We start from the raw sequence: 243,793 nt of genomic DNA on the forward strand, positions 1-243,793 counted from the left end.
TTCTAGGGTTCCTCCAGAAATAGCTTATGAGTCTTCCCCAGATATTCTTCTTGGACTTTCTTAAAAAAATCCTTCCATGTTTTCTCCACAAATTTATTCCAGGATTCCTCCAGGAGTTCCGTCTTAGATTTCTCAGTGAACTTTTTTTATGAAATTCTTCCAGAGGTTTCTTTGGAGATGATTAAAAATGATACAGACATTTTTGGCGGGATTAATTCAGAGAATCCTTTTTATATTTTTATAGGAATTTCTTGCGGGTTTCTTCCAGGTTTTCAGAGACCGCTACAGGAGTTTCTTTCGAGATTCCTCCAGAAGTTGTTTGTGAGATTCCTCCAAAAGTTTTTTCAAGGATTTTTTGAGTGATTTCTTCTATAATTCCTCCAGTTCCTTTTAGATCGTTTTTAGGTCTTGTATACTCTGGGATTTTCAGAAGGAATATCTGTAAAATATAAGCCCAGAAGCAACTATTGGAGGAAATCCAGAAGGGTCTCATGGTAGAATTCAATTTGAAAATTCAACAACAAACTCCTGAAAGCCCTAAGCATTGCCAGGAGAACTTCTGGAGGTAACCCAAAAGAAGCTCCAGAATAAATTACTGCAGAGATTTCAAAAGAAACTCTTGGTGTGTTCTCTGAAGGAACCCCTGAAGGAATCTTGGAATAATTCCCTGGAGAAGTCGAGTGGAAAAAAATCCAGAAGGAAACTAGCATATAATTCTTTACAAAAATCCTGTCAAAAAACTCCTTGAAACGACAACAGTTTTATTTCGTCCCTACGTTTGGGCGATACTTATAACCATCTGCAGGTAAAAAACATTTGGTTCGTTCTCCTGGTAATAAGCATTGACGAAACGTAGGGACGAATTAAACCCGTTGTCGTTTCAATGAGTTTTTTGACTACACAGCCAAAAAATTCAACATTAGTACATCTAACAGTCCAACACTCAAACCTCCAGACAGAAATTTCTGGATGAATCCAAGGCATCTCAGAAGAAATTCCTGGAATATCCCAAAGGGAAGATCTGAAGTAATTCTGAACAAATCCCTGGAAGAATCTGAGAAGCAGTTTCTGAGGAACTCCCGAAGGAATCCAGGGATGAATTTATGGAGAAAATGGAAATAGTTCCTGCATCTCATTAGATATTCCATAAGAAATCCTTGAAATAATTCCAGAAGGAATCGCGGAAAGAGGTCGTGGAGCGATCACAATACTTCTAAGGGCAGTCTAGGAGGAATTCCTGGAAAAATCTCAGATAAAACCTTTTTTAATCGGGACATGCTGGAGATTCTGTATGCCCAAAGCTGTGCAAATATCAGCTAGAGTATCCATCTACTCTTACTGGGGTAGCCCCAAGCTCTTTGCCACATCACCATCATTGACGACGTTCTGGCGGTTCGCCGAGGATCAGTGGTGCCACGTAGCAGGCACCCTTCACTGCAACTAGCGCTATGGACATCATTCCCTCCCGTACGCAAATCGCGTCTTTTGAGACGGTGCGATATGCGCCTGTAGAGTCTACATAGATGCTCTTAGGCCGCTTCACGTTCCAGTTAGCCATAGGGCCATAGTATGGACACTGCGATGTTTGCAAGCAACCAACGCTGGCTCAAACTTATCGCTGAGCTGATCAGCCAAAGTTCTTGACAACGCCAAGATCGCCATACTGGTCCTTCTACAGACGTATTAGACGTCGGATTCGTGGCTTTTGAAGTTCGGCTTGTCATCGATCATGACCTCCAGCTGCTTCAACGAACATTTGGAGGTGATCGTGCACCCGTCTGTGGTGACCGCCGCCGATCGTTGGTTTGTCGTGGGCAAGATCCAGCTGTCTTGATCTGATCCGCTTTTCTCATATGGCCGAGTGTGCTGTGGGCAACTTACTCTCTACTATTGAGAAGCGTCATCGGCGAATCCAACCACCCGGTGGTAATGAGAACCGTAGTACTACGTTGTTTACTGCATTCCATTTTACCGGGCTCAGGATTAATCCCTGGGGTGCTCCCACGTTGTTACGGTAGCGCTTCTCTCTTATACTTCGGTGTCACAGATGAGCACCCTGCTCCGGAAGTAGTTCTGTACAATTTTGCAGGGGCGTTCTGGAATACACGATTGGAACTCATGGCACTCATAGTAGTAGCCCAGATGACGCTGTTGAACGCTTTTTTCACGTGCGTGGGCCACCGCACAATAGCGGATACCCCTTTACTTGTTCTGCAGCGCTATCTTTCCAAAACCGAATTGGTTATTCAGTAGTCCGGAGCTATTTGCACTCTTGAGTTCATATGTCAGTATTAAGTCATGAGTTCTATGATGGTATAGTAGTATCCGAGAGCTCCCTGAAGTTTAGGCCATCTGATCTAATGGAGCATTATACACCGAGTCCAATAAGTTCTCATACAAAATCAAATTCAATTCATTTCGCATCTGTAATTAAGATTTTCAAAGTAAATTTTTTTTATTGAAAGGCCAACCAACACACATCAAATACAGCATATGTTTTGGAACTAACTGTCCTTTATCCTTCTAAGCTGATCGCTTGTGTGTCGTAAGTCCAAATCAGCTGGCACGCACGCCATTTCATTGATTTTTTGTCGTATTTTAACGAGTAGTGGTTTAAAGTTGAAACAAATTACATAGGTTAATCTCCTCCCCATTGCTAAAAGCAACTATAACCAGAAGAGAAAAAATATGTGCCTGTATTGGCAAAGTACGAAGCCGTTTTATTTTGTACAAAATAAAACGTAAATTGAACAAAAATGTCCATTTACCTGTTTAAATGAGATTTGTTGTATAAAAGACGCATGGGTGCATCTTATCTGGTTGATTCACACCATTTTCACTTATAAAACATGCTTGTATTCCTATTGTGGTAAAAATTGTCCAAAATTTACGTTTTACGATGTTTATCTTTGATATAACGGTTATTTTCATTAAAATCAGCCCAAGTTGAGCTTACTTGCAAATTTCTTACCATATCATCACTAAAACTGTATTTTTTTAGTCTTAGTATATCCATTTGGCACATAGCTTGGGATACAAACTAAAATGCTTTATTTAATCAGTATTTATGTGGCCTTTTAATACATGTATTCATTTTAAAAATATTAATCACATATGTGAAATAAAATGAAATTTTCTAAATTTATAGTTTGTATGAGAATTTATTGGACACGGTGTAAATGAAATTTATGCTTACACAGTATCATGCAACTATGTATTGTCAAGTGATTCATTGTTAGTTCAGGATCTCCAAGAACTTCCTTGAATGTAGGTTATCGAATTTGCCAACATAGTTGGTTGTCTATAAGAGCCTCAGGTTCATACTCACACAGACTCAGGTAGATATGATCTGTCAAGTGATGAGTTTGATGATTGTTCAAGGGTCTCCAAGATATCCCTTGAGTAGAGGTATCGAATCTATGTTCTATTAAGTGGTGGATTCTATGATTATACTAAAATATAAGAGATCTCTCTAGGGTATATGCAGGCCCGGATTAAGAATTGTGGGAACCCGGGGCCGAAGCGGTTATGGAGGCCCCTCAGATGTACAAATGCGATGAGCAAAAAAGTTTGTCTTTGTTTTTGAACAGTATTTGATCAAAAAGGTAAAATAAAGTTAATGTTGAACAAACGGATTTTGTGGGGGCCCGGGGCCCTGGCCCCCGGCCACCCCTTAGATCCGACCCTGGGTGTATGTTATCATATCTATAAGCGTAATAAGTGATCTGTTGGATCATTATGATATAAATTTATGCTTACACATCATCATGCAACTATTTGCTGTCAAGTGGTGAGTTCATTGTCTATTTAAGAAACTCCAAGACCTTCATAAAGTATAGGTTATCGGAATTTCACCTGCGAGCATCTGAAGCCCGCTGAAACGCCTTGAAATGTCCTGAAATGCATTGAAACGCTTTGAAACGCATGGAAACGCTTTGAAAGGCCTTTAAAACCCACAAGAAACAACCCGAAATTCCCTGAAGCCCCCTAAACCACTTTGAAACCTCCTGAAACGCACTTAAACGCATTGAAACGCCATGAAACGCTTTGAAACGCCTCTTAAGGCGAAACTGGATCCATTTCCTCATTTTTTTGGTTTTTGATTTTTTTATAAAATGACGAAGCAATATTTTCAAAATCGGTTTTCGTATACATGTAGAGTATTGATCAAGGTATCTCCTGATTTTTTTTTTACTCTACATGTGTACGAAAACTGATTTTGAAAATATTGCTTCGTTGTTTTATAAAAAATTAAAAACCAAAAAAATGAGGAAATGCTTTCAGTTTCGCCTTAAACTCCCATGAAGCATTCGTGGAATTCACCTGCTAGCCTCTGAAGCTCCCTTAAACTTCCCTAAACCCTCCTGAAACACTTTGAATTGCCCTGAAACACATTGAAAAGCATTGAAACGCTTTGAAAACCTTTGCCCCCCAAAACTTCCTGAAATGCCTTGAAGCGCATTGAAACGCTCAGGAACGTCTCTGAATCCTTGAGAACCTCCAAAGCCCCCAAAAACACCTCTCAAACATCCTGAAACGACCTGAAACGCACTGAAATGCTTTAAAACGTCTCTGGAACGACTATGAAGTCACCATGAAACTCAACTGAGAGCCTATAAAGCCCCCTTATACGCCTCTGAAATCTCCTTAAATATATTGGAACGCTTTGAAACGCAAAATTCCGTGAAATTCGCCTTAGAGAATTTGGAACCCCGTAAAAGCCCTATGTCACTTCCTGAAACGCCCTGAAACGCCTCGAAGCGCGATCAGCCCCTCCTAAAACTCCCTTGAAATCACTCTGAACCTCCCCTCTTTATATCTGAAAGCCTTGACTCCTCTCCTGCTAGCCACATGCCCTTCTCTTACTTTTTTGCCACCTTGAAATCCATTTAGGTAATGAATCAATCTAGATAAACGCTCTATTTAGGGGCTGTCCATTAATTATGTGAGGGTTTATGGGGGAAAGGGGGGGGGGGGTTTGCAAAATCGTACGAGTCATACAAAAATATTAAGGGTTTGTGGAGGGTTTAGGGAGTGTCGAAAAATCCTGAAAATTGCCTTACGTAATAAATGGACAGCCCCTTAGGTTAGGCAGTTCCAACTCATTACCTATTTAGTTTGGGTGTACTGTGGTTTTGTCGGCTGCGCTTCACCACCTCCGTACTCAATTCTTTACCGAATCGGCAGATTGTTGCGATCAGAGTTAAAAAAAATTAATTTCAAAGAGTGTGAAAATTCTTAACTGAGGGATCAAAATAAAATTCATTTTGGTGAATGATTTTTTTTTCACCAATTCATTCGTTTAATTTGATAAGAAACAAAACTAGGCCATAACTCCCGATTATTCTTCCAATCACCACAAAACTTGGGTATAGCAACTAATTTGAATACTAACCATCTGTTTCATTTGTTTATTACGTCGATTTTTGCGGTTGTAAAGAGAAACTGATTATTTTACGATGTACAAAAAACTCATGACAGGTAAAGAGGCATTGCTGGCAAACCTTAAATTTCTATTGAGTTGCCCGAGCAGAAGGGAATATCAAACTAATAACTATCAAATCACATAATTTGTTTTTATATCTTGTTTTGTTATTATTATCTTATCAAGGCATTAGTTTTCCATAACATGTTTTGTTTGACAATCTAATTTTGTTATGATCAAGCTATTGATATACACCCATAAAATAATATGTTAATCATATTTTTTGTTATGGAACAAATTCAGTTATTATTATACTATTGAGAGAGTACAAATATTTAGTAAACAATATCACAACAATAACAAGTTTTGGAATTGAAACTACATCATTCGAGATTTTGTTTACAGCATTCCGTGTGTATGATCTAATTAGTTTTTTTAGTTTATTATTTTATAAACACTTCGATAATTATGACCTGTTTTATGTTCCTTTTTTAGTATTTATTTACGTGTATTCGTAGCTATTCCGTAGAAATTCGATATAGTGGACATCAGAATGTTGTTTTACTTGATGAGTTTGTGAGCAAGCCATGCTTTGTACATCTTACATTATTGAAAATTTTTTCATCTTGTATTTTTCGTTGTGTAATTTTCAATTGATTTTATATATAACTAGCAATGATTTTTGATATGCTCTAAACGCTTGTTTTGTTATTCATGTAGGGCCTTGTACAATTTGTGCATGTTTACCTATTTTGGGAACTTGATGCTATAACTAAGTCAATTTCAAACAAACTGATTTGAATTTTTGTATAGGGTTAGATATTGTACGTAACTGAACGTGTGCGAATTAGGTATAAAATTGATTTAGTTACAGCGGAAAGTGCCAAAAATAGGTACAACTGCCCAAATGGTACAAGACCCTAGCATTATTACTTACTTTGTTATTAGTTTGATATCATAACTAATTTTGCTTTCGGATTGTTATCAATAACTTTAAAATAACATCATTTGTTATTGGAATATTTCTCCAATTCATTGTTATTATGTTGTTATCGAACTAACAAAACATGTTATTAAATTGGTCTTCCAGGAACATTTTTTTGTTATGATTTTTGTTATTTTGCCGCTTATGACAGCCAAGTTTATAACAGAATTTGTAATTTAAATAACATGAAAATAACATATTTCATTACTCAGTTATTTTGCCAAAATAACACATTTTCTTATGCTGTTGTTATTCTCTTCTGCTCGGGTGAACCTTTTTTTTTCAAAGCTTCCTAATAGCAAAACGTGTTCTTCAGATATTTTCAAAGCTAAATCAACAAATACCACATCAATAGCAAATTCTGTTCAAATACTTCCAATCGTTATTAAGATGTTCTCATAACATTTAGTTGAATAATATAGCAATACCAACTATAGGTATTAGATCACAGGCTGCTCTTGAATGGTATTTGCAGGGTGCTCCTTTCTGCTCGGGAAGTAATATAATGATTCAATTTATTTAGGTTATGACAGCATTCAGGAAAAAAACATTTGTGAACCTCACGACTTTAAAATCAATACATCAAAGTATATCAAAAGTTAGAATCATCTACAATTTTTGGCCCACAATGATGCCACTGTTCCTAGCGGACCAAATATTCTATAATGACCGCAAAAGTAGTGCGTAAAAGAGTCCACATTATGACGACGTTCATCCAATTCCACGAGGGCTTCCACGTCCAGCCAGCCAGTCAGTCAGCCAGTGACACTGAAGGTGACTCGGGCGAAATTAACGGCTCTCGGAATAGGTTTCAACAGCATCATTGAGCTGTCAATTGTACAGAGGCAGCAGCAGAACCACCACCGCCGATCAGTTGTCGATTTAAGAGGGCTTTTCGGCTGCGTGGCGAATTAATTTCCAGGCGGGAGGTTGCGGTCGGTTGTCTCCTAAACTGCGCGCGCGCATGCGTTTGCAGTCTCTCTGGTGATGGAATGTGCCACCATGGTTGCGAGCATTTTTATGACGGCGATTGATTGCCAGTTGGGCAAATTCATAAATCACTGGCTGATGGTGTTGTTTATTTTTTTGTTTCAAGCAAATGAGTTGATTGTGTGGATTTTTGAGGGAGGTATGAAGTGCTCTGATTGTGCGAGTGGGACACTTTGTACCAAATATGGCTCGATTGTTTCAATTGCCTGATTGGACACGCCTTGGCTCAAATTGTTTGTGGATATTTGCCTGACAATGGGCGAGGAAATGGTGATTGTTGAATGATTTTTATGAGATCTAAACGATATATTGTAGAAACACCTCACGATTAAAACAACCTGTTCATTAATCATATGGAATATGGTTCAATAGTCTGCGTTGAAAACGAAACTTCATCAACAATGTATTCAAGTATCCTTGGAGTTATACACTCGTAATAAATGGAAGCTTTTAACAGCGGAATGCCCTCCACAACAAAGCCACCATCTTCTTCTTACATTGCATAGCCAAAATTGCAAATTGACCACGAAATGATTGATGAATGACACTTTTCCAACATTGTCGATATTAAAACGCTAGGGTCGATGATGATCACTAAGTATTCGGCACACACGATTGGCCGCCTTCCACAATATACAGTACCGATGGTCGCCCAGAACTGAGAATGACTAAACTTAAGCGACATGATTTGATTCCCAACCAACAACTACGCTATTGTTCAAATCATGTGTTGTGAATGTGCTATTTCTGTGATAAGTTAATTAAATTTCCTGTCACTATTCGAACAGATTTGGCGAAACAATGATTACATCACGTAGGCAGAAGCTGAAGTCTAAAGGCGCACATAAAGTCCAATGGAAAATCGAGCATCCATCCAGAGGGATTCCACGGAAGATTCATTCAGGAATCTTCCGAAGATAGCTTCTAGAATTCTTTGGGAAATTACTTCAGGAATCCTTTCGGCTAATCTTCCAGAGATAATGAATTATAGAAGAAATTTGCAAATGACCATCAGTTCCTGAAGGAATCCTTGGAGAAATTCCCCAAGGAGTAACTGAGAGAATTGCCAAAGAAATACCTGGAGGACACTCCTGGAGAAGAACTTCCTGCACTGGGGCGATTCCTGGAGAAACTCCTGAAGCATATCCCGAAGGAATTTCTAGAATGATTCCCAACACTATTCCTGGAGGGTTTCTGCAAGGAAACCCTGGGAGACTTCCAGAAGAAATACTTGAGAGATTTTCCAAGTAGTTACTGTACGATTTATAAATGGAATCCCCGGGAGAAATAACCGCAGATGTCCCTTTTTGGTTTCCTCAATGATTACTTGGAGCAATTCTCTGGAGATATTATCAGAAAATCGCCAAATATATCCCAAAAGGAATTTCCCATGGAATCCCTGGAGGCATACCACATGAATCCCAGAACTTAGATATCCCTGGAGGGCTTTCCACAGAAATACCTTATTCATTTCCCAAAGAGCTTCCTTGAATTCCTTCCATAACTGTATCAGAGATACTTCCAGCTGTAGCACGATAGCTACAACGGCGGCGGCAAGAAACAGTTTGACAGTATCTGTGCCCTTCGCGCAGAACTGAAATCGTAAACATTTTTCAGCAAACCAGACAACCAGAAAAAAAATATTCATCTGTCATACGAGGAAGCAAAGATTTATAAAGAACTTCATTGTTCATTATTTTATAACTTGGAGGAGGTTTACGACTGGGAGGAAATGAGTTGAACTGTTGTGGCTTTCTCAGTCTAACAAAATTGAAACGGCAAGTTTGGTATAGCCCGATTATTCGGTCCCGTGTACTGGACCTTTTTCAAGGGATAGAGTAAAGTGGGGCAAGAGTTTCTTTTGAAGTTTTTGAGCTCAATTCAAAGCCTTTTTCAAAAATAGTCTTTCACTCCAATAATTATGAAAATTGATCAATATTTTGAAAAGTTATGACAAAATGTTGGTTTTTGATAAAAAAAAAATTGTAATACGCGATGGTCTTTGCAACGTATGGAATGGAATTGTAATGAAATCGAATTCGATATTTTATTTTGGGGCGTAACTAGGTATAATTTTAAGATGCTTTAGCATGTATAACTTTTTGCAAAAAATATTTGGAAATCATATTTTACACAAAGTGGGGCAAAAGTTCGAATTGTGGGGCAAAAGTTCAAGTCATGTGGCAACTTTAGGTTAAAACCTAAAGTTCTGAAAAATGCACATATTATCTCTAAATATGATGAAATTAGTGAGAAAAACCCAGATTAATCCACCTAGTGGTGATAGTGCCTTTCTCGTCGAATATGTACTCAAGAACTATAAGCCGAAGGTTCCTGAATTCTGAGAATACTCTAAAATGGAACAAATATCATTTTCTTCTTTTGTCACAGTGCTCGTTGACTTATCAATGGGGGAGTAGAGTTGATAAATAATTAATGTATTTTATGAAAAAATACCCAAAAAATTAAGCTAAGCGGATTTAGTAAGAAATCAGATTTGGTAAGAAATTTTCTGGAGGACTCTAATTTCACTTTAAAATTTAAAAATTTATTGGTTAACGGGGATTAGAGGCATAATGGACACCCTAAGCAAATGAGTACGTTAGGCCTGTATAACAGAGAAAAACTTAACATATTATTAGTTGGCTTACAACTTTAGTTTGTTTTCTACGTATTTCAATCATTTACAGCAGGTAGAATGTCTTTATTGTGAAGAAATAATGAATTGTAAATCGTGTGTTTTTTTAGGGCTGGCAGAGAAGGTACGGGGCGAAATGGACACCCATCGGGGCATAATAGACACCCCTGCATATTTTATGCTAATTCTTTGATTACATCGATCGGTTAAGTAATTTGCCCACGAAGATCGATACCACAGATAAAATACTCCATCTAAGACGAGTTTACAAAACATCAAAGTTAATTAAATAAACTTTAGGCTAAAATAATCCATTTGATTTTTTCCAAACACTCTTAAACGCATAAGAGTATGCAATGCGCGTACATCCATTCGTAATTACCAGTGTTCTTTTTGCCCCATATCGACTACAACATTGAAATTTCTATTTTGAGTAAATTCTAATCACAAATAAAATATTTTATCCATTGCTAAATCTATGTATACATGCAGATAAGGTAGCAATTCAATGGTTTTTATGGTGGACACACTCAAACACTCGTAATACCTTATTTGCTGCTCCGTTGAAATTGTAAGAATTTTACCATATGAAAAACATATTTCAATTTCAATGATATTTAGGTTACTTTGGAAGCATATGAATGTTACTTTTGAAAATTAGAACGTTGACTTGTTCCTTTACACTTATGCATTAAAAGTTTAGCATAAAAGTCAACGGTTTCGGCAAAAATAGGGGTGTCTATTTCGCCCCGGGTGTCCATTATGCCCCGATCTCCCCTATTTATTTGTGTCTTTCCTCGAAATGATGAATGCCCAGTAAAATTTCCAAGGGGGGCCCCTCTTGACTTAAGAGAAAATCGAAATTTGTGTCAGCCTTATTCAGAAAAGAAACAATTATATCAAAGCCATAATCGAATTTGGAAACTTATTGATGGCTCATATTCCGAAGTAATGTATTATGTTAAACGTATAAGCAGAGCTGAAAAATATCAAACCTCTCAGTTGACTGCTTGACCACCTTCACTAGTAATGGTTGCCGATCATTATCAAGATATTTCAGCAATTTTTTTTCTGCACGCTTTAGCCTTTATTTTATTATCGTTGGTTCTGAGATTTATGTAAAATTTGACAAAAAAAAGTGCAAGCTAGTACAGGGTGACCACTCAACCGGGAATTCCGGGAAAACCGGGAATTACGCGGGAATCGCAAACAACCGGGGAAAACCGGGAAAAAAACCGGGAATTTGCTTAGAACATAAACCACCCTTAAAATTGAAGGTCCAGGATAATAATTTTGCATCTACATGAGAATCATTATTTTTTCTTAAACATGATAAATATTTTTGTAATCTAATTTATATCGCAGATACTAGATGCAGAGTTCAAAACTTAATAATAAAATTTATTTTAGATTTTTCTTAAATTTTGATTTTAAATCTTGGACTTTTTTAATAGAACTGTTGTAGAGAATTACAATTGTTTTTGAAAAAGCTAAGGTATAAATGGAAAACTTTAAATAATGTGTCTTGGGTAGGACAGTCAGTGTATTGTATCATTACAGAAAAAAATATTGCCATATTAAAAAAAATCCTTATTTTACCGCAGTGTTCCTTTACAATTACAAATGTGTATGATTTTAGAAATTCTGTTAAATCGATCGTCTTCAAGAATTTCATAACATTTTTTCCAGTATTCCATATTGGACATGTTCTTTAGATAGTATACAATCGATTCTTCCAGGTTGCCTAACATTTCTCTTGATGATAAACCAAGGTTTTCTTCGCAGATTCTCCTAGAGAGTTCTCCAAACATTCATTCAGAGATTTAACAAGATATTTTCCCAGGGATTTCTTGTAACGTCTTACAAGTAACTTTTCCAAAACAATTCAACCATATCAAGCAGTTTTACCAATAATTTCCTTTTTTTTCAAGAAAATTATTGATAAAATTATAAATAGTTTCTAAAGACGTTCCTTAAGATTTTACATGCTGTTTTGTCAAATACTTTTGGAGTAATTTATTTGGGAATTCCAACTATAATTTACCTATTTAAATCCTCCCATACCTCAGGAGTCCCTCTTTCATTAGTATACTGTCAAGCATCTCAACAGTGAACATTATCAAGGAATCCTTTAATAATTATTCCGAGAATCCACAAACAGTTTTTACAGTCCAGATTACCTTCACAAGTTTCTTCAAGAGATTTTTCAAATAATCTCCCAGGGATTGCTTCAGCAAATTCTCGAGAAATTGATTTGAGTTTTTTTTTCGAAAATTTCATTTGGCATTTCTATTAGAAATCTCCACCCTTACTTTGAATAGAACATATCTAATATGTATAAAATTCCGATAATACTTTCTTGAGAAATATTTTAAGTTTTTAAGACTAGAGAAAATATGGGCTTCTTACTAAATGTGGCCTATATTGGATTTTGTTTTTCCACCAAAGATGTTCTGATAGCAGGGCTCATTCGCTTCTAATTGTTAGGCATGATTGAGTTTTCGCTTTGATCGAGATTTTACTAACGTTTTCTGAATTTTGAATGTTGATAACTTGCACATAACAAAAGAACTTCTGGTACAAAAAATCGCATTCAAGTATTTTTATGTCATTTTGAGCGTTTAACAGTTCAAGCTTAAAGCATAAAATTGAACAGTTATGGTGTTATGTTGTTGGGGAATTCAAAAAATATATAAATGTAAAATTTATTGAAGCCGCCATAAATTGTCAACCTCCTAGAACGCGATCAATTGAGCTAAAAGTCTACTTCACTTGGGCTGTTTATGATGAATGATATTTTTTGACATTGTTAGACCTTTGACAATGGTGCGCTTCCAGTAAGGTTAACTGTTTACAAAATCAGAAAAGTGAGAAAATAGAAAATAGCAATATCAGTGTTCCGATTTAACCATATAAATCAATTTCTAGAAAACCGGGAAATTTTTTTTAAGGTACCGGGAAAAACCGGGAAATAACCGGGATTTTATTTTACCGAGTTGAGTGGCCACCCTGCTAGTAAAAATTATCATAATAAAACCCATTCAAATTTTAACCGTGTTACAGAGCGCGAGGGCTCAACCAGTTGCATCAAAATTGTGTGTAGTAATTTCAACCGCAAAAGGGGATTGATGCTATGAAATTAAAATTTTCCCCATACAACGTTGATTCATCCTGCAGTATAATTACGTCTCAGGAATCTAAAATGGTGTGATTTGACAAGATCGATTTAATTTTTATCAAGATTTGGCTCTTTTACGCATATTTATCGCTTGCATTGATTTTGTTCATCTTCGTAATTTCAGCGATGAATCTAATTCTGATTCTGCAACACTGCTGGTAATCTTAGGTGTGGTCAGAGACTATTTTCTTGCTGCCCGTTTATCTGGTTATCCAACATTTTTGATGATTTGATGTTTCATATGCATGGGTTTGGTTCACTTTTTTAACTGGCCACTTCCGGCGGGACACCTGGAACCGGTTCCGGAACACAACCGGTTCAGGTATGTTATTTTTGGATTGATTGTTAATTATCGGTGACAAACATCGGAAACAGCTTGTTAAGCATTACGCGTTACGACCTACTATTCTTCGGTCATCGTCAGACGCATTCAGTTGGATTCACCCCTACAACTTCACCAGTTTAATATATAAGCGATTCAGATATGGTCTGAAACTACTATCCTGCTTACCGTTCATCTGGTTATCGATAAAGCCGCTATTTGGTGTGTCACATGCATAAGTTTGGTTCAGCTTTTTGATTGGTCACTTCCGACGGGATACCTGGAATAGGTTTCGGAACACAACCGGTTCAGATAAGGTATTTTCCTGCTTACCGTTCATCTGGTTATCGAAAATGCCGCTCTTTGATGCGTCGCATGCATGGGTTTGATTCACTTTTTTAATTGGCCACTTCCGGCGGGACACTCGGAACCGGTTCCGGAACACAACCGGTTCAAATATGGTCTGAAACTACTTTCCAGATTCTCATTCAACTTTTTTTTTGTCTGTATTAACGAGATTTTTAACCCTAAGCTAGTTCATCTCGGGACCCACGCTTTACTTCCCTTCCGAAGGAAGAACCCACATTTTGTGAGTATGTCTGTCGGGAGTGGGATTCGATCCCAGGTCCTCGGCGTGATAGTCTTGTGTTCTAACCACCACACCAGGTCCGCTCCCACCATTCAACTGGTTAGGGGCTGTCCATAAATTACGTAGACTCTGAGGGGGGGACGGGGGGGTCTGGCCAAAGTCTACGGTCCTTACAAATTTCGAAAATTTTGTATGGACGAAAGTCTACGAGAGGGGAGGGGGGTCTGAAATTGCCAAAATTGAGTCTACGTAGTTTATGGACAGCGCCTAATCAAAAAAGCCGCTCCTTGATGCGTCACATGCATGGGTTATGTTCACTTTTATATTTGGTCACTTCCGGCAGGACACCCGGAACCGGTTCCGGAACACAACCGGTTCAGATAAGGTATTTTCTTGCTTACCGTTCACCTGGTTATCGAAAATGCCGCTCTTTGATGCGTCGCATGCATGGGTTTAGTTCACTATTTTAATTGGCCACTTCCGGCACGACACCTGGAATCGGTTCCGGGACACAACCGGTTCAAATACGGTATGAAACTATTTTCCTGCTAACCATTCATCTGGTTATCGAAAAAGCCGCTCTTTGATGTGTCGCATGCATGGGTTTGGATCAATTTTTTAATTGGCCACTTCCGGAACGACACCCGGAACCGGTTCCGAAACACTACCGGTTCAAATGTGGTCTGAAATTACTTTCCTGCTTACCATTCAACTGGTTATCGAAAAATCCGCTCTTTGATGTGTCACATGCATGGGTTATGTTCACTTTTATATTTGGCCACTTCCGGAAGGACACCCGGAACCGATTCCGGAACACTACCGGTTCAGACATAGTCTGAGACTATTTTTCTACTTCCCGTTCATCAGATAATCGAAAATGCCGTGGTTTGATGGGTCGCATGCATAGGTTTGTTGCATTTTCATATCCAGCCCCTTCCTGGGGCACAGATCCGGAACACCTAAATGGCCATAACTCCGGAACGGCTGGACCGATCCGAACCATTTTCAATAGGAAACAATGGGACCAGATTCCGCGTCGAATGAACCGTCGGTCGTTAAAATCGGTTGATGTTTACTATCTAAAAGTTGGGTGACCTTTTTTGTACACACACACACACACACACATACGCACACACATACATACACACACACACACATACACACACACAGACATCATCTCAACTCGTCGAGCTGAGTCGATTGGTATATAACACTTGACCTCTCCGAAGGCTCTATCAAATTTTCGTTTTTGGAGTGAACATATAGCCTTTCGGTACACCTTGGTGTACGAGAAAGGCAAAAAGGATCAAAGTTGAAAAAAAATGTTGTTTTATCTGAATTTGGCGGAAAACTACTAATTTTTGGTGGTACTAATTTCAATTTTGTTGGACTGAGAAAGCCACAATAGTTCCACAGTTTCTCTAGGAATTCGTTTGGAAAATCTATTGGAGGTTTATTTAGAAAAACTACCTATTTTTAAAAATTCTTCAAAAATATTTCCAAAAAATTCTTTCAGAAATTTGTCCGAGTATTCGGCAAAAGAATCCCACTTTTTTCACAGATTCTGAAATTTTCTTCTGAGATTTGTTAAGAAATTCTTCCTATTCTATCAATTCTGCACAGAATTCTATCAGAGCATCTTAAACGATTTATTTCTGAAATTCCTCCATTTTTCTTTTCATAAAATTGTCCATGAATTTAGGCAGAAATTCCTCCAGGAATTTTTCAGAGATTCCTTTCATAAACTTTCAGCGATGCCTTCAGAAACTATTTCTGAGTTTTTTAAAAAATGTTTAAAAAAATTCCTACAAATAATTGCACTTGGGTACATTGGAGATTAGTCTCCAAGGGTTTCACCAGAAATTCCCATACCAAATCCATTTTCTCCTAAAATTCCACTAGGGATTTCTCCAGAAGATTCACAAAGAGTTGTGTGGGAAAGATGTGTATGAGTTTCTTACCCTATTTTTTGGGTCTTTTCTAGATTTGTTTTTGCGAAAAATCCATCGGAAACTTCTTTAAGCATTATCTCAAACGATCTTCCAAGGATTTATTTCAAAATTTTCTTCGGGGTTTTCTTTAGAAATTGCTACAGGTTTTTTTTTGGAAAATCTGAATTTCTATCAGAAAATCTTTCTGGGATTTTTTTAGAAATTCCTATAGGGACTCTTTGAAAAAAAATTGTGAAATCCATTCGTGATTTTTTGCAGGGAAACTGCTTTAGGGATTCCTTCACATTTTTTAAGAAAATTTCCTATGGCTGTTATTATAAATTCGACTAATAATTTCTTCCAAACATTTTTTTTTTGCAAATTTCCACAAACTTTTCGATAATTTTTTCATGAAGCCTTGTGAATCCATGAATCCATTCTAGGATGAATTTAAAAATCGTTAATGAGTTCCTAAAAAAAATCACACAGATATTCTTAAAGAATTTTTTAGGGACTTTTCTGGAAACTCTTCGTAGATTTACTTTAAAAAATCATCCAGGAAATCCTAAATAAATTCAGTAAAAAATACCAAGGTTGCAACCATTCATTTGCAAAAATTTACATTCATTTGCTATTATCTCAGTTCAGAAGCATGTTATCGAAAAACAATGTATGGATGAATTTAACCTTGTAGTTTTATCTGAAAGTTTGCCGAATAACATTGGGATCGCAAACGTATACCAAAGTCGTGAGCGAGCTGTGAAGGCAACTCTCCACGCGGTGAATATAAATTTCATTCACGCTGTGGAGAGGTGCCTTCACAGCTCGCTCACGACTTTGGTATACGTTTGCGACCAAAATGTTATTCGGCAAACTTTCAGATAAAACTACAAGGTTAAATTCATCCATGCATTGTTTTTCGATAGCATGCTTCTGAACTGAGATAATAGCAAATGAATGTAAATTTTTGCAAATGAATGGTCGCAACCTTGAAAAATACTTTCACAAAATCTTCTAGGGATTTCTTCAGATTTTAGATTGTCCTCCAGATTTTTTTCCAAAACTCCTTAAAAAAGTCTTGCATCTATAACTTCCAAAAATGTTGCATGGGTTCCTTTAGAAACTACTTCAAGAATTCCTTTCAAAAAATCTTGAATAGATTATTCCAGAAATTTACCTAAGACTTTCTTCAGAATTCCTACAGAAATTTTTCAAAGCTTTCATCTAGAAACCTTTTATGAACTTTCTGGAAAATACTGATTTTTTTATGATAATGGGTCACGGATACGTTAGGGATGCAATCTCATGACCTTTCTAAAGAAGTTTCTCTAAAAATTGCTATGGCAATTATATAAGACATTATTAAGGAAGTTTACGAGTTTCTCTACCACATACCTATAGGATATTCCTTCAAGACATTTCTCTTCCAGAAATTTCTCCAAGAATTTCTTAAGAAAGCCTTAGAAAATCCTCCAAGGTTTCCTTCAGAAATGTTTCTACAGATTCTTAAAAGGATTCCTACAGAATGGCTGGAAGACATTCTTGCAGAGATTAGTGCAGAAATTCACACAAAGATTTCATAAGAAATTCTGACAGGTATTTCTCTATATGTTATCTTAGAACTTTCTCCAAGATTTACTCCAAGCGTACCTCTTGAAACTTCTATATGAATTTCTCCAGGAATTTATTTAAAAATTGTTTAGGATTTTTATTAGAGGGTTTCTCTAAAAATATCTCAAGAGGTTTTGTTGGATATTTCACCTCGGGTTTCCAGGTGTTTCTTCGGGTATTTTTCCTGGAATTTCTTCAGAAAATTCATCTATGGATTCATAAATGTTCCTGAATTTGGTGAAATTCTTTCAGGAATTAATTTAGAATTTTCTTTACATTTTTTTTAATTCTGCAATTTTTTCAGCGATACTTTCGAAAATATCTTAAGAAACTTTTTTAATATTCCTAGAATAACTACAGAAATTTTAGCAGGGATTTCTTCAAAAGTTGTTCCATGGATTCTTATAGAAGTTGTTCTAGCAGTTCCTTCAGGAGTTGCTCAAGCGGTTCCTTCAGAGATTCCTCCAGGAATTCATCCATGGAAATGTACCAGTGAAGGAGCGCTGAAATTGAGGATCCTTGACTAACTAGTTCTGATTCAACCATGATAGTACTGGAAATAATTTATCATTTATCAAATTTTGGAATTCAATCAGCGCCAAGATAGTATGTGTTACAGTTTTCGGTGAGGAAGCCAAACGAAATCTTGAAAGAAGTTTGTTAGAAAGCTTTAATCAAATGTATGGCAAATGGTCGAAATACGTATCTGTCAAAGGATGCAATTCTGTCAACAGAAAAACAATAGCATGTTCAAAAAACAATACATCCCTCCGTCTACCAATATTCTTTTCGTGACAACATTGTCATTTCGTTGTATGATATCTATCTTTCAAGCGGAAGTATGTTGAAAGAAAATGAGAGTATTTCACACGACGTGTTTTCCCACCTTCATACTCTTGTATGAGAAACATACCACGCTCATATTACATATAGCCAGATATATCAAAAGTGTACAACACTGTTGTCGTCCATTCCATCCCCCAACCCCACACAAAGCACGAGAAGAAAAATTATGCTGATATTAGAGCCACTAATTGCTATGGTCGAGAAGGGTTGGGCCCCCACGTTTCTGCTCGATTCGATTTAACTGCTCTAGAGAAGGTAAAAAAAGTTAAATTATAAGCTAAGATCGTCATGTTCCCTATACGAACGATAGCAATCTTCGAACTTGTAAATGACGGAGGCATTTTCCCCACATATGCATAATGATACTGACCCGTCCGCGGTGCTGGCTGTTGCTGGGACTTTAAATTTCTGATATGTGCTATTATTAAACAAATCGGCATTTTCACGGAAATTAGATTAAACGTGGCTCACATGTATAAGTTGTAGGTCTACGAGTGTATCGCATGGTTCACATTTCTACAGCATCGACTGTTTTCGCAACAAACTAACCCAGCACTGTAATTTGACCTGAATTGCCAAATGCACGGGACCCTTCGGTGGATGCTTTTACGACCACCCGATTCACGCGTCAAACAAAGCCTGCAGCCCCAGCTAGCCAGCCAGCCAGCCAGGCACTTCAAACTGAGAAAAGGCAGGATCGAAAATGGCTCACACCTTCTCATTGGCGCAGCAGCGGTCACGTCGAACTTAAGATGGTCCAACTGGCCTTAGGATCGAGTGGCTAGCTTCGTCGTTGTCGTCGCTGTCGGTACCTACTTGAGACTTGACAGATGTAATTCGGTAAGGGTCCATTACAAGAGATCGAGACTTTTTTTTTCTCGCTTCCAATGAACATTAGTTGCACTTAATGATGGGCGCGCGCGCTCCAGCTGACCTGCTTGACGAAATACAAAAGAATTAAGTGAACAAGACTAGACCCACTCGAGAGTCGGTCTAACGACTAACTGGTGTCAGCATCAAGCACACGCTATCGATGTTAACGTCAATTGAAATTAGCAAACTTTTTGAGACATTTGAGACCTACCGCGGGGATGGGGTCAGCTGCAGTGTGAAATCGAAACCGTGCCTTTTGCTAGTACTTTACTGTACGGAGATAAGCAACTGAAGCAATGCGAGGACCCTTCGTTTAACAGTTCTTAGCCACACCAACGACGCATTAGAATGTGCAATGCATGCAAAGGTAAAGTACTGACGATCAAAACGTGATATTGGTTTGCTTGAGATAAAAGGTTAAAGATTGAATAATACCAAAAAATTTAGTAAAAGAAATAAGGGGTTTCAGTTAACCTTGTAGTTAAGGCTATAAATTGCCAATCCGGAGATGGCGGGTTCAATTCCCGTTCCAGTCGGTAAAATTTTCTCGAGTCCCTGGGCATAGTGTATCATTGATCTTACGACACAATATATGAATTCTTGCAATAGCAGACCCTGCTAATGCTGAATACAAAAAGCGATAATTTTTTAACGTGTTGTAAAAAATAAAACAGCGCGATCGCTTGAGGGTTAATAACTGTGGAAATGCTAAAGAAAACTAAGTTAAAGAGAGGCAGGCCAAGTTCCAGTGGGAACGAAGAGCCATAAAGAAAAAGAAGACGTAAAAGAAAATCGGGTTAAGTACTGTTCCTTTTAATTCCACTAAGAATTCGTAATCCTTTGACAGATACGTATTTCGACTTCAACTGAGAGGGCGTGTCTCATACTTGGCTCGATTTTCCGTCATTTAAGACCGGGTTATTTACCACTCTCGTAGACTCCAATGGGTCTAGTAAGGGTTAGTGTTAGAATGTCAGATGTATTATAGCTATAAGATAGAGAATCTTATACCGTTTTTCTTTTTGAACCTGGGTTTGAACTGGATTGGCGGAATAAGTGTAAACAAACAAACGTCAATCCAACAGCAGTACAAGCGAACCGAAGCCAGGTTGGGGTTGAAACTGTTCTGATCCAGTTCCAATTCAGGTTCGAACTGGAACAAAAAGAAAAACGGAATTAGGTCGACAAATCATTGAGCAATACTCAATAGGGTAAATGTACCAATAGTGGTGCTATTAGTAGCTGCTTGTAGTAAAATAATTGAATAAAATTGATAAAACCTCAAAATAGAAAGTCTTAAAACGTTAATCGGTAGTTTTTTACTTAAATTTGCTAGAAAAAATTAAAAACTATTTTTTTCAGTTTTTGCTAATAAATCACTTGCATCAACTATAGGTACACGGTTCCTATTATGGAGGTAAAATCTAACGTCGGTTCCTACAGTGGTGCATCCCATTGAATTCTTATGGGACCCACCACTATAGGACCACTACCACCACTATAGGTGCAAAGGAGCAAAAAAAGGAAAATAATTGATTAAAACAGTTTTTTCGGCAAATCCTGAACATAATACTGAATTAATGTTATTAATTAGATATGATGCATCTAATAAAAATGTCATTTGAAAGCTTTTTGGTCGAAATAGTGCTAAATTGCTACTACCACCACTATTGGTACTACCTCCACTAAGGGAGCTTTTACCCTACTCTACCTTTCAAAACCAGTAAAGTCTTCCTGGTGTCCATTAAGTGGGTTGTATTACGTTGTTCCGACCAGGGTTGGTAACCATCTGTTTCGTCACCGACCAACGACGAAAAACTAAAAAGGCTCGTCACCAAATAAAACTCCGTCACTTTCATCATCATCAGCGACCGACAAATAAACCACGACGAGGATGAACCGAAAATAAAACAGGGAGCTATAGTTTTCGTCGGCAGCCTATTTATTGCACCTATAAACAAATAGAAACGCTCCATAGAAAATCAAAAAGCGCTCCATAAAGAATAAACATATGTTCCATGAAAATGTGCAATGTTACCCATAAATAATTGAATACTTTCCATACTTTATAAAAATGTACCGGTAAAACATAAAATTTTCTCATTAAAAGTGAAATTTTGCACCAATAAATAATACTGAAATGTTCCATAATAAAATACAAATGCTCCATAGAAAAATGCAAATGCTCCATAAAAAATTAAAATTGTTCCCATGGAAAAATGAGTATTGCTCCATAGAAAAATTAAATTGCACCATAAAAATCTGAAATTGCGCCATAGAAAATAGGCAAATGCTCCATAAGTTTTATGAAACTGCACCACATAAAATACAGTTTGCTCCATAAAAAAATTAAAATTCTCCATAACTTTAAACATTTGCACCACTTGCAAATGTGCACAAGCAGTGCAATGTAAAGCAATTCAGCCCTGTCGAATTAAATTATGAAAATATGCTATCTATGGAGGATTTTCAATTTTTCATTGAGCAATTCATATTTTTCATGGTGCAGTTTGATAATACTTATGGAGAATTCATCTATTTTCTGTGGTGCAATTTCTTTTTTTATGGTGCAATTTAATTTTTCTCTGGAGCAATATTCAATTTTCTATGGGTAAAATTTTAATTTTTTATGGAGCATTTGCATTTTTCTATGGAGCATTTGTATTTTTTATGGAGCATTTTAGTATTATTCATTGGTGCAAAATTTCACTTTTAATGAGATTTTTTTTTGTTTTACCGGTACATTATTTATAAAGTATAGAGCGTTTTCAATTCTCTATGGGTAACATTACACATTTTCATGGAACACATGTTCATTCTTTATGGAGCGCATTTTGATTTTCTATGGAGCGTTTGCCATTTTTTATGGTTGCAATAACCTTTTGCCGTTTTCGTCATTCTCTTTTGTCTCCTTTTGCAACGACGAAAAACCACCAGGGTGCGAGGCCACCATTTTTAAGAATCCAACATCTTGTATGTAAACATTTGTGGATCCACAAAGGATTCTATTGTGGATACACGATAGATGTTGGCTTCTGTCAGATGCATTAGGTGGGGTTAGGGTTGCCACATACGTGCGAAAAACGAACATGCATTCGTCACATGGCTTCCAACTGCAGACGAAAGATGAACCAGTCAAGCTTTTATTGACTAGTTTTTTTTTTTACTTATTCGTTTATTTGGAAGGCTCGGGCGCCACATGGGCATAACTGAGCCGAAATCTTTTGTTTTTTTTTACAATGGTTATACATTTTACAATTTATTACTGCCTTAAAACTATGTTAGTTTGGGAAGCCGAAGTACTCGCGGCTGTTTCGAGGTTAAGGATTGAAGAAAAAAAATGGGAAGGACGGATTTATGGGTTTAAAACTAAATTATTTGCTAACTTATACTAAAACTTTGATGGGACAAATTGTCCATATCTGTAACGGAACCAAAAAGAAAGGACTTTATCGGTAGGAAACGACAAGAAGAGGACAAACGGAAGGGGGTGACGACAGACAGGGGCGAACAACAAAACCAAAAGGTGGACAACGAAAACAAGGAACGTACTACATCAAACTCTGACATCAACACGTTTCAAAAACTGGTAAATCAGGTTCATGTATTCCAAATCAAGTCCTGCCAACACTTCTCTAACGGGTTTCTGTTGTTTTCCTCGGACCCGGAGAATTTCATGCAGCTCAGATCTGACCTCACGATACTCATTGCATCCCCACACGACATGTTCGATATCCTGGTAAGCCACGCCACAGACACAGAGATTGCTTTCTGAGAGTCCAATACGAAAGGTATGTGCGTTCAACAAATAGTGGTTGGACATCAGCCGACACATCACACGAATGAAATCGCGTCCTAAATCCAACCCTTTGAACCATGGCTTCTTCGACACCTGTGGAATGATGGAGTGCAACCATCTACCCATCTCTCCATCTCTCCATTTGTGTTGCCAGCTGATCAAGGTCTCCTGACGGGCCAATTCAAAAAATTCGTCGAAGGCGATTTGACGCTCATAAATATCGCCTTCGCTAGCGCCCACCTTAGCCAGAGAGTCCGCTTTCTCATTGCCCGGAATTGAGCAATGTGAAGGGACCCAAGCTATGGTGATGATGTATGAGCGTTTGGACAAAGCACTCAAGACTTGGCGTATTCCTTCCAGGAAGTACGCTGAGTGCTTCATCGGTTTCATTGACCGAACAGCCTCCAGAGAGCTTAGACTGTCGGTAAAAATGAAGTAGTGCTCAGGTGGGAGAGTGCGAATGTACTCTAAGGTGTAGTATATAGCCGCTAGCTCAGCAATATATACCGAACATGGCTTTTGAAGCATAAAGGTGGCGCTATGAAATTCGTTGTAGACACCGAATCCAGTCGAATCATCGGTTTTGGAACCATCTGTGAAGAACTGTCTGGCCCCGCTAACATGCCCGAACTTACTTGCAAAAATTTGTGGAATACCTATGGAACGAAAAGATTCCGGTATACCGGTGATCTCATCCTTCATAGAGAGATCAAAATCCACAGAGGAGCTGTCGAAGTCTGAGAAGTTGTTACGATTGGTGTTAACCAGAGATGGGCTTACCTCCAGCGTCATGTACCAGTAGTACACACTCATAAAACGAGTTTGGGGATTCTGTTCGAGCAGCTTTTCGAAGTTTTCTATGACTAACGGATTCACAACCTCGCATCGGATGAGGAACCGGAACGACAACTCCGCAAAGCGGTCTGTCAGAGGCTGTACACCAGCAAGTACCTCTAAACTCATTGTGTGAGTCGAGTTCATGCAACCTAACGCGATCCGAAGGCAACGGTACTGAACCCGTTGAAGCTTCAGCAAGTGTGTTTTCGCCGCGGATTGAAAACAGAAGCTACCGTATTCTAAAACCGATAGAATGGTTGTTTGGTACAGCCTGATCAGATCTTCCGGATGTGCTCCCCACCATGTTCCGGTAATAGTTCGCATAAAGTTGATTCGTTTTTGGCATTTCTGTATCAGATACACAATGTGCTTCCCCCAGGTGCATTTGGAGTCGAACCAGACGCCGAGGTATTGTGAAGACATGCTATGAGTGATTGTCTTACCCATCAGAACGAGCGGAAACTTTGCCGGTTTGTGTTTTTTAGAAAAGACAACCATCTCAGTTTTCTCCGGAGAGAACTCGATACCCAGCTTGAGAGCCCAAGTAGACAAATTGTCCAAAGTATCCTGTAGTGGTCCTTGCAGATCGACTGCTATTGATCCCGTTACAGAGACAACACAGTCATCCGCAAGCTGCCTTAACGTGCAGTTTTCCATGAGACAATCATCTATGTCTCTGACATAAAAGTTGTAAAGAAGGGGGCTTAGACATGAACCCTGGGGGAGGCCCATGTAACTAATTCGTGAAACTGTCAAGTCGCCATGAGCGAAACTGATCTGCTTCTCAAACAGCAAATTATACAAAAAGTTGTTCAGAATTGGTGAAAGGCCACTGTCGTGTAGTTTGTCAGAAAGAACATCGACACAAACTGAATCAAAAGCCCCCTTAATATCCAAAAACACTGAGCCCATTTGCTGCTTTTGAGCAAAGGCAAGCTGAATTTCTGAAGAAAGCAACGCAAGACAGTCGTTCGTACCTTTGCCTCTGCGGAAACCAAACTGTGTATCTGACAACATGCCATTCGATTCAACCCATTTGTCCAGTCGAAAGAGAATCATCTTCTCCAACAGCTTCCGTAGACAAGACAACTTCGCGATTGGACGGTACGAATTATGATCCGACGCGGGTTTCCCGGGTTTTTGAACAGCTATCACCCTCACTTGTCTCCAGTCATCCGGAACGATGTTGTTATCCAGGAACTGATTGAACAAGTTCAACAAGCGCCTCTTAGCGACGTCGGGGAGGTTTTCAAGCAAGTTGAACTTGATTCGATCTATTCCTGGAGCGGAATTGTTACATGAAAGAAGAGCAAGTGAGAATTCAACCATCGAAAACGGCCTATCCATGTCGTCCCTATCCTCGGAAACATCACGAATTATTCGCTCCACGGGTACGGAATCTGGACAAACTTTTTTTGCGAACTTGAGAATCCACCGAGGAGAGCTTTCTCGATCCTCGTTGACCGACGACGCGTTACGCATTCTTCTACCGACGTTCCAAAGAGTTCTCATCGAAGTCTCGCGCGACAAACCCTCGACGAACCGACGCCAGTAACCGCTTTTCTTCGCCTTGATCAAGTTCTTGAACTTGCTTTCAAGGGAAGCGAACCGCTTGAAGTTTTCGACCGAACCGCGTTTCCGAAACTCTTTGAACGCCGCGGATTTCTCGCGATAGATTTCTGTACACTCACTATCCCACCACGGATTGGGGGGTTTCCTGCGAACCGACGGACCTGGCACTGGTCGACGTTGTGCCTGAAGCGCGCTACTGATGATCAGTTCTGATAGAAACTGATACTCTTCCCGCGGTGGAAGGACTTCTACCGATTGCTCACCGTCGATAATTGCTTCTGCGTACTTCTCCCAGTCAATGTGCTTGGTGAGATCGTAGGCGATGTCGATAGATGGAGGTTGATGTGACCCATTGGAAATAGAAACAACAATCGGCAGATGATCACTACCATGGGGATCCTGGATAACCTTCCATGTACACTCCAGCGATAGTGAGCTCGAACAGATTGAGAGGTCTAATCGGCTGTTTCTAGGGCTGCCATCTTGAGCTGGAGGTGCCACTCGTGTAACTTCTCCGGTATTCAAAATTGTCATGTTGAAGTCGTCGCAGAGGTCATATATCAACGTTGAACGGCTGTCATCGTACAGTTCCCCCCAGCCTGTACCATGGGAGTTGAAATCTCCCATGAGCAGCCGAGGCTCGGGCATAACCGAGCAGATGTGGGCGAGATCCCTGCGAGATATCACAGTTCTCGGAGGAAGATATATGGAGGCAACACTGAGGGTTTTACCTCGGATAGTCACCTCACATGCGACGGCTTCAATGCCTGTCATCGGATGAAAATCGACTCTGTAAAATGAGTGCTGCTTCTTAATCCCTAGAAGCACCCCCCCGTACGAGTCGGATCGATCAAGGCGAATGATATTATAATCGGGAAAAGGTAAGGTTACATCAGGTGTTAGCCATGTTTCGGATAGTGCAAAAACATCGCATTGTAAATTGTTAACTAAAAATTTAAAAACGTCTAATTTCGGTGTAATACTACGACAGTTCCAGTGTAGAACCGAAATCGTATCTTCGACCTCGGTGGTTAAATTAGCCATCGAAAGATACGATTGTCGCAAGGAGGGGCATTTTAGAAGCCAACTGCTTCAAAAGAGGGGTCACACAAGGAAGAAGTCCTTTTACAATGTTCTTCACAGAATCTGAAGCATTGAAGAAGCTGAGGATGATGTCTACGATGCCAGAGAGCGTAAACAATGGTGCACCCTGAGGTTGCTCCTGGTGCTCCGAATGCTGTCTTTCCGGTTGAGAATTCGAAAAACGTGGGACATCTGGGATTTTAGATGTTCCCGGGAGTGATGGAAAGTCTCGTTCGTCCTGGATTTTGAAACCCGGAGGGGAACGTTTTGTGACTTTCTTACCACTCTTGAAATTTGTCATGGTGGGTTGGGGGTCGCTGCTAGGCAGATTCCGAGGTTTTTTGGTGGGTCTCTGGAGCCTCATCCGTTTCCTCGTTTCACCCTTGAAAACAAAGGGAACCCCGTCCCCGACCTCAGAGTCAGAGCCCTCATCATCGAGAGATAAAGACGAGTAGATGTTACGGGATTCAACGGTCGGGGCAGCTTTTTTCAGCATTTCGGCGTAGCTTCGCCGTGATCGCTGCTGCAACGATCGTTTTTGATGTTTTTTCTGCTGTATGTACCTTGGGCAATCAATCAGATCATGTGGACGGTCGCTGCCACAATAAACACACTTGGGCGGCGTTTTACACGCACCGTCCACATGTCTCTCCCCGCATGTTGCAAAGCGAGGTTTATTGCTGCAGTACTGAGCGGTGTGGCCGAGCTGCATGCAATTGATGCAATTCATTACCTTCGGTACATACAGCCTCACAGGTAGCCGAAGTTTGCCAATCACCAGCAGATCTGGTAATGCAGATCCGGAGAAGGTCACAGAAAATTCTTCAGATGGTGTGTAAACCTTCTTCTCGCCCTCCTGGGATACCGAATGCAGTTGCCGGCAATCCAGTATCTGGACAGGAGGTAGAGAAGGGTTATGGAAACGACCACAGCCTTGCATGATCGTTTCGCAGGTCAAAGATGCATCGGCGACCTTCCCCGAAATCTCTATCGACGCGCTCGGTAGGTAAACGAAGTACTCAAGTGTAAACAACTCGCAGGCCACAATCTCATTAGCGTGTTTTCGGTCGCCTACTGTCACCCGAAGCTTAGCTGTACCGACCATGTCAATGGAGACAACGGAAGAATACCGCTTAGTCAGATCCTTGCTGATTTGAACGGTGTTCAAACGTTTGCCTTTGGGTCGGAAGAAAACAACATATGGCCCGCCAAAGTCGGGAGGGTAGGCCTTGAGGCGGGGGGACGTCGAAACAGATTTACTGTTGGTGTCCATTGCAGAAGCACCAGGGTGAAGGGAGACAAAGGGATTAGCATTTACATCGCCTTGTTGGCTCGAGCAGTCCGATGCCAATAACGAAGCTTCGTTGATGCGGTACGACGTACCCCCGCCATCGTCATCATCGCCCATTGTGGTAGTTGACTACCACCACGGGGCACTCAAAAAACCTTAAACTAACACTATCACGGGGACGAGAAATAATCAAAAAACAAGGGAGAAACTTAACGCTACAGGAAAAGTGAGAAAAAACTACTTATGTACCAAATTAAATCTAATCAAAGAGTCAGTGGAGAGGGGGGAACAACGAGAGGTAACTTTATGTACTTATCTTTGTGTACTCTGTTTAGCCACAGGCTCGACGACGACAGGTCCAAGCGATCGGATGGCCCGCACAGGGAGGAAGCGAGCTGCTGCTGAGCGCCCGACGCTGCGCTGGTGTGCGGCGGTTGAACGCTCTCTGCTCTTCTCTCGGTGGGCTGCTGCTGTCGACGACATGAGCTTGGGTACTCACTGGAAGAAGCCGATCACGGCCGCGCGAGCGCCGCGGTGTGCGGGGGGTGCTGCACTGCTGTGCTCGATAATTGGACAATGCGCCACGTGATATAATGAAAACGAAACGTGAACTTTACTCAAATCAAACGAACTTTTGCGGCAAAAATTGTGGCCTAGCCAACCGCACGCGTCCCACTAGGGATTTTCACTTCAATACTTGATCACTCGGAAAACTAGCACTTTGGAAAAAGCCACCGAGCTGGATAGTATCGGGAGACAAACCGGACGAACGAAAAGTTGCGACTGTCTCGCACGAACGCTCGCCAAAGAGTCAACTATTATTGACTAGTTGTGCTGCCAATCCGAAGGTTTTTGGTTCGATTCCGAATGAAGGCGTGTTCCATTTTTGCATTTTTTTTTTCTGATCGGCCATTCCCGTTAGGCTGATTATTCGTTCGTTCGAACAAGGCGATGCACGCAGCTCAACGAAAATGCCAATAGGTTTGTTTGTTTGTTAATGTATTTACGACACTTTACACCTGAAGGGTGCATTCGTGTCGAATGCCAATAGGGGAACAAAGCCCAAAATCCCAAGATGGGGTAATATGGCCTAACTCATAAAATCATTCCTCGATGTGATTTGATCATTACTATAGGTGAATGGTTTCAAGATATGTTTGCATAAAACATTCTTCTAGAAGCTAGGCCGCTATACCCATGGAAAATCTTTCGATTTTCCCAATTAAAACTGGCAACCTCCGGTTTTTCGTGCTTGCAATTAAGGTTTTCTGGTGATTTTATTACCAGCCAAGTATTTCCAAGCAGATTTAGACACACATGGAGGCGCATGGCCGTTGATGTCTACGCTTTTCATGTTAGGGGTCATTCAAATATGACGACTATCGTTTAGCGGGGAGAGGGGTGACACTCCATGTATTGAGCATACGAAAAACGCGGACCAGAGGAGTACAGGGAGTCAGAAATGCCCGAAAAATGATGGATGTAATATTTGAACGTTTTCATGAAGTGGCATCTCACCCCATGGCAGATGGCCTTTTTGCACCACTTCCGTTTTACGAACCCATTTTTGAAATCGCTATAAATCGATGAAAATGCATTAGTTTAGTGAATATTTTTGCTGAAGTATCGAGCAAATATTGTCTAGTTGCTGTTAATACTTTCAAAACCTAGTGAATGAAGCTATTTATCTCAAAACACGATGAAAGTTTGAAAAATTGCATATTGCCCCACTTTCCCCTAAAGAAAAACAGCAAAACTTTTTCGGCGCGACCAGCAAACTGACTGACGGTGTTTGAAGAAAAATATTCAAGAGCTGCTGACTCAGTGACGCTGACTTTTTATTACCCGTTCTCGTCAGTGATTATGCTTCAGCTCCGATGACTATGAACAACCCTGGTTCCGACTATTTGGTATCGACGACGTCAAGATCATCCTAAAGGGACCTAAATGCTTAAATAGGCCAGGAGGCTGAATTCAGACCTACGATTGGAATACTCAGCACCAACCAGCAGGCGAACTAGCAGACCTAGAGCGACTTAAGCAACTGCAAGTCATCTCCAGCATACGCGAAGCATCTCGAAACAGCGTTGTTAGACGAGGACAAGCTCGATGTGTCCCCTCTACAGAGCTGCTGGTATAGGGAAGACGGAGTAAGACGGACAAGTATCTTGTTTTAACTCTTTGGAGACGGAGGGGTTAATATGGCCTCAGCGATGGAACCATAACCCGAGGCGAAGGGAAGGGAATACCTTACAAATATCATGCGAAGAACAACCCATATTGTAAGGCCCTAAATTGTTATTGATTTGTTGTTCTACGAGAAGTAAGAAGAACATCACAATTCGGGGTATTTATGCAAAGTTTGATATTGATGTGGTATTTGTTGATTTATAGTGAAAATAACTGAAGGTATTACATCAGATAGCAAAGGTACAATTGAATGACAAAAAATGTTAATACATTGTTATTCAATACCTGCTACATAACAAATACAACACTTCAAATTTTAGGTATGCATTTATAATTGAAGTAACAAGACTTATTATTTTCAAGCTGTTATTTATACAGATTTATGATATTCGTGTTTGTTATTTTGCTTCTTATTATCACCTATGAAGGGCATATCGAGGTATACCGTCAAGGCACCATTCACCGTGGATCTAAGAGGATTCGGGGTAAATAAGGGCTGTCATTTGACACCAGTCTTATTAACATTGTTGGTGCCGCTTTTTATTGCCTTCATTATAGGTTAAAATTAAAGCAATATCCACAGAAGTAGAAAAATTTTCACAAAATTTGGTGATATAGTACATTTAGTAAAGGGTAGTAGGGTCGCCTAATTCCGTGGTAGGTCACCATTCACCGTGGTAGTAGGGACCCATTCACCGTGTATGTGAAATTTTATTCTACTTTGTTTAAAAATGATCAAAACAACCCAGTCAAGAGAATTTTCTTCGTTTAAATTCATTTCAAGTAATAACTTGCAAGATTGTATTAGAAAAACAAATGTTCAAATTTTCGATTTTTTCTAGATATATGGGACACTATGGGGCACGGTGAATGGAGACCATTGGTTTTTAGGGTACCCATTTACCGTGCCTTTTTGTTTCAATTAAAAAGTACGAGTAATCGTACTTTCTTGTTAAACTTACGTCGGTAATGCAAAATACATACCTGATATGTGAATTTAATTGCTTCTTGGTGGAATAAAAACGTTACTACATTTAGTTTAACGCTTTAATCACCTTAGCGCAGTTTTCGTTTTTTCACTATGAATGCAGTGAACGAGCAGAAACCCGCTTCATGTAAACACACTTTAGTGTCAAAATGATACTTTTAAATGTTTCTAATGAGCGTTTTGGCATGGTAACATTACATTAGTGTTGTATTGGTGGAATTGAAGGGAAATTGTCATATCATTCAATCATAATATGGAAATAATGAAAAATTATTCGAAGGCACACGGTGAATGGAGCCCCCACGGTGAATGGCGCCTTGACGGTAGTGGTATTTAGGATTAATACCTTGATATGTTATTCAGTTGTTATACTTTTCTGCTCGGAAACAAACATGTTCGTGGCCAGTGAGGTTACGATAGCAGTGGCAAAATAATCCGGCTCCCAAAGGATTAATACAAGGTGCTGCGTGGGCGTTAATGCTGCAGCATGGACATTATGGGAATCGGCAGAAAGACCGATACAAACAGAAGCGGAAAAAAAATCCACTATGGAAAAATCGGAGAACGAGGAAATAGAACTGCTGCGTCGTTCTCGAGAAAAACAGAAGCTCTACCAGAAGCTCAAATGTATCCCAAAACGGCTTTGCGTCGCAAGTCGAGATGTCCAGAGATAAGGACTGGAGCCTTTTGGTGACAAACAATGAAGTGACGTGGAGTGATAAAATGGTAGCAGAGAACGTAGACATGGGGACCCAAGGCAGCAGAAGAAATAACTATACTGGAATTTCCATTTAGGTAATGAGTTAGGAGTACGCAAATACATTTTTTGCCTAAACGAGTAATTCATGACCTAAATGAATATCCAAGTTGTAAATACGTTTATGGATGGTAAGCGGCTAAAAAAATCCAAGATATTTCAGGGTGCTTAAGGGTAAAAGGATTACAGAGATATTTCGGGGTCATTCGGGTGGTTTAAGAGAAGTTTAACCCTCTAATCACATAACATAAGTGGAACTCCATGGTCAGAGCGAAGGAAAAAGTTGTATCCTTTTCCAGCACGCGAAACTGTTATATCTCTCATAAAAGGCGTCGAACTGTCATTTATTTTTGTAAACAAAAAACATCTGGTCCAACCAGTATTCCAGTTTTGGCAAAGAATACAGGAACGAAGATTGGCATCTGAGATATGCGCAAAACTAGCTGCTGGAAATCCACTTATTCATTTCGTCATAAATTCATTGAAATCTTCGAAATAACACATCCACGTTTCACATATCGATTCCCTTTATATTTAAAGCCATAGAACGTATTTTTGACTTGAATTTACAGAGTTTTATTACAATTTATGTCCGATTTTAGTTCTCCACTTGCTGCCAGTCTAGATCTATGAGGTCTTTGTTTTACTTCACAGCAATGAAAAATGGTATACGTGCTGAAAAATAGTATGTCAATAATGTTATAATGCATTTGACATTTCGATGCCCTGTATACCAGCGTACGAACTCGGAAAGGCATCAACTTTTTGAGCCAGAGTTCCACTTATGTTATGTGCTCTAATACCCAAATTTTTGATTTTGATCTAAGTATCATTTTTCGTCATCTAAAATCGATTTAAACATGTTTTGGAAGATGATTCTTTTTAATTCTCGATTTCGTGAATTTCAGTTTTTGATTTTTCTAATTTTTATTTTTCAACATCCCCACACTTTCATATTTTTCCTGGAAGCCAATTTAGGGAACGGATTTTTTGAGATGAAAACATTTTGAGATTTTATGATGATTGTTGAAATATTATTATTTTAAATTTTTTTCACAGAGAATTTTATTTTCCATGTTATTTTAAGGAAAATAATTTTAGAGTGTATTCGATTCCCTTAAACTATTAAGCAAGGATAGAATGATTTGGGAAAAATTTAAAATATGTTAATTGTAGCGATTCAATACAAAATAAACAATGACTTCTAAAAGGTCACTAAAACATCAACTTTTCAATGATTTTCAAAAAATGTAAATACGTTTTATAATACATCAAAAACCATTTTGAGATATACAAAACAGTCCTAAATATCAGCCAAAAATATAAAAATTTTGATTTTCCTCGAAACAAAAATTACAAAAATGATCAAACTATACCCCGTCTAAAGGCGGGATTGGGTATTAGAGGCAGGCTTTCCAAATGTACATCCTTCTCGCAACAGCCCGCGCAAGGCTGAATCGACACTCTCTTATGTGTGCAGACCATCTCTCGTTACCGTGTGCAACACCATCAGTGAGAAATGTATCGCCAACAGCACGCACACGCATGAGCGAAAGATGTATTGAAACAGCCGCTGCTTCGGCTGCTTGCCTGACAGTTGCATACTTGAGTCGTATCGAGCCGAGTGGGAAACGTCGTCAGTATTGTTGGCCGCATGGCGATGACAATCTTCGGCTAACCAAGCCAGCTGTCGCGTAAAGGGTGTCATAGGCTGTCACGGGAGCATATGGCTTAACGCTAAAAGTTATTCACAAAATATGTGCTCAATAAATATGTTTTTACAAATATGATATGCCTTTCACAGGATACCCCAGGGGCGAAAAGAAGTTTGTGCCAGCGTTTGTCAATATTGTAATCTGGCTAAAATATACCACTGATGTGAGATTCAACTCTCTTTTATATTGAAAACATGGCAGTGCATTTCACATGCCAATAAAAAATAATGCTATGCAAAATACTCTACTAGAATAAGATTTACAGGTGCATATTCTCTATTTGAAAAAATACATAATACATGAAACGCGTCGATAATTTTGAGCGTGCGATATACCATGATACTCGACACGTTCAACAGAAGTAAAATGCAGGGGCCGAGCGCAGCGATTTTCGTCACTTCGTGTCCAGCCAACGAGAGACGGTTTGGGCTAGAGCCGAGGTTGTCATCGGTGAACGAACGCACAGCGAAAGCAGACGATGTGAGCAGTTCCCGACAGTGATGTTGTAGGTCGCATGAGTTTTATTCTGTGGGCTGTCATGAACCATGCATTCACAAGGCTGTCATGGGAATAAGAGTGTGACAGCCATCAAAATGCTATCATGATGCGGTACTTTTGGGAAGCCTGATTAGAGGGTTAAGGAAGTTCTGGACGAGCCCTGACAGGTTCTCATAGGATCTCTGACGAGCTTTAAATGGGTTTCATAGACGCCTCCAGGCGTTTCAGGGCAACTTAGGGCGTTTCAGGAGGTTTCAGAGGGGTTTTATTGGACTTCACAGGCTCTCAGGTGAGCTTCAAGCGGGATCAGAGACGTTTTAGGGCATTTGGGAAGCTTCAGAGATATTTCGTAGGCTTTCAGAAGAGCTTGAATGGGTTGTAGCTGAATTTCAGAGATATTCCAGGCGTTTCAGATAGTTGCACACTGGCTTTAGGGGATTCATATCCAACTAACACAATGATAGCTGAATAACAGCTTATTCAGCAATAATGATTGAAATAGAGCTTAAGAACGGTTTATTAAGCTGTTGTATGGCAACAATGTTTCCCAAGTAACACGCTTGTCACAGAAGAATCACGGCGGCGCAGGTTTTTGTTGCGCAGAAGTCACTGTGACTTACTTCTAACAAATAAATACTAACTTGCTAGAAGTGGCGAAACATAGACCTGCGCCGCCGTAACTCTTCTGGAGCAAGTGTGTTACTCGGGTTGTTGGGTAGGCTCTCAAACAGCTTTGGAGCATTCCAGGAGTTTTTCGAGAGATCTCAGGAGACTTCTTCCCAAGGCACAAATCGAAGTCATAAATAAGCATGCATGTCGAATAGACCTCTTCATAAAAAATGAAATTTCTCGAATTCAGCCAGTCACCCCCACATCTTAATTCTAATGTTGAAACAAACTTCTGGTCAAATTTTCAGCTAAATTGGTGAAGATTTCGAGGTGCCTCAAGTCAAAATTGTGTTTTTGGGTCATTTTTCGCCTTTAAAAAATGCCCGTGGAGGCTAGAAGCCATATAAAATATCGTGGTAACCCTTAAATGAAAGATATGTATGTTCCTTACAACTTTTGTGAACATTATGTACTGATAGGAGGATGTTTTGATCATATTTATTCGTTTTTCAGACATGCAAGTATGCTAAAAAGTTACATTTTACAACAGTTTTTGTTCTACGAAATTCAAACACTCAATTTTTATCAAAAGTTTCAAACCATTATATGATTACCCACAATATTCTGAACAATATTGCCATACATCATTTTCTTACCCGATCTACGGAAAAAATCACAAAAATCGAAAAGTAGAAGCTATCCTGAGTTTTTTGATACCTGGGGTTGACGCAACTGCTAGCAGGCAGAAAAGTCAAACATAGTAGCTTTGCTTTTTCTTGATGATTGCAATGATTGATCATTGATTCAATTGACAGGTTGGCACAAGTACACATTGCCTTAACAAAAGTGGCATATAATGTACCTCAGTAGAATATGAGAAATGGTTCAGATAGTAAGGCTTTGGACTGGCAAACCAAAGGTTCAGGCTTTGGACTGGCAAACCAAAGGTTGGCAAACCAAATGCTGAATAAAAAGCTGAAATGATGCTATTTACATTGTAAATAAACCTAAATGCAACATTTGGCACGCATGCGAACAACGATTTAATTAAAAGCTTAACAAACGACAGCAATTTTTTTTTTGTTCGATTTGCTCTTACTAGCGTTGATATAAGCTGAAAAAGAACTATTTTCTACAAGTTGAAAAACTTTTGTTTCCAGTAGCTGATTATGTTGGTTTAAACTCGAATAAATGCTTTTGATAACACTAGTTTACAGCATTTTTGAACTCGGTAAGCTGATGATCATTTTTGGTGTAGAATCATGCCCTGAGTTCGAAAACGTGAAGGAAAAAAATTACAGTAGAGCGGAAATTTTTTCGACTTTCCATACAAGGTTGATGATTTGAAATCGATTTTTGTTCTATTTTCAAGCAACGTCGCTCACTTCACACATCTCATTCTCCGTAATCAATGCTACGATTGAGCTGATTTTTTTACTGTAACTCGCCTACATATGATATGTCAAATAAACGTTGAGAAAGAATTTTTAGATTGTTTTTTTCTTATTGAAAAAAATACATTTCTTCATATATTTTTGGAAATTTGGCTAAAATTTGAGGAGATCGTCCCTAAAACTCGCCAATATCTTGAATTTCATCAATCTGACGCAAAACCTGCATTCAGATGATCGAATGGTATTGTATTCAGCTTTTAACTTATGGAAAAAGATTTGAAATTGGTTGAACAAAACGCAAGATATTTGAATTTTAGTAAATTTCATATTTTTAAAAGTTGTAAAACTCGATATTTAGCTAAAACTCAAAAAGTGCTCTACTTAAAAAATTTTGAAGCACGGTTTCGAAATCAGTACTAAATTGTGCTTCAAAAACTTTGGTCGTTGACAGAAGTTCACGACTTTCGTTTTATTTTGTAAACTAGTGTAATTAATATTTCAGCTATTGTGGATACGTTAAAGAATGGTTTAACAGTAAGCTATATAAATGGATTTTTGATTTATTTTTTCGATTATCACTCTTCTATTGAACAACAAACTAAAGTGATGATAATAGAACAGTTCTTCAGTAGTAAATATGTATTGATGTTTGTTATACACCAATTCTAAATTTTTGAAACATTTTCTAAGTTTTGTAGCAATTTCAAAGTTGCAGTCATTTTACAACTTTTTTTTGGTAAATATATCCAACTTTTCAAAAATTTCAGCATGAATCTGTGAAAGATTTTGTGAAGATATTTCACTTTCAGCGACCGACTTCCCAGTTCCAGGATGGCATAGACAGTAAGGCATGCGACAGGTGATTGGGAGATCACGAGTTCAAACCCGAAATTGAGAAAATTTTTAGAAGAGCTGGTATGTTACAGATGTGTTTGGATGAGACAAAAAACATGATTCGCCTATAATTGCACCTCGCTCGTCAATTTGTTTTTGTTTTCAGCGGGTTATCAAAGCTGAATAAAAGTTTAATATGAGACTGATATAACACAGGTTACTTGCGACTGTAAAGCCTGTATCGCGCATGGAGAGAAGAATGCTGAATAACTTCTCCACTTTTGTTTGAACAACGTCTGATTACAAGCTGTGATGAAATAATGTTAAACTGTAATTCGCTTGTTTTACGGCTCTTTCAGTCTATATTAAGCAGCTAAAACGCCTTTCGCATCTACTGTCCTACGTTTCGGTGTGTATTTCACCTTCTTCTGGGAATTAGAGGCTGCGTTTTGTTGTTGTGTGTGTATGAGTCTTGTCCGACATATTGCTGTCACAACAACAAAACGCAGCCTCTAATTCCCAGAAGAAGGTGAAATACACACCGAAACGTAGGACAGTAGATGCGAAAGGCGTTTTAGCTGCTTAATATAGACTGAAAGAGCCGTAAAACAAGCGAAATACTCGTCAATACAGTCGTTAGCAGTCAGTCAAAGTTAAACTGTAATTCAGTCAAATGTGGAATAAAAATGTCATTGCAATGTTGGTTGAATGAGTGATTGTTCCTTGGGTTAGGCTTTCAGCATCGCTTAATTGATTGCACTGGGGCTTTAGAAGGCTTCATGAGTTTGCAGGTAAACCTCATTGGGGTTTTAGGTGGTTTCAAAGGAAGATTGCGGGAGGAGGGGGCGATTCTGAAGTGTTGTAAATCGATTCATGGCTTTCGAGACGTTTTAAGTTGTTTCAGAGGGGTTTCAGGGACACCAGAAGCACTCAGGTGAGCTTCAGGGCAGTTCCAGAGACGACTCAAGGCGTTTCAGGGCGTGTAGGAGCATTTCAGGTTACAGAGGTGTTTTGAAGGGGGATTCATAGGTTCTCAGAAGAGCATTAGTAAGCGTGCTGAAGTTTTTCAAGGCGATTGAAGGCGTTTCAGGGTGCTCAAGTGATTTTAAGGAGTTACATGGGGTATCAGAGGCTCTTCGGTAAACTCTAGGTTCTAAGGTAAACTTCAGGGAGGCTCCAAAGGGGCTTTAAAAGCGTTATAATGCATTCTAGGACTGTCTAGACCGTTTGAAACAGTTTCAGAGGGGCAGTAGGAGGATTCAGTTAAGTTTCAGGGGGCTTTCACAAGCTTTTCACAAGCTTTTTGCTTGTAGATCCGATAATCTATTATCAGGGCTGTACTTCGAGATCCTCAAACAAACACTGAACTTATCACTGGGCTGTAAGATTCGCAGAATTATGCTCAGGAATGTTTATGGGGACTCTTTCAGGTAACACACTTGTCATAGAAGAGTCTCGGCGACGCAGGTTTTTGTTCCGTAGAAGTCGCTGTGACTTACTTCTAACAAATAAATACATACTTGCTAGAATTATGGCACAGTGACTTCGGTGCAACAAAAAGTGAGCTTAATAACTCCAAATGTTCCAACAAATTTCGTTTAGGTATTTTACCCGAGCTATCTGTTGAGGAGGTACCTCAACTTGATTTAAATGTGACCACGTAGACAATATTTTAGTCATCTCAGACCCCTGACACACAACACAGAGTCCACCAGGTTTATGAACATCCCCTTATTAAGCAGAACATGCAGAACAAAAAAAAATATCAAGGTTCCAGAATTGATAGTGGACTTGTCCTGCAGGCTTTGTTTTTATTCATGACATCTGACAAATCTAACGTCTATAAAAATTTCGTTTAAGCACATCAGCTTCGAAATCCTAGAACATTAGTCATCATCGAACGATACCGATTTGGCACAGTTTTTCCCGTCTCGCATGTCCCTTCACTGAAATTCGCCAGGCGCCAGTAAATCAGCCGAGCCAAAAATGCAAGGCCTCTCAGTCTCAGGTTTAATGTAAATGATGCTAAGACCCCAAGCCTTAGAGCTTGATAGCACACACGTTGTTCGACGGGAGGTTCACCACCGTTGCTATCCGTCGTGTAGCCCCGCATATTTATATGGATATTAGCCGCGCCGCGCCACAACCAGAGCGTGCGCGCGCGACAACGGCACAAACGTGAGACAACGAGTGCAACATTATGTTCACGACTTTTGACAAGAGTGACAGCAGCGGTATCGACACCGTAGCAGCAGCAGCACCAGCAGCAGCCATGGGGGCCTTCTCTTCTATCTAACAGCAGCAAGAGCATAACCACGCGCCCGCGCGCGACATTAAACACATTCCTCCGGAGGCACACGCCTTCCCAGAGAGGCAGAGGCTGGTTGGCCTGATCACCTAAAAGTGCGACGCGGTGCATTTCGAATTGAATATAATAACGATCGAAGGGGTCTCTGCTGCCGGAGCCCTAAAGACTAGTAAATCTAAATCGGCTGAGAAAATTGCCTGTTGGGGAGACACTCAGGCCAGGCGAGTGCTATGGGCGACAACCAGCCAGAGCGTATGGAAGGACACATGGCTGATTTGGTTGGTTTCTTATTTTACCTAATTTATAAACCACGAGGCGTAATTTTAGTTGCATTGCTCATTTTAATGTCAATAATGTTGGGCAGTGTTCGCTTTAGGGGATGGTGGGTTAAACTTGTAAAAACCATTGGTAGAACATCTAAACTGTACAAATGTTCACTTGAAAACGATTTTTAGTATTATCAACGTGCACAGCATAAACTTAGGAAGTTCAGGAAGTGCTGATGTTGACAAGGACGCATTCTACGCGCAGCTTGAACGCGAGTACGACCACTGCCCAAGTTGCAATGTCAAGATCATTATAGCCTAGGTTTATAGGAGACCTAAACGCTCAGGTACCTAAGCCTGGAGGAGAAATTAGACTGACGACTTACGATTCATCGATTTCATCGATTTCAACAAAGTTTCCCTTATCGTTGCATCTGGAGATCACCACAGTAAAGGAAATCGCGAATCGATCACGTAATGATTAACGGAGGGCACTTCTTCGGCATTGTCAACGTCAGGATCTATCGTAGCGACTTTAACTATGTACTACCTTGTGATAGTCAAGCTACGCTCTAAACTCTCCGTCATCAACAATGTAAGGTATCGGCGATCGCCATGGTACAACCTACAGCGATTGAAGCAATCAGATGTTGCCTCAGCAAACGCGCAAAATCTCGAGGCAGTGTTACCAGACGAAGACAAGCTCGATGTGCCGCCTCTGGAGGACTGCTGGAGCACAGTAATAGCAGCCATTAAGAACGCAGCAAAGAGCACTATCGAGTACATGGAAAGGAGTCTACGAAACGAATGCACAATGGTCCGAATCCACGTTTTAGCAGGAAAAAAATCCGTATCTCTGTTTTCGTTAATTTTAGGCGTTTGATGTCTTCAGAGAAGTTGTTTGCATTTGTTTGCTGCATCTTTTCCAAAAATTTTTGATTAGGGTGGTTCTCGTCCCAACTCAAATCTGGAAAAGAATTTTTTAATTTTAAGTCATACGCGATCGAGTTCTTCAGAAAAGTTGTAGGCAATGCTATTTCGAGCAACTTTGCTGAATACGCCGTTTATCTAGCTCTTAATTTGAACATAGTAGGTCAATTTTAAGTTTTGACTTAGGGTGAGCCCCCCAAAAACGGTTTTTTCGCAATAACTTTTTTATTTGATTTTTTTCGAAGATGTGAGCCTCGGAGCATTTGAAGAGCAAGTAATGACGCATATTTGTTCTGAACATTGCATGTTGCTAGGTCTTGTCATTCAAATGTTATGGGCAATTTTGACTTCAAAACAACGATGTCTTCAATTGCTTATATCTCATGGAGCTGGTAAAATAAAAAAAGTTCTTTAAGCGACATTTGGAAGGTCACATATAAAGCTAAATGTGGAGCAAATATTACAAGAACGTTATTTTTTAAATTGGAAAAAAATCGACTCCAAAAATCCCCTTAAAAAATCGAAAAACTACTTATAACTCATAAAATTTTAAAGATAGAGTCAAACTGTTTTCGGAAAAAATGTGGGTTTTCACCATACCTAAAAGTTTTCCATACACGACTTTTTTGAAAAACGTGAAACAAAAGCTTGAAACATACTGGAAAAACTTGTAATTAGAAGGCACGAAATGTTGCTAATTGGCAAATTGAGAGATGAAATTTGTGAAAAAATCGCGTTCTGGTGGGATTCGAACCCACGACTCCGTATTCGCTAGACCGGCGCTTTAACCAACTAAGCCACAGAACAGGTAATGGTTCTGCGGAATAGAAAGCCAAACTGACTCCGAAGCCGCACCGTGAACACTCCTATTTCACAAACTCATCTCTCTTTTCGGCTTAGATGCCAATCCACAACACACTCCTGTTTGTGCCCACTACCTACAAGTGCGAGCGAGTTATTTATATGAAGCCGAGACTTACTCTCGCACTCCGCATACCTAGCCACCAGGCAGTTTGTTTTGCTGGTGTCTAATTAGTATGCGTCGAGAGCTCTGATAAGAAAAGCTTGAAATTGATAATTTGTTTTTAAAGAATATAATCGTTCTGATTTCCTAGAAAAACATAGCATGTACCCCTAAGAATCAAATTATCAATTTCAAGCTTTTGTTCCGCGTTTTGCAAAAAAAATCGTGTATGGAAAACTTGTAGGCAAGGTAAAAACCTACATTTTTCCGAAGATAGTTTGACTCTATCTTTGAAATTGTATGAGTTATAAGTAGTTTTTTTCAATTTTTAAGGGGGTTTTTGGAGTCGATTTATTCCAATTTAAAAAATAACGTTCTTGTAATATTTGCTCCAAGTTTGGCTTTATATGTGACCTTCCAAATGCCGCTTAAAGAACTTTTTTTATTTAACCAGCTCCTAGAGATATATGCTTTTGAAGACATCGTTGATTTTAAGTCAAAATTGCCCATAACATTTGAATGACAAGACCTAGCAACGTGCAATGTTCAGAATAAATATGCGTCATTACTTGCTCTTCAAATGCTCCGAAGCTCACATCTTCGAAAAAAATCAAATAAAAAAGTTATTGCGAAAAAACCGTTTTTGGGGGGCTCACCCTAAGTCAAAACTTAAAATTGACCTACTATGTTCAAATTAAGAGCTAGATAAACGGCGTATTTGGCAAAGTTGCTCAAAATAGCATTGCCTACAACTTTGCTGAAGAACTCGATCGCGTATGACTTGAAATTTAAAAGTTCTATTCCAGATTTGAGTTGAGACGCGGACCACCCTAATCATTTTTTTTTTGGAAAAGATGCAGCAAACAAATTCAAACAACTTCTCTGAAGACACCAAATGCCTAAAATTAACGAAAACAGAGATACGGATTTTTTTCCTGCTAAAACGTGGATTCGGACCATTGTGGAATGGTACTAGGAGGAGTGTATGGCGATTTTGGTGGGAACGAATACAGTGCAGTCGTTAATGCTGCAGCATGAGACTCGGTAGAACGTAAAACGATTTTGTCGATGCAGTAGATGGTCAGAAAATACAGTTAAGCGAAAATGGGGTTTTCTAGAAATCAGTGCGAAATCCAAACATCGAAAGAGGTACATCCGATTCGCATCCGCATTCGCTATAGAGATCATGTCTTCCGAAATCGGGAATCTCGCATAGATTTTGAGAAAAATCCATTTCCGTGAAGAACATTTCTTAGAAATTATTCCATGAAATGCTTGAGGAATCCTTCAAAGATTCCTTCAAAACTTTTTGAGAGATTTCTCCAGGAAATTATAAAAAAAAAATCTGCCTGAAATGCCTTCGGAGCTCTGAGAAATCTTTCTGGAATTCTACCATTGATTTCTTTAGAATATTTTCTCAGTTTCTTTTAGAGTTTTCGCCAGTTTTTTAGAGATTACTCCTGAAATTAATTGTGGACTTTTTTTTTTAATCTAAACTGGATTCCTTCCGATATTGCTCCATGTATTATTTTAGAAATCCTCCAAGAATTCTTTTCGAAAAGTCTTCCACGGATTGCGTTTGAAAGTCCTTTGAAACATTTTCCATTGACATATTCAAAATTTTCAGTATAAAATTACATTCGAAAATTTCATTACAGGATCCTCTACAGATTACTGTAAAAGTTCTTCTAAAAAATCTTCCATTGGTTTCCTTAAAAAACCTCCATGCATCCATTAATCCAAAGATTCCTTCAAAAATTACTACAGAAATTCATTCCTAAAATTTACCAAGGATTCTTTCAAAAACTTCACCGGCTGTTTTTTTTTAGAAATTCTTCCAGGAAATCTTTAAGAAGTTTATCCGGGGCTGTCATCAGATGTTCATGAACTTCTCCAGAAATTTATCCAATTTTTTGACTAAATTTAATGGCTTCCTCCTACATCTCTACCAGAAATCACTTTAAATATTCTTCTAGGGATTCGTTCAAAAATTTCGGAAATTTCTCAGATTTTTTTCACAAGGACTATTTAAGAAATTATTTCAAAGACACTGACATTAATTCTTCCAGCGGTGCAGACAATTTTCCAGAGATTCCTTCAGATTTTTTTCTGGGTAGGGATGTGTTCAGAAAATTATCTAATGATTCTATTGAAAATTCCCGCATGAATGCGTCCAGAAATCCTGAAAATCCTGCAGGAATTCCAATACTATTTTTCATGATTCAGGCAGGAATTCCACCAAAAAAATCAATGTTCGAAAAGTCAACCCTGAAACGAAAGATATGCATATTTGAAGTGTTTTTGTAGAACATTTAGATTTCAGGCCGAACATTTCTATAGGTCCTAAGTGCAGATGGAAGGCTCTCTTCAAGTTTCCTCTCTTTCGATTATAGCGTGCTTGTATTTCTAAATTTTGATTTATTTCTTGCATCGGAAGGTAGATTAAACAATCCTTTTGCAATCTACGCATCACAAGTTGTCAAAATATCCACTGTAACATCGTAATAATTTAAAGAGAATCAGAAGAAAGAGAGCCTCTCTTTTGCAGATTGGACCTTTAGATATGTCGCCATTTTCTAAAAAAAATCATTTAGAGGTTCCGCCAGGGCGATATTTTAAAAATACCATTTTTCATGAAAATGTTCAATAAAATATTTTTTTCGTAATATGTTTTCAACTTCTGAATTCTGATTCCCGACTATTGCACCCCTTTTTCTGAAGTAGGAATAACTACTCCATTCAGAGATTACATAATAGTGATGAAATTAGTAAAAAATAAACAACTAAGTTAAGTTAAGATTGATTTTGAAATATCTTAGAAAATAATAGACAAAATTTGTTTTTGTGGAAATACGCGAACATTTTTTTAAACAAAGCAAATAACGCTTCATTTATTCCTTTTTTTATTCTTCAACCAGTTAACCTAATGTACAGTTCGTTTTGTCCACTAGGGCAATACGTGAGCGATTCTGATTGGCAGCTGCACTTACACTCTGTACAGCGCGCCTGAATGTATTCTATTCTAATTCTACTATATTGAACTGGTTGCCTATGTGCTGCTGCCACTTTCCTACCCTGTCCATGGTAGAATGATGAGCACAAGGATGTTGTGTTTATGTGTGCCTACTATTTCTTTTCTAGTCCGATTGAGAATCCTTTATGAGTTGCCATTTCTCCGATATCCAATAACCCGAGTCCGTTAGAGCTACAGGGGATAGACAAAATGATCGGGACAGGCAAAATTTTCACTTTTCAAAAAATTGTCAACCAGCTGTAACTTTTTAAAGAGTGCATCAAAAAATCTAAAATTTTTACTGTAAGTTGATCAACTAGTTGTGTATCAATGGTTTAATTTTGGGAAAGATCGGGCTTTATGTAGAATAGAAAGAAAATTAGAAATATTCTAGAAAAAGTTGAAATTATTCGATAGCCAACTTTGAACTGTTATATCTTCGGATTCAATGAATCAAATGCGATGAATTTTTGAGCGTTAATGACTTTTATTAATTGCTTTGAAAAACTTTTGACATAACCTAAAATTGTTGACACGGAAGAAAGATATAGCGTTTAGATTATTTTTCTGATATAACACCAAGTTATCGAAAATTTCAACATCGCATCAAAACTCAAGATGGTAATTATAGTTTATGTGAATTCTCTCGAATTGACATTAATATGAAAATGTTTTGAAGGGAAGTAACAGAATAACCGTGAATAAATTTGAAAAATAATGGAAAGCATATTAAAATTAGACCAATTTACCAAAAAATCAGAAAATAAATGAAATCGCTGTAACTTTTTATCTTGTTAATAATTTCAAGTTAAGTTAAACTTTTATTCAGAGCTCATTGTATGAGTCATTACGGCTCAAAATTCCATTGCATTCGGTGCATTGAATCCGGAGATATAACAGTTCAAAGTTGGCTATCAGATAATTTTGACTTTTTCTAGAATCTTTTTAACTTCATGTAGAATAGCCCGATATTTTCCAAAATTGGAACATTAAAACACAACTAGTTGATCAACTTACAGTAAAAAAGATGCATTTTTCAAAAAGTTACAGCAATTTGACCATTTTTTGAAAAGTGAGAATTTTGCCTGTCCCGATAATTTTGTCTATCCCCTGTATGAGAGCTCAGAAGAGGGTCAAGTGCCAGCTGCCCTCGAGGGAAGAGCAACTGACTAAGTACCGGGGCTGGGATGGAACGCATGATCATCCGCTTATGAAGCGAACGTGTGACCACTGCTCCACGGGCTCTGGCTATACGCGAAATTATAATATTTGAGGGGGTTAGAAGCAAAGGGGTGTAAGAGCATGAGCATGAGCATGAGCATAGATGACCGCACAATTCGTAGTTGCTACTCCGTGATTGACCAGAGCAATCGAAATTGCACAAGGAACCAATGAATAGGGCTTGGGACTAGCTTACTATTCTCAATGTACACAGGTCGAGAGCTCTCAACTTTAATAAGGTCAATAACGGCGCCGGCCACGTCCTTACGGTCATCGAGGATGGAAGGGAATGTTAGTAAGACAAACGTTGTTAAAAAGACCGCGAATCGCTGCATCTCCACGTTTGTCTCAGGAAGGAATTTTTTTGTTAGTAGGGTAAGGTACATTGTCAGTCCGGGAGTCACCTATGGTTGGTGATATGATTTGACAATGGATCAATATACACAAACCGCCGTTAACAACCGACCACTTTTCGACGCAAGAACTAGCCAAAAAGAAAATTCTATCGCGCGTCTCCACTCTACTAGGGAGCAGAAACCTTTAGTCTATTCCACACAGAAATACACTGAACGCGACTCACTTGTCGGCGCCCGGATTTTTTCTCGACCGGCGAACCCGAACTAACATTTTTCACTCTTTTGTGTAAATGCAAAAAATGAAAGAAAATATTTATTATCAACTTAAAGTGTATTGGAAACTAGCGCCGAAGGGAAGCGAAAAATTCGGAACCGACTCAACCACGGCGCGCGCACGCTCGTCCCGTCGTCGGAGCCCCGCAGAGAGAAGAGAAAAACAAATCGCAAAAATTTAGCAAAGCGAGCGCGCGAAACTTTGCTGCTGCCGAACTACCGCACACTACTGACTGCTTGGCGTCCCGTCGTCGGTGCCCCGCAGAGAAGAAAAACAAATCGCAAAAATCTAGCAAAGCGAGCGCGCGAAGCTTTGCTGCTGCCGAACTACCGCACACTCGGTTAGAAGCAAAGGGGTGTAAGGGATCGTCCATAAATTACGTCACGCTTTGAGGGGGGAGGGGGGGGGGTTCAGCGAAGTGTGACAACCCATACAAAAGTTTCAGAGGTTTCATACAAAAAGTGTGACATAGGGGGGATGGGGGGTTGAAAATGGTCGTGACGTAATTTATGGACGTTCCCTAAGTGACAAAAACCCACTTTCTAGTATGTAAATGTGGTTTGAAGTTATTCACCATTTTTTTATTCCATACAAAATGTAGGGAGTTCCAATTTTGACTCAATTTTCACCGATTTATTGTATTTTTTGCCTTTCTCGTACACTAACTGTACCGGAAAGGCTATATGTTCACTCCAAAAATGACTTTTTGATAGAAGGCCCGGAGGGTCAAGTCACATATACCAATCAACTCAGCTCGACGAATTGAGGTGATGTCTGTGTGTGTGTATGTGTGTGTGTGTATGTGTGTATGTGTGTGCGTATGTGTGTGTGTGGACAAAAAAACTCACATCACTTTTTGGCAGTAAACCTCAACCGATTTTAATGACCGACGGTTCATTCGACGGGGAATCTGATCCCATTGTTTCCTATTGAAAATGGTTCGGATCGGTCCAGCCGTTACGGAGATATGGCCATTTAGGTGTTCCGGAACGGTACCCCAGTAAGCGGCCAGATATGAAAATGCAACAAACCCATGCATGCGACACATCAAACCATGGCATTTTCGATAACCTGATGAGCGGTAAGCAGGAAAATTGTCTCTGTCCATTTCTGAACCGGTAATGTTCCGGAACGGGTTCCGGACATCCCGCCGGAAGTGGCCAAATATAAAAGTGAAACAAACACATGCATGTGACACATCAAACCGCGGCATTTTCGATAACCTGATGAGCAGTAAGCAGGGAAATTGTCTCTGATCATATCTGAACCGGTAATGTTCCGGAACCGGTTCCGGACATCCCGCCGGAAGTGGCCAAATAAATAAGTGAAACAAACCCATGCATGCGACACATCAAACCACGGAATTTTCAATAATCTGATGAACGTTAAGCAGGAAAATAGTCTCAGACCAAATCTGAACCGGTAATGTTCCGGAACCGGTTCCGGACATCCCGCCGGAAGTGGCCAAATATAAAAGTGGAACAAACCCATGCATGCGACACATCAAACCACGGCATTTTCGATAATCTGATGAACAGTTAGCAGGTTAATAGTCTCAGACCATATCTGAACCGGTAGTGTTCCGGAACCGGTTCTGGGTGTCCCGCCGGAAGTGGCCAAATATAAAAATGAACCAAACTCATGCATGCGACACATCAAACCACGGCATTTTCGATAACCCGACGAGCGGTAAGCAGGAAAATTGTCTCACACCATATCTGAACTGGTAGTGTTCCGGAACCGGTTCCAAACGTCCCGCCGGAAGTAGCCAAATATAAAAGTGAATCAAACCCATGCATGCGACACATCGAACCACGGAATTTTCGATAATCTGATGAGCGGTAAGCAGGAAAATAGTTTCAGACTATATCTGAACCGGTACCCGGGTAGAGCTTAATGGCAAAAGAATGGCAAATTTTACCATTAAAACAGAATGTTTGAATGGCAAAATGTGTTATTTGTTTGTTTGAAATAAGAGTTAAAATAACAAAAATAATAACAAAATTTTGGTAGCAGAAAAACTTAAAAATTACTTATTTTGCCATTGTAATAACAAAGTAATGGTAAAGCATGCGGATTAAATTGAAAGACAAAATAAGTTATTATTGAGATATTCACACTTAAAACAGAATGCCGAGATCGGCTGTGCGGATCTCGGTTAAAGTTCATTTGCTGAAATCTCGGCTAAACGCTTGACGTTTGATGTTTGGTGACAGCGGCACCCATGGGTGCTGCTATGAATAAACTTGAGTTTTTGCTGATATCTCAGTTAAATTGCGATTGCTGAGCGCTCGGCTGTGCGGATCTCGGCAAAAGAATGAAAATTAGCCGAGCTCAACTGAGTGTGTTGATAACAAAATAAGACCCAAATTAACTTTTATCTGTGAATAACAAAATATGACATTCTTGAGTTATTGATAACAGAATAAGAACAAATTTAGCTGTTTATGTGGCGATCAAAATAATGGTAGGTTTAGTTGTTCAAATTCAATGTTAAAATAATGGTAGATTCAGTTATTATTTCAAAGTAGCAGAAGAAAGGTAAATTGAGCTATTTCTTTTTTTCTTCAATAAAATTTAAGTTCATCAATCAATGTAAAAACAGTTTTATTTTGTGGAAATTAAAAACTCAAAACGAAACGAACTTAAAAAACTGTGTATCCTAATCTTGACAACATTACTTATAGACATACCATGTTCTCGGATTACTTTTATCTCGCGCAGCAATTGATTGAGGCTTATGGATATTTTTATACCAATTTTCTATTTATATAACTTACAAATGGATGCAATCTCTAAATGTTAAATTTAAACCATGTATGCAAACGAAAATAATTTAAAAAAACTGTTCAGAAAAGCTTTATTTAAATATTGTCCTGATTACGATTTAAAATTCTTTGTTTACAAGAGTGACATGCGAGATACGTCGAATTGAAAAGTTATGCTTGAAATATACAATATAATAGTTAATGGTATATAGAGAGTAAAATATGTTATGGTGCCTAATGTTTATAAATAGTTTCTCACAATATCAAAATAATGGCAAATTTAGCTAGGAATGTAAATAATGTTATTGTTTTGATATTTTATACAATTTATTATAAAAGGTGCTAAATGGCAAGTTTTACCATGATAGTAATTTTTGTTATTGATGTGTTATTTAGCATTATTCATGAATAACATATCAATGACAAGATTTGCTATGATTGTATATTTTGCTATTGATTTGCCATTTTAAGTTTTTCATAATAACAGAAGAATGGCAAAACGAGATATGATGGCAAAACCAGTTATTATTTTGTCCTTTGTTTGCCATTAGCCTCTACCCGGGTAGTGTTCCGGAACCGGTTCTGTGTGTCCCGCCGGAAGAGGCCAAATATAAAAGTGATTCAAACTCATGCATGCGGACACATCAAACCACGGCATTTTCGATAACCTGATGAACAATAAGCAGGAAAATAGTCTCAGACCATATCTGAACCGGTAATGTTCCGGAACCGGATCCAAGTATCCTGCCGAAATGGTCAAATCTTAAAGTGAACCAAGCCCATACATGCGTCACATCAAAGAGCGGCTTTTTCGATTACCTAATGAACGGCCAGCAAATATTTCGGAATCGGTTTTGAGTGGCCGGAAGTGGCCATATGTAAAAGTGATCCAAATCCAGGCATGTGACACATCAAATCGTAGCTTTTACGATAACCTGATGAATGGTTAGCAAGAAAGTAGCCTTAGATCACATTAGAAACAACTGGTAGTGTTCCAAAACCGGTTCCGAGTGTCCCGCCGGAATTGTCATACCATGCATGCGACACATCATTTTGCAGCGTTTTTGGTAACCCGATGAACAGTTAACAAGAAAATAGTGTCAGACCATATTTGGTACAACCGGTAGTTACCCGGAACCGGATCCGGGTAGTAAAATGTAAATTTTAACCTAACCCATGGATGTGGTACCATCAGTGGGGGTGTCATTGGGCCAAAATTGCATACCGTCGTGCGGGGCTACTTTTGAAATGCGGGGCTACTTTGGACACTTTTGAATATGGATTTTTTGAATTCAAAATATGGTTCAAATCTGTTTGATGTCTTAGGAACTATTATAAAGCAATAGTTTTCCCTTCATTTGGTTGAAATTATTTTTCAAACAGACCGTTTATTGCTTGTCAGGACGCGAAAAAACATCGAATAAACCAATATAATATACATAACGTATCAGAACATTTGGTCTGTAGGCATTGTTTCTACAGTTCATAAATTTCAAAGGGTTGATCAATTCATTCAAAATGTATCAACGTAGCATATACAATCGAATATTTGTATCGTTATACGTTATAAATGACCGTTTCGCCCAAATAAAGGATTGATGGTCCCTTTTTTCAGGCTATCTATATAGCAATATCACGCTGCTCATAATACCAAAGGTAGCACAGAACCATCTTAAAACGCATATTTTTATTGAAATTATGTATGATACAGTATACTAAAGTATTGGTACAATGTAGTTTTCCGAATAACCCTGGAATTTGAAATGCAGTTTTGTTATAGATAAAAATGTCCAAAGTAGCCCCCATCCGGTTCTATATGAGATGTGTCCGATTGGTGTATGAACAACTTTTTTGTTTATTGAGGGATTTAGCTCAAATTTTGCATACATCCTACATACATACTCACAATTATTGTGTATAAAAATTGCGGAAATTCATTCACTAGTCTGGGAGTTATAGGGTCATAAAGTCGAAAAACCATGAAAAAGTGTATAAAGAAGCCCCGCACGACGGTAGTCCTTCCTTTTATAAGTCGTTACAACAATATTTTAGCTCTAAATTAACTTTAAATTTCGTATACTCGTTCATTTAGGTACAACTCAGGACTAGTGTAGATATAAATGCTCTAAATTTTTTTTTAATTAAAATTAGCCCAATTTAACCCCTTCTAGGGGGTGACATTGGTCCAAACATTAAAAATCAACCAAAATTATTCAATTTCACAAAATATTGATGGCTTATCAAAAATATTGAATATGTAAGTATCACAACTGATTAGTGTTAAATCCGTTTAAAATAGCTTCACAGACAAATAAACGTAAAAATTGAACCACATTGATTGTCATCCATCAACGATGCAATAGAAATCATCCGTTGTCAATTAAATATATTCAACTAGCATCCTCAATAAAAGATAGAAGTATTTTTCATCAAATGCTAAAATTATTTAGGTACGTAAGCTTGTGCGTGCCTTTGGATTTTGACTAAATCTTACAATAATCTCTGAAACTTTTCGCAGAATTGGGCATAAAATTCTATGAACGCTCGCTTACAGGTGTTTTAATTCAAATTTGTAGGGTTCTCAAGCTTATTTCCTTGCAACTGCATGGCCCAGTCACCCCCAAAAAGCTGGATTTGCACAACAGCTCGTATTAATAAATTTTCTGTACAAAATAGCAAACAAAACCAATACAACTTATATTACTTTTCAGAATAAGTGCTCAATACACCCTGGAATCAGCAATTCATTACATACCGGCACGGATGGGAACACTCACTTGACATACAGATACATTCACTTGATATTATCTAAGCTCAGAAGCATGCTATAAAAAACAATGTATGGAGCACTTTTACCTTGTAGTTTTATCTGAAAGTTTGACGAACAGTGTAAGGGTCGCCCACGCTTAGCAAATCTTCGACAGAGCTGCGAAAGCGACTCTCCACGGAGTGAGTGTAATTTACACTCACCACGTGGAGAGTCGCCTTCATAGCTCTGTCGCGGCTTTATTATGCATGTGCGACCCTCACATTATTCGGCAAACTTTTAGATAAAATTATAAGCTAAAAGTGCTCCATACACTATTTTTTGATAGCATGCTTCTGAGCAGAGATAACAGAGCAGAGTGTAACTCTTTGCAAGTGAGTGTTCCCATCCCTGCATACCGGGTGTTCTTCTGTTTTCTAAAGGACATTTTAAAACAACGATTTTGTGTAGTATGTCTCACAATAAAATTCACATCACTGTTTCTTAATTAAAAAAATAACTAAAGATCACTTTTTTTCTACACCAGATGGTTGACGAAAGTTATATCTATCATATCCTACCTACTTTTGACAATCACTTAGGTAAATGTTAGTTTTTTAAACGAAACATCTTTCTTGATTTTTGGCCCAAAGTTACCCCCAGGCCTAATGTCACCTTTACTGACGGTACATCAAATCACGACTTATCGACAATCCGATGCACAATTAGTAAAAAATAGGGTCAGACCACATTAGATACTTCTCGGTACTATTGCGGGTTCGGGTGTGCCTTCGAAAGCGATTAAACAGTAAATTTGAATCAAACCCATACATGCGATATGTATATCAAATCGCGGCGATTAGGTATAGGTGAAGAATTAGCAATAAAATAATCTCAGACCATATCTGGGTCAACCGGTAGTGTTATGGAATCAGTTCCGGGTATCCCACCGGAAGTTACCAAATAATTATTTGGTAATTTCCGGCGGGATAACCCGAATTTTGGATCGTTGCACAATGAGAAAAAATAGGTATAAAACGCGAATAAATTCAATATCTCTGCTCGGAGTGGATAGATTCAGATGAATTTTTGACACAAACTGCAAAAGTCTATACAGTTTCAGATAAGGGGGGTGTCATTCGCCGCCGTTTTACCCCACTATCTCTTGTTTTCATCTATTTGGAAAAATCCTGAAGTGCAAAATAAATTATTTATTTAATTTGTGTTTGTATAAGAACTTCCGTAGTATCGAATGGAGCTGGTTTGGCTCACCGCACGGCCTTAAAAATTGAATTATCTTCAAATAACTCCGATATACCCTATTTTTTTAAAACTTTCACATGCATCTCTGCCAGGAGTGGAACGCAATCGATAAGAGCAAGACCAACCTTATGTCAAATTGTCGATACTATGCAAGTTTTTGCACAAATAGGAGTTAAATGAGTCATTTATTTTGCACGCCAGTCGGGAATAGATGAGGATTTTCTCAAAAATTTGAGAGAAGGAGAGCGTGGGGTACAACGAGCTTAATACATACACTGATTTCCAGCATCGTGCGGCGAATGACACCCCCCTTATCTGAAACTATAGAGATTTTTGCACTTTGTGTCAAAAATTCATTCGAATCCATCCACTACGAGCAGAGATATCGAATTTATTAGCGTTTTATACCTATTTTTCCCACTGTGCGTTGTCTAGTATAAAATGTATCCATATTGAGTAGATTAAGTGATTTTCATTTTGTATTTATGTCAATGTCATCTACATGTCGCTTAAGTTTTGTCGAAAGGATATTTTAGAGCACGAGAAAGGCACCATCACCGCTAGGTGGATTAATTCGGGTTTTTTTTCTTATTATCATAAAAACAATCTTAAAAAAGTTCCTGAAAGCTTGAAATCTGAAGAATTTTTTTATATGCTCAACTCAAAATCGACAAAATGGTCACTTACACCCCTTTGCATCTGGGCCCCTCATTTCAAACATACAAAATTTTACAAATATTTGAAATATTGTCCATTCACTACAAGCGTAATATCTCAGCTTCTAGACAAGAGTTTCCAAACCTTTTCTTCGATAAATGACGCATACTATCAGATAAAAAGATACACAAGATAAAAAATATAAAAATGTACATGTATTTTTTTCATCAAATTTTGATGACAAAATCTTAAAATATAATCAGCACAAAAACGGTTCTACCCTCAATATAAACACAAAATATTTCAAAAACTAATACACGTTAAGAATGCCTAGAGGTCTATACAAAAAATCAAAAGTATTGAAAAATTTCAGAAGTTGAAAACATATTACGAAATAATGATTTTGTTAAAAAATTTCATGAAAAAGTGTCATTTTTTTTAATTTCCCTGGCGGAGCCTCTAAATGTTTTTTTTTTCTAGTACCGTAAAACGGGGTATCTTTGATAATGCGGGTAACTTTGATAGTGCGACAGGCATTGTACAGTTTATCTTATAACTATGATTCCTTCAACCAGTTAAGAAAAAGGCAAACGTAGTTCAATTCTATACATATGAAAGTTCATCTTAGACGTATTTTCATTAAAACCTAGTTTAAATATAACTTTTTGGACAAAAAATAAAAATTGTCTATCACGCCGAGGACCTGGGATCGAATCCCACTCCCGACAAACTCGCAAAATGTGAGTTCTTCCTTCGGAAGGGAAGTAAAGCGTGAGTCCCGAGATGAACTAGCCTAGGGCTAAAAATCTCGTTAATACAGATGAAAAAAAAACAAATTGTTAATAATTTTGTCATTTGTCAACCCCTCAAACAATATGCTAAACGACTTCGTTACAACTATTTTTTCAATGAATGGACTCTTCTTCTCGTTAGAATCATTATAGTAGATTTCAAATCTGGCCTTGAATCTCTTAACGATGTGTATTTTTACGAAATAGAAGCAGTTTTGTAAATTGTGACATAAATCTCCACACATTGATAAACGCCTAAAAGTATGCAATGCCCTTGTAATAACATGTAGATAAATCTGTGTTGTTAAAAATTCGTTAAAAATAAGAGAACTCTCCATGAATAGCATGTAATCATTTATTGATGTATCGTTAAACATATATTTTTACAAAGATAATGATTTATGATAGCTAAATTCACTGTGTTTTTCACTCAGTACTCCACAAATACATTTTTATATGTAGAAATTAGTAAAAATTAGAGATGGGCAAAACGGCTCACTTCAGTGATCGAATCCGAACCGGATCCATCACATTAGTGAACCGGATCTTATGAGCAGATCAGCGGCTCAGTTATGGAATGAATGCCCAAGCTTCACCGAACTAAATGGGATTGCTTGCGTCCAGTTTATTCTCTCACACACAGCAAGCGACACTCATTCTCTTGATCTGCTTTAGCAATATAGTGTTGCTAAATGTGTATAAAAGCCAAACTGTGAGTCGATTCTGCGTCATAGACCGACCTTATGAAAATCGTTCTAGCCGTTATGAATTGTTTAAAGGCCATTTCATAAGTTAGACCTTATGATAATCTTAGGTTTATTTGCCTGAGTGTAATGTGTGAGTTCGTGTTCGAGTTCGGGTTGTTCGGATCAGATCTGTCCGGACTGCCGCGGTATTGCTCTCCCGCTTGAGCTGAAAGGGAGAGATCGTGTGCGTTGTTTGCGACTGCCTGGTCAGGGGGAGAAAACTGGGCAACCGCTGTTCTGCCGTGAATCGCAAGTCAGTCCCATCTGCATTTTGGGCAAAAATGAGTTAATGGCCGTTTTCGGTCTCTCTTCGGGTGATCTTTCAGCTGCGTGAATAAAAATAAACAGTTTGTTCAGTAAAAATTAAAAACAACATCAAGTCAGATTGTCCCATAATGAAATGTAATCGCAAGTCAGTCCCATTACGAACTAGTGTACCCTCCAGTACAAAACCTAACATTGTTTTAGCCAGTTTTATATTTTTCACTGTTACGTTTTCATGTTTGAAGCAATATGTGAAAGTTTCATGATGATCGCAGAAGTTTTCAGTTCATGGCGATTTTTTAGAGTTTCACATAGAAATCGAATTTGAAAACTTCAGAGGCCATTTTCTCAATGCCTACTTTTTACATATGGGACTGACTTGCGATTCACGGCAGTGTTGGTTGTGTGTGCTTGGCGCGTTTCGTAGAGCTGTGTTTTGGAAATGAACCAGAGCAAAACAAAGAGAACCCTTTGGTTCTTTTAGGCTCTTTCGCACAGAAGCATGTAAACTAGTGACCCGGCTCTCTCTATAAAAGATCCACGGTTCACTCACTCACTTTACGGATACGAATCTTTTGAACGGGTCCAGATCAGATTGCCCATCTCTAGTAAAAATCAATGTTTTGATATAAAAGTTCTATCTGATATATTCCACAAGGCTTCTCTTATCATGTTCATACTTCTAAGATTTCAATCTGTGGTATTTTTAAAGATATGATGTGTTTTTCAGGGCATTATTAAAGTTACCTCAAAATGAAAATCTGATTCTCGCTCATAAGGAAAACTAAAAGTCACCCAAAATATTTCAGATTGTCGGATCTTTCAATTGCAATTGATAGCTGATACCCCAGTACTTGTTTTAAAAATATAAAACTAGGGATAATACTGTTACATGGAATAATATTAAGAAAATTCGCTGAAAAACTATCAATGCTACCCCATTTTACGGTAAATCGAAATGTTCTAAAAAAATACTTCAAATATGCATAACTTTCGTTTTAGAGTTGAGCACCTTGACTTTTCGTACATCGATTTTTTTAGGACAGCCTATTGCAGGTGTTCATACAGAGATTCCTCAGGATTTTCTTCAGACATTTCGCCAGAAATTTATCCAGCATTTCCTCTAAGGATGAACCCAATCATTTCACCAGGGTTTCTTCAACAAATGTATTCAAACATATTATCATTCATAGAAAAATATTGAGCAATTTCTAGAAAATGCTCAATAATAGATTGTGGAGTGATTTCTGCAGGAATGGTTGAGAGGGGAACTTCCAGTAGAATCTCCTTAAAATGTTCTAGAGGAATTCCTGAATAAATGGAGAAGTTTAAGCAATTATTTCTGAAATAGTATCTGGGAAATTTCTGAATTTCTAAAGGAAACCCCTAGAGGAATTTCTGGAAGAATCTACCACTTTTTTGTGGAAAAATTTCTCCTGGAATTGCATGTTTCGAAGAAACGTTTAGAGGAATTCCCAGAGAAACACCTGGAGAAATTCTTAGAAGAAATTCTTGAAAAATTACTAAAAGTATTTTTGGAGAAATTCTAAAAGCATAACTCCTGACAAAAATTTTGCCAAAATTTCTAAAGATTTTTTTTCAGAAATGTTTGAAGATATACATAAAGGAATCCTAGCATGAATTCATGTAGCAATCTTTGGAAGACCCAGACAACCAGTAATCGTATAAGATGTTGCATAGGATGATAAAGTGGAGGCCATATGCGTACATGCCTCCATTTAGGCGCATGTAAAATGTATGCATATCGCCTCCACTTTAACATATTATGCAACATCTTATACGATCACTGGTTGACTGGGGAATTTCCTATAGAATCCCTTAATCCCAGGACGATTTTTGGAAGGATTTTTTGAGGAAACCCGTATACCGATTTGAAGATAAATCTTTTAAAAAATGTCTACAGAAACTCCCGAGGAAGTACCAAGTATAATTCCTGGGTGAATTCCTGGAATAATCTCTGGATAAATCCACGGCAGAAATGTATGAACAGTGATGCATCCTAAAGGGATACTAAGAAGAGTATCCCTGGAGGTAATCCTGGAGAATTCTCTAGAAGCCGAGGCCCGTGGCGCAATTCGTCACACATTTGCTTCATAAGCAGATGGTCATGGGTTCGATCCCAGCCCCGGCACTTTTGTCAGTTGCTCTTTCCCCCTGAGAGCAGCTGACACTGACGGACTGGAAATAGGAACAACTACGAGCCACACATCAACATCCTCGTGCTCATTATTCTACCATGATAGGGTAGAAAGTGGAAGCAGCGCAACGGCAACCAGTTCAATATAATATAATTAGAAAAACAATACATTTGGGCCTTGACAAGACCTATGGAGAATGCCCAAAACATGACATTAAGATTGTCATCGGTGACGCCAATGCATAGGTCGGAAGAGAGGACTTTTTCCGTCCAATCATCGGTACGGAGAGCCTTCACTCCGTCACAAACGACAACGGCCTGAGATTAGTTAACTTTGCTGCTGCCAGGGTGATGGTCATTAGTATCACCTACTTTGCACGCAAGAATATCCACCAGCACACCCGAATGGCGTAGTTTGCAACCAAATCGACCATGTGCTGGTAGATGGCCGACACTTCTCGGGCGTTATTCATGTTAGAACTTTTAGGGGTCCCAACATCGACTCAGATCATTACCTCGTAGTAAATAAGATTCGAGCTCGGTTATCAATCGTGTCGGACTCTAAAAGCCGGCGATCGATGCGTTTCAACATCCAGCGTTTTTCCAGCAGACGGTACGGGAGCTGACTATCACCAGAAGCTGGACGCTGTGAGAGTCTATCCACGGAGCGATGAGTACGGCAGCGCGGGAGGTGATAGGCACTGCTGAAAGACGACCTAGGAACGGGTGGTTCAACGAGGAGTGTCAAAGGGTAACGGATGAGAAGAATGTCGCCAGAAGCCGGATGCTGGTGTCTGGGACCCAGCAGTGCAGGGAGCGATATAGGAAAGCTCAGGCGCAAGAAAGTATGGAGCAGAATGGTATGCGGAGGTTTTACGAAATTGACAATGGTGTGCGGAGAAAACAACGCGTTCTCCCGTTATGTGCAACGACCGTGAAGGAAACTTACTGACCTACAAAACAATGGTGGCTGCCAGGTGGAGAGAGCACTTCGAGGAGTTGTTGAACGGTGGGAATGGAAGAGCGACAGACAGAATTCGAATCGACGACGACGGACAAGCTGTGGAACCTTCAACGCTAGACGAGGTCAAGACAGCCATTAGAGGGCTGAAGAACAATAAGGCTGTTGGGAAGGACGCACTCCCGATCGAGCGTCTCAAGCACGGTAGTGAGCAGCTGTATCAACTCTTTCACCGTATTATATTGCATATATGGGAAGAGGAAGAACTGCCTGCTTCGGGCATCGACTGGAGTGCGCAAGTTACAGAGGAATAACACTTCTCAATTCAGCGTACAAAATTTTGTCCAGAATTCTGTTTAACAGGCTGAGGCCGATTGAGGAGTCCTTCGTCCGCAATTATCAGGCATGTTTTCGTGAGGGCCGATCAACGACGGATCAGATGTTCACTCTGCGGCAGCTTCTCGATAAATTTCAGGAGTACAACGATTCAGTGAAGAGAAACGAGTTATGGCAGATTATGTCGAGCATGGTTTTCGGCGAAGCTGATTAGACTGATTCGTAAGACGCTTAACGGTTCGAAATCAAGTGTACGGGTTGCAGATGAAATTTCGTTATCGTTCGTAGCCTTAGACGGGCTGAAGCAGAGCGATGCTCTTTCGTTTCGTTTACTGTTTAACATCGCGCTGGGAGGAGCGATAAGGAGAGCTGGTGTGCAAAGGAGCGGAACGGCAGTCAATTAAACACCACATAATAAATTAAAAAGTTTCCATACATAATTCGAAAATTGCCAATAAATAAATAGGGGGGGAAGCAATAATAAACTATAAAAGTTACATAAACAAATTTAAAAAGCACATAAATAATTCAAAACTTCCCATAAATAATTGATTTTCGAGCAATAAAAATGCCAGTATTTCCACAAATAAATCAACAATTGCAATAAAAAACTTATTTTTTTCCAATAGAAAATTTCGAACATACTACATCACAGAACTATTATGATAAAAAGACTGAAACTATGTATGCAATTTAACAGACAATGGCTTGCTGTCCGAAATCGCTAACGCTCGTCGGACTTTAAAAAGGGAAAACATCTCTGTTCGCATTCTACCGGGCAAATTCTTGGATCTGTGGATTGCCTAGATCCGAATCAAAGCAGTTACAACGTATCGGATTTGGCTTCGCCGCATGGCTCAGCCGAAACTTTTACTTTACTCATTGTTTCGTATTTATTGCTAAATTTTCAATTGCTTTTTTGATGTTTTTCAATTGGGAATTTTTAAATTAGGCTGATACAAATTTAATTTTGACTTTTTGTCTCCCCCCCTTCAAAATTTTTTGGCTGGATTTAGCATTTTGAGGGGGCAGATAAAAAAATATTTATCAAAATATCGGGTCTCGCTAAAAATTCTTTAACTAATCCGATGAGTTTTTAATATTTTTCAGATTAAATGCTTTATTATTTTTATCCCCCCCCCCTCGACCAGGCAAAGAGTGGTGGGACAAAAAGTGAAATAAATATTTGTAACGGCCTTATTTATGGAATAATCAGATTTATTTATGGCAAATTTTAACTTTTTTGGGGAAAATTTACAGTTATTTATTTCAATTTTTGAATTATTTGTGAAAATTCCGACATTTTTTATTGCTCGAAAATCAATTATTTATGGGAAATTTTGATTTATTTATGCACTTTTTGATTTGTTTATGGAAGTTTTATAGTTTATTATTGCTCCCACCCTTACTTATTTATTGGCAATTTCTGATTTTGGTATGGAAAATGATCACTTTTCTATGAGTCGTTTGTATTTTAGCTTCGTGGATGATATCGACATCATCGGAATCAATCGTCGGGCCGTGGAAGAGGCGTTCATATATTTTAAAAGGGAGACTGCGAGGATTGGACTAACGATTAACACCACATAGACCAAGTACAGGGGATACTCAAAATAACTGGGACAGGTAAAATTTTCACTTTAAAAAAAAATGTTCAAATCGCTGTAACTTATCGAAAAGAGCATCAAATATTCTCAAATTTTTACTGTAAGTTCATCAACTAATTGTGTATCAGTGGTCACAATTTGGAAAGGATCGGGCCATTCTACACAAAGTTATAAAAGTTCTAGAAAAAGGTATAATTATCCGATAGCCAATTTTGAGCTGTTATATCTCCGGATTCAATGATCCGAATGTAATGAAATTTTGATCATTTGTGACTTATATGATTAGCTATTAAAAACATTTGACTAAACTTAAAATTCTTCACACGAAAGAAAATTATTTCGATTAGATTATTTTTCAAATATAACACCAATTTATCCAAAATTTCATCATCGTTTCAAAATTCGAAATAGTTATTATAGTTCATTTAAATTCCCTCTAATTGAATTGTATATATTTATGTTTCAAAGGAAAGCAACCAAATAGCCTTCATTAAATTGAAAAAGTAATGGGATGCATATGAAAAATAGATAAATTTACTGAAAAAACATGGAATAAATGAAATCGCCATAACTTTTTTTTCTTATTAATAATTTCAAATTAAGTCAACTGTTTTTCAAAGTTCATTATATTAGTCATAAATGATCAAAATTTCGATGCATTCGGTTCATTGAATCCGGAGATATAACAGCTCAAAATTGGCTATCGAAAAATTATACCCTTTTCTAGAATCTGTATAACTTCATGTAGAATGGCCCGATCTTTTCCAAATTTGAACCCCTGATACACAACTAGTTGATGAGCTTACAGTAAAAATTTGGAAATATTTGATGCCCTTTTCGAAAAGTTACAGCGAGTTGATCATTTTTTGAAAAGTGACAAATTTACCTGTCCCAGTTATTTTGAGTATCCCCTGTAAGTACATGATTGCTGGTGGTCAACGTTGGTCCGGCCGTGGTAGTGGTGACGAAGTAGTGCTAGGTGGTGAAAATTTTAATGTTGTGTACGAATTTGTTTATCTTGGTACTCTAGTAAAGTGCGATAATCATGTTTCCCGTGAGGTGAAAAGACGGATTGCAGCTGCAAATCGGGCCTTTTTCGGTCTGCGAAACCAGCTGAAGTCCCGTAGGCTGCAAACGAAGACTGGTTTGATGTTCTACAGCCCAGATCTCCCCAGATATTGATTTGATCTTTTAATATCTAAATGAGATGTCATTATGTTCTTCCCCATACTAATTTTTGATCTTGTTTATGATCTTTTATCTCTTATGTGAAACAAACCAACAGCTAATTATGATCTTGAGTACTTCACTGAGTAATATCAAATGATGATATTGTTTTGATTTTTCTTCTACTCGGAAAGAAGTGCGTTCAGTGGTCGTCAGCAGGAGTAAAATCATTCTATTTTGTATGACAAAAAGCATCTAGACTCGAATTTCTCAAAATGAAAAGCTTTTACCGAAAAAATATTTAGTAGGCACCAAACCGGTCATCATTGTGCACAACCGCTACCAAATTTTTTTTTTTTTTCGAATAATGTGTTCCACTTCGAGAAAAACGCCTTTAGATGCTATTCGCCATACTATATTTTTTGTGATTTACCTTTAGCGATTTTTCGCGCATAGAAGCTACCGCCACATTGTTCTGTGCAGAGAATAAGAAAACAGCCAGAGCATTTAAATAATTCAATGTTCAAAACTTCGTTCCATTCGATTCATTTTATCCTGAGATTCAACAGTGCTAAAATGGTCATCAGATAGTTTTGTCTTTTACAAGAATTGCTCCAACTTCATGTAGAATAACCCAAACTTGTAAAAATTTGGACCACCAATGCATTCACTTTACGGAAAGTTACACCTAGTTCAACATTTAGAAAACTGAAAATAGCCTATTCCGATAATTTTGTCTATCCCCTGTATGTGTGCTGCTTAAATATTATAGAAAACATCTGTGTTACGGAAAAAGAGCATGATACAAAATGATCGATTTGTAGATTTGTCTTGAAACAATGACGAACAAGACTAACGCACACAGCTTTGTGGGCTGTTCGGGCTCGTTTGGAAGTTAACCATCAATGTTAACTTCTTTTCCCGATCAGCCTAGATAGCTGTGTAGTGTCGGTAGCGGTTGGACCGCCTGGTAAGTGGTAAGAGTCCACTAAACAGGTGACCCCTAATTCATGGTGTTATGCGGCTGTATGCTTACCGTGCCAAGGAATGAATGGTTAGAGGGGTCTAATAAAAACCTAACCACAAACGAAGCCTATGGAGAATTAGGGCGTCCTCCACGCCCTTACTTCACTAACCGGAGCAATAGTGCAGTGGACCTTGCGTTTCTCCGAGATAATCAGTTGCTTTCTTAAGTCTCAAATTTGATGCTAAATATGGGTGAGATTATTCAAATGTTGTAAATTAGCTTGCATTACTACCTATATGGTTTCGCTTAAGGCGTTTTCGCCATTGGCATTTTTCAATTGACACCGATTTGGTTTGTCGTTGATGTTTCCTTTTTGTGTGTGATTGTGAAGAGTGTAATCCTGTCTAGTTTGGGTAGTGTCTACGGCTAGGAAACCTCAGATCAATTTTCAGCGTAAATAGCGTGCGTAGCCCAAGTGGCTCTTCTTAAAAAAGTTCATTTTCGTAAGGTAACTTCTGTATAGGTTACCTTGTGAACCCAGTTTTCCTTCTTTCATTATAAATGAAGTGTCGTGCCTCGAGCATGCTATATCTTAGAATAAGTTTAACAGTATGTTTCAACATTTCCTTATGGATGCCTTCAAGCAAGCTCTTGTTTTCAGCATCTTTTCGCTGGCATTTGGCAGTATTGCTACGATGATTACATCACCTGAAGTAGTTCAAACATTAATTTGAGATGCTTCAGTTGGATGGATTGCTTAGGTAGTACAGTTCATGGATAACTTAATATAGAATTGCATCTAATCCAACTCTGCATGAGCAGAATTTGTCATGAGTTGACTGATTGGGATGTGTCAGATAAGAAGTCTCCATTTGACCTTCTTTGCACTTTTGAGTGTTCCTTCGCAAAATTTGCGTATTCAGGCGACCCTGCTCAACAAACTAGGGAACCTGTACTAATTGGTTGCGACCACATTTCCTGAATGGAACTCTGATCTGTTCAAGTTCAAAATATCTTCGGATAATCCATTCTTTTGTATAGTTATGAATCTCTAGCTTCTGCTTGAGAAATATAGCTATATAATCGACTTAGTTTGCCCTAAAAGCTCTGCTTACTTCAAATCTCCAGGAGCAAATGGGGTTTTGTCCAATTTTTCTCCAGAGGGATTTGAGTATTTCAAACATGTGTTGAACTCTTGTAGTTTTCTGTGGGGTATTTTCATGGCGTGAAATTACTCCATAGTTTTATCCCAAAACGGTGCGTTCGTTGTATAAAGATTGAATGAGTTTAAGATTCATCTGGTTATCTCGTTCATTCTGAAATGCTTGAAACGCATTATCGATTATCACATATGTGATGTTCGTCTGGCTGACATGCCTATTCATGTGAACTCACATGCCTCCCAATTTGGGATGTCCACAGTGACTCTTTTACACAAAGTTATAAGGTACACCGGGGTAAGTTGAAACGGGTGGGGCAAGATGAAGCAGCAGGTTAACATGATATTTTCTAATGATAATAAACAGTTTGATCGCCATAACGCATAGCTTTTTATTCAAACAATCTTATAACAAATCATATTGAAATCTGTTCCAAAATTTCGTGTTTCATCTTGTCCCACCCGTTTCAACTTGCCCCGGTGTACCTTATACGTTTTCAAGAAAGTACTTGCTCAAACGTAGTTTTTGCTCTTGAATATTGAAGATGCTTTCGTTGGCGTGCCTTTCAATGTCATATTGAAAGTCGCATGACGTCACAAGCTACCTTCAATGAGCTATAGGCTCTCTTTACGCTTGTGCGTTTTACAGTGTCCTTTTCAGGGTGGTATGGGCTATGAGCTTCGTTGCGCCTATGCGTTCATTCCCTCTTCTAGGGTACCCCTTCCTATTTCATCACCTTTCCCTTTCCTAATTTCCATCCCTTATCCCATTCTCTCTCAGGTAAATGATGAAATAGGCTTATATGTATGGCGATGGCACAAATGTCCCAAATGGAGGATAACGTGCCTCTGGAGCCGGCCTTCTGATACCTGATAGTTGAACATTTTGATAACTGAAATTTGCCTGTTTCGATAATTTTGTCTATCCCCTGTATGTGTGCTGTTTAAATATTATAGAAAACATCTGTGTTACGGAAAAAGAGCATGATACAAAATGATCGATTTGTATTATTGTCTTGGAATAATGACGAACAAGACTAACACACACAGTAAACATGGAATTGATGTACAGCATGAATAAAAGTAACATGGAACGAGCTCACCAATTTATCTTAAATGGCTTATATTTTGTGTTCTTTGAATATTAACGCAGCATTTCATCATAAAACAATTAAATTCAACACAGTCCATTATAGAAACGTTACAAAATAAAAATAAACTCCTCCAGGTAGCGTAATTGCTTCGTGTGTATGCAATAATTGAAAAGAAATGACCTAGTCCAATCTTATTTCAATTAAGCGTAGGCGTCGTATACTGACACCACCTAATTTTCTTCTCACTCCGGTGGCCCATAAGTGTTATGCTGCAACTTGATTACCATTTTCGCTGACATAACGCTTCTGTTCCTCCTTTCGGCATTTACACTGCTAGCTGAGGCTGATGCAGCTTTCAAGCAGCTTGGTTTGTATCGAATAACACAATTCACACACATGGGGGTAGCGCACTCTGCAGAGCAAAACGAATTAATATATGTATCATTGATGATAATAATAGGAACCCTCGTACACACACGCCCCCGCCTCTGTCATTCATCATCTTCCGATAGTGCACTACTGCGGAGCGGAGTATTCAAAGGGGAATAGTAATTATGGGTGGGTGCTACCACACGGCACACTGCCTCCACCGAGTCAAAAGGCTCACATTTCACCCATTCATTTCGGTTTTCTGAAGTCAGCGGCAAATCTTTAATGAGCCGCTCGCTCTGCTGAGATAAGATTGGAAGTTGCGGCCACACGCGGTTGGTTCGTTCGTTGATGGGCAAATGTTAGCAAGAAAGCACAGTAGCGTAGCAAGGGGGGTGCGGAGGGTGCGGTCCGCACCGGGCCCCCTAATTCAGGGGGCCTCCTAATCAGAGAAGGTCTCTAACACTAGTTTGAATAAAGTTCTTCAACCATCTTCGTGCAATAGCAGACGCTCTCTACGCTGACGTGGTATACGATCAACGTGCCTATATGGGTCATAATGACCCCAACTAGGGTCAAATAGCGATACTAGCAGATCTGCTGATAGGTTTGTAGGGGCCCCTTCGTGATTATCAAGGGATTTTGGAATGGGCACACAGATGGCAAAACTTGAAGTCCTTTTATTAACAATTGTAAATGAGCTCACTTTATTCAAGTAGTGTAGTTAGTTTAGTTTTGATTAGTTTGATGATTACTCTTTCTACATGGGCCCCAAAATTCAAGAAAAAATGTGCTAGAAATCAAAATTAAATTTTACGAAATTCAGTACTGGTATGGAAGTAAAACTCATAAGCATTATGAAAACGTTCCTGATATCCTTACCACAGGACCAAACATTTGTAGCGTTTGACTTAGCTTAAGGTAGCGGCTGAAATTCAGAGGCCCCAGTTATGAAAATTAAAATAATAGTTTGTCGTTTTTTTTGCTCTCATGTAAAAAATAAGGGCAATTAACGTAGTTCATCAAGTATTTTTTTTTTTCAAAGTATTTTTTCATTATATTCCTTGAAGGGATTCTGCGGGAATTCCTTCGGGCGAGGTAAATACTTACCTTGTCTTCGGGGATATCTTCTATGATTTAACTAGCAGTTACTTCAAAGACTTCTACAAAAAAATAACTTTAGAACTTTTTCAGAGATTGCTTCAGAATTTTTTTTTAAATTTTGATTGAGGAATACTTACAATGATGATTCCTTCAGGAACTCCTCCAAGCATTTCTTCAGGAACTTTTGGAAAAATCCTTCAAGGATTTTTTTAGGAATTTCTTCAAGCATTCGTTAAGGAATACCTTTTCAGATTATTTTATGGAGTCATTCAAGGAATCCTTCAGATGAACATTATGGAATTTCTCCAAGAATTCCTTTATAGATTTATCCAAAAAGGAATCTTCCATGAGTTCCTCATCAAAAATATATTTCATGAATTTCTGAGATCATGCTTAAAGCCATACCAGAACGGATCCTTTTATTTCTAAAAGATTTTCTAAAGGAATACTGCAGGAATTTCCGACGGAATCCTTGTAGAAATGCTTTCAGGAAATTTTTGGAGGAATTTCTAAAGGAATCTTTGAAGAATGAAGATGAATTCCAAGATGTATTCTGAAAGAATTATTGGGTTGATTATGGAGGTATCTTCGATGGTATTCTTGAAGGGTTACTACAGTACTATGAAGTAGAACTGGAAGTACTAGGAATACTTTGAGGATTCGCGTAAAGGATTCCTAAAGAAATTTTTGGTAGAACTAATGATGAAATGCCTACACACTAAAAATTCGTTTCGCCTTACAGCAAAATAAATTGCTGATACGACTCCAGCAAATGAAATTTCACTGAATAATCAGCAACTTCAATTCGGTTTGCTGATGATTCAGCAAGTCATTATAATTACTGATTCAACCAGCAGGGCATCTGTCAAACACTTAACACTTGACGGCAAGCCGAAAAAAGAGAACAAGTGCTTCACAATTCGTCGGGATTTTCCGACATATTTTGCGAAAGTTTTGAACCATCTGCACTATTAAGGTAAGTTAAATGATCATTAATGTGTTCTAGTAGGTACAAGAAACTAAGTTTTGATCCAAATCCTTGTTTCCAGATGCAACGAAACGATCTCTTCAATGGATTGCTTTTGGGTACTGGGAGAGGAGACAGCAGGAATTAAATAAACAAATAAAGTGTTGCAATAATAGCAATCTGCATGAACAGTGAGGAAATGAAGGATTGTTTCTCGGTATTTTCTCGTGTTTTATTAGTTTATTTCGAAAACCGAACCTAAAATGATTGCGAAAGTTTTGCTGGTTTTCAGCAATATGAACCCGAAAGTGAGACGTTGCATGTTGCTGAAAATCCAGCAAAGCAACTGTCAAAACGGATTGCTGTAAATTCAGCAAAATATTTTTTGCTGGATTCATTGCTGGAAGTACAGCACAAAAAAAATCAGCAAAATTTTGCTGATTTCCAGCACTAAAAATTTGGTGTGTAGATTATTTCCCAACGAAATCAATGGCGGAAACCTTAAAAATAACCCTCTCAAATTCTCAAATCAACATATAAACTTAAAAAAAATAATCCTATTTATTTTCTTGGAGAATATTCTGCAGGAGGTCTTGGAGGAATTTCTGTAGGACCCCCTTAGAAAATTTCTGCAAGAATCCTTTGAAAATTCCATGAACGAATCTTTGCTACGTGACAAAGAAAAAAACCTTGGAGAAAAATATTGAACCTTTACTAGACTTTCTTAAATGATTCTCGAAAGAATTGAGAAAGAGGACTTGAGAAAATCGCCTAAGGAATTTTTGGACAATTTCCTACAATAATTATTCAAAGCATTTCTGAAGAAATCCCTGAAGGAATAACTAAAGAAATGCTTGATCAAATTCGTAAGAAATCATTGAAAGTACTTTAAGAAAAACTGTTTTAAGTATGGGAATTCTTGAAAAAAAATCTTGAAGGAATGTCCAAAGGACTTTCACCGATAATTGCCAATAAAACCACATAATAATCCAAAGGAGTCCTCTGGAAAATTTCTCAAGTTATTATTTGGGGTAGCCGTAAAGAAACCGTTTGAGGAAATCTTTTAGAATTTTATATGGAATTCTTGGGAATATATATTGCTGAAGAAATTCCTTCAGAAACGCTTGAAGGAATTCCCGGAGCAACTTTCGAAGGAAATCTTGGAGAAATTTGTGAAGATTTCCTTGAAGTAATTCCAAGATAAATTGCAAAAGGTATCCAAGAAAGAGTTCTTAGAGCTCCTCACTTGGAACAAATGCTTGTTGAAAGCGTATCCAGACGTAACGGGTGTTACAGCTAAAAAATATTCAAAGGTTACAATAGAAAAAATCCTGATAGAAGCCTTGAAAGAATACTTAAGGGATGAATTGAAAGAATCCCAGTAAAAGTTCTTGGATGAATTTCTGTGAGAATTCTTGAATAATTTTTTACATTTTTTTATTAAGAATTTTCAAAGAATTTCACTGACAATTTCTTTTTTTAATTATTATCTTTATTAAGGCTCAATTAACCATCATTCAGTCATCAGCAATCATCAATTCAAAAGATATTTTTTACTCTAAATCACAAAACCGTCATTGAAAATGATTTCACTGTTATCCAGATGGTCCCAAATTTCTTTGGGAATTCCTTAAGCAATATTCTTCTGAATTCTATCTGCATTATTTTTAGAAAATTTCTTTGGCAATCTTTTTGGAAGCTGTCTCATTGTGTCTTAAATTGAGTTCGCTATTCCTCTGATAAATAAAAAATCAAGTTTTTTTAGGATCTTCGTTAGAAAAGTCATTAAAAATATCTGTGGCAATTCTTTTGAGAAATTATAAGTCAATTCCTTTGGAAACATCTTCAATCAATTCTCGGTAATGATTCAGCAATGGCTTCGCGAACTTCTTCAGAATTTAATTTCTACGGAAATTTGTTTGAAAAAAATCGTCTGCAACTTTTTGCTGGTTTTCTATTTTTTTTACAATGAGTTTGAAAAATCCTCTGGTAATTACTTTGTGAATAACTTCAACACTCTTCATGAAACTTCTTTTCCAATTCCTTAGAAATTTGAATGGTTAATTTGTTTGGTATTTGCTTTGGGAATTCATTCGGCGAATTTCGAATTACCTTTTGTGGAGTTTTTTCGGCAAATTCTTTGGAAAGCTTTTAGCAATTTTAATTGAGTTTAATCCGAAAATTTCTATAAGATTATTTTTGAGGTTTCCTTGGAATTTTTTTTGAAAACTATTTCGGCAATTCCTTTGAAATTTGATTCGGCAACTCTTATGGAAATTGCTCGGAAATAATACTCGAAATTGGTTTAGGTTATTTTTTTTTTAATATTCACAGCATTAGTTTTCAAAATTATTTGGGCAAATGCTTTGGAATTTTATCAGATAACTCCTACGGGATTTCAGCAATTCCATTGAAAGTTTCACTGGCAGATCCTTTGCTTATACACCTGACAATTACTTTTGCAATTCTTTCAATAGTTCCTTTAATAATTCATTCGACGTGTGTGCTTTGAAATTCCTTAGTCACTTCGTTTGTAACTTCTTCGGTAATTCCTCAGAAAATTCCTTTGGCAATTGCTCTGGAAATTTCGATTGATAATTAATTACAGAATTCCGCCTGTTATTACTTTTAAAGTTCTATGAGACACACTCTTGCGAATTAAAAAAAAATCTATGAATTTACAACGAAATCGTAGAGAAAAATTTCGAAAGGATTACCTAAGGAATTGCCAAAAAAATAAGCTGATTACGAAAGAAGTTCACAAACAATTTCATAAAAAAAATCACAAATTAATTCCGAAAAATGTTATAAGAAACTTCAATAGAATTTCTTGGAGGAATTTCTGTGAGAATTCTTGAAAGAATTCTTATATTTTTATTTGAATTTCGAAAGAAGGAGTTTCTGAATCCTTATCAGGCTTATCAGAGGTACTTCTTAAGCATTTCTAGCAAAAACACTCGAGATCTAAGCATCCTCGGGAGGAATTCCTGTAGAATTTCTTGGAGAAATTTATGTCAAAATTTTCGAAAAAATCTTGCAGGAGTTATTATATAAATACATGATAAAATCGTTGCATGCAAGAACTCCCGAAGGATTTGTTATACAAAATGATTTGAAAAATACCTGGGAAAATCCATTTAAGTTTGAATGAATGAAATAAGTTTAGGAAATTTTCAGAGAATACCTGAATAGATTCCGAATGAATCTTCGGGGAAATCGCAAGAGAATTTATTGGATGAACTAATAAAAAAATCTTTGGCAAAAATCCCAAAGGAAGTAAAGGAGGCATTTCTAGAGGCCTCTTTGAAAGGATTCCTTTTTTGAATAAAACCTTGTAAGAATTCCTAAAATGATCCCTGGAAAATTCCCAAAAGTAATCCTCGGTAGATTCCTTGGAGAAATTATTAAATTAACTAAACAAAGAAAGCTATATCCAATTGATGAATCCGTTGCAGAAGTTTCAAACAAGATCCTTGAAGGAATTCTGAAATAATCTTTTGATAATTTTCAAAAGATTTTTTGAGAAAATACTTAAGAACTCCTTGGAAAAATTGTCGTAAGAATTCTAGAAACAATTCCTGAATAATTCTCGATGAATATCCTCTATGAAATCTTAGCCTGACATTAAGCACTTAAAGGATTCTTCTAGGCTCTTTCTGAACAAAACAGTCTTAGAATGAATCCTTGGAGCACCTTCCGAAAAAAATGTTTGATTTGATACGATAGGGTGTCTGTTCCTTTACCATTTATGCATATACGCTCCAATTTTCATCGTACTCAAAACACCGATTTTTTGGAGGAATTTCTAAATAAATCCTGGTGAAATTCTTGACTAGGGTGCTTGATGGAAACTTAGAATGATTTTTTCAAAAGGTTTCTCGAAAGAATTTTGAAGGAGTTTTAACAAAAATCGCAATATAAATTTTAAGAAGAGTTTCCAGAGGACTGGGTGGCAAAAATTCCTGAAGTAATCCTTGGGAAAACTCCCAGAGTTGATGAGTATTAAAAAAATCGTTGGAGAAATTCCAGAATGATTTTTGAAAGGATTCCTACAGAAATTTCTTAGAGGAACTTCTGTATTTATCCTTGGATTTTTTTAAATTATTATCCAATGGGATCTTTGGAAATTTCTTGGAGAATTTCTGGAATGTATCTCTTAGTGAAACCTTAGAGAAACTCCTTGAAGAGTCCTCACAGATTTTTTGAAGGAATCCTTGGAGGAATTTCTGAAGGAATCTTTGAAAAAAAAATCATAAGAAATTTTCAAAAGAATACCAAGATGAGTGATGAATGCTAGAGGAAATTCTAAGATAAACTCTTGGAGAAATCTCTGAAAGAGTTATATGAGGAAATAATTGAGAAATCCTTGAAAAATTGTGGAGAAATAGTTAGCTTCTGTGGAAAATCATCAATGAAATATTTGGATGATCTCCTGAAACAAACCATGGAGGAATATTTGAAGAATTTTTGAAGGACTTCTCTTCATCTGGCGGAATTCCGATGTAATTTGTTTAAATAATTATTGAATTTTTTTCGTAGTTATTTTCTCTGGAATTTCTCGAGAATACTAGAATATTATAGATGAATCGTCAGAGATATTATTAATAGAATCCCTGGTGCACTTCCTGAACAAATGTTTCGAGAAATACTTGATGAAGCCTTTGCAGGAATATTTCGAAGTTTTCTAAAGTTGTTTTGCAAACATCCTCGGAGACAACACTGTAAGAAATCCTGAGGGAAGTGCTTAGAAAAATACTGAATGACATACTTGCATTTACCACTTAAAAGATTCTTGAAGACATATTATTCTTCAGGAAAGATTTTTTTAAGAAAACGGTAAAGCAATCTTTGAAGGAATTCGTAAAGGATTGCTTGGTGCAATTTCTAAATAATTCTTAGAAAAAAATCTTATACTCATTGATGGAACTCCGGGATGCATCGTTGCATAAATCCCCAAAGAAATTCATAAATGTTTTTTGACCTTCCGTCAGTCAGTTGGTTTCCACTGCCAGCATCACATTAATGCAGAGTCAAGAATTTTTTTTTTTTGAAGATTTCTAATATAACAACGCGATTATTCGAGAGTTAAATGTATAGATTTATCATTGCAAAATATTCACATCTTTAATTTTCATTGGGGCCACAAATTTGGTTCCGCACCGGGCCCCCAAATTCCTAGCTACGCCACTGAGAAAGCATAAGTAGGTGCCCCCGTGCTCACCTTTACCAAATCATGTAACCGTTTTGCAGAGGGTCCATAATTAGGTGCCTTTTTGCGCTTATCAATTATCGGCGGCGGTCGATCGTACATGCGCGATGATAGTTGTAATCATTGTTTTGTGCGGATGGGCAGCGTAGCACGAGCCGGGTGGGCTCCTCTCGAATGCATTGATTGATTGCTCTTTGGTAACTGACTGGCATGGGAAAATCACCTGCTTTTGCTGATGATGGCGGGTTTTGCACACCAGCTGGAATGCGCATCATGTCTGATTCTCGCTGTCAAATGGAAATACAAGCTAGCGTTCGTATAAATGTTTGAAAGTGAATTCCATTTCGTGTGTGGCTAAGTGAGGTAATCAACATCTGCAAAATTGGCTTCAATTAGGCAGTATCATTGCCCTGAAGATAGTTGTTTTTGTTAATCACATTTAATTTCATCTAGCAAGTGTAATAAATATTAGACTACGTCGCGTACATACTAACTTACCTTACCGGTCAGGTTAAGGCCTGAGTGGCCTCTACTGTACATATAAGCCGTCTCCATTCTACTCGGTCCATGGCTGTTTGTCTCCAGTTCCGCACTCTGCGTAGGGTCCGCAGATCGTCCTCCACTTGGTCGACCCACCTAGCTCGCTGCGCACCACGTCTTCTTGTACCGGTCGGATGACTCCATTTTAGTCGGGCTGGTATCCGACATCCTGATGACGTGACCCGCCTACCGTAGCCTCCCGATTTTCGCGGTATGGACGATGGTTGGTTCTCTCAGCAGCTGATGCAGCTCGTGGTTCATTCGCCTTCTCCAAGTCCCGTCTTCCATCTGCACTCCGCCGTAGATGGCACGCAACACCTTCCGTTCGAAAACTCCAAGGGCGCGTTGGTCCTCTGTACGTAGGGTCCATGCCCATAGAGGACTACCGGCCTAATCAGCGTTTTGTAGATAGTTAACTTCGTGTTACGGCGAACTTTGTTCGATCGTAGAATTCTGCGGAGTCCAAAGTAAGCCTGCCACAATGCGTCTCTGAATTTCTCTGCTGGTGTCGTTGTCGGCGGTCACCAGTGAGCCCAAGTACACGAATTCTTCAACCGCCTCGATTTCATCACCGTCGATATAAATTCGGGGTGCTGGGCGCGGTGATTCCTCCCTGGAGCCCTTTACCATCATGTACTTTGTCTTCGACACATTAATGACTAATCCGATTCGCCTGGCTTCACTCTTTAGTCGGATGTACGTTTCCGCCATCATCTCAAATTTACGAGCAATAATATCAATAACATCAGCGAAACCAAGCAGCTGAACGGACTTCGTGAAAATCGTTCCACTCGTGTTTATCCCCGCTCTCCTAATTACACCCTCTAAAGCAATGTTGAACAGCAAGCACAAAAGACCATCACCTTGCCGTAACACTCTGCGAGACTCGAAGGGACTCGAGAGTGTCCCTGATACTCGAACTACGCACTTCACTCGATCCATCGTCGCCTTGATCAATCGTATCAGTTTATCCGGGAATTCGTATTCGTGCATAATCTGCCATAGCTGTTCTCGATCGATTGTATCATACGCCAATTTGAAATCGATGAACAAATGATGTGTGGGCACGTTGTATTTACGGCATTTCTGCAACACCTGGCGGATGGGAACATCTGGTCCGTTGTAGCGCGTTCACCCATGAATCCAGCCTGATGTTGCCCCACGAACTCTCTTGGAATCGGTGATAGACGGCGGCATAAAATTTGAGAGAGTATCTTGTTCTTGTAGGCAGCGCTCAGTAGTGTGATCACGCGGTAGTTCCCGCAATCCAACTTGTCGCCCTTTTTGTAGATGGGACACACGATACCTCCATCCACTCCTCCGGTAATACTTCTTCCTCCCAAATCTTGGTAATGATCCAGTGTAGTGCTCTCACCAGTGCTTCTCCACAGTATTTTAGAAGCTCGCTTGGTAGTTGATCTGCTCCAGCGGCTTTGTTGTTTTTCAACCGGCCAACCTCCATCTCAATCTCTTGGAGGTTAGGGGCTGGAAAACATACATCCTGCGCACGTACTCCTAGATCTGTTACCACGCCATCTTCGTTGGTTGCAACGTCGCCATTGAGGTGCTCGTGAGAATATTCCCGTGATTATCTCAGCACATGTCGGCTTAAGGCACAAAGCCTCTGCGCGAGCGGTTCAGCTTCTAGTAGAACTTTCGTGTGTCTGTAGCGCGGTACATCTCTTCCATCTCTTCGCGATCTCGTTCTTCCTGCTGGCGCTTCTTCCTCCGGAAGACTGAGTTCTGCCTGTTCCGTGCCAGTCTATAACGTGCCTCATTCGTTCTCGTAGGTACGGTGTGGCAGCATTCTCGCCCATGCTGCATTCTTCTCGTTTTTTTTTCAACTGTTCACATTCGCCGTCGTACCAGTCGTTTCTGTGATTCGGAGTCGCGAAGCCTAGTGCTGTAGCCGAGGTACTATCTATGGCGGATCGGATGTCCCTCCAGCCATCTTCAAGTGTAGCTGCGCCAATCTGTTCTTCCGTTGGTGGGGCCACTGCTAACTGCTGCGCGTAGTCTTGAAACATTTCTACGTTACGCAGCTGCTCGATGTTGAGCCGCGGCTTTCGACTTCGACGCGTGGTAATAACTGTCGAAAATTTTGAGCACATGCGTACGGCGACTAAGTAGTGATCCGAATCTATATTCGCACTGCGGTATGTGCGGACATTGGTTATATCCGAGAAGAATTTACCGTCGATTAGAACGTGGTCGATTTGGTTTTCTGTTTGATGTTCGGGTGATCTCCAGGTGGCTTTGTGGATATCTTTGCGGGGGAAGAAGGTGCTTCGGACTACCATACTACGGGAGGCTGCAAAGTTTACGTATCGCTGGCCGTTTTCATTCGATACGGCGTGCAGGCTGTTTCGCTCCCGTCCTACCTACGCGTTCATGTCGCCGACAACGATTTTCACGTCACGCGGCGAGCAACCATCGTATGTTTGCTCTAACTGCACGTAGAACGCTTCTTTCTCGTCATCAGGTCCCTTCCTTCATGTGGGCAGTGGACGTTGATAATGCTGTAGTTGAAGAAACGGCCCTTAACTCTCAACATGCACGCACATCCTTGTATTGATCGGCTGCCATCCGATCACACGTTGTTGCATCTTCCCCAACACTATAAATCCTGTTCCCAGTTCATTGGTGGTGCCACAGCTTTGGTAGAAGGTAGCCGCTCGATGCCCGCTTTTCCACACTTTATGTCCAGTCCAACAAAGCTCCTGCAACGCCACGATGTCGAAGTTGCGGGGATGTAGTTCGTCGTAGATTATCCTGTCACATCCTGCGAAACCTAGTGACTTGCAATTCCATGTTCCAAGTTTCCAATCGTAGTCCTTATTTCGTCGCGTGGGTCTTTGCCGATTGTATCGAGTCGTGTTTTCTTCTATGTTATTCGCAATGAGGAGTTTTACGAGTGGCTTATTGAGCCTACGCCAACACTTCTGTCTCGCCAGAGGGTCATCGTGTCAGTTCTGTTTAACGTCCCAACCAACACTGGGACGACCACGCTGATGGGGCTACCACCTTGGATCTAACTGGGCGTGGTGCATCGTTTCTTACTCAGCCGCTGGATGCCAGAACAGACGCTGTTTGAGCCGCACCTCCTTGGTGAACAGACGCTCGGGTCGTACCTCCTCAATCTAGCTGAAGTCAGAAGGACAACAGTACCCAGGCTGCACTACCAGCTACGTGAAGACATTAGAATAAATTTCTAAAATTTCTTGTTCATGAATGTCTCATACTTTTAGGTAAACTGATGTCATCAACCGACATCTTCACAAGGTTTTGCAGGCATCAATTAGTCCAGCAGGCAATTAAATTACCTACCTTACCTTGTTGGCTACAAAGTAACTTTACTCCAACGCCGAGCGTATAGTAGAGCACCATCTTCGTCGGTCTTGGGCGATGTTCCTCCAGTTTCCCCGAACGTGTAGGGATCGTAGATCTTCTTCAACCGCGTGCAGCCAGCGAGTTCGCGGCCGCCCACGAAGTCGCCTACCTCTACCGGGTTCTCTGCTGAATATTGTTTTCGCTATTCCTTCTTCCGACATTCGCACTACGTGTCCAGCCCACTGAAGTCTGCCGTATTTTATACGTTTCACAATATTCGCATCTTCGTACACTTGGTACAACTCGGGATTCATACGTCTGCGCCACACTCCATTTTCTTGTTTCCCACCGAGAATTGTCCAAAAGCTTTTCGGTCTACCTCTTTTAACGTCCACGTTTCGTGGCCGTAGTGGGCAACCGGAAGAATCAGCGTCTTATACAGAGCGAATTATGTTTGCGTTTGCAAGTTACGGGACCTAAGCTGGCTACGCAATCCGTAAAAGGCCCTATTCGCAGCTGCAATACGCCTTTTCACTTCACGGGAAACGTCATTGTCACATGTCACTAGTGTTCCAAGATAAACAAATTCTTCAACAACTTCAAACACTTCCCCATCAATCACTACCTCAGCACTAACACCACTATTTAGGCCTGCTTCTGTCTCTACCCGCTATCATGTACTTCGTCTTGGTAGAGTTAATCGTCAAGCCTATCCTCGCTGTCTCTCTCTTCTGAGGAGCATAAGCTTCCTCCACTGCCCTACGATCGATGCCGATGAGATCAATATCGTCCGCAAAACCGAGGAGCATGTGCGACCGTGTGATGATAGAGTCATTCCTCTGCACGCCTGACCTCCTAATCGCTCCTTCGAGTGCAATGTTGAACAATACATTTGAAAGAGCATCCCCCAAACGACGTAGACACTTCGTCCGCGATCCGAATACTTGATTTTGATTCATCCAGCGTTGCGCGAATCAGTCTAATTAGTTTCGCCGGAAAACCATGTTCTGACATTATCTGCCAAAGCTCATTTCTTTTCACTGAATCGTACGCTGCTTTAAAATCAATGAAATGTTTGAGTCTGCAAGTTATATTCCTGAAATTTATCTAGGATCATCCGCAGGACAAACATTTGATCCGTCGTTGATCGGCCCTCACGAACCAGCCTGGTATTCGCCGACGAAGGACTCCTCAAGAGGTCGCAGTCTGTTGAACAGGACGCGCGACAGTATCTTATACGCCGAATTTAAAAGGGTAATCCCTCTGTAATTGGCACACTTCAGTCTGTGTCCTTTCTTGTAGATTGGGCATATGAGGCCATCCAACCAACTGGTGGGCAATTCTTCATCCTCCCAAATCTTTATAATAATCTGGTGGATAGATTGATGTAGCTGCTCGCTTCCGTGCTTAAGAAGTTCGACCGGAATCTCGTCCGTCCCAGCAGCCTTGCTGTTTTTCATCTCCTTAAGGGCCTTTTTAACCTCATCCAGTGTTGGTGGTTCCACTGCTTGCTTGACTGTCATCCATTATGTTAATCCTGTTCCTGGGTGCTCCTTCGCTGCTACCATTCAACAAATCTTCGAAGTGCTCCTTCCACCTGGCTGCCACCATTGTTTTGTCTGTCAGCAAATTTCCTTCCCGGTCATTGCACATGGCGGGCACTGGCGCAGTCTTGTGCCGCGCGCCATTGACAGTTGCATAAAACCTCCGCATATCGTTCCTGTCCATACTTTTCTGTGCTTCAGCAATAACACTCTCTTCATGTTGCCGTTTTTTCTGCGGTGGATTCGTTTCTCTTCTGCTCTTGCAACCCTGTACCGCTCTCTGTTCTGCCGGGTACCGGCCACTAGCATTCGACTTCTGGCGGCATTCTTTTCGTTCGTCGCTCGTTGGCAGTCCTCGTCAAACCAACCATTACGTTGGCGTTGCTGAGTGGTACCTATCACCTTGCGCTGTTGTTGTCACTGCTTCGTGAATAACTCCCCATAAGCTGTTGACATCTCCAGATCCGTTGGTCTCTCCTATCCTCTCGTCTAGCTTCTGATGGTACTGTGCAGCAACCCCTTCGGCTGACAAGCGATGGATATTGAAACGCATCGTCCTGTTGTTCCTTGAGCTCGTGACGCTGGATAATCCCGCCCGAATTTTTGCGGCTACAAGATAATGATCCGAGTCAATGTTCAGGCCTCTGTAGGACCTCACATCTATGACGTCCGAAAAATGTCGCCCGTCAACCAGCACGTGGTCTATCTGGGAGCAAGTGTCACCAATCGGGTGTCGCCAGGTGTATTTTCGGATATTCTTACGTGCGAAGTAGGTACATACTGCTGATTACCATCCCTCTAGCAGCAGCGAATGTCACAAGGCGCAGACCATTATCGTTGGTAACAGAATGAAGGCTTTCCGTTCCAATGACAGGTCGAAAGAAACTTTCTCTGCCGATCTGCGCATTTGTATCTCCGATGACTATTTTGACATCTTATTTTGGGCACTCTCCGTAGCCCTTATCAAGGCTCTCATAGAACTCATCCTTCATGTCATCGGGTTTGTCGTTCGTTCGCGTATAGATGCTGATCAGGCTGTAGTTGAAGAACTTGCCCTTCATCCTCAACACACAGATTCGGTCGCTTATCGGCTTCCCGATCACTCTATAAAGCCAACTCCGCGTTCTGCCTTATCGCCGCCGTTGTAGTAGATGTGGTACTTGAATGAAGTGTTGGCGATGGGATCCACCGCTCGGAATTCGCGTTCTCCAGTTTTGGGCCAGCGTATCTCCTGGATAGCGGCCACATTAACAACGACATTCTGCAGTTCACGAGCCAGGAGCCCAACACGTGCGGGTTCATTCAAAGTTCTCACGTTCCAAGATCCGACTTTCCAATCGTTGTCCTTTATTCGTTGCCGGGTCTGTTGCCGTTGAATCAATCCGTTTACTCTACTATTGCTTTTCTGGGTGTTTGAAGGTTTTCAGTAGGATACCTTACCGGGGCCGCGCTGCCTACATTGCGTTGAAGGGGCTGCCTTCTTAGGTATAGCTGACGCAATACAGCATTTCATACTCAGCCGCTGGATGCCAGAACAGACGCAGTTTGAGCCGCACCTCCTTGGTGAACAGACGCTCGGGACGTACCTCCTCAATCTAGCTGAAGTCAGAAGGACAACAGTGCCCAGGCTGCACTACCAGCTAAGCACACAACTCTTAGCTGGCGGTCTTTGTCATCGTTTGACCCGTGGAAGCATGAGGTAGGAACTTGTGAGGACCAGAGCTATGTTGGACGCTCTCCTTATCGACTCACCGTTTTGCAGCCCAGGCAATTAAATTACGGACAGTAAATCCGCATTAAAATAGCGATGAACACACCTCCTTTTAATTTTGATTTCCACTTCATACACTCACGCATCACACGGTGGTACATAGGTACCTCCGCGCCGCACCGTGCCGGTTACAACCCGGCGCGGACCGTTTCTCAGGAAACGTGGAAAAATGGATGTGCGTGCGTGTTCGTATAGCAACGATGCGCCAATTATGGATTGCATAATCGCCATTGTAGCTCAAATTCCGCCGAAAGAGCAACAACCGAGAAGGTGTTGACAGCTATGACTGTTGTGGGTGCTGCTGCTGCTGCTCCGAAACGGTACGGAGTCTTAGCTACCACCCCTTAAAGACCTGCTATTACGGTTGAACCCACCGTATCGTCGTCGTCTTACTTTGTTTCCTGATTGCTCGAAATGTGTACCTTGAAGCATCCGGAGGGCGTTCGTCATCCATATGCTGTGGTGCAGAAATTGTCCTAATCAAATCAGCTTGCAACGCTCCTCAGCATGTGTCGGGTCTGATGCTGAAATGCACCTTTGCTCTTGTTGAGAGGGCTATCAAATTGACACATTGTTGCACCCGGCGTTCAGCGTTTTAGTTGTTAGCGCAAAGGGGGAGGCGGCTATTAAAACAACGGTTGATAGGAGGAGGTCTTACCTGGACTGGCGCAACACTCACGGCACCAGCCAGCAGAGCTAGTACCCGAAACAGATTGATGTCAATTGACCAGCTAAGCTAGCTAGCACCGGTTGGTCTCCGACTCCGACGTAAAACCAGAGCACCCCGGCCGACGTCGCCGTCCATCGCATCGTAAGACCCGTAAGTTTGTTATTTGATCTGATTGATGCATGAAATATGCATTTGCTGTTTGCCTGTTTGTTGTTGTTATTGTTGATTCGGATTGTATATTTATGTTTGCCGTCAGCCTGGTAGCAGTCTGCTGTTGCAATTCGAAATGAGAGTTGTAAATTGAAATTAAAATTGGCAAATAGTCGACGACTGCAGTTGAGCTGAACCGTCGTCGCCGTCATTCGTTACGGCGGACTGCACACCACACTGACGCTGTTGGTTTGAAGGCGGAAGGCTAAACACTCTCATGCGGGGGCTAATCGGTGTGTCGGTATAAAGAAATTCGCAGGTTGGTACCTTTTACGGCAGAACGGGAAATTTGACGAATGTTCGTACGAATTGGACATAAATGGATGCAATGTGCAAAGCTTGGAATTCCAATGCAGGTTGGAAATGCAAGAATTAATCCGCATTTAGAGCTTCATGTTTGTTAAGCCATACATTATCTTCCAGCTCGTTGCCTGATTAGACTACAAAATTCATTAGCTTTGCCTAGCTTAGCTGGATGAAGGCAGGTGAATAGTGAATGGAAACCCTTCGTGATCGATCCAAACTAGATATAAATGATTTTGGGATACTCCAGTCAATCTCGAAGTCCTGCCTGTTTTGTAAAAGTCGATTAATGACATCAAGTTAAGGGCAGACTTGTTAGAATCCCAAAATGGCCGCCACAATGGCCGACTTTGACACCTACTCACGATTTTGAGCGCACAAATCTCTTAGTAAACTTAACTAACGCACCTGATCTTCTTATTTTAAGCTAATTACAAGTGAGCAAGAACAGCAGGGCGCAAAATTTTCGAGCAGACGAGTTGAAGTTCACCGTGCGGCAATTTTCATTCACTTGCCTGCATATTCATATTCAGCTGCTCGATACTCGTTTGTCAACTAAATGAAAGTCAATGAATATTTGTAAACATCTTACAAAGTGTTAAATTGCTGATAAAATATTAACGTTTCGATTACATTTAACGGTGCTTTACACAGATCTTTTCCCATTTGATTGTTGTGGAATGTTTTTGGAAGGAATCGTAGCCATAAACGTAGGTAATTGTGAAGATGTTTCTCGATCGGCTTCATATTCAATGACTACGAATTGACTGACTGTGTGAAGAGGGAGAGCGAAAATGAATTTGATTGTTTTGAATATTCAGTGCATAATCATTCAAATTTGTGCTGTTTTCAGTCACTGGCTATGAAAATTTTGCGCCCTGAAGAACAGAATAATTCAATGCACTGTTGTTCGAAGCTTGCTTCTTGAAATGTGTGCGTCTGAAGTTCTGATGCACTGTTGAAGCGGGATTTCAAGAAGTTTGTCCTTAAAAAATTACTGGACAGTAGATGATACCTACCGTAAACTGGGGTGTAGATGATCAGAGGGGTGAACCTGATCACTCAATTTCCCGCGGTTATCGACTTTCAAAGAAGTAACAATTCTTTCTCTCTCACTCTCTCTCTCTCCTACATATACATCTCATGTATATTCGTATGTTCGTAGCGATCGCTAGAACCAGAAACGGATTGAAAAAAAGCCGTTTCCCTTCCTTCCAACTTTCATCACAGCACAGTGTCAATCTATCATATAACGCCTACAAGTTATGCAACCAAGCGGACTGTGCCGCCTCACAGTAATCTTCACACAATCTATCGCTTTACGCCTGGCATCCTTGCACCAATGCATGACCCATGTGCCAAAAATAAAACATTTCCCACCAACACACCAGCATCCGCATGACCTTGTGCAGGCGCAGAGGATTCAACGGCCTGATGTGGGCAAGCGATTGCAATCATCACTTCCCTCCCCTTCCCCATTGACCAGCAACCTGACGCTGCAAGTGCCATTGTCGCCTAAAATTACAAGACCACCAACGCTCACACGCTGAAGATGCCTGCCAGTCCCAAGCAGCTATCTCATTGGTTCCTTGTGTGAGTGTAGCTGATCTGGCGATACTGGAGTAGCAACTGCGGGCGGTCAATCAAGCTCAAGCTCAAGCTCGTAACTGTTCTGCTGAACATGTGAAATCTCATGTTTCAGATTTTGAAGCAAAGTAGATCCTTAGTTTCCATCTAAATCAGGTTCACGCAAAAAAAAATCCGTTTCGATATACCTAGGGTAGCGAGCCACTTGGGCAGTGGCCGGTATTTTGGGCACTCTCCGCTATAACTCAGTCAATTGCAAACCAAATGACTAGAAATTTTGTACACGGCTAGATACTACATATACCTATCTCACCACGTTCCAAAAATTGTGTCAATAGGTTCAAAATTGGCTGAGTTAAAGCAGAAAAGTACCCAAAATAGGAGCGCTGCCGAGATGGTTCCACTTCCCTACGTGCACTCCCAGTCACAGCAACGGTAACAAACGAGAACTATGCATAGCAACGATAACAACAATAAGAAATGTGCACCGTGAACTAGAATTGAGGGGGTTAGAAGCAAAGGGTGACAAAAACCCACTTTCGAGTAAATGAGGTTTAAAGTTTTTGACCAATTTTTCTTCCCATACAAAATGTATGAAGTTTCAAAATCAACCCAATTTTCTCTGATTTATTGTAATTTTTTCCAATCATCGTAGAAACAATCTTAAAAAAGTTCCTGAAAGCTTGAAATCTGAAGAATTTTATGGTATGCTCAGCTCAAAATCGACAAAATGGTCACTTACACCCCTTTGATTCTGGGCCCTCAATTCACGTTCTCTAGAACACCCATAGTGACAGCTGGAACTAGTTCCAGTTCACAGTGCACGGCATAAATATCACAAGGCAGGCTAGTAACCTATGTAAACATATATTTTGGATGTAAACATGTGACGTCATTCTAATCGTTCTTCACATGATCAAATTGATGGGGAGTACTAGATCGCCTCTGAACGATTTGAATTACGTCATCAAAAAACTGTCAGATTTCCGGAAGGTATCACCTTCTAAATGTTGTACACCGTGTCACAGTGTATATTTACTTGTTCTTGCGTTTGTTTGTTCACGTTTATCAGAATGCTTTTCTGAGCGTGTTGAGGGGACATGGGAAGGTTCTATTAGAAGAATGCGGATTAAAAAGTTATATTTTTTCATCTTACTGTTCAAATGCCATGTTATAAAAACGAAAGCGTAAATGAATCCGGTACTGGAGAAATATTCAATAACAAAACATCATATTATGTTTTGGCTTGCCCACACAGAGCCTTATGAACCTTATGAATCAGAACTGATTCCGCCGCATTATCTTTGAGGGTTTGGCGAATATCTGCCAGGACCGGTATTTTACCGGTACTACCGGTACTGGATGCTCTAGTACCGAAATACCGGTACTAGCCAAAAGTAGCCGGTACTGCGGTCCTTAGGTGTTATGACTCCTACAAAGCAGTCTCCAAAGATGTTGGAGGGAATCATCGTGGGGCTTTTCCGCGTCATAACCCTAGACCTTGGCCTCCTTTCGCAGGACAGCTGGGGACTGGGCTGGCGATGAGGAGTGGGTCACCGATGAGGAGCTTGCGGGAACAGCAAAGTGCCTTTGCCCCAAGTCTGCACCTGGCCTTAAGAGTAGCTATTGCAGAGGATCCTGAGATGTTCAGATCTGCTATGCGGAAATGTCTGGACGAGGGAGTTTTCCCAGAAGTATGGAAGAGGCAGGGATTCGTTCTATTGCCAAAGGCGGGAAAACCACCCGGAGAACCGTCGGCGTATATACCAATATGCTTGATCGACACGGCGGGGTAGGTGCTCGAAAATATCATCCTCAATAGAATGTTGAGGCACACCGAGGGTGTAAATGGTCTCTCGAGTAGCCAATACGGCTTCCGGGAGGGGAAGTCGACCGTAGACGCTATCCTGACTACCAATCACTCGTTCATGGTTGTAGAGGCGTGAATGAGGTCCAGGAAACTGGAGTTGGCTCACCACAGAACTGCAGTGATGGTTGTGAACAACCAGAAGTCAGAGCAGGAAGCGGTGATCAGTGTGATGACCAATGATATCCAATAGCTCTGCGGTGTATGCCAGTAAGCGCAAGTTTCTGGCTAGTGTCACTACGTCCATAAGGCGGCCCGGGCTGATGTTCCTGTGGGTTGCCTATCGGTATCCTTAGGAGCCATTCATAAACCACGTAGTTTTTTCGGGGGGGGGGGGGGATTTTTGTATGGACTAAAGTCTACGAGGAGAGGGGGGGTCTGAGATGGCCAAATTTTGGTCTACGTGGTTTAAGAACAGCCCCTTATGGGGAAGGACTTAGATGGAGTGCTTCGAAATGCACGACACAAGAGGCACACGCAGGACTGCCAGCGTGGCCTCCATGGTCAAATGCCAGCGCGCGTGGGACAGTTCTTCAAAAGGAAGGTGGACTCATAGGTTGATCCCGAGGGTAGATATGGCTAATCTTCAACGGATATCACTTACATTGTCTTGGAGCTACAGAAAAAGTATCGCTTGGACTCGGAGAATGGCTAGTTCAGACGCTATGTTAAAGGTGGTCCAAGGGTTCAGAGTCGACTACTTAGGTCATACCGGTGCCCTGAGGTCGAACTCGACCCTTACAGGGATTAAATGGCCGCTGGGAGGACATCCTGGTAACGTTGCTGTCGTGGCGATGGTCGCCTTGGATTGATCCGAGCCCGTTGTGGGAAAGGGGTTCTCGGCATGGTCGAGGCATGTTGTTTAGTGGGTCAAGGAAAGAGTAGTGCTGGCTATCATTTTTTTGGAAGACGTTCCAAAGTGTAGGGTTCTACGTGGACCTACCTGCTCAGGTTCTGTTGAGCAGAACCCCATGGTTTAGAAAAAAATTACTACATCTACACGGGAATCCAGGAGCTTCTTGGGGGGTTTCCTCAGGAGTTCCCTTGGAGTTGCTTCTGGGATTTATCTAAGAGTTCTTTCAAATATTCTGGGAATTTCAACCGTGATTCCTTCCGGAATTCACTTCTTCCTTTTAAAATTTCATCAAGAGTCTTCTGGGATTTTTCAAGAAGTTGCAGTGGGTCTACAGCACGGCGTTGAAATCACTTGTAATAACAAAGATTTACTTAACTTGATAATATCTCACCCGATCGATACAATGACAAGATTTTATTATTTATTGTTATTCCTTACACGTTTGCATGCCATTCGGTTTTAAATCAATAACTTTTTCCGCATGCCTTAGATCGCTTTGCGGTCTTCGGAGGGTTGGTTCCTCGTAAAATTTCCAACTGAAATCATTTATCGATTTACTTTTAGGGGTTTAGGGGCAACCTGTGGGGATTTTTTTTTGAAAAAGTGATTTTCCCCATACTAAATTGTACAAAAACTTTAAATGGCTGGCGCTAAAATATAGTTTCTTCGATCGAGCTGTCATTTTGCACAGTTGATATGGGGCCAAAATGGAACTCAAAAGGTGCACAGGAGTAAAATGTCTTTTTGTGTCCCACACTACTAGATATGCTCAACTTAGACTTATTCAATCGTATTGATATTTTTTAGATTTCGATCTGTTATTATTATTATCTTTATTGATTTTTGGCACAAATTAATCATGCTTCTGGCGTACCTGTCAAGTACGCCCACTAAAACTATTAAAAGATTAAACTATTCTGTTGACGACATAAGACTGTGTATTGCCGCTGGTGGCCCACGCCCACACTAAGTATGATTTTCGATAATTTGATTTCGAGGAGAGTCCCCCTGAGAGAACATGTGTCGAACGTTGTTGCTCGGCGGCAGACAACTTTCAGGGCTATCCCAAATCTACCACTCGTACAACACCCAAACCCTGTGGCTATGTTTGGTAGAACAAAGTTTGTCTGTGGACAAAGCTTGATTCAACTTCGCACTCCACGTGCTTGTCTCTATGTTTTGTCACATTTCACTTATTTATAAATCGATATCCTACCAAAGGTGGCAAGCTCGGGCGCGCGTTCAGATTAGAGCCGTTTCATCATCGTGCTCTCGAACTCGCGCCATGATCAAGCGAAATTGATACTCACGATTCGAAAGGACGACTGGAATCGGTTCCAATCCCGCCACCGAAACCGTTTAATCGGGACAATCGTTGATACGGCACTGTGCTGGCTGGTCAAAGCAGCAGTCAATGTCCATTTCAGAAACACATTTAGTTCACGAACTGTGTTTGCAATGTTGTGGTTGGGTATGCAATGCATACATAATTCACAATCTCGTGCCCGAAACGTCCCACATCTCTGGGTATGGATTAAACTCAACTTCGTTTGGGTCTCCATTCTGGATCACGGCGCAATGCGCTTAATTCAGTCAATAAACCAAACCAAACGATCTCGCGACTATGATGATGATGATGATGGTGCTGATGGCAATGCGCGCCAAGAAGTTGCTTTGACTGTCGCTGTCATTTGAGGCCACGCGGAATCGAAACGACCCGCCAACATAACCGCTCGTTGCCGATGAAGGAATGTAACGCGCGCGCTGCACTTCTAGCCCCTAACTACCAATATCGCCACTTCAAATGTGTGTTATTAAATTTAACCTTTCGCGATTTGCGGACATATCTGGTACTTGAAGAAATCGGAGCGGGCACTAGGGCGACACAGCGCTGCAGCCAACAGAGCGATGCATTAAAATGCGACACCTTTACCTACTCAGGGAGGACCGCGCCTTTGGGGGATGTAAGGGTGTGGGGCTGGAAACTTTTGGGCGGTGCGTATGACACTTGAAAATCGCGGAATGCTTTTCAAGAGCGGCATGCGAATTTGGATTGTGTTTGATTTTAAAGACTGCAGATTGAAAGGAAATCGATAAATGGTTGAAATTACACTTTTTGTTCGCATTAGTCTAATGGACTAGGAGACCTAGGTAGGGGATTTTAACCAAATAGTGAACTCCCTGTTCTGAGACTCATGTATGGCTAAAATCCATTTCTAGCGATAAACTCCCATCGCGGGACATTGGATTATATTCATCTATGTATTCCTTAGAATTTAATAAATTAAACATCTGTATGAAGACTGTGGTAGGCTGCGGAATATTTCACATAAGTTGTTAAACCTTGAATTTCGTATGTTCTTTTGGATTCAAATAACATAAAAAGAGAAACCTCTGAGTTTGAGCAAAAAATATTGAGATTTAGAGGTGGCGCAATAGCCTCAAAGTTGACTTTTTCACTTAAAGTGCCATAACTTATTCATTTTTCAACTGATTTTCATTCTTTTTTATAAATATATCAAAAAACTGGTTTTTGACAAGCATCACAATTATTTGATTGCGGTGGTGTTGGGTCGATCAGCACTAGCAGTCTGTCGTACTAACATTCCTTCCCTACCCCGGTAAACTGTAAGGAAGTGGCCAGCGCCGTTATTGACCCAATAAAGTTTGAGCTCTCGAAACGTGTACATTGAGGATGATGGCAAATTCCAATCCCCAACCTATTGGTTCTCTGTGGAATTTCGCTAGCCCAGGTCAATCACGGAGTAGCAACTACAAAGTGTACGGTCACCAATGCTCATGCCCATGCTCACCCCTCAAAAAAAAATGTCGATTATTTTTGGACCTTTCTATTTTCAAAAAGAACATCCCAACAGCAAAACAAAAACTTACGGGTCTAATTATTTTTGGTAAAGACCATACCGAATTTGAGCAATATCGGAGCATTTTTATTTTCGATGCGAGACGAGCACGCTAGATAGTGTTTTAGTGTGGTTGAGGTCTAGCCTAGAGCAGTGGATGCATAGAGCAGTGTGGATGCCTAAAGGACCGATCGTTATTAGATTTAAAACTTTTGAACTGGATTTATCGTCAACCAACACCACGGATGCTCGGGTCTGGGCTAGAGGATTTAGTTGCCTTTTCATATGCTAACTTCCACAACCATTTTGTTCAGCAGTTTTAGGGTTGAAGGACCAAAAGATTACTTGGAGACGAGCTCATGCATGGCAACGACAGACAGCGAGCCCCGTCAAAAATGGCAGACTACTTCCTCGGACTTGTTACCAAAGCTCGCCATTTGAGCGCAGCAGCTCCAGAAGTTGAACTTAGTATTTTTTAACCCTCGAGCAATCGCACTGTTGTATTTTGTACAACACGTTGAAAAAATCTCGCTTTATGTACTCAGCATTAGCTGACGCAGGTAGCCGACCGCGCGAGTTACAGAAGGTTAGGATTCAAAACTTACTGTTATAGACAAATAAGTACAAAATTTGTTCTGATAACTTTACTACGTTGTAAGATGCCAAGTGAATCATGAAAAGTATAGATGCAATCTAGTCACAGGTTTGGTTATTTTTAAGCTTCAAACAAATTGTTTAACACCAAAAATGTCCAAAACGCTAATAACAGCAAGCATTGGTTACATCATTCGTCAATGCGTTATACAGTCACACACACAATGCATATTTTATGCTTGTATGATTGTTATCTCTATAGAGACGAATGCCCCTTCAGGGTAAAGTCTCTATAAACAAAAAAAAAAAAAAAAAAAATTGTTATCTCATTTAATAGAAATAATAAAAAAAAAAATATATGAAGAGTTAGAAACATAAATAAGTGTTCAATGTTCTAAAAGCTCAAAAGGATGTGAGAAATAAACTTGTAGAAAAGCTTTCCTATTATTTTAACCTTGCCGTACGTACTAAATATTGAAATGTTTTGCGTATTAAGCAAAATTAAAAACAATTCATCAGATATATACCAGTAAATAACTTTTCTACGTAACTTGATTCCTCTATTTTTTAGCTGAATACACCAGCTAAATACACCATTACGTGTGAATAAACCATTAATGAATGATAAAACCAGGGTTTATTTTTATTTGTGTTTCGGACATTTTCGTATTTTACAATTTGTTTAAAACTTGAAAATAACCAAACCTGTTGCTACATTGCATCTGTTGGGGATCATACATGAAACCCGGATCTCAAAGGGTTAATAATCTTAAAACTAAACACGTAGAACATAAATTGTAAACCACACAAACACTTAGCAAAATTGTATCTACACACAGTACACGACCAACAATAATAACAATCACACACATGCAAATTGGCCCTAAGAGAACATTTTTATTGAACAATAAATTAGTTAGTACTCGACACTCGAAGCTTACACTCGTTCGCTAAACCATCCCTCGCTAGAAAGAAAGTCCCCAGTGAGCACGCGGTACAGTGAATCACGTGTCCCAAAATCCGTTCGTCGTCGCGAGTGTCCGTGGTGTTAATTTTGTGGCTGCCTAGGCCTGAAGAATAGTGTCGTCCCTAAAAACCTAGTGCGCGGTAAGTGATCGCGCCAACAGATTTGGTGCCGAAACCCGGGACCACGTTGCAGAAAGGTCTCGCAGGCAGCCATTGTCGTCGATCGTTCGACCACGTTGCGGTATCGCGCGCGCATTGTTCTCGCGCATCGCAGTGAATTTGGCCTTGAAGCGGGCAGCCCCTCGTCGACCCCGCTCATCTCTTCTCGATACTGCGATTTGCCGTTCGTTTTGCTGGCTCTGGTACCCGACTGGAACGACACGAACACGTGAGAGTCGACGATAAGGTAACCCAAATCGTCGATACCAGGTGGGTGACTTTTTTTTCCTACTACTACTACTACTACAGCACGCACAATGAAGAAACGTGCTTCTCGTTCGGTGGTGGCAAAATCAGCCAAGCTGAAAACGCTTTTGCGGCAAAGAGCGAACATTTTGGGCTCTGCCGCGTTGATCAAAAGGTTTAACGATCAATACCAACAAGGTCAATTCCACCAAGTCAAGGTGAGGATCGACACTCTCGATCGTTTGTGGGCTGATTTCGCACACATACAGGACGAGATCGAAGAAATCGAAGATGGCGTCACCGGTGATGAAATCGATGACGAAGAAGAGCCAACCATTTCTGCGCAACGGGTACAATTCCAAACAATGTACCACGAGCTGAAAGCTTCTCTCGTTAGTAAGCTGCCGCTGGATCCACCACCCTCCGGCTCAGCAGTCAATCGTCCTCCGGTCCAACCAATGCAGTCTGTGCGGTTGCCGGAAATCCACATCCCAGATTTTTGTGGCAATCCATCCAAATGGATAGCCTTTCGGGACATTTTTCGGTCCATGATCCATTCAAGCGTTCACCTCTCGTCGGTGCAGAAAATGCACTACCTGAAAGCGGCTCTCACAGGCGAGGCCGCGCGTATAATCGCAAATTTTGAAGTAAACTCCGACAACTATGCTGCAGCATGGAAATCAATTTGTGAGCGATATGATAATCCGAATCTACTACGGAAACATCATTTCGCGGCTCTTTTCGCTATTCCTTCGGTGAAGAGAGCTTCCTCATCGTCGCTATACGAGCTCGTTGATGAGTTCGACCATCATGTGGGAGTATTGGGTAAGCTGGATACGCCAGCTGACTTGTGGGACACAGTGCTCGTGGAAACCCTCAGTAAGCGTTTGGATCCTGCTACTCTGAAGGAGTGGGAGAACAGTTGCCATGAAAATGTGCGTCCCACGTACCAGCAACTAACCGAATTTGTGCGAAAAACATCGCGAGTGTTACAGTCTGTTAAACTGCTTCAAACGCCCAATCGCCCTGTCGAACCCAAACCCTCGAAACCTAAATCGATTTCCACCCACGTTGCTACGGAGGTTACAAACAAGTGTCCGCTTTGCAAGGACGCCCATCCTCTTTTCAAATGCGATCAGTTTGTCGGAATGGAGGTGAAACAACGCTTTGAGATGGTGAAGAAAAATGGATTGTGCATCAACTGCCTGAAGGGGTCACATCTCGCCAAGAACTGCAGCAGTGGAAGCTGCAGAAATTGCTTTAAGAAACACCACACCCTTTTGCATCTGCCGCCACTAGCCGTGGCTGCGAAACCGTCGTCGTCTCAAACAACGCTGGCGTGTTCTACGGCAGCCAGTGAAGTGATTCCTCCAGCTCAACCTCAAGTGTCGTCGAACTCGTCCGTAGTCGCCTCGCACTCGTTTTCCTCACCACCATCGCGCTCGCAACAGCCACCCGTTGGGGCTATGTCGTCTGGCCCGGTAAACTCGTTCTCGTATTCGGTCGTCGTTGCTCCCTCCTCGTCGCCGGTTGATCCGCCCGCTCCGCAATCGATCAGAAAAAGTCTCGAATTGAATTCTTCTCCTGTGGCCTCCTGTGTTACTCCGCAAAGCGTTCCCGTACGTGCCCCCTGCGATGAAGTTTTCCTATCAACGGTAGCTGTCAAGGTGAAAGACTCCAACGGCAACGCACGCTACGCTCGTGGGGTTCTGGATAGCTGCTCCCAAGCAAATTTCATCTCGGAAGCTCTGGCACGCAAGCTGGAGTTGAAACGCGATGGAATCAGCATCGATGTTAGTGGTATTGGTAAGGGAATCGTCCACATCCGTTCTAAAGTATTGATCAGGATCTCGTCTCGCTTCGGTGGATTAGACTACCCTCTCGAATGTCTCGTTATACCACAAATCACGGTCACGCTTCCAAGTAAGCACATCGACATTTCGGACTGGAATCTCCCCAACAACGTCCCTCTCGCAGACCCGAGGTTCAACATCAGCTCCGGGGTCGATATCCTCGTTGGTGGAGAACTGTTCTACTCCCTAATGCTCTCGCATACGATCAATCTACGTGCTGGTTTCCCGATACTTCAAAAGACTGTTTTCGGGTACGTTGTCGCCGGTCGGTTATCAACAGCATCTCGTACTACTCCGATTCGTGTAGTCAGCGCTACCACTAGTCTCGATAATAAACTGCAGCGCTTTTGGGAGGTCGAAAACTTCGACGGATATAAGGCGATGACTCCGTTGGAAGAAGCGTGTGAGGAGCATTTCCGAAGCCCAGTCAGTCGAACAAGTGATGGTCGCTACATGGTTCGCCTTCCGGTACGGGACGAAATGGTTCAATTGCTGGGAGATTCTTTCGCGGTGGCACAACGCCGATTCTGGGCAATAGAGCGGAAATTTGCGTCAAACCACGAGTTTAAGAGCGAATACGCGAAGTTCATGGAGGAGTACGCAACACTTGGCCATATGGAGTTGAGTCCTCGCGTCGAAATTCCCCAGTTTGTACTGCCACACCATGCCATCTTCCGCCTCGATAGCTCCACCACGAAGACCCGCGTTGTCTTCGACGCCACCTGTAAGGGCAGTTCCCAGTTGTCGTTGAATGATGTGCTACTCGTCGGTCCGATCGTGCAACCTCCTCTTCTCGCTATCGTCCTCAACTGGCGGATCCCTCGTTTTGTTTTCAAGGCTGATATAGAGAAGATGTTCCGCCAGATTTGGGTTCATTCTCTGGACCGCAGGTTTCTGCAAGTGCTGTGGCGGACAAGTGCAACCCAACCTCTTCAGCGATACCAGCTCACCACGGTGACCTACGGGACGTCATGCGCACCTTACCTGGCCACACGTGTGCTTAACCAATTGGCAGAGGATGAAGGGCACCGATATCCGCTTGGTGCAAAGGTCATCCGGAGAGGATTCTACATGGACGATGCTCTTTCAGGAGAAGACGACCTGGAAACTGCTGTTGAGACAGTGATACAGCTGACGGAACTACTGAATCTTGGAGGCTTCAACTTGAGGAAATGGAGCTCCAATGATCCTCGGATTCTGGCTCACTTGCCGGATGAACTGAAGGAATTCGCGCCGGAAACTGAAATCGACGATTCCGGAAACATAAAAACGCTAGGTTTGTTGTGGTCGCACGTCACCGATGAGTTTGGATTCAAAATCCCATCGCTTCCGCCCTCGAACAAGGTCTCCAAACGAGTGGTGGCCTCCGAGATGGCACAGTTATTCGACCCACTCGGACTGGTCGGATCAGTGGTGATGAGTGCCAAAATGTTTATTCAGAAGCTGTGGGCGATAGGAATTCCTTGGGATGATGACCTTCCGGAGAACCTTCGAGATTGGTGGCTGCGTTTCCGTGAAGAAATTCCGCAATTAGCAGACCTGAAGATCCCACGTCGAGTTCTCGCGAACGACTTCAACAGCTACACATTGCATTGCTTCTGCGATGCTTCCGACCACGGCTACGGCGCCTGTGTCTACGTGGTTTCGTCGAATGGGGCTGGAAATTACTACAGCCAACTTCTCATAGCCAAATCGAGAGTCGCACCACTGCGTGGACTTACAACACCGAAACTTGAACTCTGTGCTGCTGTGTTAGGATGTCAACTACTGGATCAAGTCCGAAGCACGACTAGATTCACCGGAGTAGTGACGTTCTGGTCGGATTCCAGTATAGTTCTACACTGGATTCGATCGCCGCCCACCGTTTGGAAGGTGTTCGTGTCGAATAGAATAGTAGAAATACAGAAACTATCGATCCACGACAGCTGGCGCCATGTTCCGTCGAAGGCCAATCCGGCGGACAGGATATCTCGTGGAGTTTTACCGTCAGAAATACTCGAAGATTCGCTGTGGTGGCACGGGCCTAACTTTCTCGTTCAGGCCGTCGACACTTGGCCTGAAGACATCGTGTCGCTCACTCGCGAAGAACAGGAAGTTCGTGACGCGGAAGCTCGCCAGGTGGTTTCCTTCGCGGTGACCCAGGTTGAACACTCGATCATCCATAGATATTCGGATCTTGGAAGGTTGCTTCGGGTAGTTAGTTACTGCTTCCGATTCTGTCGAAACGCTCTAAGTCCGCAAAATCGTCGCAAAGTTGGTCCTCTTCAGCCGCCCGAAGTGGACTACTCGCTCAAATCGCTCATTCGTTCCGTCCAAAGTACAGAATTCCCAGAAGAAATTCGTTGTCTCTCTGCGAATCCTCAGCGGCGACTGACCAGCAAGGACCGGAAACTCCAATCGTCGTTCAAGTCGCTCAACCCGTTTCTGGACAACACAGGCCTCCTACGGATAGGAGGACGCTTAGCAAAGCTGTCGGCCTCTTTGGATACCAGAGCACCAATTCTTCTACCGGCCAAACATCATCTGTCTTGGTTAATCGCTCGCTCCCTTCATCTAAGGACTCTTCATGGAGGACCAACCCTGCTACTGTCTACTATTCGGCAAAGATTCTGGCCTCTGCGTGGACGCGATCTCGTTCGTAAAGTCGTTCGGCAGTGTGTGACCTGCTTTCGCTGCGCCCCGAAGCCGACGGAGCAGTTCATGGCTCCTCTACCGTCTGTGCGAATCACGCCGGCACGAGTGTTCGCGAATAGTGGTATGGACTACTGTGGGCCCTTCGGTATTCGCCCGTTAGTTGGGAGGGGAGCAAACGTGAAAATGTACGTCGCTGTGTTCGTTTGTATGGTGGTGAAGGCGGTACACCTCGAGGTAGTCACCGACCTTACGTCCATTGCGTGTATCAATGCGGTGAAACGGTTCATCGCACGTCGCGGTCGCGTAGTGAATTTGTATTGCGACAACTCGACAGCATTCGTCGGCGCTGATCGAGAACTGAGGCAGCTACGTCGTCAGTATCTTCAGCAGTATTCGACAGAACAGTGGAATGGATACTGCCTGGAGAGTGGAATAACGTTCCACTTTATCCCTCCTCGTTCCCCCCACCACGGTGGCCTGTGGGAAGCGGGGGTCAAATCGTTTAAGCACCATCTGCGTAGAATTCTTGGCTGTCGGTCGTTCACTTTGGAGGAGTTCAACACTACAGTGGCCCAAATCGAAAGTATGCTGAACTCTCGCCCTCTGTCGCCACTGTCTAGTCACCCGCAGGATCTGTCCAGCCTAACTCCCGGTCACTTCCTTGTGGGAGAACCTTTATTCTCTATTCCAGAGCCCGACTACACCTCACATCTTGTTGGTCGGCTCAACCGTTACCAGGAGATGAAGCGCAGTGTCCAGGATTTCTGGAAACGCTGGGCACGAGAGTACGTCAGCGAGCTCCATCAGCGCTCAAAGTGGCAACGTGTGCGGGACGAAGTGAAGGTGGGATCCTTGGTCCTGCTGAAGCAAGAAGGTCTTCCACCCCTGGAATGGAACTTGGGTCGTGTCGTAGCGGTATCACCAGGATCGGACGGCCACGTTCGGGTCGTCGAGGTTCGAACAGCGAAAGGATACTACACACGAGCAGTGACTGAAGTCTTTCTGCTACCTATCGAAGAACCAGTCGTTGAAATGACCGAAGCGGATCAGGAGAATAGACCAACCGGTCCATCACGCCAAAACGAAGCAGAATCGACTATCGGAGATCATTGAAACAACCGTTTCAACGGCGGCCGGCGTGTTGGGGATCATACATGAAACCCGGATCTCAAAGGGTTAATAATCTTAAAACTAAACACGTAGAACATAAATTGTAAACCACACAAACACTTAGCAAAATTGTATCTACACACAGTACACGACCAACAATAATAACAATCACACACATGCAAATTGGCCCTAAGAGAACATTTTTATTGAACAATAAATTAGTTAGTACTCGACACTCGAAGCTTACACTCGTTCGCTAAACCATCCCTCGCTAGAAAGAAAGTCCCCAGTGAGCACGCGGTACAGTGAATCACGTGTCCCAAAATCCGTTCGTCGTCGCGAGTGTCCGTGGTGTTAATTTTGTGGCTGCCTAGGCCTGAAGAATAGTGTCGTCCCTAAAAACCTAGTGCGCGGTAAGTGATCGCGCCAACAGCATCTATACTTTTTATGGTTTATTTGGCATCTTACAACGTAGTAATTTATCAGCACAAATTTTGTACTAATTAACCTAAAACAGTAAGCTTCGAATCCTATTAAAAAAAACATCAAAAATCATGTCTATGAAAAAAAAATACATGAAAGCTAAGGTATATTTTAGGTGATTGCCGAGGAAAAAACATGCCCGTCTGCAAAAACATCCTATATACATTTTGCGAGGTTTTCGGGAACTTTGTATATAAAATCAATGCATATTTTGTTTTTCAAACTAATTTCCTCGATATAAAATTTTATTTTAGTATTTTTTATTAATAGGGGTAGGCGGGGCAATATGGACACCCTAAGGTTTTTGCCAACTTTACCTGGCAAGATATCAAAAAAAATTAGTTTTTTGATACATGTATCCTTTTAAAGTCTATTTAGCATCTATTGCATAAGAATGCTCACGATTAAAAATGATTTATCCACTTCAAAAAATGTTATGAAAAATGTTAGTTTTTCATGACCGTCTTCTAGCATACGGGGCAGAATGGACACCCCCATGGGGCAATATGGACACCATGAGACTTTTACGATTTTCGTACATTTCTTACACCTATAAAGTCATTTCATTACAAAACAACTATTATGGATGAATAATACGCCGAAGTAGTTCATTTTTGTTCAGTTAATTTAAACTCAGGCTGTTTTGGATAAAGTTTCGTTTTTGTCGGCATGTACAGCTGTGCCTAGAACAACTATTTTCCACTGCTGTCGTTTTTTTGACCAATTTGTTTCACCCTATGTCTACTATAGTGAACATTTAACCGAAAATATACTGAAATCGAAGAATTTGGTTGGTTTGTGATTTTGGTTATATTTTTCCCTTACCGCTTCTCCCAAAAAGGTGAGTGTCCATTTTGCCCCGGCAGCAGAAGATATTTCCAAACTTGATTTTTGATATAATAAAGAAGAAAATATAAACATGTTAAGCATGTAGATACAGCAAAACTACTTGCAAGTGTTCTAGAAATATCAGGTTTTAATCAACCTGCAATAAATTAATCACTAAATCTTATTTTAGATGGTGTGAAAATTATAATTTCCATGCACAAAAAACGGAGGACGCAACTTTTTCTTGTAAAATCAAGTATAATTTTAATTTCAAGTGTTTCTTTCCTGAAACTACGTTTTAGACAAATGCACTATATTCTCCATTCATTAAAAGTTCAAAAAAGTTCGCATATTTCAAAATATTGAGGGTGTCCGTTCTGCCCCGGGTGTCCATATTGCCCCGCCTACCCCTATATCTCGAAAAAGGACAAATCATTAAAATTTTGTTTAAAGACGTATTTTTAATGAAAAATTTCGAGTTTAGGTAGGTATTTTATAAAACGGCTAATATCTCTAGAATAGTAGGCTTTGGAAATTTGACGACTTCAGCCAACTTTTTCAGCATAAATAGCCGAACAACTTTGCCGAAGACACCATATTGCTAAAACGTAATTTGGCCAAAATGACTTATAGGACCTTTACGCGAATAACATAAGAAAAATTGATTATCGCTCATCTCGACATCTCGATGAGCTAGAGGTTTTTTGCGTGTATTTTCAGTCTTGTCCCAGTGTACAATGTAGAAGATACTGGACCCAAAAATTGGAGGTATCCAGCGAATAAATGGAGAAACAACGGATATAAACGAAGCGGCGCTTACAATTCGTGCCGTGAAAGCAAATACTGCTGAAATCCTGGATGAAAGCGAAGGCGATCATGTTCCTGTGGCTAACATATTTGATGATTCTGAGGAGCTCTTGCATGAGCAGACCGAGAGCTACCATGCTAGTAATCATCTCGAGGGGTCCCCTCTAATATCATTTCAGGTTGATGACTTGACCAAACCACTTTTGATAGACAGTCAATGGTAGCGAACTTAGCTGTATAGCCCATTTTGGAGTTCAAGAGGAATCGCTCAAGAAACTTCTTGAACGATTCCTGGTAGAAACTTTCTACGGTGACTGCCATTTGAACTGTCATTTCTTCGTACTGCGTACTGCGATTGAAGAAAAAACGGTTTCTTGAGCGATTCAGCCAAGGAATTTCCCATGCATCAAGATAGGCCGAGAAATTTCTTCTGATCTGCAAACAGCATGCACTGTAGCTGCTGCCTTGGTTGCTACTGTTTCTGGGGGTGGTGATGCCTACCACCACCCCATGCAACAACGGCAACAACAGTGCTGCTAATAAAACAAAACAAAAAGCCGTTCTTTGGATCACTAATCGGTAATACATAAATCAATAACTTTCTCCACAAGCATCCAATTGTTTTGCGGTCTTCGAAGGAAAGTTTCATAAATGATTTTTCTACAAGAAGCATTGATCGATTTGAATGAAGGAGACAAGGGGCGACCTCTGGGATTTTTTGTTTGAAAGTGTAACTTTTAGTAAATCCTATGAAAACTTTGAACCGCTTGCGCTAAATTATAGTTTCACCGATTGCTCTGAAATTTTGTACAGTTCATATGGGACCTAAATGGGATCTAAAAAGTCGACTGGAGCGAGGATTCATTTTTTATACAAGCGTGTCCCATACTAGTGCACAATCGACTTAAATTTCAGCTACGTCAGTGCAGTGGAAATTGATATTTGCTTCTTCAAAATCGCGAGGCAAATTGTTAGAAAGAGAGGGAAGATAGGAAAAATTACACGTCGTCCCGTGCGGCCTTAAAAGCTTGTCAAAACGTCTAAGGGACTGTCCATAAACTACGTAGACTCTGAGGGGGGGGGTCTGGCCAAAGTCTACGCTTTATACAAATTTTAAAATTTTTGTATGCACAAAAGTCTACGAGGGGAGAGGGGGGTCTGAGATGGCCATAAGGTGAAACGGGACGCCGTGTTATTTTTCCTATCTTGCCTCTCTTTCTAACAATTTGCCTCGCGATTTTGAAGATGGTAATCTCGAGTTCTATCGCACTGAAGATGCTGAAAAACAATCAGCATATGCACTGCAAGTGAGCATACACAGTGATAGGTTTTTGTTGCAAAATAAAAAGTAGAATCTGAGATTACCATCTTAGTAGCAACAGAGCAATGGCGGATATTTCCCCGACCGTCCCGTCTCCCGTCCGCCCATAAAAGAGTCTACGTAGTTTATGGACAGCGCGTAATACAGATCCGACAAAGATTTTATTTTCACTCACGTCTCCAAAGACTTGAAAATATTTCATACTAGCTGTCCCGGCAAACTTTGTCTTGCCAAGCTGTGATGTTTTGACAACTGTTGAGCTCATAACGTCATCGCACTCTAGATTGATTTAATTTTAATCATGCTGAATTTGTTCCCGGCCCATAAAAAATCAGTATTTTCACAATTTTCATACTTTTATAAAAGATTTTCGTAACTTTTTCTGCATATAAACACAGCCACCATGAATACGATTCAAACCCTGCATAAGTCATCCTGATCGGTTCACCCGTTCGTGAGTTTTGTTGCCTCAAAGGGAATTCAAACTTATTTTTATATATATAGATATGTATTTGTTTATGTTACGAATTTCTATGTCAGTTTATTCAATTATGTCACCATCAAAAATGAGATTTTTTTAGTTGTTTAGATAATAAACTAAATTTTAAAACAGCTTCTTTTTCCAACGCTTTCCTTTCTAAGTCAGTGTGTTGTTGGTAGATGCTCAAACACAAGATTCAAAACAAGAGAACAGTGGATCTCATAGACTTAACTAATGCATCTTTTTGTTTTAATTTCCTTAGGTAGCAATATATGTTACACCACATTGGACAAACCACACTCTACAGGGTCAGGCCCCTTTAGTTCCAAGCGAAAGATTGTGAATCGCTCCATATTCCCTGATAAAATCGATTGTCTTCGGGCAGGATTAAATATGTTACGCGTTGTTGGTGGCTTGTCGTTGTGTTTTTTATTATTGGCTACCACCAATTCGCGCGACTGGCTGTATACCCATACTAAAAGTCGAAATGACACATAAAATTGACAGCATGCTCCACTCCGAACGAGCTGTGTACATACGTACTCAGCAGTAGCAATAGTCCAGTAGGTAAACGAAGCTGTAATATCATAACGTTGTCTCAGCATGACCTAATAATGATGCAGGCGCCTTTTTCGCCTGGACGCCTGCTGGACGGAGACCTGTAAGAGCGGGCTTAGGAAGGTTCAAACTTCACGGTTGACGTAAATCCCGGTTGATGATTTTGATTGGCTTTTTCAAAACAAGGGATTTCAAAACGACTTGTCTTGCATTGCCCGACGTTTCCGTCTAGTGTATTTGGTCTTTTTCAAGGGTAAAACTGACTGTCATTCTTCGTGACATTGATTTATGTCGCGAGTTTTATTTTGGGTATCTTATATGTGAAATAGCTATTACATTTTTGTTTTTGGGACACTGGACTGAATATACTAACATCAACACACAGGTCGGCGATAATAAGTGTGTTCAGTCCAAGGAAGCGAAAGACAGTTCACCCATGAAAAAGGCCAAATACAAATTGCCGAAACGTCGGGTAACACAAAGCAAGCCGTTTTGAAAACCCTTAGACTGATGAGAAAGCCAATGAAAAACATCAATACAGACCAGTTGCAATTTGAATTATTACTTTGCCAAACTTTCAGACCAGTCTATCATCCAGCTTCCACGCGGGAGGCCAAAATCCAAGCATACCTCTCTATACCCGGAGTGTAGATTTATGCTTAAATTGAGATAATTTCCTCACTCCACATTCGCCGAATCGGCATGTGCCCGCTGGAGAGCCCGTGCCAGCCAGCCAGTGAGCCACAGTCACCCCCGAACCAATCAAACCGAGGAAAGTCCACACTTAAACCTTACAGAACAGGAAAGTCGCCGCGGCTGAGAGGCATAGGAAACCGTGCAAAAAATGCCAATTTCATATTGGTCCAGTCGGTAGGCAAGTACTAGCATCAACTAACCGTCGTCGTCGGCGTTGTTGTCGTAGCTGCTGGTGGTTAGTTTGCTGATTGCTCTACATTCGCTTATGTAATCCGTATAGGAGAGTGCGCGAAAATCTACAAAAGTTTAATTTTTGCATGAATCAAAACGTGCATAGTGGGGATCTGGGTAAAGTGCGCTATTGAAATACAACGGTCAACTCTAATGTTTATCAGCCTCATGATGAGCATTACAGATGAATACTTAATCAATTCTATTTCGAACGATTTCAAAGCAAAAAGTAGTGCATTTCACCCCCACTTCCCCCAACCCGACTGGCGCCCACACGTACACCTCTCCTGAAGAGAGCTGGAAGTCACCAGCGCAAGGCATTCCCTTATGGTGGTTATGCTTCTTATGTGATTGGAAGCTGTGTGCTGTGTGTGATGTTGGTCCAGGACCTTTTTTTCTGCGGTGTGGTGACGAGGAAAGGGGAATATTATGCGCGGACTTACGACTTTGATAGGCGATAATGCGGGTGAGGGCGGAGCAGAAAACGTGACCATTCTTTTGCATGCTAATTTATGTAAGCCGAGCGGGGACTTTCGGTTAATCGAATGTTGAGAAAGTGGTTAGGAATGGAATGGGCCAGTTATTTGAAGAACTATTTCGATTTCCGTTGACGTCATTTGGATTACGTATAGGTAGTTACTGTTCATCTAATTGAGCCATTTACTGAAAACATCTTCTTCTTACCATAACATTCCAGCTGAGATAAATCCTGCTTCAGCAGAAAACCCACAATTATTAATGTCCTCTGCCAATTTGGATATCGTGTAGTAGGCATGAAGTTACTGTAGGCCCACTGAAGTCCAGATAATTTCAATAATGAAAAGTTTCGGAAATCAAGCCTTTGATAACGCTTACTGAATACTTATTCCACATAATGATCATGTTGATATGCAGCCATTTCATAGAAAAGCGATATAGTCGTGATACATCGATTTAGTGTACATTTCAATTTTCGGAATACCTATAGTATCGAATTTTACATAAATTCGAAGCATTTTTTTAATCATTGTATGCCAACATGACACGAATGCCACAATAATGGTAAAGTGTCGTTAGCAAAATGTAATAATGATAATAATAATAATAAAATAATAATAACAATAATGATAACAATAATAATTGTATGCCAAAATGTACCAAAACATATGAAAACTACATAATAACTGAGTTTATGTTAAAAAAAAAATTCGGAGTTCTTGGCATATAGCAATTCTTGCTAAACAACGAATAAGGCAGCATCCATTTATTACGTAACGCTAAAATCGACATTTTTAGACCCCCCCCTCCCCCCTCCGTAACGCTTTTTTGTATGAAAATCCTAAAATTATTGTATGGACCATAACGCTCAGCCGTACTTGTACCCCCCCGTCCCGATAAAGCGTTACGTAATTTGTGGACGGCGCCTAAACCACTATCTCGCTAGCTTGCTACGATCGAAATCTTTTGTCTCCAAAAATAAGTATGGTTGATTCAAAAACCAATATTTTGAGAAATATATATACACAATATTGTGGATTTACAGGCTACTTGTATTCTACCGGTCGCTTCAGTATGGCCTCCAAAGTAGCCGTTTTAAAAAAAGAGTAACTTAAAAATTATTTTAAACATTTTTATTATTTGCGCTATTCCTCGTTGGCACTAGCTACTCAGCGACATTCATTTTTTGACAATCAAGTTGATTTTTATATGAAAACGGCTACTTAAGTAACCGGTAGAATACATGTAGCCGGTAAATCCACAATAACGTTATTTTCATAAATGTCCCAAAAAAGTTCAGAATTTCATTCAGGGATTCCCTTGAAAATGTCTCCGAGGATTTACCATGAAATTCCTTTACGACTTGCTTAAAAAAATCCGAGTTGCTTTAGAAATTCCTGCAAAGGATCCCTTATGAAATTCCTCAAGGGGTTCTTTCGAAAATTTAGGCATTTTTGACAAGCACTTGATAGAGCGTAGTTACTGGTTGTGCTGTATTTGCCGAACGATCTTTCTATAAAAGTAGTGCAGTGTAGTTTAAACGGTAACTATAAGACTTGCTTACCCACCCATTCGGGATACAATTCGAACAGAGATTGTTGAAAAAATCTCCCAGAGATTACTTCAGAAAATCTTCTGGATATTTGTTCAGAATCTTTTTCAGTCATACATTTAGAAAATCTTCATAAACAATTCTTGGGAAATTCTTCTAAAAAAAATCTTAAAAAAACAAACTTTCGGAAATTTGTCCGAGTTATTCGGCCAAAAATAACCCACCAATTCTTTAAAAAAATCTTCCATGGATTCATTTGGAAATATTCTTCACGGATTTGTTTAGAAATTCCTCCTATTCTGCAAATTCCAAAAGAATTCCTTCTTGCTAGATTTACTTTTGCAATTTCTCCATTTTTATCAATATTCCTTGAATTTGAGCAGCAATTCCTCCAGGGATTCTTTCAAAAAATTCGTTCAGAAATTTCTCCGGATATTCCTTTAATAAACTTTCTCCAATGCCTTCAGAAACAATTCCAGAGTTTTTCAGAAAATGTTTCAAAAGTTCCTTAAAAAATTTTTACTGGGGTTTGTTTTGAAATACTTCTAAGAATTTCACCAGAAATTCTCACAGCAGCTTGCGAATTCTCTAGAAATTCCACTAGGGATTCCTCCAGAAGTTTTACAAAGAGTTGCAAGAAATTTGTGTATGAGTTTCTGCAGAAATTGTTCCAGGAATTTCTAGATCTTGTTTTCCAAAAAAATCTATGAAAATTCCATTAACCATTCTCTCGGACAATCTTCCAAAGGTTAATTCTAAAACGTTCTCCGGGGTTTGCTTTAGAAATTGTTGTTTTTTTTAAACTGAATATCTATCAGATAATCTTCCTGGGATTTCTGTGTAAATTCCTCCAGAGACTCTTTTTAAAAAATGGGAGATCCATTCGGGAACTTTCTACAGAGATTACCGCCCTAGGGGTTCCTTCACAATTTTTTCGAGGAATTCTCCCTGAGAATGTCCCATAGCTTTTATTATATTATATTATACATTCTCCAGATTTTTCTCCAGAAATTTTCTTCACTAATTTCTCCAAGGATTATTTTGAAAAAAAAAAACTAATCTGTGGATAATTCCTTCAGGGTTCACCTTTCTGATTTCCATCCTATGATTGAGTTAACAAAAATCTTCTAGGAGTTCCTGAAAAACATCACCCAGGGCTTTTTAAAAAAAAATCAGGGACACCTTTGGAAACTGCTCGTAAATTTACTTTGAAAAACCATCCAGGAAATCCTAAAGAAATTCAGTCAGAAATTCTTACACAAAATCTTCTAGGAATTCCTTTAGACTTTAGAATGTCCTCCAGAAGTTTCTCCAAGAACTCCTTAAAAAAGTCTTGCACGGATAGCTTCCAAAAACATCGCATGGGGTAATTCTCGCTGAGACCGGTCCACTATTTACACCTTGTCTTCAAAAATGTATAAGGTGCCGATTTTCTGAAAGCCCTCGCCTAAAAAGTAAGAAAAATGCATTTGGTTACTCAAATTGATAGACCCCCCGTTAGTTAGAGCCACAAAAATTTTGGCAGACCCCTCGATTTTGGTCAAATGGTGGCTCACTTAAACCGTTATAACTCGAAAGTTTCTCCAACAACTACCTCAAAACGAATTGTTGTTGAAAAGAGGAAAGATAGAGCTACTATTTACAATAATAAAAAGTTGGGTCGGCCATATTGATTTTGGCCGCCATCTTGGATTTTTATACCAAAAAGTTTTTTTCACCATGAGGGCAACCACCGATTTTCAAAATTTTTGCATCAATTGAAAGCTGGGACTTTTATACATAACATATCAAAAAATTAGAGATGTCTTTTTCTTCTTTCAAAAGTTATCTGCAGTTTTCTAAATTAAGCAAAAAAATCATCCCACTCGTGTTTATCCCCGCTCTTCTTATTACACCCTCCAAAGCAATGTTGAACAGCAAGCACGAAAGACCATCACCTTGCCGTAACCCTCTGCGAGATTCGAAGGGACTCGAGAGTGTCTCTAATACTCGAACTACGCACATCACTCGATCCATCGTCGCCTTGATCAACCGTATCAGTTTATCCGGGAATCCGTATTCGTGCATAATCTGCCATAGCTGTTCTCGATCGATTGTATCATTCGCCGATTTGAAATCGATGAACAAGTGATGTGTGCGCACGTTGTATTCGCGGCATTTCTGCAACACCTGGCGGATGGCGAACATCTGGTCCGTTGCAGCGCGTTCACCCATAAATCCAGCCTGATATTGCCCCACGAACTCTCTTGCAATCGGTGATAGACGGCGGCATAAAATTTGAGAGAGTATCTTGTAGGCAGCGCTCAGTAGTGTGATCGCGCGGTAGTTCCCGCAATCCAACTTGTCGCCCTTTTTGTAGATGGGACACACGATACCTTCCATCCATTCCTCCGGTAATACTTCCTCCTCCCAAATCTTTATAATGACCCAGTCTAGTGCTCTCACCAGTGCTTCTCCACCGTATTTTAGAAGCTCGCTTGGTAGTTGATCTGCTCCAGCGGATTTGTTGTTTTTCAACCGGCCAACCTCCTCCTCAATCTCTTGAAGGTCAGGGGCCGGAAGTCTTTCGTCCTGTGCACATACTCCTAGATCTGTTACCACGCCACCTTCGGTACTTGCAACGTCGCCATTGAGGTGCTCATCGTAATGCTGCCACCACCTCTCGACCACCTCACGCTCGCTCGTGAGAATATTCCCGTGATTATCTCGGCACATGTCGGCTTGTGGCACAAAGCCTCTGCGCGAGCGGTTCAGCTTCTCGTAGAACTTTCGTGTGTCCTTAGCGCGGTACAGCTCTTCCATCGCTTCGCGATCTCGTTCTTCCTGCTGGCGCATCTTCATCCGGAAGACTGAGTTCTGCCTGTTCCGCGCCTGTCTGTAACGTGCCTCATTCGCTCTCGAATGGTGTTGCAGCATTGTCGCCCATGCTGCATTCTTCTCGTTTTTCAATTGTTCACATTCGCCATCGTACCAGTCGTTTCTGTGATTCGGAGTCGCGAAGCCTACACAGCAAAACCGCTCAGCACTAAAATGTGTAAGCCCAACTCATAAGTGCATAATTTCCAGACCACACAAAAATGTGTTGCAGTTACACATTCTCAAAAACAGCTCGTACACTCGTCTAGATTCAAAATGTCGATATTTTTTTTTTTTGTTTTCCAAGGTCACTAGTAAACCTAGCTAGATTGCTGTACAAAAATTTTTGCGAATTTAATGATTTTGCGGAAACAGGAGCTGATTTTGTGAATGTGCAAGGGTTACACATTTTTGGTGTAGTCTGGAAATTATGCACTTTAGTGCTGAGCGGCGTTAGCGTGTAGTGCTGTAGCCGAGGTACTACCTATGGCGGATCGAATGTCCCTCCAGCCATCCTCAAGTGTAGCTGCGCCAAGCTGCTCTTCCGCTGGTAAGGCCACTGCTAACTGCTGCGCGTAGTCTCGAGCCACTTCTACGTAGAGTGTCCTTCCCGGGACATCCCGGGACAAGAATTCCCGGGATTTGTATGATTTCGGGATTTCCCGTATCCCGGGATATAGTTTTAGAAATCCTGACCATCCCAGGATTCCCGGGATAAAGATCATTTGTAGCTACAACTATCAAATATCAATGCAAAACATTATTTTCTCTTTTGAAATCTGATCGGTTTTTTTACATGCACTACCATCGGGCTTTGGACTATAGGTTTTACTTTAAAAAGAAAAAAATAATAAAGGAAATATTGATTTTATGTTATGCATTTAATTTAAATTTTCTATCTTACTGGTTTATTCAGTAGTTGCAAGAACAATCTGGACATAGCCCCAATATCATATAACTTTGTAATGTTTTAAACACGATTATAAACTTGTATTATATTATGTTAATAAATCGAATTTTTTTTCTCATGAAATTCATGAATCTCAAAATTAAGTACTACAACATCTTTAAAACTATCCAAAAACCGCAATGAATTACACGCATCGCCTGTTTTCCTACTCACCGTATGGCGTTACCTTCTATGTGCAAAAAATAGCTAAAAGTAAATCGTAAAAATGTCGTATGGCGAATGGCATCTAAAGATAAACTTCTCGAAGTGGGACGCGTTATTCGAAAAAAATATTTGGTAGCTTAGATGGATTATGATGCTTATTCCAGTCGACCTATTAGAAATTTGTAATTTTCTACCTTGTAATAAATCAACTATCAAAGAGCTAAAACCAAATATTTCTTGGTGAGCATCATGCTGATACTTTTATTTCTCGTTATAATACTTCTTGTTTTGGAAACAAAATATAATCATAACTGTTCGAAAAAAAATAATACTTGAACTGCACAAGAGAAAAGAAAAACTATTTTCTGGGTTTTTATTAAAATTTTGAAAAATCCCGGGATCCCGGGATTTCCCGGGATTAGCTAAGTATTTTGTCCCGAATCCCGGGACAAGAAAAGTGGCCGGGAAATGGACACTCTACTTCTACGTTACGCAGCTGCTCGATGTTGAGCCGCGGCATTCGACTTCGACGCGTGGTGATAACTGTCGAAAGTTTTGAGTGCATGCATACAGCGACTAAGTAGTGATCCGAATCTATATTCGCACAGCGGCAAGAGTGGACATTGGTTATATCCGAGAAGAATTTACCGTCGATTAGAACGTGGTCGATTTGGTATTCTGTTTGATGGTCGGGGGATCTCCAAGTGGCTTTGTGGATATCTTTGCGGGGGAAGAAGGTGCTTCGGACTACCATACCACTGGAGGCTGCAAAGTTTACGCATCGCTGGTCGTTATCATTCGATACGTACGTGCAAGCTGTTTCGCCCGATTACCGGTCTGTACATTCTGCGCATTCATGTCGCCGACAACGATTTTCACGTCACGCGGCGAGAAACCATCGTATGTTTGCTCTAACTGCGCCTAGAACGCTTCTTTCTCGTCATCGGGTCTCCCTTCGTGTGGGCAGTGGACGTTGATGATGATGTAGTTGAAGAAACGGCCCTTTACTCTCAACATGCACATCCTTGCGTTGATCGGCTGCCACCCGATCACACGTTGCCGCATCTTGCCCAACACTATAAATCCTGTTCCCAGTTCATTGGTGGTGCCACAGCTTTGGTAGAAGGTAGCCGCTCGATGCCCACTTTTCCACACTTTCTGTCCAGTCCAACAAAGTTCCTGCAACGCCACGATGTCGAAGTTGCGGGGATGTAGTTCGTCGTTAATTATCCTGTCACATCCTGCGAAACCTAGTGACTTGCAATTCCATGTTCCAAGCTTCCAATCGTAGTCCTTATTTCGTCGCGTGGGTCTTTGCCGATTGTATCGAGTCGTATTTTCTCCTATGTTATTCGCAATGGGGATTTTTACGGGTGGCTTATTGGGCCTACGCCAACACTCCTGTCTCGCCGGAGGGCCATCGTGCCAGTTCTGTTTTGCATACCCCTTGGTTTTGATCAAATGGTGGCTCATTTGAACCGTTATAACTCAAAAACTTGTGTTGTTGAAAAGAGGGAAGATAGAGCTACTATTTAAAACAATAAATAGTTGGGTCGGCCATATTGATTTTGGTCGCCATCTTGGATTTTTATACCAAAACATTTTTTTTTCACCATGATGGCAACCATCGATTTTCAAAATGTTTGTATCAATTGAAGGCTGAGACATTTATACATAACATACCAAAAAATTGGAGATGTCCTTTTTTCCTATCAAAAGTTATTCGCAGTTTTATAAATTTAGCCACGTTCTCTCCTTACATTTCCATGCGCACCGGCAACGACGTGCAACAGCATCCGAACGTTTGGTGTGGGGAATTAGGGATTAATATTGTGAAGTTAGAAAACGTTCAATTTAAATTGATCGATCGTGGCTGATGGGTCGCGTACACGAGTGATAGGTGAATAGCGAAGTTTGATAATGGAGTGAAGGTGGCATCGATGGGGCCGGATGCAGTGAGAATCGTTCGCTCACTCGATGGGAGAATGACGATGAAATGGGGCCTGTGCGAAACTTCGGTTGAGAGCGAGATCAGTTATCGTCCGATTATCAGACCATCAAGGTGCATCAAGAAGTCGAATAATTGTTACTCACGTGTGTTCTACATTTGCCGAAGTGATTGAGGGCTGACCCAATCTGATAGCGGCCGGATATTGTGTCAGTAACTGTCCAGACGTGTCTTTCACGGACATCGTTGCATTCATCTTGGTCCCACTAAGGAGATGTGAGATATCGTAGTGGAGATGTCGTCGGTGTTTGCGGCTTTCTCGCCTTCGTCGGCTAGGCTCTTTTGTCCCGTCTACACGAGCGTTTCACTTCCTTCTCGAGAGCCGAATAGCGCTGAGGGGCTACGGCTTTGGCTCATTGTGTTTTCGCTCGTTTTATCGCGGCTTTGGCGTTCCTTCGCTCCTCTATCTTCCTCTAGGTATCATCTGTGGTCCACTGCTTTCTTCGGGTGCATATCTCATCTCATCCAAATTATTTTCGCCGGTAGCGATGAAGGCGTTCTTGATGGCGCTCCATTAATCTTCTACGCTGCCACCTGGAATTCTGGAATTCTGGAATATTCGCAGCACGATTCTCTAGCTCCTCGACGGAGGACCTTTTCACCGCAGCGTCTTCCAGTCAGCGTTTGTTGAACCGGCGCTCGATTTTCTCCTCCTGTCGATGGATCCTAGCCATGCGCAGTCGGATCTCGCCGATTAGGAGGTGACGGTCGGACGCAATGTCAGCGCTACTTTTGTTCCGCACATCAAGAAGACTCCGTCCCTATTTTCGGCTGATGGAAATGTGGTCGATTTGATTCTCCATGACGCCATCACGGGAAACCCATGTCACTTTGTGCACTGGTCGATGAGGAAAGAGCGATCCCCCAATCACCATGTCATTGTTGCCAAAAACTCTGCAAACAGCTCTCCTTTTTCGCTCATTTCACCGAGACCATGGCGTCCCATGACATCCTCATAGTCCCAGTTATTGGAACCAACCATCGCGTTGAAGTCGCCCATGAGGATCTTGATATCACCTTTCGGAATCTTGTCCACGACAGCATTCAGTTGACTGTAAAAGTACTCTTTATCTTGCAATTGCGCGTAACATTGGATCATGGTAAGGTATCGAATCCGTGTTCTGAATCTGGCTACAATTATCCTCTCATTAATAAGTTCCCACTTCATGAGCGCAGCGTGGGTGTGAGCGCTGAGCACGAAACCAACTCTACGGTGGCGAGGAGCGTGTTCACCTCATAGGACAGAGTAGGGTAGAAGCTTCAGTTTTGGCCAGCCCGGAGTGTTGGCCATAGTGCGGTATTCAGCCTGTTACGATCTAAATTGATTATCATTTTTTTTTTTACTAGTAGATTCTCATATAATATGATGATTACAGCTGTGAAAACCATACATTTTGATAAAAAACTGGAAGAAAAAAATAATTTTCCTTAAAAAATCAGCTCTCATATATCTATTTTGGCCAGGGTGCTTCTGATTTGGCCACTCCCATAAGAAATACACGTGATTGGCCAAAATAGAAATCAAAGCTTAGAATATGGCCAAAACTGCGGCAATGCTTCTATTTCGGCCAGTGCCATTTTTAATACAAAAATCAAGTATTAGCTTGATTTCTGCATTTTTCTAATAAAGTATAGATCGAAACCTTTCATTTAACACATTGGTAGTTTTCATTGGATTGTTGGTAATTTTTATAAGAATGATTTCCCTTAGACTGGCCAAAACCGGTGCCCGCACCCTATAGCAGAATTCTACCCGATGCCAATCTGTGTTCTCCAAAGCTCGGCCAACGTACTTCGCTCAGTCCTAGGATCCCAAGCTTCATACGGCCTCATTGGCTAGTTGTGCCAGTTTACCCTGCAGGGCTAGGGTTAATACTCCATTGCACGGTGACGTCATCAAGAAATCGCTCTCTTTCTCTCATACGGAGGATTAGAACACAACAGGACCAACATCTGTCAAATTTGACAGGTACTGGTCCTGTTGTTTTCAAACTCTCCGAAAGAGCGAAAGAGATAGAATTTCGCCGTGAGGTGGTCTATACATTCGAAGTTCCAATTCTTGTCCGTTGTTTCGCGCTAAAAGTCGTTGTCGTTGAATCAACTCGAAATCTTTCATTTTCGGTTGTTTTCGACTTGTTTCCTACGTATTTCAATAATTTACAGCAGGTAGAATGTCTTTATTATGAATAATGCATTGTAAACCGTGTCTTTTAGGGCTGGCAGGAAAGCTACGGGGCATAATGGACACCCCTACATATTGTATGCTCATTCTTTGATTACATTGACCAGTTAAGTAAATTGACTACGAAGATCAATACCATAGATATAATACTCCATCTAAGACGAGTTTACATAACATCACAAAGTTAATCAAATAAACTTTAGGCTAAAATAATCGGATTGATTTTTTACAAACTCTTTAAAACGCCTAACAGTATGCAATGCGCGTACATCTATTCATAATTGCCAGTGTTCATTTCGCCCCGAATCGACTACAATACTAAAATTGCTATTTTGCGTAAATTTTGATTAAAAAAATGTAATAATTTATCCATTGCAAAATCTGCGTACGCATGTAAATAAAGTTAAAATTCACTTGTTTTAGGGTGGACACACTCAAACACTCGTAATAGTCGTAATACCTTATTTGTTGCTGCTTTGAAATTATATGTATTTTATCATATGAAAAACATATTTCAATTTCAATGATATTAAGGTTATTTTGGAGGAACATAAATGGTATTTTTTAAAAATAGAACAATGCCTTGTTCCTTTACACTTATGCATTAAAAGTTTAACAGAAAAGCCAACGGTTTTGGTAAAAATAGGGGGGGGTAGCCATTTCGCCTCGGGTGTCCATCATGCCCCGATCACCCCTACACTTACGGCGAAACTGGATCTATTTCTTCACTTTTTGGTTTTTGATTTTTAATAAAATAACGAAGCAATATTTTCATAATCGGTTTTCGTACACATGTAGAGTATGGATCAAGGTGTCTCCTGAATTTTTCCCTGGTTGAAAAAGTTTTTCGTTTTTGCAGAAACCATTTTTGAACAAAATTGCACAAAAAAATGGTTTCTGCAAAAACGAAACACTTTTTCTACCAGGGAAAAATTCGGGAGATACCTTGATCCATACTCTACATGTGTACGATAACCGATTTTAAAAATATGTGTTCGTTATTTTATTAAAAATCAAAAACCAAAAAGTGAGGAAATGGATCCAGTTTCGCCTTAATTAATTAAAGTGCTTGTTTACATCTTTCTTTCTCGCACTTATGACGAGATTAATTAAAATTAATTTGAAGGCAGATAATGATATTTTCGGTGGAAAATGAATGCGATATCAAAACGGGCATATGCCGTCGTAAGCCAAACTGTATTGTACCATATTGATACTTCCAAACCATAACCTTTATCATTCGGACGATGCATAAGAACCGGTTCGCGCATACTGCACACCGCTCTATATGTGAAGGAGAAAAAAAACATCTACGAAACGGTTTGAAACGGCTTCGCTGGTTTACCGCTAGATGGTAGTATAACGTCTGATGCATAACAAAAGGAGAGTTTCACAAATCTGCTTAAAATTTCAGACGCCAAATATGGGCTCTCTTTCGAATCAAAGCGGTATTGATCAGAGCGTTCATGATTAACAAAAATTTTAATCATGATTAATCATTGATGATTAAAATTTTTATTTCAGTGATTATTGATTATGATTAATGATTAATTTGATTTTGAGGATGATTAAATATTATGATTAATGATTAAATTTTGTTTTATCTGTGATTATTGATTATGATTAATGATTAAAAATGGCTCATTGATTAAAAATCATGATTAATCATGATTAATCAATCACAAAAACTGGAAGTGATTAAAATATATTTGTTGTTAAAAATATTTTTGGAGTTTCAAAAGTAAAAGGTAACACTGTCTGGGAGATTTTTGAAAGAAGAATCATAAATTATAATATTTAGAACAGCATTTAAACCAACTTTAATTCAATAAAATATGCTATATGAAGAATAATTTTTTGGTGATGAATGATTTATGATTGATTAACTTTTTTTCTTATGATTATGATTACTGATTAATGATTAAATTGCGAAATCAGTGTGATTAAGATTAATGATTAATGATTAAATGAGAAATTTTTGTGATTATGATTAATGATTTTTGATTAATCTTAATCATTAATCATTAATCATGATTAAATTTATGATTAATCATTAACGCTCTGGTATTGATTAGGCTCAGTGTACCAGTTATGGCTATAGTACCTCAAATTCGCCAAAGTTGATTTTCAACCTTTAATGATGAAAATCAACAAGAAAAAAATCGTGAACAACAGATCACGTTCACAAAAGATGGTTGCAATCATTCAAACTTCACAATTTGCTCAAGTTAGATAGAAATAAATAATTTTCCTTAACTTTTCGGCTTCCTTGCACCCTATTTCGCCATAGTGTACCAGTTATGGCTAATCCCATAAGGAATGCAAGTAAATAGTGCGAAGTGTAACCCAAATTAACAAATGTGTCCATAACTGGTACAGGGTTCCTATCATTGGCACACGCCGTAATAAATACTTAAATTAGATTTGGCTCAGTTTCTACATTTTTCCTGTAAAGCTTGACAACTAATGCTTCATTTCACATATCGATGACATTCGTCGGTCTTCTTTTATTTTTGTAGAAATAGTTTTCCTTGGGTAGTGCGACAACTGGTACAGGCACCCTAACTGGAGTGCAAAATAAACGACTAATTTAACTCGTATTTGTGTAAAAACTTCAATAGTATCGGCAATTTGACATAGGGTTGTTCCTGCTCTTATTGGTTGCGTTCCACTCCGGGCGGAGATGCATGTGCAATTTTAAAGAAATAAGGGATCTCGGGGTTATTTGAAGATATTTCAATTTTTAAGGTCGTGCGGTGAGTCAAATCAGCTCCATTCAATACTACGGAAATTTTTTCACAAACACGAATTAAATAAATCGTTTATTTTGCACTACAGGATTTTTTTTAAAAAGGTGAAATATAAAGAGAGTGGGGTAAAACGGGTCCGATACACTGATTTCCAGCATCGTGCGGCGAATGACACCCTCTTTATCTGAAACTGTAGGGAATTTGGCAGTGTGTGTCAAAAAATCATTCGAATCCATCCTCTCCGAGCAGAGACATTAAATTTATTGGCGTTTTATACCTATTTTTCCCCATTGTGGCTTCCTAGTAGTATCTTATCTATAGTTTATTCGGAATTTTTTTTCAGTTAAAATTTTGGATATCTGTGCCGCAATTCTTTAAGGAATTTCTTTGAAAATCGGTTCTTAAATTACTCTGGAAATTCCTACGGGGAATTTCTATGAGATTTTTTCGGCATTTTTTTTTAAACCTGCTTCATTATGTTTGGATTTTTTTTTGGAAATTCTTTTGGAATCTGTCTCAGCTATTGTGTCGACAGTTGAACTCGCAATTTCTTTGGTGAAGGTTTTCAATATTATTTTAGGAACTTCGTTAGAAATTTATTTTAAAAAATTCCTTTGAAAACTTTAATTTATGTAGCAAATGCTTCGGCAATGGCATTGTGAAATTCTTTAAAAAATTATTCTACGAAAATTTCTTTGGGAATTCCGTCTGATCTGAACTTTTTTTTTTGTTTTTCACTATCCGTTTGGCGGGATTGCTTCGACAAATTCTTTGGAAATCCTGTCAGCAACTTTTATTGGATTTGTTCCAAAACTTCATATACTTTTTTTGGGGTTTTCTTGGGCAATTTTTTTGGAAACTATTTCGGTAATTCCTTTGGAATTTTGTTCGATAACTATGTAGGAAATTTCTCGGCAGTAATATTGGAAATTGATTTAGGTAATTATATTTGAAAATATAAAATACAGCAAAACTGTGAGGTTCGTAACCGTACTTTTAGTGACAACCTTTTAGGCATATTGTAACCCTCGGATTGTGAGTTCAATTCCCATTCCAGTTGGAAGAAAAATTTAGTCAAACGGAAAATTCTTCATTGGGCCACTGGATGTCTTAAAGTCTTACATGTTATCCGTTGTCTAGTGTAAGTTAAATTCAATCTGTGGTCTGTGGCTGAAGACGGTGTGCAAATCAAAGCAAGCAACGCCTACAGGATTTCCTTCGTCATTTTTTTTTTGAAATTTCACCTGCAATCCCTTTAGAAATTAAGTTGACAATTACGATAGACACTACTACCCTTGAGAAAGGCCAAAACCCTTCGGCCGAAACGTCGGGAGAGTAGAAAACAATTAGTTCTCGACTTAAAGACTGAGAAAGCCACCCAAAACATCGTTTGACAATTACTTTTATAATTCTTTCAATAGCTCCTTGCAAAATTGAATTTTTAGAAATTTCTTCAGTGTTCCTCGGGAAAATCTTGTGGAAAATCCTTACAGAATTCCGTTTGTTATTACTTTGGAAATTCAATTAGATACTCTCTTACGAATTAAAAAAAAGGTATGTCCGGAGAAAATCTCAAAAGAGTTACAATATCGGACAATAAAAATGCACCAAAGCCGTTTTCCCATACAAAATAGGCAACTTTAGATTGCCATATTTCAGCTACTTCTCAACCGGTTGGTTTAATTTTTCTGTGATGAACTACAAAACATTTCAATTCTCAAAAACTATTGAAAAAATTCGGTGATAACTATTGATACAAAAGTTACAGATAGGCTGAATTTTGACAATAAAAATGCACCAAGACAAAAAGTTGTATAGCAAAAAATACTGAAGCCATATCAAGTTCGTCTCTTCAGCAAATGTATTTGTCATCACACAAGAAACATATTTGCGGAAGACACCAAAATGATATGACGTAACCATTTTTTGCTATGAAACTTTTTGACTTGGTGCATTTTTATTGCCAAAATTCAACCTATCTGTAACTTTTGTATCAATATTTATCACCAAACTCTTTCAATAGTTTTTGAGAATTGAAATGTGTTGTAGTTCGTCACAGAAAAATGAAAACAATTGGTTGAGAAATAAATGAGATATGTCAATCTAAAGTTGACTATTTTGTATGGGAAAACGGCTTTGATGCATTTTTATTGTCCGATACTGTACCTAAATAATTTCCAAAAATCAAGGTGTTTGCCAAAGAAGTTCAAAAAAAAAATGCTGGCATATTTCAAAAAGCTGATTGTTAAAATAGCTGAAGGCACCCTAAAAGAATAACCAAAGGACTTTTCAAAAGAATTGCTACTAAAATTACACAAGGGAATCCAGAATTAAATTCCATTGCAGAAGAAATTTTCTGAAAGAATACCGAATAAGTCGTCAAAAGCTCTTCCGAAAGGACTCCAAAAGAAGTTTCTTAAAAAATCTTGAAGGAATGTCCCGATCATTCCCAAAGGAATTTCCTGTGTGATTTCTAAAGAAATTGTAGAAGAAATTATCAAAGGAATTGCTAGATAATATCACAATCAATTTGTCGACGGTACTGCAGGGTCTCCAGTTAGCCTAGTGGTTAAGGCTATGGATCGCTAATCTGGAGACGGCGTGTTTGATTTCCGTTCTGGTCGGGAAAATTTTCTCGACTCGCTAGGCATAGCGTATCATTGTACTTGCCACACAATGTACAAATTCATGCAATGGCAGGCAGAGAAAGTCCTTCAAATAATAATTGTGGAAGTGCTCAAAGAACACTAAGATGAAGCGAGGCTGGGCAAGTCCCAGTGGAGACGTAGATCCATAAAGAAGAAGAAGAAGAAACTGCAGAAAGAAATCAATAAGAAATTGCAGTAAGAAAGTATCCTTTATAATTGCGGAACAAATACTCAAAGAAAATATGTATTGAAAAATAAATGCAAAAATTAAAACAAAGAATTTTCGGAGAGAACTATCGATGGAATTGTCGAAGCATTGATTGCTAAATCAAAATAAAATTCTCAAAGTGTTTCCTGAAGGATTGCCCACAAAATTTAGAAGAAATTCTCGAAGGTGTTACCAAAGAAATTCAAATAAAAAACAATTTCTCAAAATACTTTCCGAAGAAATAAAAAAAAAATCAAAACATTAAAAAAAATATGAATAAGTTTTCAAATGAAATGCAGAATGAATTTCCAAAGCAATTGCCAATAGAAATGCCGAAACTGTTATCAAAGGAATTGTTGAGAAATTCCAATAGAACTGCTGCAAAGCTTCCTATCAATTGTCTGAGAAATTTCAATAGGAGTTTCCAAAGCGGTTTTTTGAAAGCCTCCTTTAAAAATTCAGAAGTTTTTTTGAGCAAATCTGCTGAAACCTGTATTCTTTTGGGAATGATGGTCCAGAACGTGAGATATAGAACGCTTAGACCAAACTCGTATCTCATTACAACACTAAACCAATGTAGTGAGTGAATCTCGAACTTTATTGTTTTCTTGAAGAGTCGTCTCAGAAACTTTGCTGAAGCGGTACTCTTTGAAGTGATAAAAATGCGGGATAAATGACGCTTAGACTAAACTGGAAACTGCTAAAATCACTAGCGCCACATAGTGGGAAAATTTCAAACTGAATTGTTTTTCAGATGAAAGCTCTTAGTCTTCAGAGCAACTTTATCAAAGAGAGTGTCCTTTGGAGTGGTTCATAACGCGGGATATATTATGTTTTTATCAAACTGGACATCCTTCTTTGGAACAACAGCTGTCATTCTTAGCGAGCCAGATCGTGCGATACGCGACGCTCTGAATCACAGCTCATTACAGTACTAGGGCCAAGTAGAGAATAAATATGGAACTACATTGCTTTCTACTAGAAAACTATCATTCTTTCGAGCAACTTTGTCGACGCGACGTTTAGACCAATCTGGATGCTCCCAATAACACTAGCGCCACGTAGTGAGTAGCTTGAACTAAATTGTTTTCATGTGTAAAATCTTAGTCTTCTGAGCAACTTTGCCGAAGACAGTAACCTTATAAGTGGATCAGAACGCAGCGAGTGAATCCAGGGCACTTAACTACATACCTAGAAAATATCATGTAATTTTAAGTGTCCTGAACCTCCAAATTTAGAGGTTATAACATGTATAAATTTACGTATTGCAAGACACGAAATAAACTTATTTTTATTTAGCGTCTAGCAATCGCTAAAACCGATTTGACAGATGAAACATAGAAAAGTAAAATATCGTCATGCATGGGATTCGAACACCGGATCTGCTGATCGTGAGCCACATCTCTTACCTCACGGCTATTTCAGCGAGATAGGGTTCATTCAAATATTACGTAACGCAAAATATGACAATTTTACACCCCCTCCCTCCCCCACGTAACAACTTTTGTATGGATGATTTTGAAATTTTGTATGAAGCGTAACACAGTGCTAGACCCCCTTCCCTCCCCTCATTGCGTTACGTAATATTTATATGAACCCATTGAAGGCAGTTGATGAACGTGATACTGATTCTATGTTTCTGGTGGAACGAATTTGTTGACATCTAACGCAACCAACCAGCACTTACACGATGCGCGTAAAATTGAGTCCAATTTGTGATTCAGTCTTGAAAACGGTTTGTAGACTAATTTTCGGCAATTTCAGACTCCCCCTCCTCCTTCGTAGACTTTTGTCCATACAAAAAATTTTAAAATTTGTATGGACCGTAGACTGGAGGAACTCCTGAGATTAGTCACAAAAGTTCAGGTAATTGGATGCAGTGGCTTAATTTCCCTAACAGAGGAGTAGGAAGGAAACCCCTGGGATGGCTTTGGAGGCTTTTTTAATAGAATTTTATGAGAAATGTCGGAAAAAACATCAAGGAAAAATCCTGGAACAGTTTCTTAAAAAACTCTTGAAGGCATTTCTAAAGGACATCCTTGAGAAATTTCTGAAATAAATCATGAAGAAGTTGCTAGAAGAATCCTTGAAAAAAAATCTTTGGAAATCCGTGCAGAAATTGCCAACAAAGGGTACTAGAAGAATTGTTGAATAAATCTCCTAATAAATGTTTGAAGGATGATTTGCAACAAACTCTCAAAGAACTTCTGGATATACAGGGGATGGCCAAAATATTTGGGATAGGCAACTTTTTTTTCTCTCACAAAAAAGATCAATATGCTATAACTTTCCATAGAGCGCATCAAAAAATCTAAAATTTTGACTGTTTGTCGACCTACTATATGTGCATCATTGGTACAAATTTGGGCTCGATTGATTAATATTTCGCAAAGTTAGAACCGTTCGGGTAAAACACTATTTTTTAGACAACTCATTTCTGAGTCATATCTCGGAAACCAGTGAATCGAATTGAATGAAATTTGAACGTACACTAACAATATATTAATGCTTCACAAACTATTAAAACATAGATACTTTTTAACCGTTGAAAAAAGTTATCATGGATTGACACTTTTTGGATTTTTCTCGAAAAACTGTATTTTTTTACATCAATGTCAATAAATTTTCGTGTTGATATCCAAAGATTTTCCACTTCTGTTCTCAAATTATCTCTAATCAGATATATTAGAGCCTGTTTAGATTGAAGGAAGAACACATTTAATAATTTTTGTGTGGTATTGTAAATTTCCCTCTATATGGGTAAACATTTCAACTCGGTATAACTTAATTCGTCGTGAGAAATTATTACATTACATTTTAACGTCGTATTAAGTATCAATATATTGTTGATAAACGTTAAAAAATTCATTCAATTCGGTTCACTAGTTTCCGAGGGATGACTCCAGGTGTTCAATAGTAATTCCTTCAGTAGTTTATTTGAACAGGAGTTCACTCAGGTATCATTCCAGAATCCCTTCAGAGATTCTTTCAGGAGGATTCATAAATACCTCCTGAAGATCCATAAAGATTTCCGTAAGCAGTTTCTTCGGGAATTCCTGCAGGAGGTCTTCAGACATTAGTCAAGGGGTCCCTTCAGAGATTCATCCAGGAGTTTCAGGGATCCTTGCAAATGTTTATTCAGAGATTCCTCCTGAATTTCTTCAGAGATTCTTATAGAAGTTCCTTCAAAAATCTGTCCAGGTATTCCTTCAGAGCGTCTTATAGGAGGATCCAAGGATACCTGCAGGAGAATTCAGGGATTCCCCCAGAAGTTTATTCAGGGATTCCTATATAAGAGTTCCTTCTAAGATTCCTTTAGGATATCCTTAGGGGATTCCTCGAGAAGTTTCTTTAGGGATTCTTCCAGGAGTTCTTCCAGGGATTGCTGTTGGGGTTCTTTCAGATTGTAGATTAAAATTGAGAATTTTCCAGACTCACGGATACCTCCATGAGTTACATCAGAGATTTCTCCAGAAGCTCATTCAGGTATTCCTACAGGAGTTCTTTCAGGGAATTTATAGGAGTTCCTTCAATAAATTCCTTAGGATTACAAACACGCATATCTCCCGAATTTTCTTGAGGGATCTTTCATGGAGTTTCTACAAGAATTCCTCCAGGAGTTCTTCAGAGGATACCTCTTGCATACATTCCCCCTACCTGGAAAAAAATCCCTTCGAAGGATTCCGCTAAAAATCTTTCGCGGATTCCGCCTGGAAATCCTCCGGACATTCCTACCAGAATTCCTTCGGAAATTCCCCTGGAATTCCTGCATGGATTACTCTTGTAATTTCTTCGGGGATTCCTTGTGGACATCCTTCACGGCTTCCCCTAGACTTCCATAGAGGATTCCTCCTGGAATTCCTTCGGTAATTCCTCCTAAAATATCTTCGGATATTCCTCCTGTAATTCCTTCGGGAATTTCTTCTGGAATTCTATCGGGGATTTATCTTGGAATTTCCTTGGAGATTCTTCTTAGATTTTCTTTCGGAGTTTTCTCCTAGACTTCCTTTGAGGATTCCTCCTGAAATTCTTTCGAGGAATTCCTTCAGTGATTTCTCTTAGAACTCCTTCGAGAATTTCTTCCGGAAGTCTTTCGGGGATTCCTCTAAGACTTCTTTCGGTGATTCCTCAGGAGTTTCTCCTGGAACTCCTTCAGAAATTCCTTCTCGAAATTTTTTCCTTAATTCCTCCTAGAAATCCTTTGAGGTTTTTCTCTCGAATTCCCTCGAAAATTCCCACTAGAATTTTTAGGGGATTCCTGCTGGAATTATCAAATTTCTTCGATAATTTCTCTAAGAATTTCTTCGAAAATTCCTCCTGGAATTCAGAGATTATTCCTAGAGTTCCTTTAGGAATTCCTTCTTGAATTTCTTTGGAGATTCCTCCTGGATTTCCTATGGGGATTCGACTGGAATTACTTCGGGATTTCCTCTTGAAAAAATCTTTGAGGATTCTGCTTGAAATTCCTGGGGTGGTTCTCCCTGGGATTTTTCCTGTAATTTTTTTGACGATTCTACCTGGAATTCCTTCGGAGATTTTTCCTAAAATTCTTTCAGTGATACTTTCTAGACTTCCTTCGAAGATTCCTTTTTAAATTTCTTCGAGGATTCATCCTGATATTTCGTCGGGGATCCCTCCTGAAATTCCTTCGGGATTTTCTCTTGAAAACCTGTGGTGATTCCTCTTCAAGTTTCTTCTGAGATTCCTCCTGGAATTCTTTCTGGGATTTTACCTGCTATTCCATCGGAGATTTCTTCTGGAATTCGCTCTTGAAGTTCATTTGGTGATTCCTCTTCAAGTTATTTCGGAGATTCCTCCTGGAATTTCTTCGGGAATCCCTTACGGAATTACTCAGGGGATTCCTATTTGAATTCCTTCAGGAATTCTTTATAGAACTCCTCGAGGGATTGAGAATTCTCTCAGGAATTTCTCCTGTAATTTCTTTAGATATTCCTCCTGGGTGTTTTTCGTTGAATCATCCTAGAATTCCATCGGGGATTCCTCCTGGAATTCTTTTAGGGATTCCTGCTGCAATTCCCTTTGGATTAGTGCTTGAATACATTTGGGGAATCCCTCTGGAATTCTTTTGGGAATTCTTCATGGATTGACTTCTGAGCTTCCTCGAAAGTTCCAATCAGGGATCTCTTCAGAAGTTTCTGTAAGGATTTCTCTAAGAGAGATTCTCGTTCCACCACATATTCCTGCAGAAGTTCCTTGAGGGTTTCATACAGCATTTTCTGCAGAGATTAGTCCAAAATTTTCTTCATGGATTCTTCCAGAAGTTTCTTGGAGGCTCCTCCAAGAAATCCTTCTGAGATTCCTCCCTGAAATCATACAAGTATTCCTTAGTGTAAATAGTGCAACCTTATTATCCAATTTGATAGCTTCTGAAGGTTATTAGAAAACAATATAAAAACTGTAGTAAAATCGATATTTTATTGTCCTTGATTTGCAATGGAGTAATGCAACATGCAATAAGTATACGGGTAATGTTAAAATAGGTCTGATAACTGGTCGCAGTGGCGGGCCTGAATGGAAATATTGATAAAAGGATTCATTCAAACGTAAATGTTTATATGTCATCAAAAGTCATGAAAAAGCTCAGATTACAAATTCTAGAGCGTAATGAAAACTATTCTTTGCTTTGCCAATGTTGACATTATGGTCAAATCTTGGCCACGCCGATTCACGCCGCCGCCGCCGCCGCCGAAAGCTGCCACCGGCGTGGCGCCGATGACGCCGCCGCCACCGGCCAAAAATGGCCCTCACGCCGCCGCCGAGCAAAATACACTAAGGTCTTTTTTTACACGGGGGATACGTCCCGTGTAAAAAAAAACCGTGTAAAAAAAAACCGTGTTAATTCGCGAATCCGTGTAAAAAAAAACCGTGTTAATTCGCGAATCCGTGTAAAAAAAAACCGTGTTAATTCGCGAAACCGTGTAAAAAAATACCGTGCTAATTCGGGAATCCGTGTAAAAAAAACTGAGGGAAATCTGAAAATATTTGAAATGTCCTCACCTTCAGATATCCGAGGTTTGTTTTAGAGAGTAATAAGAAAAAGGGGGGGGGGGGGTATTAGTAAGGGTTGAATCTAGGGGTTAGTGGTGAAGGGGACAAGGGATGGGCTATGGGGAGCAGAGTGCATACTGTTTCCAAGAAAGATCGTAGAGGATATTTTGGGGTGATAAGGACTGTCTAGACGGACGAAACGAAGGATCAAGTAGACTGTCAACACTCTACAGGTCCACGGAGCTAGGTGGTGTAGAGAAAGATGTTCCAGGACATTCAGGAACTTTCGCGAGTAAAGGCTTTGATATCTACGAGCGTAATCGATTGATTGTTGTTACATCGCTGATACTGTTCTACATCCTACAGGTATACGGAGCATTGTTCTGTAAATAAATCATTTTCAAACATGACCTCCAATTTTTATCTCCAAGAACTTCCGCGAGTAAAGGCCAGAAGATCCACAAACATAGCCAATAATTTCTTGCTACATGCGTTGTAACATCCCAAAGGTCCATTGAGCGTTGTACTGAAGAGTATTCATTTCTAAAGACATACTAGGTCTTCCTTGAACTTCCGCGAGTTAAGGCCTTAAGATCTACAAGCGTACTCAATGAATTGTTGTTACATTTCTAATACGTTGTTACATGCTACAAGTCCAAGAACAATTTTTCTGTAAGGAACTAATTGTCATAGATGTTCTAGGTCCTCCAAGAACTTCCACGAGTAAAGTCCTGAAGATCTACAAGCGTTGTCAATGGTTTGTTGTCACATTACTGATACAGTGTAGCGTCCTACAGGTCCAGGGAGCATAGTTGTGTAGAGAAATAATTTCCACAGATGATCTAGGACCTCCAAGAACTTCCGCGAGTAAAGGCCTTAAGATCTACAAGCGTTATCAATGGTATGTTGCCACATTACTGTTACAGTGTAGCGTCCTACAGGTCCAGGGAGCATAGTTCTGTAGAGAAATAATTTCCACAGATGATCTGGGACCTCCAAGAACTTCCGCGAGTAAAGGCCTTAAGATCTACAAACGTTATCAATGGTATGTTGCCACATTACTGTTACAGTGTAGCGTCCTACAGGTCCAGGGAGCATAGCTCTGTAGAGAAATAATTTCCACAGATGATCTAGGACCTCCAAGAACTTCCGCGAGTGAAGGCCTTAAAATCTACAAGCGTAATCAATGGATTGTTGTTACATTTCTAATACGTTGTAACATGCTACAAGTCCATGAATCATTTTTCTGTATAGAAATAATTTCCACAGATGTTCTAGGTCCTCCAAGAACTTCCATGAGTAAAGACCTGAATATCTACGAGCGTTATTAATGGTTTGTTGTCACAATACTAATACATTGTAGCGTCCTACAGGTCCAGGGAGCCTAGTTATGTAGATAAATAATTTCCAATGATAATCTAGGACCTCCAAGAACTACCGCGAGTAAAGGCCTTAAGATCTACAAACGTTATCAATGGTGTGTTGCCACATTACTGTTACAGTGTAGCGTCCTACAGGTCCAGGGAGCATAGTTCTGTAGAGAAATAAATTCCAAAGATAATTTAGAAGCTCCAAGAACTTCCGCGAGTAAAGGCCTTAAGATCTACAAGCGTAATCAATGGATTGTTGTTACATTTCTTATACGTTGTAACATGCTACAGGTCCATGAACCATTTTTCTGTATAGAAATAATTTCCACAGATGTTCTAGGTCCTCCAAGAACTTCCATGAGTAAAGACCTAAGATTTATAAGCGCAATCCGCGAGTTTAGACCTGAAGATCTACAAGCGTTATTAATGGTTTGTTGTCACATTACTGATACAGTATAGCGTCCTAAAGGTCCAGGGAGCATAGTTCTGTTGAGAAATAATTGCCAAACATCTTCTAGGTACTCCAAGAACTTCCATGAGCCGCAAGAGTACTTGGAAGACATAAAGCATTCTTGGAAATCAAGACTCTACAGAACTGTCTTCCATGGACCTGTAGGATGTTGCACCGCATCAGTAATGCAACAGAAGTCCATTGATAATGCTTATTGATCTTAAGGCCTTAACTCGCGAAAGATCTTGGATTAACTAGAAAATCTTTGAAAATAACTTCTCTATAGAACCGTGATCCATAAATCTGTATAACATCATATAAGTAATGTAAAAGCAATTGATTAATTACGCTAGTAGATTCAGGCCTTTACTTGCGGAAGTTCTGGATGACCTAGAACACGTTAACGGAATCTTGCGCCAAGGACCTGTAGTAGACCTGTAGTAGATCGATGCTTAGAGATCGAGAGATCTCTTCCGTTCTTGGAGGTGCGCAACTATCAGTAAGATCTGTGAAGGGCTGTCCTCAAGGAGGAGTACTATCGCCCTTATTGTGGTCTTTGGTAGTGGACGAACTCCTTAAAAAACTCATCAATCAAGGCTTTGAGGTTATTGGATACGCAGATGATGTAGCTATTCTGATAAATGGAAAATATGACGACACGATATCTAGCCGGCTACAATCTGCGTTGAATGTTACCATCAAATGGTGCCGAGAGGAGGGATTAAACGTAAACCCTTCAAAAACTGTAATTGTACCTTTTACTAGAAGGTTAAAAATAAATCTTACTGAACCTTCTTTAGATGGAGTTCAAATTCAGTTCTCAGAAGAAGTTAAACATCTTGGGGTAACTTTGGACAAAAGACTGAATTGGAATTCTCATTTAAACAATGTTTTAACCAAGGGTACCAATGCCCTTTGGGTCTGCAGCAAAGCCTTAGGAAAAACCTGGGGTCTTAGACCTAACATGATTCACTGGATCTATGCTGCAATAGTCCGGCCTAAGATTACTTATGCTTCACTTGTTTGGTGGCCCAAAACAAATGAGGTAACCTGTCAAAAGAAGCTAAGTAAGTTACAAAGACTTGCATGTATATCTATGACAGGAGCAATGAAAAGCACTCCATCAGTTGCTTTGGATGCCCTTCTTAATTTACTGCCATTGCATCAATTTGTTAAACTACAAGCGGCAAAAAGTGCCCTGCAGTTTATACGTTACAATAAAGTCCTAGACGGGGATCTTGCTGGACATTTGAGGATCATCAAAGACTTCAAATTAAACATGGACATAAAAACAGTAGAAGATTGGATGATAACGAAGACCAACTATGATGTTCCCTTCAAAGTGGTGAAACCATGTCGCTATGTTTGGGATGCTGGTGGGCCAAGTTTACGTCCAGGTTCTATTGTATTTTATACTGATGGGTCCAAGATGGGAGAAAATACTGGAGCTGGTGTTTTTGGCCCCGGTATCAGTAAGGCTATACCAATGGGATGCAGTCCCACTGTATTTCAAGCGGAAGTTCAAGCCATTCTAGAGTGTGCCAACATTTGTCTGAAAAGAAATTATAGGTTTGCCAAGATCTGTATTTTTTCGGACAGTCAGGCGGCTCTAAATGCGCTAAAAGCTTTCACGTGTCAATCAAAGCTAGTGTGGGAATGCATTATTTCTCTGAAGCAATTGGCCACTGGGTGCCCGGTCATTGTGGAATTCTGGGAAATGAAAACGCCGACAATTTAGCTAGACAGGGTGCGGCATCAAGCTTTGTAGGCCCTGAACCTTTCTGTGGAGTTCCTGAGTGTGCTCTTCGGATGAAACTAAAAACTTGGGAAATGTCCACGGTAGAATCTAATTGGAATGCCACGGATACATCCAAGCAAGCAAAAAGGTTCATAAAACCAAGTGCAGAAAAAGCCAGGTCCATACTGAATCTAAACAAAAGAGATCTCAGGGTAATTACTGGTCTGATGACTGGCCACTGCCCGAGTAAATATCATCTAAGTAAGATTGAAAAAATCCAATCCTCCGAGTGTCGTTTCTGTCAAACGGAAAACGAAACTGCAGAGCATTTACTCTGCAACTGCGGAGTGCTGTACCATCACAGATTGGCGATATTTGGTAAAGGGTTTCTAGAGCCCTTGGAAATTTGGAGAAGTAATCCCAACAGGGTAATAAACTTTATAAAACGAGTTGTGCCTAGTTGGGATCAGGTGTTACATCAACCATTGTCTATCACATCTCAATTGTGACAGGATACTTGACTAGCACCAAATTAAATATGGGTCATACCACAATATTCCTAAATAATGGACGCAGTGGTTAAAAGGCTCTACAGATGAGGGAAAAAAACTACAATTCATCGATTACGCTTGTAGATCTTAAGGCCATTACTCGCGAAAGTTCTTGGTTTACCTAGAATATCCTTGAAAATAACTTCTCTTCAGAACTATGCTCCATGGACCTGTAGGATGTTACACCATATCAGTAATTTTACAAAAAATCCATTTATTACGGTTGTAGATCTTGAATTCTTTATTCGCGGAAATTGCTTGGATGACCTAGAGCATATTTGGGGAGTTTTTTTTTTTCTACAGAATTATGCTCCATGGATCTGTAGGATAAAACACCGCATCAATAATATAGCAAAAATAATTGATTACGCTCGTAGATTTTCAGGCCTGTATTCTCGGAAGTTCTTGGAGGTCCTAGAATATCTTTGAAAACTACGTCTCTACAGAACTACACTCTAAGGACCTGTAGAATGTTGCACCGTATTAGTAATATGACTACAATCCATCGATTACGCTTGTAGATCTTAAGGTCTTTATTCGCGGAAGTTCTTGGATGCCCTAGAATATCCTTGAAAACAACATCTCTTCAGAACTATGCTGCATAGACATGTAGGATGTTACACCGTATCAGTAATGTAACTGCAATCCATAGATTACGCTTGTAGATCTTAAGGCCACTACTCGCGGAAATTCTTGGATGCCCTAAGATATCCTTGGAAATAACTTCTCTTCAGAACTATGCTCCATGGACCTGTAGGATGTTACACCGTATCAGTAATTTAACAAAAATCCATTCATTACGGTTGTAGATCTTGAATTCTTTATTCGTGGAAATTCTTGGATGACCTAGATCATATTTGGGAAGTTTCTTTTCCACAGAACTATGCTCCATGGATCAGTAGGATATTACACCGCATCAATAATATAGCAAAAATAATTGATTACGCTCGTAGATTTTCAGGCCTGAACTTTCGGAAGTTCTTGGAGGTCCTAGAATATCTTTGAAAACTACGTCTCTATAGAACTATGCTCTAAGGACCTGTAAGATGTTGCACCGTATTAGTAATGTGACTACAGTCCAACGATTACGCTTGTAGATCTTAAGGTCTTTATTCGCGGAAGTTCTTGGATGCCCAAGAATATCCTTGAAAACAACATCTCTTCAGAACTGTGCTGCATAGACATGTAGGATGTTACACCGTATCAGTAATGTAACTGCAATCCATAGATTACGCCTGTAGATCTTAAGGCCACTACTCGCGAAAGTTCTTGGATGCCCTAAGATATCCTTGAAAATAACTTCTCTTCAGAACTATACTCCATGGACCTGTAGGATGTTACACCGTATCAGTAATTTAACAAAAACCCATTTTTTTGCGGTTGTAGATCTTGAATTCTTTATTCGTGGAAATTCTTGGATAACCTAGAGCATATTTGAGAAGTTCCTTTTCCACAGAACTATGCTCCATGGATCTGTAGGATATTATACCGCATCAATAATATAGCAAAAATAATTGATTACGCTCGTAGATTTTCAGGCCTGAACTTTCAGAAGTTCTTGGAGGTCCTAGAATATCTTTGAAAACTACGTCTCTACAGAACTATGCTCTAAGGACCTGTAAGATGTTGCACCGTATTAGTAATGTGACTACAGTCCAACGATTACGCTTGTAGATCTTAAGGTATTTATTCGCGGAAGTTCTTGGATGCCCTAGAATATCCTTGAAAACAACATCTCTTCAGAACTATGCTGCATGGACATGTAGGATGTTACACCGTATCAGTAATGTAACTAAAATCCATCGATTACGCTTGTAGATCTTAAGGTCACTACTCGCGGAAGTTCTTAGATGCCCTAAGATATCCTTGGAAATAACTTCTCTTCAGAACTATGCTCCATGGACCTGTAGAATGTTACACCCCATCAATAATATAGCAAAAATTAATTGATAACACTCGTAGATTTTCAGGCCTGAACTCTCGGAAGTTCTTGGAGGTCCTAGAATATCTTTAAAAACTACGTCTCTACAGAACTAGACTCTAAAGACCTGTATGATGTTGCACCGGATCAGTAATGTAACTAATTACGCTTGTAGATCTGAAGGCCTTTATTCGCGGAAGTTCTTGGATGCCCTAGAATATCCTTGAAAAGAATATCTCTTCAGAACTATGCTCCATGGACATGTAGGATGTTGCACCGTATCAGTAATGTGACTACAATCCATCGATTACGCTTGTAGATCTTAAGGTCTTTATTCGCGGAAGTTCTTGGATGCCCTAGAATATCCTTGAAAACAACATCTCTTCAGAACTATGCTGCATGGACCTGTAGGGTGTTACACCGCATCAATAATATAGAAACAATTAATTGATTACGCTCGTAGATTTTCAGGCCTGAACTCTCGGAAGTTCTAGGAGGTCCTAGAATATCTTTGAAAACTACGTCTCTACAGAACTTTGCTCTGAGGACCTTTAGGATGTTGCACCGTATCAGTAATGTGACTACAACCCATCCATTACGCTTATAGATCTTAAGGCCTTTATTCGCGGAAGTTCTTGGATGCCCTAGAATATCCTTGAATAAAATTACTTCTCTTCAGAACTATGCTCCATGGACCTGTAGGACGCTGAACCATACCCCAAAAATCACCTTTAGGAAACCCCCCATTTAACCCCTCCTTGCCCCCCATATATTAACCCCCCCCCCCCTCCTTCAAGAAACAGACCCCCAACACATCCCTTTCCTGCAGACCTCTTACATCATCATCCGCCTTCACCTCATACCACTTTTCAATTCCCTTGCAACCCTTTCCCATAAATCCCATTTCTTCCTTATAGTAAAAGTTCCCTTCTAGACACTTAGCGCGAGAAAGTTGAAAAAACCGTGTTAATTCGCGAATCCGTGTAAAAAAAAACCGTGTTAATTCGCGAAACCGTGTAAAAAAAGCCGTGTAAAAAAAAACCGTGTAAAAAAAAACCGTGTAAAAAAAGACCTTAGTGTATAGTCGACGCATAGGTCTAAACGGCGCCGCCGCCGCCGCTGCCTCAAATTACTATTCACGCCGCCGCCGGTGGAAACCGCTTCAGCGCACATGTCTGATTTGAATGACCCCTAACATTGAGAGCGTAGTCATCAACAACCATGCGCCTCCATGTGTTTCTTAATCTTTTTAGAAACACTTGGATATTAACCTCCCTTTGGCATTAGGGTCATTTTTTCACAAACCTTACACTACGCCAGCGAGCTGTTCCCAACGTAATGTATTAGGAAGGTTAAGCACTGATTCCGTTGAAAATTTAGTTTATTATCCCGAACGCCAATGCGTTTTTATTTAACTAACGTTTAGAATTTTTCATAAGCATTTGAGAATGGATTTCCTAAGCTTCCCCGTGCTAAAAATGCAGCGCTTCACACACAATATCAACTGTGGTAATTTGCTCCGTAGTCCCCAGAATGAAAACATAATCGCAAAAGCAACATAATCAACGCTAGTGGAGACCCATGATGCTTCACTTTCACGTTATGCTGGCATCGAAAGTCCACCAACACGTGCAACGGGCCATGTGTCTCAACTATAAAACAAACTTCACCCACAACAGAATCGAGCTATCTCTCTGCTCAGTCCATCATGACACGTTGTTGTTGTGTGAAACGCAGTGCTCAGCAATCCCCAACCCAACTCCCCAGTCACCTACACCACCATCCTTGATCCCCATCGCTCCCATTTGAATCAAACTACACTACTCTCGCTCAATTTCACGACGGAATAGTATTCAGCCAACTCACCCACTACAACCTACAAGCAGCGTGGTTGCAGTTTTACATTGTAACTTACTACAGTGTGATGGAGCACCATCAAGCAGCAGCGTAGTCGCACCAAGCTGAGAAAAGAATCAAACTCGTAGCTCGTAGCTAAACGCAATTTATCCACTCAAAAAAAAAAACTACAGATGCAGTAAGCAGAACTGTGGTGTGTAGGTAATGTAGAAATGTACCCAACACTCTCGAATCGCGCTCAATCGTTTGCTCACTCTCGCAGCAGCAACAACAACAATCCGTGGGGCGCAATTTTCGTCGTCAACGATTTTGGGGTGCAACTTTCTTTTAGGGACGTTTTTCGCCTCGAGGACAGTTCATTAGGGTCGTGAAAAGTGGTACAAATTGTGCGTAAGGAAGTTAGAGACCTGCATGTCGAAGAATTTTGATGAGTTTGTCGCTCTGGAGTACGATTTGAAGTGATTTTCTCAGCACAGTCGATCATAAACCTTGAACTATAGCGTGCAGAGCAGTGTGTCCAAGTGGAAGGTATAGCTAGTGCAGCGCTCTAGCGAGTGGTTCACCAACAAAGAAAGCGCGAAGTCCGCAGCATGGTTGTGATAAAGCGTGCATCAGTGATGTAATAGAAGAAGTTTTGTTGATGAACGAACTGAGTTGATTGGAAAGTTTATAAGTTTAGCTTTAGAGAGGACATCAATCATGAGTTTGGCGCTCAATTTCGAACGCAAGTGTCGTACCTGTGGTACAGATATCTTGGAGCTGACGTGCGGAATACCGATCTTCGGCAGTGGACTTCAACTAGATCAGAAAATCCATCGATATCTGGGATTAAATGTGAGTATCCAAAGCTTGGCTTGGTGGAAAATCTTCATCGCCTACAGATTTCGAACTGCGTCATTGGAAAAGCGTACTTTTTTGTCCCACTTACATTCACTTGCATGTTGCTGATGATGATGGTTTGCTATAGTCTTCGAATGCGAACGACGACGATCTCAAGGAACGCAGCGAGAGAGCGAGGGAGAGACGGATGGTTGAATCCTCAATCGGGTGGACGTTGTGCACTGTGTTCAACATCGGTGAGATTGTGTGGGTGGCCTTCAGAGATTCCGAATACGACGAGCTTCGATATCACCACGTTCCCGAGAATGCAACTTCTATGTAACCTGTATGAGCAACAACATTGATTCACTCTTATGGGGAACGTTTCTCATCGCAGGTGACACACACTCGTGCAACCGTCCATCCGTCCCCCCAAGCCAAGAGAACGACCTCCACCAGCATAGGCAGCTCGGTGAAGTCGTGTGGCATGTTTGGTAGCACAGCATGGCTTTGCTCGCGGTGCAATCAAGATATACCTACAAACGCGCGCGCTTATGCTTACTCTCGCGATGTGACTCCTACCTGTTCGGATGTTGTTATTTTGGTCGTTGCCCATTCGTGCATACACGATTTAGTATAGTAAAAATGTGAGGGATTCCAATACCAAGATGAACGAGGGCCCTCTCATTTTGGCTAATGGACCAGTTTCCCCCAGCAAATACGTAGTTACTACGAACGTGTAAAGGCTAGCTGGATTCTCTCAGTCCTCAAGTAATGTTAGGTAGCATGTGTGTTCGCAGTGTGCTGCTGTCCTCCACAACACCTTCCAAAACGGTGAATTTACGTTTGTTTTATGTGTATGGTTGCAGAGCTTTTGCGTGATCGTATTTTTTCTGTTATGGGAAAGAAGAGTGAAGTCTTGTATGTTCTAGAACGGATTCATGCTTATCTTTACAGATTGTTTATCATATAAATCGCAAAATGCATGTTGATGAACTAGAAAAATGGGCACATGTTAACAAGGCGGTAAACACACCGCTGTTCAGAGTTTCTGAGCCTCCATGTGATCCAAGATTCCCGAGACTTCTTTGATCATCTCCGCGTTATCTACATGGTACGAATGCAAAAAATGGTCAGTTAACAAAGAAATTTCTTACTGTTGAAGTGATATTGAATATGACGCTAAGAAACACACAGTGGTGATGAAATCCGGAACAAAGTATTTCCAGTCCCCTTCAGGATCCAAAACTACTGTGCACAGTTTGTGTGCGATTGGTTGCGTTTCCAATTTTAGCAGAACCTGTAAAAACAACCTGTGCTCGAATACCTAAAAATGTAATTGCTATGTTATTCTATACAAAATGCTACGACAAAATCACAATAACAATTGAAGATATATTACCAGAGTTTTGTTCTAACCTATAGGGAAGACTGAGGAGACTTGATCCCTGATCCCTTGTTCCCCCCATATTTGCTCGGAATCAAAAACATTTTTCTTCTAGCATATTTTTTCCAAAACTACTCCTGGACAAACGACTATGTTTTGGCTACAAGTGATATCGATTGTACATTGCGTTATTTTTTAACGGCTGATGGTTTGTTTTTAGTCCTTCAGAAATCTTTTGGGCGATTCCGAAAAATATCAATAACTTTGTGAAAATTGAACCAAATCGAGTCAAAATTTCACAGCACATAGTTTAAATAAAATACTTCCAGTCTTATTTATCCAAATAAGGCTGTTGTTAACATATTTTAATTAATTCAGCTTAGTATACACATCAGTGACATGGGGAGACTTGATCCCTCGATACGGAAGCCTCTATTTACTTGGAATTCTAGTCTATTCAACAATAAAATGTGTCAGATAATTATAACTTTAGTACAAACCAAGAAAAGGGGGATCAAGTCTCCCCATTTTGAAAATACGGCATATCCTTAAAAATTTAAGGAAATCTTACAATTTCAAACACTCCATATTCATCGAAAATACAAGAAAACTTGAAAAGAAAATGAATAGGAAGACTCTGGAATTATGTTCCCTTTAAATAAACCATGTGCTCAAAAAGGGATCAAGTGTCACCCATTTTTGAAAAATACATCATAAGACATGCCTCCATAAAAACACAGTTTTGCAAACTTTAACAATGATTTAAAGGCCTTCTGTTGTGTATAAACTTGCAATAGATGTTTACCTGCCATTTTGTACGGAAATCGGATCCAGTTTTGTGTTTTTTCTTAAAGTTTCATGTAAATTAAGAAAAAGGGATCAAGTCTCCCTTATCCGTGCAGCATCCTATACCGTGTATGCACCAAACTTTGCGCAGTTAAGAAAAATCAAATTTCTAATCGTTATAAAAATACAAATAAACAAATAATATCATGAACAACATGCTCATTGCTCATACAATAGACTAAAGATCCTTCTTTGAGTCTGCAATATTTAAAAAATCATAATATGAACCAAAAAATACTTAAAATAGAAAAACTATTGCATTGCCTTGTTCCTAACTTTGCGCATGCTATGGATTGCTTGAAAAAGTAATCAAAAATACTATTATTTAATGTTTCCTCATTGAACTAAAGTTATTCAGGTAGTGTGCTCTTAACTGATCATTGTTGAAATACTTTGTCCTACGAGACAGGGGCGACGGAGGCCTCCGGCAGTTCTTGAATTCGTCTGCGGTTCGTACTAGGCACCTACCCTGTGAACAATCCAAAATTCATTAGGGGTTTTCCAGTGGGTAGAGATCAAAGGTAAAAGCTTCCTGATAAATGGAGTGATCGTTACGGATAGGAACAATAAGCGATCATTTGAATATGACGTCCATCTTTGGTGGGAGGGGGGTGGGGTTGGAGTTGTCTGAAAAAGTGTGATATGCCATGTATTAGGTATAGGTACTATGAAGTGTGACGGGGTAACCCGGGGGAGGAGAGGGTTCTAAAATTCAAAAAATGGTGGACGTCATATTTGAATCGTCCCTAACATTGACCGCCGGAAAAGCCAAATGAAGGACTGTTCACAAATCACGTAACATTGTAGACAGACCAAGCGTGCCTGCCGTAGTGCTACGGTTCATACAATTTTCTACTAATTTCCATACAAAATTTGCTACATGGTGGAGGCAGGCCTGAAATTGTCAATACAATTGTTACATAATATTTAAATGGTTCATAAGTCATGTATTCACGTTCATCATGCATTTACTGAAAGTGCGCAAAAATTAGGAACACAGTGCAAATATTGGTTCCAAACATTGCGCACCACGATTTACTAGTTAAATTGAGAAAAATATTACGAACTGTGATTGATATTACTAGAATATCACCTTTTTTGTCAATTAACTGCAAAATTAATCATCGTTGCACAGTTTTATCGAGGAAAATGTTGATTTTTAGTAGAGTTACTTCTTGGCAGCCGTGTTAAGGCGAGGCAAATTTTGACGTTTTTGTGTATTTTTTGTTTATTATTCAACATAAACAAAGATTTTATGGTAATATAATTTTCGTCAAATAATGTTTGTGTTTACACAATGCTAGTGCAATGATTAAACTGGTGAAAATGTTGACATTTAGTTATTTTTTTAATTATTTTACAAGAATGCGCAAAGTTTGGACCTGCGCAAAGTTAGATGCGCACACGGTATAGGGCAGTACTTTTGAAGTGAATACTTCGGCACCAACATTTCAAAAGGGCGTAACTGCATTTGGAAGTAATACCTTCTTTCAAAGCTGTAGGTCGTACTGCCTCCCTTACACTCAAACCACCGTGGTTGTCGGAAAGAGGAGAGTTTTTCCCATCTAGTACTTGCTGTGAAAAACATGGAAATCATAACACATGATCCACAGCTTTAAAAGAAGGTGATGATTCCAAAAGCAGTTACGCCCTTTTGAAATGTTGGTGTCGACTTTAAGATTTAAACAATGTTTCAGCACACTGTCTTCAAAGAAGCTGTTCAGCAGATTGATCCTTTTTTGTTCTTTTATCAGGCTAAGACCATGGGTTGGTCCATCTTGCCTAGGTTGATACTTCGATACACGGTGAGCAATTAACTTCAGAATGTATTCACTAGGTGGCGTAAACGTTGCTGCAAAGATTACATAACGCCCCCTTAAACTAGGTAACTGGTTTTGCGAAATTTCGAGAGTTTTGTTTATATCTGAACATACACCATAATAAACAAAAGTTTATCCATTGGAATTACGAAAACACATATTGATTCATCTTTTAAGGCCAACAAAGTGTTTGTTTTATACCAGGATTAGTTTTACCTGCCATTTTTATCCGCACTTCCAAAAACGAGTTACCTTAAGGGGGCATTAAGGGGGCGATATGACCGCGGTTTATGAGTACCCAAGTAACCAGCAAGAATTTAAAATAGCATCTATTCAGCATTATAGTAGTCTTTACGACAAGGCTTTTAATGCTTATTGATCGTACGTGTGCCTATAGTGCTACCCAACAGCAGGTTTTTGGCAAAATAACGGGCTGTCTCAGTGCTGCACCTTCAGGAACGTCATACCAAAATGTCAAAGAATCGTAACGCCACGTCGAGCAAAACAAAACAGTTTTAAGTCTGCTGCTCGCTCTCTCAACATTCCCGCTTCCTTGTCTTTGCACATTCTAGCTGATGTAAAGTAGTATTTTTTGCAAGTTTTGTTAGTTTTTGGGGTTTGAACTTACGATCCGAAGACTACTGAATTATGTTTGCTGCTGAAGTTCTGCTGCACGCTCCAGGATGTGCTACAGCTGCTCCGATGGCGTGCGTTGATTTTATTCCCAATATAAAGAATGGTTGGAAGCCAGCTTCAGTTCCAACACCTAAAACTTGTTTTCAAAAAGATATTCCATAGTGTCCCAAGAAACAGAACTAGCTGAATAGCAGTTTCTTAAGCTTTTTTTTTTTTTTTTTTTTTTCCTCCCCTGTTGGGGAATTTAAGCCACTGCGTCCAATAAGCTGAACTTTTGTGGCAAGTCCCGTTTTGATATTCGCATCTAGCCAGCTTATTACCATGTGTCAAGTAATCAGCTTCTGCCACAACGCGTCGTCTCCCAGTCAGGTGCAATGGAATTAATAAACCCCAAGACCTTCCCAGGTTCTGCAGACCAGATCTCACTGGGTTGCAAGCAACCACTATTTAGAAATCTTTGCCTGCGCATGTATAAAGCACCACAACTGCAAAGCAGATGTTCCGAGGTTTCACGTTCCGTATTACAGAAACGACAGATATCACTCTGAATCTGGCCAATATTTTTCAAGTGATACCTGCTCGGACAGTGTCCAGTTACTAGGCCAGTGTATGTACATAGAGCTCTCTTGTTGAGCTCTAAGAGCTTTTTGGTTTTATAAGCATTTGGTGTTATAAATCGTTTTGACTGATTGCAATTTTTGACATCCATCCAATTGGATATCACCCTCTGCTCAGTCCAGCGTTTCAGGTCCATTTTAATTGTACAGTTTGATATACCACAGAATGGTTCTGGGCCAGCAAACTGTAAATTGGAACCATTTTTAGCAAGCTCGTCTGCCATTTCATTCCCTTCAATGCCGCAGTGACCTGGAACCCAGTATAAGTTTACTGAGTTCCCTTGGCACAGCCTGCGCAGTGAAAGAATGCATTCCCAGACAAGCTTTGAAGTACATTTGTAAGCGCACAATGCTTTTAGTGCAGCTTGACTATCTGAGAAAATACAAATATTTGCATATCTGTATTTTCTCTCAAGGCAGATATTTGCGCATTTCAAAATAGCAAGAACCTCTGCTTGAAACACCGTAGGATAGTGTCCCATCGCCACTGATGTTTGTATTCCAGGGCCGTAGATTCCTGCTCCCGTTTTTATTCCAACTTTTGAGCCATCTGTATAGAATTTGATTGATCCTTGACGAACAGTGGGACCTCCGACTTCCCAATCTGCACGAGTTGTTTCGTGCAACTTGTAAGGAACATCATGGTTCTCCACAGGTTTCATCCAGTCTTTAATCATTTCCATTACTGGCCTATTTTGGAAGTATTGTGAAATGCTCAGGTGACCTACAAGATCACCTGGCATAAACTTTTCAACTCGTTCAAATCTCAGCAATTCCTTCTCTGCTTCTAATTGCACGTACTCGTGCAAAGGTAGCAGATTGAGAATCGCATCTAAAGCTTTTGATGGTGTGCTTCGCATCGCTCCTGTAACAGCAATGGACGCAAGACGTTGAATTTTCGCAAGCTTTGATTGCGTGGTAGCCTCTATTGTTTTTGGCCACCAGACAAACGAAGCATACGTCACTTTTGGGCGGATTATGGCAGTATAAATCCACATTATCATTTTTGGTTTCAAGCCCCACTTCCTGCCAATAGTTTTGGAGCATAACCAGAACGCACTTGTTGCCTTACCGATCACGGACTCAATTTGAGCATTCCAGTTCAGTTTGGCATCCAGAATCAAACCTAAGTATTTGACTCGATCACTAGGATGAATTTGTATCCCTCCAAGCCGAAAAGCTTTTAGGTTGATCTTCCTTCTCCTAGTGAAAGGGACAATTACGACTTTTGACGGGTTGATGCTAAGGCCCTCCTTAATACACCATGAATGTGTATAGTTTAGGGCCCTTTGCATTCTCTCCGAAACAGTTTCGTCATACTTTCCTCTCACTATTATGACTATATCGTCTGCAAAGCCCACAACTTCGAAACCTCTTTCCTTCAAGCTTCTTAGAAGATCGTCTACAACTAAGGACCACATTAGTGGTGAGAGGACTCCTCCTTGAGGGCAACCCTTTGTTGCCCTTACTGTTATAGAAGAACTTCCCAGCTCAGAGGTGATTTCTCCTTTTGCAAGCACAGTATGAATCCAATGTATGATACATTGGTCGAAGTTTTTATTCTCCATGGCACGCTTCATAGATGAATAGGAGGCATTATCAAATGCTCCTTCTATATCTAAAAAGGCGCATAGAGCTATTTCTTTTGCTGAAAACGTTTTTTCCACCTACTGTTACTAGCGAGTGAAGTGCCGTAACCGTTGACTTACCAGATTGATAAGCAAACTGGAAGTCAGACAGGGGATGCTCTTTTATGTAAGAAGAATTGATAAAATCCTTCAAAACCTTTTCCATAGTCTTCAACAAAACTGAAGAAAGACTAATTGGTCTATATGCTTTCGGATGCATTTTATCTCGTTTCCCCTTTTTCGGGATAAAGATAACTTTTACAAGTCTCCATTTTGATGGAACGAAATTCAATCTCAAACTAGCCTTGAACATCTCAATTAGTGATGGAACCAACACCGCTTCTCCGTTTTGAATCAGTGCTGGAAATATCCCATCAACTCCTGCAGATTTAAAAGGCTGAAAAGATCTTATCGCATTTTCCACTCTGGCCTTCGTGAAGATTTCATCAGCTAAATCTGAGGCGGTGTTTACTGTACTATTTGACTCCATTGAGTTTATACTAGCACATCCTTCACCTTCCAGAGATATAGTATCGTTGGAATCCACACTTAGAACCGAACCTGGAAAATGGGTTTCCATCATTAAATCCAAAGTTTCACGAGGAGTTTTGGTAAAAGCTCCATCGTCACGCTTCAGATTTCCCAATTCATTTGCATGATCTTTTGAAAGCGTTTTTTGTAGTCTAGCAACTACAGGAGTACTGTTTATGTTTTCACATGTCAGCTCCCAAGATTTTCTTTTAGATTTTCGTATTTCGTTGTTGTACTCAGTCAGGGCTTTCCTATTCTGAGTCCAATCTCCCGTTTGTTTCGCTCTATTGAACATTTTACGAGAAAATTTTCTTAGGCGATCCAGTTTAAAGTTCCACCATGGCACGTCTCTAGTAGAAGACGATTGTATGGTGGGACAACTGCTGTTAAAGGAATTGATGATACTTTCATTTACTCTTTGAGAAAATGATTCCAACTTTTGGGTTGAATCGATAGTTTCCCCCATTGTAAATGATTGCGAATTCAACAATTCTACATATTGATCCCAGTTTGTCTTCCTGGGATTTCTAAATGCAGTTCTAGAATAATCTCCACCGCTCCAATTGAAGATTATGTGTTTATGATCAGATAGAGAAATCTCATCTGACACGTGCCAGTTTGTGATCTTGTCAAAGATTGCAGCGTTGCACAGTGTTAGATCCAAGACCTCTTGTCTGATTGCATTTAAGAAAGTAGGTTTATCACCATTATTACAAATGTCTATATTGTTCGAAGACAGATACTCCAATAGTGACTCACCTCGACTGTTAATATCCGTACTACCCCAAACCGTGTGATGCGCATTGGCGTCACAGCCAATGATAAACGATTTGTTGTTTTCTTTACAGAATTGAACGAATGATGCGATCTCAGGAGGAGGTACCTCAGGAACATCACCAGGAAAGTAAGCTGAAGCCACAGCGATCTCAGTTTTACCCCTAGTGGTTGGTACCTCTACCATGACCGCAACAATGTCCCTTCTGATAAACTCTGTGATAGGATAACATTTTAACGTTTTACGTACTAGGACAGCAGTTCTGGGAGAATCTTGTTGCTCATCATAAAATAGTTTACTATTTTGTGTCAGAACACCAAGAATCTTTCGTTTATTGGACCATGGCTCTTGAATAAGCGCCACTTCCAGTCCTTCTTTTTTAAACCTTCGACTCAACACAGCAGAAGCACCTTTTGCGTGATGAAGGTTTACCTGTACAAACTTGATTCCAGTCATGAAAATATACATTTACCCACTTTTATTAAGCCTCGGAATTGAGACTTAAGAAAAGTAGCCGATTATCCCGGAGACAAATTAGGTCCACTGCGTCATTGCTCCGTTTAACACAGTAAGGGCAAAAATACTGTGGAGGGTGCCCTGGTACTCCACAGGCACCGTTAGCGGCTAGGTTTTTATTAGACCCCCCTAACCATTCATTCCTAGGCACGGTACGCATTAAGCCGCTTGACACCATGAATTAGGGGTCACCTGTTAGTGGACTCTTACCACCGGAACAGACGGTCCGTAGTGTTATTCTTAGCCAGTTGAAGGAACTGCTACCGACACTACACGGCTATCTAGGCTGATCGGGAATAGAAATTAATATTGATGATCAACTTCTTTCGAGCCCGAACAGCCGAGAGTTAAGCTAAAGTTTGTTCCACTTTTATTCAGCGAAAATGTTTCTTGGGGTATGACTGTAGTGATACAGATTTTTCAAAAAATCATCTGGCATCCCTGGTCGGGACAGAATTTTTATCCTAAGAGTTTTTAAGAAATTCCTTCTAAGATTCTCCCAAGAATTTTCTTTGAGATTTCTTCAAATCATCCTCTAGAGATTCATGCAAGACCATTTCCTTAGCTTCCACAGGGATTCTACTGAAGATTAATTCAGGAATTCCTCAGGGATTCTTTCGTAAATTCCTGCTCGGACTCCTTCTTAAATCCCTTCAGGTATTCCTCCAATCTCCAGAGATTTTTGGGAATTTCTTCAAGAATTTCAGAAAAGGTATTTCTACAAAAGTTTTTTCATGGCGTTTTTCAGAAACTCCTCTAAAGATTTCTTTAAAATTCGTAAACAGATTTCAGAAATCTCTAGAGGATCGTCTGGAGGAATACCTTAAAAAAAAAAGCTTTTGGTGGTACCTTTAGAGATTCCCAGATGAAATTATTTTTTTATTTTCTGCGGGATTCATGGGTAAAATTCCCGAAGCAATTTCTGAGGTTATCTCTGGATTATTCCTCTGGCTAATTCCTACCTGGGAGAACACTTAAAAAAAAACTTCTTCCTCCCTAATTCTCTGTAAAAAATAGTTCCAAGGAAAATTTGCCCGAGAAATTTCTGGAGGGATTCCTGGAGAAATTTTGAATGGTGTTCTGAAACAAACTCTGATAAATGTCTGCGGAAATATCTTAAGAAATTGCAGACAGAGATGTTGATGGCGTTCAGAGGGATCCTTGGAGTAATTTCTGAAGAAATCCTTCAAAGTACTACTGGAGATATCTCTGAAGGAATTCATGAAAGAATTTCTTCGATCATAAAACGAACAAATCTGACTATGGTTTCTCCTCCGTGATTGATCTGAGTTGGTACCAATTGCACTGAGATCCAAATGAATAAGGGCTGGGACACTCCACTTATTCTCAAAGTAATTCAAGCAGCTCATACATTTTTGATCAGAGTGTGCTGGTTGTTGCTACTAGAGACCGAGAGCACCTCTGCGTCTCCACAACCCGCACGAACTGGGGTATTTGTTGGACGGGAAGGAAGGAAGATCTGGGAGTCACCCTTAGGTCGCTTATGTGATCAGGTATATTTAGTGCTCGTAAGGTGATCATTAGGGTCGAGCGGCACAGTTTGCTTTGGTTGCATAACTTGTATGCGTTATATACACTGTGGAAGTTGGAAGGAAGGGAAACGACTTTTTTTAATTCGTTTCTGGTTCTAGCGATGGCTATGAACATATGAATATACATGAGTTGTATATGTAGAGAAGAGAGAGAAAGTAGATAGAAAGATACAAAGTAGGAGGAAAGAGACGGGCCAGGGATTGAACCCAGGACCTACTGCATACGAATCAGAAGCGATAGCCACTACACCACCAAGCCCGTCCCCATGAAAGAATTTCTTATACAATTACTGAACGGATCAGTATACAAAATTTCTGAAGTAAATCTAACAGAAATTAAAAAAAAACTGGAGGAATGTTTTGAAGAACTACCACAAAATGAAGTTTTTGTAGGAAGATTTGAAAGAATTCTTGATAGAATTGTAGAACTCTTTGCATGTATTCATGGAAGAATAGAGTAACTATTGTAGGAGTTACTGCGAGAATCTTTGAAGAAGCTCCTGAAGCGTTACCGAAAAAAATCTGAAAAAAAAAACCCTGACGAGAGGTCTCTATGTATCCTAAGCAATCCCCGAAGGAACTGCTAGATAAGCACTTGGATAAAGATTTAGAAAAATCTCTTGAGAACGTTCTAGAAGCGTTTCTAAATAAATGCCTGAGAGAATCCCTGATTATTTGAAGTTATACCTGAAGGAACCTCTGGAAAAACTAAAGCAATAATTTCTGAAAGAGCTGCTTCAATTTTTAAGAGGAATTTCTGAAATAATCCACTGAAGAATTTCTCAAGAAATTCCAGAAGTATTCCTAGATAAATTCAACAGAAAAACTCCTGGAGCAATTCTATCAGAAATCTTTTAAGAAAAGTAAGGAATACATACACGAACTTATGTAGCAATCTTTGAAGTAATTTTCTTAAGAATCTCTGAAGGAATCCCAAAAGGAATTTCTACAAAAACAATTCGTGGAAATTTTAAAGATGAATCTTTTGAGATATTTCTTGAACAAAAATTCGAAGAACTAAAGCAAATTCCTAGAGAAACTTCTACCAGGATCTCTGGAGGAATCCCTGGAGAAATTTCCAAAGAAATACGTGGACAGGAATGCAAAGGGATATTTGGAGGAAAATTTAGAGGCATTTTTGTTGCAATCGTTCTAGTAAATCCTGCAAAAATATTTCTTTCTTCAAAGTTTCAGAAAAAAATATTATAAATCATGAAAGAATCCCTATAGGAATTTCTGTCAGTATCCTTGGAGGTAGCCGTGATGAAAATTCTAAAGAAGTACATGAGAAGGAACACATTGTAGAAGAATTCTTGGAATAATCTATAGAGGAGTTTTTCATGAAATCATAAAATGAATTCATGAAAGAATGCCTCTTTCGCGATAATTACAAAAATCCTTGTTAAGAATTAGCCAAAGTAAAAATTTACGAATTAAAAACAAGAACTCCAAGAGGAATCCCTTAAATGAACTTCAGAAGAAATATCCACAAAAACTTTGAGAATAATCTCCAGGAGGAATTTCTGGATGAATCCCCAAAACAAACTTCTGTAATTCATGAAAGGAACTCCAGGAAGAATCCTCAGAGTAACGTCCATGAAGAATATCTGAAATTAACTCATGGGGCAATATCCATATGGAATTTATGGAGAAATCTCCCTAGTGAACTCTTGGAGAAATCCCCAAAAGTATATCCTGTACATGTACAAATCTTCAAAAAGATCTCATGGAAAAAATCTCACGAATAAATTCCTGGGAGGGAGTCCTGTAGTAATAGATCTCCTGGGGTAGCCTAGTGAAACTCCTGGTATTTATTAAATCCCTAAGAAAAATCTAGAGGGAACTGTTGCAGAAATCTCAAGAAACAACACCTGGAGGATTCCCCAGATGGAACGCCTGGAAAACCTCCAGAAAAAAAATCAAGAAGGTATTCCTAAATTACAAATCAAGTAAACCGTCTAAAGGAAATTCTGAAGAAATCTGGAGATCTCCTGGAAGATTACCAAGATTGAACACCTGGAGAAGCCCTCTGAAACTGCTTCTGGAAAATCCGTGGAGGGATCCTCTGGAGGAATTTCCTCCAGGAACTGCTGGAGGAATCCCCAGAGAAGAACACCTGAAGAAATTCTCAGAGGGAACTCCTGGTAGATTCCCCAGAGGGAACTTTCTACTAAATTTGCAAATTATTTCAAGAAAAAGTATCTGTAATAAACGAATAAGTGAAAAAAAAATATCTGCAATGATCAATTTATCATCGATTTTCTTTTCGAATTGTTCTGGCACATACGATCAGTTCTTAGATAATCTCCAGTAGAAGACTACTAGAACTGGAATCTAGATCAACAAAAACCATAATGACTTATTGGCCTGCACAATACTCCTTGAAGAAACCCGAAAGAAATTCTTGGTGGATCTCAACGAAGAATTCTTACGCGTATTTTCAAAGAAATTCCTGTTGAAATTTCTAGAAAAATTCCTAAAGGAACGACTAGTGGAATCTTTAAGCTCAATGAGAAACTTCTGGAAAAGTTCCAGGGCAAATAATAGAGAAATAATTTAAGGAACTTCTAGAGTGATTCCTATAGAAAGTTTTGAAGAAATTGTTTGATATAATAATTCATCAGGAATTTCTAAAGAAGCTTCAGCAGAACTACTACTCGAAAAAAATACTGAACATATTTGTAGAGAAAATCTTGCAATAATTCCTTCATGGATACACTGTTACTGGACGAATTTCTGAAGGTAATGCTTGTAGAATATTTAGATATGTATCCTGTATGAATTGCTGCATAAGCTTTTGAAGCAATTAATGAAAGAGCTTTTTGAGCAACTTTTGTAAAGGCATTTCTGGAGATGTGATGGTAAAATGCCATGCTTCATATATTATTTGATATTAAACTACTTTGAACATATTTAGAATAAGGTAACAACAATCAGGTATACTAAAACTACATTGCGTTTTTATTCTAGGTTGCTCTCCACGATGATCTCCCAAAATTCCTTTGCGCCACCTGTTTCATCAAAGTTGAAAGCATCGACAAGTTTGCCATCCTTGCCAAGAAAACCGAGGAAGCCTATCTGGGGTGGTTCAAATGCATCCGTGCCAATTTGGCCAAACACATTAGCCCTCTGCCGCCACCGCTGGCTCCGGTGCGACAGCTGGTCACAACTCCGGCTGGTGCCGGGTCCCCCAAGCCAGGGCTCTCGATTACTCCGAAAATTGATTTTACCGCCCTAAAGCAAGCCGTCGATGAGCAGATCAAACAGAATGATGCTCCCCTGGGTTCGGCTTTGAATCCGATTCGACTGATCAAGCCGGAGATTTCGATCGTTTCGTACAGTGATCTCAAGTTGGGACTGCTGATCAAGGATCAAGAGTTGCTCAAGCTCATATTGAAGGCGCTCCGCTGGGCGGAGCACGATCAAAGGGCCACGTTCGAGGTGTTGATTCAACGGTTGAAGAATACTACATTTAGGGAAATTTTGTCTAATCCGAACCTATTGAAGGACAGTGATCTCACTCAGTTGTTGAAGTCTTACATCGGACAGGAGGCGTTCAATAAGTTCACTAGTGGAAATGGGAATGCTACAACTGGTAGCGGTATCGATCTCGGGAACAGAGGTGTTACCATCAAACCGATCGTTCACATTTCACCGGTAAAGGCAAATCCCGATCATCAGAATAGTGGAGTGGCTTCCACTTCATGCTCCACGGTATTACCGGTTGTGAAAAAGGAGCGCATGTACTCTAATGAAGAAAAAGTGACCCAAATGGAAGTCGGCGTTGATCCCAGCCTCTTTTTGGATGATGAGGAGAGCCAAGGAAAATCGAAAGTGAATGATAGACAAAAGATGGAAAATGTCGTTACGATTCAACTGGTTCCAGCCAAAGAGAGCTGCAAGAAATCGGAGGAAAAGGTTAGTTTAATTGCTTTAAAAATAGCCGGCGTATATAATTGGAAATGAAAATCTTGAATACAGGTGTAGAATTGATTCTTTTCTTTTTTTTTTGTAGATGCCACTGCTAAGTCTATCACGTGACTTTCGCTGCACTCTAAGTTCTGTAAGTCCGGAAGCTCTTTGTAGCAAATCTAACTTAGAGAGTAGAGAAACATCGAACGAGGTGATCAAACCGCATGATCCTCCCTCGTTGGCCACGCCGACCGATAAGAAAATGATAAAAATTCGTGTAAAGAAAAACAGAGAGAAAATTCCACCGCCGACTCTACCAACACCCATCCCGATCAACCCAATTTCTCTCCCAATATCGATTCCACCGACAACGACTATCACAATGATCCCAGCGAAACCCTCTGAAGCAAAACCCTTAGAAGAAAAACCACAGCCGAAAGCCATCAGTCCACCTCCCATCCCAGCGTTGAACTTGCAAAAACCAACCGAGCCGCCGAAAACCCAAAACGAAAAGTCCAAACGGAAGCGTGAAGTCAAATGGACCCTAAAGCTCGGAGGAAACCCAGCCAAACGCACCCGAAGCCAGGTCGGTTCCGCAAAAACCTCAAAACTGTCGTGCACCATCTGCAAAAAACGTTTCCCATCGAAGAGCAAACTGTCCGCGCACATGGAGTTACACCCAAACCCAAAGGTGGATAAATACACCTGCGACAAGTGCGATCGCGTATTCAGGACGGCCGCGAACCTATCGAAGCACAAGCAGTTCCACGGTGGAGAGAAATTTTCCTGCGATCACTGCCGGAAGGTCTACCCGACCAGTAGCATGTTGAAAACGCATAAGTTGAGTCACAGCGACGATCGGCCGCACCGGTGCACCATCTGCGACAGGACGTTCAAGCGGAATCAGGATCTGAAGGTGAGCCAAGATAAAAACATAATCAACAATATTATGCAACAATACCCGGTTTGAGGCTGCCTCTCCATCCTTGTTGACGCCCAATGCTCGCTAGATAACTGTTCTTCAAACACTAATTTTGCCCGAAATACATGCTTAGGTACTGTATCCCTCCAGATTTGGTCACCATGACACGCATGACTGAAATGGTGTACACTCTGTCTAAAGCAACCACGGCCCAAAAGGACCTGAATATGACTTACCCATGATACTTATTGACCCACTCTCGGAATAAACCTGTGGGCCATCCATAAACCACCTGGTCATGTTGGGGGAGGGGGGGGTGGTCTGGGCTCGGGCAAAGACCACGGTCCATACAAATTTAAAATATTTTGTATGAACGAAAGATCACGTGGGGGGGGGGTGTTCGGAATCTCCCAAAAAATGACCACATGGACAGCCCCTGTGGGTTCTTTTTCTTTTGGTGGATCTGCCTCAGATATGCTTCCCTTTGACCGTTGAGACCAACCTGGCAGTTCTATGCATGCCCGTTGTGCCGTGCATGTCGAAACATCCTCCCCCCCATAAGGATGCTAATAGACACGATAGACATTCTACCGGTCGGTGATGACACAGATCGCTTCGTGTGACACGGTACGGTACGCACTAGGCAGATTAGCCTACGTCCTTCATACTTTCCAACTTACCACGACAGCTAACGTAACGTAGTGCCGTGTCCCAAGTATGGACGAGGCGACAATAGTCAGACGCTTGCCCTTGCTGGCATACACCACAGAGCAATTGGAAATCATCCGGGTAGTAAAAATTGATTTACCGGTGAAATTGGCAATTGGGTTTTTAAATTTAGGAAAAATCAATGATATATTTTTGAACGAAAGAGCACCTTTTTCTAAGCCTCTATGATTTTTTTCAGATTTTTAGAACTTTGTTTTGATACCTAAAATCAATTTCAAAAAGATTTATTCAAATCACCTTTTGACAGCTGGGCAACTGCTTGACAGCTCCGCTCAGTACAAAATCCGACGAGGGGTGATTCGACAAATCGCTCCCATATAAATTTCAAATTGATTTTTAAATAGGTTCCCGGGCTCCAAAATTCATGAAAATTTGGATTTCGGCTCAGTTTGGCGTGCAGATTCAGAATATGAAATTATTTCAACATCGCTTAAAAAGTCAATTGATTGAATATTAGTTCATGTCCGCCCAGCATCGTATTCAAAGGACAATACTTTCGAGAGGAATATCTTGAGAATAACACAATATTTTAGCATACTGTCTTTGATGTTGTTCAGAACATCATCACTTCGAAATGGTGGCGTAAACGTTGCTGCAAAGATGGCATGTGACCGCGGTTCATGGGTCCAACTTCAAATGTAAAGAAAATTTGTTCTCCTGACTTAAACCATAGTTTTAAATTATGAAGGTGGTGCCTTCAGTGAAGTTTTTTATACGGATGTGTAAAAAATACATTGGGCATTTTCTTACTAGATAATGCAGTAGTATATTTGATTTGATTCAATAATATCTTAGATTCAATTTTGGTGTTTTCTGGAAATATGTTAATCTGGCCAAATTTAGTCTGGTAATCTAATTATTAGTAAGAAATCGTTTGTTTGATTGATTGATTTAGCTTTATTGTAGAGACTTTAAGCCCTTGGCTGGTTCGTCTCTTAAATCGTTTGAGGAAAGCGTGGGAAAACGATTGTTGATAGTTTCTCTAACTATGCATCCGGTGCAAATAATGCTCTGTCATTTTTCTTCATTTTAAAAGTTTTAAATATTCCCGCAAACAACATAAATCTACGTGATTCAAAAGAGCATAGTATTAGATTACAAGATTGATATCCCCGGAATTCTGGAATGTGTTTCACAGATTATTCCCGAAATTTCATCAGCGATTCCTCCAGGATTCTTTTTGTCACGGGATCCCTTCGGGGATTTCTTCCGAGCTTCTTCTAGGAATTCCTTCCAGAATTCCTTCATTGATATTTTCCGGAATTTCGTTATTTATTTTTACCGAGTTCTTAAGGGATTCTTCCAAGAATTATTCCTGGGATTCCTTTAGAAATTTCTCTCGAGATTCCTTCTGATATTCCTCCATTGGTTTCTCCCTGGATTCCTTTCGGCATTATTTCAGGTATTTCTCCCAAGATTCCTCCAGAAATTTACTCTTGGATTTTATTTTGGATTTCATCACAGATTTCTACCAGATTTTTTCAACATTGATTCAGCTATGATTTCTTTAGGAGTTTCTGTTTAGTTTCAATCAAAGAAGTATCCAGGAATACCTCCATAAATTTATTCAGAGATTTCTCCAAAAAAAATTTCATTGATTTCTTTCGAGACTTTTTTAGGATGTCGGCATTTTACGCCTAATTCCTTTTTGATATTGAATGTTTTGTTTGCGCCCATATTAGTTACCTTGTAAGAGAAAAAAGGAGCTTTGAGATTTTGGATGCGCTGAAGAGCCTCTTTTATTATATACGGTAATTGTTCATGTGATTTTTCACTATTTTTTCCAAAATTTTAAGAAAAAATCACTTTTTCCATACTAGAAAATTCTTATTCCGCCTTCTTCAATATGATAAAATCATTATGATTTTTTTCAATCTTTATGTGCTCTCACAAAACATGGAAAAAAATTACAATTTGTTGGGCCTGCATACCTATTGGAAATTTCTCCTCCAAAGTATAAGAAAACAGCCTACGATTTTTTTTTTTTTGCGTCCTCATATTGGAGTTTACTTTCATTGTTTTGTGCCCTCACACGTGCAAAAAGACTCTGTTATATTTGGATTTTATCCATGAACTATTTCAGAAAATATAAGAAATACTTCAGTGATTCTTTCACAAACTAGGGATACATATGTTGTAATTTATTCAAGGGTATTCACAAATCCTTCAAAAGTTTCTGCACGGGCTGTTTAAAAAATCTATCTATATGAGTTTTTAATTGGAAATTTTCTTTTCTATGAATACCTTTCAAAATTGCTCCATGGGTTACTTCAGATTTTTTTTTCCGTGTTGGGGACATAGTACCACTGCGACCATTAAGTTGATCTACTGTGGTGTACTTCAGAAATTACTCCAGGAACTCGGTTTTAAAATCTTACTTACCTTACCGAAGTGGCCTCTGCTGTACATAGACGGCTACCGTTCCACTCGGTCCATGGCTGTTTGTCTCCAGTTCCGCACTCTGCGTAAGGTCCGCAGATCGTCCTCCACTTGGTCGACCCACCTAGCTCGCTGCGCACCACATCTTCTTGTACCGGTCGGATGACTTTCGAGAACCATTTTAGTCGGGTTGTTATCCGACATCCTGATGACGTGACCCGTCCACCGTAGCCTCCCGATTTTCGCGGTATGGACGATGGTTGGTTCTCTCAGCAGCTGATGCAGCTCGTGGTTCATTCGCCTTCTCCAAGTCCCGTCTTCCATCTGCACTCCGCCGTAGGTGGTACGCAACACCTTCCGTTCGAAAACTCCAAGGGCGCGTTGGTCCTCGCACGTAGGGTCCATGTTTCGTGCCCATAGAGAACTACGGTACACATTATTGACTAATTTAATTCACATGGCTTCACTCTTTAGTATCAGTTTATCCGAGAATCCGTATTCGTGCATAATCTCCCATAGCTGTTCTCTATCGATTGTATCATACGCCGATTTGAAATCGATGAAAAAGTGTTGTGTGGGTACGTTGTATTCGCGGCATTTCTGCAACACCTGGCGGATGGCGAACATCTGGTCCGTTGTAGCGCGTTCACCCATGAATCCAGCCTGATATTGCCCCACGAACTCTCCTGCAATCGGTGATAGACGACGGCATAAAATTTGAGAGAGTACCTTGTAGGCAGCGCTCAGTAGTGCGATCGCGTGATAGTTCCCGCAATCCAACTTGTCGCCCTTTTTGTAGATGGGACACACGATACCTTCCATCCACTCCTCCAGTAATACTTCCTCCTCCCAAACCTTGGTAATGACCCAGTGTAGTGCTCTCACCAGTGCTTCTCCACCGTGTTTTAGTAACTAGCTTGATTTCATCTGCTCCAGCGGCTTTGTTGTTTTCAATCGGCTAACCTCTTCAATCTCTCGGAGGTTAGGGGCCGGAAGTCTTTCGTTTTGTGCCCATACTCCTAGATCTGTTACCACACCACCTTCGGTACTTGCAACGTCGCCATTGAGGCTCATCGTAATGCTGCCGCCATCTCTCGACCACCTCACGCTCGCTCGTGAGAATATTCCCGTGATTGTCTCGGCACATGTCGGCTTGTGGCACAAAGCCTCTGCGCGAGCGGTACAGCTTCTCATGGAATCATCGCTTCGCGACCTCGGTCTTCCTGCTGGCGCTTCTTCATCCGGAATACTGAGTTCTGCCTGTTCCGCGCCTGTCTGTAACGTGCCTCATTCGCTCTCGTACGATGTTGCAGCATTCTCGCCCATGCTGCATTCTTCTCGTTTTTTCAACTGTTCACATTCGCCGTCGTACCAGTCGTTTCTATGATTCGGAGTCGCGAAGCCTATTTCTGCAGCCGAGGTACTACCTATGGCGGATCGAATGTCCCTCCAGTCATCTTCAAGTGTAGCTGCGCCAAGCTGCTCTTCCGTTGGTAGGGCCACTGCTAGCTGCTGCGCGTAATCCTGAGCCACTTCTACGTTACGCAGCTGCTCGATGTTGACGCGGCGTTCGACTTCGACGCGTGGTGATAACTGTCGAAAGTTTTGAGCGCACGTATACAGCAACTAAGTAGTGATCCGAAATCTATATTCGCACTGCGGCATGTGCAGACATTGGTCATGTCCGAGAATTACCGTCGATTAGAACGTAGTCGATTTTGTTTTCTGTTTGATGGTCGGGTGATCTCCAGGTGGCTTTGTGGATATCTTTGCGGGGGAAGAAGGTGCATCGGACTACCATACCACGGGAGGCTGCAAAGTTTGCACATCGGGTTTTTCTGAAGATACTGGTGAAAAAAGCTTTTAAAATCTACCAAGCTTTTTTCACCAGTTTCATCGGAAAAAAACTTTTAAAGATTCTTTAGGAAATTTCTCCAAGATTCCTTTCAGATATTTCCTCAAAACTTGCTCAAAAATCTTTTAGTTAAATTTCCATGGGCTCTTTCTAAAACATCGCCGGGATTGCTTTAAAAATTCTAGGGATTTGTTTAGTATTTTTTTCGGAATTTTCTCTAGGCATTCCATCCGAGTTTTCTACAGAGATTGCTTCAAATTTTTTTTCAAAGATTCTTTCATAAACCGCTTCCAGTAGTTTCTTCACAAAATCTTCCAGAGACTACTTCTGAAATTCATACAGGTATATCTTAAAGAAGTACATTAGTAATTCGTTAAGGAATTGCTCTATGGATTCCATTAAAAGTTACCGCATAAATTTCTCCAGGAACTTCTTCAGGGATTCATCCTGCTGAAGTTCCTCCAGAGATTCTAACATTATTAATTTCAGTAACTCAGGCAGGAAACCCTCTAGAGATTCCTGCTGGATCTCATACAGAAATTCCTTCAGAATTTCCTCTAAATATTCCTTCATGTTTTCCAAGAAAACGTGCCCTTGGAATTCCTTCAGAATAATGTTCACAGAATGCTCCAGGAATACGTTTAGAAAATCCTCCAAGAATTTTATCAAAGGATTTCTCCTGAGATTTTCATAAAAAACCCTCAATAAACATTTCTGGGAATTCCACCAAGGGTTTCTCGAAGAGTTTCTCCAAATACTTCCCCAGGAAGTTTACCAGAAATTTCTCCTGAAATTCTTCAAGAATTTTCAATGAACTTCAATTATTCATCTAGAGATTCTTTCACAACTACTTCTGAGATTTATGTATGTACAATTCTTTGGAAAATCCTTAATGGATTCTTTCAGAAATTTGTGCTCGGATTCCTTCAAACATGTCTTCAGAAACTATTTTAGAATTAAAGAATATCTTCGGGAATTTCAGCAAGGGATTTTTTCGAGAGTTCTTCCATGGAGTTGTTCAGATATTCCTCAACAAATGTCATTAAAAATCCGTAAAAAGCGTTCATTCAAAAATTCCTTGAGAAATTCATTCAAAAATTCCTGCAAAAATTCCTACAAGGATTTTTTAGAAATTGCCTCTGATGTTTTGGCAGAAATGTCTCCTGGGATTCCTTCAGAGATTCTTGCAGGAATTGTTTCAGGTATACCTCCAGGGATTTTTTTTTTTTTAGTTTTCCCAGAAATGGCGCACAAAAAATACTGGAAGAATTGTCCAAATAATATTTTTTTAGAAAATCCCTGGTGGATAGTCTGAAGGATCCTCTCAAAAACTACTGGTGTTACCTATGGAGATTCCTAGGAGAAATTCTTGAAAATTTTCTAGTTTCTAGATGAATGCCTGGGAGAATACCTGAAGAAACCTCTTCAAACTCCAGAAAAAAAACACCATGAGAAGCTTCTGGAGGAACCTTGGAAGTAGTTATGAGGAAAACGAATGCAGAAATTACAGACAAAGGTACTGGTGGGGTTCATGAAGAACTTCCTCTACATATTTCTGAGGGATTCCGGTAGTATTTTTTTTTTAAGGAATCCGTGGAAGACCTCGTGGAAATCTCTTTTGAGGAGTTCTTTGGAGAATTTTTGAACAAGAGCTGAAGGGATTAGTACACAAAAGTCCCTGAGGAAAATTTCAAAGGAAATCCTGCAAAAATAAATAAAAATCTTGGATGACTTCTTTACACAAAGGAACCGCTGAATAAAATCTGAAAAAATGCATTTTTAAGGAATTTTTGGAAGAATTCCTGGTACAACTGAGAGCTCTTTGCAGCTATTCATAGAAGAATTTCATGTAAAATTTCTTGAAAAATGCCTAGGAAAGAATTCTGGAGAAGTTTCTGCAGGAATTGCTGAGATAATTTTTAAAGAAATTGCTGAAGCATTTCCGGAAAATTTTCTGAAAGAATCTTTGAAGAAATGTCTGAATGTATTCTGAGCAAATCCTGGAGCAATGCCTGGAGGAAAACCAGGAAATACTTCTTGAGGGTTTATCAATTGAATTTCTCAATAAATGTCTGAAACAATCCCTGAATACATGGAGTAATTCATGAGAGGCTCTGGAGAAAAATCAACAATATTTTTTGAAAGAGCTAGTGGAGAAATTTCAGAATTTCTAAGTGAAATCCTCTGAAAATGCTCCTGGAGTTGCATCTTTTGATGAAATCTTTGAAGGAATTCCTGGAGAAACCCTTGCAGTAATCACTAGAAGAATTTCTTGAAAAAATTCTAGAAGAAAAAGAAATCCAAAAAGAAAACTCCTGGAAATCTGATAATCTTGCATATACACGAACTTCTTTAACCATCCTTGAAGGAATTTCAAAATGAACCCCTGAAAGAATTTCCTGTAGAACCCGTGGACTAGTTTCGAAGAATTAAAGAAGAAATTCCTGAAATAATCTCGAGAGGAATCTCAAAGGAATGCATCGATAGGTATGCATTCAAAAGGGATACCTAGGAGAATCTTTGGAGAAATTCTGCTGAAATCATTCTAGAGAAGCTTGCAAAAATCTTCTTTCTAAAAAAATTCCGGAAAAAATTGGAGAAAATTTTAAAGGAGATCATGGAATACATTCTAAAAAAAAACTCGGCGGGTCTTTTAGGAGAACTCTTGCTAAACTTATGAAAGGTAGGTTCTGCGACCATTTGGGCAGAGGGACCTATTGGTTCCCACAAATGGTCCTAGACCCTACTCCTGCATAAATGCCCCTTCCTCGATAGTTACAGAAACATTTCTTGAAAAAATAGTTGATGGAGTGGTTTCCCCGGAAATTTTTAATTAGGCGCATGGTTTTCATGGAAATTTGAAATTCTTCATTAGACGCAATATTGAAGTAATTTTCATGAAGGAGTACCAGTATAGGGGCGCAGCATTTAGGAAACCTTGAGTAACACGCACTGATTTTAACATGACAGCACTGGAACTATAAGATTATTCTAATCTGATATATTAAAAAAAAAAACAATTTATCATTCCAGTTCCACCTGAACCAGCACACCGGATCGCGCCCATTCAAATGTCCACAATGCCCGAAGACGTTCGCCAGTTCGGGTAATTGCTTTTCCCACCGCAAACGCATGCATCCATCCGGGATAACCGCAGCGGAGGAGAAAGAGCACGCCCATAAACCCCCAGTAAAAGTGCAATGAACATTCAACAATAATTATCTCTGTAATATAATGCAGTAGGTAAATATTAGGACGTGAAATATTTGGATCTTGAACTCGAACGTTAAGCTACCCCCAGCCACTGTGATACAAAGTACAATGATGTAAATAACTTATCCCCGATAAAAATGTTGAGTTTTTGAATTCTATTTAAGATATAATTAATTGTCGAGGAGAACGACACTAGTTTTGCCAAGCCCAAAAACCCCAAAATGCCGGAAAAAGTTGAAAAAACCGGTAAAACCCGCAAAACTTTTTTTGCGGGTTTTAGCGACTTTTTTTTACCTTTTTCCAGCTTTTTTGAGGTTTTTTGGCTTGGCAAAACTAGTGTCGCTCCCCCTATTAATTGTGCATATTCGGTTCAAATTACAGAAAAGGGGTGATACACAAATTATGTCATGCAAAAATCGACCTTTTTCAACCCCCCTCCCCCCTATGTCACACTTTTTGTATGGGACCTCAACATATTTTGTAAGGGTCGTCACGCTCTGCAAAACCCCCCTCCCCCCAAAAAGCGTGACGTAATTTGTGTACGGCTCCAAAGTAGAAACCGTATGAAATAATACAAAAGTTTAAAAAATAAGAAGTTTGTAATTCTGTTACATTTAAATTTTACGTGTACCCTTACGCTAATAAGAAATAAAGTGAAATCGTCGAAACGGAGCTTTGTTTGTCCCTCTAGTGTCATTTGTCCGAAACTACCATCACGCGCATGACAGCCCATCCAATCCACAAACCAAACAAAATCCAAGCGTCACCAATCACGATACGTTCACGAGACGTCAAATTTGACCTTCAAAATACCTTCATCGGTGGGCCGTTCTTTCAGTGGGAGCATGATAGAAGAATCAGAATATTGATGGAAATAGCTAAGATTTAAGTTATTTATGCATATAACCTATCCATTTTTGCTCAAAAAACTATAATACCACAATTCTGTACGAAAGGATCTAGATTTTCATCAGATTTATCACATTTATCAATGAAATCACCCATCAGCCCAGCCAACTTGTTTCGACGCCAATGCTTCCCATCCACGTTCTACAGCCGTGCGCTGGAGATTTGCACGGCTGCCGCCATCTCACTCACACACCGATAACGGTACTCGTAGTAAAGCAACTGCCTCTTTCGTTGTTTGTCTGGTCTGCTGGCGGCTACTACGACCTACGCCGTTCTCTGGGCGATGCGAGCGCACACAAAACCAAAATTGCAACTTTCATTGACATTCAGTCGTGCTTTCGATTTCGTTCGGTTCGGTTCGCAAAAAATAATCTAATCCAGCCTGCTGGAGCAGCTCCCACAATCTCTCTGTCTGATTGGGGCAAGGGCACACCGCACTCATCTCCTCTGTCGCCTAGGTCGCGGTGAGTGGAAAAGAACTGGTTCCTTTTTTCGATTTGACGCTGATAGTAGAGTCTCACTATCAGTCCTCTTTCGGCGTCTGGTTCAATTCTGGTGTTTCGTGCAAAAAAAGAAGAGTTTGGCGACATTTTCGTCGTGCCGCGCGTGGTAGAAAGAAGAAAGTGTCGTCTCGCACGGTTGAAGTGTTGGTCGTCCGAGTAATTCGCGAATAGTGATAATATTGGCTCAAGAGTGGTGGTAAATTTGGCGCTGAAGCAGAGTGATAGTGTCCCAAACGCCAGGAAAAAAATCGGTCCCACAAAGATTTGCAAAATTCTTTAGTGAAAATTGAAATATTCACAGCCAGTTAGTCAGCTGTTAGAGCAAAGTAAATTTTTCATGATGTCATCCAACAACAGCGTCGATGTGCTGGAGGACGGCGCGTTCGCCGCCAGCAAGAACAGTTGGAATCGGTACTATTCCAACAGCGTCGTCCAGCCTCTGCTAACAGGTAGGTCCTGCCTGGCTATTGCTATTACATACCTACTTGCTACTTGCATCATCCATTGACTATAATCTTCGCGTAATTATGAACTCTCTCTTCTCAATGAGCTGCTAAACATGTATGCTCTTGCATCAACTCCTAGTTGTTTTTCTCTTAATGTGTACGGTAATAAATAACTTCGAAGCCTGATCACTAGTAAATGTGACCATCGCAGTTTTGAAGAACGTTTATAAATTGAGCAGAGGTAACATTAGTGAACAGACTAGAATCAGAGAGTTTATTATATTAAACAATAGGAAGTATGAGCATATTTTAAATTTCACATAAAAATTATGACAAGTAATAATTAGCAAAAAAAAACACGCACCGTAAAAAAATAAGAATAACAAAACTACAATTGGGTTTATTTTTAATTTAGAAAAATGTATTTTTTTTATTTTATACGAAACAGCATCCTTTTCTGAACCACTATATTTTATTCAGATTTTCAGAACTTTCTATTGGTACCTAAAATTAACCTAGGCAACTGCTTGATAGCTCCGCTCAGTTTGTCATGCAGATTGGAATTAACTCAACACCGCTAAAGAAGCCAATTCTAAGTTCAAAACCAAAATACAAATAGAATTTAAAGAGATTCTGCTTTAAAAAGACAATTCACACAGTCTTCAGCCAAAGGCTGCACAGACTGAAGACATTAGGGCATTTTTTTTATTACCATACGGGATTGGGCCGAAGGGTCCCAGATTTTCATGAAACTTTTTCCACAGGCAGGGCTCATGGATATATGAACAAAAAATAAATTGAGAAAAATTCAGGGTCGCCTATTTTCTCGGAAAACTCAGGTGGAAATTCTTTGTTTTCCCCTGACACTACTTACTTTAAAAAATCATAACTCAAGAACGAAGCATCATAGAAACAAAGTTTTTTTTAGAAAATGAAAGCAAATTTTCTCAGAAATCTAAAAAAACTATGAACTGGAAAAAGTTTTCCACAAAATTTTCCACAGTTGAGAAAATTCGTAAAGAGAAGCCGGAAAAAATATTTTTGAGAAGATTATTCCATAAGCTTTGATTGCTGAAATTTTTGGAATGCACTTTTTTTTCGTTTTTGAGTTATGGCCAATTTTGTTGAAAAATGTCCAAATGTGTCATATAAGCCTTTTCTTTGAAAAATCATAACTCAAGAACGAAGCATCGTAGAAACAAAGTTTTTTTAATGAAAATGAAAGCAAATTTCTTCTCAGGAATCCAAAAAAATATGAAAAGGAAAAAGTTTTCAATTTTTTCCACCATTGAGGAAATTCATAAAGAAAAGCCGGAAAAACTATGCCCGAACTCGCAAGAAATTTTCAAAAAAATATTTTCGGGAAGGTACCTAGTTTCATAAGCTTTGATGGCTGAAATTTTTGGAATGCACTTGTTTTTCTTTCTTGAGTTATGGCCAAATATGTGAAAAATGACCATATAATATATGCGTACATGGTTATTTTTCACAAAATAGACCATAACTCAAGAAAGAAAAAAAAGTCCATTCCAAAAATTTCAGCGATCAAAGCTTATGAAATTACCTTCTCAAAAATATTTTTTGAAAATATTCCGCTAGTTCGGGAATAGTTTTTCCGGCTTTTCTTTAATCAACGGTGGAAAATTTTGTTGAAAACTTTTTCCACTTCATATTTTTTGTTTTTTTTATTTCTGAGAAAATTTGCTATCATTTTCATTAAAATACTTTGTTTCTACGATGCTTCGTTCTTGAGTTATAATTTTTCAAAGAAAAGGCTTATATGTATGACACATTTGGACATTTTTCAACAAAATTGGCCATAACTCAAAAACGAAAAAAAGTGCATTCCAAAAATTTCAGCGATTAAAGCTTATGGAATAACCTTCTCAAAAATATTGTTTTGATATTTTTGTACTAGTTCGGAAAACAATGGCTTTTCTTTACGAATTTTCTCAACTGTGAAAAATTTTGTGTAAAACTTTTTCCAGTTCATATTTTTTTTTTCTGAGAAAATTTGCTTTTATTTTCTAAAAAAAACTTTGTTTCTATGATGCTTCGTTCTTGAGTTTTATTTTTCAAAGTTAGTAGTGTCAGGGGAAAAGAAAGAATTTCCGGGAAAATAGGTGACCCTGATTTTTTCTCAATTTGTTCATATATTCATGAGCCCAGCCTGTGGAAAAATTTTCATAAAAATCTGAGACCCTTCGGCCCAATTTTTACGATAATAAAAAAATGCCCATTACATACATTAGACAACGGACAACACACAGAACACCCAGTGATGAACTTTTCGTTCGACGAAAAGTTTTCACCGACTGGAGCGGGAATCCAACCCACACTCCGAAGCTTACGATACGCCTAGACGACTGGCGCCGCTAACCGCACGGCCACGGAGCCCACTGTAACTCAGTAAAAGTAAACTATCCCTGTCCCGATATTAGGTAAATCGTAATTTTTCTAATTTGATAATATACACGCCACACACACCATAAGTTTGGATAAGATGATACAGTGGTTTTTCGGTTTTATCACAGTTAAAAAAATTTCACCGTGATACGAAGCCATGAATTTGGCGAAAAGAGAAATAAATATTATTTTTTATTCAAAAGATTCAGTTACAAAATATATGAGTCGTACCGTCGTGCGGGGCTTCTTTATACACTTTTTCATGGTTTTTCAATTTTATGACATTATAACTCGCAGAGAAGTGAATAAATTTCCACATTTTTTTACACACAATAATCGTGAGTATGTATGTAGGATGTATGCAAAATTTGAGCTAAATCCATTAATAAACAAAAAAGTTGTTCATACACCAATCGGACACATCTCATATAGAACTTTGGACATTTTTAGCTATATCAAAATTGCATTTAAAATTCCAGCGTTATTTAGAAAACTACATTGTACCAATACTGTAGCATACTATATCATACATGATTTCAATAAATATATGCGTTTTTAGATGGTTCTGTGCTATTTTTGGTATTATGATCAGCGTGATGTTGTAATATAGACAGCCTTTAAAAAGGGACCATCAATCCTTTATTCAGGTGAAAAGGTCATTTACAATGTATAACGATTCAAATATTCGATTGTTTATGCTACGTTGATACATTTTGAATGAATTGATTAACCCTTTGAAATTTATGAACTGTAGCAACAATGCATACAGAGCAAATGTTCTGATACGTTATATATATTTTATTTTTTTTTCGATGTTTTTTCGCGTCCTGACAAGCAATAAAGCGTCTGTTTGAAAAACAATTTCAACCAAATGAAGGAGAAAAAATTGCTTCATAAAAGTCCCAAAGACATCAAACAGATTTGAACCATATTTTTAATTCAAAAAATCCATATTCAAAAGTGTCCAAAGTAGCCCCGCATTTCAAAAGTAGATCCGCGTGGCGGTAGTTCGCATTTTTTCACAGTTTAAGTGGACTGGGAAATGTTGTATTGATTTTATATTGATTTCGGAATGTTCTATAACAAGTGTGATAAAAACGAAATGAAAATCGTGGTAAAATCGAATTGGAAACCGTGGATTTGGGCGAGTGGTGATTAAAACGACTAGTGATAAAACCGAAACGTCACTGTACTTCATTAGCTAATCAGCTTGTCGGAGGTTAATTTGTAGTAGTAACTATAGCTGCCTCATTCATAAGTTATTATCTTAACTAAGAAGGTAGTCGTATAGCATTCTGATACCAACTTCTGATGAAAATTTTCTAGGAAGTTCATTAAAGAAATCCTCGATAAAATCCCTGGAGGAAATGCCGAAAAGTTGCTATTATTATTTCTATACTAGTGAGGCTTCAGCTGCAGGCTGATTCTCCTTCTGCCGAAGAAATTCTACAAATTCTATTATCTAAGAAATTCCCCAGGATATCCCCGGAACCACAGCCTCTAAATTATGAAGAAATTCTTGAAATCCTTAAAAAAGTTACCAATGGAATTATTGGAGGTCTTCGTCGAGTAATTTTCAGATAAATTGCCAATAAACTCTGTAGCTAAATTCCTGAATTTTCCAACAAATTCCTAACGAAACTCCACTAGGAACCCCTGGAGAAATTGCGCACATAATCTAAAACAAATTTTACGAAATTCCCTAAGAATCCGTTGAAAAATTTGTGATCGAATTCCTAGGTAAACGTTCAATGATGTTCCACTGATTCCTGAAAGACTGCCTGGAAGAATTCCGCGAGAAGTCTTTGGCCACCATATGTTTTTTAATTTGCTAACTTAAGACTACCGATATTTTAGGGTTGCAGGGAAATTCTTTCAAGAAATAAACGTAGTATTCTAATAATTTATGATTTTTCCATAATTTTCAAAAACGAAAACCACCAGAAATTTTGCCAAATATTTCTCTAAAATTCCTTCAAAAATTTCTCCAGGAATCCGTTGACGAACTCCTAGAGCGACTTCTGCAGGATTTTTTACAGATCGATAACAATAGATTGAAGAATTCTTCCAGAAAATTTCCTATGGCTTCCTTCAGTAATTTTAGCATGGGTTTTTCCGGAATCTTTCCTCCAGGAATTTCATCAGAATTCAAAACATCCTCTAGAGAACTCACCAGACATTCCTCCGGGAATTCCTCCAGGTAGATTTTTAGACGTTTCTTCTTTTTTTTCGAGGATTCCTTCAGGAATTTCTTCAGGGATGCTTAAATGAATATGACTAGATATTTCTACAGGTATTTCTACAGGTATTTCTTCATGGATTTTTCCATATATTCCGCCAGAGATTGTCCCAATAATTCCAACTGGAATCATTCGTAGTATTTCTGCAAGAATTTCTTGCAAGAATTCTTTCAGAATGTTATACCAGAGACTATTGGAAAAATAATCCAGGAATTCCATCAAAATTTTCTACAAAAAAAATTAGCAGCTCATTCAAGAATTCATTTTAAAATTCGTTTAGACTGCAAACATAAATTGTATGTATGTATGTAGGTAGACACTATTCTTGCTTGAGTCTTGCTCTGCATGCAGTTCTACTTAACAGTAAAGATTAAATTTCATTACCGCTGTACGAACGGCCAAAAGGGTGGTGGACCCATTCAGACTGCAAACATGAATTCCTTCAGAAATTTATTCAAGGATTCCTACAGAAATCCTGTCAGGAATTTGATTTGAAATCTCTTCTAGAATTTCCTGAGGCTTTCCCTCGGGAATTCTTTTAGGGATTCATTTGGGATTGTTTCAAAATACTGATTTTTTTTCCAAGGATTCCTCCAGGGACTCTTCTTGTGATTCCTGTGGAATTGTTTTCGAATTCCCTTAGGAATTTCTCTAGGGATTGCTTTCGGGATTCCTCCTGGGGTTTCGTCAGGAAGTCCTCCAGGGATTCCTTCAGGAACTGCTACAGGGAATCTTCCAGAAGTTCCTCTTCGAACTCATCTTGAGATTTCTTCAGAATTTTTTCAAGAATTCCTTCAGCGATTCCTTAGCACTTCCTCCTGGGATTTCTTCAGCCATTTTCTCTGGAATTCCTCCAGGAATTTCTCCAAAAATTCCCTCAAGAATTCCTCCAGGGATTCCTCCTGGGATTTATCCAGGAATTCCTCCAGTAATTCCTTCAGGGATTTCTCCGGAACTTCCCCCAGGGATGCCTCCAGGTATTCAGCCTCCAATTGCTGCAGTAGTTCTTGAAGGAATTCCTCCAGGGATTTCTCATTGAATTGCTCTTGGAATTGTTCCAGGCATTCCTCCAGGATTTCCTCCAAGAATTCTTCCAGAAAAACCTTCAGGAATTCCTCCAGGGATTTCTCTACGAAAACCTCCAGTCTAGGAATTCCTCCAGTTAGCCTAGTGGTTAAGGCTATGGATCGCCAATTCGGAGACGGCGGGTTCGATTCCCGTTCCGGTCGGAAAATTTTCCTCGACTCCCTTGGCATAGTGTATCACTGTGCTTGCCTCACAATATACAAATTCATGCAATGGCAGGCAAAGGAAGCCCTTCAATTAATAACTGTGGAAATGCTCAGAGTACACTAAGTTAAAGCGAGGCAAGCCAAGTCCCCGTGGGGACGTAGAGCCATAAAGAAGAAGAAGAAGAAGGAGTTCCTTCAGAAATTTCTTCATATATTCTTTCATGAATTCCTCTAGAAATTCCTCCAGGAATTTTTCGAGGGATTCATCCAGGGATTCCTTCAGGGATTTCTCCGAATATCTTCCACAAGATATTCTAGAGTTCCTCTAGAGATTCCTCCAGTAATTCATTCGTGTATTTCTCCAAATATTCCTCCAGTGATGTTTCCCAGACTTCGTTTAGGAATTCTTACAAGAATTTCTTCAGGGATTCCTCCAGAAATTACCCCAGAAATTTGTCCAAGAATTGATGCACGAATTCCTTCAGGCATTTTCCAGGGATTCCTCTAGGAATTTCTCCAGGAATCCCTTCAGGGATTGCTCCGGGAATTTCTCCAGCAACTCCTCTTGTGATTCCTTCAAAAATTCCTCTCGGGATCTCTTTAACAAAATTTTCAGAGGTTCCTTCAGAAATTCCAAAAAAATATTCCATCTTTTCCAGGAGTGTACCCAAGAATTTCTAAACGGATCGCTACAGGAATACTTGAAGATATTTTGAATTACTTCAAGGTTTTCTACTTGGATTGCTAGAGCAATTCCTTCAGCGATTTGTATTGGAACTTTTCCACATAATTTCCAGATGCTAGCTGGAAGTACTGCCTGCAGCTCATTCAAAGGAATTCTTTCAGTTTTTTTTCTTAATCAAAGAGGCTTTTAGTCAGACACTGGTCACCTATCCTGAGATTCCTTTTTCTCCAAGAAATACTTCAAGGAGTTAACCATGGATTTATTCAGGAGAGATTCTCTCCTCGAAAGATTCCTTTAGGAGTATTTCCTGGGATGTTTTGAGAAATGTGTTCAGGAATTCTTCCAAAAATAACCCATGCCTAAAGAGTTCCTTCAGAAATTCCACTGGGAATGCATCGCAGGTTTCCTTCAACGATTGTTTTAGGACTTATATTAGGCTTTCTTCAGTAACTCCACCAGCACTGAATCAAAATTCAACCATCGCGCAACAATAATGACAATGTCGCAACCTGCATTTGTTGGGATAATCCGACCAATGCGACATACGTTTATCCCAACTTGAACAGAATAGAATAAAGATCGTACACCATGAGTTTAAAGATTTTTAGTCCTTGCATTGAGATTTTCGAGTTGAAGATCACACTTTCGATTTTGGGTCAGTAACAATTGGTTATTCAAGAGTTGAAAAGTACGGATAAAAAGAGTTCAACTGTTGCGATACATAGAGGTACTAATTCGACACTGCAGTCTTGGGGAATTAAAACGAAAGTTTTAGATTTTTCCCAACGTTTCGCTTTTTTTTTCGTTTCGGTTCGAAACTTTGGGAAAATCTAAAACCTCCGTTTTAATTTCCCAAGACTGCAGTGCCGAATCAGTAGCTCTATAGTTGAAAAGTACGCAACAAATTAAGCTTCCGTTTTGTAACTCATTTGTCTGCCAATTTTCTCCTCTGTCTATCAGGGATTTCTTTCTGAAATTTGTGTAGGGTTTTGTTCAGCAATTTATCCTGAAATTTCTCCAAGATGTTGCGTAACAATTTTCCAGAAATACCTTTGAGACTCACTCCAGCAGTTTCTACAGGAATTTGATCAGAGATTCCTCTAGGAATTATTACAATTATTAAACCAGGCTCTTCCAGGATGCTTTGGAATATTACTTTATATAATGCCAAGATAATTTCTTTCGGGTGGAAGATCTAGAAGAAATCCTGTTGGAATCATTACAGATTTTGTACTACCAAAAATATCTATATAAATTACCGAAAAGGATTCTCAAAACATTTCTAAAATCTCACTTTCTTAAATGAATTTCCAAAAAAAAATCTGGAAATTCCAAAGGGATCTCTGGAAGCATTCCTAAACAAATTCTTGAAATAAATCAACAAAAAATATCTGTAATGATTCCACAAAGAATACCGAAGTAAAACCATCTTGTAGTGTAGAATTATCATACGTTAAAATACACAAAAATAAAAATTGAATTAAAAAAAATGTAAAATCATCGGTGAATTACCTGGAGAAGTTTGCAATAGAAGCTTTGGATTAATTTCTGAAGAAATCTCTAAAAGAACTCTACAAATTCCCCAAGAAGCATCCAAGCATCCATGGAGAATTTTTTTCTATGAATCACTAAAGAAATTCTAATGAAATCCCTGTAGAAGTTCTCGGTGGATTTCCTAACGAATTATTGGAAATCCAGGAAAGTTTTCAAATAAAGCCCTGAATTGATTTGTCACCGAATCTATGGAGAAATTCTCGTTGAAATACCCGAAGAGGTTACTGATAGAATCCTTTTAGTAGCATTCCTGAAGAAATTTCTGAAGGAGTTCTTCAATGAAACCATTGAGAAATTCTCGCAGATTTGCGCAGTTGCGCACGAATTTCTACAACGAATCTCCATATGTTTTACGGGTTAAAGTTTCATGGAGAAATTCTGCAAAGTATCTGTTGAGAATAGTGTATCGAGTTTCCGACCACTTTTCTTGTCGGGACAAAATTCGGAGAGAATCCCGGGAAATCCCGGGATCCCGGTATTTTTTTACAATTTCAATCAAAATAATATAAAATGCATTTTCTGCTACCCTTCAGTTGAAAGTGGATTCGTTTAACATTTTACTTAGTTTTCCCCCACAAAAACAATTGCATGGCATTGCACTGCAATTACATCTGAATTTTTCATATGGGCAGAACTCTAGCATTTATGCTCATAGACAAAATCATAGCACTTTCAAATTGTTTTATTAAATGCATTAGAGAAAGGTTTACTTTTAGCACGCTGGAGCACCTGGAATGGCTCGTTTAGTGACTTCCACTAAAAGGCATATTTCTTCAAAAGCTTCTATAACATATGGATTTCTTCACAAATCTTCAAAGTAATTGTAGCAAGTCAGAAATTGTCTATCAAAAAGACATAATTTTACTATGTCTGTTTACTGGTATAACATATTTCATTTAAAGAGTTGAAATTGTCAGATGTAGTTTTGCCTAGGAATTTGTCAATTTATGGCTTGTTTTCACTTCGTGAGTACTGTGCCACAAGATAGGACAAGTAGTGATCAAGTAATGATTCGGTTTGAAAATGACTTGAACAGTTCGATGATGGCAAGTGAGGGTAAAAATGTAATGCCGGTATTGCATCCCGTTCTACATACTTGGGAATAGGAAACTTAGCTTAACCCTCTAATACCCAAATTTTTGATTTTGATCTAAATATCATTTTTCGTCATCTAAATTCGATTTAAACATGTTTTGGAAGATGATTCTTTTTAATTCTCGATTTCGGGAATTTCAGTTTTTGATTTTTCTAATTTTTATTTTTGACCATCCCCACACTTTTATATTTTTCCTGGCAGCCAATTTGGGGAACGCATTTTTAGAGATGAAAACATTTTGAAATATTATTATTTTATTATTTTTTTCACAGAAAATTTTATTTTCCGTGTAATTTTAAGGAAAATAATTTTAGAGTGTATTCGATTCCCTTAAACTATTAATCAAGGATAGAATGATTTGGGAAAAATTTAAAATATGTTGATTGTAGCGATTTAATACAAAACAAACAATGACTTCTAAAAGGTGACTAAACATCAATTTTTCAATGATTTTTAAAAAATGTAAATACGCTTTAAAAAACACCAAAAACCATTTTGAGATATACAGAACAGTGCTAAATATCAGCCAAAAATATAACAAAAATGATTTTCCACGAAACAAAAATTACAAAAATGCTCAAACTATACCCCGTCTAAAGGCGGGATTGGGTATTAGAGGGTTAAAGCCGTAAATTCCATTAATCCCGGGATTTTCGGGATTACAAACATGATATCCCGGGATTCAGGAAATCACGAAATCGCATCGATCCCGGGAATTCTTGTCCCGGGATGTCCCGGAATGAACACTCAGTTGAGAAATGTCCAATGGAATGAATCTTCGGAGGATTTTCCCATGATTTTCTGAAAGGATTCACAAAAGAATGCTTGGAGAAATTTCGCGAAAGAAAGCTTAGAGAAATTCTCATGAGAGAATTCTGCAGCTATTCGCCCAACTAAGTCCTGCAGAAATTCACCAGGAATTCCTAAAGAAACCCCTCAAGGAGCCCGTGAAGAAATTTCGGTGAATTCCTGGAGGAACTTTCGGTGGAATCTCTGGATAAACTAAATATTCGTTGGTGAATCCTTGCAGGAGTTCATCAAGCATTTCTGAAGATTTTTTCAAAGAAACTCCTGTAGGAATTTGTCAAAGAGTCCAAGAAGAAATTCTCAATAAAATACTTGTTGAATATTCCAATATAGTACCTACATGAATTTCTGAAGGATTTTCTGTAAGAATACTCCAGTGAATCTCTTGAGAAAGTTACCAAAGAATACTGAAAAATATCTAGATAATCACCGCAGAAATTTCAAATGCACACTCAGACAAATAACCATAAGGAATACATTAAAACGCATTATGAAATTAAGCCATACCGCTAAAGTAAGATATTCATAATTACTCATAAAGAAACACGTGGAAACTGGGCAGTTTCAGTGGTCGGTATTCTTAAAACGTTGTGGAGTCAAAAACAAGCACACATGAATTCATTGACTCACATTATGAAACTCAAAATGTCCTCGTTCGATCTCAAATGAAACCTTATAAAACCGTAATGTGAGTTAATAAATTCATCTGAGCTTGATCAGTATGTCATAATGTAGTTTAATGATTTCTTGCTGCATCATCGTGAAGTTCATCAGCCAAATTAGGGAATCTGTAGAGTTAGGCATGGTATTAGATTCTGGATGTAATGATGAAATTCAATGCACGTGTAAATTGGTCCAAGAGCGATTGCTTTATGCATAACTTGAATTAATTTGAATCCGGAATCATTTTTTTTTTCTTATTTAAATCCTCATTTTTGGAAACTAAAACAGTTAATAAAGCACATTATGAATTTTGAATTAATGAGGCATGACAAAGTTGGATCAGATTTATGAAAATATACATGATCATTACGAAAATTATGACGGCCCGATGAAAATATTTGTTTTATCAATTTTCTCGCTGTTTTATAATGTTTGCCTTCGAAATCGTATATGTTCAGTTGCATGAGTGGATGAGAGTATAGACATTTTTGAATAAACCGTCCGTTACTGGGAGAAAGGTCCTCTGGACCGCAATCTGGAGCCAACCGTCTGGCGCCTGATCAACACCCAAACAAATAAATAAGCTGTTTTTTGTTGAAAATCTTACCCTTGCTGCTACAACTGATCATCATCATCATGACATATTGTAACGTATGTCCGAGATGAACAAAGGGTATGGATTTACTCTCTACCTTGCTCTGTGCAAAAAAATAATATATGTAAACTGATCTAATCGCTCTGACCATGCTTTTACCCTTGTATTAGTCCCTCTATGTCTGTTGACACAGACAGCAAACGATGATTGAGCACTATCCAGGGGGCCAGCGAAAGGCAAAATCCCCGTAGCTCACAACAAAAACACGTTTAAAATTGTTTTTGCTGAAAATTTATGCATTACACATTTTCTTACTGATTTATTTGCTATCTCCGCGTTGTCGTGTAATTTCGAACGATTGCACCCTAAAATGTTGGTAACCTTTTGCTAGTTTTACACGTTTTATTTAAGTAATAATTTATGGTAATGACTAATTCGCAAATGTCGTGCACATCCCAGATCTGTCAGAGTGCCCAAAAGTGTCAATTTCCCAAACATGTCAAATTCATGTGGACTACGGCACATCTATTCGTGGTTGACGTCCGTGCTGCCCCACTGGCACTATCAATGAGTTGTACTTGTCGGGCCGCCTGACCGAAAGGGGCCTGTCATCTCTACGCAAAGCTCAGAATCAAACCTGACTGGCAAAAAATACATACCTACTCAAGACCGAGACTCAATTGACTGTTCATGATGACACTTTGGCACGAAACGTTCGCTCTCAATGCAATGTTGCTGATGTCCGTTTCTGTTTGGCGCCATATACTGAACGCTGAATTCTGAATGAATCGGATTGTTTGTCAACAAAAACGTAATCGGCAATAATTTTCCGATGTGCGCCGCTGGTAGCGAGCTGCGGTGCAAAGGTTGTGGATCGGATTTGTTGCAGCGAGCGGGTAGCCAGTTTCATTGAATAATACGCAATGTCACGTTGACGTATTTATCTTATCGGACGGTCGTCGTCAGCATAAGAACTCCCGGCGACGACAGGGGACGGAATGCTTGATGAAATAATGTGTCAAGATTACATACTCCCAAGAGATAAAGCTCTCTTGCTTATTGTGTGATGATCGGTTGTTTGGCAATTAATGATGAGTTTTTGTTGCTATACGAGCTTTGCATTTGCCGACTGAAGGGCCCATATAGCAGCAGTTGTAAAGGCGTGGGTATTCAGCATTACTATGCTGAGGATGGCGGGTCCGATTTCCTTGTAATGGAAATTTTCTTGAGGCATGGAGTAGCTTCGTGCCTGTCACACGATATTCACATGCAAAATGGTCATAGGCAGACGAAGCTCTTGGTTAACAACTGTGGAAGTGCTCATAGAACACCATGCTGAGAAGAAGGATTTGTGCCAGTTGGGACGTTACGCCAAGAGGAAGAAACCCAGATTTGACCGACTTTGAGCCGAATTGCGGATGGCTTTCTGCTTTCTGTTAGCTAGGTACCTTCTTATCAGTTAGGTATTTAAATTACTGAGGTGCAATGTTTGCTGAACAATGTGAAAAGACTTCCTTGTTGTGTCTGATTGCACTCGTATCATTAGTCAAAGATAATGAAGATGGAGCTTTTTGTAAATGATCCTGGTAAGAATTACAGAGATCAACAAAGAAACCTTATACCTTACTTTGTTCTGCAGATGTTTTCAGGTAGATATTTAATCTATTCTACATTACTTTGTTACGTGCCTTGCTTCAATACGTCGTTGTTTTATACTTTTGAGATATTCAGCATCGTCCAAACTGTCCTTATCCCCTACAGCCGTTACAGTAGTGATTTTCTGTATGGACTGTAACATCACATACTTACCTTACCGGTCAGACTAACGCCGGATTGTCCTCTGCTGTACGTAGGAGTCGTTCTCATTCGACTAGGCTTTCATGGCTGTGGACGATGGCTGGTTCTCTTAACAGATGATGCAGCACGTGATTCATTCGCCTTCTCCACGATCCGTCTTACATCTGCACTCCTATGTAGATGGTACGCAACACCTTCCGTTCGAAAACTCCAAGGGCGCGTTGGTCCTTTGCAGGCAGGGTCCATGTTTCGTGCCCATAGAGGACTACCGGTCTTATCAGCGTTTTGTAGTTAGTTAACTTCGTGTTACGGTGAACTTTATTCGATCGTAGAGTTCTGCGGAGTCCAAAGTAAGCTCGGTTTTCTGCCGCAATGCGTCTCTGAATTTCTCTGCTGGTGCCGCTGTCGGCGGTAATCAATGAGCCCAAGTACACGAATTTTTCAACCACCTCAATTTCATCACCGTCAATATAAATTCGGGGTGGCGGGCGTGATAATTCCTCCCTAGAGTCCTTTGCCATCATCTACTTTGTCTTTGACACATTAATGACGAATCCGATTCGCCTGGCTGCATTCTAAAATCGGATGTACGTTTTCGCCATCGTCACAAATTTGCGAGCTAGAATATCAATATCTTCAGTGAAACCAAGCAGCTGCACGGACTTTGTGAAAATCGTTTAATTCGTGTTTATCCCCGTTCTCCTTATTACACCCTCTAGCAATGTAAAACATCAAGCACGAAAGTCCATCACCTTTCCGTAGCCCTCTGCGAGGTTCGAAAGGACTCGAGAGTGTCCCTGATACTCGAACTATGCACATCACTCGATCCATCGTCGCCTTGATCAATCGTATCAGTTTACCCGGAAATCCGTATTCGTGCATAATCTCCATATCTGGTCTCGATCGATTGTATTTATCATACGCCGAATAAAAATCGATGAATAGGTGATGTGTGGACACGTTGTATTTGCGGCATTTCTGCATCCGTTGTAGCGCGTTCACCCATGAATCCAGCCTGATATTGCCCCACGAGCTCTCTTGCAATCGGTGATAGACGGAGGCATAAAATTTGAGAGAGTATCTTGTAGGCAGCGGTCAGTAGTGTGATCGCGTGATAGTTCCCGCAATCCAACTTGTCGCCCTTTTTGTAGATGGGACACACGATACCTTCCATCCACTCCTCCGGTAATACTTCCTCCTCCCAAATCTTGGCAATGACCCAGTGTAGTGCTCTAACCAGTCAGTGCTTCTCCACCGTATTTCAAAACTTGCTTGGTAGTTGATCTGATCCAGCGGCTTTGTTCGTGTGTCTTTAGCGCGGTATAGGTCTTCCATCGGTTCACGGTGTTCAGAAAAGCTATGAAACTGTGTGGTAGTTCTTATGTTTCTTAGAAAACTTTAAAACTTTAAAATATAAGAAAATTGGACTCAGAAAAAATGTTGTGGAAATGCCTTTATCGACTTTTCTCAGGTTTTGTTAAAGGTATTTCTTAGACAACTTGTTGATGCGGAATTCATTCAGGAGATTCCTCATGTAGGAGGTTCCTACAGTAATTAATTTCAGTGACTTTACCAACAATATATTCCGAGGATTCCTCCAAGGATTCCTCTAGGAGTTTTCTCCGAAAAGTCCCACAGGAATTCTTTTTAGGGATTCCTCCAGGAGTTTCTTACGGGGATTTGTTTCCGGGGATTCCTCCAAGAGTTCCTTCTAGACATGTTTCCAGGATGTTGTAGGGGTTCCTCCAGAAATTAATACCGTCTTACCCCGCTGGTTCGACACTTTTTAATTCGTACCCCGCTTATTCGACATACGTCGAATTAAAAAGTGTTCAAATGTCACAGCGATGTACACTGTAAATCCAAAACAGTTTGATATTGTGCTTATACTCGCACCCGCAGCAGCTCCTCTTGCAGCCGCTAATTCCGGAAGTTCTGAGTTGGTGCTGTTCGACACCCAAACCACCTGGCGGCCAACCGGAATGAACTGAGGATGGCAACAATCGTAGAAAGAACGAGCTTTTCATTCGCACCACCACAGTATTTGTTTCATTATGTTTCATTATGTTTCATAACAAATCCGGAAATCAAAACACAAACAAAAATAAAGTCAAATTTCAATGAGCATGGTGGTGTAGGGTGACCAGTTTGTCGAATTAAAAATTTACCCCGGTTATTCGACAACAGTCAGTGTCGTATTAGCGGGGTAATACGGTATCATAGATTTTTCCAGAAATTCATTCCAGGTGATTCCTCGTAAAATGCTCCCGAGCCCTCTTCCACAAGTTACCTCCGCAAAGTTCAGAGGTCCTTCCAGAAGTTTCTTCCGAAAATTCAAACAGGTATCCCTTAAAGAATTTCTCCAGGAATCCTCCAAGAAATTCCTGCAGGGAATTCCTCCAGATTTTTCACCATGAATTTCTTCAAGAGCTTCTCCATGGATTCTCCGGGAGTTCCTCCAGAAATTCCTTCGAAAATTCCTCCAGGGATTAGTCCGTGAATACCTCCGGGAATTTCTCCAAGGATTCAACCCGAAAATCCTCCGGAAATTATTCCAAGAGTTCCTCCAAAAGTTTCTGCAGGAGTTCCTCCGGGGAATCGTGCGGGAATTCCTCCAAGAATTTTCCCAGGAATATTCCAAAGAAGTTCCCCCGGCAGTTCTTCTGTGAATTCCACCGAGAATTCCTCAGGAAACTCCTCCAGGATTTCCTCCAGGAAACTTCTCCAGGATTTCCTCCAGGAAACTCCTCCAGGATTTACTCCAGGAATCCTTCCAGGAGTTCCTTTAGGAGTTCCTGCAGAAGTTCTTCCAGGAATTTCCTAAGAAGTTCCTCCAGGAGTTCCTCCAATAGCTCCTGTAAGAGTTCCTCCGGGAATTCCTCCGAGAATTTTTCCGGAAAATCCTTCAGGAATTCCGTCAAAAATTCATCCAGGAAGAATTTCCGGAGGAATTCCTGCAGGAATTTCTGGAGGAATTTCTGGAAGAATTTCCGGAGAAATTCCTGGCGGAATTTCCGGAGGAGTTCTTGGAGAAATTTTCGGACGAATTCCTGGAGAAATTCCTGGAAAAATTTCCGGAGGAATTCATGAAAGAATTTGTGGAGGAGTTCGTGGAGGAATTTCCGGTGGAATTTCCGGTAAAATTTCCGGTGGAATTTCTGGTGAATTTTCCGGAGGAAATGCTGAAGGAATTTCCGGAAGAAATCCTGGATGAATATCCGGAGAAATCGCTGGAGGAACCTGGAAGAACTCCCGGAGATTTCTGGAGGAAGTCCTAGGAGATGGATATGAAAAATCATGAAGATAGAGCCGTCGCATACCTAGCTTTGGCATCATGGTCAAAACGTCCTCGATGAAGGCTCCTCCAGGACCAGATTAGGTTGGCCGGTTTCACATGACCACTACCAGACACGCATCATCCAGCTGGACATGTTTGCCGTAGACACCAACATTCAACGACGAGACCGCTCGTGTAACGCTTGTATAAACAAGGTTCCTCTCACTAGCTCTCACTAAACTGTCAAAATCGCGAATCGACCACTCTTCTGCTGTCGACTGCCGAGCTAGTTGATTTCTGTAATAGCTTTTCTGCTCGACGCGACAGTGATAGTAGGCGAACCGAATTAATCGACTCGAGTTATGAAATAGCCCCCTTTGGCGGGATGCATGGGCGTTACGGAGGCGTTTTCGGGGGTTTGCAGAGCGTCTCGGGTGCGTTTCATGGGGTCCGAGGAGATTTTAGGGGGATTTTGGAGGCGTTTCAGGCAGTTTCAGAGCTTCTTCGACGAGATTCAAAGGCGTTACTAAAGCGTTACGGAGGAGTTTACGAGATTTTGGAGCGTGTTAGATGCGTCACATGAGGTCTGAGAGGGTTTTAAAGGGACCAGGCATTTCAGGTAGTTTCTGAGCACTTTTGACGGATTCAGAGGCGTTACGCAGGCATTTTCGACGACTTAAGAGATTCTCAGGTGCGTTACATGGAGTCTGAAGCATTTCAGTGGGATTTCAGAGGTATTTCAGGAACATTCAGAGCACTTTTGGCGGGATTCAGAGGTGTTAAAGATGCGTTTTTGGAGGTTTGCGGAGGGTCGCAGGTGCTTTACATGGGGTCCGAGAGAGTTTTAGGGGGATCTTTGAAGCATTCCAGGAAGTTTCAGAGCAAAAATGAAGTTTGAGGGCATTTTTGGCAAGATTCAGAGCCGCTACGGAGAGGCGTTACGGAGTGTCTCAGGTGCGTTACATGGGGTTTCTATCTGTTTTAGGGGGATTTCGGAGGCATTTCAGGAAGTTTTAGAGGAATTTCAGACATACCATCACAATACGCCCCTGAAATGCCCTTTTATTTTGAAACGCCCCTGAGACCTCCGTAATCCCATTGGAACACCCTTGAAATTTTTTTTTTATTCTCAATCACTTAATCTAATTTACAGCTCCTTTGTCCACTAGGGCACTACGTGAGCGATTCCAATTGGACGCTGCACTTACCATTGTACAGCGCCTAAATGTATACTATTCTAATTTAACTATTTCGAACTGGCGCCTTCTGCTGCTTTCACTTTTCTACCCTGTCCACAGTAGAATGATGAGCACGATGATGCTGATGTGTGGCTGTTGTTCCTTTTCCAGTCCAATTGGGGGTCGTCCATTATGAGTTGCGGTTCGCCGATATCCAAGTTTCCGGGTCCGTTAGAGCATATGCTCCAAAGAGGGTCAGGTGTCAGCTGCTCTCGGGGGGAAGAGCAACTGACGAAAAATTGCAAGTGCCGGGGCTGGGTTTGAACCCATGACCATCCGCTTATGAAGCGAACGTGTGGACCACTACGCCACGGGCCCCGACAACCCTTGAAATTATCATTATCAATTTTAAATGTCTCTGAAACCCCTTTGGACACCTTTAATTGGATCAAAAAATCCCCTGAAACGCACCTGAAAACCCCTTGAAACGTCCCTCAAATGCTATCAAACACCCCTAAAACCTGTAGAAACGCCCTTGAAGTGTTCCTGAAACTCCCAGAAACTCTCTGAAATGCTTTGAAACGCCCCTCAAACCCCTTGTAACGCCCTTTAAATGCCCCTGAGACCCCTTGAATTGCCCTTGAAACCCCTTGACTTCAAATTTCCATTATACAATGTATCACATGTTAGTTGCTCCTGAATACCTAGAACCCCAATTTACGGCTAAGGAGCGTAAATTGGGGGAGTGCTATTTGGGAATTAGTACGTAAAAGGGGAGGGGGGGCGTAAATTCAGTTCGGCGCAAATAAAGCGAGCGTAAATCGGGGTTTTAGTGTATAGCAGAAAAGTGCCCAAAATAGAAATAGCCCTATCGAGATGGTTCTACTTCCCTACTGTTTACTATTTTTTAATCCATTAAATAAACCGATAAATCAAAGCACTTAAAAATGTGAAATTCTCTGTCCATGTGCTATAGGGTGCGTGTACCAATTATGGCACTACCTAAGGAAAGCTATTTATACAAAAATAACGAGAACCCCAACGAATGTCACCAACAAGTTAAAAGACAGTTTAGTTTCCATACTTTACTGAAAAAATATAGAAACGGAGCCAAAACTACTTTTAGTATTTATTACAGCGTGTTCCAGTGATAGGAACCCTGTACCCTGTAAGAGTTCCTCCGGGAATTCCTCCGAGAATTTTTCCGGAAAATCCTTCAGGAATTCCGTCAAAAATTCATCCAGGAAGAATTTCCGGAGGAATTCCTGCAGGAATTTCTGGAGGAATTTCTGGAAGAATTTCCGGAGAAATTCCTGGCGGAATTTCCGGAGGAGTTCTTGGAGAAATTTTCGGACGAATTCCTGGAGAAATTCCTGGAAAAATTTCCGGAGGAATTCATGAAAGAATTTGTGGAGGAGTTCGTGGAGGAATTTCCGGTGGAATTTCCGGTAAAATTTCCGGTGGAATTTCTGGTGAATTTTCCGGAGGAAATGCTGAAGGAATTTCCGGAAGAAATCCTGGATGAATTTCCGGAGAAATCGCTGGAGGAACCTGGAAGAACTCCCGGAGATTTCTGGAGGAAGTCCTAGGAGATGGATATGAAAAATCATGAAGATAGAGCCGTCGCATACCTAGCTTTGGCATCATGGTCAAAACGTCCTCGATGAAGGCTCCTCCAGGTCCAGATTAGGTTGGCCGGTTTCACATGACCACTACCAGACACGCATCATCCAGCTGGACATGTTTGCCGTAGACACCAACATTCAACGACGAGACCGCTCGTGTAACGCTTGTATAAACAAGGTTCCTCTCACTAGCTCTCACTAAACTGTCAAAATCGCGAATCGACCACTCTTCTGCTGTCGACTGCCGAGCTAGTTGATTTCTGTAATAGCTTTTCTGCTCGACGCGACAGTGATAGTAGGCGAACCGAATTAATCGACTCGAGTTATGAAATAGCCCCCTTTGGCGGGATGCATGGGCGTTACGGAGGCGTTTTCGGGGGTTTGCAGAGCGTCTCGGGTGCGTTTCATGGGGTCCGAGGAGATTTTAGGGGGATTTTGGAGGCGTTTCAGGCAGTTTCAGAGCTTCTTCGACGAGATTCAAAGGCGTTACTAAAGCGTTACGGAGGAGTTTACGAGATTTTGGAGCGTGTTAGATGCGTCACATGAGGTCTGAGAGGGTTTTAAAGGGACCAGGCATTTCAGGTAGTTTCTGAGCACTTTTGACGGATTCAGAGGCGTTACGCAGGCATTTTCGACGACTTAAGAGATTCTCAGGTGCGTTACATGGAGTCTGAAGCATTTCAGTGGGATTTCAGAGGTATTTCAGGAACATTCAGAGCACTTTTGGCGGGATTCAGAGGTGTTAAAGATGCGTTTTTGGAGGTTTGCGGAGGGTCGCAGGTGCTTTACATGGGGTCCGAGAGAGTTTTAGGGGGATCTTTGAAGCATTCCAGGAAGTTTCAGAGCAAAAATGAAGTTTGAGGGCATTTTTGGCAAGATTCAGAGCCGCTACGGAGAGGCGTTACGGAGTGTCTCAGGTGCGTTACATGGGGTTTCTATCTGTTTTAGGGGGATTTCGGAGGCATTTCAGGAAGTTTTAGAGGAATTTCAGACATACCATCACAATACGCCCCTGAAATGCCCTTTTATTTTGAAACGCCCCTGAGACCTCCGTAATCCCATTGGAACACCCTTGAAATTTTTTTTTTATTCTCAATCACTTAATCTAATTTACAGCTCCTTTGTCCACTAGGGCACTACGTGAGCGATTCCAATTGGACGCTGCACTTACCATTGTACAGCGCCTAAATGTATACTATTCTAATTTAACTATTTCGAACTGGCGCCTTCTGCTGCTTTCACTTTTCTACCCTGTCCACAGTAGAATGATGAGCACGATGATGCTGATGTGTGGCTGTTGTTCCTTTTCCAGTCCAATTGGGGGTCGTCCATTATGAGTTGCGGTTCGCCGATATCCAAGTTTCCGGGTCCGTTAGAGCATATGCTCCAAAGAGGGTCAGGTGTCAGCTGCTCTCGGGGGGAAGAGCAACTGACGAAAAATTGCAAGTGCCGGGGCTGGGTTTGAACCCATGACCATCCGCTTATGAAGCGAACGTGTGGACCACTACGCCACGGGCCCCGACAACCCTTGAAATTATCATTATCAATTTTAAATGTCTCTGAAACCCCTTTGGACACCTTTAATTGGATCAAAAAATCCCCTGAAACGCACCTGAAAACCCCTTGAAACGTCCCTCAAATGCTATCAAACACCCCTAAAACCTGTAGAAACGCCCTTGAAGTGTTCCTGAAACTCCCAGAAACTCTCTGAAATGCTTTGAAACGCCCCTCAAACCCCTTGTAACGCCCTTTAAATGCCCCTGAGACCCCTTGAATTGCCCTTGAAACCCCTTGACTTCAAATTTCCATTATACAATGTATCACATGTTAGTTGCTCCTGAATACCTAGAACCCCAATTTACGGCTAAGGAGCGTAAATTGGGGGAGTGCTATTTGGGAATTAGTACGTAAAAGGGGAGGGGGGGCGTAAATTCAGTTCGGCGCAAATAAAGCGAGCGTAAATCGGGGTTTTAGTGTATAGCAGAAAAGTGCCCAAAATAGAAATAGCCCTATCGAGATGGTTCTACTTCCCTACTGTTTACTATTTTTTAATCCATTAAATAAACCGATAAATCAAAGCACTTAAAAATGTGAAATTCTCTGTCCATGTGCTATAGGGTGCGTGTACCAATTATGGCACTACCTAAGGAAAGCTATTTATACAAAAATAACGAGAACCCCAACGAATGTCACCAACAAGTTAAAAGACAGTTTAGTTTCCATACTTTACTGAAAAAATATAGAAACGGAGCCAAAACTACTTTTAGTATTTATTACAGCGTGTTCCAGTGATAGGAACCCTGTACCCTGTAAGAGTTCCTCCGGGAATTCCTCCGAGAATTTTTCCGGAAAATCCTTCAGGAATTCCGTCAAAAATTCATCCAGGAAGAATTTCCGGAGGAATTCCTGCAGGAATTTCTGGAGGAATTTCTGGAAGAATTTCCGGAGAAATTCCTGGCGGAATTTCCGGAGGAGTTCTTGGAGAAATTTTCGGACGAATTCCTGGAGAAATTCCTGGAAAAATTTCCGGAGGAATTCATGAAAGAATTTGTGGAGGAGTTCGTGGAGGAATTTCCGGTGGAATTTCCGGTAAAATTTCCGGTGGAATTTCTGGTGAATTTTCCGGAGGAAATGCTGAAGGAATTTCCGGAAGAAATCCTGGATGAATTTCCGGAGAAATCGCTGGAGGAACCTGGAAGAACTCCCGGAGATTTCTGGAGGAAGTCCTAGGAGATGGATATGAAAAATCATGAAGATAGAGCCGTCGCATACCTAGCTTTGGCATCATGGTCAAAACGTCCTCGATGAAGGCTCCTCCAGGTCCAGATTAGGTTGGCCGGTTTCACATGACCACTACCAGACACGCATCATCCAGCTGGACATGTTTGCCGTAGACACCAACATTCAACGACGAGACCGCTCGTGTAACGCTTGTATAAACAAGGTTCCTCTCACTAGCTCTCACTAAACTGTCAAAATCGCGAATCGACCACTCTTCTGCTGTCGACTGCCGAGCTAGTTGATTTCTGTAATAGCTTTTCTGCTCGACGCGACAGTGATAGTAGGCGAACCGAATTAATCGACTCGAGTTATGAAATAGCCCCCTTTGGCGGGATGCATGGGCGTTACGGAGGCGTTTTCGGGGGTTTGCAGAGCGTCTCGGGTGCGTTTCATGGGGTCCGAGGAGATTTTAGGGGGATTTTGGAGGCGTTTCAGGCAGTTTCAGAGCTTCTTCGACGAGATTCAAAGGCGTTACTAAAGCGTTACGGAGGAGTTTACGAGATTTTGGAGCGTGTTAGATGCGTCACATGAGGTCTGAGAGGGTTTTAAAGGGACCAGGCATTTCAGGTAGTTTCTGAGCACTTTTGACGGATTCAGAGGCGTTACGCAGGCATTTTCGACGACTTAAGAGATTCTCAGGTGCGTTACATGGAGTCTGAAGCATTTCAGTGGGATTTCAGAGGTATTTCAGGAACATTCAGAGCACTTTTGGCGGGATTCAGAGGTGTTAAAGATGCGTTTTTGGAGGTTTGCGGAGGGTCGCAGGTGCTTTACATGGGGTCCGAGAGAGTTTTAGGGGGATCTTTGAAGCATTCCAGGAAGTTTCAGAGCAAAAATGAAGTTTGAGGGCATTTTTGGCAAGATTCAGAGCCGCTACGGAGAGGCGTTACGGAGTGTCTCAGGTGCGTTACATGGGGTTTCTATCTGTTTTAGGGGGATTTCGGAGGCATTTCAGGAAGTTTTAGAGGAATTTCAGACATACCATCACAATACGCCCCTGAAATGCCCTTTTATTTTGAAACGCCCCTGAGACCTCCGTAATCCCATTGGAACACCCTTGAAATTTTTTTTTTATTCTCAATCACTTAATCTAATTTACAGCTCCTTTGTCCACTAGGGCACTACGTGAGCGATTCCAATTGGACGCTGCACTTACCATTGTACAGCGCCTAAATGTATACTATTCTAATTTAACTATTTCGAACTGGCGCCTTCTGCTGCTTTCACTTTTCTACCCTGTCCACAGTAGAATGATGAGCACGATGATGCTGATGTGTGGCTGTTGTTCCTTTTCCAGTCCAATTGGGGGTCGTCCATTATGAGTTGCGGTTCGCCGATATCCAAGTTTCCGGGTCCGTTAGAGCATATGCTCCAAAGAGGGTCAGGTGTCAGCTGCTCTCGGGGGGAAGAGCAACTGACGAAAAATTGCAAGTGCCGGGGCTGGGTTTGAACCCATGACCATCCGCTTATGAAGCGAACGTGTGGACCACTACGCCACGGGCCCCGACAACCCTTGAAATTATCATTATCAATTTTAAATGTCTCTGAAACCCCTTTGGACACCTTTAATTGGATCAAAAAATCCCCTGAAACGCACCTGAAAACCCCTTGAAACGTCCCTCAAATGCTATCAAACACCCCTAAAACCTGTAGAAACGCCCTTGAAGTGTTCCTGAAACTCCCAGAAACTCTCTGAAATGCTTTGAAACGCCCCTCAAACCCCTTGTAACGCCCTTTAAATGCCCCTGAGACCCCTTGAATTGCCCTTGAAACCCCTTGACTTCAAATTTCCATTATACAATGTATCACATGTTAGTTGCTCCTGAATACCTAGAACCCCAATTTACGGCTAAGGAGCGTAAATTGGGGGAGTGCTATTTGGGAATTAGTACGTAAAAGGGGAGGGGGGGCGTAAATTCAGTTCGGCGCAAATAAAGCGAGCGTAAATCGGGGTTTTAGTGTATAGCAGAAAAGTGCCCAAAATAGAAATAGCCCTATCGAGATGGTTCTACTTCCCTACTGTTTACTATTTTTTAATCCATTAAATAAACCGATAAATCAAAGCACTTAAAAATGTGAAATTCTCTGTCCATGTGCTATAGGGTGCGTGTACCAATTATGGCACTACCTAAGGAAAGCTATTTATACAAAAATAACGAGAACCCCAACGAATGTCACCAACAAGTTAAAAGACAGTTTAGTTTCCATACTTTACTGAAAAAATATAGAAACGGAGCCAAAACTACTTTTAGTATTTATTACAGCGTGTTCCAGTGATAGGAACCCTGTACCAGTTATGGTTACATTTTGTAACTTCGGTTCCTTTTCGCACTATTTGCATGCATTCCTTATGGGATTAGCCATAACTGGTACACTATTGCTGAAAAGGGTGCAAGGAAGCCAAAATTTTAAGGAAAATGATTTATTTCTACCATGATTGGAGGAAAATGTGAAGTTTAAATGAGTGCGACTATATTTTGTGAACGTGATCTATTGTTCACAAATTTTTTCTTGATGATTTACATCGTTAAAGAGTGAAAATCAACTATGGCGAATAATTGGTGTTATAGCCATAATTGGTACACTTACCCTACATCTTCAAATGTCACTCGAAATGACTCGGCGGTAGTCCCAGTATTGGCTTATTAATCATGCATTTTTTTCCCACACGCATTTCCATTCCAGACCTCTACCAGATCACGATGGCCTACGCCTACTGGAAGTCGGGCAAAATCGACGACCACGCCGTGTTTGATCTCTTCTTCAGAACCAACCCATTCCACGGGGAGTTCACAATCTTCGCCGGACTAGAAGAGTGTCTGAAGTTCATGGAAAACTTCCACTATTCGGAAACAGGTAATCAAGCGATTCGTTTGTTTTGTTGGGTAAGGTTGAGCAAGTTTATTTATAATTCGATTCGTTTTCTTGGGGGGTCCAGATATAGAATACCTAAAACATGCCCTCCCCCAAGGCATCGAGGAGGAGTTTTTCGAGTACCTTGGCCAGCTAACGGCGAAAGACGTCACACTGTACGCCCTGAAGGAGGGCTCGGTTGCATTCCCCAGGTAAGTTGGTGGCTAGGTAGGAAGTGCTCAATTTCTATTGATATTTAATTGGTAATAATTATCCCGACAGAGTCCCGCTCATCAAAGTGGCTGGTCCACTGATTATTGCGCAATTACTGGAGACAACCCTGCTGACCTTAGTAAATTACGCGAGGTACGTATCCCACAACAGATCGGAAATTGATCGACAAATAATTCAAGTTCACCGTTTCGTTTCTTCCCGCAACCTCTAAAACAGCTTGATGGCCACCAACGCGGCTCGATACCGGATGGTGGCCGGGCGGCATATCAACCTGCTCGAGTTTGGCCTCCGACGAGCTCAAGGGCCCGATGGAGGCCTTTCCGCATCCAAGTACGCCTATATCGGTAAGTCATTCCCTAAAGAACACATCACTAGTCTCTATCAGGGTGGGAGGAGGGTATGTGCGAGCAACACCGGGTAACGATCCGAAACAAAACATTGTCGAAATCAGCGTGGAGGCACGTTTGGTTCCGCGTGTCAATCGTCCGTCCGGCCGGAGGAATACCTAGTGGAAAATGTCTATCGATTTATTTGTGTTGTGGAACCCGCATGGGATCCAAGTGCGGAAAAACACGCGATACCAATCAAACCGCTGCTGCTGCCGAGCTGACTCGTCAAATCTACCGGAGAAGTTTCCTGAGAAGCTACCTCTACATCAGCAGCAGGCAGCATACCGATCAAATTCTAGAACGCACATGACATTGCACAGTGTCCACGAAAGGGACTAAAATTAAAAAAAAAAAAAAACTGTGAATACAGATACAAATACAAATACAAATATTTATACTCTAATTTTCCCAGTGGAATTTGGCAGATAATATCTGTGAAATCATGAAAACCCTTTTAAGAACATTCAAGTGGATCCCCAAAAGGATTTCTATCAGCACTAACGGAGAAACATTCATTCTAAGCCCTGAAGTCTCATGCCTGATAACCAGTGACTTTCGAGCCAGCCTCTGTTTTAAAGACATTACAACTACTGAGTATTTCAGAAAAAAATACTAATAACACCGTAACAGTTATTCAAGAACTCTTAGCATCTGGCGTGGTGTTTATAAAATATTCTAGTAGAATTTCTATATTATAGCATTCTTACAGGTTTTCTGAAGAATTCTCTTCTAAAATTCTTTTGAAAAAATGCAGAAAGACATTTCAGTGGAAATCGTAAAAAAGCGTCTGTATTTGTGCTTCAATATCCTGGATAATTTATTGCCGGAATTGTATTTTTTTTTTATTTCTGGAAAAGTCATACAGCAAATTTCTGTAGGTTGTCTGAACAATTTCTTATGAAATTTCCCTAATAATGTCTTCCGTAACTCAGAATGTCTCGGAACATGCTGCTCCAAAGAATTGCGTGCAATGTAACCACAAAATTTCTTGAAAAGTTCCTCTTAAAAATTGCACATCAAGTGGATCAGGCTTCAATCTTTTGGAATAAAATGTCTCAGACCTCAATCACTTGAACATGAAATGAATCAGACCTGAACCTATTGAATATGAAGTGAATGAGCCTTGAATCACTTAAACATGAAGTCAATCAGACTTGAATCACTTGATTATGAAGTGAGTGTCAGACCTGAATCACTTGAATATCATGAATATAAAGTGAGTCTGACCTAAATCACTTGAATATGAAGTGAATGAGCCTTGAATCATTTGAAAATTATGTGAATCAGACCTAAATCACTTGATTATGAAATGAGTCAGACCTGAATCACTTGAATATCATGAATATCAAGGGAATCGGATTTGAATCGCTTGAATAGTGAATCAGACGTGAATCACTTGAATATGAAGTGAATGAGCCTTGAATCATTTGAAAATGAAGTGAATCATACCTAAATCATACCATACCTCTTGAATATGAAGTGAATCAGACCTGAATCACTTGAATATGAAATGAATCAGACCTGAATCACTTGGATTTAAATGACACAGGCCTGAATCATTTGAATATCATGAATCCAAGTGAATGAGATTTGAATCGCTTGAATATAAAGTGTATCAGACCTAAATCACTTTGTCCAAGACTTGAACTTTCTATCTCATCAGGATCAAGAGATAGAACTAGTTAATGCTCATTTTTCCATGCTCACTAGCGTCACCTAGCGGCAGAATTGCGAATCAATCTGCTTGCCATTGTGATGCCAACGACCTTCCGAACAACTTTGCTGAAGACTTGCATAACGGTGTACCTTTGCATATTTTCAGAAATTTGAGATATAGCAGCACATATGCAGTTGTTTTGATGTGATGCTAAACTTTTCAAGGTGATGCAATATTCAACTGAGTGTTGCAATACTTTTTCAAGCGAGTCCGTACTTATGACAGGTAGTGTATGTATAAAACCACAATTTGATATACAGGGGGTGGCCAAAATGTTTGGGATAGGCAACTTTTTTTTTCTCTCACAAAAAAGTTACAGTATACTTTTCATAGAGTGCATCAAAAAATCTCAAATTTTACTGTTTGTCAAAATTATTATATGTGCATCATTGGTACAAATTTGGGCTTGATTGATAAACTTTTCGCGAAGCTAGAACCGTTCCCGTAAAACACTATTTTTTAGACATCTTATTTTTGAGCTGTCATATCTCGGAAACCAGTGAACCGAATTGAATAAAATTTTGAATGTTTGTTACAAAATATATTCATGCTTCACGAGTTATTAAAACATAGGTACTTTTTGAACGTTGAAAAAAGTTATCATGGGTTGATACTTTTTGGATTTTTCTCAAAAATAGTTATTTATGTCACGAGTTGCAAAAAGTTGATTTTTTCAGCACGAGTCGTACATATACGAAGAGTGCTGAAAAAAACGAGTTTTGCAACGAGTTCCATACAAAATTTTATGCAATGATTTTTTCATAATACAACTCATTTGAGTTGCATAATGTTCATAATGCAACTCAAATGAGTTGCATTATGAACATTATGCAACTATTTTTCATTATGCAACTCGTTTCAGTTGCATAATGAACCAGTTCGGAAAAATTTACCATTATAATACCGAAATGAATTAGATAAAATAGAAATTATGATACTGAATTGCATAAATGTATTTTTTTACATCAATGTCAATAAATTTTAGTTTTGATATCCAAAGATTTTCCACTCCTGCTCTCAAGATATCTCTATTAAGATATATTAGAGCCTATTTGGATTAAAGGAAGAGCACATTTAGTCATTTTTGTGTGGTATTGCAAATCTGACTAATTTTTCTCTATATGGGTAAAAATTTCAACCTGGTATAACTCAGTTCATCGTGAGAAAATATAACATTTAATAACGTTGTATCAAGGAATATATTGTTGATAAACGTTAAAAAATTCATTCTATTCGGTTCACTGGTTTCCGAGATATGACAGCTCAAAAACTAATTGTCTAAAAATAGTGTTTTACAAAAAAGCTTCTAACTTTGCGAAAGATTAACCAATCAAGCCCAAATTTGTACCAATGATGCACATATAATAGGTTGACATACAGTCAAAATTTGAGATTTTTTTATGCACTCTATGAAAAGTTATAGCTTGTGAACTTTTTTGTGAGAGAAAAAAAAGTCGCCTATCCCAAATATTTTGGCCACCCCCTGTAAGTCGCCTGCAGAATTCCGCTAAATATTTCAGAAATTAATGAATATGTTCAAGGGATTCCTCTAGCTGCGAGTATAGCAACTATGGCAAGGCAAAATTGTTGAGTATTCTCCTATGAATCAATGTATTCAGTAATATAGGCAGGGCCGGATCTAAGGGGTGGCCGGGGGGGGGGAGCCAGGGCCCGGGCCCCTACATTTTAGGGGCCCCCACAAAAACCATTTTTGGTTGCTACACATTAACTTTATTCTTTCTCATTGCTCAAATACTGTTCAAAAAACAAGGAAAAACTTTTTTGCTCATCGCTCCGAGAGGGGCCTCCACGTCTGATCTGGCCCGGACCCCCACAATCCTTAATCCGGGCCTGAAGGCAATTTTATACAGTCTATCGAAATTTCCTCCATGAGCTGAGTTGTAAATTCTCCTATCAATGGTCTTTAGAAAGGTCATTATAATTTCTTCTACAATGACCTCTCTCCCTTCAGTTTCTTAAGGCATTATTCTTTAAACTCCTAAAATGTCTGTAAGCCATTTCTAAAAATTAGGTATATATGTTTTAGATGTTAGACAGAAAACACTTCAAGAGTTTCAGAATGCCACCCAGAACCAGAACTGACATTGATCCATTAAAAAAAATCTAAATAACTAAATTCTGATTTTTGTTTTGAATTAGACATCTTTGAAACCATCAATTATCTCTTTCCTGATTAGGCTACAAACTATCACAGAAATATTTCAACAAAAGTCATGTCATCGAGAAATTTCACAGATGTTCCGCAAACTGCAAAATCATGACATCATGGCAACATAACTTTATTTTTGGAGACACTATATAAAGCTTCGAAAAAAGAATGACAGTTCGGATTTTCTAAAAATAATCATTTAACTTGGACTTTTATCTCAAAGATTTCACATATATTTTTTTTTTAAATTTTGGACACCTCCTGAAATTGCGTAAACTGTAGGGAAATATTCATTTTTTCTTATTTTTGCACAAATATATTCTTATCCAGAATACTCTGTTACGTAATCAGGCAATTATTATAAGAAACTAGTAGATTAATTTGTTTAAGTGTATGCCATCCAAAGCCAACCAAAACAAACACCGACCAGTAGACCTAAACTAGCTTGAAAACTAAACCTGGTCTCAAATTATATTGCGAAAGTGCCGTGACGTGTCGAGACAAGCCATTTCCGCCGTGTGGTAGCCTAGGATACCGTAAAGTAGTCATGAACCCACGGGAAGCCTGATCCGCAATCGCAGTCAAAGTCAACACGTTTTATGATCCCAGGCTGGTCAGATACTATATGCTGAAGCAATTTTAGGATGATTGATACCAATATTGCTACTAACCTACCGAAAATCCCGAACATTGTTTTGTATAAAAACATGGGCCGGGAAATCCGGATTTTCCGGCACCAACGGTGACCAGACCGGTTCAACCAAATATTGTTTCATTAGATAATAAGTTTGTGAGTTGAATGAACCAAATGAAATCGGTGGAAAATTGACTGAGATATGATTATTTCAGTTTCGTGGGTACCCGGGTACCCTGCCGGCATTCTACGGGTGTTTTTTGTTTATTTGCCGGTCACACTACGGTTAATAGCATTTTGTACAGATTGTTATTTTGTGTGATCTTCACATTTTCAATAATACTCAACATTTTCCAAATTTCTTCAGGCTGTTCTAACCTTAACTATATTGTTAAGATTTGATAGAAGAACCGGAATAAAAAGACCAACCATGCTTAGAGTTTGAGCATTTTACATTTACAGTTAATTTCCGATAAACTTTTTATTCTGTTGTTTTATTTTCGTCAAAAATTAACCGAACACGGTATTCAAAATTAACTGTGTAGTAAAATTCCTAAAAAAATATTTGTACTAACATCATTAGAAAAATGTAGCTGGCAAAACACCTTGAGAATATTTTCATTACTTAAAGATATCTGAAACAATTCCTTAGGCTGTTTCTAGAAATTTCCAAAAAAAATATTATTATTTCCTGTTGAACCTGTGGGATGAATTCTAATTTGAATATTTATAAAGCCTAAAGAAATAGCTACAGGGATCTTTGAACAAATACTTTTAGAACTTTTTTTAAGGTCTCGCGAATGAATTTGTGGAAAATTTTGGAAGAACTTTCACTGAAACGAAAGAAATTCCAAATCCTTAAAATACTTTAAAAAATATATTGCAGTATTTTGGAAAATTTTCAGGGCACACCTTAAAGCAAAATTCGGGAAGCATGAAGGGACACAACCCAGGTTAAATTTCGATATTATTATTTTCCTCGTGGAGCTTAATGTATGAATCTAAAAAATCTAGCTTTTCTAGTTGAATTTTGGAATGAGTTTTTTGTCCTTTATTAACGAGATTTTTACCCGCCCAGCTAACACAAAGTCTTATATGATGTTGCATAGGATGCTAAAGTGGAGGCCATATGCGTACAAGCTTCCATTTATCCGCGTGTAAAGTGTGCGTATATCGCCTCCACTTTTGCATCCTATTCAACATCATATGCGATCGTATGTTGACTGGGCGGGGCTAGTTATTCTCGGAACCCAACTTTTGCTTTCCTTCCGAAGGAAGAACTCACATTGTGTGAGTTTATCGAATATGGGATTCGATCCCAGGTTCTCGACGTGATAGTCACGTGTTTTAACCATTACACCAGATACTGTAGATGTTTCAAATTATTCGAAGACTTTTGAAGACATTTGAAAAATAAAATCAATGATATAGATTATTTTTAATTTTTTTTTCTGACAGTATCATTGACGAAGCACTTTCTTCAGTCTAATCTGCGAAGTATGTAAACTTTATGTTGGATTGACTTTTAGTGACACTGTTGAAACTTTGGTGAGCTTCCTTTCCCATTTTATTAACGTTAAATGACATGGTTTTTTTTCATATTTTTGGGAGATGAAGTTACTAAAAATATGCGGTTTAAGATTGAGGGAAAGTTTACCAGATAAATTGTTGACAAAACAGGGTCTAGGTTCAATTTTATAAGGAGTCTTATTTTGGATACTTTTCATAATAATTCTGTCAATTTAGTACCAATTTACTCAAATTTTCATACACCGCCAGATAATCTACGTACACTAAATTCTTTTTTTACACGATCTTTTTTTACGCGGTTTTATTTTACACGATTTTTTTTACACGATTTTCTCGAAATTACGCGATGTGTTTTTGGGAAGATTCTTCTCTCCTGGTCGCAATTTACTTCCGATGGGGCTCAAATTTCTACCAGAGATCTCTCTTATCATCCTTGATACCCTGTCAAAATTTTAGGATGATCCGATAAAAAAAGTTTTGAAAACTTTTTTTACACGATTTTTTTACGCGGAACAAAAAATCGCGTAAAAACAGAATTTAGTGTATCTCACCGTGTGTATACAATTTTAATTGTTTGGTATAAAATGGACTGAATTTTAGTGGAAAGTGCTCAAAATGGGTGGCCCTGTTCCATTAGCGTAGTCAGCTTTCTCGTTTTTCTTGCTAAACAAACACAAGAAAGAGAAGGATGCAAGGATGGCCATTCACTCTCTCTTTCATCTCGTTCTATCTCGTGTCTGTTTGGGGGAGTGAGCAAGAAGAACGAAAACTAACTATACCAATTCCCTACCCAAAGGTCTCACATCTTATCTGAAGACATTTAATTTATATTGCTTTGATCGAAATCGAGTTGTTGTTGGTGTGAAACACGGGGAACAACATTCGGTAGATAATATTTGAAAAAAATCATTTTTTTTTTCCCGAACCATATAACCGATACTTTGCCTTGAATGTTTGAAATATCCAACCCTAGCAACACCCATGTCATAAAAGAGTTACTGCAGTGCAAATTTTGGTAGTATAGAAATTAATTCGACGTCATTCTAACACAATGCTAAAATTACGTTAAATTTACTTCTATACAACCAAAACTTACACTGCCGTAACTTTTATATGACATGTGTGTTGCTTGGGATATGGACAATTTCTATCAATAATTACTATTTCCAAAGAAATATCGAGAAAAATTGCAAAAATGGTTCAACATTTTTTATAATGTTCGAAAATTTATGTGAAAAATATACAGGAATTCACAAAAAAATCTGACGAATTTAAAATTTTTAAATTTTTTAGATTATTTCTCAAAACAAACTCAATATCTGTTTCCAAAATTCCGCACACAATTACAAGTAATACTTATTGGGGTTCTTCTTTATGTTTTGGTTTTTTTTATAAAATAACGGAGTCATCTTCTCAAAATCAGTTTTCATACACAGTTAGAGAAAGGATCAAGGTATATACTGAGCTTTTTTTTCTGGTGAAAATTGTTAATCAGTTCAGAAACCATTTTTATCTTTTCAAAACTTCATTTTAAATTTATTTCTGTAAAACTGGTTTCTGCAAACAGGAAAAAAAAATCATATGATACCTTGATCCTTCGTATGACTATAAATGGAGTCCGATTTTGAAAATGTTACACCGTTTTTTAAATAAAAAAAATAACAAAATGAAGAAATGCATAGAGTTTTCCCTTAAAATATTTTTATAAAATCTTCAATCTTTTTCTTTAAAAAATACTGTAGAAAAAATAATTTACTACACTAGTGAGTTACTCACAATTGCTTCGAAAAAAAGACAATCCTCATGCCGGTGAGCAATGAAAGAAATTCCAGTTGAAGAAATTTTCACCGCAATTTGCCCAGAGGAAACTCTTTGCAAAATCTGGCGGGGACGTTATTCTTTTTTTAGGCAATATTTTTGTTTATTTTTGTGTTGTTATAGTAATGTTACAATACATTTTTGGAGTTTGTTCCGTATATTCTCAACGAATTTGTTCAAAACAGTCTATTAAAAAAGCATACACTAAGAACAATGTTCCCATAACCCCAGTAGAATCCTCTTTAGAAACAACAAGACAAGACAAATCAATTTTTTTCTTGGAACTTTGCCAAGACGTGATTTTGATTTCTCGAAAAGTTCTAAAGTTTCCTTATATTGTGCATTATCTTTACGAGATACCTACAATTCATAATTAATCAGAAAATCGTTTATGGCTTAAAATTGATAATAACGACTCAAGTACGTCCGATCATATTTCTTATGAAACTCTCTACAGAATCAATTCCAGGTTAGGATAGTTGCGAATTTCAATTTCTTCATGTTCTATTTTGTAGTATTGTTCTGACCCAATCACAGAATATTGTTAAGGCTTTTTACGGCAATACTTCGTATTCGTATATTCGTATGAAAAATATCATCTTATATGCTCACTCGCAGTGATTGCGTTGATGCTTTTTATGCTACGTTGTTGCAGAATTTAAAGTTTATTATCACTTCAAAAACGCGAGGCAAACAATCATTGACAAGCAAAAAGTCAAAGACTAATTTGAAAACTTAGTGATGAATCATGATACCTTAAGAGTTTACCTTTTCAAACATACTGCTTGAAAAGTGTCCCTGGAAAATATTTTTTATTCATTTCACTCTTCAGGACGCACGCTGTTGAAAAAAAGTAGGACACTATCGAAAAACCTCGCTCAACGTATACATCGCGAGCGCGGTGCAGTTTTGGGAATAAACATGCGCGCGTCCTAAAAGGTTAAACTGGTATTACTACGAAAATTTATGACTTTCTAAAAATAAAACTTTTTGATCCTATTACGATTTTCTACGAGGTATTGAATCAATTGTAGCCTGCATGTATGTTGATTGTGGAAATCATTCCATCTGATCTTTTCTAGGAGTTCCTCCATCAATTACATCTATAATAACTCCACTAACTCCTTCCGTTTTGCAGATTATTTTGAAAACTTTATTTTTATAAATTAAACACCAGCGAGAAAGTGCTCCAAAATATTATATTGAAAACTTCAAAAGCTTTTCAAAAATTCCAATGGAATTCTTTTTACCAAAATTTCTGATCAAGCTGAAACTTTTGAAACATTTTTTTTTAATCAGATAATTTGCTTACAATTACAGAAATATTCAATTTTTTTTTCTTCAGATTTACAATAATTACGTCAATTTTTGTCCTGGAGTTTGTCCAACAATTAGGACTCCAAAACTCCTTCGAGTTATTCTTTCAACATATTTTATTCAAGCTTTTAAAGGAATTCTTTAAATTTTCAATTACTCAAAGAACTTCTTCTTCATTCGACTCCGTCTACTTTCACACCTGAAGAAATTTCTGCATAAATGTTTCCAGTGAATGTACTGGTATTGTTTCTAAGTTTTTATCAATATTTGCCCACTATGCGCTTTGTAACAGCCACCACCTACGCTGCGGAAGCAGCAAATCATGCAGGAACCCTACACCTATTCCGTGCCCGTCAAAACTGTCATAGATTTCGAGCCTAACCTTGGCAATCGTTTTGTTGAATCCTTGACGACGGACGGGGGCACCCTCAACGAAAATTGGTGCAATCCAAGGTGCAGTTTATTTGCATCAATGTATGCAGTCGTTAGACGAAAAAAAAGGAACTGTAAATACACAATAATCGACATTCGGAAGCACCTTGACAGTGTGCAGTGCAGTGTTGTTTGTTTCGACACTACTCTGTGAGCGAGCATGGTTGCGATGTTTGGTACCGCAAACCTGGATTGTTTGATTTTGGATTTATAGACTTGCTCGCGGTGTAAGTCAATGCCAATGACAGACACTGTTTATAGGTATTTCGAACAACAATTCGATAGCTGTTATATTCAGGATAAAAATTATGACCCTCTTGGTTCGTGTGCCCAAATTGCAGAAACTTATGGAAAGTGCTGCCATACAGTACCTACGTAGGTCCCTCATTTCAAGCACTTCATTTGGTACTGCTCTGACGATTTATCACGAAACACGAACCTGTACCAACTAATAAGTAATTTACATATATCATAGAAAGTTTAGATTGAAAACTTTCCGCTCGTTATGCGAGGTGCACTATTGCGCATCATGCAGCAGTAGTGCATGCTTCAACTCATCAAAACACGCTCTATTGTCGGAAGGAAACGTTACCTCACCCTTTCTGTACATTCTGCTAACGCCTGTCTCTTCCATAAACGCTGGATTCATGGGTACTGCTAAACTGTATAAGGTGAAATTTTACCAGGTCGGCGGTCATGAATACACTACGTGAATCAAGAGTATGCTATTCAGACTTCACTCTCCCCTATTAATTTAAATCATTTCCTGTTTCTAAGTAAACCGACCACGTAAGTGATCTCCCTCTTCATTACGCAAACATCAGCGTGTCACGTACTGATCCAAGTTGTGCAGCAAATCACTCATCATCTATCATAAACTTTTTCGTACCAAGTTACAGTACTTGACTGAGTACTAGGTATGTGATTTTTCATCAACTCTTTGTTTATCTGGATGAGAGTTCGACTGTATTCAAGGATGTTTTCGATCATCTACGAATCATTTGACTCATTTGTCTATATCTATGGATAAATGAGTCAAATGATTGCCAGGTGATCGAAAACATCCTTGACTGTATTATTATAGCTGTTTTGATTATCGGCAACGCAGTCTTATTAATCGTAAAACGAGTTTTATTATTTAACTCGACGTTATGGCGAACCAACAAGACTAAAAAGCGCGCAAAAATAGTATAGAAACCAATTTTAAATTTTAGTTTCTCTCCGCAGTTAGTAATTTACCAACATTACAAAACCCCGACAATTACAGTTCGCCAAGTTTATTATTTTTTAATTCTACATTGATTTTAGACCTTCAACTTTTTTTCTGCTACTTGGCGTAACATCCTTATACAATTTATTGGAGACGTTATAGACAATAGCCGAACAAGCAGCGGCGTTCCAGCCAAAAACATCTATATTAACGCTCGGACATCGATACGATCAGACGTCGGACTACTGTCGAAGGCGACTATCTCGAAGCCTCTTTCAGATAGGTTTTCAATCGTCTAAACGGATTATACTATAAAAAGCCAAAATGGAAGCTACCAGGAAGAATACGTTGAAAATTGTTTTCGGATCATCGGCAAAAGCTCCAAAGAATCTGGATGCCTTACGGTTCGTTGGTGGCAGGCTGGGAATCCTAGCTGAAAGTGTGCATTCGATTTACAAAGACGAAAACGACCATGCGTTTTACATCAAATTTCTCGATGAAAATGAGTTCAACTGCTTCGGTACTGGCTTGGAGGAGCAGTACACCTTTGACTATGAGGATGGATCCCAGGTGCAAGTACGACTCGAAATCGCTAGCAGACTGTTCCGGTACGTGCGGATATTCAACTTACCACCTGAAATAGATGACAGGGATATTGCTGCAGTTTTGAATCAATTCGGAAGCATCAGTCAACATGTACGTGAAAGGTATCCAGCCGATTTCGATTACAGTGTATACAACGGGGTCAGAGGAGTCCACATGGAGATTTCAAAGGAACTTCCAGCAAATCTGTACATAGGTCATTTCAAAGCTCGTATCTACTACGAGGGTTTGAAAAATCGGTGTTTTTATTGTAAAAATGATGGACATCTGAAGGTCAACTGCCCAAAGTTGGCCAGTCTAAGAGCGGCACAAAATGGCGTCCAATACAGTCACGTACTCGCCAACGCGGTGATCGGAGCGAATACAACATCACCAGGAACATTGAACATGACCACTATTCCAGTACCATCGACAAGCAGACCAGTTAGCGATGTGTTAAAGAAATCCACCACCACTACTAACGCGGTAAGGCCAGCGGTAGTAGTGACCAAAGAAGCGGGAGAAAATTCAATGGGAAATCATCAATAAAAAAATATCAGGAGTAACAAGGACTCAGTGAACAATGTGAGTGTTGACCGCAAAAATCCACTGAAACGAGTGCCGGACTCACCGTTGGACAACGACTCGTCTGAGTCTGATGGTATACAGCAGGTTAATGAGAAAATCAAACCTAGAAAGAATATTAGCGAAGATGGCAAAGGAACAGGGGTTTTGTTGCGAACTAACATCGATTATTCCAATTGCGTGTTGAACAGTAACGGAAGAATTACTTCAGTTTGTATAGATAACATAAACTTCATCAATATCTACGCACACTCGGGAAGCAAATACAAAAAGGAACTAGACCTTCTTTTCACGCAGGATATTTTGATTCATTTAGCGATAGGCAAGGAGAACCTTTTACTGGGTGACTTTAATTGTATAGTTAATCCTGATGATTCAAATAGCACTGTCAAAAATATCTCGATTGGTTTGAAAAGTTTGATATCTTCTTTGAACTTATTAGATGTGGATAAAAAATTTCACGGAAAAAATACAAGATTCACGTTTTACCAAAGTGGATCGAAATCACGTTTGGACAGAATTTATTCTTCAGACACTTTTATGAGATGCATCTCAAATGTTACTACAATGCCATTAGCTTTTTCAGATCATCATGGTGTTACACTCACCTATAATGTCGATAATAGACTTCTTTTTAACTTCCTTGGCCGCGGTTATTGGGAACTTAATTCTTTTTTGTTGAACAATGATGATATCAATAATCGATTCGTTTCGATGTACAATAATTTAAAAACTCGAAACTCAGCAGTGGATTTAAACTATTGGTGGAACAACGACTTTAAAAACAGCGCTAAACGATTTTACAAAACGAAAAGTTTCAGAATCAATCAACAGTCAACGCGGGAAAAAAGTTTTTACTATCAGTGTTTGAAGGAATTGTTTGATAAGCAGCAAAATGGGGAGGAAACTTTTTCTGAGATGGCAATCGTTAAATCCAAGCTGATGCAGCTACAAAACAATAGAATGAATGCAATTTCATATAAATTCAAACCAAACACTTTACTATCTGAAGAAAAACTAGGATTGTTTCAAATTTCGACAAGTATCAATCGATGTTCGGCAACTAATATTTTAAAACTGAGAGTTAATGAAAACCTGACTTCGGAAACTTCGAAAGAAAACCTTATTCAAACATTTTAAGCAAAAATTTGAAAAATCTCCTGATACCGACACTGATTAAGAAAACGTATTAAGTTACCTTAGAAACAAGCTTGATCAAAACGATCAACAATCCCTTATGGATCAAATTTCAGTAGACGAATTGAAAACTGCTTTAATCCATGCTTCAAAGAGGAGTTCTCCGGGACTGGATGGTTTGTGCTACGAATTCTATTCTGTACACTTCGATTTGCTAAAAGACGATTTAGTTAACTTGTTCAATTCATACCTGATTGGTGGGAACTATCCACCAGCGTCGTTTTCAGCAGGGCTAGTAACTTTAATCCCAAAAAAAGGCGATTCTTATGATCTAGATAATCGGCGACCGATCAGTATGCTCAATTCCGATTATAAACTTTTTGCAAAAATTTTATGGAACCGTTTACAGCCAATGATGGTCAAGTTGGTGGGTAGTGGCCAATCTGCGTGTATAACAAATCAGTCTTGTGTTGAAAATCTAAGAACTCTTCGTAATGTGTTGATCAAAGGAAACACCTCCAAGCACTTTAAAGCTATGATCCTGAGTCTTGATTTGGAAAAAACATTTGATCGTGTAGATCATGATTTTCTTTGGGCTGTTCTGGAAAATTTTGCTTTTCCAGCTCAAATCATCGGATGCCTGAAAAGACTATACAAAAATGCAAACTCGAAAATTTTATTCAATGGTTTTTGTACTTCCAGTTTTGCGATTCGCAGCTCAGTTCGGCAAGGATGCCCTTTGAGCATGGCTTTATTTGTCCTCTACATTGAACCGCTTATTAGAATGTTAAACAAAAACATTTCAGGTTATCTCATAGACAATAGTTTCGTGAAACTCATAGTTTATGCAGACGATATTAATATTTTGAAACGAAATAACCATGAATTTGATACCGTGCTAGAGATAGTAGGGTATTTCAGTATCTATTCTAAAATCAATCACAATATTTAAGAATAAATTCTTGCCCTTCAGGTCCACATCTTATCAAAGAAGTAGATACACTGCATATTCTTGGCTTTCACATTAATCCGAATTTTGAAAAATTAACTACATTAAACTACAATAAGTACATAAACGAAATCAAACATCTTTTGTCCTTGCACAACCGAATAAATTTGAACTTATTTCAAAAGGTTTGGACTCTGAATACTTATATTTTTTCTAAACTGTGGTACATTTGTCAAGTTTTCCCGCCAAATAATAAGCAAATAGCAACATTGAAATCGATTTCAGGCCGCATTTTATGGCAAGGATATATATTCAAAGTTCCCAGGAATGAATTATATTTGCCTGTTCATAAAGGAGGTCTCGGTCTAGTTGATATTGAATCTAAATCTAAAGCGCTATTCGTTAAAAATATTCTTTTGTCTCCAAAAAATATCCGTTTAAACAATGATACTTTTATGCTAAATCAACATAACAACCGCCATTTAACTCGAAACATGAAAGAATGGATCACGTTGGCGAACGAAATTAAATCGAATGCCTCTCTCGATACGAGTAAAAAAAATTATGATTTAATAATTGAAGGATTGAATATTTCATGTAAAACTCAAGAAGACCTACCGCAGTTACCATGGGAAAGTTTATTGAATAATCTAAACAGCAACTTTATATCATCGAGAGGAAAAACAATTATTTTTTGTCTAATGAAAGATATTGTTCCTTATAAGAAAAAAATGTTCGTTAATAATATAAGAGGTACTAGTTCAAGTAACTGTGGAGTATGTAATAATGAGGAAACTTTGAGGCACATTATTAAACAGTGTATATTGCAAGTATATTGTCTTGTAAAATATGGACATGGCTCAAACATGTGTTGACTAGTAAAATGAAGATGAAAATATCGGATCCAGATGAAATGTTATGTAGAAACATTACTAATAGAAACTACAAAAACAAAGCAGCTCTATGGTTAGTAATAGAAACTATATCATTTAATATAGAAACAAAAGGGCTTGGAAGTTTAGAAAAACTGCAACAACGAATTAGAATAGCTCGATTCAATAGTAAAGGAATTTTTAGAAGACAGTTTAGAAATTTCCTGGACATATTTTGAAATTATTGTAACGTTTTTCAAATTAAAAAAATAAATAAACTTTGAAAAAAAAAAACACACACACACATTCTCTCTACAAGGTTATCGTTTCCGGAAAACCCGCATGATCGAAACGGTATAGATATTGTCTGAAGCAGACATGGCCCGTAACGACCTGAATTAGGTGGAACGTTAGTGCCCCATGGCGCCTGTTGAACTAACAATCTTTCCTCGGTACCAACCTATGGGTCAACCTACGTTTTGTTGAACAAGACAGTCCTGCCTACCTGGCAGCTTACCATCACTCCCAATTGTTTTGATGTTACAATCAGCAATCCTAATTCTTATCCTTATCATCGCCTGTTGTTCCAACTTTCGGTTGTACATAACAACTATCTCTGTGCTGTGGTGAGCCAATTCAGTTTCCTGGAGCCCCAGTGCCTCTAGCAGGATCTTACCACGCTAGTTCATTAAGCGGCTTCCCAACTCTACGGCCCAGGCATCTAAGTCACCCGCCATTACTAGCATTCACCCGTCTATCTAATCTTATCCGGCAACTTCACAACTGACTTTTCATAAGGGGGGGGGGGGGGGCTGGTTTTCGTCAAGCCCTAAGAAGAATTACTCAGCTGATATCCCTTTAGATCCCCTAAAGAGAACATCCTGGAACCCCTAAAACGCCCCTGACACCCCCTGGACCCCCTTGTAGCTTGTGGGACCCCCTGAAACGGCCCTGAGTCCCTTGAAACGCCCCAAAATTGCTGAAACCCCTCTGAAACTCCTTGAGACCCCTGAAACCCCCTGAGAACCTCTACACAGTGTTGGTAAAATCACACTCAAGTCTCACTCATGAACCGCTCCTGCGTGAGCAAACTCGCGCGCGATTCTGAATCATTTTCTCACGCGCGAGATTTTCATGCAAAATCTCGCTCTCGCTAGTCAAGCGCCGAAAACTCGTTCGCTTGTAAAACGAATCCAAATCAATTTAAAAGACATTTAATGTTTTTACATGCAAGATATGGTCTCTTTCTGTCATACAACACTTCGTTGCAAATAATAAGCAGACCGATAAATAAAGCAATGAGAAAAACATTAGTCAAATCATGCTTGATTTTTATGGCAGTGAGTTTGGCGAGTCAAGAATCGCGCGTGAAAAAACTCAACCATGAGTTTTGTAACACTCCGGAAAATAACGATAAACTTTATTTATTTATTAACGGTTAACAAGTCTTCCTAACTATCTATCATCCAACATCATTATCATTTAACACTGATTGTTCGGGATGGTAACATAAGGCTGAATTTCAAAAGGCTGAATGCACATAAGGCTGAATACAAAAGGCTGAAACTATGAATATGTAACAAAAGGCTGAAATTACAAAAGGCTGAAATAACAAAAGGCTGAAAACATGGCAAATTACAAAACTTGAAATATACATAATAATGAACTCTATAGAATCTGAGCTGAGGGTTTAATGATTTAAAAGATAGTATTACACAAGGTATTATATTTTCCGGAATACTATTCCCCGGAGTGGCATTTGCCGAAATGTCGTTCCCGTTGGTGCTGTGTCATTACGCCGAAGGATATCAGGCCTCAAATGCCACTAAGGCGAATGGGTTATAATGATTTTAATGCTAAGGAGGTTTACTAGGCAGCCTAGTTGAATGGTTAAATTATGATCTATGCATTTACCTCGAAAGAACAGCCTTTCTGAAAAAAGCGGGAAAAATCTCTGATGAAAGAGTAAGTATTGTGGCCGCAAATAGTACAGTATAACGACCAAGCGGAAAGGTTTGATGATAATATCTGCATACTAATAACTCTCCCGTGAGTGATTTTTCCTTCTATTAAAATTAGGCTGTTCTTTTGAGGTATTTGCATATATTCAGAGTTGGCATTCTCCGATTCATCGGAGATTTCCCCTTCTTTTGAACATAGGCTGTTCTTACTGTGTTTGAATGTTATAGTTGCATCTTCTTTTTATCAAAGGTTTTCCTTCTTTTAAAATGTTGAAAGATTATAATTTAAGTTCAGGTGTTGAAGCTGCTTACTTTTTACCAGATGTTTCTCCTTCTTATAAAATAGGCTATTCTTTCAAGTAGTATTGTATTCGAACAGAACGTGAGCCAAAAATGAACTGAACACTTTAAATTTTTTGGTCGACAAAGCATTGAACTTGCCTGTCTGAGCTTTTGCTGCTAAGAGCGCCCGCTCGGTTCCCATTCGACTCTGAGTTCACATGCGCTTATCTTCATCATTAAATCCTATGTGTCTTCTTTCCTAGGACTAGAACCTTGTGCCGCATCTACATGTTTGGACGTTATTATGTTATGTCACAGGGAAATGCATCATAGATCCTTTGGTACGACATTGTGGTCTCGGATATTGAAATACAGCTCCAGGAATTTAGATTTTTCGAAACACACGATGGTCGGACTGGTTCACTCTTCAATAAAAGGAGATTGAATTAGTCCAAAAGATTGCCAAAATTGAAGGGTTAAATGGCGCAAATATGACCATTTTAGTATCACATATACCAGGGTAACATGTTAGTCAGCATGCTACGGGTTCAGTCCTTTCCAGTTCATGCCGCGTTCAATTTGTATGTTCAAATATATTCGATCGCAGTGTGCCGAGTATGAACTTCAATGCCAATTGAACGCATTCACACTGCAGTGCTGCAATTCGGTTCTGAATTCCAAGGTTGCAACCATTCATTTGCAAAGATTTACATTCATTTGCTATTATCTCAGTTCAGAAGCGTGCTATCGAAAAACAATGTATGGATGAATTTAACCTTGTAGTTTTATCTGAAAGTTTGCCGAACAACATTGGGGTCGCACACGCATTCCAAAGTCGTGAGCGAGCTGTGAAGGCTACTTTCCACAGCGTGAATGAAATTTACATTCACCGCGTGGAGAGTTGCCTTCGCAGCTCGCTCACGACTTTGGTATACGTTTGCGACCCCAATGTTATTCAGCAAACTTTCAGATAAAACTACAAGGTTAAATTCATCCATACATTGTTTTTCGATAGCATGCTTCTGAACTGAGATAATATCAAATGAATGTAAATCTTTGTAAATGAATGGTCGCAACCTTGCTGAATTCTTATGCGCACAACATTGGGGGAAATAGTTTCTGTCGGTATGTGATGCTAATAAACCTGTTCAGTCACGCGGAGTTCCTTGAGAAACTTAATCAGAAATGGCCAACTGATGGACCGACGATCAGACTCTATTGGCTTAGGCAATTTTATGATTTTCGATAATTCATGCCAATAACTCCGTTACTGTATTGTTTTAAATCATATGATTGGAAATCCGGATTTGCCAAAACCCATGTTGACTGGACTGGTACGCTCAGATATGGTTTCACAGCAGAAGAATTTCTGAATCTAATGAGCTCAAAATGTTTGAAATCTGTGGAAACATGGTGGAGGTATGGCCATTTCAGTTTCGCGGATTTCGCTAGTGTTCAATTTAGAGCTCGCACGCGTTATAAATTTACATAGAACTGAACAAAGTTCAAACATTTTCGAGCAACAGTTAGGTACAATAATTTTTGCCTCAACTACCGCTTATTACCCGAATTACGCGAACAATTGTTTACATCTAAGACTCATTCAACCTAGTTTCCGAGTTGACACACATAATACTTCAAACGAGTGGAAATAAGTTGTTGGCGAAATCTTTTGTCAATTTGAGCTAAAATAGTTTAGTATTAGCGGGGTGTTGGCCGATATGATACTGAAGAAAGTACAATAACATAGACATTATGATACCGAAATCCAGAGGATTATGTTCCACTTGAATGTCTTTTCATCAGTTAGAGTTAGCTCACGTGACCAGATGTCCATTCGATGAATAGTCAAATCGATTGAATGTCATATACTTCCTCTTCCGCAAAATGGGTTTTGACCAAATGACCGTTTGACCAAATGTACTTTCGAGCAAAGATTCTTTTGTTTCCTATGATCATTTTCAAGTCGAGTCAAATGTTTATCAAAGACCAATAGATTAGCCATAAATGTCCAAAATGTCATTTCATTCGATTCTCTACAACTTTCAAAACTTTTCAACATGTTGATATCTTTCAGCCTTTTGATATCTTTCAGCCTTTTGAAGCTTTCAGCCCAGGGATGGGAACACTCACTTGCAAAGAGTTACACTCACTTGCTATTTTCTCAGCTCAGAAGCGTGCAATCAAGAAACGATGCATGGACGGCTTTTGCATTGTGGTTTTGTCTAAAACTTTGCCGAATAGAGTAGGGGTCGCACACGCATACCAAAGTCGTGACAGAGTTGTAAAAGCGACTCTCCACGAGGTGAGTGTAATTTACATTCAGCTCGTGGAGAGTTGCCTTGGCTGCTTCCTCACGACTTCGGTATGCGTGTGCGACCCCTATTCTATTCAGAAAAGTTTTAGACAAATCCACAATGCAAAAGTCGCCCATACATCGTTTCTTGATTGCACGCTTCTGAGCTGAGAAAATAGCAAGTGAGTGTAACTCTTTGCAAGTGAGTGTTCCCATCCTTGTTTCAGCCTTTTGATCATTCAGCCTTATGTGTTTCAGCCTTTTGATCATTCAGCCTTATGTGATTCAGCCTTTTGTACGTAACCCGATTGTTCTGCAGTCTCATCTGGATGGTTCAGTGCGCTATCGGTCTCCGTCGATTCCATCTCATCGTGAGAGAGAGTAAATGCGTTCCTAGATGTGAGTCGAAGGTCAGGGTTGAAGCTAGACATTTTCGTTTCAGTTTTGAGATTTTGAGTTTTTACCAACACTGCCTCTATAGTGCCCAGACACCCCACGAACTGACCTTGAGACGCTATGAAACGCCCTTAGACTCCTTTAAGCACCCCAAAACGCTGGAACACCACTGCTGAGAACACTGAAATACTCCTAAGACTGCTAACCCTGCTGAAACCCCTTTAGATCTCCTTAAACACCCCTGCGACCTCTATGTACTCTTGTGTAACACCCTGGGATTCCCATTAAGCCCCTAACACGCCCCTGACACCTGAAAATATCAGAATAAAGTTTTGGAGAAATTCTGCTATTCTGCTATTCTGCTATTATCAACGCATCCCCTGGCTTTCGCCCATCTGCGTTGTCTTTTCACTAGGCAATACGTCTACCAATTGATGTTTATGGGCTTGCCGGACCAAGTCATGTAGCTAAGCCAAACACCCCACCTACAACTTTTGGGTAGGCACCATTGTCCCGCCCACTGGTCTTTTACAGCTAGTTGTAGGTGCATGTGTGCGTGTAAGTATTGGTGTATGTGTGTTAGTGTTGGTGTATTGTAGGCGCCAACTCGTTCTAATCCACTCTGATTGCTAACACCCAATTGAACCATTACCCTTAAATCTGGCAATCTATGAAATAGAATGAGTTAAGCGCCTGTACATAACAGTCAGTTAAATCAAACAAGGAATATTAGTATTAAAGCGAAGATACAACGAAGCAACGCCCCGAATCTCGAGAGCACAAACCCCAAGAACCAAATGACAGGCAGCGCCGACAAGTCAATCAACTGGCCACCACCAGTGATTAACCAATCGAGCAAACCCTCCAGCACAAACCGCCATCAGCTCTCCCGACCTGCGCCCAACAAATCCGAGGCACAGCCCAGCCATAGCTTCATCTTAAAACCAAAATCTAGATTGCAGAGCACAATACTTCCTAAGTAACCGCGCAGCTCGGGCCGCAAATCCCACACAACACGTCACAAATAAGCCAAACACTACCCCGTCCGTACAACCGAAACCGATCTAGGGTAGAGAAGGGTCTCTTTCCACTCCAACCCGGACTCAACTGCACCCACAGGGTAGCGCACCCCACACACACTGCACTCATGCATCCATCACGACCCGAGCCGCATGGTCACCTGGGTTGCTTCTATCTGCATGACCTCACCCAACCCGTAACGCAGAGTTTAAATCCCTCTCTTGCATTACAAAGCAGTCCCTCCTCCCAAAGTTTGTGCGTGGAATAAATGAGATTCTAAAGCTGAAGAAATCGTCACCAACACAACCGTCAACAATGAGCACGCAATGGTGTCGGCAGAATCAATGACGACCCCCTCAGTCCCAAACCCAATTATCCTACACTACCCAAGTAACCACAATGCTGAGCCGTAGGAGCCGTACGCACTGCACGTACGAAGTACATACAGACCTACCAGCACCGCCTAAACAAACCACCTAGGCCGAACACAAGCGAAAAGCGGCACCACCACTGCTGAACCACGACTATACCAGTAAGTAGGTATAATCGCAATTAAGCAATCGTAGATCCATTCCCCGCTCCTACTCAGCCCTAACGATCCATAGCAATGCTTGTCAATATATGCACCCCACACACGCAACCCCCACAACCCAACAGTATGGTCACTTGAGTATCCCTGGGATTTTGATTACATGATGGTCAGGGATCACAGCCATCAAAACGTTCCACACTTTACCAGGGCTTGCGACCTGTAACCATCATGATTTCCGCTATGAGAAACCATGATGGCTAGCGGTGTTCAGAATAAAGTTTTGGAGAAATTGGCTAAAAATTTATCCGGGTTTTCCGCTAACTATTTTCAAGAAATTTTACTTGAAATTCTAATAGAAATTAAGACAGATATTCCATCACGGACTTATCATGGATTCCCTTTAAAATTTCTTCAGCATTTTCTATTAGAATTTCCTCTTTGATTTCATAGTTTTGTGGAAAATTCTTTTGGAAGGTCGCCTGAACCTTCCCTAGCAGTAACGCGATTTTTTTAAGTGTTCTTTCTTCATGATGATCGACTCGCGACTTCTTTAGAAATTGCAGCAGGGATCTAGGGGCAAGACAGATACAGCGAGAGCAGTGAAGAGAATTGTCAGACAAAAGAGGCACAAAACAAGCAACAAAGAAGGCGCGGCGATTACTCTTTATCCCAACTGGTAACAGATAATGACATGATCTCGAAAAATTTTGTTGCAGACAAAACGGAGCCTGAATTTGTTGCGTACTTTTCAACTCGTGATTAATCAATTATTACCAACCCAAAATCGAAACTTTTTGATGGTACATCTTCAGCAGCATTGCAGTGTTTACCGACTCGAAGTTACCGTTCAAAAATCACAATGCAAGGCTTAAAAATCTCTAAACTGGTGGTTCACGATCTTTGTCCTATTCTGTTCAAGTTGGGACAAACGTATGTCGCATTGGGTAGAATGTCGCAACAAATTGAGGTTGCGACATTGTCGTTATTGTTGCGCGATGGTTGAATTTTGATTCACTGAGCGAGAGTAACTCTGTTATCGAAGTGTTGCTCAGAATTCCTCTGGATTGCTCAGGATCACTCTGGTTTTTCCGTAGTGTTGCCTGATACCAGTGAAAAATCGAGCAGTCTTGTCCGATTTCTCGCTTCGTAGAGACGTTTCTGAATGGTTTTGAACAAAAAAAGTTACTCAGGATTGCTCAGAGTTGCTCCGGATTTCACAGTGTCTTGCTCCTAGGCAAGAATCCACTAGAAATTCCTTTTGGATTTCGTAAAAACACCTAATGCCGCGAGTTCACTTGCGGAAAGTATTTTTAACTTCATATAAATTTCTACGCTAGAATTTCAAATCCGTTATGAATAAATTCGTTGGATATCAACATCATTCCTAGGCTTTTCTTTTGTTCTACATTCAAATTCTTCCCTAACGACATTAATAAAGTCTTGTACCATTTGGGCAGGTGTACCTATTTTGGGCACTTATCGCTACGACTAAGTCAATTTTATACCTAATGTCCTAATTTTTGACACCCGGTATATAGATACGTACCACAGACAAACAGACGTAACACTTGCGAAATTTCCATCGACCACGCTTTTAACGATCATTTTAAATTTTCATAGTTGTGGCTTTCACAACCAGAGGCACGCGCATCGTTTTCCTATGCGTTTGACGTTTCACACTAGCGCCTTCTGTTGACGATATTGCACACCACAGTGATTCGTGCAACTTTTCCACCAGGTGATGGTAGTGTCAACTGGGCGATGGGTTTTCATGAAAATCGTTCAAGGTGTTACGTCTGTTTGTCTGTGTACGTACTGTATCTAATCCTATACAAAAAATCATATTAATTGGTTTGATATTGACTTATAAGCTCGGCGAATAAAACTAAGTGTGTAGTTATAACGCCAAGTGCCCAAAATAGGTAGACTTGCCCAAATGGTACAAGAACCTACCTTCCTATATTTGAAAATAAAGATCATTTTTTTTTATTTTTTCCATGTTATATTGGCAAAAATATTTGCTCTATATGAAGGGCCCCACAATACTGTGGCTCCGGGCCCCCACATTTGTAAATCCGACCCTGCCCATGCAACGTACCTGAGACCCTCCAAAACTCCGAAATCTCATATGAAACGCCTCGATAACGTTTCTAAAATCCGCCGCAACCCCTCTGAAGATTCTTGAAATGTCTCCAAAATTCCCTTTAAACCCCCTCGGACCCCATGTAACGCATCTGAAACCCCCCGAAACCCCCGAAAACGACCCTGAATACGAGCCTATTTATCATTTACCTGAGGGAGAGGGAAGGGAGGAATGAGCGATGGGATAGGGAAAGGGGAGATAAGGGAATAGGGTCGACATAATCGCATAAGCGTACCTCAACGGGTTCAAACAGCGCCCTGAAAAGGGCACTGTAAAAAACGCATAAACCGTAAAGTAAGCCTATAGCTACTTGCCACAACGGGTTCAGAACAACAGAACATCCTGAAGATTCAGGCTTCTTAGGTCAGTTTCACTTAATCAAGTGTTTACCGAGTACTCGGAAACGCAGTTGCGTAAAAACTGGGTAGTTACATAAAATGATTCAAAGTTCCACAGTCGGATTCTCAGCTAAGACATACAAATGAAGCAGCCTGTTGAGGCTTGTGATGGACAAAATCATAAGTAGGAAAACCACATTGAGTTATCTCAATTGCGTTTCTTATACGAGATTCCTCAAAAGTAGTGACAAGACTCCCGCACGGGGGCATCCACAAACACTCAATTTCCTAATCGCTGCATGACGTAATGCAGAGAAGAGATGTTAGTTTTTGAGCATTTTGGTAAATCCATTGAAAGATAAATAGGACAATCCGTGCGGTTTCCAATGTGGAATCGAAAGATACGTGTTCAAAAGTATTCTGGAAATCCAAGAAAACACCCAAACAAAATTATTTTTGAATGAATGCTTTTCCGATATCGTAAACAACATTGTGTAAACAAATCACAGTGGACTTTCCATTTTGGTAAGCATGTTGGTTCCCATGGAGAGGCATGTTTGCCAGAAAAACATCACGGGTGTGATGCTCGACAAAGCGTTCTAATCATTTCAGAAGAAAGAGGTCAAACACCAAGATTTGGGAATAGCAAGGCTGCAAACAAACAGTTTTATCAAAACATTTTGGGGCTCGAGGCATGATACGCGAGATTGCCATTTCAATTTTGCTGAAAGTAGCAAACATCGGGTCAAACGCAAAATGCGGAACCATATAGGTGTTAATTAAAGCATTACACCTACATAGTAATCATCCTACGAAAGTAAGGTTCTTGGACCAAAGCTGTTCTTTTATGCTGAAGATTGATCTGAGCTGTCATAACCATAGCCACTACCCAAATTAGGCACGATCAAACTCTTACAATCACAACACAAGAAAAAGAGCAGCGAGAAAAACCAATTCGGTATCGATTGAAGAACGCCAGAGACGAAGATACACAGAGGACACTGTGAAGAACGCATAATGCAAAGAGCCATATAACCGCGTAAAAAACCGCGTTATTTCAAAAAACGTCGTAAAAAAACCGCGTTATTTCAAAAACCGTCGTAAAAAACGCGTTATTTCAAAAAACGTCGTAAAAAAAGTCAAGTCACTTTAGATGTAATCCTGACTATTTTGCGCGTGTTTTTGAAAAAACTCGGTTTTTTTTAAGACGGGTTTTGAAAAAATGCGTTTTTTTACGATTTTTTTTTTTAAACGCGGGATTTTTTACGCGGTACCGCGTAAAGAAACCGCGTAAAAAAACTTCAGCGTACTAATAATCCCACCCTTATTGAGCCTCGCAGTTGAGGCTTAAGAAGGATAGCTGATTATTTCGGAGAAACACAAGGACAACTGCACCATTGCTCCGGCTGGCGCAGTAAGGGCAGAATACTGTGGATGGCGCCCTAGTACTGCACAGGCTCCGTTAAGCGGTTAGGATTTTAAAAGACCCCCCTAGCCATTCATTCCTAGGCACGGTAAGCATATAGCCGCATCACACCATGAATTAGCGGTCACCTGTATAATGGACTCTTACCACCGGAACAGGCAGTGTTATTCTTAGCCAATTGTGACAACCGCTACCGACACTACACAGCTATCTAGGCTGATCGAGAAAAGAAGTTAATATTGATGATCAACTCCATACGGACCCGAACAGCCGTGTATCGTAACATTAAGGACTGTTCAATTTATAAAACGGACAACTTGCTTGTGCGATATCTTTTTTATTTTTCAATAAAATCATTATCATTTTTTTGCGATTGTGCGATATTTGCCATAAAACCGTTCGCCAGATGAATGAAGAGAAATCGATCATTGCAGATACGCGTGTATAATAAGCGCGAAACTTCGATGTAACTAGGCTATAAGCGAAGACCACTTTATCAAGAATGAAAGTCTTCTGCTAAAAATCGGAAGTCACTGTTAGCAGCGCCATTGGGAATAAAGGTGGCACTATTCATGATAGTGTGTGTAAATCTTTCATTCTGTTCCAAATCATCAATCATTGTAGACAGCTATAAGAAGAACAGCCTATGTTTAAAAGAAGGCAAAATTCACTATTTGAACATCAACGGTTTTGGTGCAAAAAAACCGTTGATTATGTTAAAACCATAAAGCAATATTAGTATTGCGGAACTAATAGTTTAATTATTGAAAAAAATTACAGATCTTAAACCCGTTTATTGTTACTATATTTAAAAAACGGAAAGATTCATGGGTAAAATACAGTACCTCCAACTTCCAACAATTATTTTAACAGCATAAAAAAATAAAACGAAAAAAAATATGGCCATTCGGCAAAATAACTTTTTGACCTAATGAACCTCGACCAAATGACATTCGACCCAACTTCCTTCAGCCGAATGTCTTTTAACCATTGATATTAAGATTCTATAACAGTAGCCGGAGCACCATTAGCCATAGTACCATAAGCCAAGCCCACATATGTCAAGGACAGACTTGTTAGAATCCCAAAATGGCCGCCATCATATCTGACGTCGGCACCTATTCACGATTTTGAGCGCACAAATCTATTCGTAAACAAAAGCAGCGCACCTGAGCTTCTTATTTTAAGCTTATTAAAAGTGAGCAAGAACAAAATAATAAAATGCACTGTTATCTGAAGCTAGCTTCTTGAGATTTATGCATCTGAAGATCTGATTCACTGTTGAAGCGGGATGTCCTTCAGCTCACATGTTTCAATCATCGTGATATTGGTTAGAGATGGCGCAAGTAAACTAAGAAGTTCATCTAGAAAGAACAGCAGATGATTAAAAAAAAAAGAAAAAAAAACTGCTGGAATTATTAATTACTTAATTAATTAATTTCCTCAAGAACAATGTTTTTGTAGAATTTGATCAAGTGATATTGGGCCTAATGGTACATTCAAGCTTGTGATATTGGTAGTACTGGCTATCGGGCAGTGACAGTCAGGCTAATAGTGTAGGTAAAACCGTCACTTAAGTTATTATTTCTGTGTAAAATACATTGCTTCCAAAAGGTTTTTGTTTATGATATTCGATTGGCTTAAGTATGATCAACAGTTACGGGTAATTTTGTTGTTTGCCACAAAAATTATTATTTAAAGTGATCATGTTATTGTCAAAAATAAGCTCCAAAAAGTACTTCCAATCGAAAGAAGGGAGTCTTTGAAAAAAATAAAAAAGCCGAAAATTCCGTATCAGTAAAAGCTGGAAAGAACATCATGAAGAAAGGAAATTTTTTGATGAGTATTGATCAAATTCCGTCAAAATAATATTTGATCAATTGGATCCACATCATGATCAACTTGTCCACCAGACAAATTTGTAGAAATGTTCTTGTTGAAAAAATAAACTGTTGTGCGCAATAAAATAATTAAACAACATAAAAGATTTAATGTATTGTGAAGTTTGAATGGTTTGAGTTCACATCAATTTTTTGTTTCAGAGTGATTTGCCCTTCTTCAAACTATAGGCTTTTCTTTCAAAGTTACTGTAAAACCATTTCTTGTCTGCTCTTACATCAGTTCCATTAATTTATTTAACTTTCGCATATACAGCTGTGTTCATAAAAATAGCAGTGATAGCCGTTTTCCATACAAAATGGCCAACTTTGACATTATATAACTTTGTACTCTTATGAGCGATTGAGCTGAAAATTTGACAGCAAACTACAAATATGGTGAATATTATTATAGCAAAATCTGAAAACTTTCAAAGTTCGTGGGAAAAAGTTAAACTCTATGTGAAATTGTTCAAAATAATAACAGTTTAAATAAATTGAAATGTAGCTTAACCTTGAAAAAACAAGAAATATTTTCGCACGCTATTCGAACAGTTTTCGACTTGATTACAAGTGAATGTATAAGATTAAAACTTTTAAAAATGTTTGCTGAATAAAAAAAATCAAAGCAAACACTGCTATTATTATGATCAATTTCACATAGCGTTTAACTTTTTTCCACGTTCTTAGAAAATTCTCAGATTTTTCTATAACAATATTCACCATATTTGTAGTTCGCTGTCAAATTTTCAGCTCAATCGCTTATAGGAGAACAAAGTTACAGCATGTCACCAACCGAAACCGGAAAATGCGAAAATAAAACAAAATAATACCGAAACTTTGCGCAACACCACACTTTGCCTTGCCTTCCAACTACCAAGCCAGAGCTCACTATGTACGTATTTTTATTTATGATCCGTTGAAAAACTATCCTATTGTCCATTACCGATTATTCATGGTCTTTAAACTTCACATAAAAATATGCTGATTCAAACAGTATGTCGATTGACGAGCCCATTCATTTGCAGAAAATCATGCCATGACATTCATTGTTTGGAATCACTGTTTGCTGATTTATTTTCTCAACCTGGAAATAAACCCAGAAGTGCTGAGTTGTACATGAAAAATCACGTCATACACATTTAGGTGTTCTCTTCTTTTTTCGGTGGTGTCATTTAGCAAATGTACCAAATTGTGGTAAAACATCGAATAAATAACCATAGGACCAAGCAATATGAGACGCAGTCAGAAGAAATAATTGCAAAGCAGCTCACATTTGATTGCTGGTAGGAGCGGTTGTGCCCTTCCTGTTGTTATACCCTTTGCTTTTTCACTGCGGCGCGGAACGTGTCGTATTCGCTATTTAGCAAAGATTGATCAATAATTCTAGTGAATATCTTTTCCGTTCCGCAGTGTTCGCCGTTTCTATAGCATACTGCTAGCCAGGTGGGTGCTATTATTTTTACGGGGTGTATCGTGTTCGCCTGTGACTATGTTGCGGTTGCTAGAGTTTGCCTGAATGGTTTCCGTTTCGAAGTAGATGATAGCCAGGAATTGTGCTGGACGTGTGATAGGTTGAGGAAAATACACGCTATATAACGGGTAACTTGAACAGGAGATTGAGAGAGGAAACTTAGAAACTTTTATGTTTTTAATTTCCGTATTTGGATTAGTATGTTTCATTCACTTCTTCATATGCGCTAATTCCCGTCATATTAGACGGAATTGCGTACGACGAAAGGCAATCACACCGAATCATCAGCCAACCGGATGGTTCTTCATCACCGTTCAACTTTCACTTCGCCAGATTCAGTTGTTGAAGCAACCTTCAATTCACATCTCACAAAAGCTCTGTGGCAGTTCAATATTGGATTTCGCTGCAGCAGATTGCAGCAAAAGTTGTACAATTTTTCAAATAAATCCTTTTTTCCCGTTGCTAAAATGGAAACGACAAGTTGTCTTCGTCTAGGGAGCATGCAAGCCAAATGTGTGCGTGGATTTTCGGCATAAGAAAAATAGTATTTCACAACCACAGAGAAAGATTTATTCGTTGCACTGTGATAGCGTATTATGTGGGTAACAATATTAATTGAAATATTTTGGTCGTTATTCTAAAGCTACATTCATTTCAATTTAAAAGCTTTCTGCTCAAAAGTACACATGATTTGATTTGGCTTGCAAAGAAATTGGCCAGCTTTTCCAATCAACATTTTCGGTCAAATTATAGTTTTTGACTATCCGATATACCATAGTGTCACGTAGAATGTGTGCCGAGAATTGAACTCAGGTTGTGCCCAAAATAGACGTGAACTAGACGAAAACAGAATTCGATGAGCAATTATTCAATCTTATGATTTTAAAGAAATTGGAAGCTAATTTATAAATTAGTAATTGAAACCAAATTAGCCATGAGACATTCAACGAGGTGCAAGAATAACCACGAGTAGTCAGTGCTTATGTATGTGAAGGGCTGTCCTCAAGGAGGAGTACTATCGCCCTTATTGTGGTCTTTGGTAGTGGACGAACTCCTTAAAAAGCTTATTAATCAAGGTTTTGAGGTTATTGGATACGCAGATGATGTAGCCATTCTGGTACGTAGAAAATATGATGACACGATATCCAGTCGGCTACAATCTGCGTTGAATGTTACCCTCAAATGGTGCCGAGAGGAGGGATTAAACGTAAACCCTTCAAAAACTGTAATTGTACCTTTTACACGAAGGTTAAAAATAAGGTTGAACCTTCTTTAAATGGAGTTCAAATTCAGTTCTCGGAAGAAGTTAAACATCTTGGGGTAACTTTGGACAAAAGACTGAATTGGAATTCACATTTAAACAATGTTTTAACTAAGGGTACGAATGCCCAGGGCCGGATCTAAGGGGGGGGCCGGGGGGGCCCGGGCCCCAGGCCCCCACATTTTAAGGGCCCCCACAAAAACCTTTTTTGGTTGCTGACATTAGCATTATTTATCATATTGCTCAAGTACTGTTCAAAAATAAGGAAAAACATTTTTGGTCATCTCTCCGAGGGGCCTCCACATCCGATCGGGCCCCGGGCCCCCACAATCCTTAATCCGGGCCTGCGAATGCCCTTTGGGTCTGCAGCAAAGCTTTAGGAAAAACCTGGGGTCTTAGACCAAACATGATTCACTGGATTTATGCTGCAATAGTCCGGCCTCAGATTACTTATGCTTCACTTGTTTGGTGGCCCAAAACAAATGAGGTATCCTCTCAAAAGAAGCTAGGTAAGCTACAAAGACTTGCTTGTATATCTACGACAGGAGCAATGAAAAGCACTCCATCAGTTGCTTTGGATGCCCTCCTCAATATACTGCCATTGCATCAATTTGTTAAACTACAAGCGGCAAAAAGTGCCCTGCAGTTTATCCGTTACAATAAAGTACTAGACGGGGATCTTGTGGGACATTTGAGAATCATCAAAGACTTCAAATTAAATATGGATATAAAAACAGTAGAAGATTGGATGATAACGAAGACCAACTATGATGTTCCCTTCAAAGTGGTGAAACCATGTCGCTATATTTGGGATGCTGGTGGGCCAAGTTTACGTCCAGGTTCTATTGTATTTTATACTGATGGGTCCAAGATGGGTGAAAATACAGGAGCTGGTGTTTTCGGCCCTGGTATAAGTAAGGCTATGGGATGCAGTCCTACTGTATTTCAAGCAGAAATTCAAGCCATTCTAGAGTGTGCCAACATTTGTCTGAAAAGAAATTATAGGCGAATCCAGATGACCCCCAATTGTAGAGGCGCTTGGTGAGATAAGGAGAAAATCGTTTGTTTACATAAAAAATTCAATTTTTTATCGTCAAATTTTAACCATTTTTTGCTCTAGAAGTTGCTATTTTCCATTTGCAATGGCTTCTAGTATCATCAATCTCGATGCCCACGGCGACAGACACCGGATTGGCCAGCTAACAAAAAATCCGGAAGATTGCCCGCCGGAGGCATAGCAAGAGCTCCTCAAATTAATCACATAAATTGTTTGTAAGTACCAACTGGATCTAAGCGCATTTGAAAGAGAATTACATTTTCTTTTCAAAAAGTGCTCGTTTGTTTCTCTACGATGCGCAATTCGATATGAAAAAGTGAAAAAAGTGCACTTTGCCTATGCTGCGCCATGTGAAATTTTGGAAGAGCCACGTTTTTCATAGGGTTCTCATTCCTGCCACCAGATGCGGAGAGATCGTTAGCTTCCGTTGAATTTACCTATAGGTTTGCCAAGATCTGTATTTTTTCGGACAGTCAGGCGGCTCTAAATGCGCTAAAGGCTTTCACTTGCCAATCAAAGCTAGTGTGGGAATGCATTATTTCTCTGAGGCAATTGGCCAGTAGGAACGAGGTAACTTTATACTGGGTGCCCGGTCATTGTGGAATTCTGGGAAATGAAAACGCCGACAATTTAGCAAGACAGGGTGCGGCATCAAGCTTTGTAGGCCCTGAACCTTTCTGTGGAGTTCCTGAGTGTGCTCTACGGATGAAACTAAAAACTTGGGAAATGTCCACGGTAGAATCTAATTGGAATGCCACGGATACATCCAAGCAAGCGAAAAGGTTCATAAAACCCAGTGCAGAAAAAGCCAGGTCCATATTGAATCTAAACAAAAGAAATCTCAGGGTAATTACTGGTCTGATGACTGGTCACTGCCCGAGTAAATATCATCTAAATAAGATTGGAAAAATCCAATCCTCCGAGTGTCGTTTCTGTCAAGCGGAAAACGAAACTGCTGAACATTTACTCTGCAACTGTGGAGTACTATCCAATCAGAGATTGGCGGTATTTGGTAAAGGGTTTCTAGAGCCCTTGGAAATTTGGCGAAGTAATCCCAACAGGGTAATAAACTTCATAAAACGAGTTGTGCCTAGTTGGGATCAGGTGTTTCATCAACCATTGTCCATCACAGCTCAATTGTGACAGGATATTTGACTAGCACCAAATTAAATATGGGTCAAACCACAATATTCCTAAATAATGGACGCAGTGGTTCAAAAGGCTCTACAGATGAAAAAAAAAAGTTAGTGCTTGACTAGACGGGAATTGAATAAAAATCGTACTCAAAAAAGAGTAATTTTTGTGCTAGGTTAACTTCTTACCAAATAATATGAAATTAATGCAACAGTGTAATAAGCAAAACATATTGATAACTACTTTTCCCTAACTTTCCTTCCCTAGGTGGCTTCGATGGCACATCCAACGTGTTGGCGGGCAAGCTTTTCAACATTCCGGTGAAGGGAACTCACGCTCATGCGTACATCACCTCCTTTACCGGCACCCAGGAGCTCAAGACCCGTGTTCTGGCACACAAAGAAACCGGTAAGTCCGAAAAACTTTCAGATTATCAAGCACCACGCATAAATGACCGACCAATTACTTTATTCCCGCACCCTCGAAAAAGGGGACAAACGCGACCTGCTGGAGCTGGCCATCGATCACCGGGTTCAGCTATCGAAACTGCTGGACATCTCGACGGAGGAATCGAGCGAGGGCGAACTGGCCGCGATGGTGTCCTTTGCGATCGCTTTCCCCGACGGCTTCATGGCCCTAGTCGACACGTACGATGTTAAGAGGTATTCCGCTTTTAGGCTACACTCTCTCGGATATCGACCCGTTGTTGTGTTGGTGTGCATTAGTTTCTTTTACTATTACTTTTACTTTATGAATAATTTGTACGATTGTTGTTGTGAGATTGTACGTGAGATACTGGTTTGTTGGCGCCACCTGTTGAAAAGTATTTCGGGTTTTAATTTGTATCGATCGAAATCTTTATATTTCCCACTATTCTTCCTTCTGTTCTCGGTTTACTGACTTATTTATGTATGTACACTATTTGGATTGGTTTTTCACGCACTACTGTATGACATTGATTGGTTCTTATCATTTTGTCAATATTATATATTATTTCAAACATAATTGCATAATTCCCGACTAACAATTAACCCGAGTCCTTGCTAAATTGATGACGAATCACACTGCGATGTGGATGAACAAAACAAATACAAAAAAATAGGCAAAATGTCTTTAGAACCTTAATTTTCCACAAAAAAAATCTTGCTCAATTTCTGAGTTTCTTATTCTTCATAGGGTAAAAACCTACTTTTTTATATGCGCGCATTCCCGTCATATCAGACGAGAAATAGCCAATAACTACAAATATTCCAACTTACCTCTGCCAATGGTTAATCAGATGGAAGAAAACAAACGTAGACTATCATTAATCAGCCCACTGGAAATCGAATAATGAGCATGAGCATTGGTGACCGTACACTTCGTAGTTGCTACTCCGTGATTGACCTGAGCTACCGAAATTGCACAGAGAACCAATTGGTTGGGGCTTGGGATTTGCCACCATCCTCAATGTACACGTTTCGAGAGCTCAAACTTTATTGGGTCAATAACGGCGCTGGCCACGTCCTTACGGTCTACCGGGGAAGGGAAAGAATGTTAGTTCGACATCTGTTGCTACTAGAGGTTGTATGTACTACTGGACCCTCCACAGTTGTCACGGGAAGGAGTTTTGTTAGTAGGGAGGGGATTGATAGTTACATAGATCAGGGATACGCTTTGGTAAGCGATGCGATCCATGAAACCGTACAGTATACACACAAATGTGTCACCTCACAATTTGGAAGAATGGTGAGACTATGAAAATTTTAAATGAAAATTTATGGAATGAAAAATATTTTGCGTCACCTCGCAGTTGAGAGGACTGGTGAACCAATATGCTACTTGCCATAAAATCGATATATTGAAACAAAATATTGTGCCGACACTAACAGTGACGGACCGCACAAACTTAGGCAAAATACTGACGCATAATTACGGATCAAATCAGTGTGGCCAGCACCGTAAGGTGCCGAAATGTACAAAAATGCAGGAGATTTTTTTAAACACAAATTTAATTGAAAAATTTGGCCGACACTTGAAGTGACGAACTTTGCAGTTGTTGTTGAGTAAAAATCTGAAGGATGATTTTAAACTAACAGATAAATTAACTGCATCTTTCAAAGAAAAACAAGAGCTTGTTCACCGATCATCAATCATTCATTCGAGCACCCGTTGACCTATCGCTAAAACGATACAATCGTGCGACATTATTTCTCGATACTCGCATGTACAACAAAGAACATCACAATACTGAGCATTAAACACCCGCGCATCTATTGTTTTGATTTTCACTCGAGACAATAGCGAACGCGATCGATTATGCTGCCATACTCACCCCTTACAGGAGCGATGCATGCACAGCAAAGAACAACACAATACTGAGCATTAAACACCCGCGCATCTATTGTTTCGATTTTCACTCGAGACAATAGCGAACGCGATCAATTATGCTACCAAACTTACTCCTTACAAGAGCGATGCATGCACAGCAAAGAACAACACAATACTCTCAGCCCACTGGAAATCGAATAATTACGCAAAACTTCACGTTTGCATTTCACTTTACTTACGAGTTGATTTTTTTTTTTCTCATTTTGCATACGACGTAGGCAACCGCACCAAAGCAGCAGCTAGCCGAATTTGTCTTCATCCCGGTTCAATTTTCACAACGCACAAATGCTCTGTGACACTTCATAGTTGTCACTCAAATGTATAACAGTTCTAGCTATTTGAAAAAGTAGACCAAATTCCGCTCAGTGCTTGTTTTAAATTCCAAATTCTGGGGAAATCTCATCAAAAAATTATTTGAAAGTACAACGCCCGTTCGCTCGTTGCAAACCCGCTCATTGCAACGCTTTTTAGTTGCAAGTCCGCTAATTGCAAAATTTGACACGTGTTTGCAATTAAAAAGCAATCAAGCTCAGATAAACAGACGTAATACTTAGAGAAAATTATATTCAAAATCATCGTCACGAAATCGTAATCACCCAATGCTAATCATGCCGTGTTTGGACAAGCCATCACTAGATGGAAATTGTGAGCAAACATCAAACAGGAGCAAAAACAACGCCAGCGCCGCGACTGGTCAATTAAACAACTAGTAGATATTTGAATCAACTGGTAAAAGGATAATCGATTGGAAGCGAGTAGAGTGTGATGTCTGTTTCTCTGTGAATCAAGTGTCAATTTTGTGCCGTCAGTCATGCTGGCAGTGCATTTCGATGCACTTTAGTGTCAAACTGACGTACGCTGGCATTCGCTCGTTGCAATGTAAACATGTTGCAACGAGCGAACGGCCCCTGTAGACAAAAATGTCCACTGAAATAAAACGGATTCACGGAGATATTGGTGGTTCCAGAAGATAACTCTTGTTTTAGGAAAAAATCCAAATTTGCAAAGCCGGGTGTATGATGTTGTTCTGGAGATTTAATAAAAACAAATATTGGTGCAACATCTCCAGAATAAATTACATTTTTCAAATATTGTTAGGGGATTCCTTTAGGAATCCATCTAGGAAAAACATTTAATGTATTGCCCTTGTCCAGCTATACCAGTCGGTCTATATGTTAGACATAGACGGAAAAACTTGAATGATTTGAAGACAAAGTGGGTTTAAGTGACAAATTGAGAGATACATTTAGGAAAAAAACTTCTTACTTATTTTGGTGGGATTCGAACCCACGACTCCGTATCGCTAGTCCGGTGCTTTAACCAAATTATCCACAGAACATGTTACGATTTTGTGCGGAATAGAAAGTGAATCTAGATTCGAACTACTACACTAACCAGATCCGTCCTTCACAACTTTATCTCCCCTTCGGCTCTTAGATGTCAATCTCCCGCACTGACGCGGCATACGAACAACAAATCGAGCTTTATTATCAACATTCCAAAAACAATACACTCGCACTTATCGTTCGAAGGCCGCGAGAAGGAGTTTTACTGGGAAGAGATTCCGTGGAGATTTTTCCTAGAAGTTCCACCGGTAACTCATCATGAATGTTCACAAGGCACAGTGTTCGAAATCGATGATTTTGCGATCAAAATTAAATAACTTTTTTCACGTTGGTTCTAGAGGTTTGGCGTGTTCTACAAAGTTTTTCTGCATGTTGAAAGACGTCTTTTAATAAAATGTAATAAATGATTAATCGCCCTAGAAGTGAGATAAAAATTTGATTTTTTCGAAATATTTTTTAGAGGTTTGACGTCTTTGGCAAAGTTGTAGCCTATAATAAGAGAAACAAAATCGTAGAACATGTTCAAATAATTAGTTTTTGCCATGTATTCAAACCACCTTTCCCACTATTGCCCACGAAGGTTTCCACCCTCAAGTGATAGTAAAAAGTCTAATCTTTCAACTACCGACTGAGCCATCTGCGCCGTTTTGCGCCGGAAATAGTTACTTAAGGTGAAAGTACACCTTAAAATATGATAAATTTGCCTATAACTTTTTTGTTTTAAGATATAATGACTTGACATCTTCGGAAGAAATGTGTATTTTGACGTCCTGAACAAGTTTGTAGAAGGTCACAAAACTGTAAGAGCTACACTGTTGAAGCTACACTGAAAAAACTAGTTTTAGGGATACTTCACACAAATTGCCCCATATCTCGAAAACCGTAGGAGGTGGAGCTTTGACATGTTCTATGATATTGTTTCTCTTATTATGGGCTACAACTTTGCCGATTGACGTCTTCGAAAAAATAAAATTTTTATCTCACTTCTAGGGGGATTAATCATTTATTACATTTTATCAAAAGACGCCTTTAAACATGCAGAAAAACTTTGTAGAACACGCTAAACCTCTAAAACCAAGCTAAAAAAAGTTATTTAATTTTGATCGCAAAATCATCGATTTCGAACACTGTGCAAGGAGTTCCTCTAGGAGTTATCCCAGAAATTCCTTCAGGAGTTACACCATCAATTCTATCACGAATTCCACTGGGAATTTCTCTAAGAATTCAGTCAGGATTTTTCCCAGAAGTTCCACTAGGAATTCCTTCAAAAGTTTCCCAGGGTATTCCTCTAAGAGTTACAATATGGAATTCTCTCATTGTTTCACCTGTAGTTCCAGAAGTTCCGCCAATAATTCCTCTAGGAGCTATACCAGACACTCTTTCAGGAGTACTACTGGGAATTCCTCTAGAGGTCCCGTGAGGATTTCCCCTAGAAGTTCCACCGGTAATTCGTCAAGAAGTTCCTCAAGGAGTTACATCAGGAATCCCTTTAAGAATTCCAGTGGGAATTCCTCTTGCACATCCGCGGGAACAATTTCCTGAGAGTTCCGTCGGGAATTCCTTTAGATTCCTTTAGAAGTTGCAGCAGGAATTCCTTCAGAGTGTCACTATAAATTGTTCTAGGAATTCTGACGAAAATTCTTCTGTGAGTTTAACCACGAATTTCTCTGAGTGTTTCACCGGGAATTCCTCCAGAAGTTCGCCAGGATGTCCTCTAGGATTTCCACCAGGAAGTGCTCTGGGAGTTCCACAAGGAATTCTTTCTGAAAGTTCTGCCAGGAATTCCTCTATGAGTTCCATCACGAATTTTCTAAATGTTCCTCCGGGAGTTCCTGTAGAAGTTCCGCCTGAAATTCCTCTTGGAGTTACTACAGTAGTTCGGTCAGGGATTCAACTGGGAATTCCTTTTGCAGTTTCACCGGGAATTTCTCTAAGGTTTCTGTCAGGAATTTCCGTATAAGTTCCACCAAGAGTTTCACTAGGAGTTACACCAGGAGGTCTACTGGTAATGCAGCTTGTAGTTCCGGCGGAAATTTCTGTACAAGTTTACACCGAGAATTCGTCTAGGAGTTCCACCAAAAACTCCTTCAAAAGTTCCACTGGGAGTTCCTAGGAGTTTCGCCGGGATTTCAAATATTCCTCCAGAAGTAAGTTCCACCGGGAATTCTAGTGTTATTTAGTCTGGTCTAAGAAAATCTAGGAGTTCCACTAGAAGTTCCTTCAGCGGTTTCACTCGGAATTCATCTAGGAGTTCCACGGGAGATTCTTCCATAGCTTACTCTACGAATTCCTCAGAAACTTAAACCAGGAGTTCCTTCTGAAGTTCCCCTGGGAATTTCTCTAAGAGCTCCGTCGGGAATCCCACCAAAATTAAATTATTTCCCTTTAAATTACACGGAAAATAAAATTTTCCAAGAAAAGAAAATAAAAATTAAAAAATTTCAAAATTAGTCATAAAATCTCAAAATTATGTCGTCTCTAAAAATCCGCATCACGAAAAGGCTTTCTGAAAAAATATAAAAGTGTGGATTTGTTCAAAAATAAAAATTAGGAAAATCAAAAACCGAAATTTCAAAAATTGAGAATTAAAAAGAATCATTTTCCAAAACATGTTTAAATCGATTTTAGATGACGAAAAATGATATTAAGATCAAAATCAAAAATTTGGATATTACAGGGTTAAGAATATTCCTAGGATCTTCTTCGGGTGTTGCTCTAGTAGTTCCAGCGAAAATTCTTCCAGGAATTCCTTCAGTCTTTTTTTCCTTGAGCTTCATCAAGAGTTCTTCCAGAAGTTCCTGAAAGATTGATACCGAAAATTTTTCAAAAGTTCCAAAACTTTTTTTCGAAATTTTACCAAAAATTCCTGTGATTTTTTTTTTTTCAAGCATTACTTCTGCAGTTTTTTCCGAAATCTAAACCTTGCAGTTGTTTTGGAGATATATTTAAAAATTCCAGTTTCTTCGAAAAATTTTCTCGGAATTATTCAGAGAGTTCTCCCAGGAGTTCCTACGGGAATTTCCGAGTTTTTAGGGAAAAAAGTTTCGGCAGTTTCTCTTGGAATGCTGTTGAAAACTATTTCAGATGTTCCACTGAAAGTTGTTTCTGGTGATTGTTTCTGCAATTATTCCAAGAAATTCAGCTCCTTCATTTTTTTCCAGGAGCTCCTCAGAAAATTCTTCCAACAGTTCCTGCAGTTTTTTTTACCGGAAGTCAATTTATTTTTTTTTTCAGCATTTCCCTCCTTTACTAAGAATTGTTCCAAAAATTCCTCTGAAAATTGTCCAGAAATCCCTTCAAGAATTCTCCTGGAATTCCTCGTGAGACTTCTCCAAAAGGTCTAACAGAGAAATTTAATATTATTCAAGGAGTTCCATTTGGGATTTCAACTCGGGATTTTTTTTTCCAAAAGTACCTGCATGGTCTTTTTATAAAGTTATGGAGTTTTTCGGCTTTCGGTCACGAGAAAGCGTTGATAATTTTATATCAGTGCCAACGTTTCGATCCTTGGGTTGGATCTTCCTCAGGGCTCGATCGCAAGCCAAAAAACTCCATAGCTATCAAAAATCCCTGTCGAATATTTCCAAAATCTTTTCATAAAGTTTCTCCGGGAGCTCTTTTGGGAACTCTTCCGGAAGTTCCTTCGATAATGTTTCCTTACAGTTGCTTCTGAAATTGTTCCAGGAAATTCAGCTCCTCTAAATTTTTGTCAGGAACTTCCCATAGAATTCTTCCAGGAGTTCCTCCGGGATTGACTGGATGTTCCTCCGATTTTTATTTTTTTTTCCAGAATTTTCCTCAGAAACTCTACTGGAAATTTCTCCGAGAACTGTACCAGAGATCCCTTCTAGATTTCTCCTGGAATTCCATTCCTCCAAGAGTTCTACCAGGGATATAACCAGGAATTGCATTTAAGGTTCCTTAAGGAGTTTCATCTGGGATCTCTTCTGGAGTTTCACCTTAAACTCCTCCAGTAGATCTACCTATGCTTTTTACAAGAATCCATCAGAGGGACCACAGGAGATTCCCTGAGTTTCTACATTAATCCCAACTGAGATCACTTTAGGTTAGGGGTAACACTGAGTATTTTTACTTCTCCAGCTTTTTATTGATTTTTCGAGGAGTTGCATCTGGATTAAGCCAGAATTTCTACCTGGGATTCCATCAGAGGTTTTACAATTACATGTAATTGCTCCAAGAGTTCCAACTGAGATTTCTCCAACTTTTCCACCTGAGATTCTGAGTTCTTCCTAGGACTTCTTGTTCCATATTTGTCCGAAGGCTTAATATCCACACATTCGGGGAAGTGTGACCTGAATAAATATTCCAGAACATCAGCTTCAAAGAAAGTTAAACTGTCATCTGTCGGGAATCCTCAGACTCTACAAGGATTTTCTTTCACCGACTTTCCGGCTTTGTTAAACAGATCGTGTAGGCCTTGCGAGCCGATCTGAAAGCCTCCGAACTTAAAGTGTCAATGGATGGTGAGCTTGGAATTTGGCCGTAATCAAATCAGTAAACAAATCCCAGTTGGTTGACCGGGGATTTCTGAAACGCAAAATTTATTAAGTAACATTCAAATAGACGTATGTCCTGTTGAAGTTTCCAACAGATATATCAATTGTGGCAGCCCATGTCTGGTGGTTAGCTCAAAACCGAGTGCAGCAACGATTGCGTTGTTGACAGGCACACATGCTCGAACATGACACGCGAATTTGTCATTTTGTTTTTATTGCTGTGTGCGTTCAAGATGCAAACGGTGCCCTAATGCGCTTCAAACGCGGTAACACAGTGTTACCAAAGGCAAATTAGCAACCATATCCAAAACCACCGCCAACCTTGGATGTAAATGCTCCCACTGACATCGGGTTACTTGTTAGAAAATCTTACCGCATTTGGAGTTCCTGCATTTGATATTTGCGTTTCGAATGCACACAGCAATACTGAAAGTAGCAAACACCGGGTTCACAAGGTTACCTAGATAGAAATTCTCTTTACGAAAGTAAGCTTTTTGTACTAAAACTACTTGGGCTGCACCAATTTCCAAAGCTTGTTCGTTGCTGTACTTGTAAGCGCAAAATGCTGTGGAGGAGATACATAGAGCCGCATCACACCTTGAATTAGGGGTCTCCTGTTCAGTGGATTCTGACCACCGAAATTGGTGGCCCATAGTGTTATTCTCAGTCATTTAAGACAACTGCTACCTACACTACACATCTCTCTAGGCTTATAGGGGAAAAAAGATATTTGATAATCAACTTCATACGTGCCCGAACGGCAAGTTGATATCAAATGGAAGAAAGTAGTTTTTAATTGATGTTATTGTAGGCCGAATTACAAAATTGATTACCCATCCACATCGCAAAACTGTAGTAAGACCACCAAACTAATTTAATTTCTATACTCTCAAACTGACAAACGCGCGCTCTTCCCCTCACATATTTATCTACTAACAAAACTCGCCACCTCCAAAAACGCCTCCTTCCGAAACAGCGAAAAGCATGACACAAAAAGTACGCTCCTAGGCGACAACGGTTGCTTGCTAGATATGTCCAATTGTGACCCGTGTTGCCCCCTGATCGGTTTCGACTCTAGCCAGACGACGATGATGACGACCCCGACCGCACTGACGACCGACGACTGCCTGGACGCCGACACTGCCCCGGCCGATGACGACGATCTTGTGGCCCAAGGGCATCAGCAAACCGAGCAAACAGCAAACGAACCGGAAGAACGGGAAGACTCCGGTGGGCTGCCCACCGGTGGTAGTGCTTGTTATTATTGTTCCGGTCGTATGGCGCGCGTTAACGACTATTGTGAGAACGGTAATTTCCAGCAGGGTGATGATGTTACTAATGATGATGATGATGGTGCTAGTGCTACCGATCTGCCTGCGACGACGGATGTCGATGGAGAAAACGCCAACACCGCTGAGGATGGACTAGTCAACAACGGGAATGGGACGGCGTTGTCCACGGAGAATGGCGACGACGGCGGAGGCGAGGACGGCGAGATGACGCCGCCGCCCATGTGTGCCACCTGTGAGGCCAACGCACGCAATGCCCGGGGCTGCGTCATCCGCCATCTCAAATCGGTCGGAAAGTGCTTCAGGTAAAGCGATTCCCTTGGTGGTTCCGAACGAACTTGCTAGCTGGTCTTAGATTCCATATCCTCCCCCTGTTACTGTCGAGTGAACCGTTTTTATGGTTTGCTTCTTTTTTTTGTTTGGATCCTTGATTCAGTCTCTAACCCTGGGCGCGTAAAACCTGGAAAATATTGTTTAGTTAGCTAGTAACCTATACTGCTCAGGATTGCAACAATCATGAGAAAAAAAAGTTGTTAACGCGTTTGTTAAATATCTGTACAAAGAAAATTTAAATTCAATAAACTGCCAATTCGATGATTATTTAGAATTAAACATGCACTGTGGATATATGACAAAATTTCATCCTACGGTAGTAACGAAGTTCCTCATCTATATTTCAAAATAGCTAGGAATTATGTATTCAAATAACGTAAATCGCTAACTACTCCTGGGTTTTGTGTGTCAGGATGTCATTTCTGATAAGTCGCTCATAATAATTTGTGTTGAAAGTTTTGTGTTCATTACCAATACCGCACATTTAACCAATTCTAACAGATTTTGTTTTCTAATTTATGCTGCTCGCTCGAGTTAATTTCCTTCCTCCATTGTTACATTACCGTCAGTTCAGCGACATGCATGCAGAAAGCGTTCAAACACTGGCCTGATTCAACCGGAAGCACACCCTGCCAACAACAGACAGACACACTCACCAAACACCCATACCATCTCTCATCGGATCTCACTTTGTTGCTCATTAGGAGCCACCACCATTATATCCAACACCAAATTTTTAGCAGCAACCCAATAACTCCCTCGGACCACGTTAATAGCATCACGGTTAATTGTTAGTTTTAGTGACGGAAAAAGTTTCCAAATGTTTCGGGCAGTTCGTATGAACAATTTTGCATTTAAAAAAAATGGAAGAAAACGATAGCAATCGACTGGGTCATCTAGGATCGTACTTTTTGTGTATGCGTGGAGTCTAAAGCATACCGAAACAAACAATAATCGGCTGTTCTATTGTATTGTTTATCATTTATACTTTTGTTTTATTTGGAACATTATTACAGCGTTAGACTCCGTGCACTGTATCGCGTATCATACTTCAAGTACAAGTTGTATAGAAAGCCTTAGCTGGTGCGAAATATCATAGTTCGGTGTATTATAACAAACAAGTATCATTTGTTGATAACAGTTGATCGAATCGACAAGATTTAACACAACACATTCTGTCCGAGAGAGCACTGCATGGCTTGAGATGGTGTCATTTATTTAGTAGTTTGGTTTATTGTTTATTGGTTCAAATTGCTAGTTTTTTTTTGTCATTCATATGATGTTCGTAATTAGATAAATCCTTTTGTGATGTTATAATAATTATTTCTCGACAGATATCACCGAGTGTACTTTCTATAGAATACTATCAGGTAGCTAACAGATATAAGTAGATCGGCTCTAGAGGCACGCTCTCCTCCATTTGGGAAATTTGTGCCATCGCCACGAGCCTATTCATGCAAAAAGGACAGGTAGGGGAATAGGATCGTCACCATAGAAAAGAACACTAACGCATAAGTGTGCCACCATGGATTCAAATAGAGCCCTGGAAAAGGGCACAGTAATAACACTAGTTTACAAAATAAAACGAAAGTCGTTAACTTCTGTCAACGACCAAAATTTTTGAAGCACAATTTAGTACTGCTTTCGAAACCGTGCTTCAAAAAATTTTAAGTAGAGCACTTTTTGAGTTTTAGCTCAATATTGAGTTTTACAACTTTTAAAAATATGGAATTTACTAAAATTCAAATATTTTGCGTTTTGTTCAACCAATTTCAAATCTTTTTCCATAAATTAAAAGCTGAATACAATACCATTCGATCACCTGAATGCAGGTTTTGCGTCAGATTGATGAAATTCAAGATATTGGCAAGTCTTAGGGACGATCTCCTTAAATTTTAGCCAAATTTCCAAAAATATATGAAGAAATGTATTTTTTTTTTTTCAATAAGAAAAAAACAATCTAAAAATTCTTTCTCAATGTTTAGTTGACGTATAATATGTAGGCGAGTTACAGTAAAAAATTCAGCACAATCGTAGCATTGATTACGGAGAATGAGATGTGTGAAGTGAGCGACGTTGCTTGAAAATAGAACAAAAATCGATTTCAAATGATCAACCTTGTATGGAAAGTCGAAAAAATTTCCGCTCTACTGTAATTTTTTTCCTTCGCGTTTTCGAACTCAGGGCATGATTCTACACCAAAAATGAGCATCAGCTTACCCTTACCGAGTTCAAAAATGCTGTAAACTAGTGTAATTAATAAAGCATGAAAAAAGGCTTTACCCAACACTTCGATACCGGGATAGCTGGCTCAGGGGCCAATGAAGTCATGTGATGCTCCAGTGTGAGCCAATTCATCCAGGGATGGAAGAATGGCCCAACTTGGTAACCACGCAAGGTGAGCATCGTTTGCTGAATTCAGCTCCTCGATTTGAGTTCGACAAGCGATAACAAACTTCGACTAAGAGTTGGCCGAAGCAAGTGCTCAAATAGCAGCCTGACTATCTGAACAGAAGTATATTACTTTTCCTGTTACGTGTTGCTGAAGTGCTGATTGCACTCCGCACATAAAAGCAAAAATGTCGGTTTGAAAAACGATGCTGTGTCTACCAAGTGAATAAGAATGAAGCAGCCTTAGCTCACGAGAGTGGACACCAGCACCTGCTCGACCTTCGAGAAGAGAGCCATCAGTGTAATATACGATGCCTTCGTGGAAAATATCTCATATGGAAAATTACAAGCAATTGTAAGATCATTTAGAGCATGGACAATTTTGTCAAAATTCTTGAAAAGTGGAAACAACGAGGTGTGTATTGATGTGCGGTTCACAGGAGTTTCCTCTAGTAGACCGAGTACTCGTAACCAGTAAGTGCAAGAAAGTGCTTCTTGTTTGAGATGAATGTTTACTGGGGCAACGTCAAAGCAAACTTTGACCGCTGTCGTGGGAGTTGAAGAGAACGCTCTAGACATCGCCATTAGGCACATCCTTTGGAGATGGCCTAATTTTGATTGGACCGTTCTCACTTCACCCTTTTGCCACCACACAAGATATCCATATGCTCACTTATATTGGTCAAACAACAGTTGTGCAAATCCATTTGATATACTTGGGTTATAGACCCCAAGTTGTACCCAAGGTTCGCCGGCATTGCCTGAGGATCATATAAATTTTCTTGACTCTGATACGAGGTGGCCAGGGAAGCTTGGAATTAAGAATGACTCCAACGTACTTTACCTGTTCAGTCACATTGATTTTAGAATCAAAGAGACGCAAAGGTCGAACGCCGTTACGGTTTCGCCTTTCCGAGAAAAGAGCAATAGGGAATCGCGCCACTTGGGCGGTGGCTTCTATTTTCGTCTGTTTTCCACTATAACTCAGTCATATTTGAACCAATTGACACAATTTTTGTAATGCAGTGAGATAGGTATAGTATCTACCCGTGTACAACATTTCAAGTCAATTGGTTCAAAATTGACTGAGTTATAGTGGAAAACAGACGAATATAGAAGCCACCGCCCAAGTGGCGCGATACCCTATATGTTTTACTCGGATTTACCGAATGGCCATATTTGCGACCTCCATCACCTGAAGAGCGCTTTGCATCATGTCGAAAGGGGTGGTGATGCACATACCAACTAACAATGTCAGGTAGTCAGGCAAAACCATATGTAGGAAAACCGCTATTATTGAGCATACCTGCTGCGAGTTTCCACAAAAGCGGTGGTGATAAGACTTCCCGTTGGGGGCATCCACAAACACTCTATTTCCTAATCGCTTCTTGGCGCAATGTCGAGAAGAGATGTCGGTTGTTGAGCATTTGGTGAGTCTAATTGGAAATCTTTGCAGATATACCATGACCCCGTGCGGCTTCCAATATGGCATCGAAAGGCACGTTGTCAAAGGTATCCTCGTAGAAAACACCCAAACAAGATTGCTTTTGAGCGAATGCTTTCTCGATATCGTAAACAACCTTGTGTAAAAGAGTCACAGTGGACTTACCAGATTGGTAGGATAAATGTTGATGGTTGGACCAATTTTGAGTGTTTCAACAACTAGTCTAAAACCTATTTGATTTTTTATGATCTCGACATTTGTTATTAACAGAAAGCTCTATTCTTCTAGTTGACGAAAAGCTTGGCAAACTAGTAGGGTATTTTTTTTATTCGTTATTAAAGTGATTTTCTTCCGTAGGAAGGTTCATCACTAGAGTAGGGTAAATGATCATGGTTGGACCAACTAAAGGTATTTGAATAGGCAGACAACAAGTACATCAAAAATTTATTATGATCGAATCATACTATATTTATAGTTGGCAGAAAGTTCTAATCTTCTAGTTTACGAAAAGCCCAGCGAATACCTCAAATAATCACGAAATAATTAAATAATTCGTTTTTAATAAGCACAGAAATTTGATCTTGGTTGGACCTACGCTGATTTTGGACCAAAAAAATGATAATGGTTGGACCATGACATCGAGACACCAGAAGGTCGTAAGAAAAAACTTAACCCTGGTGCTCCACCGGCTCTGTTTTCGTTTTTACAGTCGACTCTCCACATGTCGATGTTCTACATCTCGATATCTCTCCCTATCTCGATAATTTGGTCGGTCCCTTCAATCTGCATACATTTTACCTTTCTACATGTCGATATCTCCTTATCTCGATATCTCTCTATCTCGATGCGATCTCGCTCGTTTTTGTTCGAGATTTTCTCTCCATATGTCGATATGCCCGTTTTAACAGGTTGCTACCCAACTAACAATCACTCATTTTACAAGCACCTTTACGACGAATTCATTCAGCAAGATGCTGAATAACATTTGGATAATTTTCAGGCATAACCTTTGTTCGGGTTTTGTTCACACAAATTTGGAGAAACTATAAAGCATAGTGTTATGTACCAACTGAACTGTTTGTTGTTTAATCGTTTTATAACTATATAGCAGGGGTTCTCAAACTTTTTCAGCTTGCGACCCACTTTTGATTTTTAAAGAATTTGGCGACCCACCAGAGCGTATTTTCATAAAATACGTCATTTTTGTAAATTTGGACTGACTTTAATAAATACATTTTATCATTTCCATAGGCTTTGGATCAATTTACTATTATACTCTTTCGGTTTTTTTTTTGAAAAAGTCAAAGTAAGATTAAGGTACCCAAGTGTCCAGTTTCGGTAAACTCTTAGTCTAAAGAATTTGAGATAAGTTTCCAAGTTTCCAATCAAGTCTGACTTCAAGCAGCACTTCAAAATAGGTTTTGGTTTTCTCTCACATATTGCAGAAATAAACAAAACAAAATATATTTATACAGATTCTTTAAAGATGTAATAGCAGTTTTGTACTTCTGCAGAACTTTAAAATCTACTACAAAATAAAATGACAAAATGGGACATCAAGTTGAATTTTCAGAATTATATTTCTGCTGGATGGTCAGACAAACTTATTTTATTTATATTTTTATTGCAATCATTTTCAGTTGTTCTGATTTCTGCGAAAGTTCGGATTATCGATACTCATCAGAATTTTTCCGAAGTTAACCTTTACTTAAATTCGGTAAAGTTCAGGTTTCTTGTCGAAGTTTAGTAAGTCTTTGCTGGTTTTTGATAAATCTTTTTTTTTTTTGATATTTTAACTGCTGAACTTGGTATGTAAATATTTAACTGACAATGCAAACTGCAAGCAACAAAAAATACTTTTGATTGAAAACTCATAGTTTCAGAATCGATTTCAGAACACAGACAATAGAGCCAATATTAAATGTACTCCAGACTAAGACTTATAATACAAAATTTTGAATAGCATTAAAGAGACACCGCACTTCTAAAAATAACTATGTCGATTTTCCAAGGGAGTACAAATAAGATAATTAAGACATTTATTACAATATTGCCCAAGCCTTCGCGACCCACCAAAAATCAGCCCGCGACCCACCAGTGGGTCGCGACCCATAGTTTGAGAAACGCTGCTATATAGTAAAGCTGTTATTCAGCTTTAGCAAAAATGATTAAAAATTCAAAAAATGCAAAAATTTTCAATTTCCACGAGGAGTTTATGATTGGAACTTAATGCAGTGAACAAATATTGTGAAATAATAACTACACATAAATTTACCTAAATCCAGATTCGAACTCGAGACCCGTCGATTGCCAGCCGCATGCCTTCCTATCTGCGCCATCCTAGAGATGATGAACTGCAGCGCTCAAATCAAAACATAAACTTCCCGTGGTTTAATAATGATCAGACTTCGACTCCTATTCAGCAGTGGTGAATTAGCACAACATTATGGTTAACGACTGAACAACAGATTAATTCAACTGTTGTTCAGTAAAAAACACGTGTTTTTCATCATGTACTCTGAGTCGAAGTATGATGAAACGAAAACGCTTATGTGACTTGTGATAAACACATTATACAGATACATGTCCTAATTTCTACATGTACTTAACAAGAAGCAGAAAAAAGTCTTGTTAAACTATGTTGTAAAGGAATTACTGCGAGTCGAATAAAAATCTTATTAAACGTTTGCAAAAGTGTTTTAAATTATCATTGTTAATACCAATACGAAAAGTTGAACATTGGCTACTTTTTCAATTCAAATAGCATTTGTACAGTAAGGTGTACAGCATAATTTTAGTTCAGCTAAAATTACTATTATAAAGCAACAATTCAGCATGCATGCTTGTTTGCGGCTGGCGATTGTTAGTTGGGATAGATCTCGTTTCTTAGGTGCAAAACATTCTAGGAAGGTGAAGTGACATCTGTTTGTTGACGGTTTTTCCTAATTACGGACGATTTTTCAATCTAGTGTGCATTACAAATTTGTTCTTGAGTTCGATCTCTCCCTATCTCGATGGTCCCTTCAATATCGAGATGTAGAGAGTCAACTGTATTAGACCCTAATCATTCATTCGCAGGCACGGTAAGTATAAAGCCGCATAACAGCATGAATTAGGGGTCACCTGATTAGTGGACTCCTACCACTGGAATAGACTGTCCGTAGTGCTATTCTTAGCTAGTCGCTCTCCGCTACACAGCTATAGGCTGATAAAAAAACGTTAATATTAAGGCAATTAAGCAATTAAGGCAACCGAAACAACAATTTTCAATATCGTTTAACGGCAGTCGGCGGTGTGCGAGGACGGTCGTTGAGAGCTGATCGTCTGCTGTGCCACGGCTGTCCAAAGTCAGCACGAAGGCGAAGGAGTAAAACTTGTACAAACCTACGGCCAGGCGCTCCGTGTACAAGAAGAAGACGAAAAACATGGACAGAATAACTACTGGTGTCAATCATCCAAGTCAGATAGGAGAACAAGATGTTGGAGCGATGCATACTAGCCGAACACTGGAGGTCATTGTAAGATCAGTGAAGGAGGCGTCGGCAAACGGAAGAAAGGATGCGAAATCAGTGAAGTCAATGGCGTTGGAAGTGCAGTTGAAGAAATGTAAAGCGGAAGAGACTCTAATTGAAGAGGAAATGAAGCGGAAGCGAGAATTTCTGCAGAAGAAATTCAGTTTGCTTGAGGATATCGCCGAAGCCGAGTCACACCGAAGTGACTTCATTCCAGTAGTGTTGCGGTGATCAGCAAGACCCAACGGAGGTGTCGTCGTGGTTGAAAGCCCAAAGGACGGGTGAAAGCTCGTCGTCCAGCAGTGCAGGGTTGTCGGCAGAGTCAAGAAGCGAGGAAGCGAGCAGTGATGAAGAAACCATTATGTAAAGCACAGTGGCGTCTCGTAACCTCACTTTTTACCTATTCAACGACCCTGAAAGTTACATTTGCGGAGAATTCAGGATCAGAATCAAAATGAAAACGGGCGGAAATGGCTATTATCGTCATTTTCTACAAATTACAAGTCAATTTATTGTGAGAAATCAAAAATTTACATTCGTTGAACAGGTAGTTTTGAGGTTAGGGAATCGCCACTGGTAAAGCAGATACGTCCACAGAGTCATCGGAGGACGGAAACGAAGACAGCGCAGAGCCATTCAAGCCAAACAAGCAATCAACTCCTTAAAGTTCGAAATGGCCCAAACCAACATCGGAGGTTCGTGGCAGATCATCTGCGGAGCGTGTGGAATTCACACCGGAACAAATACCTGCCCGGCAAGTCGTTTCACGAGATCTGTCTAGATTCAGTGGAAATCCTGAGGAGTGGTTGATGTTCTTGTCAACACGAAAGTACAACGAGAATGTGCGGCTATAGAGAAAGAGAACATGATTCGGTTGCAGAATTGCTTGAAAGACGATGCTCTGAACGCTGTCCTTAGTATTCTCTTGCTTTCCTCCGTGGTTTCGAAGGTAATTAGTGCACTCAAGCTACGTCGACGCGATGGATAAACTGATCGGACATGCGTTGGTGGTGCAAAAGCTGTACAGAACAATCGACGCCTGCGGTAGAAAGGAGGATAAGCGGAACGTGACTCTTCTGAACGAGCTCGTTAGACATCTGTTGAGGACGTTGAGGAAGATCAACTTGTTCACCCAAAGCAAATGGATCTATTCTATTGCCGAGAATGCTTGCTTGGAACTTCACAGCAAGCCAAAAAGCTTAGCGTTTCTTATCACTCATTTCAACTATTTGTCTTCAGAAGTTCCAAAACAGAAGCCATCAGAGTTTCAGAGTCGAAACAGCCAACCGGAAATAAAGTATAGCAAGGCCGGTTGTTGCGCTAAAAGTTGCGCTTATAGCACCCTTATAGCCCGCGGGAGTTTGCAAAAAAGATGGGAAGTGTTAAGATTTTTGTAAATTTCGTACGAAGCGAGGTGGGCGACTGTACGTAAACTACGAATATGTCGCAGCTGTCTTAGACAATATGGAGGAAATAGTAAGGCGAAGCCTTGTGAGAATAATAATTGCACCTTCAAACACCATGCTGCATAAAGACCTCACCGTTACTGTGCCTTGCAAGTCGACCAATGCAAAAAGAAATTAGTTTATGTGAACATAATGTATTTTTGGACGATGGTTCGAAGTTAACGTTCGTGGCCCAAGGTTAAGCTGAGGATTTGGAAGTACCAGGTAAATCTGCACCACTTTTTAAGTGGACTAATCGCTTTGAAGCGCGATGGGACACCTACGGCGTTATGTGAACATTCGTCTACTGGGTAAGGCGATGGCGTTTCAGCTATTTGAATGTAAACGGATGGAACAGAATCCGATATTGGCGTGTATCTTGCGTGAAAAGATCACCGATCACATGGCCAAGGATTGCGTTCGAAAACTGTCAACAGGAAGAGCTCGTGGAAAAGCAGCAACGAGTGTGGTATCTGCTAATCTTCTCTGTTGTCAAACAAAACAAGCCCGGTAAAGTGCGCATAGTCTGGGATGCAGCGGCGGCCCACCATGGCGTATCGATGAATTCAGCGCTACTGGTAGGACCAGACGAACTTACTTCCCTGCGGATTGTACTCTGCCAATTTGGTAAGGCAGATAATAGCGAAATGTTCCGCCACGTTCGAATACGGACGTAGGACCAGCATTGTCAGCGATTTCTTTGACGAGGAGATAGCGCCATCGAGGAGGCAAACACATACGTTATGAACGTTGACATGCGATACTTGCTGTTCTCCGTGTGCCATTATATTCGATTTGCAACTAGCAACTGTTCAACTTTGATCACGTCGAAAATCCTCAAAAACCAACACTTGATAAGCAACCTTAGCAAGAGCTCCCAGAAGTGGTTTTCACCCCAGTCCTCTAAGGTTTAAGCTCGTATTATGTGTTGAGTTGAAGCAACGGAGAGTTTTAAGCAAACATCAGTATTTAAGGACAAACGTATTGAAATCCCGCTTCAGCAGTGCATCAGAACTTCAGACGCACAAATCTCAAGAAGCAAGCTTCAAACAACAATGCATTTTATTATTGTGTTCTTGCTCACTTGTAATAAGCTTAAAATAAGAAGCTCAGGTGCGCTGGTTTTGTTTACGAAGAGATTTGTGCTTTCGAAATCGTGAGTAGGTGCCAAAGTCGGCCATTGTGGCGGCCATTTTGGGATTCTAACAAGTCTGTCCTTCTCGTCCCAACTTTATCAGGTGGCATCCCATGCTAGTTTTCTGCTGGCTGAGTTAAATAGGAAGATATTCAGGAACAGAAAAGCCGCTGGTCGAACATTTGACCAAAAACAAATCAATGCTCGAACATCTGATATCTATTATCAATTCAGTCGAAACCCGGAATTTGGTGCGAGCAAATTTCGATTCTTCTCCAAATCGTGCATCGGACCTTATTTCGGAAGTGATGCACTGTTTAGAGTTCCATGATAATCTACACAGTGCACCACTTCCGAAGTTAATTCTGATGCATTTCTTTCCTCCCCTGTTGGGGAAATTAAGCCACTACGTTCAATAAGTTGAACTTTTGTGGCAGAATCTGACATCATGGATTTGGAAAAGAATCTATGTTCGCTTGCACCTAATTCCGGGTTTGTTGGACAGGACCACAAACCAGCGCTGCGATCGACCATTTACCGAATATTTGAATCAACCGTTTAAAAGGTGATCGACGGGATGGGAGCAGAATGAGACGTCTGTTTATTTGTGACTACAATGAAAATATAATGAAGCACTACAAATGCATATTAAAGTTTAACATGTTGTGATGGAACCTTACAAATGCGCAATAAAATGAAACATCACATTTGGACAAATACAACACAGAACACATATTTTGCCCTGTTACCCTAGTGGATAACAATTTCCGAGCCCAGAATTGCGAGGTTTCATAATTGTTGTTGGCCCATCGTGTTTTGTCTGGCAGGTTGCTTTTTAGTTCCCAGCATTAGTTGCTTTCATAGCATGAGTTTCGTCTAGGGATTTCTAATCTAATAAGATATTACTATTAGACTTCTACACTTTGATGTCCCTGTTAAGGAAGGGTCTACACATGTCTTCTAGTTAATCAATGCCTGAAATGACCTGAATGTAGGCCATCAGACTGAAGAGATCTCATGGTGCTCTATCACGCCAGAGCACTACAAATGTGCATTTATCTTGGGATAATATTTACACGTTTAATTGGAACATATGGCACAAAAATAAAAACTATAACAATACTTTTCTAATAATTAAGCTTGTTTAAATAATTCATGTTACACACCGGCGCCATAGATATCATACTAAGCCAGCGCCTGTTGCACTGTTCTTTTCTTATTATTCTTTTTCAATCGTACACCAATTGGCAAATAGTATTCATCCACTTTATCAGTACAACAACGACCGCGGCAGTCATAAAGTCCGTAACGGTGGCTTGAATTGGCATTCACTAGAAAATTACTATCCTAAACTGGAACCAATTATACTGAGGTTAGATGTTAAGCTAAGCTTTTCAGAAGTTTATATGTCATTCACCATTTATTTTTTCCGTTTTAATCAAGCAAAACTCATAACAGTCAGATAACAATGTCCAATTCTAACGTCATCTACATTTCACCAACATTGCAGGCTTTTCAATATTTATGTGGGTTCTTATTATTTCAGTTTTCATAACTATCAACTTTACTAATCTCACCTTCTACTGAATGTACCATATTCCTTCGATGTGTTCCTTTGGATAAGAACTTTTCTTGGAAATCACAATTTCTAAACGATGAAATTTCCTTATTTGTTTCCTGATGAACCAATTTTCCCTACTCAGGAGCGGTTTATTGAACTTCTGCGCAGTGGCACTGGCGCTCAACGATCAGGGCTACCGAGCGGTCGGCATTCGTATCGATTCCGGTGATTTGGCCTACCTGAGCTGCCTGGCGCGGGAAACCTTCGAGCGGATCAGCGAACAGTTCAAGTTGCCCTGGTTCAGCAAACTGACCATCGTGGCGTCGAATGACATCAACGAGGAAACCATACTGAGCTTGAACGAGCAGGGTCACAAAATCGACTGCTTCGGAATTGGAACCCATTTGGGTGAGTACCTATGGGGTGTTGCATGCGATTCGTTTGAGTGACGTTTTTCCTTTCAGTTACCTGCCAGCGGCAGCCGGCCCTGGGTTGCGTCTACAAGATGGTGGAGATCAACGCGCAGCCGCGCATCAAGCTCAGCCAGGACGTGGTGAAGGTGACGATGCCGGGCAACAAGAACGTGTTCCGTCTGTACGGAGCCGATGGGCACGCCCTGATTGATCTACTTCAGCGGGTGGACGAAAGTCCGCCGGAAGTCGGCCAGAAGGTGCTCTGTCGTCATCCATTCCAGGAATCGAAGCGAGCCTACGTCATTCCGACGCACGTCGAGCCCCTGTACGACGTGTACTGGGCCGATGGGCGAGTGACGCAGGCGATGCCCTCGCTGGAGGAGGTACGCGACCGTGTGCAGAACTCGCTCCGAACGCTCCGGCAGGATCACAAACGCACGCTGAACCCGACGCCTTATAAGGTAAATAGTATTTTAATTGTACGTACACCACCCTGCTTCAATCCATCCAAGATCACAAACATTGTAGACACGTGGTTATCAGTAGCATTGTTGACACTTATTGGCCACAATGACACCACGGTGGAGATTCTCACCGTACCAGACCCGTAATGCTGGATAAATTTCTGGATCCTCTCTGGAGCCACCATGTTTAATACTTTCAGGTTCACTGCTCTTTACGATGTCCCGTAGAGCTAGATTCACCACAGATGGTCTGAATCCCCCTGATGCTGTACGCACTAGGGCTTGGCGTACTCGCCCATCTCTTCTAGGAATCGTCCTATCTACGCGTTCACGGATCCTTTGATTGGGCACCGTTCCTCCAATTATTAATACTAGATCCCCAGCTTTCAAGCTTCGCACTTCCGCAATCCCTTTGGTTCGATGAGCCAGCTCGTTTACTGTATTCTTAACACCATCCAGTGTGACAGTTGCATAAAACCTTCGCATATCTTTCTGATTCATTGAGAAATTATACTTTTTAAATTGATAAATAGTTGCTTTGCCATCTATAAAGGAAAAGTGTGAATTAAAAGATCCTAAATTCCCTGGTTTATTATATATCTCATTGTTACTTAAACGAATGATAAAAATCTCACCATTAAATCATCAATGCCAAAACATCCGTATCATAATAACTCACAAAACTCTCTAATATATCGAATCCTACTGTCATTACAGGTGGCCGTGAGTGATAACTTGTACAACTTCATCCATGACCTTTGGTTACAGAATGCTCCAATTGGGGAACTGTCATGATAAGCTGGTACCGAATATTGTGAAAAGATGCAAAAACAAAACAAAAAAAACTCGTCTTAGTCATTCTGAATACCCAGCGCACCCAAATACACATCCCCCCAAACAACCGGAGTGTACAACTACTTTGTATTTGACTAAAAATTTGTTGTTATGTATCGCCGTAAGAGTGCGATACGTTTAGATTGATCTAGCTTCCCGAGCTCCCGAAGCTCTGAAACTCACCCTGCGTGGGTATTGGTTAGACATGGAAGCGCAGTTTTACAATTTGTTGAAAGGAAAAAAAAACTTAAAAAACGTATAACAAACAAAAAATATGTAGTAATAACGAGCACAAATTTAGTGCTTAACAAAAAATAGAAACAAACAAATTCTATGGATAGGAAGGTGATTTTGCATGCTGGCAAACGAGAGCTCTGAAAGACGGTAGCTATTGTTTACGAGGGAACGTTCAGTACAGTTTTAGAATCGGATGAGAAGAAGCGAGAGAATATTTTCGAATGGAAGCTTATTTTTAGAAATACAGCACTATTTCCTACTGGAACTAAACTATCCACATCTATCCGAAAAGGATTTAGATCATTCCGAGGCTTAGAACTCCAAACTGTTTAGCAGAAACCCTTCTAGCGAGTGCAAAGACAGCCACAGTGAACAAAAAGTACAACAGGTTTTAAGTGTAGTGTTCCTTTTAATTTTCTCTTAGCTTTCACTTCTCAAAAAGTTCATATTCCGTGTTATTCGCAGCAGTTTACGAAAGAGTAGCCACACAAATCGTTACAACGTTCTAATATTACGCAAAAGAAAATAGTTTTACTAATTGTAATGTTAACGCAAAGCAAATTCTGTTAGGAAGGTATGTTTCAACAAAACACAACACAATGTGCCTTAGAGAGGGTTTACCCGATTAAAAGCCATAAACACAAGCCCGAATACGTATTGTCAAATAGTCGGTTGTTTTTTATACTTTCTTCATATTTATTTAAATTCAAACTTTTAAAAATAAGCTTTCATTTTTTATCCACACCACCGGTAGCTAACACATTCTTAACCTTTGTCCTACTTGACCTGAAACACTCACCTATTCTTGTTTGCAATAGATATTTATTAGATTTCTTCTACCCTTATCCAAAACTTTCATCAAGACGAACCAAACGCATAATGATGATAGTTGTTCTCACACAAATATGACGCCAAGGAAGCCCCGTTCTGTAACACCATGTTGAAACATGAAGGGGAATATAATATGTTTAAATGAATCTGAAACTCATGTAGAAGAGAAAGTTCTTTATTCAGTAACAGATAAAACAGCAAACATCAATATCAAAACAAGATCCGTGTAGCTAAATGAATAATACATTATTGGTGCTCTCAGAGCTGTTGGATTAAATACATGTGAATAGAATCACCACGGATAGCTTTGACTTTGATTTGACGTATATCACAGCCCTTTCTGCGTTCTTCCTAATTGCTCTAAATCTATCTATCTATATATATAAAAATGAGTTTGAAGTTCCTTTGAGGCAACAAAACTCACGAACGGGTGAACCGATCAACATGATTCTTGCACGGTTCGGTTCGTATTCGACGTGGCTGTGTTTATATGTATAAAAAGTTACGAAAATCAACTAGAAAAGTAACAAAATTGATAAAGTACTGATTTTTCATGAGCTGGGAAGGAAATCAACACAACCGAAATGAAATCAATCTAGAGTGCGGTGCTTTTTTGAGCTCAACAATTGTCAAACCACCACAAGACGGCAAGACAAAGTTTGCCGGGACAGCTAGTGATTAATATAACTCAGAGACCGATTAAACCCACAAGCGGCCATTGAAATGTCTTGCTTAACCCTTAAAAACCCTAGACTCAAGCCTGGAACAAATAGCGTCCGTTCCGTCGAGGTTTGCGTTTTTTTGACAGTTTTCCCATGGGAAATGTGTCAAACTACTGTCACGCACACGCAAACGTATGCATTGTGTGGGGCACTTCAGGGGTTTGCAAACCTTTTGTTTCGCGGTGCACTTTTTTGGAATGAAATTGCTGCGTGGTGTACCAGGTACAGTAGACGTTCGATAACTGCAACATGTTTACGTTTCAGTTAGCGAACAAAATTCGATAACTGCAACGTCAGATGGGCGTCAACAACCCATCAATTGACGTTAAATGAACGAAAAATTCATTCGATTGTTCATTTGGGCTAACTTGGCTCACGGTTTTGACGGATAGCGGTGCGATAACTGCAAATTTGTTGCACTTACCGGACTTGCAGTTAAAAAGCATTGCAGTTAAATCGTTTGCACTGACCGAACGTCTACTGTAATAAGTTTCGGTACAAATTGCAGCTTGTTCTTAATGCTGGTATATTTTCTGGTTCCACTTCCAAGTGCATGCACTCGTCTTAGATTTTTTTTTCAATTGATATTGCGTTTTTTATTCGTTGATAGACTTTCGAGCAAATCTTCGAAGAAAAAAAATAAATACTCACACGTCTGTTTGCATGGCAGTTAGCAGCTGAACGAACCATGTATTCATTGCACCAACCGAGAGCGTGCGTTCAATGTTGTTTTCGTTAGCAGTGACAAAACCCAATCTATGGGAAAAGCGGTGGGAGAATATTTTGATGGGACAAAATTTTCCGCGTGTGAGTCTATTACGGGACAAAATCCGCAATACATATTTTGTAGTATACCGTGGGGTGCCCTAATATCGTGCGGGTCCAAATTTCGCTCACTGATAAAATTTAGAGATCATAATCATAAAACTAATTGTGCATTTGTCTATATTTCACTTTAGCTATACTATTTAAAGTGAAATTTGGACAATTGCACAATTAGTTTTATTATTATGATCTCTAAATCTTATCAGTGAGCGATATTTGGACCCGCGCGATATTAGGACACCCCACGATATTTGCACAGTTGGTAAAATCTCATTTGTCATTATTTCTTCTCAAAGCCTTAATGCGGTACTACACATTTTAAAAGTATTTTTGAGGCTTCCTGAAGAAAATTCAGGTGAAGTTTGTATTGATTTTTCATAGTTTTCCAGTTTTTTTTTTCAATAATATTTTTTTCTCAAAACTATTACTGATAGAATTGTGAAATACTTAGCAAATTTTGTTGGATTTTTTTTTCAAGAACTTAAAACCTGGTCTTTTTTTTAGAAATGTCTTTCAGGAAACCAGTTGAGCCCAAAAAAACTTGGTCAATTTTTTCAAAAATAATATCGAAATTCTCAGTCTGAACCTTGAAAAACAACTTGCGAGATCATTGGTAGATATTTTCTCACATTATAGCAGAGAAGAGAAGGGCATCTCCGGATTCAGAAATTGATTAAAATTTCATGTTGTTGGCCGCGACACCTAGCGGTAGAAGTCACACTTTTTACACGGAAAATTTCAACCGTGTTGACATGAAAGTGCAAAGTATTTTTGATACAGGTACGCCAACTCAAAGACTTATTCGCAAATAGATTTTTTTTTCTACTAGGCAATTCTTTGGGGACAAATCCAAGGATATCTTTCTTTTGATATCGCAGTTAGGGTACATAATTCAAAAGTGGTAGCAAAATATTATGTTTCCAGTTCAAAACCGAATTAGCGACATTTTTTCTTTGACTTCCGCTGCTTTTGCCTTGCGTTGGACGCAATGTCGGAAGTGGGGCGCTGTATAGAGCACCAGGTGTACAATACAGCGCCCCACTTCCGACATTATGTTTAACGCAGGACAAAGGTAGCGGAAGTCAAAGAAAAAAATTCGCTAATTCGGTTTTGAACTGGAAACATAATATATTATATGAATAGATTCATTAAGAACAATTGGTAATCACTCGTAATAATTCGATTTCACAGCTTGTATGTGCAAATTGTATTAATACGTACATCATATAATTTACCCAGTTGTCGAAAACAACAGATTATTTTCCACAAATTAAACAAACTTTGAAAATTTAAGAGATTCAATAGTCATAATGACGTCATCTATTTATTAATATTGGTTATTACCTGAATGTGATAAACACACTTTGAGCCAAGCAGTTGATTTGACGTTTACGCACGATGAAAACGAAATGGGCAGAAACAAAATAAATCGAGTCCGTTTTTCTCGCCTAAAATTTATCACTTTTTGTGTGGTCGATTTGTTCTAAGATGCCCTTCTCTTCTCTGATTATATGCGAGACTGAAGAGATAATAGCTGAACTTCTTCCAAATTTTATAAAGAAACTATCTTCAATTTGAATTTCACTTGGCAAAACTTTATGGTGTACCAAATGTACTGCGGTGCACGGTCCGAAAACCCCTGCAGGCGAACTACTTTTTTTTTCAAACGGCTACTACTCAAAGACCACATAATCAAAAAATTTGAATTCAATATTTGTACCGACTTTTCAAACCCTCTAAACAGAATACCCTCTTCGAATGAGTGTCATCAGTTTCGTACAGTAGACGTTCGATAACTGCAACATGTTTACGTTTCAGTTAGCGAACAAAATTCGATAACTGCAACGTCAGATGGGCGTCAACAACCCATCAATTGACGTTAAATGAACGAAAAATTCATTCGATTGTTCATTTGGGCTAACTTGGCTCACGGTTTTGACGGATAGCGGTGCGATAACTGCAAATTTGTTGCACTTACCGGACTTGCAGTTAAAAAGCATTGCAGTTAAATCGTTTGCACTGACCGAACGTCTACTGTATCTTTTAATTTCGCCCTATTTAATATACTTTGCTTCACATAACCCATAGAGAAGTTACTTCAGTGATAGCTGGATCATTCCTATAAAGAACAATTCGATTCGAGGAGTCCCAACAAAAATATCCAGAGGTAATCCTAAAAAAATCTTGAATAAATTCCAAGAGGTATTCATTGGCGTATCTAGGATTTTTTCCTAGGGGGTGCCTAGGGGGTGCCAGTTTCAGTGGCTTCCAGGTTGCTTTTTTTAGGGGAAATACCGATTCACCCTCAATTTCTTAGTATATTGATATACTGCGTCGCGGGAAAATAGAATTTGTATTTTCAGTTTGAACTTAAGTACTTAACAATCATCGCGACAACCCCTGTTTTGTGGATTGAAAACAATGAGATCCATTAGAATACATTTTCAAAGCAATTATTAGAAATCTCGGATATTATAAAAAAAATCCACAAATTTGCGTGTAACTTGTATTCATCAAGACATCCTCTTTGTTTTATTGCATGATACCTAGGGGTTTTCAAGTTTTCAAGAACAATTTTAAGAAATATAAATATTTAAAATTGCAAAATCAAAAATACATGTTTGCATTTTTGGTTTGGCCACAAAATTAATGACTGAAAAGCGTTTTTTTTTTAATTAGTTGAATATTACCACGTGGACACGAAAATACTTTTACAGAAAAATTGTGAGTACGATTCTCAAAACTACAAAATTCCAATTCCTTCGAAAGCTTCTTCTGAAAGTCTGTCATAAATCGCTTCCATAATTTTATTGAAAATTCTTCAGACACTTTCTTCTAGATTTCTTCAGTTTTTATGCAAGGAATTCCTGCAGCAGATGATTCCGGAATACCTTCGGCAATTTCGATGTTACTTGCATTGAATATTATTTGGGAGTTTCATCAGCAATTCATTCGGAAATTTTGGCAACTTCGATTATTACTTATGGGAACTTCTTCGGTAATTCCTTTGGAAATTGATTCGGCAAATTTCTTAGTGATTTCCTTCGGAAATTTATCTAAAAAAAAGTCTTCGGTGGTTCTTTAAAAGTTATGTCACGGTGATTCTACGGCTATTACTTTCAGGGTTCTTTTAAATATTTCTTTGGAAATTCCTTATATGCTTTCGGAAAATTCTTTGAGAATTTCTTCGAATTTTTTTCTTGTTTTATTCATAGAATATATATCGGCAATTTATTTTGAGATTGGGTTTAACCAATTTCTTTATATTGTCTTAATATTTTCTTCAGGAATTCCTCTGATAATTCTTATATGAATTCTTTCGGCAACTACTTTAAAAGCTCTAAGGTAATTTTGATGGATTTTTTTCCGACAATTTCTTTGAGAATGTTTTCAGTAAGTTTTTCGTGAATTTCATAGGATTTTCTTTGACCAGTTGAGATTGTCTGATTTTCCGATTCAGCAACTTTCGACAGCAATGAATATAAATACAATTAAATCATAAAGAATTTTAAAAATAATCACGATAAAATTGCCAAATAAATTTGCAAAATAACTGAAAAAGAAATTGCTAAAATAATTTCAGAGGAATAGCCATTGATATTATAGAAAAAAAAATCCAAAGAAATTGCTGCGCAGAAATTTTCAAAAAAATAAAAACAACCATGTCGAAAGAATCCTTAAAGAAAAGTCCATACTATGGTCTAGTGAATACGTAGTTGTAGGTTCGAATCCCACCAGAACGCGATTT

The 243,793-nt window shown here is 39.7% G+C and overlaps 3 protein-coding genes and 1 long non-coding RNA gene across 9 annotated transcripts; 3 read left to right on the plus strand and 1 right to left on the minus strand.

Annotated features, from left to right (window-relative positions):
• The first annotated feature begins 90,195 nt into the window (after nucleotides 1-90,195).
• LOC115261069 (uncharacterized) lies at nucleotides 90,196-95,724 on the plus strand. The gene has a single exon (XM_062847845.1). It carries the CDS (start codon nucleotides 90,196-90,198, stop codon nucleotides 95,722-95,724), a length of 5,529 nt encoding a protein of 1,842 aa, XP_062703829.1.
• A 35,075-nt stretch (nucleotides 95,725-130,799) lies between these two features.
• On the plus strand, nucleotides 130,800-155,156 carry LOC115267643 (uncharacterized). Its single transcript, XM_029874785.2, has 4 exons — nucleotides 130,800-131,652; nucleotides 144,917-145,864; nucleotides 145,962-146,774; nucleotides 154,777-155,156. The coding sequence occupies exons 1-4, from the start codon at nucleotides 131,518-131,520 to the stop codon at nucleotides 154,945-154,947; spliced, it is 2,067 nt and encodes a 688-aa protein (XP_029730645.1). The 5' UTR covers nucleotides 130,800-131,517; the 3' UTR covers nucleotides 154,948-155,156.
• A 1,030-nt stretch (nucleotides 155,157-156,186) lies between these two features.
• LOC109398697 (nicotinate phosphoribosyltransferase) lies at nucleotides 156,187-238,800 on the plus strand. 6 transcript variants are annotated; one of them, XM_062850672.1, is made up of 12 exons: nucleotides 156,216-156,329; nucleotides 156,440-156,817; nucleotides 181,436-181,606; nucleotides 181,689-181,815; nucleotides 181,886-181,969; nucleotides 182,054-182,181; nucleotides 214,644-214,784; nucleotides 214,867-215,038; nucleotides 223,970-224,203; nucleotides 235,862-236,127; nucleotides 236,184-236,593; nucleotides 237,314-238,800. In XM_062850672.1, the coding sequence occupies exons 2-12, from the start codon at nucleotides 156,706-156,708 to the stop codon at nucleotides 237,389-237,391; spliced, it is 1,923 nt and encodes a 640-aa protein (XP_062706656.1). In that variant the 5' UTR covers nucleotides 156,216-156,329; nucleotides 156,440-156,705; the 3' UTR covers nucleotides 237,392-238,800. The 6 variants fall into 6 exon arrangements, with proteins under 6 accessions (XP_062706653.1, XP_062706654.1, XP_062706655.1 ...); XM_062850669.1 differs by having other exon boundaries at nucleotides 156,187-156,817; nucleotides 223,586-224,203; XM_062850670.1 differs by having other exon boundaries at nucleotides 156,188-156,817; nucleotides 214,867-215,090; nucleotides 223,929-224,203.
• LOC134287782 (uncharacterized) lies at nucleotides 238,353-240,092 on the minus strand. The gene is made up of 2 exons (XR_009997543.1): nucleotides 239,373-240,092; nucleotides 238,353-239,251 (listed from the first exon to the last, which is right to left on the minus strand). It is a non-coding gene; the product is annotated as an uncharacterized LOC134287782 (long non-coding RNA).
• Nucleotides 240,093-243,793: the final 3,701 nt, after the last annotated feature.

This window comes from Aedes albopictus, chromosome 2, assembly GCF_035046485.1.
Source record: "Aedes albopictus strain Foshan chromosome 2, AalbF5, whole genome shotgun sequence".
Lineage (NCBI taxonomy): Eukaryota > Metazoa > Arthropoda > Insecta > Diptera > Culicidae > Aedes > Aedes albopictus.

Coding starts and splice junctions, on each gene's coding strand:
- LOC115261069 (XM_062847845.1), top strand. CDS start 90,196: ATGAAGAAACGTGCTTCTCGTTCGGTGGTGGCAAAATCAGCCAAGCTG.
- LOC115267643 (XM_029874785.2), top strand. CDS start 131,518: ATGAGTTTGGCGCTCAATTTCGAACGCAAGTGTCGTACCTGTGGTACA. Junction 131,653..144,916: donor ATCGATATCTGGGATTAAAT/GTGAGTATCCAA, acceptor TTTTTATTCTAG/GTTGCTCTCCACGATGATCT. Junction 145,865..145,961: donor GCAAGAAATCGGAGGAAAAG/GTTAGTTTAATT, acceptor TTTTTTTTGTAG/ATGCCACTGCTAAGTCTATC.
- LOC109398697 (XM_062850669.1), top strand. CDS start 156,706: ATGATGTCATCCAACAACAGCGTCGATGTGCTGGAGGACGGCGCGTTC. Junction 181,970..182,053: donor ACCTTAGTAAATTACGCGAG/GTACGTATCCCA, acceptor CCTCTAAAACAG/CTTGATGGCCACCAACGCGG. Junction 236,128..236,183: donor CGGAATTGGAACCCATTTGG/GTGAGTACCTAT, acceptor TTTTCCTTTCAG/TTACCTGCCAGCGGCAGCCG.